Source organism: Pristiophorus japonicus, chromosome 7 (assembly GCF_044704955.1).
Source record: "Pristiophorus japonicus isolate sPriJap1 chromosome 7, sPriJap1.hap1, whole genome shotgun sequence".
Lineage (NCBI taxonomy): Eukaryota > Metazoa > Chordata > Chondrichthyes > Pristiophoridae > Pristiophorus > Pristiophorus japonicus.
Window position 1 is genome coordinate 150765321 of NC_091983.1, and position 288358 is coordinate 151053678.

The following is a 288358-nucleotide window of genomic DNA, read 5'->3' on the forward strand; positions in this document are numbered from 1 at the left end:
CCGGTTTGATATATATAAAAAAGCCAGTCACATAAAAAATGAAGGATAGAAACCAGTTTTCGACATAACATGAAAGAAGACTGTCTATATGTATCGTGAGAACGTTTCTTTGTGCATTGTGGATTATACACAATGAATTGGGTTTCTTTTTTAAAAAAAACTTCCTGGTCCCAAAGCAATGGAGACAGGAACAGAGCGAAAAGACAATCAATTATTAATCCATTTACAAAGACTTCGACTTTCGTGGAATTGAGATAAGAATCTGCTCTCGTGTATCTGTAATAAGGGCGCGGAGTGAACAGACGGACAGGTAATGATCGCACCATCTACCATTCGTTCCTTTTCCGAGAACATGTTGTGTATAATACCATCTCAGTGTACACCGCCAAGGCAAATTATGGCCCAATGCTGCGAAACCTTATCAGCAACTCAGAATCATAGACTGGTTACAGCACAGAAGGTGGCCAGTCGGCCCGTCGAGCCCGCACCAACTTAGTTATTTTCTTTTTTAAAAAGTCACTTAAGAGACAACTTCAAGGTAAACAGTTCGGGGCAAGTCTAAATTATAGAGAAATATGGATATTGACATTGCTACCAGAATAAATTCGTTGAATCTTGCGCCACAAACAATTCCGTGCTTACGTCGATCAGCCTTCGTAAACGCACTACCAAAAAATAAAACAAAATACAAAGTCATCTATAAATATTGAAATATTCTAGCTCACGTCAACTGAATAGATAAAGAAACTCTAGAATCGCTCGCATCTCGTAAAAAGGTATTTTTGTTGCATATAACAGGCAAAGAAGTACATTTCTAACATGTCTTTGAAAGGTTTTCTGTTTGATCTCTTGGGCGCCGTCTTGTAAACCACCAGAATCAGCCTAATTCTGCATATTTCAGTCAGTTCAGGAAATCTAATGCAGTTCATCCGAGGAAATCAATGTAATTTTCATATTCCAGCACAGTTTTGTACGCTAGCAAAAAAAAAGGGAAAGAAAGCCTGCTGGAGTAGCACTGCTGTCAGCTACATTGTTGAATGTTTACTAACAATGCTGGCAACTTTCTAAAAGCATTCAGGTGGTGCAGATAGGATAGTTTGTCAGTTGTTAAATATAGTTTATCTATGGCTTCGATGGAGACATATTTCTTTAATGGAAACCTGATTTGAATATTGTCCAGCACCGATACATTCAGTAGCATATCCAAACTTCTAAACATGCACACAGAATATGAAGTGTTTTGAAAGTTCGTGTCTGTGTGCTTGTGAGCGCTGGCTGTCTCCGGTCCTGACTGTCTCAACATGATACAATGGCGCGCCCTATCGATTAGAGTTGGCAACTACCACTTCCAGCGGTCTTCGAAACCTTCAGGTTCCTTTACACCAAAAAAGTCTGCTTGAAATGACTGTTTTTGTGGAATTTTACGCGACGAGATCTTCCAGCGAAAAATGCAAAATGAAACCGAATTGTTTGAAAAGTCGATGGTAAACTGAGGTTTATTTGTAGAGTCGGTAACATATCGAGTGTCGCTAAATCATTGGCTGATTGTTCTAATCGGAGTGACTGCTCTCTGATCAATCAATCACCTATTGATCCGTCCATCAAAAAGAGGGGACGCTTGTTTTATATGTGATGTACAACACGGGCAGAAATAACAGAACAGGGATTGCATTGCCACCTCAAATTGGCATGTTCGTTAATTTACGGTAAGTGTCAGTTGTAGATGCACCATCCTGCAATGTTTATTATCAAACAAAATGATCTTTTATTGTGGTCAATACTTGTTAGTTTCGGTGGAATAGAAATGTGCAGGTTAATGAATATTGTATTGCTTCCATTGACGTTGAATGGAATTAGTCGTCCTTGGTAACACACACACACACACGATGCCTCCCATTAAATATAACACCTAGCACTGTAATGTTGCCATACGCTAGGGCTGAACGTGGAACGTTACAGGACTATTTTTTTATCTTTAGAAAATATGTCTCAATCGTGGTCCCTTTAAAAGTTAGTCGTATGTCTTTGTGATAGTGATCATGTAAAGCAGAACAATCTCAGTTGATCTTTTAATAGAAAGATTAGCGATTACATGGTCTGGTCAGTCACGGAGTTGAACTTGGCTTCCAATTCTTCCAAAGCAGAGAACAATCTATGAAGTCGCCCCGTGTTTCAGAAATGCACTGGATGGCAATGGACAGCTGGCACGCTAGTGAACTATTGGCGTTTACAAGTTGTAGCCGCTGGAAAACAATAACAAAGTAACGATATATATGTACATCATTAGGAGATGGTAATTGAATGGGTTTTAAATTTGAAGGAAGTTACTAGATAGAATTCGGTTAGAATGATGACCTTTCTCTTCACATAGTTCATACTTTTTTCTTTAGAATAGAAATACAAGCTTAAGTTTTGCGCCAAATGAGTGAGATTCCGATTCGAACATTAATTTATATTATTTTCAGCTTTTCTTCTTGGGTAAAGTCTAAATCATGTTAGACTATAATTAAGCACTGAATTGCCTCAGTATAGGTTGGTAAATGCGAGATTGTAATACATATCTAGAGTGCTGTTACAGCCCATGGTGTCGACATGAACATTGAGGTTCTTTCTCCGAGCTGTTACAATAAAACAAGTTGGAGCCTATCAACAACAGAGCAACTGTGAATTAGCCTTCCATCTCATACTTCAAAATATCATGTAAACTTTGAAAACGTTTCCACCCTAGGGATGCTGTAATTTATCCTGTAAATCCTTGACTTCTACACGCTACAATATTTATGATTATTTAGATGCGTGCGTTATTGTGAAATTCGATAATGAGGAAGTTTCTCTGTGCCGTCCTTAAATGTATAAATGTTTCCCGCAGCGTCCTTCCGCGATAATTACAAAATGCAGTTACGAAACACGGGGGTAGCAAATTGTTGGGCGCGTAAATCGGTGGAACATCTGCCTGGGGGAATGTGTTGCTTTTTAAAAAAAAGGGGAGTCTAATGTAGCGAATGATTTGAATTGTATACAATTAAACGACAAGAAGAAATCTGAAGAGACTTTGTTCATTTATTTTAGAATGAATAATCTGGAGTCAGATTTACAAACCGTCTTGTAACCTTTTATATAATTGCGAGCACATTATAAAACAAAACAAAACCTAGAGCAGATTGTGTAAATTAAGCAAAAGTTCACAACGAAAGCAATAGTCAGTCAGAATATTTCAATGCAGCCAGTGCCTGATTGTTAGTGTAATGTTACTGAAGAAAATGTAAAAAATAAATCTAATATACAGTTTTGCATCCGCTTTAACACTATCATCAACGGGCACGGAGTCAATCTGTCCCAAATATATACAAAAAACTTTAGGATTTCACTGACTGCCGGTCAAATGTAAAAGTCCCCCAAAAATTCACCCCTCCCTCAAAACACACGACACAAACTTTTTTTAAAAACCGCATCCTTATCATTATCCTACATTACAAGAGTGACTACACTTCAAAAGTACTCCATTGGTGGCAATGCGCCTCCTGAGGTCGCCGAAGCTGCTAAATAAATACAAGTCTTTCGTTGTTTATAAGTTCTAAGAGCGTGGACCCAGGCACCTGTCCGCACCGATGTTCCGGAAGCCTGTCACATTCTTGAATTTGTTTATTTTGGTCTCTGCATTGAAAATCAAAGAACTCCCAGTGCAGGCGGAGGAACACGGAAACTGTGAACAGTCACATTCTGTAATGCGCTCCTTTTGTTGTCGAAGTATTTTGTTATATCTATTTGTTTAATACGATCGTAAGAAATAGGAGCAGGACTAGGCCATACAGCCTCTCGAGCCTGCTCGACCATTCAATAAGATCATGGCTGATCTTCTACATCAATTCTACCTTCCCGTCCTCATTACGCTCTACTCACGTTGCCTGAAAATGCAAAATAAAAGAGCTGAACTAGCACAAAATCAATGTTACAAAAGCGAAATAGATCTAAAAAATAAATCTTGAAAAATACATTTAAATTAAAAAATAATTCCAAGAAGGCAGTTTCACACAGGTGCTTCTGCCAGCAGTGTGAAACACACACACAGATTCCTGAATTAATCAAACACCCAACTTTCAACTAGTTATTGCTGTCTTTAAATTTCTCAACCACCAATATTCACGAGAAAGAATACGTTTAGGATGGGAACACTTTGATCTGTGCGATTGCAAAGTTCAAACTCTATCGTCAATGGGATGAAAGAAAATATGTCACTTTGACAGCGCAGGGGAAAATCCTGCATTGAACAGAAAAATGTAGCCTTTTATAGGCAAATTGTCTTGGTTTTATTTAAGGTCTGTAATATACTATTAGTGCAAGTAAACTTTTCCCAGAATTTCTCTTCAGCCATTCAAAGAGCGTGTCACCCAATGGCAATATACTCAAATTTGAATATAACGTTTGAGTATATACATGCTAATAACTTTGACACAGCACAATAGATTGTGTCTGCTGGAAAATACTAAACGTCAAGTTCCAGGTGTTTTTTTTTGACAGCCTGACAATAGTTGCAGTGCAGACAGGTATAGATGGTTCAGACCCAGCGATGAATGTAACTTTTTCTGCAAATATTGAATCATTACAATTTGATTTCGGCCATTACCTCCGTTATTACCAACCTCAGATCCGAGCAGGTTATTTCATAATTTAATAATGCTTTTGATTTACAAAATTAGTCTAAATTCTACTGCAGCCCCAAATCTGTTGTCCACATCAATCGTAAAATAGATTAAACTAAAATGTTTATTAGAAAGCTGCAAGATCAATTTTTATTTATGCAGAAACATAGCACCTTCCAAGTACATTTTAATTCAATGTTATCAGATTCCATAGTAAATATTTTAGGCAAAACAGATACTACAGTTTCTAGAATCTCCATTTAAGAAATACAATTCACAAATGCAGGTCAAAATGTTAATACTTTACCATCAATAACTTAATTCAGGAATGTTGGAAACTAGTTCACCACGCCCTTGGACTTAACGCACACACATATACAAACTGATACTGACTTTATCGAGAATAACGTTATGCAATGATTGTGAAAATCATTGTGAAGATTTGTTTATACGGACAGGAAATGGGCCATGTACATACAAAGACTGTGACAATCCTGTAGCCCAGTTTCAAGGTTTTAAACACATATTCCAATCATTTAATCTTCAGTTTAAATCATTAGGAAGCAATATTTTGCAATGCAAAGTCTTATCATTTACGTTAAGAAGCATACTGTTAAGCTAAAGCTTTAACTGAACAGTCCCATCACAATAATGTTTCACCTGGCACTCAATTGGTCTTAGGAGGACAGTATTCGTTCTATGCCTGTTATGTAAACACAGCAAACTATGTTAATTTCCATAATTTCTTCACAGGTTCTGCTGAAAGACATGAAACAAACTGGTCCTATGTAACGATATCCAGAGGCACTGTCCAGATTTAACCGATGTTCATGTTACAACAGGCACTGTGAGGCTGGAGCATTGCACAGTGCAGGTATATTTCTTAAGATCAATACTTGCGACGAGGAAGCGAGTTGCATAATTACTGGCTATTACAGTAATTCACTTTTAACTAGCTAGTTGTTTAATGTGCATATATTTGCAGTATATTTAAACATCTTTTAAAAACCGAAAAATTGACGAGAGCATCTGTGGAGAGAGAAACAGAGTTAACGTTTCAGGTCGATGACCCTTCGTCAGAACTGGGAAAAGTTAGAGCTGTAACAGGGTTTTTTTAAGCAAGTGTAGGGGCATGGAAAGGGGGAGGGGACCATAGATGCTGCCTGAACTGCTGAGTATTTCCAGCATTTTCGGTTTTTATTTCTCCTTTCACACTGAGCAAGGTGGGATAACCAGCAACCCCCAGATCATTGGAACCGACTGCACACAGATCAATTAAATATCCCATTATGCAACCTAATTGGGTATATACAGCAAGAACAAACACATAATGGATTTGGTTGAGTGTGATACAGATAACTGTAGTAGACTTGATCTCCTGTAGTGTCATGCCCAATATGACTGGACTAAGGAATAAGTTCAGAAGATGTTCAAGTGGGAGTCAATTTTGCTGCATCCTCTAATCTTGGGCCAACAATACGACTACACTGGTGTGAGGTAGGTACAATGGAAAATGTTCAATTCTCTCTTTCACAGGCACTTGTTGGTTAATAATATGGCAGTTGAAGCCCAAATAGCTCCTTATTCATCAAACATAAATCGAAACAAGCTTAGCATGCCCAGAGAAAATAATATAGAAAACAACTGTAAAATCAACTCAGCCTCCAGAAAATGAGAGAGCCATAACAACCCCAAATCACACTAATTACAAAAACATTGAATGGTGAATATCAAAGTTATTCCACAGGGGGAAAGAGATATACAAACTATGTGCAATATGTTTCAATTGACTTTCATGATAACACGCAAAATGGGACAAGTCCGCGCCACAATGGGGACTGAAGACCATTCAAAAGAACACAATTGAACCTGGAACAGCGGGTGAGAATACATGCTAAATCTCAATCTATAGAATATATGTCCATTTTCCAGCTAATCAACTCAACCCAAAAATTGTACAGGCAATTGGGAATGCTAAACCAGTTTGACAAAAGATAGCATTGCAACAAGATTAGTCTGATCTGCACATACCAACAATTCCATATGAAATGTAAATTTTTCTGATCCAATTCCAAAAGGGTGGGCCAGAGAGTATGAACTAGGAGAATTTCAAATAAAGTGAGTAATATCAACTTTAGTACACTCAGGCAGCTATGGGAGAACATGCAAACATATGAAAAAGACCATTAGGCCCATCAGTTCGCTCATCCAGATGCAGTGCAACCATACACACCATTGACCCACCAAGCAATCACCTGGAAGATGCAAAAATAAAAAAAACATTCCTGTAGCCAGTGCAGGCAAAAACTCTGGGAGATTCCTCTCTGACTTCGTAAGGCAACCAATCAAGACTCCAGTAGCTCATAACTCCTCATAATCCCAACTGACTAGTAGCTCACTCTCTGCAACTGAAAATGTTCTAACGGCCTGTAGTGAATCTACAGAGAAAGAGAAATTTAGCCCATCTATTCATGTATCCTACTAAGTATGGACAGCATCTGTGGAGAGAGAAACAGAGTTAACATTTCAGGTCGATGAATTTTCACCTTTCTGATGAAATGTCATCAACCTGAAACATTAACTGTTTCTCTCTTCATAGATGCTGCCTGACTTGCTGAGTATGTCCAGCATATTCTGTTTTTATTTCAGATTTCCAGCATCCTCTATGTTTTCCTTTTCTGCTAAGTAGGGGTTTTAGTTAGCATAGTAAAAATGACTCAGATCTGCACCCCCAAATACCAATGCCTGATGCAGTCCAATAAAGTGACTAAAATGCTCAACCTGGATATTTATCCAAGCCATTTTCATTTGATTTGACCTTATAAATATTCCCATTTTCAGTTGACTGGAAGCAACATTTTCTCAAAAAATAGCCAGAACAGTGATGTAAACTTGGATAATATGCTGGACTATAGTGTAGGGGTAGAAAGTATGCGCACTGAAATAAAGAAATGCATGCCAGTGAAAGCATCCAGCAAGCACTTCAAACTGCAAAACATACCTTGAACTATCCTGCTAGCAGTCGGTAAAACCATTTGGATACAACTGTATGCAAGGACCCCACCATGTACATGGAGCTTGTTAAGCACTGAAAAGATGGAAGTGGATTTGTTGGTTCAATTTCCAACAGTTTGATAGTAAAATCTTTATATATTTTTAGCTAAAGATGTATTCTGATTGTTTCATATTTGCAAACTCAGAAAACACAAGGTAACCCTTGCATATTTGTCAAGTTGAAGTAAGCAACTCAAATCTAGCTGCAATTGGGATTTCTGAATCAAAAATTAGCATTCAAACTCTGGATTTTCTTAAATAGTTCAATTCTGTTCAAAGTTAGAATAATCAGAAAAACAATTAACTTAGAATTGATTGGCGAGTGACTGGGTAACACTGTGGGTTACAAAACTGTCCTCCCATCAGGAAATCCACATTTGAATCTAATTGGTTACGAAGTTGAAGGCACTTTGAATTTTTGCAACCAATATGAGACCATTTTCAAGTTCACATTTGAAGGTGAGCTACGCGTTAACACACACTTGCAGAGTACCTGAGAGCCAAGTGGTGCGGACTCGGCAGCATAACTCATTCCTACCGGCTGTACCACTCGAAAGTAGCTACCAATGTCACGCAAGCACCCGCAGTAAAAACAGACGACAACCTGGGAATATTTGATGTTGGTGCTAAAAACGAAAGATATGTTTAATTTTATTAAAATAACACAAGTACAAGTTTTAGCTAAGGAAAAATGTGCTTCTCGTTTAGAAATATTTTCCAGCATGTTTGTTTATTGAGCATGTAAAATGGTATAACTCATAATTATGCTATAGTGCAGGAATATCAGAAATAATGCTTAATACAAGATTTAATCTTTGACAATGCCCGCGATTTGAAAATGTATGCATACATTTAATTACAAACAATCTGAGGCAAGGTTAACCTTGTAGGTTACAATGTCACTTTTGAAAAATGGGCCTTTGCCACTCACACTGATGTTCTTCACAACAGCCCCAAATGAGGAATATTTTGTTGCACTCTATAGAAACTGGACAAAGCACTATTTCAAATGTCATAATCCGAATTTATTTTCATCCACATACAAATAGAAGCAAACAGCATTTAAATGCGGCAACACTACAGTTGTTTACGCATTCATCAAGTTAATTTGACGAGCAGACCTAGATGTTCAATCCTCCCACCTCCCTATTAGTGGCACCCCATTCACAATTTAGCATCATGACCTGATTACAAAATAACAGATTGTGTCCAAATATGATAATTTATAAAAACATATATTTCCGCTTTATTTCAAATTTCAAGTCGCCATCAATTTTAGTGTAGTCTAATTGGACGCAGGATTAAAACAATAAAAATAGCCTTCATTAGAAACTTACTTGCCAATCCGTCATCACGAGAAGTTTTTATTACCCAGTCTGCTCAACTCAAAAGCAGGGTGATCAGAACAATTTGTTGAAACTAGCCTTTCACCGTAACAATAGAAAGAGAATTTATCGAGATAGTTATGTAAACAGCAATGTGCAATATTTGCCACCTGACGATGTTTGTTATTGTTTTCAAAGTAAAGAAAATTGAAGTAGAAGGACTGTGTTTGCTTACAAGAATACTGGACTTGGGTCTCCAAATTTGGTAAGCAAGTCCCAGCTAGCTACTAACAGAAACCACCACTAACCCCACTTTAGCTTTCTTTCAGTACATCTCTCCAAAGAAACGGAAGCACTGCTCTAGAAATATCATGAGTTTTCACGGTAGCATGTAAGCACAGTAAGGAAATAACTCCCATTGCAGCTGAGAGCAGAAAACTGTCTATTGTTAAGTCGTATTATGGTTATTCAATATTGTTGGTCGGGCTTCTTGCTATAAAAGTGGGTGTTTTTTCCCCCCAAAATTGAATGCGAATGAGCAAAATTCAAGAGGCACTTCGATTTAACCGAGACAACAAGTTTCAAAGTGCTCAATCAACTAATTGCTTTTCTGCCAGATCTTACCAGCAGAATCCTGCTGAATCAGACATAGCATTATCAACCTTCCGTCCTTTTACATGAGCCTTTGGGTAGTTTTGCAGGAATTCTACTGGTGATGTTCGAAACAACTTTGTTGTAGGTATGAGAGAAGATTTTTGGACTATGTAATAACGTTCTGACTAATGAATTGACGTTTCCCTCCGCATTTCTCATCAGAACCTCCGCTTTCTCCCAGCTACCGTGGGTTTGAAATTACGACTTCAACTATAAACGAGTACTACAACTATAAAAGCAAAATACTGCCGATACTGGAATCTGAAATAAAAACAGAAAATGCTGGAAATCTCAGCAGGTCAGGCAGCATCTGGGGAAAGAAACGTCAACTCTGTTTCTCGCCACAGATGCTGCCTGGCCTGCTGAGATTTCCAGCAGTTTTGGTTTCTACTCCCACTAATATCGGTGACAAGTGGGTTTGGTTTGCAGGGACATTGCAGTTATAGTGTAAATGGATTATAAATCCGGTGTCAGGGCCTAACCTGATTCCCTAACCAAGTGAGTGAGACTCCATAAAAGAGGGGCCTCTAAATATACAAATTCATGTCAGGATTAAAAGGTGATAGGGGCTCATTAAATTCCTAAGCACTGTGTAAACTAATTTTGATGTTACACTCTGTGCGGTGTCAAATCCAAGCAGCGTCAAACTCAGAGTCCACCCTCTTCGCTCCTGAGTTGGGTTGGGCCCTGCCTCTGGATGTACACTGTAAGCTTAGCATCATCAGCATGAAGCAAAACATGCTTTGCATTGCTGCTGAACTTGTAGGATAAATTCCACCATGCAATGACAATTCACTGTAGTACAGCACCAAGAACTACCTTGCTGGAGGTGCTGTCCTTTGGATAAAACTTTAAACCAAGCGCTATCTGCCTATTGCAATAGTTCAGATGCATGTTCAAGATCCCATGGTGGTTTTCGAAGAGTGCCAGATGTAAAGCATGTTCGTGGGGTCTGGTTGGCACAAAATGGCTGATACATTTTACCTATACAAAGTTTAGAACTTTAAACTGGGTTATTGCACGTGCAGTGCTTGGAGATGTTTTGGAAGACGTGGTAAGGCACTAATGCAATTCTTCAAAATTATTTTCTAAACAAACCAAATCTACGACAGCTGCCGACATGAACTCATATCCTTGTGGTCACCAAAATAACTGACACCATCGTTTTGTTACCAAATGTCGAATTCATACCAGCAAGTCCTCATTTACTTTTAAAATCTGGTAGAAATCGATCAAATCCAAATTGGCTATGGACAGCACATTGATTTTCTTTCGATTCCAATACTTTGTTCATTTGTCCCAAAATCTGGTGCCCCAGTGAGGCTTTTATTAAAATCGTGTTTCTTTGTAACTGGGACATGAATTGATCACATCAGTTTTACTTTTAATTATACAGGAAGCCCTCTTTCTCCACTCAACAACACGCACACACACACACAACTCAGAATAAGCCAACAGTTGTTAAATTTGACTGGGTGTTCTAGGGATACAAATGGAGATAATTATATCTATTTGAGGAGGGAAATACTGTTCCATTTAAAAGCTTAAAAAACAGAACCTGGGAGAAATAGACTTACTGTATAAAACAGCAAAATGCCATGTGACAGCTTAGAATAATTTGCTTTTCAGGAACATTAACATTCTCTATCAGAATTTTCCATCTCATCTTTGGATTTCGCTCTTACCTTTCCCCCACTCTTCTATCACAGTGTGAAGTGCATTCCTTGCTGTCCCAGTTTATTCAAAAACTTCGCGTCCAAACTTTTCCTTTGTGAGCTTATCCACTGGGCCTTCCGTTTTTTTGTTGTTGAGAATTTCTCCTCGCCACTCTATAATATTAACCTTGATTGGCTATATAGATATATTTCTGGTTTTGCTGCTCCGTTTTCGTTTTGTTTTCTAACCATGCGGTTCATAAAATTAAATGTCTGGAATTCAACTGGCAGATCCGCGTATGCTAGTTTGTTTAAGCATTAGGAATTGTAGTCTAATTTGGATTCAGCTGACTGGTTTAGTTGACAAACGCATTGGAAACACCTGTGAGAAATCAGCTGGCTGGTTTGTATGTGTTAGAAGCACCAGAAGGCCTTTCAATGGTAGGAGACAATGGCCAGTTTGTGAATTCACTGCCACTGCCATTTAGTGTTCTGTGGGAATTGTAATCTCATTTGGGTTGCACATTGGAGTTCAACAGATGGATTCCAAATATGAAGGTTAGCTGTCCAGGTAGGGGTTGTGAAAAATTTGGGTGGGTGAGAAGCATGTACAATGAGTCCAGGATGTTCAAAGGTCCAACAGTTTGTATCACATTGCTTACTGTCAGCTGTGGCTCAGTTGGTAGCACTTGCGCCTTTGAGTCGGAAGATTCAAGTCCCACTCCAGGGTCTTGAGCACAAAAATCTACTGGCACTCCAGTGCAGAACTGAGCGCTGCACTGTTGGAGGTGCTGTCTTTCGGATGAGACATTAAACGGAGGTCCCGTCTGCTTTCTCAAGTGGACATAAAAGATCCCCAAGCACAATTTTGAAGAGCAGCGGAGTAATCCCTGGTGTCCTGGCCAATATTTATCCCTCAATCAACATCACTAAAACAGATTATCTGGTCTTTATCACATTGCTGTTTGTGGGATCTTGCTGTGTGCAAATTGGTTGCCGCATTTCCCATATTACAACAGTGACTGCACTCCAAAAGTACTTCATTGACTGTAAAGCGCTCTGAGACGTCCAGTGGTCATGAAAGGCTATCGAAATATAAGTCTTTTTTTTTAATTGAGGGTGGAGGTGAGTGAAGTGAAAGGACTTCTTGGAACAGAGTTTGTGGGCAAGTTTACTTTATTGTAAATCTTAAAAAATAAAATTTAGCACAGAACCAACATTGAGGAGTATATAATGAAGTAAGTTCAGAACTATTAAAGAAATCACTTTGCTGTATTAGGATTTGATAAAATGGGTTGCTGCACTCTATGATGAACCAATTATAAAGAACAGCAAGAAAATAGAAATGGCTAAATATAGACAAAACTTAATGTCATAACAGAGCAGACAGATTCAGCATAAACATTTAAAAAAAATGATTTTGGGCTGGAAATTGGCCAGCCTTCCACCTGATTTTTCGGCGATATTTTGCCATTTTTGGCGGAAGAAGATGATCAGGTAAATTGGCCAAAGTCTTGCACCGGTGGTTTTGAAATACCACTGAAAAGCGGACCGCCATCGTACAAGACAAAAAAAAGCAATATCACTTTAAATTGGCCGTTCGGCGCATCCGTACTCTGGGAGAACCCCCCGCCCCCAGAGAAAAGCCTGCATTGCAGCCCCAGAAACAGCGGTAAGTATGAAGACCCGCAAAAATAAGTAAGTTAAAGCTTTTATTTTAAAATTATTTTTCAGTAATTTGCTGGATAAGTGTCGTGTTAATATTTTGTGTTTTTTTTTAGTGTTTTCCCCCCTCCCAGGGCCTGTCTTTTAGCAGTAATTGGCCTTGGACTAAAGTTGGCAAGGACCGTGGTCTCTGCTGCAAATCCTCGTGCAATGCCGATTTTTTTTACCGCTGGGTGCATTTTTTGGGGAGCAATTTTAGGCCTTTAAAAAATGGCGGTGTGATTAGCAGTATTTTTGACGAAAAATGCTGAAAAAATATCGCAATCACCAAAAGTCCAATTTCTACCCCTTAGTGTTAGTTCTTTATTGTAGTGACCTGGAGCTCACATTCTTGTCTTTGTTCATTGTAGTAGAAAAGTAAAAGTGAGTAGAAATTAGTATTCTACAACTTTTTATTGACCTCTATCTACCTTTTTGTTAAAATTAGCAAAGCCAGAAATGTTGGTTCATGGTTCATGATCACATCTCAAACATTCTCAAAACAATCTCAAAAAGCTGCTCTTTAGCAGTAGCCAGAAGATCCCAAGGATGGCCGTTTCTGCTCTGCTTTCTGGGGCTTGGCCCAGCCAGGTGGAAGGCCTGCACAGAGAATGCCGAGACATAGCTTGGGACAGAAAATTCAGATAGATGCGGGCTGCACAGGCACAGCATACATTAGGTGGTCCTTCCCAATGCTGAGGCAGGAAAATTGGACCTTAATGTTTTCAGAATGTGAGCAGGAATGTGCACATGCTCATAACGTTAAAACACATTGTAGCAAGACTAGAACGTGCTTAGAAGACCCAATGGACTGCCTGACCAATTTTAAAACCTGGCTTCACACTTTACTGTAGTTGTATTGCAGACAGTACTTGACTCCACAGTTATGATGGCACTTTCATGCCACTGAATGTCTGAAGCTCCTTTTGTATTGACAAGCAAGTACCAGTATGATTGCATCCTTGTATGCCTTTAGTTTTAAACCTATTTTAAAGCTTCTGAGCATGGTTGCTGTAAAATTTTGAATGCTACTTACTGGTGCATTCATTCAGAAGTTGAATAATTTTAAGATCCACTTTTCCAGTGTCTACCTATCTACATTTATTTTTAAAACTCTGTATTTAATGAAGTACATGGTTATTGCATTTAGTATCAGGCAGCATGAAGCTTTACAATCAAAGCCACAATTAATAATTACAACTGCAAAGCGGTGAGTGGAGAATTGTGAAATTGCACTCTTGGAATAGTAAATAGCACCCATATAATTAGATGATGGCATTGAAAAATTTTATTAACACAAGAAATATTTATAAAAATAATGACTTTGTTAAGCATCAAACACAAACTTTATTTTACATCAATAGTTATAGGGATGTACTGCATTGTAACAAGCCTTCAAAAATACACAATCAAAAAGTGACTACATTTGTTAACACGGTGCACAAGTCACTGTCAAAAAATTGCTCAACTGTATCTAGAAAACGCATTCACCGATATAGTGCAATCTAATATAAACTAAAAATTCAACAGAAAGCTGTATTTTAACTTTAAAAATGGTTAGAAAATCAACCTGGTGCGGTAACTTATGTAATCTTTAACATGAAGCATTTCTTCCTTCTTCAATTTTTCTTCACCTCTATGCACCGTTTCTTCAGCTGAGAGTGTAACAAAATAAACTGCCAAACCCTTGTATGATTTCCAACAACCGTGCAAATTCATGACTCATCCTGCTGTCCATCTGCTTTTGGTTGGACGAGATGGGCAGAAGTCTTCTCTGCTGAAATGCACCCTGTGGTCCTGTTAACATGTGTCTCACTGATTCTCCTGCAGTGTGTCACTCATCTTGGGAAGGCTTAGATCACAATGCTGTGAAGGAAATTTCTTAATTCCATCACTTTGCTACTAAGTTGCTCAGATATATCAGAACTGTGAAGAAATTACCTAAAGTACAAGAAGAGTTTTGGAATTCTGACAACAAATAAAAGCCTACAAAGTCTAAATCGGCAGTACAATTTGAGTCTTTTATTAATCTTTCTTCCCATTTTTCTTTTGGTGTTTACTTGGACACGAAAACACAACAATTCAGTGGATAATTGCATTGGTGCCAAGCTGCAATTCCAATACTTGGTTAAATCTAATGCTCAAACAATCCAGAGGATAGCTCTGGCCATGCTACCTCCCATCATCCACCTCCTTGTCAGATTTCCTTTCCTTCATCCAATTAGGAAAAGCAAATTTGTGAATTTCCAAGTCAAGAGTTTATTGGTCACATGTTGTTGTAGATAACAGAAACTTAAGACTGTGTTGGAATCTGTGAATGACCTGCTTCAACCTCAAGGATAGGCTATCAAATGGTACATAGTACCAACGCTACGAAAGTAACTGCCAAAACTATCCTCTCCCTCCTTTTGAAATGAGTAATTTCACTGGTTCATATAATAGACTGAATAAACAATAAAAAAATTACGGTCAACGATGTAACTTCGGACTGGTTTACTGTGCGTCCTGAGAGAGGAAGGGGAACAACATAAATGACATTTAAAATAAAGCTCAAGATTTTATAGTTTTGAACATTATAGGTTTCTTACGAGAACCAATTATGTGCCGGAATTAAAAATGTTTGCTCTTGCAGACATTTACCTTGGGGATTTACTTTTAAAAAGAACTCACTCCAAAAGCCTTCTTCAATGCAACAGAGATTTCACAACGATGGACAAATGAATAACATTTTCATAACACTGCTCTTGCTCCTAATAAAGAAGCACACAGCGTGTTCATTTCAATACCACAGATTGCTAAAGCATTTGCAGCATTAAAATCAGCATCCTGTTATATTGTAGATTGGTTATTCTTCCAGGCCACCCACTTTAAGACTTGCACACATCTTCCAAAAGGGGGAGAAACACATTAAGTTGATTAAGTAAAATTAATGCTAATTATTTGTACAGATCCAGAATTATAAACAAGGTTCATTTTTCTTAATGTAAATACCAGTCTAGGAAAATCGTCAACAATAGAGTATGTAGTACCTTGGCTTGGAGAACAGATTGCAGTCGAATACTCTACAATCTATACAGATTTCCAAAATACCGTACACTGCAGTAACATTTAAATAACACATTATTTTACAAAGTATTTCAAAACATGGAAACATGTTTTATGCAAAATGGACCTAGAAGACTGAATATCCATACTGGTTACTCCCATTAAAAGCAAGGTTAGTACAAAAAAAGTTAACATTTTGGGGACAAAACATAGCTTTCCTGCCCTTCTTCATTCCCATTGTTTTTAATGACAAATTATAAATCATTTTTGTGAAAATATCCTATCAGCACTATGTACAAATACCTATCAGCACTAAGTACATATTTACCAACAATGGGAAAAGGAAGTTTAAAAAAAAACAGTTTGATACATATATCTTAACTTTATCTACACATTTAAACCTGGTTTGAGAATTTAAGTTTGCTGGCAATTAAAAGATGTAATGTAATTGTCAATATTTACTCTCAATCACCACATTTAAAATCATTATAACGTGACTTTAGTTGGTCATCTAAATACCAATGCGCATGATTTTGAATTTCCCAGAAATTAATTTCAGTTCATTTCTTCATAAACCTGCAGATGCACTACCAGTCTTTTAATTCTCTTGTGTGAGCAGTATCAGACATTAAATATGCGGTGCACAATATCACATTGACACCAGCTGCGAGACAAGAAATAAACCCACCTAAACTAAAACAACACATGGATTGCAAACAAAACAGATATCAAGAAGTTATCTGAAATTAGATTATTGCCTTGTGTTCATTCAGAGGTATTCCTGATTCTGCATTTAAGTAATTGACTGTAACTTGAGGACTCCATGGAAAATTGGACAATTTACACCTGAGCATTATATAGGCGATCCGAGATTGGCCAAAACATATTAAATATTTCACATTTTTATCATTTATTGTGCAAATAAGCCCATATTCAACGAATACCTGGTCATTATTTTTAAAACAAATATACAGATGTGTAAATCTGCTAAGTAAATCCCTGATATAAGCTACTCTTTTAAAGTCTAAATTTGTTCCTGATTTAGCAAGTGCTATAGCAGTCAGGAACACATGCAAAACATATTTTCGAAAATGGGGATGGGAAAATTACAATAAAAACTATCTTCTTTCTAAATATTAGCTAACTAACTTCTAAAAGAACATTACAGCTCGTTTTAAGAACATATTTCATCATGTATTTAACTCAAATTCCTTATAGTCTAATTCTGCAACAGGTTTTATACCTGCATTAAAATAAAGAAAATTTAAACTTATTTATTATGAAGCACGAACAAAAAAAGTATCAAGCATAAAAATCAAAATCTGATTTCATAATACACCAATATTTAAAATGTAAACTAATCAACAGATGGAATACAAGGATCAACTGATCAATGCAGTTGGTTTAATTATAGTGTGATTGTTTTTACTTTAAGCTATGAACACACCTCGCACACACAATGCCAGTAATATTATGTAAAAAATCCAGGTAGATGACATACCCAATTAACTTTACTTAGACAGGGTCTTTATTCATTCAGTGCATCCCTAAAATACCCAATTAGAATTAAAATACATCAAACTTGAGAAGAGATACAAATCTCAATCTATAATGATACAAAATTTCAAACTCTTTTGCTATCCAACTTCATGTAACTTCCGAAATGGCTAAAGTGATTGTGCAACATACCACAAAAAAAATCAATCTATATGGCAAAGCTTGACAAATTGCTGAGTAGACAGATTTATAAGGTCTTAATTGAATAATGAACAGGCTCCAACACATTGTGTCACGATAGGAAAGTACAGCTACAAGCAGTATTAACTTTTTATTCCTGGCCAATGTAAGCTAAAACTCAGAACTAATGCATGTCAAATGTATTCAAAGTTGCAGGTAAACATGCTTCAATGTGGATTTATGTCCTTTAAACATAAATGAGTAATGGTATGGTTCAAACCTTTTACAAAAATGACAATTTATAAAATACGGGTGATTTACACGCCATATTTTATCGTAATTTTTTTTAATAACCAACTTTTTTCTAACTGCTCCATCCCACAGCATGGTTAAAATATTTTTGTACAAGGATAGTGTGATATGTGAAATATTGTATCAGTACGGTGAGTAATATCAGTGTAGTGACATTTCAGAGTTCCAAGATTTCCCTCATAAGTTGTGTAAACATCTGGCCATATACATCAAAACATCCCACCTTCAGCACTATAAAGTGCACTGAAAGTTTTAGCTTGTACTAGCAACTCCACTTTTGAGACATATGATTCCTCAGTGGGCAATGTAAATATCAAAATACAAAACAGATTTCTAATGCTAGCTTTCAAACAATGCACCCTTCCTCTGTCTAAACATCCTTTATATCAACTCTGATTTACACCCATTCCACTAAAGTGAGCTGCACAATAACAGAGGTTTAAAACCTTGTGGCATTTAAAAAACATGTTTGGGGAAGAAAAGTATTTCTTACCTATTTTGAAATTTTAATCATTGTTAGTAAAGCAATTTGTAGTAGAAATCCAGCTAAAGGGTCATCGACCTGAAACGTTAACTCTGTTTTTCTATCCACAGATGCTGCCTGACCCACTGTGATTTCCAGCATTTTCTGTTTTTATTTCAGATTCCAGCATCCGCAGTATTTTGCTTTTGTAAAGACAGATCTGTTGTTCATCCTACATTACCTTTAGGCTTACTGAGTTATTAGAAAGACATCTGTATGGTTCCTTGCAAACCTCCACTTTTACTCATTCACTCCATATTGTCATCAATAATTTAGTTGCTGGAGTCCAGATCCACTCTGCATGATTGCAACAATTACACCTTTTGGCACCTTCCCAGGACAAGGGACTGCAGTGGGAATAGTGCCAAATGGCGAAGGAATTAAGCTTCAAGTTAAGATTCATTTTGTTAAACCCCAGAAACCAAAACAGGACAAGAGAGCTGATTAATCATTTTGGGCAATGAGAAGCAGCAAGGTTGGTCACTGGGTGTAACTCTTCTTAATTGACACGTTCGGGTAGCTGGCACTGAGTTCTTGCACTACTCGACTATCAATCTGGGAGCAGAAGGAAACATCTAGCAGAGAGAGCTCCTTACAGAACTGTAACAGCTTCCGTAATGCCCCAGGGCTCACCATTCGTGTTCCTATAGGAAAATTCAGGAAGGAAAATAAGTCATAGGTTAAATAATCTCACAGAGATATTTAATATGCAAAAAAATAAGGCTAGTATAATGTTTAGAAGTAGTGTCTGTAACTACATATTGATTTCCTTCAATTGTAACCTTGTATTACAGTCCAATTTATTGGTGAGCAACTTAGTAATCAAGCATCCTGGTAACAACAGTGACAGAGAAATTAACTCCCAATGAGAGGTTATAGGAACAGGAGTGGGCCATTCAGCCCCTCGAGCATGTTCCGCCATTCAATTAGATCATGGCTGATCTGTATCTCAACTCCCAACTACCCGCCTTGGTTCTGTAACTCTTAATATCCTTGCCTAACAAAAGACCTATCCATATCAGTTTTTACATTTTCTATTGACTTAGCCTCAACAGCTTTTTGGGGGCGAGAGTTATGGATTTCTGCTAACCCTTGTGTGAAGAAGTGATTTCTGACATCACCCCTCAATGGCCTCTTGTTCTGGACTCCCTCACCAGAGGATAGAGAGAATTTCACTCTATCTACCCTATCAAATCCTTTAATCATCTTAAACACCTCAATTAGATCACCCCTTAATCTTCTCTACTCAAAAGAATACAAGACTAGTCTCGGAAACCTGCCCTCATAATTTAACCCTTTTAGCTTAAATTTTAATGTTGTTTAAAAGCCAGCAACAAATTCCATTCAGGGTCAACACTTAAATATTTCACTAATCACTAGCTGGCTCCTGGATCATGTACCTTGTGGTAGTGTCGCAATGAATATCAGTAAATACTGATAACCCTGTCTAACGTAAGCCTGCTGGCTGATCCTGCTTTCCAAACCTAAGATAAAGCAGCAGGATGCACATACAAAACTGTTCAGACCCTTTTGGATTAATTTTATACTTTAAGGATTCTCAATGTTAAAGTGTATTCTTTAAATCTGATTATACGACTAGAAATGGCAGAAACTGTCACAGCATGGTCTGTACGTCAGTGTTTAACAGAGCAATCTACAAACGTTAATACACACTTCATTCCATTTTCTCAAAACTTGTTAAATCACCTTCTTCCATCAGACTCTGGTGAAAGCCACCAGACTGTCTGAAAGCACTAACCTGTTTCCTGAGAATATTTCAAATACTACCGATTGATCTCCTGTGGCATTTCACACAGGGAGCCGAGGGCAAGTCCAGGCTTCAGGTAGTTGGGTTAGAGGCAGGAGGCTAATTGGACCCTGGGCATGCAGAGAGACTTCAGTCCACATTTTAAAGTCATAGATTCAGTACTTATTTTTCTATTTCAATTATAAATTCTTATCAGCATATTTATAATGGGAACTACCTATGTAAAATGGTTACAGTCTAATGACACCATCCCACCAGTGATAGCACTACAGCACCTTCACCTGAGGGATGTGCAATTACATCATGGCATAGCCAGGTTCCATTATAAATGTGGGCACAGGAATTCATACTGGTTGACAGGAAGTTGAAAGGAAGCACATGCATATGTAAGATTTTTAATATATTATATATATCAATGAACTCAGTCAAGGTAGAGAGACGAAGAAAGAAAGAAGAGAGAGAGAGGGAACGCACAATATAATTGGTCTCAGTGTTCCTTGGTGGGGAGAGTAAAAATAAAATCAGCCAGAGTTCCTGCTCCTGATTCTTATCTAGTGATCCCTGCTGGAGAATGTGGTCCTTAAGAGGAAGAACAGAATCAGGCTTAGTTATGATGCTCCTTACAATAAAATAGTCCATCAATACTTTCTACCCAGGCTCACAGATGAAGAACAGTCACTTGGGTGAGGTACTGGAGGGCTGCCACCAACAGAAGACAGAAAGAAGAGGAAAAATAATAAATCTGTGGAAAATGTACATACCAAGAACTTTCTGTGCTGCCAATCAAAGGAATCAAAGTATGTGCATCAGCTAAAATAGTTTGAAAGAAACTAGCTCATGATAATAGGTTCAAAATACTGGCTAGGCTTTAGTTACTGAGTTTGATGATATCTTAATCAAGATTGCTGATACGCTGGTGCTTATGGCCCCAAGTTTCCACATGATTTGCTCCTGATTTTTAGGAGCAACTGGTGGAGAACGGAGTATCTTCGAAATCGCAATTCTCCACATTTAAGTTTTCTGCAGTTCTAGTCAGGTAGAACAGTTTCACTTTTGAACAGAATTTTTTTTCAAAAGGGGGCGTGTCCGGCCACTGACGCCTGATTTGAAAGTTTCCACAGTGAAAACGTACTCCAAACTAACTTAGAATGGAGCAAGTGAAGATTTTTGTACGCTTGAAAAAACCTTGTCCACACATTAAAAAATCAGGCGCAGGTTACAAATTAGGCGTCGGGAACGAGGTGGAAGGGAAGTCATTAAATTCTACAATAAATCCTTAGTTATACTTATACAAATATTATACAAATAAATCCAACCTGAATAAAAATTTATAAGCAAAGAAAAGATTAAATAAACCATGTTCCTACCTGTGTGAAAGTGCTTCAGGCAGGCCTTTCAGGCAGCGGTTTGCCGTCGGGATCGACCGACGGCATGGGGAGGGAGAAAGCTGCAAGAAGCCTCAGTGCTTCAGGCAGCGGTTTGCCGTCGGGACCGACCGACGGCATGGGGAGGGAGAAAGCTGCAAGAAGCCTCAGTGCTGATCATGGAAGGGCAATGTGGTTTTATTAAAAAATGTTAAAAATTGAACAGCTACAAAGAATTTGAATAGTCTCAAACAAGTGCATGTGTCCCGTTTATCACAGTCTATCTTTAATTACAGAATGCACTCCCTCACACACAGAAATATCAAGAAAATTAAAATACAAGCCTTTGCAAGAGTTCAATAAACAAATTTTCACTTTTTCTGCAGCACTTTTTAAAATGGCCGAGTGCCAATGTTTACTTCAGACTGCGCGTGCGCGAACGCTCCAACGCGCACGCGCAGGGTTGCCGGCACCAAAAAAACTCATTTAAACTGTACCCGCCCCCTCCTACTTACAAAATCGGCGCGAGTGGTAGGCTCCGCCCCCTGTGCGCCACGCCAAGCAGACATCGAGCTGCAAGGCGCTTGAGAATACCGCGTTTTTTTTCAGGCGCCGTTTTCGGCGCGAAAAACGGACGCCCAGCTCGGAGGGGCACCTGTTTTGTCGCATGTGGAAACTTGGGGCCTATATGTCTAAGGTTCCTGCTGTCTTTATTTGAAGCTTCAGAAAAGAAAGGCAGTTGTCAAATTTAACATCCAGTAGTATTTTTTATTTTCAGTTTTCCAATTGAATGGATGTTTCTTGGTAAGTACAATTTTCCACACATGTATCATTTTGTTCTCCCCTCTCTTGCTGGTGTCTGGTTCCACAGGTGCCAGTTGCCTTCTGGGAGCTTGCCCAAGTGGCATATTTTCATGAGTACATCACAGTTAAGCCTGATGATGTTCTAAATAGATATCAGCACGCATATTTTCCAGCAGGGGTTACTAGATAGAGACGAAGTCTGGGAACCCTGCTGATTTTCCCTTGCTCTAGCTCAGAGGCACGGAGGACAATTGTACTGTCCCAATTGCTGCCCTGGCTAAGATCAGAGGATGACATTGGCAGTTTCTTTTCTCACCAGGCCATTGAGGGAACCCAACCACACATTTACAGCTGACATTTCACCCCAACAGATGAGCTCAGTTCACATCAGTGATGACTAGGTTTTACCGTCGGTTGATTATGGACACACCAAAAACTCAAGCCCAGTAGTGCTTTAGGAGAATGATTGCTGCTTGGAATCCAGAAAGGAAAACTATGCCAATCTTCAATCTCTCTGGCAGACAAGCAAACTGATGAGATTCATCACTGACATTGGCAGAGTGCATCTATTCTGATGAAATATCCGTCTGCTTAAGAGTTGTGGAGGGGGCTTTTACTTAGAGATTTGAGGGGAGTATGTTCTTTAGGTGGAAAATACCTGGAGGAGGTAGTATTTTCTGCTTCAAAGTTAAAACTGTTTTTGTTGCATTATATTCAGACTTAATAAATTATTTCATCAGATTTAAGAAAAGCACATCCTGGGAACTAACCATCCAACTGCACATCCATGAAAACCACTGAAATTTCTTTCCAATACCAAACTTAACAAATAATCTCATCTATCAGCTTCCAAGATTCTTTATTAAAGTGGGATACTGAGAAACTGTTGGGGCATTCTCTCATGACCAATGGCTCGGTTAACTCAGAAATGCAAGATGTAGGTTAAATGCTGTTTCCTTGTAAAATAAGTAATTGTAAACTGTAAAGATGGAAGAAACACTATGTAAATGAAATGGCTCTGAAACACGTTGGATACACTGAATAAGTAAGGATGTCCAAAATAAGCTGATGACAAATGGGATTTAGTGGTTTTACTTTCTTTCCATTTTATTAATAAATTACGCAGTACACCCTGCTTGACAGTTTTGGTAATGCTTGAATGCCCTGGAATATTGTTCACGAGAAACATAAAGGAGTAATGTTTAGTAAGAAAAGTAAGGGGAGAACCCAGGCCCATAATGTAGATCATCAGTGAGAAGATAAAAGTAAGCCAGGAAGGAATGTATAAAGACCTGCATTTATATAGCGCTTTCATGACCACCAGACATCTCAAAGCGTTTTACAGCCAATGAAGTACTTTTGGAGTGTAGTCACTGTTGTAATGTAGGAAATGCGGCAGCCAATTTGCGCACAAGCAAGCTCCCACAAACAGCAATTTGATAATGACCAGATAATCTGTTTTGTTTTGTTATGTTGATTGAGGGATAAATATTGGCCATGACACGTGGGATAACTCCCCTGCTCTTCTTCGAAATAATGCCATGAGATCTTTTACGTCTACCTGAGACGGCATCTTTGACAGTGCAGCACTCCCTCAGCACTGCACTGGAGTGATAGCCTAGATTTATGTGCTCAAGTTCCTGGAGTGTGCTACCCACTGAGCCACAGCTGACACTGTATATGTGATGCCTGGCTTTGGCTTTAAAAGTTTGAAAATTGTAGGATAAAGGAAAGATGATGATGTGTAGAGCTTTCAGATCATGAGAAAGAATGAGCTAGCCTCCAAGACAGTGCAACGAGTCTTGTTTTCATAAAGTGTGGACACAGGTAGGAGAGCAGGATGAGAGAAGATGAGGAAAGGGAAGAAAAATCCCTGTGAAATTGATTGAAGGTAGACTTGCAAAACAAGTTTTACAAGTGGGAGAGAACCACAAGTGAGGACGTTTCTATCATGCAATGCTTCTTAAACCTGATGACTTGCTGATTGTTGCCAAGTTCAAGGTTTCAATACCATAACCAAAAAGCACAGAATACTTTTCCACAGCTGCAAAAATGTATTCATCCCGTTAAGACCAATGACCCAAGTGAATGTAGTGGAATAACAATTAATGGATGGACAATCCACATCATCACATCAAATAACCTTTCAGTTGCCCTGCAATGAAATATGCACTTGTCTTTGGATAGACTATCAATATCTGTTGAGTAGCATCTTGCATTTAGATTACTGACAAGATAAAGCACAAGATGAAAATGGTGGTAAGCACATACAAAATGCAATGTTTCCCAAATGATTTCCTTTGTAACTTTTTTGTGAGTATATAATAATTTTAATTTAACAGTTCAATGTAATCATTGTAAAGTCTGAAATTTTATAATCAATTATCTTGCACTTTTCTTTAAATGTTTTACAAATTATCAACCATAAAAATATAAACACTGTTGGAGACTGCATTTGTATTCATAATTTTGCATGCTAAAAATATTCTGGTTTACTTGTCTATTTCTTAATGCCACAGACAATGCACGTTTAAAATTGCAACTAATAAATCTTAGAATCTGAAAGATAAAAAAAATATTCTATTTGGAGCAATATTGAGAAGCTGGTGTGTTTATTTCCCATCATCCGACACCTCAGATTGATTTCTAAAATCTTCTCCAGAAATACCTCTTCTGCCAGAGGGATTTTGAGAGTTTCTCTCTTTCTGGTAACAGTTTACTCTGTTAGCAGCTAAATATAAAAAATAACAGATTTTGCTGTTCATGAAAAATATTTGCAAAACCCCCACCTGTTAAATATGACAAGCACTATTCAATGATATTACAAATTATTAATTTTGAAAGATAGGCACATGAATAATTCAAATAATTTCCAATCCATTAAGCTCAAAGTTTACATTTTTCTTAAGGCAGAATCATAATTTGTGTCTTTATTTTACAAATCAAAATACTTGCTGCATTAAATTCTCACTGAAAGAGAATGAGAAAATAGATAAAATATAGATTACATACACACGCACACTCAAACTACCATTAGCACACATACAGACACATCAAACATCCTCACACTGGTATTAATACATGCACACAGACAGGCATATATACCGATCGCATATTACTATTAACGTGCACAGGCACACACAAACTAAACAAATGTGCTACTAACAAATTTACAGAAATAATTTACTGGATCTTTCATATTGCTGAACTGAAATAAAATAAAGTACATTATTATAACTGCAAATTATATTGAATTTTGTAACTATCTATTCATTTAGTTTTTTGGAAGTTGTGCGAACACTGAAGAACTTAAGTACAGGTACAGAATATTAACAACAAATGATTCAGAATTTGTCAGAGATATTTGTTGACAATGAATGATCTGTAACAAGGTGAGAAAATCTCAACATTAGGTGGCAGTTGTGAAAAATCTGAATTGTGTTAATTAGATAGTAAACAATTGAACACATATTGGTGTTTTAATGTGCCATGCCATTAAATGGCAGGATTTGGGTCGGTGTCTCAAAATAACAACCAAGCCATTTTCTTGATATTATGGGGCTGAAATTGCCCACCGTCCCAAACGAGTCGCACCTACCTTTTCGAACGGTTCCATCCGCCCCAATGCATGGGGCGGACACTGTAGAAGTTCAGATATTAGTGTTTTTCCCCCCACCCCGAGTGCGGCGGAATGGTCTCAACATCGGGGTGGAAGTGGGGGTCGGTCAGAGTGGCCGTCACTGGAGGGGCAGAAGAGGGGGCTGGGCAGAGTGACCAACGCTGCAAGCCATCAGCGCCACATCACAACGTTCCCTCCCTCATCAGTTAAAGTGGTGGGCCGCTGCGAACTTTGCAGCCACTTTAGTGGCAAACACTGGGCCCCCAAGAGGGATGCCAGGCTGCCTGTTGGCGGCCCGGCCGCGGGCATAATTGTTGGCCTGACCTGGCAGTTGGCCGACAGAACAAAATAACATGGCGTCGCCGGCAGTGCGGCCTCCCATTTAAGGGCAGCCGCACCACCAAGCCACAGACAGGGCACCGACAGCAAAAGCTGTCAGTGGCACTGACCGGTGGCGGGGTCGCTCCCATGGGGGAAATTCTGGGAAAGGGGCAATTTCCCACAGGGCAATTTCGGGAAGGGGTTGCTGCGGTCGGTAAGGGGTCGGCATGTGCATGCCGCGGCGGGAAAACAGGCGGAGCAGTCCCCTACACCGCTCCAAACCGGAGGAAGGGGAATTTGTTAAATGGCAGCCCCTCCGTGGAGACACGGCGGCCATTCCGCATGGACCTTTGGCCACCGCTTTCAGGTGGCCACGGGTCTTCTAGAAAGGGGCAATTTCGACCCCTAACTGTCCTATCAATGGGGAGAAGCCAGCTACAGGGCTAGGTGCTTATACAAAGAAGTAACAAAATTAGAGGGGCAAGATCCAGCGATGAGGGATTACAGTTGCGTGGATAGACTGGAGAAGCTGGGGTTGTTCTCCTTAGAGCAGAGAAGGCTAAGAGGATGTTTGATAGAGGTGGTTAAAATCATTAAGGATTTAGATAGAGTAAATAAAGAGAACTGTTTCTAATGGGCTAAAGGGTCAATAACTCTGTGCCCTCTGGTTAAGGTAATTGGTAAAAGAACCAGAGGCAACATGAGGAATATCTTTTTTACCCAACGAGTGGTTAGGATTTAAAATGCACTACCCGACAGGGTGGTGGATACAGATTCAATAGTAACCTTCAAAAGAGAATTGGATGTATACTTGATGGGGAACAAATTGCAGGGAGTATGGGAAAGAGTGGGACTAACTGGATTGCTCTTCGCAAGATCCGGTGCAGACTTGATGGGCCGAATGGCTTTCTTCTGTGCTGTACTATTTTATAATTCTATGATTAATTTGGGTACTGTGGTGCACTTTCCTGCAGCCAGCTGAAGAGTGGGATTTTCAAAGGCCTGGAAGGAAAATAACTACTCACTGTCTTATTTGGTAAACGGCCCAGGGATGGATTACAGCAAGGATGAGGTAAAAAACAGATTAATGTATAAAGTCACATAACTGATAAAAGGCTAATGATATTTATAAACCAAAGTTGATATCCTGACTAAACTCAACTATGACACAGAACTATCATACAGTCAAACTATTCATTAGTTCATTAGCTTCTTTGCTAAATATAACTTTCTAGTGTCTGGCTGGAAGGGATTTCGGCTGCATAAATATTAGAACTGGCAGGATAGTTCAAGAAATTTAAAGTTAAGTTTGTGCTGTCTGAAAGGAAGATAGAAGGCTCAGGGATGATTTGATCAAAGTTTTCAAGATATTAAGGGGAACTGATAGGGTAGATAGAGAAAAACTATTTCCATTTGTCGGGGAGTCTAGGATTAGGGGACATAGCCTAAAAGTGACAGCCAGGCCTTTCAGGAGTGAAGTTAGGAAACACGTCTACACGCAACGGGAATTCTCTTCAGCAAAGAGCAGTTGATGCAAGTTCAATTGTTAATTCTGAGATTGGTTAACAAAAATCTATCAAAGGTATTAAAAGATATGGGGAAAAGGCAGGTATATGGAGTTAGGTCAGAGATCAGCCATGATCTCATTGAATGGTAGAACAAGCACGAGGGGCTAAAGGACCTACTCCTGTTCCTGTGTTTCTATGTACATTCAGCCCAACTGGTTTATGCCAGGGTTTATGCTCCACACAAGCCTCCTCCCACCTCTCTTCATCTTACCCTATCAGCATATCCTTCTATTCCTTTCTCCTTCATGTGCTTATATCATCATCATCATCATCATCATCATCATCACCTTTGGATAAAGAAGTATCTGCTGAATTCCCTATTGGAAGATTTTTCACAGTGAATTTGGCTGGAGGTGCGGGAGATCGGCGGTGCGCGTTTTGATTATGCACTTAAGATGGGTCGACAGCAGCGTGACGGAAGTGGGACTGCTGGAAAACTTCACCCCGCCGCGCCCCCCCCAAGGTGAATTTCACTGGCGACGGTCATTTGACCCGTAATCGGCGACCATTCAACTCCGCCGCGTGGCTGCTGCTTTCTGACAGTAAGAGGTCTTTTCAGCAGGCTGAATTTCAGCCCCAGTATTAAGCTACAAGAAAAGATTTACACAAATGCAAGTAAAAATGGAAATCCAGCCGATTGGGAGAGCTATAAAAAGCAACAAAAGGATACAAAGAAAGTATAAGAGGTTCAAAAAAAATGAAAAGGCTTTCAAGGGAAATCAAAGCTAACAGCAAAAGTTTTTTTATAAATATATTAAGAGAAGCAGAATGGTAAAGGGAGAATGTAGAAAAAAAGACAGAGGCAGGAAAAACTATAATAAATAATAAGGAAATGGTAGAGTTGTTAAATGAGTATTAGAATCTGTGAAGCAGCAAAGGGATTCAGGTGTCCATGTATACAAATCACAAAGCTAGGGCACAGGTACAGAAAATAATCACAAACACCAATGGAATGTTGGCCTTTATCCCAACACTTTGTTTCAGCTTCGAGGTTTTAGTCCAGCAGCTGCGAGTGGGACTTTGACGTAATCAGAGTGATTGCTGAGAATGATGACTTGCACAATGCCTGCCAGACCCACCCCTGCAGAGCTCAGGTGGATATTGCTTGCCCTTTGCCACGACTTGCCCTATTGGAGCTGCTCGTTATTGGCTGGGCTTGCTTTCTTTGGCTGGCCTGGAGTGGTTATTCCGATTGGCCGAGTTGACCATGATGTCATCTTCCCTCTCCCTATAAAGTTGCTGGTGCTGCCATGGTGCTGAAGTCTGGCATTTTTAACCATGTTACACACCATTTTAGCAGATAACCAATAAGCAGTAACCAAGGAAGTAAAGCAGATATTTAAAAAAAACACTTGTCCCACTCTGCTTTTCACCCTACCATTTAACCAACAAATGAACAAAAACATTAAAGTACACATGCATACACAGTGCGAATACGAGTCTTGAGATTGCATGCTCAACCATGATGTCTATTACTCTTTATTTTAGTTACTAGTCAGGAATGCAATTAGCGGTATCTGGATTCCCAATTAGCTGCATGTGGCTAGTGGCTAATGTATTGGACAACCCTGGCCTAAATTATGTGCTCACATTCACTGCTACACACGTCTAAATTGTCCTGGCTCTGGATTTTGTTGATCTAGAGGCAATTAATTATTTGTTAATGTGAACTGCTTATACTGTAGTACCAAACCGCTGTCCATTTTTTTGGCAGGTTTGATTTTTTATTTGGTTTCTTATATAGAGTATTAAACTAAAATAAAATCATCCTTGAGGGGAATAAAGTACAGTTTGTTAAATTGCTGCTTTAAGTGACTAAAATAGAGTCAACAAATAACATGCCTTGCTAGAGGATTGACTTCAATGAAGTTCAATAAAGCCTTGTACTATAGACTGACAAAACTCAAGAAGTTTGCAGACAAAGCAGCTTGATATTTATCATGTTTGCTTTGTGAGTTTTTTTGGCAGAGGCAGCTTTCTCGAACACAGCATAAGTGAACATGGCTTGTTTCATTGGCGGAAGTTGTTGAATTTTGCTGTGTACACGTCATATAGCACTAAGTTAACAAAAAAAAGAGGCTGGTAAGACTACCATTAGTATCTAGCCAGTCCTACTGGCACACAGCTGCTGCTTAGGGTGCTTTGAGGCAGGAGATTATCAGTTTTACTGATAATATTCATTTAATTAATAAGAGTATTTCCCTCAGTCTATTAGGGATGGAGGAGGGGAGGATTTTAACCAAGCACTGCAATGCTTTAAAATAACACTGTAGTCTCTAAGCACTATTCAAAATGTCACAAACTGCAAAGAATACAAACCGGCTTAATTTTATTGTACAGAGATTAGGTTAAGATCAGAGATAATGAATTCCTGGTTTTCCAATGCAGAATATATAAAAATAAGCTGGCAGTTGAATTAAGAACAAACTTTAAAAAACTTCTCTTTTAAAAGTGGACCCCTTAGCTTTTTCTGGAAACTATACCACAGCATAAATGTTTACAATGTACCATGGTGGAGTACACCTGGTTGGTTCTGAGCTTAGTAAATTTTTTTTTAAATTCTGAAAAACTCAATGGAGGAGGGGCGGGGCTAAATTCATCAAGGCCTGAAAACGGGCGCAGGGATCGTGATAGGCGATTTTCCTGCGCCTGTTGAAAGTGATGCAGGCAGCACACGACATTTGTGCTACCTGCTCATTACCATGATTGAAGCATCGAGCCCAGTGCTGAGAGCACTGCTGGTTGAATGAGCGCTTAGCAAGGGGGCCAATTTCACAGGAAGTGATCTCTATTTAAAGCTAGCCTGCAATGTGAAACACAGTCTGCACTTCTTAAAGGGGAGGTGTTTTATGAAATAAGCACCTCATTGTAATTGTTACAAAGGAAAGTGGAAGGTAGCTATGGCTTAACAGGGCATCAGTCACCTACCAACAATCTCTAGCAATCACGACTCATACCTCACAATCAAAGCTTCACTTCACCCTCACACTTTCCACTGCTGCAAGACTCACACCCATATCTTACACTTTGCACACACTGCCAGCTATTCAACCATGGCAGACATATCACCCAAACGCATTGCACCACATTCACTGACCCACTTCCCCCTCATTCCACATACACTTCTCACTTATAAGCTACAGATAATGTAAGCATGAATATCTTGCTTCTCCCCTTGTCCCCCTCACCACAACCTGACCCTTGTGCCTTTCTCCTTTCAGATACCCAAGAACTCCAACCAGCCCAGCCAGTGCAGGAAGAACAAGAGGAGAGTGATGGAGCACCAGCTCACAAAAAGGCACTGCATGTATTTTAGAAGGTAGTATAGAAGCAGGATCTGCTTGTGGTGAGTCACTGGGCACGAGTGGCCTGCAGCCGACAGGAGAAAGGGTAGCGTAGGTGCCAGCTCACTGGGGGGGGGGGGGGAACGGGGCGAATTCTCACGCTTCCTCTGCAGAGGAGTCAGATGAGGACTTCCCGATGGGGCGGCCTTCAGAAGAAGGGTAATGGTCAAGCACACAGAAACGCTTGGTGCATTGGCAGGCTTGTCAGAGAGCCTGTTGTCACTGTCAAGGAGCATGAAGGAGACCAGCTCCAACCTTGCACAGAGTTTTGCATAGAGCTTGGAACCCACGATTTCCAGGATGGAAGTGATTAACAATTCCATTAGAGCACTTGTGGACACAACCATGATGCAGCGTCTGATGGGCAATATCTCTACTTAAATTGCTGCATTGGCAAGAGTGACCCAACGTCGGAGTGTTGTAGTGGAAGCTCAGACTGCTGCCTTTGTGGCTTTGTTTACCAGTATGAAAAGGGATTTGCAGGGTCTCACAGCAGTCCAGCAATCTGTCCTCCAACAGATTACTAGGTTTGCTGAGGTTGGGAAGTGTTGAGCAATGGGGATCTGGAGTTTCATTCAGGGGAAGCGGAGTCTGATGATGCACTCATAGACAATCCGTTCGGAACGTGAGTTTGCAGGCTCCCTCCTCCCTTCCTCCTCCTTCTCCGCCTACTGAGATTGTCGATGAATCCATGGTGGCAAGGGCTGTGCCCTCATGATGGCCAAGTTGTGGAGGATGCAGCAGACCACCACAAAATGGAACACCTGCTCCGGTGAGTACTGGAGGGCTCTACCTGAGCGGTCAAGGCAGCGGAACTGTTGCTTTAACCTCGATGGTCTTCTCAATGATGTTCCTCATGCAGCATGGCTGTCATTGTATGATTGCTGGCCACAAGTGTAGAGAGGATAGCCCTTGTCGCCTAGCAGCCACCCTCGGGTTTGATTCCTGGCACAGTGGACTGGCACAAGTTAAAGGCATCATGACTGCTGCCAGGATAGCAGGCATTCACCATCATGATGTTCTGGACATGCTCGCACACCAACTGTACGTTAAGACAGTGGTACCCTTTGCGGTTATAGAACATCTCAACATTGATATGCGAAGCCCGCAAAGCCACATGCATGCAGTCGATGGCGCCCTGGGGGACCCCTCGTGCAGTTGAACACACGTTGAGAGAGAAGACAATGAAGTCTCCTTTCCTAGAGCACAGAGCCTCTCTGACCTCCCGGATGCAGCAATGGATGGTGAACTGCAAGATGTTTGCGTGTCACCTGTTCCAGCCTGGAAGGATCGCTGGCCAAAACATTCATAGCCACGGTCATCTTGAGGGCCACTGGCAGAGCTGTCATCACCCTGCTCTGAGGCTGCACGTCTGGTTCCAAGAAGCAGGAGAATTCTGTGACCAAGTCCTTAGTGAAGCTATGTGACGAACGTAGTGGTCCTGACTTAGGTGCAGGTAGGAGAAGTGCTCCCTGAAGACCCTAGTTGGGTAAGGCCTCCTGCAGAGAACCATCCTCCCTCTTCTCCACCCTCTGCAAACAGCTTGTTTTCTTTGCTGCCTTTGCTCTACCTCCCTGTCATGCTGCAGCACGAGAAGGACTGCAACTAAAGCCCCCATGACAGGGAGCAAGTGATGTAGTCAGAGGCCTTCCAGCCAACACCTTCCCAACGTCCACCAGCACTCCTTGCAACAACTTTTAAAATGTCTTCCAGCAACCCAGTATTCATACAACCTCTGCAAGAGCCAGTACAAGAGAAATAACTTAACTGCAAGTTGGATGTTTTCCTTTAAATAGCACTGGTGGGGGACCCCTCGTGCAGTTGAACACACGTTCAGCTATACATATTTAGGAGAGGGCATTGAATTGAGCGCGACGTCAAAAATGGAACACCGTGCGCCAAATCAGTGTTACACGCTGACTGATGTCATGATCTGCATACCGCCGGCGTCAGCGTTGGAAGCGGGCAGAAGCAAGGCAGACGGCAATTTTTTAAAAACCCATGGTTTTAACTACTGGTGCTAAGGTGGTGAATTTTGCGGCCAACAGATGTGACCAGGAATCTGGAATATATGAATTTTTAGGGAAAATATATCTCGAACACTTTTGAAATCAAAATTTTTCTTTACAAAAGGCTGCAAATTCTAAAGCACATTCACAAGTCTCAGTCTGCTAACCTATTTTCTTACCTAATATATCCACATGGAATAGATGAGGGCAATTTGTAGCCAGCTCCTCGATATCTGTGTCACAAACCGATCTATTGGCTGTCAGGAAGATCTTGCGCAAGTTGGGAAGTTTGCGAGCAAGCCTCATGAAGCATCCTGTACTGCTCTGTAATGTCGGGCACCATCCAAGGTCCAGTTCTTCCAGCAGCCGACAGCCTGCTACTATATTAGCGATGCCATTTTCTGTGATGTTTTTACATCTCCAGAGATCGAGGGATCGCAGGTTTTTACACTTGGCACCAATTACGCTAGCCACAAGGTCATAATCATCAACCTAGAAAGTAGAAAGTAAACAATAGTGATCTAAATCTCATGCGAGTAACTGTTGGTCATGCTCTTCAGAAATGGTGCTGAAAAATAAATGCATTTTCATTCAAAACAAGTCTGGGAATTTATGCAAAGGGTACATTGGACAAATAGTACAATACACTCCATTCTTTCCAAGTAAAAACCTGTCTAATCAAATGAGTTTTTAAACTTACTGAGCATATTCCCTCTAAGTAAGAATTTATTTATACGAGCAAGATTTGTACTATAGGCTCCCAGCTTATTCTACCAATCTGTTGTTCAGATGACAATAACAGACGCAATAGTCTGGAAGGTAAAGAAAAGGTCAGCTGGACATTTAAAAGACCAGTCTTTCCAGGGAAGATGACATGTACTATCAAGCAGACTTTCAAATGGAAACAAGCAAATCTTAAACAAATCAAGGATAGGGGGTAGGCCATTTAGGACTGAGATGAGGAGAAACTTCTTCACTCAGAGAGTTGTTAACCTGTGAAATTCCCTACCGCAGAGAGTTATTGATGCCAGTTCATTGGATATATTCAAGAGGGAGTTAGATATGGCCCTTACGGCTAAAGGGATCAAGGGGTATGGAGAGAAAGCAGGAAAGGGGTACTGAGGTGAATGATCAGCCATGATCTTATTGAATGGTGGTACAGGCTCGAAGGGCCGAATGGCCTACTCCTGCACCTATTTTCTATGTTTCTACATTTCTATGTTTAACTCTCAAGGAAAGATATCAAGTCACTTCATTTATATAACATTCCACACAAGGTGTACGCACGGTACACAAAAGCCAACTTTCAGATAGTGATAAAGAAGCAACCAGAGTGACTCCAACAGCGGATTATGCCTTCAAGTGTTGAAGCGAAAGTTTTTGAAAATGACTGACAATTCTCAACTTCTGTCACAGCACGCTTCGGAAAAAATACAAGAACAAATACTTCTTTATTTACAATTATTAAAATACTTTCATTTAGCTACGCTTAGTGAGACCCACTATTTCAGGTCTGCTGCATACAAAGCCAGTGGAGTGTTTTTTTGGGGTTGGGCAGCTCTGCATCAGTTCCCAGACAGATCCAACGTTGCCGCACCCATTATACCGAATGGCACTGTTCCAGGCACAAATGCCAGTTACATGAACTGAGCAGTTCTGCAGGGTAGGAGTCCCGAAATGTCAGCACACATCAAGAAACACAGCAGTATTTTAACAGCAGTAATAGACATTTTTCTTCTATTTTTCTTTTCCTAAACGAGAAACACATGGAGCATTTGAAGTAGAAAATACTCCCCCTCTACTTCCCTTCCCCTTTAAAAAGACTGAATTTTCCGTCATGCTCTTTGTCACTATGGTACGAAAGGATACCATTTTAGTAAATGTGTTGCTGGATATTTTAGCTATAATCCAAATAACAGGTCTATGAAATACAGACTAATGCAGTTATTAAAAAAAAAACTGCAGTGCTACACAAATTAAGTGCAAATGCTTTTCTTATACCCAAGCTTTTCTTCCCACAACCAAATTAAATGCATAATTGAAAAGCTTTGTTGTATTATACTGTTCAAAAGGATCCTGTACTCTTCTCAAATAATTGTACATAACTTGACATCCTAGTCACATCACAAAGGCTTCAGAATGTTTGAATATTCTTAAAAAGAGGATATCTATATTAGTTTCATATATCGCTACGGTTTTCACAATTATGGGGCTAATAGCTTACTACTCAATAGACTTGAAATCATGCTGTGGAATACTAACGTAAAAATATTTGATGCACTTGTCTGAAATTTTTCTCTATCTGCTATTTAACAGATACATTAACCCATTTATTTTAAACAGGTTAACATCTCTACTGAATAGCAGAAAGAAAAACTTCAGTCAAATGAAGTTCTCCCTATAGAACAATCTCAAGGTCATTGTCCTTTATTTTTATTAAAGGTGATTCAATGGATTTATTCATTGGTGGTAGAGGATAGTTCAATTCGTGTTTATAGGGCTGTTGTAAAAAGCATCTTTTGTAACTAAAAAACCTCTTCAGATTAAAGTTCAAAATCTAATAAATTTTAGTGAAGTTAAGAGTATTTTGTTGAAAATTCTATTAAGATGAATTGATGGTAAAATGCAAATCAGATATTTTAGCCCAGGGAATTGCTGCTATTTTCAAAATCCCTGAAAATAATATTTTACCCTAGTGAAAAGTAAAATAATTAAGTGTGAACTCATAAACCAAATAGTGTACACTTCTGACTTCATCCTGAGAGGATTTTAATCTCAAGGTCAACAATATTCACAGAATACTGCTGCAAGTACAAAATGTTTTGTGTTATTTTCTCCTCATGAGAAAAACCATGATAGTTCACCCACACCCATGTTTGCCTGAGTTATGAGTCTTGCATATTTCTAAAAGATCAGCAGGGATATACCAATGGTAAATTTAAATGTAAATTGGTTCACGATACAAATTCTGTTCCCTTGCCACGGATTCCATCCAACTTTCATAAACTTGACTGGACCAGCCACATAAATACTGTGGCTACAAGAGCAGGTCAGAGGTTTGGTATTCTGTGGTGAGCATTTCACCTCCTGACTCCCCAAAGCCTTTCCATCATCTACAACGCACAAGTCAGAGGTACAATGGAATACTCTCCACTTGCCTGGCTAAGTGGACCTTCAACAACACTCAAGAAGCTCGACACTATCCAGTTCAAAGCAGCCCGCTTGATTGGCACCCCATCTACCACCGTCAACATTCACTCCCTCTACCACTGGCACACCGTCTACAAGATGCACTGCAGCAACTTGCCAAGGCTTCTTCAACAGCACCTCCCAAACCCATGACTTCTACCACCTAACAGGACAAAGACAGCAGGCGCATGGGAACGCCATCACTTCCAAGTTCCCCTCCAGGTCACACATCATCCTGATTTGGAAATATATCGCCATTCCTTCATTGTCGTTGGGTCAAAATCCTGGCACTCCCTCCCTATCAGCACTGTGGAAGTACCTTCACCACACAGATCAGCAGTTCAAGAAGGCAGCTCACCACCACCTTCTCAAGGGCAATTATTGATGGCCAATAAATGCTGGACTTGCCAGCGATTCCCACATTTCCATGAACGAATTTTAAAAAAACTGTCTGACCCAGTCTGTTCGCAACATTGTTGTTATATTTGATCACGAGGTGAGCCTCCTACTTCATATCCACGTCATCACAAAGACTGCCCATTTCCACCTCCGTACATCGCCCATCTCCACCCTTGCCTCAGCTTATCTACTGAAACCTTCATAAGAACTTAAGAAAAAGGAACAGGAGGAGGCCATACAGCCCCTCGAGCCTGCTCCGCCATTCAATAAGATCATGGCTGATTTAATCATGGACTCAGCTCCACTTCCCCCGCCTGCTCCCCATAATCCCTTATCGTTTAAGAAACTGTCTATTTCTTCTTAAATTTATTCAATGTCCCAGCTTCCATAGCTCTCTGAGGCAGCGAATTCCACAGATTTACAACCCTCTGAGAGAAGAAATTTCTCCTCATCTCAGTTTTAAATGGGCGGCCCCTTATTCTAAGATCATGCCCTCTAGTTCTAGTCTCCCCCATCAGTGGAAACATCCTCTCTGCATCCACCTGGTCAAGCCCCCTCATAATCTTATATGTTTCGATAAGATCACCTCCCATTCCTCTGAATTCCAATGAGTAGAGGCCCAACCTACTCAATCTTTTCTCATAAGTCAACCCCTCATCCTGGAATCAACCTAGTGAACCTCCTGAAATCCTGCTTGACAAATCTTCGAGAATTTTTTGAGGATGTAACTGGTAGAGTGGACAAGGGAGAACCAGTGAATGTGGTGTATTTGGACATTCAAAAAGCTTTTGACAAGGTCCCACACAAGAGATTGGTGTGCAAAATTAAAGCACATGGTATTGGGGGTAATGTACTGACGTGGATAGAGAACTGGTTGGCAGACAGGAAGCAGAGAGTCGGGATAAATGGGTCCTTTTCAGAATGGCAGGCAGTGACTAGTGGGGTACCGCAGGGCTCAGTGCTGGGACCCCAGCTATTTACAATATACATTAATGATTTGGATGAGGGAATTGAGTGTAATATCTCCAAGTTTGCAGATGACATTAAGCTGGGTGGCAGTATGAGCTGTGAGGAGGACCTAAAAGGCTGCAGGGTGACTTGGACAGGTTAGGTGAGTGGGCAAATGCGTGGCAGATGCAGTATAATGTGTTTAAATGTGAGGTTATCCACTTTGGTGGCAAAAACACGAAGGCAGAATATTATCTAAATGGCGGCAGATTAGGAAAAGGGGCGATGCAGCGAGACCTGGGTGTCATGGTACATCAGTCATTGAAAGTTGGCATGCAGGTTCAGCAGGTGGTGAAGAAGGCAAATGGTATGTTGGCCTTCATAGCTAGGGGATTTGAGTATAGGAGCAGGGAAATCTTACTGCAGTTGTACAGGGCCTTAATGAGGCCTCACCTGGAATAGTGTGTTCAGTTTTGGTCTCCTAATCTGAGGAAGGACGTTCTTGCTTTTGAGGGAGGGCAGCGAAAGTTCACCAGACTGATTCCCGGGATGGCAGGACTGACATATGAGGAGAGACTGGATCGACTGGGCCTGTATTCACTGGAGTTTAGAAGGATGAGAGGGGATCTCATAGAAACATAACATTCTGACGGGACTGGATAGGTTCGATGCAGGAAGAATGTTCCCGATGTTGGGGAAGTCCAGAACCAGGGGACATAGTCAAAGGATAAAGGGTAAGACATTTAGGACTGAGATGAGGAGAAACTTCTTCACTCAGAGAGTTGTTAACCTGTGGAATTCCCTACCGCAGAGAGTTGTTGATGCCAGTTCATTGGATATATTCAAGAGGGAGTTAGATATGGCTCTTATGGCTAAAGGGATCAAGGGGTATGGAGAGAAAGCAGGAAAGGGGTATTAAGGTGAATGATCAGCAATGATCTTATTGAATGGTGGTGCAGGCTCGAAGGGCCGAATGGCCTACTCCTGCACCTAGTTTCTATGTTTCTATGTTTCTATGTTTCTGTGAACTGCCTCTAAAGTAAATATGGAAACCAAAACTGCACGCAGTATTCTAGGTGTGGCCTCACCAATACCTTATATAGCTGTAGCAAGACTTCCATGCTTTTATACTCCATCCCCTTTGCAATAAAGGCCAAGATACCATTGGCTTTCATCTATGCCTTTTTTATGCCTAGACTTGACTATTCCAATGCACCCCTGGCCGGCCTCCCACGTTCTACCCTACATAAACTTGAGGTCATCCAAAACTCTGCTGTCCGTGTCCTAACTCGTATCAAGTCCCGCTTACCCATTTCTCCTGTGCTCGCTGACCTACATTGGCTCCCAGTTAAACAATGCCTCGATTTAAAAATTCTCATTCTATTTAAAAAAGGAGGCAGACAAAAAGCAGGAAACTATAGACCAGTTAGCCTAACATCTGTCGTCGGAAAAATGCTGGAGTCCATGATTAAGAAAGTAGTAGCGGGACATTTAGAAAATCATGATTCAATCTAGCAGAGTCAGCATGGTTTTATGAAAGAGAAATCACGTTTGACAAATTTGGTGCAGTTCTTTGAGGATTTAACGAGCAGGGTGGATAAGAGGGAACGAATGGATGTGGTGTATTTGGATTTCCAGAAGGCATTCGATTAGGTGCTACATAAGAGGTTACTGCACAAGATAAAAGCTCACAGGATTGAGGTAATATATTAGCATTGATAGAGGATTGGCTAACTAGCAGAAAACAGAGAGTCGGGATAAATGGGTCATTTTCCAGTTGGCAAACAGTGACTAGTCGGGTGCCGCAGGGATCGGTGCTGGGTCCTCAACTATTTACAATCTATGTTACTTACTTGGATGAAGGGACCGAGTGTAATGTAGCCAAGTTTGCTGATGATACAAAGATGGGTGGGAAAGCAAATTGTGAGGAGGACACAAAAAAATCTGCTAAGTGAGTGGGCAAAAATTTGGCAGATGGAGTATAATGTAGGAAAATGTGAGGTTATCTACTTTAGCAGAAATAATAGAAAAGCAGATTATAATTTAAAGGGAGAAAATTATTATTTAAATGGGGAGAGATTACAAAGTGCTGCAGTTGAGAGAGACCTGGGGGTCCTTGTGCATGAAACATAAAAAGTTAGTTTTGCAGGTACATCAAGTAATCAGGAAGGCAAATGGAATGTTGACCTTTATTGCAAGGGGGATAGAGTATAAAAGCAGAGAAGTCCTGCTACAACTGTACAGGGTATTGGTGAGACCACACCTGGAGTATTGCGTACAGTTTTGGTCTCCGTATTTAAGGAAGGATATACTTGCATTGGAGGCTGTTCAGAGAAGGTTCGCTAGGTTGATTCCAGAGATGAGGGGATTGATTTATGAGGATAGGTTAAGTGGGTTGGGCCTATACACATTGGAGTTCAGAAGAATGAGAGGTGATCTTATTGAAACATATAAGATATTGAGGGGACTCGACAAGGTGGATGCAGAGAGGATATTTCCACTCATAGTAGAAACTAAAACTAGTACGTAGTCTTAGAATCAGGGGCTGCCAATTTAAAACTGAGATGAGGAGAAATTTCTTCTCTGAGGGTTGTAAATCTATGGAATTCTCTGCCCCAGAGAGCTGTGGAGGCTGAGTCATCGAATATATTTAAAGGCGGAGATAGACAGATTTTTGAGCGATAAGGGAGTAAAGGGTTATAGGGAGTGAACAGGGAAGTGGAGCTGAGTCCATGATCAGATCAGCCATGATCTTATTGAATGGCGGAGCAGGCTCGAGGAGCCAAATGGCCTACTCCTGCTCCTATTTCTTATGTTGCTTTCAAATCCCTGCATAGCCTCTCCTCTCCCGATCTCTGTAATCTCCTCCAGCTCTATAATCTCTGAGATATCTGCACTCCACCAATTCTGGCCGCTTGAACACCCTCAATTTTAATCGCTCTATCTTTGGCGGCTGTGCCTTCAGCTGCCTAGGTCCCAAGCTCTGGAATTCTCTCACTAAACCCCTCCACCTCTCCATGTCACTTTCCTCCTTCAGGTGCTCCTTAAATCTCTTTGACCAAATATTTGGTCATCTGTCGTAACATCTCCTTATGTGGTTCAGTGTCAAATTTTGTTTTGATAATGATCCTGTGAAGCACCCGGCATGTTTTACTACGTTAAAGGTGCTAGTTGTTGTTGTTGTTGTTGTAATATGTAATATGAACCTTATTATAGCACACCCGTTAAAACAAACTCTTGCTTGTTCCAGCTGGGCTCCTTCATAGTCATTGGAAAAGCATAAACTCTGAAGAAAGGAGCATTTGTTGAAGGAATTGTATTACTGACTAATACCAAGTTTTGACTATAATTGTAAATACACTTGTTCTGACTGTAGGCCATTTTTAACAATCCAGCTACAGCTTGTGAGCCTTGATATTGTGTTTCAAAGCTTACTTTTAAATAATTGTCACTGAATAGCCGATGAGATTCAGCATAATATCTCAAAAAAATCTCAGCAGGATCTCGGATTGAGATAGTAACTTGATTTATTAAGGAATGAATATGTACTTTTTTTTGGATAAGGAGCAAGACTGTACTTGGTAAGAGAATAAAAAGTAAAGATATCTATAATGCTATAATGTTAAATATAAAAAATAAAAACAAACAATTTACGTTCTAGTGATGAAGAATTTCATCTGTATCTTTTACTTGTAGCATTTAAACCCACCTTTTACATTCACATGATCGATAATTCAGAAAGAAATGTATTACCGTCACATCTATTTGTATGCAAATTGTGAAAAATCTAATTCTTAATAGCTATGAATCTTTAGCAAGCTCCTATTTGTTTTTATAGTTACTCCTCTTATATGCAAGTTTATAATCAAAGTGTTAAATTAAAAAAACATCTCCTCCATCTATTGCATATAATAGGATTATTTTGTACCTGGAGGTTTTAGAACTATTTGGTTCTGACAAAATGAGGCAGATAAACTTTTCCCAACACAAATTAGAAACCTAAACATGGGAACAAGTAACTAAAGCCTAAAAGGTTAGTTAACTAACGCTCTGCGCACCCTCTCATTCATAATTGGATACTTTATCTATAAATATATTTCATAATAAGCATTTGCCTGATTATGTATTTTTTATATGCTTTCTTGAAAAAAGGTTAGGAAATGGGATAGGGTTTGAGATATTAAGATGTCAGTACTTTCAAAATAAGACCATGCTTGACCTTAAAGGAAAATTATTAGTTCATGCAACTCCAAGTTCTTACCATGACGCAGCTGCCGAGGCTGAGGTGCCGAAGTTCTAAGCAGAAGTTCAGAATGCTGAGCAGTGCTGTTTGCTGCCGTTATGGGACACATCAGAGGCAACATGGAAAGAGAAACAAAGGGAAAAGAGGTCAATTAGGCATTAAAGCCTGTCACTGCTTTTCCCGAAATACCGCTCTAAACGTAGGTTACATCTACCACAAATTCAGTTTAATGAGTCCCAAGGTATTCAGACCATCGATTAGCTCATGGCCAAACAAATCATTACAGGCTCGAAATGCAGTTCCCTCTAGATGTGAATCTGCACAGACCGCAGTTACCAGGGGCTCTCTGCCTCTGAACACCTCTCCCTAAGGGAGAAATCTTGAAAATGCTGAGACCTTCCAGTAACATGCAAGGCTGCTGTGGCACCAGAATAGATCAGTGGTGTCCCAGAAATAAAGTGGCAACTGTGACATTCACAGATCAGACAACCTAAAGAAACTGTCAATAGCAAACCACATAGAGTGGCAGGATCGAAAAGTACTGACCACTGCCAGCCAAAGGATTCTAGTCACAGTTAACTGAAGTGTCTGCATGCATAACATACAGAATAATGTGTAATGTGGAAGGAATTATAAGGCTACAATTCAATCAACTAGTGCTGATTACAATGACAGAACTCAGAGTTAATCACATCATTTCATCCTCTGCACAGCATTGGATTTATATAAAACACAGTAAAATAAATCACACGAGAATTTAACACCAAAACCTGCTTGTTGTGTAACGAATCTTTGAGTTGGAAATTATGAATTGAGGTTGGTAGCTATCCTCAGCAGCTGTTTAAATAGTTAGGCTTTTAACATTCACGACAATTAAGCACAACATTCACTTGATATTATTAGGTTTACAAAGTATTAACAGCACAGAAACAGGCCATTCGGCCCAATAGATCCATGCTGGTGTTTATGCTCCACACAAGCCTCCTCCCACCCTGCTTCATCTAGCCCCGTCAACATATCCTTCTATTCCTTTCTCCCTCCCTCATGTGCTTTACTAGCTTTCCCTTAAGTGCATCTATGCTATTGACCTCAACCAATCCTGGTTTCTAGAATAATCCCAGACCTACAGGGCAGGGATTCTGAATTGGAGATGGAAACTGAAAACTGCAGAATCCTCGAGACACCAGATCTCATTTATTGCTCCATTCTAAAATGGCTGCCCCGAGTTCCAGAACTTGTGTGTCACTCAAACGAGCCACAGGCTGAAAAAATGTTGGTCTTAAAATTAAACAGATATACTACTTCAGCCTTTAGCAAAATGCCACAGAAATTACCTTATTTCTATGATTTTTTAGTACATTTTCACTTAGTGTGTGCAACTCAGGCAAATATACAGTAAATAAACCCTCCATAATATTCTAGGTAAAGCCAATTATGGTTTGTGAACACTAACTTGGTGCCACAGTTAATTTAAAATACAAGTTTTTTTCTTTTTCTTTCTCTTTAAGTATTCTGGCACATCCTCCAAGTGATCTGCTCCTGCTGCATTACGAGTCACTGGGAGATGTACAAGAGCAGTCCTACTTGGCTCAACTTCAGATTTTGCCTTTATCCCTATAGGGAAGTTCTAATGTTATGCTCACCAATTCTCTCCGTTGGCTTGGTTGAGATAACAAACTGACCAGGGTTGGGAGAACTGCAGGCATGCATCATGCATCCGCACCTCAATGATGCATCATGACCACTATCACTACAAAATGACATTGTCCGATTACTGGCAAAGGGTCATAGTCACCAAGCTACTTTCCACAGCAAGTTACTGGGCAATTAGCTGAACAGAGACATCGATATACAAGCAAGCCAACACAACAATGATTACCAAAGAGCCAGTAAGAGGAGTAATGCTAGAGTTGTACTACACTCATGAGATGGTCTCCACGGTGGGGGTTGGGAGAGGGTTTTCTCCCATCTCATAGTTTCCCCAGTTATACTGCTATTTTTGCATTGTTGTGGATCCAAAGCTGCTTTGCAGTATAAATCCATCCTACATATTCCAGTGTATTCTATTTCCAATGGATGGTATTAAGGTCCAGGCTACATAGTGCGGTGTACTTTTCTGTATTTATTTAAAATTTCATTCACTATTCACACTCTCTTGGGTTAACACTGAACTCATTTATCTTCTTGCATCTATTTAATACTAGGGAGGAGGAAAAAGAGGATCGTTTTGATAATTTTCTTTTTCTGGCAGCAGAATAAACCAAAATCATTAGGATTTAATTTGGTTGTTCATCTCTTTCATTTGGTGTCAAGAGGCTGACTTGGATAAGCACATCACTGACTAGATAAACAACAACACTCCTAATACTGGATACAATTCAGGTTCCTTTTCCTGCTGTATTCAGTTAATCTGATGTAGAAATCCTGCCACTTTATAAGGTATTCTCATATGAAAAATCAAGCTACCAGAATTTGGGAAGATATGCCACAGTGTAAAATTACTGGGCGAAATAAAACAAATGAGTACATAAATCAAACCTAGCCACCAAGGGAAAAAAAGGGACAATGTTTTATTTTGGAGTAAGCAATTCGAAGAGATAATGCAGTATGAGTAGCTGCACTCTCAAGTTTAGCATCTTATCTCGTCAGACTGTTTTTGAAATAATAAAATGTGTACTGTATCACCATGACAAAACTGAAAAAGTAACTGTCTTAATTCCCATATATTGTTACACCATTTCAACATTATGTTTACCTTTCATCTCCCATTACAGCTTTACTCTTCTCCCCCTTTCCCGCAAGAAAAACCTACACATGACATATTACTGGCACTTATCTAACCCACACAGTTTAAAAAAAAATCAACAGCAACAGAATATCACATAGATATTATCACCCACTCAATTGATCTCAAAACTCCAAAATTAAAAACAGTATTACAATGAAAATGCTGATTTTGTCTTCTAAAAAAAATCTAAAAAATATATATTCAATATACTGTCATTTATAAACTTAGTCTGTAACAAAAATACCTATAGTTAAATTTAAACTATTCATCCACTTAAACAACACACAAAGACTAAAGAAATTCTTATTTACCAAGGTTTCCTTTGCAATGTACATTCTTCCTTTAGTTCATGCCTGTGCAATACAACTATATAAGCAGATGACAGAGTCACTTCCAGCCTTTTAATGATAATGGTCATTTCATTAAAATGTAAAAATCTAATGTGCAGCACAACACTCTCAGTTGTAACATTTACATTGTCTATTTCCAACAACCATGTGAGATAATGTAATCTGGGACTTGTACCTTCTCAAACAGCCTCTACCTAACACAGAATGCTTTATGTTAAAATTCAGAATAGGAGTTAAAAAATCTCAGTATTATTTTACATGCTTCATCTTACAGATCAATTGAAAAGGTTTCAAGCTTTAATTAGTTTTATATCAAAAGCATAAACAGTTTTCTTTTCTTTTGTCTTTCGAATTTTATATCATTCTCATTCTTTATTCCATGGCCTTGCTTCTCCCTATTTCTGTAACGCCCTCCAGCCCTATAAAACTCCAAGAACTTTGTGTTTCACCAATTCTGGTCTCTTGTACATCCCAATTTCCTTTGTCACACCACTGGCGGCCGTACCTTCAGCTGACTCGGCCTCAAGCTCTGGAATTCCCTCCCTAAACAACTCCAATTCGCTATCTCTCTCTCTCCTCCTTTAAAACACTCCTTAAATCTTACCTCTTTGACCAAGCTTTTGGTCAACTGTCTTAATATCTTCTTATGTGACTTGGTGTCAAAATGCATTGGATGATACTCCTGTGAAGCGCCTTGGGACGTTTTACGTTAAAGGTGCTATATAAATGCAAGTTGTTGTTCTCTCTTCAAGATGCCAATTCATGCCAAGGTACAGTTCCACAAATGACTACTGTAGTACCACAGCCAAGTGTCAATTTTTCATGTGAAAACATGCTTCGATTGTGGGGGCATCAAAGCTGAACTCTAGCCTGTCTTCATCTGGCCTCTAAATCCACAATTTGCAGCAAAGGGTCATTTGATAACGATCAGGAGTGTGAGCCCTGCGTGATTTTCCTCTCTAGCCCTGGGATATCAAGGCCTACTATAGCACTCATCTGAGATCAGCAAATTTAACACAAGCAAAGAATCAAACCTGGGACCTCCCTAGTTTGTGTAGCTCAATTCCACATTAAGTACAAATGCTCCAGATGAACTCCTCAAACTATTTTCAACGAAAGTTTACAACTGGAAACTAACTCCTGTGGTTTCAGACAATAACATTCAAAATTGTGATTTATTTGGGGATTCCTTATTGACCTTCACCATTCATAAGCTGTGATATATTTCCTGTACAGTAGCCCTGAAATTGTGGCCTCTCCGGGTGCGTATGATGTGCGCACTCACTCAAAGAAGCCTCTCAAGTTCCGGGTTTAGGCATGCAAAGCGCATGCGCCGAAATTCGGCACTTCCGAAAACCAACACATCCCCGGGAGAAGGGTCTTCATGGACGGAGATGTGGGCTATTTGCCCAACTCTTGCCCAGCGAATGTCCTTAAAATTCTAATGCCTGGTAAAAGTAGGTGTTACGCCTGCTTTTAGAATCATAGAAATTTACAGCACGGAAGAAGGCCATTTCAGCCCATCATGTCCATGCCGGCCAACAAGAGGCTATCCAGCCTAATCCCACTTTCCTGCTCTTGGTCTGCATTAAAGTAAGTTTATTTTTAACCCTATTAAAACATTTTTAAACATTTTCAAAAAAAAATAAATGTTTTCCTAAAACATTGAATTTAATTCAATTTCAATTAATTTTAAATATGTGAGGTGTTTTAAAAATTTTTTATTATGTTGTGTTTCTGAGTTTTTGGGGGTATTCTCATTGATAGTAATGGGAGATCGTACAAACGGAGCCCACATGATTCCAGGTTGCGTTTACGTTCCTGGGATGCGTGGGTCTCTGTGCTGGGCTCCGCATCTGGACTGGAAGTGTTCAGTCCTTCAGGACCACAGGTACTTTCGTAAAAAAAATTTTGGCCGGATGCATCCGCCCGCGTGAAGCCCCTGACCGCAATGTTTGGTCCATTATCTTCCATAAAACTGGTAGAAAACTAAAAGACAAGTTTTTGACAGACACATGGCAAATAAAATTTAAGGCAGAGATGTGTGAAGTGATGCGTTTTGGAAGGAAAAATGAGGAGAGACAATATAAATTAAATGGTATTCTTCCCAATATTGTTGGCACTAATATTTTGGTCCTCCACTTTTAGTGAATCCTTGGAAGCAAATTAATCCAATTAGCAAAGCTTCTTTTGAATCAACTGGCTCCTACAAGTGAGCAGTAAATATTTGGAGCTGAAATGCTCACCCCGTTGGCTAAATTTTGTGTCTCACCACACCAAGAAGATTTTTCAAGCAGAGATTCTGAACAGCATTCCCTCCTGTCCCCGCTTTCCAACCCTCTGCTCTTCCATTCCCCTTTCCTTCCCTCTTCCTCCTTCTTTTCCCTCTCCCTTCTCCTCCACCTCTTTCCCTGCTTTGGTCCAATTATCCCCTCAGCCCTCTAAGCTCTCTTACTTGAACACTGCCCTTGGTCTTAACGTCCTTTGTGAAATATCAGGAGAGATCGACTAGTATTGTTAAAAGGTACAAAGTGGGCAGATTGATACTTGCAGTGATATGCCAAGTACAGTCTGCTCCCAATAATTCAAAGTTGTTTTTTGTGCTTAAAACAAATTGAGTAATTAAAATGTGAACAACACAGCAAAGTGGGAATTTAGTGCAAAACATCTGAATTAGATCACTCAAATTAAGTACAGTAACTTTAAATTAAAAGGAGCCAGCAGTGGGCCCATGCTGAAATGGCTCCAAGGTGACCTGGATTTAATTGCAGGCGATTGGCACCTCCCTGCAACAGCACTTAAAAACTTTCTTCAAACTTTCTTCTTTATCTCAAGATTCTCAACACCATTCTGCCTGCTCTGAAAAAATTTCACTTCCAGGTGAGCATCTCCCGTCCCCATCATTGCACTTCAGTAGCAACAAGCCTTATTGTGAGGAGCTTCCAACAGTTGACTCATTATGGGAATAGTCCTGACAGTCGCCACAGTGAACTCCAAATCGGCCGTCCCTCCCTTGAGATGACAGGTTAAAATTCCCATTCAGGCATTAAATCTGTAACCTGTGCCTTGCAACACTTTGGACTTCAGGCCTGAACAAAGCCAGCATCCCCCCCTCCCCCCGAAGCAATGCAGGACTCTCCCAACAACTGAGAAGCACACTGGAAATTCCACATAGCCACTGAGAAGGAACCTTGGAGACCCAAAAAACAAACAGCTTGCTCCTGAGAATGGATAACCCTTTCCCTCCCTTCTCAGAGAAGCAATTCTGCCCCTCCACCTATTGAGAAGCATTTCAAACTCCCACACTTTTTAAAAGCAATTTGTAAATAACCCCTTCCCCCACTAGGAAGCAATTCAGGATCTATCTCCCCACTCCACACGGACAAGCGACTCCCTTCCCATCCCATGAGGCGCCAGTCAGGACTCATCGCCCCACCCCCACTGAGAAGCAATTCAAACCCACCTATTGAAAGGCAGTTAGTACTCACCCCCCAACTGACAAACAATTCCTAACCACTTCCCCTGACAACCAACTTTGTTCGCTCACCTCACTGAAAAACAATTCGGGTCCCGCTCCCCTGCCCTCAGAAATAACACCGCCGCCCTCACTCTCCCCGAGAACTGATTCTGACATTTATTTACTTCTCCCCACATCCCAACAGAGAGGGAAACCGTCCCTGAACCAATGGCTCCATCCTCTCCCCAGACTGAGCCAAAACATACCATCTGCAACCCTTCCTGAAAGGGATGAGAAGAAAACTCACCCAGCCCTCAGAGTACAATATTTGTTTGATGAGGAATGTTTGCAGATTAGAACGTGCTTTAAAAGAAATTTAAAAATGAAATTTCTGGCTCTAAGTCAGGAAAAACAACTTGAAATTGCATCCTTTTTTCACTTTTAAAATATCTTTGACACTTTGAAGTGTGACATCGGAATGAGAGACTCTTACAACTTTATTGCTAAATTGCCTGCGGCGTTGGTCACAATAGGTCAGTTTATAACTGTTTATGTCATCCTCATGCTGCTGTTTCTCTGCCCTTTTCTTCTTCTGTTTCCCCATCTCCCTTTCTTCTGCCTCTGTCTGATTTTATCTTCTTTTCTGCATCTATCTCTGACTCCTTTTCTTTTTTTCTTTCCTTTGGGGTGGAAGTAACAGTGTGGAGTAGGGTGGCAAGGGAGGATAGGGAATATGAAGACCACATTTTCTGGTTGTGGGTGCAGTGCACTGGTCACAAGAGGGGCCAGTCGGAACTACAGGCGTGGGGTCACAGGCGGGGGGAGGGGGGTCCCAGGTTGGCAGTGGGATATAACCACGGCTGTATGCTTGCTTTGGTACAATGGGTCTCGGGGTGACTTTTCGGGCCATCGTTGGGGAGGTGACATCAGTTTGGAATACAGGCCAGATTTCAAACTCTGACCTGATTATAAAACTCCAGAAGAGTTTCTGGGGGTCTGGGTTTGTAACTCTCAACCAGATGAACCGGGATTCATGCGGGTGTTTGATGCCATGCCGGACATCAGTCTAGACGTGCCAAACTCTTACAGGACTCTGAAGGGGTTTGTGGACCATTTTCATCAGCAAGCGGTCATCACCAAAGCCCTCCAAGATCAGTGCCCCAAACGTGAAGCCAGGCCCTCTGTGAGCGAGGACCGGAGTAACTGCGTCGCGCAGGAACCCCAGTAAGCGGATGCGCCTAAGCGGAGGGAGCGTGCACCGTATCTCGGGCGAACAAGATCCTCAGGATACTGAAGTCCAAGGGGCTGGCTCCAGACCTTCCAGAGGATTTGTACCATTTGATCAAGAGGGTACTTCCACCTTCCCTCCCTTCCCCCTCCTCCTCTCTCCCCCCTTTCCTCTTGCTCCGCCATCCCCCCCACCCCCTCCTAGCCCTGGCTGAATGGTCTCCCTCATCGGCGGCCCGCTACCTTCCTGGGCCGTGTTTTGGTAGGACTTCTATTTTTTATTTGTTATTGATTGATTGATTGCTTATTACTTTGGTCTTGGTGCTTTAGGTGCAGGGGTCCTTTGATTTTTTATTTGTTAATTAATTGCTTATTACTTTTTGTGCTTGTTTTGATGCTTGGTGGTGCTTTAAATGTAGTTACTTGCGCCGATTCCTTCACTCCAGGTAAGGTTTTTCTGTGCGGACAGAAGTGGCAACATACGCTGGCCTAAGTTAGTTTGGAGCAACTATTTGCTGGCCAAACGCCTAAAACAGGGGTAAGCGGCTGGGAATGCCCTCTTTTGAAAAAAAAAACTGAACTAAAAGAAAACCTAACTAATTCACTTACACTGGTGCAAATTAAATGGCCAGAATTGCAACTAAAAAGATACTCCAGAAAAATCAAGTCGCTCCAAAAAAAAGGAACAACTCCTGGGGAAACTTCAGCACAATGAACTTGACAAACTTAGTAAAGTTCTTTGATGAGGTGACAGTTACGGTAAATGGAGGAAATGTAGTGAATGTGGTGTACACGGGCTGTCAGAATCCCTCTGAAAAGGTACCACACAGGAGACCACTGAAGAGAATTAAGGGGTGTGGAATTAGGGGACGAGTAGCAAATTGGATTAAAAGCTGGATGCAAGGGGAAAACGGAGAGTGGGAGTGGGAGTGGGAGGTAAGGACTGTTCTCAGAGTGGTTGGAAGTGGGTAGCGGTGTCCCATAGGCTTTTGTCCTGGGAAAGCTTCTGTTCATGAGCACATCAATGATTTATAATCCGAGAGGGAGTGGTTTCCAAATCTACAGATGATACTAAAATAGGAGGCATAGTAAATAATTCTGAGGACAAAAGAAAGCTGCAAGAGGGTATCAATAAGATGGTGGATTGGGCAAAAAAAAGTGTCAGTAAGTATGAGACATTTTGCTAAAAATAAAAATATTAATTATACTTTGAATGGGGGAAGGTTGGGTAATGTGGAAGAACAGATGGATAAAAATATGTATACAGCCTTTATGGTTTTTCCTTTTTATAACAATAGCTTCATTTTTTTTCACAGCTAAAGGTATTTATACACTTATGTGATGCTGCGGAATCAGACTGCGACAGAGGATGTCCTCCATGATTTGGCTTGATACTACCTAGAAGACAACTGTAATGTAATGTCAAGTTAGGTTAAAAAAGTGCTGAGATCTGTTAGAACTTTGGTACACTTTATAAACTATAAGGGGCTGGAATTGCCCTCCTCCTTAAGCTCTGGAGTGGATAGGCCTTACTGACCGGGGGCAAACGGATGGGCTGACCTGTCCTATATTGCCCCCGGGCCAGGAGCAGCGAAAACGGGTTTCCACGCCGCCCGTCGGGCACGCGCCAACCCCCTTCCAACCGGCGGTGACCCCCTTTCCGATCCTCACGGGGGCGGAGTGGCCACCGGTCAGTGTCACTGACAGCTTGCCCCTGCAGGGTTCGGTCAGGCCACCAACAGGCAGCCCGGTACCCCCTCTTGGGTGCCGGGCTGCTGGCCTGGCCGAAATCCTCCCTGGTGGCCTAGTGGACCTAACTAAACCCCATGCAGAGTTCGCAGCGGTCCTCCCCTTTAACTGAAGGGGAGGGACGTTATGATGCGTCAGCACGGCGCTGACAACTCGAATTTATCTGGATGCACTAAGCTCCCTATTTATAGTGAGAGTGCAGATTCACAACCAGGCAGCAATATCACTGCCACACTGCAGACCACTCACTGCAGCTCAGACCCGAAGCAGTGTAAACACCTCAATTACTTTTCTCCACTCTCATGATAAAAATAGAACATATAATGAGCATGTTTGAAGTACTTATTTATATTTGACTATTACCAATGGCACATTTAAATCCCAAGAAGTCAGGTAAAATTGGCAGAATCAGTCTAGATTCCAGAGGAGCTGCAATAGTAGGGGCAAGTCCACAGCGACAGCCTCTCCGATCCAAGGGCACTTCCGCCCCGCAGCCGACAGCAACACCACCCCGAGCAAAAAAAATAAACATACAGCTGAATATTGGCCGAGTGTCCGCCCCATCTATTGGGGCAGAGAAAAAACTACACAACCGGTGAGTGCACCACTTTTTCGTCGGGGGGAGGGGGGGTGAGGGGCAATTTTGGCCCCTAAGAGTTCTTTTGTAAAATGTTTTTAAGCTTGGACTCTACTGCCCATGCTCTTAAAACTTTTAGAATGTATCTGCATGCACAGAGCTCCCTCTTTATAGTGAGAATGCAGATTCACAAGCAGGCAGTAATATCACTGCCACACTGCAGACCACTCACTGCAGCTCAGATCCGAAGCAGTGTAAACACAACCTCAATTACTTTTCTCCACTCTCATGATAAAAATAGAACATGTAATGAGCATGTTTGAAGTACTTATTTATACTTGATTATTACCAATGACACATCTAAATCCCAAGAAGTCAGGTAAAATTGGCAGGATCAGTCCAAATTCCAGAGGAGCTGCAATAGTAGGGGCAAGTCCACAGCTCAAACCAAGTATGACTACTCACAGCCTTAAATCAAACAGAAAATAAAATCAAAAAGCAATGGAACCACTCAAACAAGACTGTTTGTAAAACCTTTTAGAAATAGATTGTGCTGTATTGGGTGTACAATTTCTAAGGCAAGCACTTCTTTTATTTAAAAAAATACACAAGTAGCGTTAAGCAATTCTCTGTCAGTGCCAATCACCACAGGAGTTCCTACCTCGATTTTTGTGCGGTAAACGACCAGACGTCGGAGACCTGAGATCTTAGCAATATGGCAGAAAGCCTGAGCGTTTAGTTTATCACAGGATGAAAGGTTCAGCTCCTGGAGGTTTGGGCACATCTGAGCAATAACCTCGAGGCAAGTTTCATTCAGGAAGTGGCAGCAGGCCAACTCCAGACGCACCAGCTCAAATCCACACACTTGCATGAATCTGCACAGGAAGCACAGCAATCATAGGGTTAAATCCTGTCAAAGTAGTAGGCGTCAAGCTGTGAGCGTATGCGCTATGCATCACATAAAGAGGCAACGTCAGGACTAAGCTATAGAAAAACAGCAGATGTTACACTGGAAATGAAAAGGTGCAAAGTTCTGAATTAATATATGGAACAGATCTGAAAATGGGTTACTGCTTGCAGAATTATTTATCCAGTAGGTAAACTGGTACCTTATCATTTTTAAAAATGATCTAACCTGTCAATTAGAAAATTCAGTTCATATATGAAATAAAACAATTGTGCATAAGCAAATACCATGTTGGTGACGAATGGTCCTACCAGCAATGTTATCCAATCTTTTACTTTCATATGCTGACTGACCTATTGTGCATTTTTGGCATTACCTGTTTTTATTTCAAGATAACATGGAAGGCAAAATGCACAACGCCACTTTATTTAAAAGAAAAATAAACAAATGACTATGAAGAAACATTGGCTCCGACTTATTTCACCGTCATTCAGTAAAAGTTAACAGCACAAACAAGAACAGTTAAAATGATCTGCAAAATATAACGTAAGATAATAAAAAAGTATTAAAAAATTGGTTTATATTTTGGCAAGACTTCTAAAATAACATTCAAGGCAAACATTCGAATACCAGCAAAATGGTGAGAAAAGACACACTACTTGACGGGTTTAGTTACATTTGAAAGAAGGGAAAGAAAGCCACTATTGAAAATTTTGAAAAGCAACACATTACAACGATATTACTAAATGTTTGTTGCAGGAAATTAGAAGCTGATATTTGGTCAAACATTTGTTCCCCAATTCCCCTTAAATTGCAATTTGTTAATCCTTGTTTGAATAATTCCTGTTTTTATGCTATGTTAGAGAATGGCTTACTTCCACGCTCTGTAATCATGGTTTGTGCACTTTGAAATAAGGAGGAAGCGAAGAGCTGTTAATTAAAAATATTTAGAAACAATCAGAGTTAGCCTGGTAACACAACATATTCCAACATAGTGCACTATAGAATGGAGTTACTAGGGATTGTGCTGGTGATTCCCTTTACAGTAGCACATTAGAAAAGTACAAAACTGGCTGAGTTCTAACAGCCAGCATGGCCGCGACTTTGGTGGACATCTCGGGGCAGGTCTTCCCATCGACCCCATCATCACAAGGAGTATGTGGCCTGGTAAGGCCTATTTATAGGAATCAAAAGGGATTTCATATCCTAAGTTAAAAATAAAGGGAAAATGAATTTAAAAAAGGGAGATGCCAAACAAAATTCTACAATTTCAAATATATTTAGTACTCAAATAGACACAATATTCATCACCCCTTTCAAAAAGTAAGTAAAGCAGCGTCAGTGTCCGAGGCACTGCAAAAGAAAAATAATTGTTTTACTGAGAAAGAGTTCCTAAAATAAGAACCACATACAATCAGGCTTTTAAATAAAGGGTTCACTTTATATACTTAACGAAAGGCAACTCGTGAAGGCTGATGACCTGACAAGAAATGTCTCATCTCTTGAGGCACCTGAACCTTGTGATATCAGGCACGGAGAGCTGAGGCCCATTACCCTCTGAATGCCTATGTGCTGGAGCACTGTGAAGTGCATTGGGAACCAGCATACAAACTGTGCACCAGGCTTTTCAAGGCTAATTAATCAGGGGTGCTCCCCATAGTGCAGCTGCACTGGCTTAGCGGTGCTCTAGAGGCCCAGTCTCCGTGTGGAATAGGTGCTTTAGGGGAGGCCAGCTTAAAAAACACACACACACTTCTTTCTCCTGGGTGGCCTTCTCTTTCCAATAGGGGCAAATCTCCTTCCTCTGCTTCACTTATTTGATCTCTAAAGGCTTAAGGGGCCGTTGTCCCCTAAGCTGATTTTCTGTTGAAGAAACATGCTCCAAGAACAGCCAGCAGCCCTTCAATAACTAATGATACACGCTATTCCCCGTGTGTCATCGATAGGCTAAGAACGTCACAAACATATTTAAATGAGCTGCCTTGCATCATCGGATTAGGCCAACTCAATGACCACAGGCTGTTGCACCAAGACCATATTATTCATGGTGCCTGATCACTAATGACACACTGGGATGTTCAACACACCTGGCGCCCGCCGTAAATGGATTTTATTCAGGAATTACATTAACACTGACCTGCTGAATCCTTGCGTGGAGATAGATCCCCTATTCCCAGTCCAAGACAGATTTAACCACTGCACAAGAGCACAGCGTGACTGTAGGTGCTCCAGAGCAACATCGTCCAGGCCTGCCCAGTAAGGCTGTAGACTGAGCTGGACATACTGAAGAGGATCATAGCAATGTTGGTGCAGCAATTTGCAGGTCTGTGCCAACTGGCAAAGATCTGGCACTGTCAGGTGACTGAGTATCAGCTGTATTAACTGTGGGAAAAACAAACAGCATAATGAAAACCAGATAAAACTTCACTGCATTCTGCTCCCGCATGTACTTACATATGAAGAAAACAGATAACTTTCATCAAATTGGACATTATTTCAGAATTTGCTTTGGGAGGGAACTTGAATATTTGTTTTCTTCAGTAATTTTCTCCTCTTCTGAAGACTTTGACGCCATGTAGAGAACTCTTCCAATAAATCACCCAAGTGGCTATTATTGTTGTCAAACTTTGGTAGTGTCCACAGGCTATTCGACTGAAGGAGTATCATGGTCTAATCCAATCCTGTCCTCACTTAGCATCCACAAACGTGCACTTTCAGCAGGGATTACTGTATAGTAATCAGGAGTGGGAATCCCAGCCAATGTTTCACTCCTCAATATAATGGGATTGAGATTAATTATACTATCCCTTCTACCACCTTTCCAGTTGAAATTAATGAACTGAGCACAGACTAGTGATCAAACCTGGCATCTTCTTAGCTTGTGCTATCTACTCACTGAATAAATGCATGAGTGATCAAGGGAACACGAGAGAAATATTCTGAGCTACTATCATTAATGGTATTGTGTTCCTAACACAGATGAGACTGCACACAGGGAGGTTAAAGTAACAGTGACCTCAGTCTTTATTAAGACACTCCAGAGTGAGGAACAGGGCTAAGGGGCTGGCTTATATACAGTGCTCCCAAGGGATGCTGGGATCCCTTGGGACTTCAGGGGATGCGCTCCCTGGTGGCAGAACATGGGTGTGCATGCTTTACAGATACACAACAAATGGTCAAGAAAACTTTTAGTCCAACTTGCAGAATATGGTTCAAGGTATGTGTGCAAGAGAAATACAGTTAGAGACAGACATGCACACACACACAACACAATCAAGTACTTGCTGAGAAGGTACCTGGGGGGGGAGGGGGTGGGCAGGGAAGAGGACGCTGAACTGAGCTGAGGTTAGGGTTAAGAAAAACAGATTTTCACTCTGTACTGATTTGTCCGTACTGATTTCAGAGAATATTGTTCTAGAAAATGAAAATGAAAACCCATTTGTGCATGAAAATGTAGCCCTGACAGGCTGGAGGTGCCCCGACAAGAGCATATGCAACGTGTACTGTGGTTGTGCTTGCCCTAGTGCTGGAACCGTGGAACAGCTGCTTAGTTACTGAAGGAGAGCACACCATGCCAGTGCAAGCCTGTTATCACACATGCTTTGTAGCACTGATCAAGCATCTGTTCCTCAATTTGATTTATCCAAGGACTTCCTTTTATTATCTTAAAAACACATTTGTTTTCACCTGTAGCAGTCAACAGTATTTTTCAGATTCGTTCTAAATGTGGTCTCTTCAGCACACCTGCACCGACTACATTGGGTTTTGAAGACTATCCAAATTCATTATGTCGATAGCAAAACAGTAACTACTGGTGTGAAAAACAATCCATGAGATTTTTTAAAAAATTGGCTGATGGATTTCCACTTCTTGTGCACAGCTGAGCAGTGAGTAACACACCTTTCCCTCCAGTGTCCTATACCCTGATCAATCCCCAGGGCAGTCTCCTCCAGTATTTCATGCCCCATTTGGTCTCCAGAGCTGTCCACCCCACCCCCGACCTCCATACATTGTTCCAACCCAACATCTAACGACAGTGCAGGGTTCCTGCAGTATTACAATAATGCCTCAATTCTACTTTCAAATTCAAATTTCAGGGACCAAGTCAGCCTTAATTTCCCCTGACCCCAACCCCACCATCGGCTTGTAAGTCATTGTGAACTTCAGTGTAAATATATGAGAATCTATACAGTTAAGCTAAAAAGAAAACTCGTATAGGATCAGAACAAAAAGACAAAATGCTGGGAAAACTCAGCAAGTCGGGCAAAGCATCTGTGGCGAGAAGGATCAAGCTAATGTTTCAGCATTACCCTTCATCAGAACTCATGCCTGAAATGTTAACTTGTCAATTTAGTCTCTCCTTTCCCTGTGATCATCTTAGTAAATCTCTTCTGTATCCTCTGCATAGATGTAATATTTTAGCTGCGATCTAAGCAATTATTTGTATGACTTTAGGGTCACGTTAGTTAATTGTAGTGAAAATATTATACATCAACTAAGAAGCATAAAATCTCAGTATTTGTTTATTAAACAGTTTAACGGTTAAAATTAGACATTTAAAAAGTGTTTCTTTTCCCAGCAGCTCAAATGGTAGAGCTCCAGACCCAGAGGCCTGCTGGTTTCTATCTCAGCTTCTGATGTCATTTGGACAGGCCTTGTGTCACTACTTTGCAGAATTGGCAGGATTAGCCCCACTCCACCGAGTTGCTGCACTCCCAGCAGCCAGTCACTGTGGCATCAGCGGTGGTTACACAGAATCTTACTATTGTCCACTGAAGAGTACTGAAAATCCACGAGGACTCGGGGCAGGAAAACCTGTTTTTCCCGGATATAAATCAGATTTTATTTTAATTTAGTTTGCAATTTAATTAAACACCTTGGAGCCAAAATTGCCCACCGGCTAAGAGTAGGCGCACCTACCATTCTTGAAGATTTTTCTCCGCCCCAATTCATGGGGCGGAGGATCAACCAATATTCAGTCTTGGGTTTTTTTCGTTCGGGGCGGATGTTGGGTCGTCAGTGGGGCGGAAGTGCCAGTGGAGCAAGTCAGCCGTCGCTCCGAGTCATCAGCGCCAAAATGTCCCTCCCCTGCTGCAGCGAGCTCTGCATGGAGTTTAGTTTGGCTCACTGGGCCACCAGGGTGGGTTTCAGCTGGGCCAGTGTCCTAGTCCCCAAGAGGGGGTGCCGGGCTGCCTTTTGGCGGTCCGGCCGAAACCGTGGCCACCATTATGGGGCCGACCACGGAGTCGGCCACCAATTAAAATAAAATGGAGACGCCAGCAGGGGAAAGCTGTCAGTGGCACCAACTGGCGGCGCTCCCGTGGGGCAATTTTACGCACGGGATGGAAAGGGGGTCGCCGCTGGTCAGTGTGGGGTCGGTGTGTGCCCGATGGGCGGCAGCACGAGCGGCGCAGAAGCCCGTTCCCGCCGCTCCTGGCCAGAGGTAATATATGAAGTGTCAGCCAATCCGTCTGCCCCCCCGATCGGTGAAGCCTATCCGCTCCATTAAATGGATCTTAAGGAGGGGGGCAATTTCGACCCCCTTGTGTATATCAGTGCTGATAAGAGTTAAATGAGGAAGGATGGGAGGAGGCTCGCGTGGAGCACAGATGCTAGCACGGACTGGTTGGGCCCAAAGGCCTGTTTCTGTGCTCTATATTCTATGAAATTCTATATAGGCTTCTGTCACTAGTGATGGCCATTAAGAAATAAACATTTTCTCACGCATCATTTCTCAAATTTCGCATGTTGCATCTAAAGTAAAAGCACACTTTTTGACTAAAAACAAACAAAAAATACCAACAAATAGAAAGCTCATCTTCTTCACCCTTCACCTTAAAAAGTATTATAGAGCACGACTTTAATCTTCTTCTTAGACAGTCCCCCGGAGTCGAGGACAACTTGCTTCCACACTAAAGATGAGTCCACAGGTGACTGAAGAGTCCATTGCGGGACCTGCAGTCTCTGTCACAGGTGGGACAGACGGTGGTTGAAGGAAAGGGTGGTTGGAGAGCCCGGGTTGCCGCGAGCTCCTTCCGCTGTCGACGCTTGGCTTCAGCTTGTTCTTGGCGAAGAGACTTGAGGTGTTCAGCGCCTTCCCGGATGCTTTTCCTCCACTTTGAGCGGTCTTGGGCCAGGGATTCCCAGGTGTCGATGGGGATGTTGCACTTTTTCAAGGGGGCTCTGATGGTGTCCTTGAAGCATTTCCTCTGCCCACCTGAGGCTCGCTTGCCGTGTCGGAGCTCCGAGTAGAGCGCTTGTTTTTGGAGGTTCATGTCAGGCATGTGGACGATGTGGCCCGTCCAGCGGAGCTGATTTGAGCATGGTCAATGCTTCGATGCTGGGAATGTTGGCCTGAATGAGAACACGGATATTGGTGCGCCTATCCTGCCAATGGATTTGTAGGATCTTGCAGAGGCAACGTTGGTCGTACTTCTCCAGTGTTTCTCCAGTCCATGTCTCTGAGCCATATAGGAGGGCGGGTATCACTACTGCTCTGTAGCTTGGTGCCGGGTTTGAGGTCCTGGGCTTCAAACACGCTCTTCCTCAGGAGACCAAATGCTCCATCGGCACACTGAAGGCAGTGTTGTACCTCGTCGTCAATGTCTGCCCTTGTTGACAATAGGCTCCTAAGGTATGGAAAATGGTCCACATTGAGCAAGGCCTCGTCGTGGATTTTGATAACCTGGGGGGTGGACAGTGCTGTATGGTGGGGGCAGGTTGGTAGAGGACCTTTGTCTTACGGATGTTTAGCGGAGGATGGTGACAAACATTTGAGGGCAGCCGAATCTGAGGAGAACGTCCATAATCCCTCATGGTTGACAGTGTCTGTTATGTATGCAACCCTATGTAACCTGTATTATACCGCCACCAGAGGGCATACCTGTTGGAGTCCCAAGGGATCCCAGCATCCCTTGGGAGCACTGTATATAAGCAGGCCTCCCATGCTGTACCAACACACTGGAGTTTGAGTAAAGATGCTAAGATCACACTTACTCATGTCTACAGTACTCAGTTATATTACTTTATTATGAACATAACAACTGGTGACGAGGTAACGAACAATCACGCAAAAATGCAGAGAACTGGCGGTATCCTGGAGAAATTCTCAGAAGGGGACGATTGGGAGGCCTTCGTGGAGCGACTCGACCAATATTTCTTGGCCAACGAGCTGGAAGGGGATGCGAACACTGTCAAACGAAGGGCGATCCTCCTCACCGTCTGTGGGGCAACAACCTATGGTCCCATGAAGAATCTTCTAGCTCCGGTGAAACCAACAACCAAATCGTATGAAGAACTGTGTACGCTGGTCCGGGAGCACCTAAATCCGAAGGAAAGCGTTCTGATGGCAAGGTATCGATTTTACACATCAACGGTGTGAAGGCCAGGAAGTGGCGAGCTATGTCGCCGAACTAAGGCACCTTGCAGGACATTGCAAATTCGATGGATTCCTTGAACAAATGCTAAGAGACTTTTTTGTGCTTGGCATTGGCCATGAGGTTATCCTTCGCAAACTATTGACTGTTGAAACACCGAGCCTGAGCAAAGCCATAACGGTAGCTCAAGCATTTATGTCCACCAGCTAAAACACCAAACAAATTTCGCAGCATAAAGAGGTTTTGGCAAGTACTGTACACAAAGTAACATTGTTTTCAGGCAGGAATGCATATGGCTGAACGTACACGCCTGCAGCTGCACGACCTCAGATGACCCAGAGTCCGTCATCAAACATTAATGCGAGGCAGTTAACACCTTGTTGGCACTGCAGAGGTGATCATCGAGCCCATCAATGCCGCTTCAAAAACTATGTGTGCAAAGGCTGTGGAACAATGGGACACCTCCAGCGAATTGCAGACGAGCTGCAAACCCTGCAAATCACCACGTTGCAGTGGAGGATCGATCCATGGCGGATCAGGCTGAACTAGAGACTCGAACCGAGGAGGCAGAAGAGTTGAAGGGGTAAAGACCTTCAATCCCAAAATGTCCACCGATCATGCTAAAAGTAGAACTGGACGGAATTTCAGTATCCATGGAACTGGACACGGGTGCGAGTTCGTCTATCATGAGCAAAAAGGCCTTCGACAGGCTGTGGTGCAACAAGGCACAGAGGCCCAAGGTTAGCCCCATTCATACCAAGCTGAGAACTTACACTAAAGAGCTCATCCCTGCAATTGGCAGCGCAGCAGTAAAAATCTCTTATGATGGAGCAATGCACGAATTCTCACTATGGATTGTACCAGGAGATGGCCCCACACTGTTCGGCAGAAGCTGGCTGGGAAAAAACTGGGATGACGTCTGAGCGCTCTCGTCCGTCGACGACGCCTCATGTGCCCAGGTTCCGAGCAAGTTCCAGTCGTTGTTTGAGCCAGGCATCGGAAGTTTCTCAGGGGCGAAGTCGCAGATCCACTTGGTTCCCGGTACACGACCCATCCACCACAAGGCACGGGCGGTGCCGTATATAATGCGAGAGAAAGTGGAAATTGAGCTGGACAGGCTGCAGCGAGAAGCCATCATCGCGCCGGTGGAGTTTAACGAGTGGGCCAGTCCGATTGTTCCGGTTCTCAAAGGCGATGGCACGGTCAGAATTTGTGGGGGCTATAAAGTAACGATTAACCATTTTTCGCTACAGGACCAGTACCCACTACCCAAGGCAGATGACCTATTTGCGACGCTGGCAGGAGTGAAGACGTTCACCAAGTTGGACCTGACCTCGGCCTACATGACGCAGAAGCTGGCCGAATCTTCGAAAGGCCTCACCTGCATCAACAAGCATAAAGATCTGTTCATCTACAATAGATGCCCGTTTGGGATTCGATCGGCCGTGGCAATTTTTCAAAGGAACATGGAGAGCTTGCTAAAGTCGGTTCCGCGCACCGTGGTTTTCCAGGATGACATACTGGTCACCGGTCGGGACACCATTGAACACTTGAAGAACCTGGAAGAGGTTCTAAGTCGGCTAGATCACGTGAGACTCAGGTTGAAACGCTCGAAGTGTGTTTTCTTGGCGCCAGAGATCGAGTTCTTAGGAAGAAGAATTGCGGCAGACAGCATCAGACCCACCGACACCAGGACGGAGGCCATCAAGAACGCGCCGAGACCACAGCACGTGATGGAGCTGCGGTCATTCCTGGGACTTCTCAACTATTTTGGTAATTTCCTACCCGGGTTAAGCACCTTGCTAGAACCTCTACATGTGCTGCTACGCAAGAGAGATGACTGGGTATGGGGAAATCACAAGAGACTGCTTTTGAGAAAGCCAGAAATCTGTTATGTTCCAACAAACTGCTTGTTCTGTATAACCCATGTAAACGTTTAGTGCTAGCTTGCGATGCGTCTTCGTACGGGGTCGGGGGTGTGTTACAACAAGTAAACGAATCGAGAACATTGCAACCGGTCGCCTATGCTTCCAGGAGTTTGTCCAAAGCCGAAAGGGCCGACAGCATGATTGAAAAAGAAGCTCTGGCATGCGTTTACGGAGTGAAAAAAATGCACCAGTATCTGTTTGATCTCAAGTTTGAGTTAGAAACTGACCATAAGCCGCTCATATCGCTATTCTCAGCGAGCAAAGGGATTAATACCAATGCTTCTGCCCGCTTACGCTGTCTGCATATAACTATGTAAACCGCCAGACCGGGCAAAGAGAACTGCGCTGATGCTCTCAGTCGGCTACCATTGCCCACCACTGGGGTGGAAATTGCACAGCCTACAGACTCGCTCTTGGTGATGGATGCATTTGAAAACAAAAAGTCACCCCTTGCGGCCCACCAGATCAGGACCTGGACCAGCCAGGATCCTTTACTGTCCCTTGTAAAAAAACTGTGTCCTTCATGGGAGCTGGTCCAGCATCCCAGCGGAGATGCATGAAGAGATCAAGCCGTTCCAGCGGCGCAAAGACAAAATGTCCATACAAGCGGACTGTCTTTTGTGGGGCAATCGCGTGATTTTGCCTAAGAAAGGCAGGGAAACATTCATACGCGACCTACACAGTACCCACCCAGGCATAGTAATGATGATAGCTATAGCCAGATCCCATGTGTAGTGGCCCGGCATCGACTCAGATTTAGATTCATGCGTGCGCCAATGCAACACTTGCTCTCAACTGAGCAATGCACCCAGGGCGGCAACGCTAAGTTTGTGGTCATGGCCCTCCAAACCGTGGTCTCGGATCCACGTTGACTTTGCGGGCCCGCTTCTAGGCAAAATGTTTTTGATTGTTGTGGATGCTTATTCAAAATGGATTGAGTGTGTAATAATGTCTGTAGGCACGTCCACTGCCACTGAAAGCCTACGAGCCATGCTCGCCATGCACGGCCTGCCTGATGTCCTCGACAGTGACAATGGGCCGTGCTTCACCAGTGCTGAATTCAAGGAATTCATGACCCGCAATGGGATCAAGCACGTCACATCTGCCCCGTTCAAGCCCGCATCCAATGGCCAGACAGAACGGGCAGTCCAAACCATCAAGCAAAGCTTGAAACGTGTGTCGGAAGGCTCCCTGCAGACCCGCCTGTCCTGAGTCCTGCTCAGCTACCGCGCCAGACCCCACTCACTCAACGGGGTTCCCCCAGCCGAGCTGCTCATGAAAAGGGTGCTCAAAACAAGGTTCTCTCTTGTCCATCCTGATCTCCATGATCACGTCGAGGACAGGCAGCATCAACAAAGCATGTACCATGATGGCGCAAACTTGTCACGCGATATTGAAGTCAATGACCCTGTATTTGTGCTCAATTATGGACATGGTCCAAAATGGCTTGCTGGCACTGTCGTAGCCAAAGGAGGGAGTAGGGTGTTTCAGGTCAAACTTGCTCATGGACTAACTTGCAGAAAGCATTTGGACCAAACGAAACTGCGATTCACAGACAGCCATGAGCAACCCAAAGACGATACCACCAACTTTGACCCTCCAACACACACACACACACAAAGTGGCAACCGACATCACGGTTGACCATGAAGCTGAACTCACCATCCCCAGCAGCCCAGCTACCCAGCGAAGAACCAACCAATTCACCCACATCTGCATTTGTACCGAGACGATCGACAAGGGAGCGAAATGCCCCAGATCGTCTCACCCTGTAAATAAGTGTACTATTGACTTTGGGAGGGAGTGATGTTATGCAACCCTATGTAACCTATATCATACTGCCACCAGAGGGCATACCTGTTGGGAGTCCCCAGGAATCCCAGCATCCCTTGGGAGCACTGTATATAAGCAGGCCTCCCATGCTGTACCAACATTCTGGAGTTTGAATAAAGGAACTAAGGTCACACTTACTCATGTCTACAGTACTCAAGTTACATTATTTTATTATGAATATAACAGTGTCGAAGGCTTTTGTGAGGTCGAAGAAGGCCATGTACATGGGTTGGTGCTGTTCCCTGCATTTCTCTTGTATCTGCCGTCCGTTATGCCCCTTAGTGGGCGGAATCCGCATTGCGATTCTGGGAGGAGCTCTTCAGCCACAGGGAGAAGGTGATTGAGGAGGATTCTTGCGATGACTTTCCCGGTGGTTGACAGCAGGGAGACTCCTCTGTTGTTACCGCAGTCGGACTTGTCACCTTTCTTGAAGATGGTCAAGATTACAGCGTCTCTTGAGATCTCCTGGCATAATCTCCTCCTTCCAGATAACAGAGATGAGGTCATGGATCCGCGCCAGTAGTGCTTCTCCGCCAGGTCTTAGTGCTTCTACAGGGATTCCATCTGCTCCTGATGTCTTGTTGTTCTTCAGTTGTCGGATGGCCTTTTCAATCTCGGGCCGGGGTTGTGCCGGGTGGCATGCTGCGGGATGGATTCGAGAACACTCACATCGAAGACAGAGTCTTGGTTAAGGAGATCCTCGAAGTGCTCCTTCCAGCAGGCATTGACTGCCTCTCTCTCCCTGATTAGCACCTCTCCGTTCTCGGCCAGCAGTGGGGTAGGGCCTTGGGTGCTTGGGCCGTAGGTCGACTTGACTGCGCTGAAGAATCCTCGCACATTGTGGTTGTCGGCTAGCTATTGGATTTCTTGTGCTTTCTCTACCAATCATATGTTCTTTAGGTCTCGGGTTTTCTGTAGACCACAGCCTTCAGACGTCTCTCGAGCTGCTTTCTTGCCTTCGAGTTGTGTTGCTGTTTCCAGTCCAAGAATGCCTTGCGCTTGCAGCATATTAGCTCCTGGATCTCCTGTTCATTCTCGTCGAACCAGTTTTGGTGTTTCCTGGTCGAGTGACCAAGCATCTCTTCGCAGGTGCTAATTATGGAAGCCTTGACAGCAGACCAGGCACTGTGGACATTCTGCGTCTCTGGGTCACTGGGGGTCGTCAGGTTCGTAGCGAGGCGCTGGCTGAATAGCGCTTTCTTAGCAGGATCTTTAAGTGCTCCGGCGTTGTTTTTCCTGTGGCATTGTTTCTGTTGCCATTGCTGTTTTGGGGCAATATTGATGGTGATGACAGAGTGAATTAGGTGGTAGTCCATCCAGCAGTCGTCAGCTCCTATCATGGCGCGGATGATGCGCGCGTCTTTGCGGTCCCTCGCTCGGGTGATGACGTAGTCGAGCAAATGACCGTGCTTGGATAGAGGGTGTTGCCATGAGGCTTTATATTCTGACAGAACAGGGTATTAGTTATGACGAGGCCGTGTTCTAAGCATTTCATCAGGAGGAGGGTGCCGTTGGAGTTGGCTTTCTCTACCCGCTCTCTGCCGATCACACTTCCCCAGAGGTCAGTGTCCTTTCCAACTCTGGCGTTGAAATCCCCATGGAGGATCAGCTTGTCGCCCGTTGGGACTCAGGACAGGGATTGTTCGAGGCTGGAGTAGATTCCTCTTTGGTCTCGTCTGTAGCGTCCAGTGTTGGGGCGTACGCGCTGAAGACCGTAGCGCATTGGTTCTGGGCTAGGGAGAGTCGAAGAGTCATGGGGCATTAGTTTATCCTGCAAGGCGAGGACGGCCCACTAGCTCGTATTTTACGGTGAAGCCTACCCCATGGAGGTTCCGTTCTACTTCTGGTTTGTCTTTCCAGAAGAAGGTGTAACCACTACCTTGTTCTTTGAGCTGGCCTTCCCCTGCCCGCCTGGTCTCGCTTAGGGCGGCGATGTCTATGTCGAAGCGCCTGAGTTCCCGGGCAATGATAGCGGTGCAGCGTTCCAGTCTGTTGCTGTTGGGATTGTCCATGAGGGTCCTAACATTCCAGATGCCGAACTTCATCTTAAAGTGTAGAAGATGCCTGTGCGTGAATTCTTTTAACGTGGGGTGGCTGTTGCACACCAGCTACCACACGGGCTTGATAGAGCAAGGTCTTGATCCAGTGGTAAGGGGATCTGAGATGACTGGAGACCAGGCTCTGCTGTATGGGCCGAGTTCATACACGCGCATACTCCTACTGTCTTCCTTCGCACAGGAACTCTCTCCTTGAGATTCACAGTGTAGTCCTCGCTGTTGGCCCGTGCTGTTCCTTTCCTGGGCCACTCCTTGGCCTCGACCTTGCCGATCCTGGGCTTCCGACCTCCGCTCTGGACCCCAACCTCAGACCTTAAACCTCTCCTGGGACCCCACCTCAGACCCCTCCTGAGCCCCGACCTCAGACTCCTCCTGGGCCCCGACCTCAGACCTCTCCTGGGCCGCGACCCCTCCGCTGGGCTCGGCCTCGCTTCACGACACCGTACCAATCTGCTCCCTGGGCTCCAGTGACATCGAATGTGGTCGCCCTCTCTGAGCTGCTCGCGCTGCTCCCTGTGATGGCTGGCTCTATACTGGGGCTGGGCTGCTCCTCTTAATTCTTGGCTGCTGGTGGGTGGTGTTCCCTCCCAGGTCGGGGGGTCGACTTTAATACACCCCTTTCAACAGGACAACTACTGTGCAATACAGACCAATTGCAAATACACACTGGATTTATAGCTACCAAAAAGTCTTTCTTTAAAACACTTGATTGTTTGAGTACACTCATTCCTAATCTGTGTAATGCAACACATTTGGTAACATGTGCAGGCCAGCTCAAGGACCACTCCTCGTTTAAACAATGTAGTGAAAATAAGAACCTCACCATAGTCAACATAGAATAAAATCTATAGTTTTATTTTTTAAATTCAACTGGAATCAAGGCATTAATATGCACTAAGTGGTCTTCTTCAGCATTTGCATATGCTTAGCACTGTCTCTGTAAAGTCCATAAGCGTCTAGCTATCTAACTGCACAGCAGAGATCTCGGGACTGCAGTCAGTTACCTTTGTTTGGTACAGCCGCCAGCCTATCACTGAATAATCATAATCAGTCTTAATTTAACAGTCTGCTGAAAGATTGAAGCTACAAGGTTTGATCATTAGCTACAGCAAGTCAATTGGAGCTAAGCTGTTTCTGATTCTTGTATTGTTAACCTTTTGCCTTAGTAAAGGGGATAACATTTTACAGCATATACTATTTGTAATAGTCAAAGCATAAAAAGCTAACGCAATCATTTAGGAACATAGGGCATAAGTTGAGAAGGAGGATGTTTGGCCCCTCGAGCCTGTTCCGCCATTCATTATCATGGCTGATCTGTGCCACAACGCCATTTACCCATCTTTGCTCCATATTGCTGGATACCCTTACCCAGCAAATATCTATTGATCTCAGTCTTGAAAATGTCAATTGATTCAGCATCTCCACAGCTCTTTCCACTCCCCTTTGTGTGAAAAGGTACTTCCTGATTTCACTCCTAAATGGCCAGCTCTAATTTTAAGATTATGCCCTTTTGTTCTGGATTCTCCCCACAAGAGTAAATAATTTCTTTGGCCTAGAAAAACCAGCACAAATTGGGCGCAAAAAATGGTCCCCGCAGCAGAATGGGTAGGCCCGAGGCCCATGCGCTGTTAGGCTTAGGGACTCATTTACAGGAGACCAGGGAGCTGCGGCCACCTGCTTGGTGTCCCCAAGCAGCTCAAAGACGAAGAGGATTTCAATTTTGAGCGGTTTCATCATCTCAGATAGGTCTTGGGAGAGGGGAGGAAAGGGTCAAGAGAGGCAGTGATCGGGAGGGGACCAGTGCTGTGGAGCCAAGAGGAGTACTCCTGCACATCCCGGCTCTACATTCAGGTAAGGCAGATCGAATACAACTGTTTCACTCAGAAAAAAAGACTTGCATTTATATAGCACCTTTCACGACCTCAGGACATCCCAAAGTGCTTTATAGCTAATGAAGTACTTTTGAAGGGTAGTCACTGTTGTAAGGTAAGAAACATGGCAGCCAATTTGCACACAGCAAGCTCCCAGAAACAACAATGTGATAATGAGCATAATCTGTTTTAATGATGTTGATTGAGGGATAAATATTGGCCAAGACACCAGGGAGAACTCCCCTGCTCTTCTTCAAAATAGTGTCGTGGGATCTTTTACATCCACCGGAGAAAGCAGACGGGACCTCGCTTTAACGACTCACCCGAAAGATGGCACATGACCTTGCAGCACTCCTTCAGCATTGCACTGGAGTGTCGGCTTCGACTTTTGTGCTCAACTCTCTGGAATGGGACTTGAACCCAAAGGCGAGAGTGCGACCCACTCAGCCACGCTTGGGGTATGTTTGGTATGGGCTGCTGCGGAGTCCTGAACATTCCTCTGCTCCTAATTTTACAGCTTAAAAGACTCACATCAAAGATCAAAAATGGCATAATTAATACTGTGTCTGTAAGCACTCTTGCAATGAATCCACGAGGTACGGTATTGCACCTGAACTGTTGTGATGTTAGTCCATTTATTGCAGCTCCTGAATGAGGGTAAAGTAAGGTGAGCTCCCTTTTATACTTGGTTACCTACAGTGTGCAGGTGACCTCTAGGTCGCCACCAGTTGCACCCTCTGGTGGTACAGGCATATTGTATACAGTGTGAGGATACATTCAATGGTCTTATGTAACTGTACATTAAGTGTACAGGGTATATACATCACTCCCCCCTAAGTTTTGTGCCACTGGCCTTTGCACTGTGTGCTTTGGCCCTCGACTTGAGTGCCCAAAGCCCTTGCACTTTGTCTGTGCTTGGGAATGGCTCTCTCCCTGTGGACCCCCAAGTCCTTATTGCCACATCATTGGGAAATGGTCAGCAGTGGACGGTTGAAGGTTGCAGTGGGGTTTGAGTGGGTTCTGGGTGTGATCCATGTGTGTCCATGGCTATATACATCTATTTCCCCCCCTCCGCCCTCCCCTCCCCCCGCCCCATATATAAACCATGTGTGTGGCTCAACATCCGCATTTGCATACATGTATAGAGAATGAGAAAAGAAAAAAAAGAAATAGTTTGGGTTTTGCAGAAGTGGAACGAGTAAATATGACAGGTAAGGTTCATACATGGTATTACAGTCTTGCCCCTGGAGTGTAGGTGCAGGTGGGTGACGGCGTTAGTTCCAGAGTGACCAGACTGTGTCCAGGTTGTCTGATGGTGGCGCTGCGCCCCCTGCCAGCTGGGTGGGCTCGGATCGCTCCCCTGGCTGAGTCTCAGGGCCTTTGCTGTTGCCTAGTGGTGGACAGAGCCACAGGAATGTGTGGCCTCCCTGTCCTCCTTTGAGGGCTGCAAGGTCTCCCTGTTGCCCTTCAGCAGTAGTGGGAGCCTGGTCATCCCAGGTCCCGTCAGGGCTGGAGGGTGCTGGCCTCTTGCTCCCGGTACTGGCCCTGGTGGTCAAAGAAGTAGGGCCGATCTGGGGCAGGGTGCTAGTAGTGCTGCCTGTGCCGTCCACTGATCGCTGGCCCTGCAGTAGGTGTGCTCCCACTGTGTGTCTCCACACTCTCTGGGGCAACATGATCAGGTAGCCCGCTGGACCTGGGTGCTTCCCACGGGAGGTTGCCCTTGGTTTTGTCGGCGTACCTGTTGAACCCGGCATCACACATTATTCCATCATTTACATTCATGATACATTGGCTCCGATCGCAATCACCCGACTCGACATTGTTGGTTGTCTTTACAAATTCACATTTGTCAATTACATCTATTCCCTCCATTACATCTTTTCCCTGTATACTACCAGCATCGCTGTTCAAAGGTATATTTAGATACTTGCATTTGTTAATTACATCTCTTACATTAGTATAACTGACATCGCTGTACAAAGAGTGGAACTGTCCCTTTAATTGTTCTGGGTTGCCGGTCTCCTTTAAGAGGGCCTTGCAATCTTTACCCCAATCCGGTTCGCTGCTCGGCATCACGTGTTGCTCCCTCAACGTTGCCCCTCGTGGTCTGGTCGCGGCCATTTCAGGCGCTTCACCTCGTGGTGCGGGCACCATCTTTTCTCTCTTCACGAGGTAGGCTGCGGTGATCCTTCTCTCCCCAGGTTCTGCCACTGAAGCCGGGAATTTACCTTCTGCTTCGATCTTCTGGCTTCAGAGTCCTGTCACTGGAGCCCGGAAAGTGAAGTCTGGTCGTTCGGGTTGGATTATCTCGCCGATGGGTAGTGCGGCCTGTGTCGTCGCTGCACAGTCGAGTTGGACGGTAGGATCTTCAGGTGCTACGATAGATCCAAATTTGGGGCTGCATAGGACATCGATTGCCAGGGCCTGGAGGCTTTCCCAGCTCCAACAGATTTGGATTTGTTTCATCCATCTTCTTCCTAGCAGCGTTGGACCATCATGGGGCTGGCCGGTTGGCCCCCTGCGGTGGACTCAGGGTTGTGGGACTTTGGGTAGTAGCCTTGGCTTTGAAAGGCTCCAGTTGGTTCATGGTACTTGCCGGGTTAGAGTTCTGGGGGTGAGTCATCATCCTTCTGGAATCGCAGGCTGAGGCCATGAACGCCTGGCTGACGTTAATTGCCTTCTGCAGGGTGACCATGGTGTCCGCAGAGAGCAGCTTGTGGAGGAGGCCTTCGTGGCCGAATCCAATAACAAAGATGTCCCTCATTGCTTCGGTGAGGTGGTCGCCAAAATCACATGGTGCAGCCAATCTTCTCAGGTCTGCAGCATATTTTGCGATTTCTTGGCCTTCGGGCCGCCGGTGTGTGTAGAACCGGTGTCTGGTTGTGAGGATGCTCTCTTTAGGCTTGAGCTGTCCCTGTATTATCGTTACAGCTCCGCAAACGTTTTGGTTGTCGTCTTCTCTGGGGATACCAAGTCACTGACAAGGCCATGAACGGTGGGCCCACAACTGCTGAGCAGGATAGCTCTACACTTTTCAGACAGCGATGTCAGTGTGCCTCCAGCCAGATCGTTCACGATGAAGTAGTGTTCGAGCCTTTCCACAAAGGCATCCCAATCTTCCCCATCAGCGAATTGTTGAAAGTTGCCAAGGTTAGCCATTTTTCGTGTGGAAATTCGTAATCTCGTCGCCAGTTATTGTGTCTGTAAGTACTCTAGTAATGACTCCACGAGGTATGGTATTGTACTTGAACTGTTGTGACCTTAGTCCATTTATTGCAGCTCCTGAATGAGGGTACAGTAAGCTCCCTTTTATACCTGGTTGCCTGTGATGTACAGTTGACCTCCAGGTCTCCACCAGTTGCACCCTCTGGTGGTACAGGCATATTGTACACAGTGTGAGGATACATTCAGTGGTCTTATGTAACTGTGCATTAAGTGTACAGGGTATATACATACACAACAATTAATAACATGAAACACCACACACTATCGAAGGCAATGTACAATAGACAAGATCGGGCACCCACAGCTGTTCAAAAGTCACACTAGGGCGATGTACGTGTATGGCAACCTAGTGCTTATTTTACTGGACTAGTAACCCAGAGGTTGTAAGTCCCACAATAGCAAAATAACACAATGAAATTTTCAGGGGGTCAGCAGGCACGTTCGGTGGTGGGTCAGGCGGGAATTTGGGTCTGTCAGTGCTGAACAGACCTGATGTGCACCGGCAGGGGAGGCAATTTGTGTCATTATGACCTTGTTAACAGCCCAATAAGAAGTATTTTGAGCTAATCTTTACATTTCACGAGGTCGCCCACGGGGTCCACGCTGCTCGGGGATCACGTTAGGTAAGCAGGCCAGGAGTTGTATGACCATGGAATCATCTCATTACTCAACGGCTGCAAATGTGCTATAAAAGTTCCCATTTCACAGCTGTTCACTTTCCAAGCTGTTGTTCACTGCATTTGGAAGACTTTATGTAGGTTGCAAGTGTCACCTCATTGGAACAACCTCTCTCACCATTGACAGATCGTTTCTCTCAAGTTCATCTGCTATCTATTACATCAGCTTCGGTGCCCTTGAAACTATCTCATCTTGGTCCTCAGAATCCCACCACGATCAACCCCAACACCAGCAGCACCAGGCACACCAACAACAACATCAACCTTCTCAGCAATCAACTGCTGCTGCACAGGACACAGGGCATCAGCACCCGACCACATTGCTGCCCTGGATGCCAGGTGGCCATGGCCAGATTTACTTCACTTGACGCTGTACACCCTGGCTGCCACATGATACACCAGGTTGGCACCACCCCACACCAACACCATAAAGCAACCCTACAATGCCCAAGCCATTCCTTTCACACTCATCACAATTGCGGGAGGTACTGTTATGTCTTATTTTTCATTGCAACTCACGAAGCCACTTCCAAAGGTCCACACAGATCTGTCCAAGAATGCAAAGTGTCGAAAATATCGGCGTCAATGTTTGACAACACATTACCAGAAACTTTACATGAACATTGCATAAACTACTCTAGTGCCTATCCTTGTGTGTTATCAGTTGGTATGATTGGACTAGGATGAGGGTGAGTGTGAGGGGTGGCTAGTGAGATGGGGAAGTGATAATGTAGATAGAGAGAGAGAGGGGCTGCTGGAGGTGCAAGGTAAGTTGGTGTGAGTAAGGATGTGCAGGAGTAGGGTAGAGAATGCAGAGTGATGTGGATGTGATGAGTGGCACAGCAAGATGAGGCTGAGTGTGGCTTTGCAGTAATATTTTGTAATCTACTGAGATCATTGAAAGGTTTGAATACTCAGTACTGCCCTCTTCAGTGGACAATAGTAAGATTTTGTGGCTGATGGGGGTGCTGCCTGGTCCTCCTGACCACATCCCTGCTTGTGCCTTTCTGTGCAATTTGCAACCACGCTGCGTTGGTGTTCGAGGGAGGTGTCTTCCGCCCATTGGAAGGAAAGAGAATCTCCCTGCATGCTGCGACTCCCTCCATAAGCATCTGGAGGAAGTCATGAGAGAGCCTGGGTGCAGCCGTGCACCTTTGTGCAGTGTTTGTCAGTGTTTGTAGTAGCTCAATGCTGCAAAATATTAACAGATGAATGGTCAAAAAAAGTTGGCCATTGTCCCTTTAAGGAATCCGGTTGAAGGCACGTCATCAAATGATGTCATCAGACCCGTTTCCTTCAACTGGCTGGCAAACAGCTGGGCAGGTTTAACGGGCCCAATCAGGGGAAAGTCATTTTGGACAGCAGGCTGGAGCCAGCAGCGAGGCCAGGACTCGCCACAGACATTGCCCGCCAGGGACCCGCCAAGGTAGGGGAAATCGCGGCCAACAAATCTGATAATTGGCTGATTCTTAAATCTCTCTGAACTGACTCACACCATGTTCTCACGGCAACTTTGGCAGTGTTGTCCACATCCTGAGAACAAATAACAAATAATACAACCCATTGAGAGATTCTGACAACAAACCTTCCACAATGCAGCCTATAACGTACAGCATTACTGGCTCATATTAGGTGGACTGAGCACTAACTCATGGGAATCCAGTTATATCTGCAAGCTGTGCCTGCAGGGGACTCTGATCATTATAGCATTGCTGTTTGTGGAAACTTTCTGTGTGCAAATTGACTGCTGCGTTTCCTACATTAAAACACTTCTGTGTGACTACATTTCAAAAAGTATTTAATTGGCTGTAAAGCGCTTTGGGATGTCCTGAGATCGTGGAAGGCGCAAGTCTTTTCTTTCATGGTGACAGTAGCTCTACTGCATAAAACTGCAATGCAATTGGCAGCAGCATTACATTATCGAGGAAAATTCAAAGAGCAACAGATAGTGGATATGTTACAAGTGTTAACTTAGCTCAGTAGTTGAAATCTCAGTTCTAATTTAAAAGGATGTGGATTCAAGTCGAACTCCAGGACTTGAGCCCATAATCTAGGCTTCAGATGAGATGTTGAACCTGGGCCCGTAATGCCTGTTCAAGTGGAGGTAAAAAAAATCTCATTGTGCTTTTTAGAAAAAGAGCAGGGAGTTCTCCTGGTATGCTGGGCAACATTTATCCCTCAACCAACACTATAAAAACGGGTTAGATAATTATTCAGAAATTTACATTTATATAACATCTTTAATATAGAAAATCGTCTCAAGTCAAGGCACTTCACTGAGGCATAAGGAATAAATGAGCGCTCAGCTGAAGGAGATATTAGGTGGGGTGATCAAAAGCTTGGTCAAAGAAATGGATATTAAGAAGGGGCTTAAAGAAGAAGAAGCAAGAGATGGAGGGATTTAAGTAAGGTCTTCCAGAGTATGAGGCCTAGATGGCTAAAGCCACAGCCACCAATAGTGGGGCAGATGGAGAGGGGGATGCACAAGAGGCCATGATCAGAGGAAGAGAGAGTTCGTTGGTGGCGGAGTCTGGTCAGGCTAGAGGAGGGGCGAAGCCATTGAGGGATTTGAACACATGGATGAAAATTGGGTGTTGGGGAGTCAGAAGTCGATGTAGGTGAGGGTGGAGTGATGAGCAAGCAGAATGCCCTGGTGAATCATCATCATAGGTAGTCCCTCGGAGTCGAGGATGACTTGCTTCCACTCTAAAAACGAGTTCTCAAGTGACTGAGGAGTCCAATGCAGCACCTACAGTCTCTATCACAGGTGGGGCAGACAGTGATTGAAGGAAAGGGTGGGTGAGGAGCCTGGGTTGACGCACACTCCTTCCACTGTCTACGCTTGGTTTCTGCTTGTTCTCGGCGATGGGACTCTAGGTGCTCAGCGCCCTCCCAGATGCTCTTCCTCTACTTTGGGCGGTTGTGGGCCAGGGATTCCCAGGAGTCGGTGGGGATACTGCACTTTATCAAGGAGGGTTTGAGGGTGTCCTTGAAGAGTTTCCTCTGCCCACCTGGGGCTCACTTGCCGTGTCGAAGCTCCACTTCGAGCGCTTGCATTGGGAGTCTCGTGTCGGGCATGCGGGCGATGTGGCCCACCCAACGGAGCTGATCAAGCGAGGTCAATGCTTCGACGTCGGCCTGAGCGAGAACACTGACGTTGGTGCGTCTATCCTCCCAATGGATTTGCAGGATCTTGCGGAGGCAGCGCTGGTGGTACTTCTCCAGCGTTTTGAGGAGTCTGCTATATATAGTCCACGTTTCTGAGCCATATAGAAGGGCGGGTATCACTACTGCCCTGTAGACTATAAGCTGGTGAGTAGGATACAGACAGTAGAGTGTTGGGTGAACTCTTTATGACGACTTGAGAATATGAAATGTGCTATATAAATGTAACTCTTTCTTTTAAAGCAATTTTAATTGCAATTAAATATTGATTTTTTAATAATACATTATTGAGGAATATTCACGACCTCAAGAACATTTGATAAGGGGTGAACAAACAGATAAATTAGAACTTTTTTTGTTTACAAACATTTAGACAATAAAGGAACAAATTTAATTGCAAGAAGTTGAAAAACTAACATCTAAACGACTACTGCATCTTGCAGGTTCCACCGCCCAAACAACTTGTCATTACAGTATAATTTTTTTTGTTAAAATTGTTTGATTTTCCAAAAGTAGGACGAGACTATGAGATAGTTATTGGCGTTACTTTCCCGTGATAATATATGAGCTGCTTTTACATTGGCCTTAAACAGCAGTAATACCAATGTAAACTTGCCAGAGTCACTGGACAAACCCATTATGACAAATGCAAAAGATTCCTTATTCAGGTCGCTTCTCCTCTTGCCATTTCCCATCCTTTTCTGGCAAGTGCAGTTAACCTCTACTCTGCTGAATAGAAAATTCATATATAATTAACACAGTAAGTGCTGTGTCTAGTATTTTAAAGTGTTCTAAATTGAGTCATTAACTCCAGACATGGACAAAGTGGTGAACACTATGATGAAATCAATAGAAGTTTCATCAAACATAATGTATAATATAGATTACAAAATAATTAGTTCTGACAACTATTCCATTATTCCCAATTTCAGATGATTAGGAAATGCTGACTTGCCATCAGAAGGGTAAAAGAAATCTGCAGAATTGTTGGATAGAATCTGCAGGGACTGTTTTGTAAAAATATGCAATATGCTGTGTGGACCGTTCAATTCTGTGTAAAAAAAAAATCCATACAAAAATGGATGTACTTCTTGCGAGTGGCTATTCTTCATTTGTGAGCCAAGACAGCAAGCGCTGAGACTGCTCGACTGCTCTGAGCAATGTAACTATAGTGAAGCACTTTCCAACAGAAGTTGCTGACTAATGATCAGGAGTGGAAACTTTGGTTGATTCTTCTCCTACCCAGCCTAGGGACACTAAAGCCATATGTAGCAGCCCTACTGTTGCCCCAGATGACAAATCAACTGACTCAGAACAAACCAGAAATGAAACTCGGACCATACTTAACTGTATAACTCAGTGCATTTCCACACTGAGCTTTTGGGGCGCCATGAGTTGATTCATTCTGAGTGTTTTCCTGAGGCTCACCTTGAATCAGTAAATGAGCTTTATCCCAAGAAACCTCTTTAAACTTAGTTTAAATCCCAACAAACATTACTTTGCTCCAATTTTTGTTTGATCTGACAGGGGCAGCACCTCATCAATCTTTATCCTCCAGCAACTGTCTTGGCCTTAACATCTCAGCTTGCTCAACAACAAGTCATGTTTCAAGATATCAAATGTGGACTGCAGATCCAGAAATGCTATATTATCCGCCTGTCTCAGATCAACAATAACTTCTGGTCATCTTCCATAAACACTGTCACGCCCTGACTGGAAAGCCAACTCAACTAAAAAAAAAATATCATCATTTTTTAAATATTTCATGAATTAGAATTTCAGGGACAGCAATAGAACTATTGGAGTTAGTCTAAGCTTTAAGAAGGACAGGTGATTTCTTGCACATACCTTCTGTAAAAACAACTCCAATATCCAGGAACCATCCTAATTACAAGAGATGGGAGTTAGGGCATGTCCACAGTGACGACAGAATTCTGGCACAAACACACTACAAATCAGTTAATTTGCATTAAGGCAACTTCTGTAATTTATTTTTGATTATAATTTAATTTAATGCTTTGCCAAATATACAGAGACAGAAACTGAACTTGATGTTTAAATTAGATCTCACTGTTCATTATTTTGATGACAGAGAATTCCTTTCCTTCTTAACTTTCATGCTTGAAAAATTTCTAAACTGATCTTGCAATTGCAAATGTAGTGAACTTGGGTTATGGCCTTCATTTGTTTTCTCGTTTATCTAAAACTTTCATTTTATTGATTATTTTTTCCTCCTTTCTTTCACTGTTTCATTAACTCTTTAGGAACTACACTGGAGTTCAAACAAAGTATTTAAAGTGGGATTTCATTATGCAAGAGTGTTGATATAATGGAAAGAACTCGAAGCTGGGTTTTATACATGATAGCGCCTCTTCAATAACAGCACCTGGAGTTTCAATATGCTAATGAAAAAAAGCAGTACTGTAACCAGAGTGGCATCGACCAGTGACTCTGAACCCTTGGGTTGTGATCCAGAAGTAAGAAGGAAGTTTTTTGAATGCAAAGCATCTTAAAAATTGTATACTATTCCACATAGCAGCTGAAAATACATGGTCCCAAAATAAATCTTTTATATAAGCAATAAAACAGAACAAACTTGCTTTAATACAGCACAACATGTCCTTTAGTAATGTCTCAAAGTGCCCAATGTACAATAAATTATTTTGAAGTACAACCACAGTTGCTATGTGGATGCATGCAGCACCTTTTTGTGCACAGCAAGGCTGGACAAACAGCAAAGAGATTAATGATCAGTTAATCTGTTTTTAGTGGTGTTGGGCAAGAGAGGAATGTTAGCCAGGACACTAGGAGAACTTCTTGCACGTCTTCAAATGGGCACATGAGATCATTAACATCCACTTGAACTGCCAGAACAGGCGGATAGGGCCTTAGTTTAAAGTCTTAACCAAAGTTGGAAACTTCCAACAATGCAGCACTCCCTCAGTATTGGACTGGAACGGTCATCGTAGATTATGTGATGAAATCCTAGAGTAGGGCTTGAACCCACAGCTCCCAACTCAGAAACAAAAGTGCCACCAACTAAGCCAAACTAACAATTATACAGTAAAATGAACGTTCCTGTTTGGAAACGTCCAGTTTTTGGTTTTAATTTACAGGGTGAATCCAGACTATTAATAGTTTCTTATAATGATCACTGCTCTATGCTATCCATCATTTAAACAATGATTTTACAGATTGTACCTCACATTGTAAGTGTATTTTTCATTTGTGAAATGCTGTAAACTCCGTTGATAGTTAAGACAGTTAAGCAAATCACCCATGTTGAGCTTTATTGAGAAAAAGATTGAGAATCAACAAAGTTTGTACCTTCATAACGATGATAAATTTTGAAGAATCTGAGGTGGGTGCAGCATTTCAGTCTTCGCTAAATTTATGAACAAACACTTAGGGCAAGATTTTCGGATTTCAGCAAAAACGGTAGTTTTTCTCCAAAATTACAGTTTCCACTGCGCTACCATTTTTAGGCCGAACTTTCGGCTTTTGCATCTGCAACAGGGGAGCATCGGTAAAGTTGGCGTTGCACGAGGAGTTTCGGCAACTTTAGTCCGGGGCCGGGAACGCTGCGAGAGGCACCTTGGGATGGGAGAAAAAAAAAGAAAAATTGCAAAAAACATTCAGAAAGCCCTTACTGCTGCTAAATCGCTGAAAAAGAATTTAAAAATAAAAACCCCGTTCCCGTCTTCATCTGGCTCTCTGCAAGTAATTTGACCACAATGGGGCTTGTTACTCGCCCTGCGAGGTTACCGGCCAACTAAAAGGAAGCTGGTCTGATAACGTGTCATCAGCCAGTTTCCTTAAAGGGACCATGTCCACATTCATTTTGACGGTTATGCTGTCAGTGTTCTGCAGTACTGAGGTGCTGCAAACACTAACAAGCACTGCACAAAGGTGCACGGCTGCAATCAGTCTCTCCCATCTGCTTATGGAGGAAGTCACTGCATGCAGGGAGGTCCTCTTCCCTTCCAATGGGTGGAAGAGACCACCCCAGTGTTGTGTATCTGTGAAGCATACACTCCCATGTTCCGCCACCAGGGAGTGCATCCCCTGAAGTCCCAAGGGATCCCAGCATCCCATGGGAGCACTGTATATAAGCCGGCCCCTAAGGCCTGTTCCTCACTCTGGAGTGACTTAATAAAGACTGAGGTCACTGTTACTTTAACCTCCCTGTGCGCAGTCTCATCTGTATTAGGAACACAATAACTGGCGACGATTATACGAATCCAACGCAAAGATGAAGCAAATTGTGGGCATCCTGGAGAAGTTCTCGGAGGGTGAGGACTGGGAAGCCTATGTCAAACGGCTAGACCAGTACTTTGTAGCCAACGAGCTGGACGGAGAAAGAAGCGCTGCAAAAAGGAGAGCGGTCCTCCTCACGGTCTGCGGGGCACCGACCTACATCCTCATGAAGAATCTTCGGGCTCCGGTGAGACCCACAGATAAGTCGTATGAGGAGCTGTGTACACTGGTTCGGGTGCATCTTAACCCGAGGGAGAGCGTGCTGATGGCAAGGTATCTGTTCTACACGTGCCAGCGATCTGAAGGTCAGAAAGTGGCGAGCTGCGTCGCCGAGCTGAGTTTGATGGCAACCTGGAGCAGATGCTCAGAGACTTTTTTGTACTGGGCATTGGCCACGAAACCATCCGACGAAAACTTTTGACTGTAGAGACACCACCCCTCAGTAAGGCCATTGTGATAGCACAGGCGTTTATGTCCACCAGTGATAACACCAAACAAATCTCTCAGCACACAAGTGCTAGCAATGTTCATAAATTAACAGGAACTGTGTTTGTGAGTAGAAATGTACAGGGCAGAAACCACGAGTCTGCAACTGCCAGCAGGTCTCAGGTGACCCAGATGACTCAGAGTCCGCAACAAAGGATGAGTGCAAGGCAATTCACACCTTGTTGGCATTGTGGAGACTTCCATTCAGCCTATTCATGCCGCTTCAAAGGGTCTGTTTGCAAGAGCTGTGGAACAATGGGGCACCTCCAACGAGCTTGCAGACGAGTTGCAAGCTCTGCAAAACCTGCTAACCACCACGTGGTAGAGGAAGATTAGTCCATGGTGGATCAAAGCAATTTCGAGCCTCAGAGAAAGGAGGAAGATGCTGAAGTACATGGGGAGCACACATTTTTGACGAAATGTCCACCTATAATGCTAAATGTAAAATTGAATGGCTTACCCGTAGCCATGGAACTGGACACTGGCGCTAGCCAATCCATCATGAGTAAAAAGATGTTTGAGAGACTGTGGTGCAACAAGGCACTCAGACCAGCCCTGAGCCCCATCCACACGAAACTGAGAACGTACACCAAAGAGCTTATTACTGTCCTGGGCAGCGCCATGGTCAAGGTCACCTATGAGGGCATGGTGCACGAACTGCCACTTTGGATTGTCCCAGGCGATGTTCCCACACTGCTTGGACGATCTGGCTGGGCAAAATCCACTGGAACTGGGATGACATCCGAGCGCTATCACATGTCGATGAGGCCTCATGTACCCAGGTTCTTAACAAATTTCCTTCCCTTTTTGAGCCAGGCATTGGAAACTTTTCCGGGGCGAAGGAGCGGATGCACTTGGTCCCAGAGGCACGACCCATTCACCACAAGGCCCGAGTGGTACCTCACATGATGAGGGAGAGAGTGGAAATCGAGCTGGACAGGCTGCAACGTGAGGGCATCATCTCCCCAGTGGAATTCAGCGAGTGGGCCAGCCCGATTGTTCCAGTACTCAAAAGTGATGGCATGGTCAGGATTTACGGCGATTATAAAGTAACTATTAATCGTTTCTCATTACAGGACCAATACCCGCTACCTAAGGCAGACGACCTATTTGCGACGCTGGCAAGAGGCAAGACGTTCACCAAGCTCGACCTGACTTCGGCCTCCATGACGCAGGAGCTGGAGGAGTCTTCGAAGGGCCTCACCTGCATCAACACGCACAATGGACGGTTCATCTACAACAGATGCCCGTTTGGAATTCGGTCGGCTGCAGCGATCTTCCAGAGAAACATGGAGAACCTACTCAAGTCGGTACCACGCACGGTGGTTTTTCAGGACGACATATTGGTCACGGGTCGGGACACCGTCGAGCACCTACAAAAACCTGGAGGAGGTCCTCCAGCGACTGGATCGCGTAGGGCTGCGGCTGAAGAGGTCGAAATGCGTCTTCATGGCAACAGAAGTGGAGTTTTTGGGGAGAAAGATCGCGGCGGACGGCATTCGGCCCACAGATGCCAAGACAGAGGCCATCAGGAATGCACCCAGGCCACAGAACGTCAGAGCTGCGGTCGTTCCTGGGACTCCTCAACTATTTTGGTAACTTCCTACCGGGGTTAAGCACCCTCTTAGAGCCCCTACATGTGTTATTGCGTAAAGGTGAGAACTGGGTATGGGGAAAAAAACAAGTAATTGCTTTTGAGAAAGCCAGAAACATTTTATGCTCCAACAAGCTGCTTGTATTGTATAACCCGTGTAAAAGACTTGTGCTAGCATGTGATGCGTCGTCGTACGGAGTCGGTTGTGTATTACAACAAGCTAACGTTGCGAGGAAGTTGCAACCTGTCGCCTATGCCTCCAGGAGCTTGTCTAAGGCCGAGAGGGCCTACAGCATGATTGAGAAAGAGGCATTAGCGTGTGTGTTCGGGGTAAAGAAAATGCATCAGTACCTGTTTGGCCTCAAATTTGAGCTGGAAACCGATCACAAGCTCCTCATATCCCTGTTCGCTGAAAACAAGGGGATTAATACCAATGCCTCAGCCCGCATACAAAGGTGGGCACTCGCGCTATCAGCGTATCACTGTACCATCCGCCACAGGTCAGGCACCGGGAACTGTGGGAATGCTCTCAGTCGGCTACCGTTGCCCACCACGGGAGTGGAAATGGCGCAGCCTGCAAACTTGTTGATGGTGGCGCAGCCCGCAGACTTGTTAATTGTCATGGAAGCGTTTGAAAATGATAAATCATCTGTCACGGCCCACCAGATTAGGACTTGGACCAGCCAAGATCCTCTGCTGTCCCTAGTAAAAAAACTGTGTCCTGCATTGGAGCTGGGCCAGCATCCCCGTTGAAATGCAAGAGCTAATCAAGCCGTTCCAGCGACGAAAGGACGAGCTGTCCATTCAGGCAGACTGCCTGTTGTGGGGTAACTGAGTAGTGCTACCCAAAAAGGGCAGGGAGACGTTCATCTCGGATCTCCACAGCACACACCCGGGTATAGTAATGATGAAAGCAATAGCCAGATCCCACATGTGGTGGCCTGGTATTGACTCTGACTTAGAGTCAGTTGAGCAACGCGCCCAGAGAGGCACCACTAAGTCTGTGGTCCTGGCCCTCCAGACCATGGTCGCGGATCCATGTCGACTATGTGGGCCCGTTTCTCAGTAAAATGTTCCTGATGGTGGTGGATACTTTTTCAAAATGGATTGAATGTGAAATAATGTCGGGAAGCACCGCCACCGGCACCATTGTAAGCCTGAGGACCATGTTTTCCACCCACGGCCTGCCTGACACACTGGTCAGTGACAACGGGCCCTGTTTCACCAGTGCCGAATTTAAAGAATTCATGACCCGCAATGGGATCAAACATGTCACCTCGGCCCCGTTTAAACCAGCTTTCAATGGGCAGGCAGAGCGGGCAGTACAAACAATCAAACAGAGCCTTAAACAAGTCACAGAAGACTCACTCCAAACCCGCCTGACCCGAGTACTGCTCAGCTACCGCACGAGACCCTACTCGCTCACAGGGGTGCCCCGGCTGTGCTACTCATGAAAAGGACACTTAAAACCAGACTCTCACTGGTTCATCCCAATCTGCATGATCAGGTAGAGAGTAAGCGGCAGCAACAAAATGTAAACGATGGTCGCGCCACTGTGTCATGGGAAATTGAGCTGAATGACCCTGTGTATGTGCTAAACTATGGACATGGTCCCAAGTGGATCGCGGGCATGGTGATAGCTAAAGTAGCTAAAGAATGGAGTAGGGTGTTTGTAGTCAAACTAGACAAAGAACAAATTTGCAGACAGCACCTGGACCAAACGAGGCTGCGTTCCACAGACTCCCCTGAACAACCCACAGCAGACACCCCCTTTTTCAAGCCCACAACACACACCCAAAGGATCAACAACACCACCTTGGACCAGGAAATCAAACCCATCACACCCAACAGCCCAGCAAGGCCAGGCTCATCCAGCAGCCCTGCAGGGCCAACAATACGCCAGCCCAGCGAGGGCACAGCCAACACACCAGAACAGACATTTGTGCCGAGGCGGTCCACCAGGGAAAGAAAGGCTCCCGACCGCCTCACCTTGTAAATAGTTTTCACTTTGACTTTGGCGGGGGAGTGATGTTGTGTATCTGTAAAGCATTCACTCCCATGCGAGGGGATTTGAGTACAGGGGCATGAAGGTGTTACTACAGTTGTATAGGGCCTTGGTGAGGTCACACCTGGAGTATTGTGTACAGTTTTGGTCTCCTAACTCGAGGAAGGACATTCTTGCTATTGAGTGAGTGCAGCGAAGGTTCACCAGACTGATTCCCGGGATGGCGGGACTGACATATCAAGAAAGACTGGATCAACTGGGCTTGTATTCACTGGAGTTCAGAAGAATGAGAGGGGATCTCATAGAAATGTTTAACATTCTGACGGGTTTAGACAGGTTAGATGCAGGAAGAATGTTCCCAATGTTGAGGAAGTCCAGAACCAGGGAGTCACAGTCTAAGGATAAGGGGTAAGCCATTTAGGACTGAGATGAGGAGAAACTTCTTCACTCAGAGAGTGGTGAACCTGTGGAATTCTCTACCACAGAAAGTTGTTGAGGCCAATTCACTAAATATATTCAAAAAGGAGTTAGATGTAGTCCTTACTACTAGGGGGATCAAGGTGTATGGCGAGAAAGCAGGAATGGGGCACTGAAGTTGCATGTTCAGCCATGATCTCATTGAATGGCGGTGCAGGCTTGAAGGGCCAAATGGCCTACTCCTGCACATATTTTCTATGTTTCTATGTTCCGCCACCAGGGAGTGCATCCCCTGAAGTCCCAAGGGATCCCAGCATCCCTTGGGAGCACTGTATATAAGCCAGCCCCTAAGGCCTGTTCCTCACTATGGAGTGTCTTAAAAAAGACTGAGGTCACTGTTACTTTAACCTCCCTGTGCGCAGTCTCATCTGTGTTAGGAACACAATACCCAGGACATCACGTAGCCTGGTTGCACATTGCACAAGAGGGCACAATCAGGGATGTCATCAGGAGGACCTGGCTGTAGTGGCGCAAACCTTTCAATGATCTCAGTAAATCACAAAATGTCACTGCAAAGCCACACTCAACCTCATCCTGCTGTGCCACTCATCACATCCCCATCACTCTGCCTTCCCTACCCTATACCTGCACATCCTTACTTGCACCAACACCCATTCCTCTGTCTCTATCTACATTATCATATCCCCATCTCACTAGCCATCCCTCACCCTCATCCTTGTCAAATCATACCAACTAACAACACACAAGGGTGTTATCGCCAATGCTGATGTAAAGTTTCTGCTAATGTGTTGTCAAACATTGAAATCTTTATTTTCAACACTTTGCCTCCTTGACAGATCTGTGTACACTATTGGAAGTGGCTTAGTGAGTTGCAATGAATGGTGAGACATAATGGTATCCCGCCCCGCCCCGCCCCCCCCCCCCACAATGGTAATGTGCGAAAGGAATGGTTTGTGCATTGTCGGGATGCTTTATGGTGTTGGTGCGGGGTGATGCCAACCTGGCGCATCATGTGGCAGCCAGGATGTGCAGCGTCAAATGAAGTCAATGTGGCCATGGTGAGGCCATCCCTGGCAGCAATGTGGTCGGGTGCTGATGCCCTATGCAGCATCAGGTGATTGCGGACAAGGTTGGCGTTGTTGTTGTTGATGCTGATGTGTTAAGTGATGTTGGTGTTGGGGCTGATCACGGTGGATTCTGAGGATCAAGGTGAGATTTTTTTCAAGGGCACCGATACTGATGGAATGGATGGCAGCTGAAGTTGAGATGACAGAAGCGATCTGTCAATGGTGAGCGAGGTTGTTTCAAGGAGGTGACACTGGATAGAGAGTTTACTCTAAACACTTCAAATCTCCATAAAGCTGAAAAGTGTATTCCAAATCCTGAAGGTTCCAGCTTCTAAAATTGGAAATTGAACAGCTGTGAAATGGTAGGATTTATACCACACCACTTCTGCAGCTGTCAACTAGTCAAACCAATCCAGAGTTGTTGAGAGCCTGTCACACTTACCTGACGAGATACCTGAGGGATGGGAACCTCTTTAAAAAAAACTTGGAAAAATCCTTTGGACCTGGTAAATGCTGCTTAAATAGCTTTAAGCAGCTTCTTAACTATCACAAGTGCGTGACACGCCACTTAGTGTCGGGTCTGCAATCCGCAGGCAGAGCCGCCACTTGGGAAATTCACAAGGAGATGGGTTCAATCACGACCATTTTATCAGCGGGCCCACCTCCAAACTTGCACTCACAGGGCTGGTAATATTCAGCAAAACCAAGTTATTTGAGTGTGAGGAAACACAGGATATTACAAACAGTGACTCATTTATTCCCTGCTCAATGAATTGCATAAATAACAATGGATAAATGAAGTGATAACAAGAATGCAATTTTTCCAAATTGTGAAGGTCAAACTGAAGTGGTTTACAGCCTTGAAATCATGTGACGGTCACCTCAGGAAGATTGTTATTCCATACCAATGGGTAGTGAGTTGGCTGTAAAAACCCAGGTGATCCTCAAAATTCTCCTATAGAACCTGCACTAGGATCCACATGAACATTTAAACTTTTAATCAACTTGAGAAACGTTTTAAACAATTTGGGAACATTTTTAAACTTTTAAACAACTTGGAGAATTTTTCTTTTGAAACCTCCGGAGAAACTTTTAAATCACTTTAGAAAACTTTGGCAGAAACTTTTAAAACATCCCTCGGAACTCCAGCGGACAACTGACGTTCCTAATGCCTGCCCCCAACTAAGCCTCGGGTCGCCTACTATCAAGGACGCTATTCGGCGTTGAGCTTGAGGCCAACATCTCGCCGTAGGCAATTAGGCAGTGCCAGGATTCCAGTCGTCTTGGACCCCCTTGCCACTGGACCAAGACCTAGCTCTGTCAAGCCCATATGGTTGCCGGTGTGCAGCGGCCATTCCACGTTAAAAGCACTCACGCACAGGCATCTACCACTTCATTAACATGAAGTTCGGGACCTGGAATGTCAGGACCCTCATGGACAACTCCAACAGCAACAGGCCGGAACGCCGCACCGCCATAGTCACCTAGACACTTTGACATCAACATCGCTGCCCTAAGTGAGACCCGGCAGGCAGGGGAAGGCCAGCTCAAGGAACAAAGGTGGAGGTTACACCTTTTCTGGAAAGGAAAACCAGAGGAAGAATGTCGCCTTTACAGAGTCCACTTCGCCATCAAAAATGAGCTGGTCGACCGCCTCAAAGACTCCCCCTGCGGGGTTAACAAACGCCTCATGACTCTCCGACTCACCCTATCCCAGAACCAATGTGCCACAGTCATCAGTGCGCATGCCCCAACACTCGATGCAACGGACAAGACCAAAGAGGGTTTTTATTCCAACTTCGAAACATCCTTGTCCCGCGTCCCCGCGGGCGACAAATTGATCCTCCAAGGTGACTTCAACGCCAGGGTCGGCAAAGACACAGCCCTCTGGGGAGGCGTGATTGGCAGAGAGTATCGGGAAAGCCAACTCCAGCGGTACCCTACTCCTGACAAAATGTCTGGAACATGAACTCATCACCAACATCCTGTTCCGCCAGAGGGACAAGTACAAGGCATCGTGGCAACACCCTCGCTCCAAACACTGGCACCTGCTCGACTATGTCATTGTCCGAGCCAGGGACCGCAAGGATGAGCGCATCACCCACACCATGACATGAGCTGACGACTGCTGGATGGACCATCGCCTAATCCGATCCATCATCGACATTAACATAGCCCCAAAGCGGAGGGGACAGTAGAAGCAGTGCTGCAAAAAAGTCAATGCCGGGAAACTTAAAGACCCAATCAAGAGAGCTGTACACAGCCAGCGCCTCACAGCTAATCTGGCGTGCCTTGATGACCCTGAGATGCTGAATGCCCACAGTGCTTGGTCTGCCCTCCAGGCCTCTATAACCAGTGCCTGTGAAGAGACACTTGGTCACTCAACCAGAAAATACCAGGACTGGTTTAATGAAAATGATCAGGAGATTCAAGAACTAATAGATTGCAAGCGCAGAGCATTTCTGAAACTCAAGCAACAACCCAACTCAGGAGTAGCAAAGCAACATTATAGATGGCTCAAGGCTGAGGTCCAACAAAAAACCCAGGACCTAAAGAACAGGTGGTGGATGGAGAAAGAACATGAGATACAACAACTGGCCGACAGCCACGGTATGCGTGGATTCTTCTTCGCAGTCAAGACTACCTACGGTCCAAACTCCAAAGGCCCTACCCCACTGCTGGCCAAGAATGGGGAAACACTCATCAAGGACACCGAGGCGGTCAGGGCCCGTTGGAAGGAGCACTTCGAAGATTTCCTCAATCGAGACTCTGCCTTTGACTCGAATGTTCTCGACTCCATCCCGCAGCATGCGACCCGCCACCACCACAGTGAAACCCCAACGTTGCATGTGGTGTATGTAGGTACCTTTAGTAATGACTCCACAAGGCAGGGTATGGTGCTTTAACTGTGCAAACCTGCAGTCCTTTACTAGCAGCTGCTGAGTGCTGACAATAAGCTGAGTGTGGCTTTTTATACTGGGTTACCTGCCGTGTGCAGGCAACCCCTGGGTCTCCAGCAACAGCACCCTCTAGTGTACCAGTAAGGTGTGTACAGTACAAGGGTACATTCAATACATTCAATGTTGCATGACAGTGTTACAGACATCTCACAGTGAACAGGCATCCTACACAACATTGCACAAGGTAGGAAAAGCCATAAAACAGCTCAAGAACAACAAGGCTACGAGAGCGGATGGAATCCCTGCTGAGGCACTAAAGTATGGCGGAGTGGCGTAGTTGGCGCAGATACATGACTTTATCTCTCTCATCTGGAGGGAGGAGAGCATACCGGGAGATCTCAGAGATGCAGTGATCGTGACCATCTTTTAAAAAGGGGACAAGTCCGACTGCGGCAACTACAGGGGAATCTCCCTGCTATCAGCCACTGGGAAAGTTGTCGCTAGAGTTCTCCTCAACCGTCTTCTCCCTGTGGCCGAGGAGCTCCTCCAGGAATCACAGTGCGGATTTTGTTCCATACGGGGCACAACGGACATGATCTTTGCAGCGCAACAGCTGCAGGAAAAGTGCAGGGAGCAGCGCCAGCCCTTACACATGGCCTTCTTCGACCTTACAAAGGCCTTTGACACTGTCAACCGCGAGGGTCTATGGAGCGTCCTACTCTGTTTCGGATGCCCCCAAAAGTTTGTCACCATCCTCCGCCTGCTCCACGACGACATGCAGGCCATGATCCTTATCAATGGATCCATTACAGACCCAATCCACATCGGACCGGGGTCAAACAGGGCTGCGTCATCGCTCCAACCCTCTTCTCAATCTTCCTCGCTGCCATGCTCCACGTCACAGTCAACAAGCTCCCCGCTGGAGTGAAACTAAACTACAGAACCAGTGGGAAGCTGTTTAACCACGCCGTCTCCAGGCCAGGTCCAAGATCACCCCAACCTCTGTCATTAAGCTACAGTACGCGGACGACGCCTGCGTCTGCGCACATTCTGAGGCTGAACTCTAGGATATAGTCAATGTATTTATTGAGGCATATGAAAGCATGGGCCTTACGCTGAACATCCGTAAGACAAAGCCTGCACCAGCCTGTCCTCGCCGCACAGCACTGCCCCCCAGTTATCAAGATCCACGGCGCGGCCCTTGACAACGTGGACCATTTTCCATACCCCGGGAGCCTCGTCAACAAAAGCAAACATTGATGCGGAGATTCAACACCGCCTCCAGTGCACCAGTGCAGCCTTCGGCCACCTGAGGAAAAGAGTGTTCGAAGACCAGGCCCACAAATCTACCACCAAGCTCATGGTCTACAGGGCTGTAGTAATACCCGCCCTCCTGTATGGCTCAGAGGCATGGACGATGTACAGAAGACACCTCAACTCGCTTGAGATATATCACCAACGATGTCTCCGCAAGATCCTGCAAATCCCCTGGGAGGACAGGAGCACCAACATCAGTGTCCTTATCCGGCTAACATCCCCAGCAATGAAGTGCTGACCACACTCGATCAGCTTCATTGGGCAGGCCACATAGTTTGCATGCCAGACACGAGACTCCCAAAGCAAGTGCTCTATGCGGAGCTCCTTCACGGCAAACGAGCCAAAGGCGGGTAGCGGAAACGTTACAAGGACACTCTCAAAGCCTCCCTGATAAAGTGCGACATTACCACTGACACTTGGGGGTCCCTGGCCAAAGACCGCCCTAAGTGGAGAAAGTGCATCCAGAAGGGCGCTGAGCACTTCGCGTCTCAACGCCAAGAGCGTGCAGAGGTCAAGCGCAGGCAGCGGAAGAAGCGTGCGGCAAACCAGTCTCACCCACCCCTTCCCTCAACGACTGTCTTTCCCACCTGTGACAGAGTCTGTGGCTCTCGTAATGGACTGTTGAGCCACCAAAGAACTCAGTTCAGGAGTGGAAGCAAGTCTTCCTTGATTCCGAGAGACTGCCTATGATGATGGCATTGGTTAACACTAAACAAATACCTACATGGGTTAAACTTTCCACTCATTTCTAATCGAGGAGAGGAAAATCTAGCTCTGACTTCTGTGAATAGTTCTCTCGGGCAGAGATTATACAAATATAAACTGACAACCCGAGGTTGATTTATCATTCTTATGATTTGGGGAAGCAGGAAATTAAGATAGAATCTTGATCTAATTTCAAGAGCATAAATAGGTGAATTAGTATTGAATTTATTAATTAGGTTGTAAAATATTTGAAAGTTAAGGTTGAGGTATAGCTCATACCTTCCATCCAGTGAAAGCCTATTTAAAGGGGCCGAAATTGATGGCCTTACCGCTCACTGCCACCAACATTCCTGCTCGAGTTGCGATCAGTGCCAGTTTCGATTTGGTCTGGAGCGGGCGGGAGGGGAGAACCGCCGGGAACCACCCTCTGACATCAGCAGACGGCCGAGTGGCGTAAGAGGACTCCCACCCAAGATGCCAGATTGGTGCGGGAGGGAATCGGCGCCAGAACAGGGGTGGACTGCTACAAGGAGACTGGTCTGTCCCCAAAGGTAGGTATGAAGAGCTGAAAAAAAAGTTTGTAAACAATTTTAAAACATTTTTTTTAATGCTTTTTACTTGGAGCTCTTCGACCCTCAGTGAGCCCGACTCCATCCTTGGCAGCATTTGGGCAGCAAGCGCCTTTGCCGCCGAAAATGAGAGCTCCTGCCCGCTGCTGCCCAGATTGATGGCATAAGTCCTTCTTTTGCTGCCAGCCGCCCTTTCAAAGACCTTTTTGCCAAAAACCCCGCCCAGAGTACCGTCAGGTATCTGGGCGGCCATCGATGGTCCTTTGGGCGACACTTGGGCGGCCCTTGCCCATCACCAATTTCTGCCCCTAGTGTTTGAAGTTCTTTGAAGTCACATTTAATTCCTGCTGCATAATTATACAGAACACCCAGGTTATTGATCTGGATTATACTAGCCAGGTAGTCCATTTATTACTGTTAATATCAATCATAGATATAATTTACAAATTAATTTTCTGGCCATTGAGAATATTAGTTTTCAAAAGTTACTGTAATAATGACAAAATAATCTCTCAGACACAGTGACCATCGTTGGCCATTTAATGCTTGTAACTGCTACTTGATTCCCTTGTATCAGCAGTAAACCACTGGCTGGTAATGTTGTCTACACTGTCCATCATGATGCTTCCACCAGCAAAACAAAGTGCACAAATCAGTAAACCAAACGTTTTATAAAAATAATTATATATCTATAAATCATAAGAAAGAAAAGAAGAAAGACAGAAAGACAGACTTGCATTTATATAAAGCTTTATACAATCTCCAGATGTCCCAAAGCGCTTTGCAGCCAATGAAGCATAGAACATATTGGGAGCATGGTTGCAGACAGTGCTGCATCTCCAGGTTGAAATACTGTTAATAAAAATTGCATATGCTCTGCTCTCATATAGTTTGGAACTTTATTTCAAGACCATGATGTACGACGACTCCCTTGGAACACACAGCAGACTGCATTGTATGCTACATATTTCACTTCGATGCGGACTGATATTGGATGAGCATCAACACAAAAGTGGCAGTATAACTTGGGACTTAATGATCCAACTCCTGAACATGCTAAAGCAGAAGATGAGAGATGTCCTTCAATGAACAGCCAGATATCACTTGAACTAAAAGTAGTATAACTTAAGCCTGATGCAAAGCCAAGTTGAAAAAGTGGCCAGGACGACTACTGGGCCTCTAGGGAATATTTTATACTTAGTCTGAAATCTTTTTAATGTTGAGAGAAGTAAGCGCCTCAGCAAAACTGTCTCAGAACATAAAAAGCTAACTTCATGTGCAAAGCGCTTTTCAGGCTAGGGAGAGTGTGATGTGCAGTGAAGTTCACCCAGCAGAATCCATAGTATAACAGCAGCCTTAGTGCAAGTGGAATTCTTAAAAAATAAACAACTCTCTTTTGTTTAATTTTGGGACTTTCAGGTGCATGGAATACTGAAGGCCCAAAGATTTGAATGCCATCTTGTGACTAGAAGGAATATCACCACAGGGATCAGAGATCCCAAGAACTAGCAATAGTGTCAACAGCAGAGGGTTGAACACATATGGATTAATGTGAACTAGACCTTCTGGAATCAGAGACCAGCTGCTGCCGAATAATGACTTTTTGTTCACACTTACAAAGGTAAAACTCCTGAATGGGTGTTTTTCTCAATAATGAAGGTTTTAAGATTTAACAAATATTCATAATGCTTATCCATGAGGACAATAACAGGAAATAATTAGTAAAATAGTCCAAATATAATTGCATATGTAATTGTAAACTTAAAAATTCAAGTCTGTACAACTCTTCCGCCAAGGATTTCATTATTTCCTTGATGACGATGATTTGATCACATAATTCCATGAGATGGCATTTTTGTTTTAAAAGAAATCAAAAGCAAGCTGAAAGGTTAAGAGTACAGTGATAGTCATTTCTATCAATCAATCAAGCAGTTTATTTTTTATTTGTTTCTGGGATGTGGACATCGCTGGCAAGGCCAGCATTTATTGCCCATGCCTAATTGCCCTTGAGAAGGTGATGGTGAACCGCCTTCTCAAACTGCTGTAGTCTATGTGGTGAAGGTTCTCCCACAGTGCTGTTAGGTAGGGAGTTCCAGGATATTGTCTCTGCAATGATGAAGGAACAGCAATATATTTCCAAGTCAGGATGGTATGTGACTTGGAGGGGAACTTACAGGTGATGGTGTTCTCATGCGCCTGCTGCCCTTGTCCTCCTAAGTGGTAGGTGCCGCTGGTTTGGGAGATGCTGCTGAAGAAGCCTTGGCGAGTTGCTGCAGCGCATCTTGTAGATGGTACACACTGCTTCAGCTGCATGTTATTGCGAACCTCGCAGTATAACTCTGAAGTTACTTCCAGGTCCGTCTGTGTAATGTACTCAACCCAATTTTTTGAAATCCCTGCTTTGTGGAGCCTATCTCATAGTGCATGGACTTGGCACTGTGTGGACTATAACTCCAGTGAGATATGAAGCAGGTTTAAAAAGTCCATTGAGCCACCTGGGTATTTATAAAAAAGCTGCAGTATTTTAAATGCTTTAAGAAGACACTCCTGCTTGTGTTCTTATTGCATTAAGATAACAGATTACTGGTTAAAAATAAGAGTGCCAAGGAAATACAAGACCTGAAGGCAAGGTAGTGGCTAACTATTAGTTTACTGCTCCTTAACTGCAAATATACCATCCTATGTCCTCTTCAGCTTCACTTTGTTGAAATCAAGGGTCATTACAATGTTTCCTATTCGAACTCAAAGCAGTGGATTTTCTATCCCCTTTCCATCACTTACTCTTCCTTACCTTCTAAACTCTACAGTGCTCTAAAACCTTAACATAACATCACCTGGCACTGGTGGTGTCCTGCATTATAGCATTTGCTCCTTTATCTAGCCTTAATGAAAGAATGAAACAAAAATATTTTAAAGTTTTTGTGGAGTGAGTAGACATACAAAACAAAACTTGTGTACTCCAATTATAAAAATAGAAAATGTTGGAAATACTCAGCAGGTTAGGCAGCATCTATGGCGAGAGAAACAGAGTCAACGTTTCAGGTCGGTGACCTTTCATCAGAACCCACAGATGCTGCCCGAACTGCTGCATATTCCAGCATTTTCTGTTTTTATTTCAGATTTCCAGCATCTGCAATATTTTGCTTTTGTATTTCTGTATTTCGATGTTAGGTGTGGCAATCATGGAATCTGAATATTTGCATTATGATGCACTGGCAGACATTTATAGAAATTAAAAAGCCTGCTGTCTTGAAGTCATCAATTTTTAAGATCGGGGTGGGAGGAAGAGAAGGAGTAAATAAGCTGAAATCTACTTAAAATGTGAAAATTCCCATTGCTGACTATAGGTGGCAGATTTCCCACTGTTTCACACCTGTAATTAAGGAAGAAAACTAACTAATATGTCACAAATTCTATGCTTTATTGAACATTTTGCTTTATATCCGAAAGTATCCCAAGGTCAGAACACTACAATTCTTAATAGCCGGTATGGGTACAAGTTTCTTATAATCTGTCCACCTGTGTTTCAAATAATCCACTTTTTAAAAATGAAGTAACAAGATATTATGACAGCATAAATAGTGACTCTGTTCATTTAGAGCATTGGACCAAAACCCATTACTTGAGTATGAAGTCCACTCTCATGCAGATAAAACCACTCTGGTCTTTCTGACAGATTCTCTTTCCATTTCAGTAACTCCCTTTCCTATAATGCATTCTGAATTTAGCTACTTTTCATCACTTTAACAGCGTTGCAGTTTCACACATCAGTGACACTGAGAAGTGACGTTCTGCGAGTCACTAAAGTGTCAAACTGAGCTCCCAGAGGCTAAGCCTGTTCACACTGGGGTGATCTGTTAGCACTAACAGCTTGTATTAGACCTAGGCAAAGGGCAAACCTCAAGGGGGCACTAAAAATATGCAGAAGTCTATAACACAACCTGACAGTTTGACTTGTCAAGCTCTTTTCCTCAGCTCAGTGAAAACAAAATATTGTGCTGGATGCTAGAGTGCCACAAATTATGCAGAAGAATAATCACACTAATATGGATTTTGAAAATCTTTGCAAATACAGAATAATTGGGAAATAGTTTAATAATCAGAGCAGTAATATTTTAAACAATGCACCTTATAAAACATCAAAAGACTGAAGTTGAATTACATGTTTCTGGTATTTAAAATTACAATACCATTTCAATGGGCTCTTTTAAATTCTATGTTGAAAATGATGTAAAAGTCCTTTGCCCATTAATTTTAACCCCACTTACATTTCCTGTTGAAATGTCATTTAAGTAATAAAGGAATAAAATCACAACAAAATTAAACTAGCTTTTATCGTAGGAATCCAATTCCTTACTCATAATACCCATTTCTAAACAAATACTGTGCACTGTGCAGATATTAAGTTCTGAAATGTTAACGTTATTTTTTTAATCCTGCAGCTTTAACATACATTAGGATTGCTTCTCATTACAGCTTTTAAAGATCATAAATGAAATATGGCAGCAGTTTTGCTTCAACTCAAGCAAACAGGATTCTAGCGTGTGAACATGACATTAATAACTGCAACAGATGTGAGTCGGCAAAGAAAATCCATGGCACAGTGGTAGGAATAGATAGTGAAGAGATGCACTATAGATTGATCTGGAGTACTGCAAACTAGTACATGTCATGCAATAGACTGTATGATACAGTTTTAAAACTATATTCCTCGTTACAATTATTTAATCATTGAAATGAATGTCACAGTTTGCAGTAGTTTAAAAAGCAATAGAGCAGGATATAAAAGGCCCCCTTCCCCATCTCCCCAGGGAACCCAGTCTCCTTTGTCTAAAATTTCAAAAGTGAATTTATGAATGCCCAAACCAAAATGTAAATCGCGCTTAGATCTATCACTTATTCTGATTAATCTTCACTACAGGTTAAGCAGAAGCTACAATGTAATATAGATGTCTACACCACACACACAAAGAAAGATGGGGGTATTTTTCACATCATCATACTTGCCATAAAATAGTTTTAAAAATTATACTTTAAAACATTCAGTATTGACAGAATCCAGCCCCGATTAGCAGTGCAATCTGATAAATATCTCCACTCAGGAGGATGATCATAACTCATTGCAACTTTGTCGCTCATGAGTTATCTGGTCAGCCTCATCTGTGGAGATATTTATCAGATTTCACTGCTGGCCTGTGACATATCCTTGTATTTATGCAATATTGTATGCTCCAGGCTTATACACTCAGGTCATTGGTTATGCATTTACTTCATATATTTTATAAGCTGGTTAGTGATTGATATAGTGGATTATATTAAATTAACTACAGCAATTTTTATTGAAGAGGGGAGATTAATTTCTGTTCCAAACTTCCTCCTAGTGTGACAAGGTGTACATACTGTATTTTAATACTGCTATTATGTAAAATATTCACCATCTTGAATATATAATGACCAGAAGAGAAAAAAAGAACTGAACTGAGCAAGCAAAGTTCATAATTTGTTCCACAAATTCTATTTTTTTTTAATTGTTAATTTTAATAAATATAAAAGGGAAACATTCACGTTCTGCCTGGCCAGTCCTTCCTTATTGGTGTTCAGGTAATTTTTCCCTTAGGCTCAAATCTGCATGGGCTATTAGTGCAGGATACAAGTCAAAATGAAGCAAGGCATGCATTATGGTTATAAAGGCTCCCGACAGGCAGCCGAATAGTGTAGTGTTTTTTTTTCCTGGCGATGGCTAATAACTTATCTATAAAATGGGTGAAATCCACAAGCAAGCAAAGCAATGTCACAATCAGTGCACATGTTGTGTAACAGGTTTATCTACTGAGACATCACAGAACTATCAATCAGTTTACGTTCCCTCTAAATAATTAATACAAACTACACTGCTACTACCACTGTTCAAGATGCCGGATCATTTCATTGAAATTCCAGTGCATCAGTAGCTTCTCTATTTTTTTAAATTCCAATCTTCATTAACCCCATAAATCAAACAACTAAGAAAGTTTCTTCTGTATATTCAAACTGGCATAAAATCATGCACAGAAGTGCAAAGCACACACTATATTTTACAGTAGACGACTCACTCCCAGCTCTGGGTTTGCAATCCATCCCACTCGGTTGTTATATCACAGAGATTGGCTTGTTTGGGCGACAAGACAAAACCTGTGGGTGAACCTGGAGAAGGGTTTTCTGCAATAGAAAGTCACACTTTTCTTACCAGATTAATTTGTTGGAGTTATTGTTGGGCCAGGGAACAATGGCACATGATAGCTCATCAACACCAACAGATTGCATTTATATAGTGTCTTTAATGTAGAAAATATGTCCCAAGGTGTTTCACAGAGCCAAATCAGACAAAAATCAATACTGAGCCAAAGAAGATGTTAGGAGGGGTGACTGAAAAATTGGTTGATGAAGTGGGTCTTAAATAGAGGTAGGTGGAGACGCGGGGGGGGGGGGGGGGGGGGGTGGCGGTTTAAGGAGGGAATTCCAGAACATGGGACTGGGCGGCTGAAGGCATGGCTGCCTATAGCAGGACAAGGGGGTGTTGGGGGGATGCACAAGAGGCCATAATTAGAGCAATGTAGAGTTCTGCGGGGGGGGGTTGCTGGAGGAGGTTAGAGATAGAGCTGGAGGAGGTTAGAGATAGGGAAAAGCGAGACCATGTAGGAATTTAAACACGGTTGAAAATTTAACATTTGAGGTGTTGGGGGACCAGGAGCCAATGTGGATCAGCAAGAATAGGGGTGAGCGTAACTTGGAGAGGGATAGGATAAGGATAAAAGAGTTTAGATGAGCTGAAAGTTCAGAGCGTGGAGGACAGGAGGCCGACCAGGAGAGAGCATTGGAATAGCTATGTGGAGATAAAGGTATCAACACCAAATGGGCTGAAGCAAGATGCGCTGTTACGGAGGTGGAAGTCGAAACTCATGGGTTGAAATCTCAACTCAGGGCTGAAAAGGACCACAAGGATGCGAACAGTGTGGTTCAGCCTGAGGTGGTGGTCCAGGAGGGGGATGGAATTGGTGGCAAGGGTAAGGAGTTTGTGCGGAGGCTGAAGATGATAGCTTCCATTTTACCAAAGGAAATTGCAGCTCATCCAAGACTGGAAGCTGGACAAGCAGTCCGACATCACAGAGGCAACAGAGGGGTCGAGAGAGGTGGTGGAGAGGTAAAGCTGACTGTCATTAGCATATACAAATATACATGAATATCTATTTGTCTTTGAATATCAGGAGCAGAATATAAACTCAGTATTTGTAATAATTACTTTATACAGTAAGAGGGATCAAATATTTTTAAAGCACCAGTCAACTCTGATTATTGGCGGCCATACCAGACTGAATTAGCTCATCTCAGCAAGGATAATATAAACAGAATCAATGCCTCAAGGATCAAGAAAGCAACACTCCCGCATCCCAACCATTCATGAACATTCCTTAGTTACCTTTGACGGAAGTGCATTTTTGAGGACATCGGGTGAAGACTCTGCTGTGAAACCATCAAATAATCAGCCAACACTCACTGCCAAGATCACACATGAAAAATGGGCATGTGTGATAAGAACATAAGAAATAGGAACAGGAGTAGGCCATACAGCCCCTCGAGCCTGCTCCGCCATTCAATAAGATCATGGCTGATCTGATCATGGACTCAGCTTCACTTCCCCGCCCGCTCCCCATAACCCCTTATTGTTTAAGAAACTGTCTATTTCTGTCTTAAATTTATTCAATGTCCCAGCTTCCACAGCTCTCTAAGGCAGTGAATTCCACAGATTTACAACCCTCAGAAGAAATTTCTCCTCATCTCTGTTTTAAATGGGCAACCCCTTAGTCTATGATCATGTCCTCTAGTTCTAGTCTCCCCCATCAGTGAAAACATCCTCTCTGCATCCACCTTGTCAAGCCCCCTCATAGTCTTATATGTTTTGATAAGATCACCTCTCATTCTTCTGAATTCCAATGAGTAGAGGCCCAATCTACTCAACCTTTCTTCATAAGTCAACTCCCCCATCCCCAGAATCAACCTAGTGAACCTTCACTGAACTGCCTCCAAAACAAGTATATCCTTTCGTAAATATGGAAACCAAAACTGCACGCAGTATTCCAGGTGTGGCCTCACCAATACCTTATATAGCTGTAGCAAAACTTCCCTGCTTTTATACTCCATCCCTTTTGCAATAAAGGCCAAGATACCATGGAATCCTTCAGCCCATGAAACTGTACCCAGGCATTAATCTTGGTCATCACCTTCAGGGCAAGAGTAGAGATCAACATTTATATAATGGTGACCCTCAACAAAATGGCTTTGCAGAAAATGGGAGGGGAAATAAACTTATTTAAAAAATGTATTAAACACAGAGTTATTTACTAACAGATGACATTTTCTAACAGAATCCCCTTATAAGTGAATGGTAAGCAGCACAACTCACTACAAGGATGTGGGAGTGCACAACAAACAATATCCTGACCACAGTATAGGCCCTGGACATATGAAAATGTGTTCTCATGCCCGGCTCCAGATAACATCTTCCAGCAGTTGTTTTCTCAAGTCTCACTGTTTTCCCCGTCAGCTCTTTGACAGGCATCTCCTTTCAGAGTAGCAGAAGGACCTGCACACGGACGCTTGCTTGTTCTTCTAGGCATTCAAGTCTAATGCTGAATACCAAACTTATTGATCAATGACTACTTAATGCAGGTCCTCATATGAGGGGCTTTAGCAATGAGTTATGCGCACTGTGAGACTGAGGCACTGGTTGGTCCATTGTTTAAGATGGTGAGTAGAGCCCAATGGGTGATTCTGTAAGAAACACAATACCATCTGCAAAACATAGTGCTGAAATATTTTGAGAAATGTCTAGAAAATGCCCCAAGCCCATCTTGTATGATGCCAATAAGAGCACAATTCAAAATACACGTCATTTGACTGTCACAGAAATTAATTATTGCAAATTTTCCTGCAGCACTGATAAATGGAGACTAAATAAAGCAAAATTTTGTAACAACAGGGCTAAATACATCAACTAATAGGTTGTATCACGCTGTAAATTAACTAGTTCCGATCACACAAATTGACAGGGCTTCTGACATTTCAAAAATGAAGATTTGAGCATAGATATTCTTCAACTTTTAAGAATCAAATCTTTAAGTGAAAAATGTTGTTCTATCAACTATTACAACAGTTACAACTATTATAGGCACAATACAAATGCAATAGCAGTCATTTTAAAAACACCAGAGTGCTATGACAGTTGAAAAACCAATTAATATTTTTGAAGAAAAATTTCAACCTAAATTTATAATTAAACAATAATGTCCATTTGTCAGGTGTACAAAGTAGTACACAGCTCCCGAGCTCATTAACAGCTGAGGCCACAGGCCAAAGAATTTAATTAAAATGAGGGAGCCACTTATTACCAAGGATACTCGTGGCAAACTAAGGTTATCACAGTTACACACTACTGTATATTTTAAGAAATTAAAAGATTTAACTTGATATCAGAATGAACAAGTTTAAAATTAAAAGGAGCAGCCCTACCAAAATAGAATTGTCCGTGCTAGAATTGCTTAAATGTTGTGATTGTACTGCTAACAATGCACTAAAGTATTTTTAAAAACTTGTGTTAAAGGGCTAGACTTTCCATTATTGTGCAGATCGCCCAAAAATGGGTTTTATTTCCAGCGTTGGTGTTTATTATGGGTTTTGAGATCGCCAGGTTATCGCCCATTTTCAAATCCGCTAGTTTCCACTTTATAAAATGGGCGTTAGCGGTATTTTTTTTCTTCTTTCATAAAATGTTGACGTCCATAGCAACAGTCTTTTCCCGAGTTTTTGGAGGTCAGGGGTCATCAATACATGCGCAGGAGAGAGAGAGAGAGCAGAGAGGAAGAGAAAGCTTGTATGGGTTTATTGTGGCGGTGTTTGTTTGTTTGGCTATTGTGGGAGTTTGGAAGGATTTTTCTGAGGAGTAGTCATTACATATAGCACTATTTAGTTCTGTGAGATAGAAATATGTGTCACAAAAATATTTTAAAAATGGAAGGCATGGAGGAGGCGAGAGATTACGATGTGGAGGTGGAGGAGGCTGGTGAGGGCAGTGAGGTTAGAGAGGAAGTGGAGATGGGAGGTCGAAAAAGAGCGAGGAGATTCTCGGACGAGGCAAATGCTGCCCTCCTGCAGGAGGTGGAGTCACGTTGGGGTCAATTGATCTGGGGTGGGCGTGGGAAGCCTATCCCGAAGATTTATCAGAAGATTTGGTCTGAAATCGCTGAGGTGGTCTCGTCGGTGACACACGAGGTGCGTGAGGGCAGCCAGTGGCACAAGCGCTGGAACGACCTTGTCGGCTCCGGCAGAATAAGTATTACATTTACTTATATATTTGTATCATTGGAATTGTAAGTGTAATGAGTAAATAAATTCAGATCTGATGTATTGCAGTTAGACCGGTAATGTTTTACTCAAATCCTACATTCCCGGTGTATGTGTTTAGGTTAATAATGATAATAATAATTATAACATCTGTTGGTTGTGTGTTGTATCAGTATCTGTGACAGTACCTAGCAATGATCTCATGCAATGATCTGATGCCATGTCATGCTGTTGTTACCTTTTGCAGAAGAAGCTTTCGAAGAATAGGGCCAAGCAGCCGCGCACGGGTGGCAGCCATGTGTGAGCTGACCGACATTGAGGAGCGGGCACTGGCACCAGTTGGGATCCACACCTGGTCAGCCACGCATGCAGCAGTAGAACCTGATGTTATGCTACGTGAGTAAAGTATGCACCATTGCGTGATGTAAAGTCAATAGATGCCACACCCACTCATATCCGTACAATAAATGATAGATGATTGATGAAAGTCTTATGTAATTAATGATGGGCTCATGAAAATCATTGTAATGCAGAATTTGGTTATGTTCATTAAGTGTGATGTCTGTGATTATTTTTATAGCGGTAGTGCTGTTCTCGTGCATATGCTGTGTGTAGCGTTTGAATTACTCTGTGACCCGAGCACCTCCTTCTCCTCTAATTATCTCATTTATGTTTTGTAGCTCAGCCAAGAACGCAGTCACTGCCAACAGCACCAAGGCAAGGTGATGATCCAGCGACAGCGTCTGCGGTGGATTGTGCTTCTGCTGGTGTTGAGGGGCCCCCGTTGAGCTGCAGGTTGTCCTCTCCACTGAGGACAGTGAGGAGTTGGAGGAGCCTGCAGCAACAAACTCAAGATCAAGCACACCTATTACTTTTAGTGCTCTTGCGGCTATATCCTCCTCCACTGTGGAGGTAGCGGGTCCAAGCACTTTGCCGCAGGGCACCCCAAGTGTCTCCATGTCGGCACCGACCCCGCTGAGGTTGGTTCGACGCAGCAGTACTGCTCCATGATCGACAGATCTCAGCGGGGACATGGTACATTTGTCCAGAAGGAGAGTTGACATAGGTCAGCAGATCCTCCAGACAATGGGGGGGCATATCCCAACAGATGACCACAATATCTGCAAACATGACGCGGATGGCGGTGGCCCTGGAGGTGATAGCCAGGAATGCTGGTGCCAGAGGGCTACTAGTGTTCCCGGAATGCAGCACTGAACCCCAAAGTGCCGCACCCCCATTGCCAATGACATGAGAGCCTGGAGGAAGCTCTTGCTTCTGGCTCAGAGGACGTTTCCAACCAGCGGATCTGCCGTCATCCCCCCCAATGAAGCAGTGCCTCAGGAGCACTGCAGCAAAGCGGCTTGGAGTCAGGAGGGGTAAGTGAAGGGGTAGAGGTGGGGAGAAGATGCGGGGGGAAAAAGAAAATGAGGTGCATGGCCACAGGAGTTCTTACAGTATTGTTGCTGTTGTTGCTATTTAATGAATGTTGGGAGGTTTGGGGAAGGGGGGAGGGGGAGGGGGGTACCTTGTTGTATTTGTATTTGTGTTATTGAAAATGTTGTTATAAATTTGTTGTGGGGTGGGGTGGGGTGGGGTGTTTTTTAGAGTAATAATAATGAATAATTACAAATGGTATCATTAAAATTTTTTTATTTAACATAACATTGTTGCGCATTTTCTCAGATAGCTGTAATGTTAAACACTGGTGATTCCTTAACATGAAAGGGGATAATTAAACGTAACTTGAATCAACTTTAACTTTAACTGTCACCAAGGTAATGCACACCGTTCATGTATGAGCTGCAGACACAGCAGTCTTGCTGCTTTGTAAATACCACCAATATTATTTCAAGCAAAGTGCTCATTTATGAGCTGCTGACGTAAGAGTCTTGCAGCTATGTAGCCACCACAGGCCCTTTCCTAAGGTCTACAGGGGGGCAGGGGCATGGTTTCATCATCAGCCTGTTTGTCTGTCCAGAGGTCATCGTCCGCCTCCTTATCCTCCTCTTCCTCTCTCTCCTGAGGTGGACCGGCAGTCCCTTCTGGCAAATCTTGTCCCCTCCTGATAGCCAAGTTGTGCAGCATGCAGCACACCACCACGAATTGAGTTACCTGCTCAGGGTGGTATTGTAACTCGCCTCCTGAGTGGTCCAGACATCTAAAGCGCTGCTTAAGCACTCCAATTGTCTTTTCGATGATATTGCATGTAACTATGTGGCTTTCGTTGTATCGCTTCTCGGCTTCTGTCTGGGTCTTACGCAGGGGGGTCATCAGCTAGGTGGCGAGGCCATACCCTTTGTCACCAAGCATACAGCATTGACCTTGTGGCAGACTGGTAAACATGTCTGTTACAGCGCTTTCACGCAGGATGCGAGCATCATGGATGTTGCCCGGAAATTTGGCATTTACTGCCATTATAATTTGCTTGTGGTCGATAACGAGTTGCACATTCAGGGAGTGGAATCCCTTTCGGTTCCGAAAAACCTCTGCACCCTGAAAAGGTGCCCGCATGCCGATGTGTGTACAGTCTATTGCTCCCTGCACCTCGGGGAAGTTTGCTATTCTGGAGAATCCTAGAGCCCTCTCAGTCTGTGCCTCCCTGGTCATAGGGAAGCTGATAAAGTCCATTCTGTGTCCGTAAAGGGCTTCCGTCACCTTTCGAATGTCACAATGTGTGGCATACTGAGATATAGCGCAAATGTCGCCAGCTGAGGCCTAAAAGGAACCCGATGCAGAGAAGGAAAGTGCCGCAGTTACCTTGACCTCAACGGATAGTGCGGTCCTGATGGTGCTGGTAGGCTAGTTACCCGTTTCTCCCCACAGGGTCAGCAGCTTGGTCCTCCCCTTTAATGAAGGGGAGGGCCCGGTCTACACGGCAGTGCTATGCCCTTCATTGATCCCTTCCGTCCCGCATGCACCCCACAGAGCAAGTGGAGCATGATATTTTGCGCTCCACTTGCTCTCGGGGGTGGTATCCCAAATTTAGGTCGCGGGGCGGGACTTCCATGCCTGGCGCAGGAAATCCTGCCTCGTGGCTGTTATCGCCCCCAAACGGTGTGCTGCAATTTCCCCCCCCCCCTCTTAAACACATATCTAGACTGACACTCCAGTACAGTACTGAGTACTGTGGTGCTAGAGGTGCCATTCTTAAAATTAGATGTAAAAACTGAAGCTCTATGACTGTTTAATGGTTTAAATTGACATTAAAGATTCCCTGTCACTATTTGGAGATTAGGGAGCTCGTCTGTGTCCAAGCCAACATTCCTCCATCAACCACCACCACCAAAAACAGATTAAATGGTTACTCAGTACAGTGCTAATGGAGTGCTGCACTGTCTGAGGTGCTGACTTCCTGATGGGACGTTAAACAGAGGACCCGTCTACTCTCTCAGGTGGATGTAAAAGATCCCATGGCACTATTTTGAAGAAGACCAGGGGAGCTATCCCTGGTGTCTTAGCCAATATTTATCCCTCAATCAACGTAACAAAAAACAGATTATCTGCTCATTATCACATTGCTGTTTGTGGGGTAACTTGCTGTGCGCAAATTGGCTGCCGCATTTCCTACATTACAACAGCGACTACACTTCAAAAGTACTTCATTGGGGGTAAAGCGCTATGGGACGTTGGTGGTCATGACAGGCACTATATAAATGCAAGTCTTTCTTTTTTCCCCCCTCATGATACTGTATTTTGTGAAATCTTGCTGTACACAATGTTGCTGTGTTTGCTTTTATAATAGTCTTGCATTCCAAAGTATTTCATTGTATGTGCTTCATAATGTTTGATAAAAGTGATAAGGTGCTTTATAAACAGGAATTTTTTTTCTTTAATCTGTAATTGGTTTGTGACATTATCATGTAAATTGCCACTGCTCCTGGTTTTACCAGTGCCTAACGTGTGTAATGGTAATCTGACTCATTACTATAAGTGGGCTGGAATGGCTAATTGACAATTTCTATAGGTGCCTGTGGAAACCTGCAGCAGTTTTCTATTGAACTTGGTTAGAACATTTAGCAATTTTATTTTAAAAACAGGATCTGAAAAAGACCAATATAAAATCAAAGAGAATATACTTGTCAGTGGGCAAAATTAACACGAATGAGAATAGAAATACTACAAGAGAAAAGAAACCAAAAACAAAACACCAGGTTCCAAACAACATCTATGTAATTCTCAGCACATTCCTCTAATATTTGTTCTGGCATTGTTTCTGTTGTTTCTTCTATACAGTGAAAGCAATGGATGTTTTCCATGTGCCTGATAGAAACCGTTTTTTGGATTGATCATTAGTAGTCCTCAATGCTAGATCACTTCACACTACTTGCTGCTGATTTAAGTATGTGGAAAATTAGGAAGTCCCTTTGCTTTAGTTTGGGATGCTTTACTATATAGTCTGACTAGAGTCGCAAGCAAGGATTGTGGTAGTGTCCTGTCGCTGAAGAATTTTGCTATACAAAAAGCCTCAACACAGAAGCCCAAGAGGAAGAAGGCATTCAAAGGTAACAAGAGGATCAGCAACAGGCTGAAGAGGATATGGAGAACATAGGATCAGGAGTAGGCCATTCAGCCTCTCAAGCCTGTTGCACCATTCAATTAGATCATAGCTGATCTGTATATTAACTCCATCTACTCACTTTGGTTCCATAGCCATTAATACCTACCAGAGGAAATAGTTTCTCTCTATCTACCTGATCATCTTAAACACCTCAGTTAGATCATCCCATAATCTTCTACATTCAAGGAAATATAAGACTAGTTTATGCAATCTGTCCTCATAATTTAGCCCTTTTTGCCCATTATCATTCCGGTGCACCTACGCTGCAACCCCTCCAATCTATCCTTCCTGAGGTGCGGTGTCCAGATCTGAACACATTGCTCCAGATGAGTCTAACCTGAGCTTTGTACAGCTGTAACGTAACTTCCACCCCTTTGTATTCCAGCCCTCAAGATAAAGGCCAACATTCCATTAACCTTTTTAATTTTTTTTGTACCTATCCATTAGCTTTTAGTGATTTCTGTACTTGGATCTCTAACTCGCTCTACAACCCATTGCATGCTAATCTGATGCAGAGTTAGTCCCTTTACTATATCTGCATAAATAGCCTCGTCTACATATCCCGCCTTTCCACCACAAAAGATGTCATTATCCACAGACATTTTTCTGCATTTCAACTCACACGACTCCCATTTATTCCACCTCATCAAAGCCATTTCTTTATCGATGCATAGCTTTTAAGCTACTGTAGACATTTACATCCTTCCATAACATGCCAAGTGAATGAGCTCCCAACCAAAGGCATTAACAACACTGGGACAAAATATTCTAATTAGGCTAATCCCAGAAACCTTGGTGGGGTCAGTGCCAGTGTGCTCCGATGTTATATCGCACCCTGCCCCATAGCACTTCCAGTGGTGATCACAACCCAGAGGAAAATCTGTGCTATGTTCACTTTTAGACCACCCAAATGCAGATCTGGTCCAATTCAGTAGTCTACCAACATCACCAAGTAAAATCAATGCACACTCTGCTACTTGACTAGTTACCATCGCAACAAAGGGCTGTTAATTCGGCGACAATCCGCTTATGATTCATGCAGGAGTGTTTTTTGATAATAACAAGCTTTATTACACTGACTGATTTGGTATTCCATTTCTATTAAATGACAAGCAAATAACACAACCTGGTTCCTAGATTCGGACTACCTCTCCGACCCAAGAGAACAACACAGTCCTGGAGTGACTAGTTGCCACCCTCCAGGCTCTCCATGCAACTGCGTGGCTCCGGACCTTGAGAACGCTCTGCCTTAAAAGGGAAACAGGTTCCATATTATACAATAATACAACCTTGGCCTGTGCTTACATAATACGTAGATAAGAATATGTAGGTTGCACATTTAGCTGAGGCTGCATTTTCAAGTGTTTACTCAGCTTCTAATATGTTCAGCCTTTGTGCTGCAGGCTTTGTTTATATTATAGTAAGTGCTGAGGCCAAATGTTTATCCTGTTCCCAAGAGCTGAATGTTTTTATTCTCTGTCCTTGCGTTTCCAAACGGGCTGTTGTTCATATATAGAGACAAGATTAAGATTTCCAGTTCTCCCACATTTGCTCTACCGCTAAAAATGCTAAAAGAAAGAAATGCTGGGATAGATTGATGTTTTAAATCATCTTAAATATTCCAACACTACCAAGAATCAGGTCACCATTAATACCTGGTCTCGCTCACTCAAAAAGTATTTTAACGACCAAAACAAAACAAAAAACAAATTTGCACCTATCTCTGTATCTGCGGATCCAGCTATCGACAACAGCTCCCTATCTACAATGCCTGTTCATTTGTCTTGGGGATTTAAAAAAAAATTTAAAAGAGGCATGTTTAACCAATATTAGGAATGGAATGGAATGGAATTGCAGCATTTAATACATAGAAATAGAAAATACATAGAAGTTTCAAGACGGAAACAGGCTATTCGTTTCAACCAGTCCGTTTCGGTGTTTAGATGTTCTCATAAGGCGGCTGATCACATTTCACCCATCCTGTTCCCATATCCCTGCACCCACCTATCCAGTCTAATCTAACAGTCACTTGCTCTCTGTTCTAAATCTCTTGCGTTTAATCTTGTATCTATGGGCCCTTGTTCTAGACCCAACTACTGGAAACAGATATTTGGGAAATTAACACAAATAATTCAATATTGGTCTTTTTGACTAAGTTTAGTTTGGCACTCAGACTAATGAACCGTTTACCTCTGCACTGTTAATAGCTGCTATGAAATGTAGGTGGATAATTCACTTTCAAGTAGGGTTTAATTATGTACAGAATATAAAAAGCAAAACAATAACTGGTGCTACTAACCAGCTGCAGCAGGAATATTTAGTGTATAAAATACAACTAGGTGCAGAAAGATTTGTTCTGTATTCACATTGAATCTGCATTAGTTTTAATTGACATCAGCCGATCTCAAGTAATTTTATGTAAACTCAAGTAGATTTTTTATGTAATACACCTATGTCACCTTAGGTTTACAGTTTAAAGCTACACTTACATATTTGTATGTAGGATTAGCACAGGAAATAGTAACAAGAAATACATCAACAACTTGCATTTAGATAACGCCTTTAACGTAGTTAAACCTCCCAAGACACTTCACAAAATTTTAATCAGGGAAAAATAAAAAGTGAAAAAGGTTATATTGAATGTCAAACATGAGACAAGACAGCCATGGGTTGGAAATTTACACTGTCTAGATCTCACTGATTCAATTATACCACTTGGATGATCATGACATAGAAATAGAGGAAGTTGCAAAGAAGTTCAGTCTCGTTTGTCCAGGATTGCTTCCATCTCTTCCTCTCTACCTCCTCAAAAAGTCTGTGCACGCAGATTATTGAACTGGGAGAAAAATCATTCAAATTTTGGAGAGGATGGGGTGAGGTTTATTTGAATTTTACTTATGAAAGCAAAAAGTGGATGATTTAATAAGAAATTTTATTTGACTATCTTTAGCTACATAGAACAAAATGTGAAGATTGTGTAGTGACAGCAGCTTTTAACCACAAAGCGGCTCATTCAATTCCTATAGATGAAGGCAGAAATGAATAATTATCTTTGCTGCAATGATGAAATGCTACAAATTTACAGGCAGGATCTCAGAAGGAACACACTGCCCTCTGCCTTTGATCTGTTATGCAACATATTTTTACTGCATTCTGGAAGGAAGTTTTTAAGCTTGAAATACTTCCATTCATTGTGTAAACAAAGACCAGACATCCTTATGGTTTTTATATTTTAAAAAGTAAGACATTGACCATTTCCTCTTCAGTTTGAGAAATACCATATTAGATCTTTGTAAAAGGCATAAATCCATCAAGTAATTTTTGGGTGTCACAATGGAGGTAAATACTGCCCCAGCTCATTTGCAGACTACAATACTTCCTCTTCATAAACAAGTACTCTTTCACTACACAATTGCAGCCCTCTTGTCCTCTCCAGTCTTAGATTTTAAGTATATTTTGTCTACTATACTTTTCTTCATGTTATGTCATCTCAATTTTTTGCGCCCTAGGCTGATGGATGAAAATTTAGTTATACAGTAACTAGGGCAAGTCATGAAAGCAGTGTATTGCAAACTACATACGGGATGGATACAACCGTGGTTTAAGTGAGTGGAGCATACCATACTCGATTTTAAACAAGATACATACTAACTTAATTTCTGATAATCAGTATTTTCACATTCAGTGCTAGAGATGACCAGCAAATCAAACATCTTTTGGGAGGGGGAGGGAGGAGCTATTTATTAGTATGGATGGACAGGGAATGGGGGGGGAGGGGAGAATCTCCTTCTGCCAGGGGATTAAATGCCTCATACATACCACCACTATGGATTTTTTTTGGATATTTAAAAAAAAGAGATCTACTTCCACCTCAAATCAGAAACCCACTAAACATGACAAACTATTCTACTGTGCATGTGTTACTACCCCTTTCTATTCTTTCCGAGCTATAGCCATGATGTTTTTTTGGGGGGAGGGGCAAAGAAATCTGAGATTTATTTCACAGCTTGTTTCCAACTTAAGTTCTGAATAAAGAACTTGCCGTACAAAATATACTAGCCAATACAAAGCAGAATATTGCAGCACTTGGGAGATTAGTGTGTGTCTCTATGTATATTTGGGGTGGGGGGGTGGGGGGGGGGAGGTGTGTATGTGAGTGGATCGAATAAATTTTTTTTTACCATTTACATCCAACATAATGGAGCTGAATGTACAACAACACAAAAAAATGGATTTACCGCTGTTTAGGCCACACTTGACCCAAAAAAACATCGCGTCATGTTCTGCTCAGTTTCTGTCGAATTTGGGAGCGGGTTCCTAAAACAAGCCATTGGCCTGATTAGCATATTCAAGGAGCCTAATGCCAGCTTCAGGCAGGTGCCTTGGACACTCGGAAGTCATCAGCTTCCACTCTTTCAGCGGACGCACCTCTAGGGGGAGCGTGTGATCGGGCGCGAGGTACTGCCGCCCGAAGTTGATCCCCTGAACATTTATTTGGCACTCAGAAATAGGGTGTGACACGGGCCAATTTCTCCCCCAATACATCCTCTTTACCATGATAAGTGCAGGATACATTTTCTGAGAATACAGCCAGATTATAGGTGCGTTGCAATACGGTCATAGAAAACATACACTTTTCAGAAGTCATACAGCGCACTCAACACAAAATAACATTAAAATAAGTTGAAAACTTAATGCAATGTTTACATGCTCACAAATGCAGTCAATTTCTACTTAGTTTTGTCATGATTTTGACAGAATGGAACATCTACTTAAAATACTCCACAGCAAAACGGAAACACAGATAGTGACGTCTGCTTTACAAAGGTTTCCAAAAAGTCTGCTTTTTCAGTATTTAAATTTGTGCTTTGCCTTTGTAATTGACCATGCTATTGTATTTGAAAAGGCTGGGCTACTCCGAAATGAAAATTTCAAATGTAATTCAGCTCATTAATAAAATGTTGTTCTACAGTGGCAAGAAATGTTCAAATAAAACCTGTTACTCTAAGCCATAAGTAACCAACGACAGGTGTGAGCCATACTCCCCTAGAGTGTAATCCAAAAGCATTTCCAGAGGAGCAATTTGATGATTTTTACTATGGATTTCTAACATTGTGTTATCTGTAATAGTAATGCACACATAAGAATACACATCTGGGAACAGGAATGTAAAAAAACATACATGTATATCAATATTTAAAAACCTGACTGAATTAAGGTATGCATGTTGCTTTTTCAGACTTTAAAATACAGAAATATATTAAATGTTTTCAGGTTACAGTGTGCATCAATATAATTGCGGGAGGTAAGATAAGAAAATCAAAATGTGTGAAATCAGGGGAGTCTATGCAGGCTATAATAAAAAAATGCACATTCCAATCAAAGTAGCATTGTAAGGATCTTTCACTAGAGTAGTATATGTTGAAATGTGTACAGCACAAGCTATATTCCATCTTATTCAGCAGCAGGGGTTGGGATTGTAACCAATCTGTAGATGAAATGTCAGCAACCCTTCCATCTTACCAAATATGTAGTACAGAAGCAAAACCAAATTTTATTCCTGTCAAGATATACCAAGAGCCCACTGTTTTGCCCACCTCCACAATTTGAGATTGACAAAAGTATAAGCTGTACTTACAGTTAAAAATGCACAACAAGCTTCAAAATCACAAAGCCAGAACAGTTGTGTATCATTTCACATTTACACTGCCAATTAGTGTGCTCAATCTGGTTAGATTTTAATATTTTGTGTAAAATGATGGTTCAATATAAAAAAACCTAAAAACATAGTTTACTCTTCCAGCCAGTAACATTATTGACCTTTGAGTTCAAAGTCTGCAATAATGCAATACGTTTCAATTTTCAAAATGTTAGGTTCCTAAACTGGCCTATTTTGACACCAATGGTGACAAATAGAAAACATGAAGGAGAGTGTTTTTATTAGTATGATGCACTTCAGAGATACATTGTAGTAACAGTATCACTGGAATAATTAAGTGACACCATAAAAAGGAATAGTCATTAGCATTTCACTATCCAAACTGGTTTTAAACCACCCATCTCGTACAATTGAACACATTTTATGTTTTCATGTCGTAGAAAAAAGGAGTGAATCCAAATTATGATTTTTTTTTCCAGTAACAGGGTTAATTAAAGGGCACAAAACAGTCAACTATTTCACAATATAGGTGCAGAACATGAGTGGCACTTTTCTCTACAGGATGTCAAACCAATGATACCAGACTTTCAGATATCATCATTGTGAAAGGATGCTAAAGATTTGCTTCCTAGATCTCATGTAGACAATCAAAGCGAAGCTGATCATTTTTTAAAATATTGTCCTCTATTTTGTTCCTGTTTTCAGTCTTTGTGTACCTATGCTGTCCTCCTTCAACCATGAGAGCTTGGCTGGACTGCATACCTCCTTACATTAACTATTCTGCAGATCAATTACCTCCTTGCCCCCTGGTGGAACAGCATCAGATAACAGTGCTTCCTCTTTTAAAGATACTGATTTTTTGCAGGGAGGAGGTAATTTAATTGCACGCTATATCCTTTGATGCTAATTTTGATATATTGAGAAGCAAATCATAAAAAAGTTAATGACAAAGAAATAGGATCCAAAGCAAAAGTAATACCAGTTTTGTGGGCATAGGTTAATTACCATAGCCATTACTGCAGCAGAATGATTTAAAATGTATCCAGTTGTCTGTACAGAATTAGACCAAGCTTTGAACTAATCTGATGAGGGAAAGAAGAAAGGAAGGAAAGGAACTTTCATTTACACAGTGCTTTTTTCTCATTCTTATCCGGAATTACTTCTGGAAGTGCAGTCAATATTGTGTAAGCAAATACAGCAGTCAGTTTGGATAGAGCAAGAAACCACAAACAGCAAGTAAGAAAAATGACCAGTTCTGTTTTGATGGTGTTGGTTGAGGGAGAACTCTTAGCTAGAACACAGGGTGAATTTCACTACTCTTCATTAAATAGTGCCATGAATAGGTAAATCTCGGTTTAATGTTGCAACTAAAAGATTGCACCTCCGACTGTGTGGCACTCCCTCAATACAGCATTGGAGTGTAAGCCTAGATTGCGCGTGGCTACTGCTTTCTGGCGGTAAGAGGCCTCTTGGGAGGCTGAATTTCGGCCCCCATATCTCCTTGTTCATCCTAGCACTGTAGAGGTGAAAAAAATCTATAAATCCTATTAACTGCTGTTATAAAAACTCTTGAAGGACTGGAGACGTTGTTCACAGAACCCTGGTTCTGAATTCATGATAATTTTTGAGTGTTGCATCTGGAAGGAGAATTGATAAAGTTTGCTTTATCTCATTACCAAAAATGAATAAACGAATTTCATTTTAATTTTGGGCATTATGGTGTGAGCACTTGCATGTTGTGCAACATTTCCCGACATATCATTCATAGGCTCCTGGTTTCATATAATGAGATTTCAGTCTGTTGTCCCAAGTCTCACTTAGTGATCTATTTTACAAAGGGGAAATGCTTTATTTGTGGTAAGGCTGCATTTATTGCCCATGCCCGGTTACCTTGAGACAGTGTTGATGGGCCTTCTCCTTGAATTACTGCGATCCTGTACTGATAGTATTCCCATGATGGTGTTAGGTAGGAAATTCCAAGGTGATCATCATAGGCAGCCCCTTGAAATCGAGGAAGACTTGCTTCCACTCTAAAAGTGAGTTCTCAGGTGACTGAACAGTCCAAAACGGGAATTACAGTCTGTCACAGGTGGGACAGGCGGTATTTGAAGGAAGGGGTGGGTGGGGAGTCTGGTTTGTTGCATGCTCCTTCCGCTGTCTGCACTTGTTTTCTGCATGCTCTAGGCGACGAGACTATAGGTGCTCAACGCCCTCCCAGATGCTCTTCCTCCACTTAGGGCGGTCATGGGCCAGGGATTCCCGGATGCCGGTGGGGCTGTTGCACTTTATCAAGGAGGCTTTGAGGGTGTCCTTGAAGTGTTTCCTCTGCCCACCTGGGGCTCGCTTGCCATGTAGGAGTTCAGAGTAGAGCGCTTGCTTTGGGAGTCTTGTGTCGGGCATGTGGATGATGTGGCCCGCCCAACGGAACTGGTCGAGTGTGGTCAGTGCTTCGATGCTGGGGATGTAGGCCTGAGTGAGAACACTGACATTGGTGCGTCTATCCTCCCAGTGGATTTGCAGGATCTTGCAGAGGCAGCGTTGGTGGTACTTCTCCAGCGCTTTGAGCTGTCTACTGTATATGTCCACGTCTCTGAGCCATATAGGACATAAGCTTGCCGCCAGATTTGAGGTCCTGGTCTTCAAACACTCTCTTCCTCAGGCGACCGAAGGCTGCGCTGGCACACTGGAGGCGGTGTTGGACCTCGTCATCGACGTCTACCCTTGCTGAAAGTAGGCTCCCGAGGTGTGGAAAATGGTCTACATTGTCCAAGGCCACGGGTGGATTTTGATGATCGGGGGACAATGCTATGTGGCGGGGTCAGGTTGGTGGAGGACCTTTGTCTTACGGATGTTTAGTGTAAGGCCCATGCTTTCATATGACACGGTGAAGATGTTGACAATGGCTTGGAATTCGGCCTCTAAATATGCGCAGACGCAAGTGTCGATCACACAGGGGGAGCGTTTGCTAGTGCTGTTGGGAGGAGTTAAACTAATATGGCAGGGGGATGGGAACCTATGCAGGGAGTCAGAGGGAAACAAAATGGAGTCAGAAGCAAAAGATAGAAAGGAGAATAGTAAAAGTGGAGGGCAGAGAAACCCAAGGCAAAAGACAAAAAGGGCCACATTACAGCAAGATTCTAAAGGGGCAAAGTATGTTAAAAAGACAAGCCTGAAAACTCTGTGGCTCAATGCGAGGAGTATTCAGAATAAGGTGGACAAATTAACTGCATAGATAGCAGTTAACAGGTATGAGACATGGCTCCAGGGTGACCAAGGCTGGGAACTCAACATCCAAGGGTATTCAGCATTTAGGAAGGATAGACAGAAAGGAAAAGGAGGCAGGGTGGCATTGCTGGTTAAAGAGGAAATTAATGCAATGGTAAGGAGGGACATAAGCCTGGATGATGTGGAATCGGTATGGGTGAGCTGCGGAATTCCAAAGGGCAGAAAACGCTAGTGGGAGTTGTATACAGACCACCAAACAATAGTAGTGAGGTTGGGGAAAGCATCAAACAAGAAATAAGGGATGTGTGCAATAAAGGTACAGCAGTTATCATGGGCGACTTTAATCTTCATATTGATTGGGCTAACCAAACTGGTAGCAATGCGGTGGAGGAGGATTTCATGGAGTGTATTAGGGATGATTTTGTAGACCAGTATGTCGAGGAACCAACTAGAGAGCTGGCCATCCTAAACTGGGTGATGTGTAATGAGAAGGGATTAATTCACAATCTTATTGTGCGAGGCCCCTTGGGGAAGAGTGACCATAATATGATAGAATTCTTTATTAAGATGGAGAGTGACACAGTTAATTCGGAAACTAGGGTCCTGAACTTAAGGAAAGGTAACTTCAACGGTATAAGGCGTGAATTGGCTAGAATCGACTGGCAAAGGATACTTAAAGGGTTAACGGTCGATAAACAATGGCTAATATTTAAAGATCACATGGATGAACTTCAGCAATTGTTCATACCTGTCTGTAGTAAAAATAAAACGGGGAAGGTGGCTCAACCATGGCTAACAAGGGAAATTAAGGATAATGTTAAAGCCAAGGAAGAGGCATATAATTTGGCTAGAAAAAGCAACAAACCTGAGGACTGGGAGAAATTTAGAATTCAACAGAGGAAGACTAAGGATTTAATTAAGAGGGGGAAAATAGAGTACAAGAGGAAGCTTGCAGGGAACATAAAAACTGACTGCAAAAGCTTCTATAAATATGTGAAGAGAAAAAGATTAGTGAAGACAAACGTAGGACCCTTGCAGTCGAAATCAGGTGAAGTTATAATGGGGAACAAAGAAATGGCAGACCAATTGAACAAATATTTCAGTTCTTTCTTCAAAAAGGAAGACACAAATAACCTTCCGATTATACTAGGGGACAGTAGGTCTAGTGAGAAGGAGGAACTGAAAGATATCCTTATTAGGCGGGAAATTGTGTTAGGGAAATTGATGGGATTGAAGGCCGATAAATCACCAGGGCATGATAGTCTGCATCCCAGAGTACTTAGGGAAGTGGCCCAAGAAATAGTGAATGCATTGGTGATCATTTTCCAACAGTCTATCGACTCTTGATCAGTCCCTATGGACTGGAGGGTAGCTAATGTAACAACACTTCTTAAAAAAGGAGGGAGAGAAAATGGGTAATTATAGACTGGTTAGCCTGACATCAGTAGTGGGGAAAATGTTGAAATCAATCATTAAGGATGAAATAGCAGCACATTTGGAAAGCAGTGTCAGGATCTGACCAAGTCAGCATGGATTTATGAAAGTGAAATCATGCTTAATGGATCTTCTGGAATTTTTTGAGGATGTAACTAGCAGAGTGGACAAGGGAGAACCAGTGAATGTAGAAACATAGAAAATAGGTGCAGGAGTAGGCCATTCGGCCCTTCGCGCATGCACCGCCATTCAATGAGTTCATGGCTGAACATGCAACTTCAGTACCCCATTCCTGCTTTCTTGCCATACCCCTTGATCCCCCTAGTAGTAAGGACTTCATCTAACTCCTTTTTGAATATATTTAGTGAATTGGCCTCAATAACTTTCTGTGGCAGAGAATTCCACAGGTTCACCACTCTCTGGGTGAAGAAGCTTCTCCTCATCTGGGTCCTAAATGGCTTACCCCTTATCCTTAGACTGTGACCCCTGGTTCTGGACTTCCCCAACATTGGGAACATTCTTCCTGCATCTAACCTGTCTAAACCCGTCAGAATTTTAAACGTTTCTATGAGATCCCCTCTCATTCTTCTGAACTCCAATGAATACAAGCCGAGTTGATCCAGTCTGTCTTGATATGTCAGTCCCGCCATCCCGGGAATCAGTCTGGTGAACCTTCGCTGCACTCCCTCAATAGCAAGAATGTCCTTCCTCAAGTTAGGAGACCAAAACTGTACGCAATACTCCAGGTGTGGCCTCACCAAGGCCCTATACAACTGTAGTAACACCTCCCTGTCCTTGTACTCAAATCCCCTCGCTATGAAGGCCAACATGCCATTTGCTTTCTTAACTGCCTGCTGTACCTGCATGCCAACCTTCAATGACTGATGTACCATGACACCAAGGTCTCGTTGCACCTCCCCTTTTCCTAATCTGTCACCATTCAGATAATAGTCTGTCTCTCTGTTTTTACCACCAAAGTGGATAACCTCACATTTATCCACATTATACTTCATCTGCCATGCATTTGCCCACTCACCTAACCTATCCAAGTCACTCTGCAGCCTCATAGCATCCTCCTCACAGCTCACACTGCCACCCAACTTAGTGTCATCCGCAAATTTGGAGATGCTACATTTAATCCCCTCGTCTAAATCATTAATGTACAATGTAAACAGCTGGGGCCTCATCACAGAACCTGGCGGTACCCCACTAGTCACTGCCTGCCATTCTGAAAAGTACCCATTTACTCCTACTCTTTGCTTCCTGTCTGACAACCAGTTCTCAATCTACGTCAGCACACTACCCCCAATCCCATGTGCTTTAACTTTGCACATTAACCTCTTGTGTGGGACCTTGTCGAAAGCCTTCTGAAAGTCCAAATACACCACATCAACTGGTTCTCCCTTGTCCACTCTACTGGAAACATCCTCGAAAAATTCCAGAAGATTTGTCAAGCATGATTTCCCTTTCACAAATCCATGCTGACTTGGACCTATCATGTCACCTCTTTCCAAATGCGCTACTATGACATCCTTAATAATTGATTCCATCATTTTATCCACTACTGATGTCAGGCTGACCGGTCTATAATTCCCTGTTTTCTCTCTCCCTCCTTTTTTAAAAAGTGGGGTTACATTGGCTACCCTCCACTCCATAGGAACTGATCCAGTGTCTATGGAATGTTGGAAAATGACTGTCAATGCATCCGCTGTTTCCAAGGCCACCTCCTTAAGTACTCTGGGATGCAGTCCATCAGGCCCTGGGATTTATCGGCCTTCAATCCCATCAATTTCCCCAACACAATTTCCCGTCTAATAAGGATTTCCCTCAGTTCCTCCTTCTTACTGGACCCTCTGACCCCTTTTATATCTGGAAGGTTGTTTGTGTCCTCCTTCGTGAATACCGAACCAAAGTACTTGTTCAATTGGTCTGCCATTTCTTTCTACCCCGTTATGACTTCCCCTGATTCTGACTGCAGGGGACCTACGTTTGTCTTTACTAACCTTTTTCTCTTTACATATCTATAGAAACTTTTGCAGTACGTCTTAATGTTCCCTGCAAGCTTCCTCTCGTACTCTATTTTCACTGCCCTAATCAAACCCTTTGTCCTCCTCTGCTGAGTTCTAAATTTCTCCCAGTCCCCGGGTTCACTGCTATTTCTTGCCAATTTGTATGCCACTTCCTTGGCTTTAATACTATCCCTGATTTCCCTTGATAGCCACGGTTGAGCCACCTTCCCTTTTTTATTTTTACGCCAGACAGGGATGTACAATTGTTGTAGGTCATCCATGCGGTCTCTAAATGTCTGCCATTGCCCATCCACAGTCAATCCCTTGAGTATCATTCATAGAAACATAGAAACATAGAAAATAGGTGCAGGAGCAGGCCATTCAGCCCTTCTAGCCTGCACCGCCATTCAATGAGTTCATGGCTGAACATGAAACTTCAGTACCCCCTTCCTGCCAATCTATTCTAGCCAATTCACGCCTCATACCTTCAAAGTTAGCCTTCTTTAAGTTCTGGACCATGGTCTCTGAATTAACTGTTTCATTCTCCATCCTAATGCAGAATTCCACCATATTATGGTCACTCTTACCCAAGGGACCTCGCACAACGAGATTGCTAATTAATCCTCTCTCATTGCACAACACCCAGCCTAAGATGGCCTCCCCCCTAGTTGGTTCCTCGACATATTGGTCTGGAAAAACCATCCCTTATGCACTCCAGGAAATTCTCCTCCACCGTATTGCTTCCAGTTTGGTTAGCCCAATCTATATGCATATTAAAGTCACCCATGGTAACTGCTGCACCTTTATTGCATGCACCTCTATTTTCCTGTTTAATGCCCTCCCCAACATCACTACTACTGTTTGGAGGTCTGTACACAACTCCCACTAACGTTTTTTGTCCTTTGGTGTTCTGCAGCTTTACCCATATAGATTCCACATCATCCAAGCTAATGTGATTCCTAACTATTGCATTAATCTCCTCTTTAACCAGCAATGCTACCCCACCTCCTTTTCCTTTTATTATATCCTTCCTGAATGTTGAACACCCATGGATGTTGAGTTCCCAGCCCTGATCATCCTGGAGCCACGTCTCTGTAATCCCAATCACATCATATCTGTTAACATCTATTTGCACAGTTAATTCATCCACCTTATTATGGATACTCCTTGCATTAAGACACAAAGCCTACCGGCTTGTTTTTTTAACACCCTTTGCCCTTTTAGAATTATGATGTAGTGTGGCCCTTTTGTTCCTTGCCTTTGTTTACTCGGCCTTCCACCATTGCTTTTTACCTTTCCACCATCTGTTTCTGACTCCATTTACTTCGCCCTATCTCGCTGCATAGGTTGGTGTATTTGGACTTTCAAAAGGCTTTTGACAAGGTCCCGCACAAGAGATTGGTGTGCAAAATCAAAGTGCATGGTATTGGGGATAATGTGCTGACGTGAATCGAGGACTGGTTTGCAGACAGGAAGCAGAGAGTCGGGATAAACGGGTCCTTTTCAGAATGGCAGGCAGTGACTAGTGGAGTGCCGCAGGGCTCAGTGCCTGGACCCCAGCTCTTTACAACATACATTAACGATTTAGATGAAGGAATTGAGTGTAATATCTCCAAGTTTGCGGATGACACTAAACTGGGTGATGGTGTGAGCTGTGAGGAGGACGCTAAGAGGCGGCAGGGTGACTTGGACAGGTTAGGTGAGTGGGCAAATGCATGGCAGATGCAGTATAATGTGGATAAATGTGAGGTTATCCATTTTGGGGGCAAAAACACGAAGGCAGAATATAATCTGGATGGCGGCAGATTAGGAAAAGGGGAGGTGTCATGGTTCATCAGTCACTGAAAGTGGGCATGCAGGTACAGCAGGCGGTGAAGAAGGCAAATGATATGTTGGCCTTCATAGCTAGGGGATTTGAGTATAGGAGCAGGGAGGTCTTACTGCAGTTGTACAGGGCCTTGGTGAGGCCCCACCTGGAATATTGTGTGCAGCTTTGGTCTCTAATCTGAGGAAGGACATTCTTGCTATTGAGGGAGTGCAGCGAAGGTTCACCAGATTGATTCCAGGGATGGCTGGACTGTCATATGAGGAGAGATTGGATCAACTGGCTCTTTATTCATTGGAGTTTAGAAGGATGAGAGGGGATCTCATAGAAACGTTTAAGATTCTGACGGGACTGGACAGGTTAGATGCGGGAAGAATGTTCCCGATGTTGGGGAAGTCCAGAACCAGGGGACATAGTCTTAGGATAAGGGGTAGGTCATTTAGGACTGAGATGAGGTGAAAATTCTTCACTCAGAGAGTTGTTAACCTATGGAATTCCCTGCTGCAGAGAGTTGTTGATGTGAGATCATTGGATATATTCAAGAGGGAGTTAGATATGGCCCTTATGGCTAAGGGGATTAAGGGGTATGGATAGAAATCAGGAAAGGGGTACTGAGGGAATGATCAGCCATGATCTTATTGAATGGTGGTGCAGGCTCGAAGGACCGAATGGCCTACTCCTGCACCTATTTTCTATGTTTCTATGTTACTGTAGTTTGATGACAGAGGATGGGACGACCTTGGATCTAGCCTGAAGGCGACGAAGGTTGAACCCGTTCCCATTGGTTCTCTAGTTTAGTTCCACTCCAGCAGGGAGCTTGTTGAGAGTGAGATAGAGCATTGCAATCCAGCAACAGTAAAGGAACTCCAATTATATGTCCAAGTAAGGATGGTTACTTGGAGGTGATGGTATTCCCACGACATTGCTACTCTTGTCTTTCTCAGTGGCAGAAGTCACAAGGAAGGAAGGTGTTGTCAAAGTAACCTCGGTGAGTTCCTGCAGTGCACCTTACAGATTGTACATACTGCAGCCACAATGTGCAGGTGGTGGAGTGGCTGGATATTGAGTCCAGTGGCAGAGACGCTGATCATCTGTTTAGTACCATGCTAAAAAATCTCTCTCCAAGGAAAGAGACCATTAAGTCTTTAATATCTCTTGCCAGTGTTTTTCAGGGTGAAAGTTAACAACTAAGCTAAGACCCTGAAAGAATTTTTGCCAGCCGCAATTTTGTGCCGGTACACAAGTTGTCAGATTAGCTTAATTGTAGCCATGTTGCTTCTGAATCAGAAGGTTGTGAATGAAAACCCCAGTTGACTGTGGTTCTCATATTGGACTGTATAGCCACCTAAGAATTCATGTTAAGAATGGAAATAAGTCTTCCTCGATTCCGAGGGACTCCTATGATGATGATGGTGATGATGATGATGATGAGTGGCAAGTGGGGCAAGGGCGAGTAGTAGTTTGTCGGAGAGGTTTGATTTGATGCAGAAGGGAGGAGTGAACACAGAACAGATGGTGGGGGCAGTGAGAAAAAGGATGGAGAGGAAGTGGTGCTTGGTTCCAGGCCAGAGACCATTTTTCACATGTAGTGGCGAAAGAAGCAAGAGAGTTTAATCAGAGATTATAATATTATATAGCAATGCTAAATGTTGGAGCAGAAGAAAGGATGTTCTGAAATGCCTTGCCACAGTGGTCATTTTTCATATATGAATGTTGTCAGTTTAATTGAACATGGGGGAGGGGTGGAAATTAACTGATTTTTCTAAACCAAACACTAAAATAATTCCCAAGATGAGAACCTTTAAAAATAATTCAGTGTCTATTGACAGAACATAATTTTAGAATTCCAGTTACAATTTAAAACAGCTTACCCTTTAAATTCTAGCTTTTATTGGAACTGTGCCAGTTTATCAGATTAGAAACATTTTCATATTGTTTTGATAAAATTTCAAACAAAATAGTGTTTTATTTCTTGAGAGAAAAGTACAAATGTTTTGAGTTAAATCTTGCTCTCTTTGAAAATATTTGCCTGATTACTATATTAACCTTCTTGAAAAGAAAAGCCTCTATACTTTCCACCATACAGAATAGTCCTTCCAAGTTGCCATTTCATGCCTTTCACCTTCATATTTTTCAATTTCTCCTCACTTTGTCTCAATCAATTCATTTATGACTACTTCCATTGAACTCAATTGCACCACCTTCATTCCTGACTGAGCGGTCGGTGTGTATCAATTTAATTCATCAGTTTGTCTTGATTTACTATTCTCCAACTGCATCAATGCCCTTGGGCTTCTTTGCCACTGACGATGCACAAAATAAATCTGAACTAATTTATGAATTTTCAAGGAAAGAGAAATATAGCAGTTCACTGCCAGCACATCTTGCAGTGAATGCAAAAGGAAAGATGCCGTAACAAGTTTAGGGTGTAATTATGACTTTTGGCGATAATCTAAAAGGGACGATATCGGATTGGCCATTGAAGTCAATGGAAATGAAAATCAGGAGAGGTGCATAACGGGCGGCTGATCCGATAACGCCCAAAGTTATAATCACCCCCATGCATTTTCTACATCGGTCGATTTAAGATCTCACATAATTGTTTTTCTTAAGAAAATCAGGATAAAATTATGAACTGTAGCATTTACAAATAAAAGTATTAAACTTGCAATTAACAAAAAATTGTTCACAGAATTCAATGCACCAGTAAAGCCAATGAACCAGATGTATTAGACTAACAACAGTAGCATGGAAGAACGTAACAGTGGCAGTGAGAAAGCTTATTTCTCTATACAGGTACTAACAAATATATCATAAAATATGACGGTGCTTAGTTTTCTCCAGAATTAGGAGACTGATAACAACAACTACTTACATTTATATAGTGCATTTAAATGTAGCAAAATGTCCCAAGGCGCTTAACAAGAACATATCAATAAAAATATTTTTGACACCGAGCCACAGAAGGACTTAGCAGGACAGATGGTCATGGAGATAGGTTTTAAGGAGCAAGAGAGGCAGAGAGGTTTAAGGAGGGAATTCCAGAGCTTAGGACCAAGGCAGCTGAAAGCATGGTCGCCAATGGTGGAGCGATTAAAACTGGGGATGCGCAAGAGATCAGAATTAGAGAAGCACAGAGATCTCAAAGGCTTGCAGGGCTGGAGAAGGTTATAGAGATAGAGAGGGGCGAGGCCATGGAGGGATTTGAAAACAAGGATGAGGATTTTAAAATTGAGGTGTTGTCGGACCGGGAGCCAGTGTAGGTCTGCGAGCACAGGGGTGATGGGTGAATGAGACTTGGAGCTGGTTAAGATACGGGCAGCAGAGTTTTGGATGAGCATAAGTTTATGGAGGATGGAAGATGGGAGGCCAACCAGGAGAGCATTGGAATAATCAAGTCTAAGGATACCAAAGGCATGGATGAGGTAGGGTCAGAGTCGGGCGATGTTACGGGAGGTGGAAGTAGGCAGTCTTGGTGATGGAGCAGATATGTGGTCGGAAGCTGATCTCGGAGTCAAACATCACACCAAGGCTGCAACTGTCTGGCTCAGTTGCAGACTGTTGCCACAGATGGAAATGATGGCCAGGGAATGCAGTTAGTGGCAGAGACCAAAGAAAATGGCTTCAGTCTTCCCAGTATTTAGTTGGAGGACATTTCTGCTCATCCAATGTGACAAATCAAATAGGGTTCAAAAAGGTGATGGCGAGATAGAGCTAAGAGTCGCTGATGTTGTGGTTTCAGATGATATCGCCAAGGGTTATCACGTAGATGAGAAATAGGTGGCAGGCATTAAAAAAAGTTTTATATTATAAAAAACTATGCAAATTTCAATTTGGACCTTCTACAGTGCCGTACAGAGAACACAAAAAATGTTTGAAATCTAACTGAATCAATTATGTTAATTATCGAGAATAAAACATCAAAATGATTGCCAAGATAATTGATGGTGGGATGAAATTACAGAGTGGCTTCACAATAAGTTTAAATACCAGGGTGTAGAATTTACGTGACGTTCCCCTGATCTCCTGCCATAACTTCAGTGTAAGATCGATGGTGTAAACGGCTATGTATACCGTTTCTCTGGGGTTCCCAAAGTTACTGTGGGAGGTTGGAAGAACATTAGGAAATTCTTCCACCAGCTGTCTTAAAGGTCATACACACGCAACACAACGTATATTGTTAAATGCATGGTCACAGTGAGCAAGGATCATATATAAGTAAACATTGAATTTAAAGTTCAAACATCTACCCATGATTTCTGGAATGCACATTTGTAATTAAAATATCATGGAACATTTTAACATAAATGAGCTGGTAATTACCAGTAACAGACACAATTACAAATTCACATATAGTTCCCAGCATGCTCATTTTCAAAAGCTTCCTAGTATCTCAAAGGAATCCTCCTATGAAATCCTATTAAATTATAGCCACTCAGATGATTCTAACAAGTTTATGGTCATGGAGTTCAGCCAGCACTGCAAAATAAAACTCTTACTTTTAGCAGTAAGGTCTTTTTTTTTGAGAAACAGAATCAAATATTTTGTATACTTCATTATAAAAAATGACTGACTGTGACATACATAAGCACTCGAGGTTTGCTCCTACAGTTCCTGGCATCCAGTGAATCCCTGAACTGGAAGAACTAGATTGTAACCCAGTGCTAGCCATCTGGTTTACAGCCAAACATCGTAAGAATATATTTGCAAGAATCAGAAAATAAATTTGTTCCAATGAAGTCTGAGTTCATCACTGAATAGAAGTAAAGTTAAATTCCATTGTATTTCTGTGGTCCTGTAGAAGGAAGCTTCAATTAATTTACAAGGCAGTATAACATTATGTCATCATGGGATTTAAAACAAAGGAAGCAACTTTTACTTGAATGGAATACAGCTGAAAGAGACATCGCATGTGTCCTTTCTCCAGAGTTCAAATCCAGCTCAGACTGCTGTGTCGAAAGGTTGTTCCTCGTTGCCATTTATAAAGGTCCAACATTAAATGGGTTTGAGCAGTTCCTGGTGGAAGGGTAGGCCAGGAAGAAACTTTGTACATGCAGGTGAATGTCTTTAGTGAATTAACTCACTATCAATAGGAAATTATCTTACATTCACCCACCCACAAACAAGAGTATATCGAAGTAGTACAAATATTGACAATAGAATTCTGTGAACCTCTATCTTCAGCTTGAAGCACAGCAAAGCCAGAGTACTTGTTGCCTTAACCTGTCAAACTGATACAATAGTACTTAGTCAAAGCACCCATGCAGCTCCAGGTTACTGTCTCTTAGATAGTCTTGGGTGATGAGATTAAGTTATATTGTAGGAAATTTATTCTGCATCTATATTGAACCTGACCTGGGGGTGCTTGATGCTGACATCAGATGCCTGAAGGATAGTCCTTCCTAATACTGGGTGAGGGGCATCTACACTGCCCCAGTTACACTCTGGATATTCAGAGAGTGAATTTCCACAGATGTTTAGATCATTTTTCTAGGGTTTCCTGGTGTCTTCTGCTGAGGTTATGGTAGATGGGCGGGAGAGCCCTCATGGAAATTCATCCCCTCAGTATCAGCATCAAGCACTTGTAGGTCAGGCACATCACCTCTATCAACACAGAGTGGCACTGGCAAAATCTTGGGAAAAAGTCATTACTTGCCCACTCCTTCAGTCAAGAAATCTCCTGACCGAGAGTAAGTAGAAATAAAGCAAATTAAAATAGAAAGGCTACTGATTTTTCCTCAATATATTAACAGCCAATCTGATTTCATTCCAAACTGTTCATTTTTATTTGCATACAATTTTGGACTAGCTCTTCCTTATGAACATGCAACGTGAATTACTGTGTATAACACAGATTTACATGCATATACATTATGTACATCTGTTTGGCAAATTTTACCTGGGGTTAGATGGTTAGAATATCCATTAAAGCAAATTCTCAAAGTTTGGGGATTGGAAATATTCTACTATACGAAGTCTTCTTTACTACAGTTCAGATTTGACCTCTTCCTCCTTTGAGCCCTATCCCTTTTTGCAGGTAATTTTTGCTTTTGTGGTTTAAGGGTAACATCTCACAATTTCAATGCAGTTGACCTAAATATTTATTGTGCAGCTTTGCTTACTGAGACACAAGAAAAAAAGTGCATGTAGAAATTGTCTATTAAAAACAATCAAAGAGAGAATTAAAGCCTATAGCTTTCCAATATTACAACAGGAATTAGATATTTAATACCACAATGAAAATGTACTGGCTTGCCATGCTGCTCAATTTTTGGCAAATGGTAAGTGGTCCTGATAAGTGATCCCAGACACCAGTAATAAAACAAACACTGCCTGGTAATCCAGGTGTCAGCCATGGCTCAATGTGAGCACTCTCGCCTCCGGATCAGAAGGTTGTGGGTTTAAGCACCCTCTCCAGAGATTGCATACACAATCTAGGCTGGCACTTCTGTGTAGTACTGAGAGAATTAACACTGCACAGTCGGAGGTGCCAGCTTTCACATGAGATGTTAAAATGTGGCCCCATCTGTCATCTCAGGTGGACTTAAAAGATCCCATAGCACTATTCGAGGAAGGGCAAGGGAGTTTTCTCAATATTCTGGCCAATATTTATCCCTCAAAACTTAAAATAGATGATCTGGTCATATATTTCATTACGGTTTATGGGAGCTTGTTATGAGAATTAGTTGCCACGTTCCCTACATATAATTGTGACTACACTTCAGAAGTACTTAAGTGGCTGTAAAGCATTTTGGGATGTACTTAGGTCGTGAGTGGCACTATAATAATACAAGTTTTTCTTTTTTCAATATACATTTGCTTAACTTGTACACTCTTTGGACTTGAACAATACTGACAAACTCATTGCAGCACTATCACTCTCTATTCAGAGCAGAATAGAGTTTTGGATGAAGGGACCGAGTGTAATGTAGCCAAATTTGCTGATGATACAAAGATGGGAAAGCAGGTTGTAAGGAAGATGCAAAGATTCTGCAAATGATATAGATAGGCTAAGTGAGTGGGCAACATTTTGCAGATGGAGTATAATGTGGGAAAATGTGAGTTTATCCACTTTGGTAGGAAAAATAAAAAAGCAAATTATTATTTAAATGGGGAAAGATTACAAAATGCTGCAGTACAGAGGGATCTGGGGATCCTTGTACATGAAACACAAAAAGTTAGCATGCAGGTACAGCAAGTAAAGCAAATGGAATGTTGGCCTTTATTGCAAGGGGGATGGAGTACAAAAGTAGGGAAGTCCTGCTACGACTGTACAGGGCGTTGGTGAAACCACACCTGTTGTACTGCGTTCAGTTTCGGTCTCCTTATTTAAGGAGGGATATACTTGCATTGGAGGCAGTTCAGAGAAGGTTCACGAGGTTGATTCCCGAGATGAAGGGGTTGTCTTATGAAGAAAGGTTGAGCAGGTTGGGCTATACTCATTGGAGTATAGAAGAATGAGAGGTGATCTTATTGAAACATACAAGATTCTGAGGGAGCTTGACATGGTAGATGCAGAGGGGATGTTTCCCCTCATGGGCGAATCTAGAACTAGAGGGCATCATTTCAGAATAAGGGGTCGCCTATTTAATACGGAAATGAGGAGGAATTTCTTCTCTCACAGGTTTGTGAATCTTTGGAATTCTCTAACCCAGAGAGCTGTGGAGGTTGGGTCATTTAAGGTGGAGATAGATATATTTTTGAATGATAAGGAAGTCAAGGGCTATGGGGAGTGGGCAGGGAAGTGGAGTTGAGGCCAGGATCAGATCAGCCATGATCCTATTGAATGGCGGAGCAGGCTCGAGGGGCCAAATGGCCCGCTCCTATTTCTTATGTACATGTGAGTCCTTATTCTGTGAGCAAGGTGCAGTTTTAAGACTTGGGTACAATACATGTTCCGAGTTCCTGTTCAGAAATTTTAAAAAAAAATGGCACTGACTAGTCCCCAAGGAGTGTACAATATAGTTTTAGCAGCTTTTACACCCCATACCAATTTCTAATGCAGGGATAGCTATTTAGTAGAAAATATGAAGAGATATACACAATTTATAATTCAAATAACATTGTAAATTTTATATTAACATAATAATATGAGTAGCATAACTACATTTCAGTTTTTATTGAACTGAAGAGATTTCAAACACTTTTACTAGTTTTTGCAAAATATTCAAAAACTACCATGGTTGGAGTTTCTACTATAAAAAATAAAAAATAGCTAATCACCATAAGGGTAAAATGACAATTCTGTTTTGTGACTTAAAATTATGTCCAATGCTGAAGGATAAATCCCATACACAGTGAGTCAAGATATATATTAAACCATCTAGATACAGAGCGATAGGCAAATGGTTAAAAACAACACTTATCCACACCAATAGAAAAGATCATATCATGGATTAGAGAGTAGAATTGATAAAAGCCTGGGAGCACATCACTCAGTCATTCTTGTGGTCAAGACCAGGGGTGCTCAAGAAAGACTAAAAAAGTGTAGCATTTATTAAGTATATATGTAACCAATCTATTAACATAATACTGCATTAAATCTGACCCCAAAGTATTCTGTATGCATTCTATTGAACTTCTTACCTCATAAGGCAGTTTTTCAAAGTAACCGTTCTTGGTGCATTCAGGCAAGGTTATTCCACTGAACTGCCCGTTGAAGAACTCTAAACTATGGTCATCCTGGTCATCATCTTCCAGATCTAACATAGACGTTTTATGCCGGGAAAGAAGCCTATCCCTAACACCATGTAACAAGACAGCATCCAACTCAGTATAGTATTCTAGGAGAGAACTGTTCAGTTCCAAGCGAATCAAGTTTGTAGTGAAGTTAAGTTGTTTAATGCATGGTGTAAATTGGCGAGCCTGTGAGATATTCACTTTCCCAGGGTCCCCTGCCCATAGAGTCTCCCATCTGTAGGCACACAAAACATTAAGGGTGTCAGGACTAAATCAGCCTCAATCTATTAGTTAAAAGTATTTATTCATACAATATTTTCAGATTCCAGTCTTTTTCATACAACAACAACTTATATTTATATAGCACCTTTAATGTAATAAAACATCCCAAGGGGCTTCACAGGAGTGTTATAAAAAAAAATCAACTAAAATTGTGCCAAAAGGTGCTTTAACCAGAATCTCACAAAAACTATGCAACAAACTGCTGAGTAATTTCCTCAGGGAACAATCTATGTGACTGATGTTTTTAAAGAGTACTATAGATCGTACTATGGGACAACTCTGATTTTAAAATCTAATAATTTGTGTTGAATAAAAGTGCATTTATTTTGTCGGCACTGCATCTTACCTAAAGTTCTCTTTCGAATCTTCCCAAGAACACAATTGTCCTGTTTGTCCTATACACACATTCATACTTTAATATATTATATATGAAGCTACCTACTCAGACAGCACTAAGACTTGTACAGGAAGGAAAACTTCCTTGAAAAATGAAAATACTTAGAACACCAATGGAACATCTCCTAAAATACACATTGGGATGAGGGAATATTAGAATTCTATATTTCACTAACGTTGATCAACAGGAAAGGCACAGACTCCTTGTCAACAGGATCAACAAACCAACAGGGGTTACAATTCTATAGTAGTGGCTCCTGGAACAGTAGCCATTTATTTAGCTTCCTGTTCTCTCGGATGGCATATGGAATAAAAGATTCAATGGTTGAAGATTCAAGGGTTCTGACATTAGCTTGTTTTTTCTCTCCACAGATGCTGCCTGACCTGCTGAGTATTTCCAGCATTTTCTGTTTTAATTCAATGGTTGACACTAGTCTTGCTTAGTAAATTATTATTAATATGCTATGGGAAAAATTGTACATAAACCAATACACTTTTAATGTTCCCATATGTCTTGTGACACTTTTAGTTCATGACCTCAAATTGCTACAACTACAACCAGCATGATGCATCAGGAACAGGCTGAATCTTTTGTACCAGTGCTTATTTCCAGAGAGTCTGTTGTTGACTTTTTACGACATGGCATCATAATAGCCAACTGGAGGGTGAGTGCAATGAGGCAGGGGAGAAGGACAGAAGGGCACTTACATTCTCAAGATTCACCCAAAAGAGAAGGTTGCTTTAAGTGGACAATTGTAGGGATTACCCCTGCGCTTGAGTTAATGGTGTGTCAACCAGCTGTAACAGGGAGGAAGAGAAGGGGTGCACTGAATTATATTTAGTTGAAGGATCATATGAAGAGTCTGACATCCTAATCAAAAAATGGTGATAACTTTTTTGTGATTCCATTATCAGTCAAAGGAGGAAACAACTGTTTCAGTATATCCTACTGTATGTATAGGAGTTGTATCTTTCAAACAAAATTAAATTTGGCTCCTACGAAGTTTACATCCCTGAATCTAGAACTTCTTCAAGTTTACCAAGAAGACCTCTACCTGCCTGAACAGTTTTGCAAGCCTGTTGTTAAATAAGGGAAGAGAATGAACCCCCGGAGAGATAAGTGAGTCATCAACAGTTAGGCAGACTTGAAGATCACCATGTAGTATGAGGCCAGCACAAGGGGAAGCCCTCTCCAAAGGACAACTTTATTTAGCTATTTCTGTAGTTGTGTGGAAGTTCAGCCCTGAAATGATGTCGAGAAGTAGTAGTGTAGAAGCATGCTCGAAATTCCTCCCTCAACTATTTTAAGAGAGGAATTAACTGATTTAAAATAAAAGGCTGGCTGCTCCACTGATAAAAGACAAATGAATTTCATACAAAAACAGTAAACATTTGTACACCGAGATCCAATAGCATAATTTCAGGGAATTTGCCTCTCTATGATCCGCGACAGTCATTCTCTCTAGTATGTCACCTGGATGACTATGCCCTTATGAAGAACTGGCTTAAGTTTCCTTCAACTATGATTGCAACAATCTCTTACAGTACACCTTCAATCATCATCTAGAGCATTCCAACATCTATATTTCTTCTCTGTTAAAACAGCAGAGACCGGAATCTCAGATGAACACATTGCACACTTGTGATAATATCCCACAGTGCAATATCAGTATCCTAATCTCTCAAGTAGTTGTAATGAACCCAAGCAAAAATAGTTTGGTCACTTTCTATGCAAGTCTACAGCACAACACCGCCCACTATTTGGCAGTCTCACCTCTCACAAGGATAGCTGGTTTGTGTTTACAATATTTGTTGTATGAGGATCTTTCAGATTGGTAAAGTAATGAGGAAACTTTAACCTCCTGTATTTACTGGTATATGTACCAGTGTGTAATGCTGACACTGGATACATATCAAGGAGAACATTTCTATTTTACTTTTTGACTTGCATGAGTACACATACACATACCAAAAAAGGGGAAGCGGAAGGAAGAAAAAAAAACATGATCACGATAAATACTATTTGCCAAATATTTAGGCAAAGTTAAACAGTAATAATGTACTTCAAGGTCTAGTAGTTAATGCAGACCAAACATTTATTTTTCAAAACGGGACATTCTTAGTAGGACCAGTACCTTACAGACACAAAGGTCGAATTTGCCCCTAAAAAAAACCAGGTGGGTTTTGAGCATGGGAGCAGCTAAAAAATTGGGGTTTGCAACCTGATCCCGCCTCCAACCCACCCACTTCAGGTGTTGCCGGAGGATGGACAGAGCTGGGCGACCAACCCACTCCCAGGGGACGTTACCTCAATTAAAAAATTTCAATGAGGCTGGAAGCCTCTTTTTCTCCGTCCATTTTGTGTTTAACTGGCTGTGGACGGGTTTCACACAATTTGTGAAACCCAGCAGGTGAACAGAGGTGGGGACAGCTGCATCCGGAGGTAAGTGGCTTCATACCTACCTCCTGGATCCAGGGTCCCGACCATACTCACCCCTACAATTGAAGATCCCCTTCCCCAGGCTTCTGATCCCCACCATGAGGCCTCCCCAACCCCCTAGGCCTATCTCCACCCACCCCGCCAAATGATGATGACAAGGCCGGCCACGATCCTCTCCACCCCCCCACAATCCCTGGCATAGCCCACCCCCCTTGCCCCCCCCCCCCCACCCACAATCCCTGGCCTGCCACCCCCCCACACCCCGCAATCGATCCTCCCCTGACCCCGGCCGATTGCCGACCACCCTCCTGCAATCCTTCCCCTGGACAGCCCCTTGCTCCCGAGGCCTACCCGCCCGCAGTCAGCCAGCCTCTGAAGCTGGCTGGCTGTGGGCGGGAATCCGAGGCCTCACATTCAAATCAGGCCCTGCTGTTAAAGTCTGCAAGGCATGCGGGAAAGCTGGCCTACCGGGTTTCCCGTCCACCTCGGAGGCCTCCTCGCCCCCCTTAAGAAAATTCCAGCCAATATATACATATTAAACAAAAAAGAAAATAAATCATAACATAAGGGCAGGAAATTTATTAAAACCTAATGTGAAGTGCATTATGTAACTGATACCAGGCTGCTTGGTCACTTCATACTGTCCAATAGCTGAAATGTTATAGTTCTGTAACATAGTCAAGCAACCACAAAGAAGTCATCAACAAGAGATCACCTAATCATGTTTATCTAATTGTTTGGTAATTGGCAACATCAACAACTACAAAAGGAATTTGGTTGTCAAAGGAGAGGGAAAAAGTGCAAACAAATAAATCCAAGTGCAAAATTAGCTGTGCGCTGTTTGAAACAATGAGGATGTTCAGTTTTCCAACCCAATGGTCCACTCCTAAACTGTAAAAGTGCAATGACTAACTCAATCTCATAAACCAAGCATTCTCCTTTCTCATTTGGCCAATCCATTGTTGGTGGCTATATTCTGAATGTCTAGTAACCTACAATGTAGGCAACTGGGGATAGGCAATAAAATGTGACCTTGCCAGCATCTCCCATACGAGAGAACACACTAATAGCCCATTTAATAGCTAAGTGAGTTATTAGAGACCATGAGGGTAATCAGTGTGTGGAGGCGGAAGATGTGGGTATGGTTCTTAATGAATACTTTGCGTCTGTTTTCACAAAAGAGAGGGGTGATGCAGACACTGCTATAGAGGAGGAGGAGTATGAAATATTAGATGAAATAAACATAGTGAGAGAGGAGGTATTAAGGGGTTTAGCAGCTTTGAAAGTGGCTAAGTCCCTAGGCCCGGATGAAATGTATCCCAGGCTGTTAAGCGAAGGGAAAGAGGAAATAGCAGAGGCTTTGACCATCATTTTCCAATCCCCTCTGGCTTCAGATGTGGTGCAAAAGGACTGAAGGACTGCTAATGTTGTACCTTTGTTTAAGAAGGGAGAAGTAGATAGACTGAGTAATTACAGGCCAGTCAGTCTAACCTCAGTGGTGGGAAAATTATTGGAAAAAATCCTGAAGGACAGGATTAATCTTCACTTAGAAAGACACAGATTAATCAAGGACAGTCAGCACAGATTTGTTAAGGGAAGGTCATGTCTGACTAACTTGATTGAATTTTGAGAGGAGGTAACTAGGAGGGTCGATGAGGGTAAAGCATATGATGTAGTGTATATTGATTTTAGCAAAGCTTTTGATAAGATCCCACATGGCAGACTGGTCACGAAAGTAAAAGCCCATGGGATCCAGGGCAAAGTGGCAAGTTGGATCCAAAATTGGCTCAAAGGCAGGAAGCAAAGGGTAATGGTTCCGCAGGGCTCAGTACTGGGTCCCTTGCTTTTTGTGATATACATCAATGATCGAGACTTGAATATAGGGGTTATGATTAAGAAGTTTGCAGATGATACTAAAATCGGCTGTGTGGTTGATAATGAAAAAGAAAGCTGCGGACTGCAGGAAGATATCAATCAACTGGTCAGGTGGGCAGAACAGTGGCAAATGGAATTCAATCCGGAGAAGTGTGAGGTAATGCATTTGGGGAGGGCTAACAAGGAAAGGAAATACACATTAAATGGTAGGACACTGAGAAGTGTGGAGGAACAAAGGGATCTTGGAGTGCTTGAACAGATCCCTGAAAGTAGCAGGCCAGGTAGATATGGTGGTTATAAAAGCATATGGAATGCTTGCCTTTATTAGCCGAGGAATAGAATACAAGAGCAGGAGGGGTGATGCTTCAACTGTATAAAACACTGGTTAGGCCACAGCTGGAGTACTGCGTGCAGTTCTGGTCACCGTATTATAGAAAGGATGTGATTGCACTGGAGAGGGTACAGAGGAGATGTACAATGATGTTGCCGGGAGTGGAGAATCTCAGTTATGAGGACAGATTGAATAGTCTGGATTTGTTTTCCTTGGAACAGAGGAGGCTGAGGGGAGACCTCATTGAGATGTATAAAATTATGAGGGGCCTTAATATAGTGCATAGAAAGGGCCTATTTCCCTTAGCAGAGGGGTCAACAACCAGGGAGCATAAATTTAAAGTAATTGGTAGAAGGTTTAGAGGGGATTTGAGAGGAAATTTCTTCACGCAGAGGTTGTGGGGGTCCGGAACTCACTGCCTGAAAGGGTGGTAGAGGCCGAAACCCTCAACACATTTAAAAAGTACTTAGATGTGCATTACAGGGCTACGGACCAACAGCTGGAAAGTGGGATTAGGCTAGATAGCCTCTTGTTGTCCAGCACGGACATGATGGGCCGAAATGGCCTCCTTCCGTGCTGTAAATTTCTATGATTTTGTGAGTTTTATTGTACCAGTAACTCAGCTCTTCTGGCCTACGCCTTCTTTCTTTGACTCGCAGTACTGCTGGTAAATACATACCTATTTAAATACATTTGTTCAAAGTAGGAATTAACATTAGAAGCTTGAATAATTATACTCAAATAACTTGGGGCACAGATCCTCCTTTAGTCAGCTCAAAGTTATTTCATACTTTACCTGTTAAAAACAGTATTCATTTAAAAGATCTATCTATAGTTCTCTATGTAGAAACAATTTTATAAGAGAAAATAAATAGTAGCTGCCCTAGCCTAATACTGTGTCTGTTTTTAGGCGGACCACTCACAAACTTCACCTTCTACCCTGTATATAGAACACTTTTTATATAAACTTTAAATGCTCCTTTCTAAATGTCATGCTTCAATATTTTTAATAGGTGGGTAATAAAAATTACAGACCCGAGCCTTTAACCTCTTTTTACACTTCCTTCTCCCGCTTTTTCTCTCTTTCCCTCAATGGTCAATATCTAATGTGTTATAAAATTGTTGCGAAGCGCCTTGGGACGTTTTACTACATTAAAGGCACTATACAAATAAAATAAAAATTATTAACAATAAAAAAAGTCAATTACTTCATGCTTTTGTACAAACTCATGATTTTGTGTTTCCTTTATTTTATATTCAAGATACAACTTACTGCACAATGCAAACAAACCAAATGGGCAATAGTTAAGAAGATCTGAATTTATGGGTAAAGACACAATTCAAAATTCAAGTGTTGTTTTACTAACATCACTAAAGGACACAAGCTCAGTTATGTTTAGTTTAGATCAGCAGGATTCTGATCGGATGCTCTATTATATTGATTTGACTAATAAAGCATATCTAATGGCATATATATTAGATCTCCTTTTATTAAGGAAAAAGTGTGACACCAGAAATACAAGATGGAAAATTAGCACTACATGTAATATTTTTAATAAATTGATAGACAGAGAGAGACAGAGAGACAGGGACAGACAGAAAAAGAAGGGAAAAAATTAATGTTTTAGAATCTTTCATTTAAACTGCTGGAATACTTCTTTTATGAATGGCTACAGTAATGACTTACAGTAAGCATCTTTTTAAAGCATTCTATAAAGCCACTAGTTTGAGAGCCACTGGTATTTAAACTAGCCTTTGAATTACCCAAAACACTCCAAAATATCTCAGATTAGTACTTTAGTCTGTCTTTTATTCTCTGGTACTTAATTTTTAAAACAGTTTGACCAATTTTCAGCAATATTAACTGCACAAATGGATTTTAAATTGCGATACTATGGGCAGCATAATTACAAATTATCAAGTGCATTGTGATTTACTAACTTAATGCAATTCACTTGGCCGATGTTCCCTGCAATCCTAAAAAAAAAAATGGTTCCTAAGAATTAGTAATGACAACAAATTGGAATAATCCAGGAGTTTCTCATCTCCACCCACTGGCTGACCTAGTAATTTGCTACACTCAAAAAGGCTTTTGCTGAATATCATTGTAAGTATTGTACATTACTTCCCAATTTTTTCTTTTCACCATTTCTTGAAGATGTTGACTCCTTGCTGTGAAATAGTTCATGGGCATGGTCACCGAGCACCTCTCCCAGCTGGCTATAATTCATCTGTGAAGCTTCACAGAAATATGATTCCAACAAGGTGCATTGGGTACCTAGATATCAATCAAGACTGCAAACTTTGGCTATTTTTTCCCCCTTCCTAATCTAGGGAAGTAAGGCTAATTGTATCCTCTCAATCATTGCCTTAGCCAAGACCAGTTAACCTCAGCACAGAGTAGGGTTAAAACCTATAACTTTTCTAGTCTGTGTGGCTCCAAACCAGCTTGTTATCGGGACAATTTTCCACTGTTTTGAAATTAGCATTAGTTATTTGAAATGGATACTTTCTAAGAAGGTTTCTTCAAGCGTCTTTTGATTTGTCATCTAGTCTACGAAGATTGAGGGCGGGATGGAATCTTCCTCTGGATATCATTAGAAAGTATGTATCAATTCATTTGGTTAAATATTACAAGAGCATATCTCAATACACTTTTGTTTTAACAGATGGAGTGATAACCCTCCATGGCAATGGATAATATCTCACTAGTAGTAATTTACGCATACTAGTGCTTTTCAGGAAGATGTTAATATACTAAAAGCCTTGAACCAATATCTTTAGTCTCTCTCCCCCGCTTCTGACCCACTTCACCAATCTCATCTCGTCTAATTTTGATTAGTTACAGAAAAAGGTGGCCCTGTGGTGACATATAGTCACGATGATGTAGTTGCAACTTCCTCCATCCTAGTCTCCCTCCCCATAGGTATTCAAATCAGTTATCATTGATGTATTCAAGTTTTTCGTGATTACTCAGGAATCTGGTTCATATGGTTCAATATTGGGATTACATAAGGGTGTATATGTAGTTCAGTTTCATGCATAGACTTGAATGTGTCTTTCCTGACCAAAACAAACAGATTACATGCCATATTTGGATCAGTTGGTCCACTGGGGAGGGTGTGACACGTTTACATAGGCAGCTTCCATTATAAATGCAATTTTTATCATTTAAAATGGAAATAATAGTAACAGAATCTACGGATGCGATTTTTCCAACCGGGTCAGGAGCGAGCCGGGCAACTTTGGGTGCGCACTGGAACCCTACTCCTGGTTGCAGCCCACTCTGTCTAAGTAATCTTCCCTTGTTAAGCCCGCCCCGCGAGGTTCCCAGCCAATTAAAAGGAAGCGGGTCTGATGACATCATTTGATGACACATCATCAGCTGGTTTCCTTAAAGTGATCATGTCCACATTCATTTTGACAGTTGTGCTGTCAGTGTTCGGCAGCACTGACGTGCTGCAGAACACTGACAAGCACTGCACAAAGGTGCATGGCTGCACGCAGACTCTCCGATCACTCCCTCCAGATGCTTATGGAAGAAGTCACAGCACGCAGGGAGGTCCTCTTCCCTTCCAATGGGTGGAAGAGACCTCCCCAGGACACCAATGCAGCTGGTTACATATTGCACAGAAGGGCACAAGCAGGGATGTCATCAGGAGGTAGATCACAAAATGTTACTGCAAAGCCACATTCAACCTCATCCTGCTGTGCCACTCATCACATCCCCGTCACTCTGCCTTCCCTACCCTACTCCTGCACATCCTTACTAACACCAACTTAGTTTGCACCTCCACCCATCCCTCTCTCTATCTACACTATTACATTCCCTTCTCACTAGCCACCCCTCACACTCATTCTTTTCCAATCATACCAACTAACAACACACAAGGGTAGGCACTTGGGTCTTTTAACCAATGTTCACGTAGAGTCCCTGCTAATGTGTTGTCAAACATTGAAATCTTTATTTTCAACACTTTGCGTTCTTGGGCAGATTTGTGCGCACCTTTAGAAGTGGCTTAGTGATTTGCAGTGAATGGTGAGACGTAAAGGTAGCCCTGCAATGGTGATGAGTGCAAAAGGAATGGCTTGGGAATTGTAGGGATGCTTTTTGGTGTTGGTGTGGAGTGGTGCCAACCTGGCACATCATGTGGCAGCCAGGATGTACAGTGTCAAATGAAATCATCGTGAGATCATCCCTGGACTCCCGGGCAGCAATGTGGTCAGATGGTGATGCCCCGTGTCCTGTGCAGTATCAGGTGATTATGGAGAAGTTTGGTGTTGTTGGTAGTGATGCTGGTGTGCCTGGTGACGTTGATCATGGTAGGATTCTGAGGATCAAGGTGAGATTTTTTCAAGCGCACCGATGCTGATAGAATAGATGGCAGATGAAGTTGAGATGACAGAAGCAATCTGTCAATAGTGAGAGAGGTTGCTCCACGGAGGTGACAGTGCATAGATAGTTCACTGCAAACACTTCAAACCTCCATAAAGCTGAAAAGTGTCTTCCAAATCCCAAAGGCTCCAGCTTCTAAGATTGGAAATTGAACAGCTGTGAAATGGTAGCTTTTATACCACTTCTGCAGCTGTCAACTATTCACAGCAATGGAGAGTCACTGAGAACCCGACATACTTACCAGACGCAATTTCCGAGCACCGGGAACCTCATAAAAACAATAGTTACGACATTGTAAAATGCTGCTTAAATACCTTTAAGCAGCTTCTTAAGTATCTCAATTGCCTGACCCGTCACTTAGTGTCGGATCTGCAATCCTCAGGCAGAGCCGCCATTTGAGAAACTGACTTGGAGGCAGGTTCAGAGCGGACTTCCGCCCCATTGTCAACCACAGCCATTTTGACAGCGGTCACGCCTCCAAACTTGCACTCGCAGAGCTGGTAAGATTCTGCCTATGACTTTAAAATAGGGATTGAATTATTCCTGGACTCCTACCCTCCAACTCTACATTGCCAGAAAATTACACTTGGTCGCTTTGTGATTGACTAGTAACTATGATTCAGTTGTCGATTGGAAAATTCTATCTATACATTAATACACAATTAGTAAGGAACAGCAGTGTCTCTTAACAATCAGCCACTGTTAAATGTTCCTCTTCATTACAAACATTATTACTGTTCCTTCGAGTTCTTTGAAGTCACTTTAAAAATCATTTTTGGAGATAAAACAACTATCAAATTTATCACAGACCATTTGCCCCATCCTGGCTCTCTGCAAGAGCACTTCAGTTAGTCCCACTCCCTCGCCCTTTCCCCTGCAATTTTTTTTCCTTCAGGTACTTATCCAATTCTCTTTTGAAAGCCACAATTGAATCTGCCTCCACCACCCTTTCACATAGTGCATTCTAGATTATAGCCATTCGCTGTGTAAAAATATTTTTCCTCATGTCACCTTTGGTTCTTTTGCCAATCACACTCCTCTGGTTCTCGACCCTTCCGCCAATGGGAATAGTCTCTCTCTATCTACTCTTTTTAGACCCCTCATGATTTTCAACTCCTCTGCCCAATCTCCTCTCAACCTTCTCTGCTCTAAAGGAGAACAACCCCAGCTTCTCTAATCTATCCACGTAACTGAAGTCCCTCATCCTTGGAACTATTCTTGTAAATCTTTTCTGCACCCTCTCGAAGGCCTTCACATCCTTCCTAAAGTGTGATGCCCAGAACTGGATACAATACTCCATTTGAGGCCGATCCAGTGTTTTATAAAGGTCCATCATAACTTCCTTGCTTTTGGACCCTATGCCTCTATTTATGAAATCCCAGGATCCCGTAAGCTTTTTTAACTGCTTTCTCAACCTGCCCTGCCACCTTCAACAATTTGTGCACATATACCCCCCGGTCTCTCTGTTCATGAACTCCCTTTAGAATTGTACCCTTTAGTTTATATTGCCTCTCCTCGTTCTTCCCAACAAAACGTAACACTTCTCACTTTTCTGCATTAAGTTTCATCTGTCACATGTCCACCATTCCACCAGCCTGTCTATGTCCTCTTGAAGACTATCACTATCCTCCTCACTGTTCACTATACTTTCAAGTTTTGTGTCATCTGCAAATTTTTGAAATTGTGCCCTGTACACCCAAGTCTAAGAGCGAGAATTTCATCAAAAACCGCTACCACCGTTTTTTTGGCGGTATTTGCAGTCGCGTTTTTTTTAAAGTCGAAATACCGCTATGACTGAAGGCCATTAGTTTGGTCAAACGTTGACCGGTGGTAGCGGTAGCGGTTTTTTCAGTCTTGCACGATTCGGGTTTCTCATGCCGAAAAGAAACAGACCTTCTGCTCATGCGCAATTACCCCCCGCCCCCCCGCGATTCTGGTCAGGTGCCAGGGTCAGAGTGCGCCTGCGCACGCCCAGAAGGTCCGTTTGTTTGTCATTCACTTTTGAGAGCAGTTTGAAATGAGAAGTGAGCTTCGATGCCAAAGAGGTACTTATGGCAGTTGTAGAGAGCGGATGGGGGGAAATTACTAGGGGTGGTCGAGCTAAACCTCCCAGTTGTTGCAAAAAGGATATGGACTGCTATTGCTGAGGAAGACATTCACCGGGACTTCCAGCAATGCAGGAAGAGGTGGAATGACCTTTGCACGTCTGCGAGAGTAAGTAATATTTTTATTCATGCACTCCTTGATGACTTAAATTGTAAATCTGACACATGTTGCTGTAGGTAGGCTTGAATGATCTTTACACATTATTAAGATGGCTTTCTGAGATCTTAAAAGATGTTTCTGCACTTCGATGACTTCCTCATGAACCATGTGCAGCTTAATGGGACATTAAACAGAGGACTGTATTAAATGCACACAGTATGTTATAAGTGCTTTGATGGCTATCTGTGCGTGCCAGAAGAGCAGAAGGGCAATTCCGTTTTTTTTGTTTATTTTGTTTATTAAACACAAGAGCAGAAGGGCAATGTCATTTTTGCAGAAAAAACTGGCTCACAATTGGAGTGAGCAGCGACAGACAGGCGGTGGTCCACGCAACACGTTGATGCCGAAAGATGTAGTGGAACGCGTGGCAGCCTTGGTTGGTACCCACAAGAGATCAACTACCATGCGGGTGCTGATCCTATTACTGTAACTGAGGGCAAGTCCTGCAAAATCCCTGGGCTGGGTTGGGTTGGGTCATATAATGTCATGTAGTATCTGTGGCCTTGGGTTCGGGTAATTTCATGTAATGACTCTCGACGACATATAATGTAATAGTGGTGGTCTTTCAAATAAGCCTGCATTATATGACCTTACTCAGGTCACCCTGTCCCCGCCCCTGCTGCTAACCACTCGTTTGTTGTTTTCGATTTCGAGATGAGGAATCACATGCACCACATCCTTAAATGGACGCCTCCACCTCCACCTCATACCATCATACTTGGGTCGACGATGACGATGAAGAGGAAGATGAGGGGCGTCAAGAGGACCCACTGGAGGAAACAGCTGTTGCGGGGGGGAGGGGGGGGGCGGAGGTGTTGTTATCAGTGTCAGTGGAGGGGGAGGTGGAGAAGGAGTTGGGGATGGAGGGGTTGGACAAGTCAGCATCTATTTTAGCTGTGGCCACAACTTCCTCGGAGGAATCCACATTTCGAGGGCTCCCTGTCTACAAGATAGCGGGACCAAGTGGTGTGCAGCAACGCACCCCCAGTGTAGAATCCCGTATGCCGCCTCTATGGAGGTTGAGTCAGCAAAGCCGGTCTGCTGAGAGACAAGCAGACGCAAACCTGGACATGATGGGACTGTCAAGGGAGAGCATTGAGCTCAGTTGAGAGTTCCTCCAGAGCCTGAGTGGCATTTCCGGCAACATTGCGGCACTATCTGCGGACATGAGGGAGGGCATGTCGCAGATTGTTGCTGTGACGCGGGAGAACACCAATGCTGTCACTGTCCAGCGGCAATTGATGGTCTCGACCTTTGGCACTGCAGTCCCCAGTGTCACACAACCCAGACCGACAGCACCTGAGTGGGGAGGCAGAACAAGAGCCTTCCCACTCAGAAGCCAGGCTTTCCTACCCTGAGCTTCTCCAGGGGCTCCAATAGCGCCTCCATTGTCTCTCCTCAAACAACAGCAGCGCTCTGCACGCCTTGCTGCACACCGTCTTGGTCCCAACATGGGTAGCGGTAGGGACAAGAAACGAGGGGGGCAGGGTTAAAATGGGGGGGTTGGGGAGAGAAAGATAAAAGATGTTCAGTGCAGGGGTTGTTCTTGTTTTGCTGTTTTTGTTATTTTATAAAAGTTTTACAAATTGTGTTCAAGTTAAACATTTATTTAAGTTTCAAAATTAAAGTTGACAAAAGTTTCATAAATTTACAAATGTTTCATAAATTCTTTTGTTCACCTTAACCATTCTTATGCAGTGTTTCATTTGCAGACTAGGAGGGGGAATAGTTAACATGGTGGAATAGAATGGGCGGGCAATGGTGAAACGTGCCTTTCACTGTTCAAGCGAAGCGTTGATTTATGAGCTGTTGATGTAAGGCTTTTGCAGTGGCAAAAGTTCCACGAGGCCTCCCCTGTCGTGGTGGTGAGGGTAGTGCCATGGGTTCATTACCAGGCTCCTCACCTTCCTCCTCTCCTCTATCTCTCCTCAGGTGGTCCTGCAATCCCCAGTGGCCATTCCTGTCCCCTCATGATGGCTAAGTTGTGTAGCATGCAGCACACCACAATGAACTCAACGACCTGCTTAGAGTAGTATTGCAGGCTGCCTCCAGAGTGGTCCAGACATCGGAAGTGTTGCTTGAGCACTCCAATTGTCTTCTCAACGATATTGCATGTGGCTATATGGCTGTTATTGTAATGATGCTCGGCTTGTGTCTAAGGATTCCGGAGGGGGGGTCATGAGCCAGGTGGCGAGACCGTAACCTTTGTCCCCCAGCATCCAGCTCTGGCCTTGCAGCTGATGTTCAAACAGGTCAGAGACAGTGCTCTCACCCAAGATGAAAGCATCATGGATGCTCCCTGGATATTGGGCATTGACTGCCATGATGCGCTGCGTATGGTCGCAGATGATCTGTGCGTTCAGGGAGTGGAATCCCTTTCGGCTCCTGTAAAGATGCTCGCAGGGCGATGTGCACATAGTCAATGGCAGCCTAAACCTTGGGGAAGCCAGCAATTCATGCCCTCTCATCCTGGTCATTGGGAAGTTTATAAAGTCCATCCTGCGTACATTGCAGTAGTCACCAGGCAAATGTGTAGCGTGCTGGGAGATGCAGCATATGTCACCTGCTGATGCCTGAAAGGAGCTGGAGGCATAGAAGGCAAGTGCCACAGTCACCTTCACCTCGACAGGCAGTACAGTCCTGTTGGTGGTGGTGGGCTGTAGGTCTGCCTTTATGAGCTGGCATAGCTCTGTGACCACCTCTTTTCGAAAGCGCAGCCTTCTAAAGCACTGTGCCTCAGACAGGTGCAGGTTTGAGTGCTGTTCCCTGAAAGCTCGTTGGGGGTAAGGCCTCTTCCCCATAAGTCTGCGAGCTTATAATGCTCTTGAGTAAACCTTCTTCCAGCTCTATTCTGCATAGAAAAAAATAGCCAGCATTATTGGCAGAGATATTATAGGCCCCATTCTTTTAAATGTCCTCAAATGTGCTTAAGTAGCCTCAAATAGCCTTTAAAACGAACAATGAACTCACATAAAGCTCACTATGTAAAACGCAGCCTTCTCTCAAAATCCTATGCACTGAACTTCTGCTCCATTTTTCAAAATGGCGTTGTGACCGTTGGGTGAGTCGTAGGTCTGAGCAGGTAAGACTTCAGTTTTCATGGCGGTTTTTTTAGGTGGGGGTAAAAATGGCTGTAGCTACGAAATTACTTCTGCCGGTAATTTTTGGGTGTTGCACACCGATTGAAGTCATAAAAACGGCGAAAAAAAACAGGCAGATGGTATTTTTTTTTATCTCCGGCGGATAACCACTGACGAATTTACCGCCGCCGTTATTTCAGCGGTAAATTATTATATTCACCGAAAAATGGCAGTAAATTATTTTATGGCGGTAATACAGCGGTAAATGGGCGGAAATCTGATGAATTTCAGCCCATAGTCATTAATATGCATCAAGAAAAGCAGCAATCCAAGTACTAGGGAATTATAGACCGGTCAGCCTGACCTCAGCAGTGGGTAAAATGATGGAATCAATTATTAAGGATGTCACAGCAGCGCATTTGGAAAATGGTGACATGATAGGTCCAAGTCAGCATGGATTTGTGAAAGGGAGATCATGCTTGACAAATCTTCTGGAATTTTTTGAGGATGTTTCCAGTAAAGTGGACAAAGGAGAACCAGTTGATGTGGTATATTTGGACTTTCAGAAGGCTTGCGACAAGGTCCCACACAGGAGATTAATGTGCAAAGTTAAAGCACATGGGATTGGGGGTAGTGTGCTGACGTAGATTGAGAACTGGTTGTCAGACAGGAAGCAAAGAGTAGGAGTAAATGGGTACTTTTCAGAATGGCAGGCAGTGACTAGTGGGGTACCGCAAGGTTCTGTGCTGGGGCCCCAGCTGTTTACATTGTACATTAATGATTTAGACAAGGGGATTAAATGTAGTATCTCCAAATTTGCGGATAACACTCAGTTGGGTGGCAGTGTGAGCTGCGAGGAGGATGCTATGAGGCTGCAGAGTGACTTGGATAGGTTAGGTGAGTGGGCAAATGCGTGGCAGATGAAGTATAATGTGGATAAATGTGAGGTTATCCACTTTGGTGGTAAAAACAGAGAGACAGACTATTATCTGAATGGTGACAGATTAGGAAGGGGGAAGGTGCAGCGAGACCCGGGTGTCATGGTACATCAGTCATTGAAGGTTGGCATGCAGGTACAGCAGGCGGTTAAGAAAGCAAATGGCATGTTGGCCTTCATAGCAAGGGGATTTGAGTACAGGGGCAGGGAGGTGTTGCTACAGTTGTATAGGGCCTTGGTGAGGCCACACCTGGAGTATTGTGTACAGTTTTGGTCTCCTAACTTGAGGAAGGACGTTCTTGCTATTGAGGGAGTGCAGCGAAGATTCACCAGACTGATTCCCGGGATGGTGGGACTGATCTATCAAGAAAGACTGGATCAACTGGGCTTGTATTCACTGGAGTTCAGAAGAGTGAGAGGGGACCTCATAGAAACGTTTAAAATTCTGACGGGTTTGGACAGGTTGGATGCAGGAAGAATGTTCCCAATGTTGGGGAAGTCCAGAACCAGGGGTCACAGTCTAAGGATAAGGGGTAAGCCATTTAGGACCGAGATGAGGAGAAACTTCTTCACCCAGAGAGTGGTGAACCTGTGGAATTCTCTACCACAGAAAGTAGTTGAGGCCAATTCACTAAATATATTCAAAAGGGAGTTAGATGAAGTCCTTACTACTCAGGGGATCAAGGGGTATGGCGAGAAAGCAGGAAGGGGGTACTGAAGTTTCATGTTCAGCCATGAACTCATTGAATGGCGGTGCAGGCTAGAAGGGCTGAATGGCCTGCTCCTGCACCTATTTTCTATGTTTCTATGTTTCTATGTTACCGATCCCTGGGGAACACCACTGTGTAAAACAACAGTTCACCACTACTCTGTTTCCTGTCACTTAGCCAATTTTGTATCCATGCTACCATTGTCCCTTTTATTCCATGGGCTTCAACTTTGTTGGCAAGCCTATTACGTGGCACTTTATCAAACGACTTTTGGAAGTCCATGTACACTACATCAACTGCATTGCCCTCATCAAAAAACTCAATCAAATTAGTTAAACATGATTTGTCTTTAACAAATCCTTGCTGGCTTGCCTTAAATAATCCACACTTGTCCAAGTGACTGTTAATTTTGTCCCCGATTATCATTCTAAAAGCTTCCCCACCACTGAGGTTAAACTGACTAGCCTGTAGTTGCTTGATTTATCCTTACACCCTTTTTTGAACAAGGGGTGTAACATTTGCAATTCTCCAGTTCTCTGGCACCACCCCTATATCTAAGGAGGATTGGAAGATTATGGCCAGTACCTCCATAATTTCTACCTTTACTTCCTTCAGCATCCTAGGATGCATTCCATCCAGTCCTGGTGACTTATGTATTTTAAGTACAGCCAGCCTTTCTAGTACCTCCTCATCAATTATTAGTCCATCCAGTATCTCTACTATCCCCTCTTTCACTATGACTTTGGCAGCATTTTCTTTCTTGGTAAAGACAGGTGCAAAGTACTCTTTTAGTACCTCAGCCATGCGATCTACTCCATGTGTAGGTCTCCATTTTGGTCCTAATTAGCCCCACCCCTCCTCTTACTACCCGTTTACTATTTATATTCCTATAGAAAACTTTTGGATTCCCTTTTATGTTAGCTGCCAATCTATTTGCATACTCTTTCTTTGCCCTCTTATTTCCTTTTAAACTTCCCCTTTGAACTTTCTATATTCAGCCTGGTTCTCGCTTGTATTCTCAATCTGACATGCCATACACCCCCTTTTTCTACTGCATCTTACTCGCTAACTCTTTCATCATCCAAGGAGCTCTGGCTTTGGATGACCTACCTTTCCTCCTCATGGGAATGTACCTCGACTGTACTCGAACCATCTCCTCTTTAAAGGCAGCCCATTGTTCCACCACAGTTTTGCTTGCCAAACTTTCATTCCAATTTACCCGGGTCAGATCTGTTCTCAACACACTGAAATTGGCCTTTTTCCAATTAAGTATTTTTGCTCTAGATTACTTCTTGTCCTTTTCCATAGCTAATCTAAACCTTATGATAATATCACTGTTCCCTAAATGTTCACCTGCTGACACTTGCTCCACTTGACCCACCTCATTCCCCAGAACCAAATCCAGCAATGCCTCCTTTCTCGTTGGGCCGGAAATGCACTGATCAAGACAGCTCTCCTGAACACACTTCAGAAATTCTTCACCTTCTCTGCCCTTTACACTATTACAATCCCAATCTATAGTAGGATAATTGAAGTTCCCCCCATTACTCTATAGTTCTTGCACCTCACTGTAATTTCCCTGAAAATTTGCTCCTCTATATCCTGGTCAGTGGCCTATAGAATACACCTAGTAGTGTAATGGCACTTCTATTACACAGGTTACATAGGATATATGGCACAGAAACAGGCCATTTGGCCCAACTAGTCCATGCCTATGTTTATGCTCCACTCGAGCCTCCTCCCGTCTCTCCTCATCTGAATCTTTCCGCATAACCCTCTATTCCCTTCTCCCTCATATGCTTGTCTAGCCTCCCCTTAAATGAATCTATTCTATACACTTCAACCACTCCTCGTGGTAGCGAGTTCCACATTCTCACCACTCTTTGGGTAAAGAAGTTTCTTCTGAATTCCCTATTGGATTTCTTGGTGACTATTTTATATTGATGGCCTCTAGTTATGCTTTTCCCTACAAGTTGAAACATTCTCTCTGTATCCACTCTATCAAAACCTTTCATAATTTTAAAGGCTTCTCTTAGGTCACCACTCAGCCTTCCTTTTTCAAGAGAAAAGCGACCCAGCCTGTTCATCCTTTCCTGATATGTATACGCTCGCATTTCTGGTTATTATTGTTTTTTTAACTCTAACCAAAATAGATTCAGTGCTTAATTTAATATTCTTTAACTACTTAAAAAAAAAACACAGACAGAATCTCTATATGAATATGTTTAGTGGTAAAGTGTCCCCAGCAGTAAATTCATCCCAACTTTTTATTGTACAGCTAATGGTGTAGAATTATTTTCTTTGCACAAGAGTGACTTTTGACCTCTCGCAGACAGACTGGAATTCCTGCCACCACCATCAAATGTGATGGAGAGTTGTGGTTCTTGAGGCAGGTGTGCAAATAAAACTTCAAAACACTTCTCACAAAGGGCTCAATTTTGGCCAGGAGTTGCTCCAATTTTTTTTGGAGTAGGCTGCTTTTTCTGGCGTAACTTAAAAATCCCCAGTTTTCCCAATCAATTTGCACCAGTGTAACTCACTGGTTACGTTGTTTTTAGGTTTGGTTTTTTTCCCCAAAAGGGGGCATTACCAGCCACCTACACCAGTTCTGTCCATTTAGGCAACTTTGGCCAGCTAATAGTTACTCCATTTCTACTTAGGCCAGCGTATGTGGCCACTTCAGAAAACCCTTGCGGAGAGATAAAGAAATCAGCACAGGTAGGGTACATCAGAGGCCATTTGGCCTGGGATAGGGGCGTAAAGCGGAGAGGACCTGGACCTGAACCAAACAAGTCTTACCCTTAGAAATGTTTGCAAACAAAAACTACTAACAATTCTATAAGAATTAAAAAATTCAAGTCCTACCTTCATCTTCAAACTGCAATTCACCTTTCTGCACTTGGCCTGGGAAGGCAGCGGGCCAGTGCGGGAGGCCACTCGGCCTGGGCTGGGGCGGACAACGCACCTGAAGGTCACTCGCCCTAGGCCATAGGCGGGAGCAAGTGAACTGGCCGGCAATGGGACTTAATGGAGAGGCTGCAAGCAAATCAACGGAGAAGCTGGGGGCAAGGAGTGAGTGAACTGGCCGGCGTCGGGATTCAACGGAGAGGCTGCAAGCAAATCAACGGAGAGGCTTGGGCGGGCGGGGGAGGGAGCTGGCAAGCATCGGGGGCCACAGAGAGAGAGAGGCTGCAATTCTAGATAACAGCAGTAAACACAGTTGAATAAATCAACAGGGAACTTTGATTCAGTAAAAGTAGAAGTGGCTTTTCATTTCCGTTGCAAAGCTATATTCGAACGCAAACATATAGAAGTTCCCACCCCGTAAATATCGGGGCCTTTATCTCACAATCACTGTATTTCAGACACTTCTCGTTTTGCAAGGTGTAGTTTATGAAAAGTTCATATTAACTAGAATTCTGAATTATTCGTGCTCTGAGAAATGAGTGAAATCAGAAAGTCTAGTATCTTCTGTTGGATGAATTACTTGCAAGAAGTAACCCCTGAGTGAATTGATGAGTAACAAGAAAGCAAGATATTCTACCTCAGAAATTCGGTCGCGAAGACACAAACAGCTCTTTAATGGCCGATTGCCAACTCACTGCGCTACTGCGCATGCGCAGACATCACCATTCTCCACTGCGCATGTGCAGATGTCCCGGCACATTTTCTAGCGCAGAACGCAGGCTCCACCCCCCGAGTCGACTGGTCACACTGCGCGACTGCAGTGAAGAGGCCAGACAGCGGCCAAAGTTGCAACATTTTTTTCCAGCGCATCTCCGAACGTACATAAGCGGCGCAACTCTGGTAAGTGCACTGAAAAATGGGCTCGGCCAAAATTGAGTAAGTGTATTCAGGTTAGATCCCAATGGCGTTTAGTCTCTTTACTGAATTCACGCTACTGTAAGAGGCTTAACTTCTTTTTATCTCTTATGGCTATTCCTTCCTATATCAGAAATTCTATCTCAAGGAAAATACTCGAGAAACAACTGTAGCCTGCCAACACCCAGTAAAATTCCATTATAGTAAATCCCAATTTACAGAGAAGTCCTACAGTATATTTTGGTTACTGGATTTCAGGGCTATTGAATTAAGGATAAATGCTGCTAATCTCCTTAACCTTGCAATTGATATCGATCTTGGTCAGAGCATCAGGTAAAACATACAGTGAAATGTCATAAAAGCCCCAGACCAGAACAAAGAAGAACAGGCACCTGAGTTCTGATAAGATTTGTAAAATATCATATTCAGACTGACCCATTACCTATCAACCAAAAGTAGGGTTCGAAATTAAGGCTGCAGACAACAGGACTATTGTCAAACAAGCCTTATACTAAAATGAAAGGCAAGACAAAAACACATGTCCATATAAACACATACACAGTAAACAAGTTTAGTTTCACTGAAGTTGGCTAGTTTTACTTACTGCAACACATCATGTTGTGTAAATAATTTTTAAAATACTGTGCAGATTATTTTTCAATGTTATTCTTCATTGAAGTGTTTCAAGTTCAGTGTTATGATAGCAGTAGCAATCATATTACTGTAAGGCTATCAGAATTTGTACTCAATAATACTAAAAGAGCCACAATACTCATATTAAAGATCTCAGGGAAGTTTCACTGGAAGGCCGAATATCCTCCCTTATCTGTACTTATCTATGGGATTTTTGTGAACTTTCAATTTTCATAGTCCTGCCTATTCAATCTATTTTAACAATTGGATAGTGGGGCACAATTATTTCTATTCTATTCACTGAAAAGAAACGGGATGGATAAATAGAATTAGCACTTTTTAAAAAAATGGGCAAAGAATGTGTATTTTTGTGCAGAACTACTGGAAAAGAACTGGGAGACAGGATTATAATCTGAAGAGATTGACACCTGTATACATTTCAAGCATGTTACCCAAGGAGCTGACTGTCACTTGACACAGTAAATGCTGGCCATCAATGGGATCATTCAAAAAAGCATATGGACAGATTCTACTTTCATTGGTTCCCCCATAGCTGATTCTGTGTATGTTCTTCCTCTCCCCAAAAAAGAGTTGTGGGAAAATGTTACACACAACTAAAACACACATTATTTAAATAATCAATGAGTTGTCACAACTTCTGAAGTTATCTTTACCTAATTTCTGGAGGAGGAGTCTGGGAGTAAGGATTTGCTGAGCAAGCCAGGATCCTAACAATTGCCCCAGGGTGATACGTTTCCATTACATCAATAGCTGTTGGATACACGGCCTCCTCAAATACCAGTTCGACATATTCCTGGCTCTGAAAACTTCGAGGAGTCCTTCTGAATGGCAGAGGTGAACTCGGGCACTTTTCCCACCACCTCCCATATGTCCGAAACACAGCGGTCTGTGTGAAATCGCCAGAACTTGGGTAAACGTTGGGCAGTCCAGACAAATTCCACATAGTGTAGGACAAGCTGTTCTCACTGCCATACTGAGAACTGAAGTCCACCACTTCTTTGGCGTGCTGCCCCACTTCAACGCTGAGAGGTAGGATGCGGTTGCTCGACTCAATAGCTCGTCGACTGTTCATTATTTCTCCTCTTGTACCAGATCTGGCTCTACGCCGCAGGCAAATATAATAAAACATACTCAAAAATGTTAACATAGGATACATTGAGGTTAGTTTTGGTGTTCCCAGCACAGCAGATGCCTTGTTTTCCCTCAGCACCGTGTTTTACTTCTTCGCTCACATTAATGCAGCTCAGCCCTGTGTGCATTAAGCAGAAAAAGTCTGTCAAGGTGGTAATCAAAATTAAAATTTATCTTCCTCTTTAGCAATATTCACAAAAATCTATCAGATTAATTGTTTAATTAACTTTAACACTCAGAACATCACAATAAGATTTTAAAATCCCTCCACGGCCTCGCCCCTCCCTATCTCTGTAATCTCCTCCAGGCTCCCCCTCCCCCCTCTAATTCTGCCCTCTTGAGCATCCCTGATTATAATCGCTCAACCATTGGTGGCCATGCCTTCTGTTGCCTAGGCACCAAGCTCTGGAACTCCCCATGTAAACCTCTCCACCTCTCTTTACTCCTTCAAGACACGCCTTAAAACCTATCTCTTTGACCAAGCCCTGCGTTAATTTCTACTTATGCGGCTCTGTGCCAAATTGTTTTCTCTCATAATATTCCTGTGAAGCACCTTGGGATGTTTCACTATGTTAAAGGTACTATATAAATACAAGTTGTTGTTGTTGATTAAGCCACTGACCATGCATTTATCCTGAATATTTTCAAAATATTATGGAAAAACAACATCCTAGAAATTTGACCCCCTTGTTTGGTAAAGATCTAGGGGTAGAGTGTTTGCTTTGGCCTCAAACGGCAAATTGCGCTCAAAATTGTGCTAGTTGTCCGAAGTAAAGTTATGGTTCAAGTTTCCGCTCAAACTCATTTGTGTAATCACAAATGTAAAACCTTCCATGAACCAGCGCTATTGGGCAGCTTTAGAATTGTTTTTTTTTGTTCGCTAGCATTAAAAAATATTCCTTGATATATTAAAGAGTGGTAACTTGGTGCAGTTTGATTAATACAGCTGAAAATGGGTTTAGCACTGAAAAATAAGCATTTTGAATAAGAAAGTCTAATCCACCACCTGTGCGTAACTTGGTTTTAAATCACTGAAAATGAATTTAAAAAACTATACAGAACTATTTACTGGTTTCATTTGTGTACAGTAGTTAGTTTCTTAGTAAATTAAATATTTTTTAATATTTCAAAACTTTTAAAAAAGGTGCTTACTAGTGCCTGTGCGCCTAAAAAAAGTTTTATTTTAAGAGCCTTCTCAAAGGGCCGCAAACGGTCACAATTGGTGAAAACTCACAATGGTGATTAATGCGATCTGGTGGTGTGGCCAGTTTTGGGAGCGGGGCCAACTTCCAGAGCAATGATTTTTTAAAACTAGCGCAAAAGATCGCAGAAGCTTGATTTGCTCTGGGCGTAACTTGTGCTTGAAATTCTTCGATCTCTTATGCTGGTTTGGCCGATTTTGAACGAATTGCACTGAAAAAGCAGCACACCCTAACGGAAACTCTACCCCCTCATGTATTCACTGGGTGAGAAAAAAACTTTAAGTAAACTGAACTACTTTTTTTTGGAAGTAAGTAGTCAGTGAGATGGCAAAGACAATGTCAATAGCAGGTGAAAAGCAACAAGTAACTCATATATACAAAACACTATCAAAGCAGAAGACATCCCAGGTAAGCTGGGGGGAGAATCGGGAAGCCAAGATATACACACAGAGTTTTCTGTTCTAGATGGGCTTCTCAACTGGAATAATGCAGTATAAACATGATACCAGTCTGAGAGCTGCAGTATCAGTTGTGCAGTTAAGAGATTGCAGGGAGCGTTATTTCCAAATGTATTTTAATCAATAACGATAAAATAAACAGGTTTAGAAGGACATTGTATAGAGGCAATGCTTTGTTTTTCTTCTCCCGAAGCCCAGAATCTTCTGAACATCTGTTCTGGTAATTACTTAATCCTTGCAATGCTACACAAGGGTCACATGGATTATTACCAACAGTAACTGTAACGATGTGTAATTTAAAAGCTCTAAACACATGTTGGTACATAAATATGCACGTTATATTTAGAGCACGCTCCAGAGGCCACTGAATGACACACAAGATTTCTCTGACCAGCAATAAGTACGAAAACAACAAATAAAATGTTTTTAAAGTATTAAATACAGAACTGGCCAGTTAAATTCTGAACAATCTGTTAAGTTTAGTACAATTATGAATAATGTAGATTTTTCAGATCACAGAGTGAAAAATAAATCTGAGACATTGCTTACCAAATCAAAAGAACCAATTTAACTTTTACTGTTTTCTATTCTATTTACATTGAAAAAAACGTATTTAGTGGCAATGATTCCCCATAGTAAAAGGGAAAAAATAAATATGCCTGGTCATATTAAATTAACAGTTTAACTTTTATTTACCAATATACACAAAATATACAAAGTACTGTAGACCCAAGGAAGCTATGAAGCCAGAAATCACTGGCGCTATGATTTATTATAAGGTATAAAATATAATGGTCAATGTGATCACATTTAACATGGATCATATTTCATCAGGGAACACTGCACAATACGGGAGCATTTACCAAGTAGAATATTGCTGGAGTTTCATAGGAATTCCCATCGACTTGTACAACGCGGTATAAATCGGTATTCCAATACGCTTTACTAGGATTACCTCTTGAATTGAAATAGATCCTTAAAAGTTCTCCCCTGCACAAATGTCAGAAAGTGCATGTTATGTTTTTATCCTTTCAAGTGAAACTCAATGTTGAAGAACCACAACAAGCTCTGGCATCGATGACAATGTTTGTTCTTCACAAATGTTAATGATGTATCAAAAAGGGGTAGGCTTGTTGGGCCTAATGATCTTTTCATGTTCCAAACTTAAAAATAACCTTTGATTTGATTTTGCCCTGATAAATATGTAAATCAAATGCAAATAAATTTAAAAATACAGATAATAAGAACATAAGAAATAGGAGCAGGAGTAGGCCGTATGGCCCCTCGAGCCTGCTCCGCCATTTAATACAATCATGACTGATCCGATCATGGACTCAGGTCCACTTCCCTGCCACTCCCCATAACCCCTAATTCCCTTATCGATTAAGAAACTGTCTATTTCTGTCTTAAATTTATTCAATGTCCCAGCTTCCACAGCTCTCTGAGGCAGCGAATTCCACAGATTCACAACCCTCTGAGAAGAAATTTCTCCTCCTCTCAGTTTTAAATGGGCGGCTCCTTATTCTAAAATCATGCCCTCTAGTTCTAGTCTCCCCCATCAGTGGAAACATCCTCTCTGCATCCACCTTGTCAAGCCCCCTCATAATCTTATACGTTTCGATAAGATCACCTCTCATTCTTCTGAATTCCAATGAGTAGAGCCCCAACCGACTCAACCTTTCCTCATAAGTCAACCCCCTCATCTCCAGAATCAACCTAGTGAACCTTCTCTGAACTGCCTCTAAAGCAAATATATCCTTTCATAAATATGGAAACAAAAACTGCATGCAGTATTCCAGGTGTGGCCTCACCAATACCCTGTATAATTGTAGCAAGACTTACCTGCTTTTATACTCCATCCCATTTGCAATAAAGGCCAAGATTCCATTGGCCTTCCTGATCTCTTGCTATACCTGCGTACTAAGCTTTTGTGTTTCATGCACAAGTACCCCTAGGTCCCACTTTACTGCAGCACTTTGCAACCTTTCTCCATTTAAATAATAACTTGCTCTTTGATTTTTTTTCTGCCAAAGTGCATGACCTCACACTTTCCAACAGTATACTCCATCTGCCAAATTTTTGCCCACTCACTTAGCCAGTCTATGCCCTTTTGCAGATTTTGTGTGTCCTCCTCAAACATTGCTTTTCCTTCCATCTTTGTATCGTCAGCAAACTTGGCTACGTTACACTCAGTCCCTTCTTCCAAGTCGTTTAGATTGTAAATAGTTGGGGTCTGCAGCACCCCACTCGTTACTGATTGCCAACCCGAGACCCAATTATACTTTTTCTATGACTCTGTAAAAGCAGGTTTCAGCAATTATTTCTCTGCATGAACAATTATTACTCAAGAAGTGTTTGTACAATGTAACCGTAATAGTATTCCAACCGATGCTGCCTGTTTGCAAGGAAGTATTGCTTTTTAATCATCATGTAGCATCAGTCTATGTGCAGTATTTCCTTTCAAAAGCAGTTTAACAATACTTATTAAGGGTACAGTAGCGTAGTGGTTATGGTATTCTGTCAAACAACCCAGAAGATGCGAGTTCAAATCCTATTAAAACAAGCTGTGAAATTTGATTCAATAAATCTGGTAATTTGTGGGCTGGCACCAAGAAAATAATCACGAAAGCTGCCGGGTTGTCACTTAAACCCAACTGGTTCAATAATGTCCTTCAGAGAAGAGAGCCTGCTACACCTGCCCAGTCTGCCCTACATATGACATCACATTACCTGTATATGGTTGACTCTTAATGCCCCAAGGGCAACTAGGGTTGGGCAACAATGCTTTGCCAGTGTCACCCACATCCCAAGATAAAATTTTGAAAAGCTTAACATAGCATACACATGTAAAAACACAAAGCAAAACAGAGTCATGCAAACCATGTTACTTCTCATGAGTTTAAAAGATACATACACTGTTATGCATATACTTAGATTTAAAAGTATTTCAACTTACAATGACCATACCCTTGAAAATTTGAACTTCTGTGTGTTTCCTCGAATTAAGGGGACAAAATACTTCTGCCATTTATAGAAGTATGGCCACTTGGAGCAAATATTAAAGCTGTAATTTAATCTTAGGTAGCTGATGATTTATCATAAGTCACAAGAGCAAAGCTCAAGTGTTTTCCAGATATCATCTGAACCCTGAGATTAAATTATGACCTTACATATGCTGTTTAAAACCTGTACTTTTTCTAATGTGTAGTTTAAATAACTCTGTAGAGTGTGGATAAACAGAGATACCTATGGGTTCAAATGCACAATTCCCTGAAAGTGCAGATGCAGGTAGTAAAAGTCTTAAAAATGCCAACAGCATTTTGAGTTTTATAAATTGTCCTTAGAGTGCAAGAGTAAATAAGTAAGAAATAATTTGTACAAAACATTGATAAGGCCACGTCAGAGGAGTGAGCAGTTTTGGGTGACCCTTTACATTAAAGTCAGTGTTCAGCATAGATTCACCACGATGATGCCAGGAATGAGAAACTATAGTTATGAGGAGACACTTGAGATACTGGGACTATTTATAGTGGAGCAGAGAAGGTTAAGAGGAAATTTAATACAGTTTGTTTTGATAGAGTAAATAGGGAAAGACTGGTTTTAAGATCAGCGATGAAAGATCACCGCTTTCAAATTATGACAGAGAGGTGTTTAGGAGAAAAGTCTTTAAGCAAATCTGTTGGAGCATGAACTGTTTTGCTACAGGGAATGTTTGAGGCAGAGACCATCATATCTTTTAAGGAAAACTTGGATAAATATTTAAAGCAGAGGAAGATACAGGGATATTGGGAAAAAGCAGGGAAGCGAAATTGGCAAAAATCTGGTCAAACTAGGATGGGCTGAATGATCTCCTTCAATGTGTAAACTTGTACAGTTCTAAATGAAGAATGATATGGAAATTAAATGTAGTGCTGAAATTACAGCAAAAATGTACAGCAAATAATGGCATTATTTCAAACTATCAGAGTATGACCCATCTTACAGTATCACAATAATCAAGCAGCTTTAAGCTTGAATGTCAGCCTTGGTTGTCTTTTAAATTCACCATCACTAAAGTTCCACTAATTTTTGGTCAACCAGCAATGTACTCTGCAGTGGAACCAAGGTTTGACACTCACAGAAGAGATATTGTGGGTGTAGGCAAATGGACCAGCAGTTTCCTGGGTCAGATTTGTCACCCCTTTTAAATTATTGCTACTATGTTTGTCTGCTTTCAGTTAGGAGGAACCTCCCCAATTCCCCCATGATGATAGTCAATGCTCCACAAATTTCCATCCAGGTCTCCTTTCAATACCTCTCCTTCAGGCACACACCATTAATCTGAGGACACTAAAATCAACAAACGCATCAAGTTTCTCGGCCACATGATTTCAATATACTTTAGGACATTGGGTGTATTTCAGAAGCTGGGATAGCATGTTGATCTTATCCTCTCCAATGAATTATTCAACAGAATATTCGTTTAACATTTCAACTTTTTTGTATTAATTTCACTACAAGTATTTACCTTTAAGATTCTAACTTTCGCTCTAACTATACTTTTGTGCATGTGACACCAGAAGAAAATTTTAGTGCTGTGCCTAATTGTTTGACTTGTACCCCTCTCTAGAATTCTCCTGCACTCTAATATTTTTTATCTTAATTTAGCAATTTCTAGACTCCTTCCATAATTCGTCCCTCATTTTCCTCTGTAGGCTTTTCCTTTTTTTTTTAATTCCTACTTTAACTGACCTAGTCAGTTATTCAGTTTGGAGACCACCAAGCTGTGTGATCCGATAAAGATCATAAGTGAGACTGTATTCAAAGGGATCATAAGTAGATGCGGGAGGAAATATAATTACAATAGAAACATAATTTAAATGGCATTGATAAAATGGAATTCAATGTGTATAAATGTATGGTAATACTCAATGGAACATATAACAGGACATGTGAATACACAATAAATGGTACTCAGTAAGATAATGGGACTAAAGGTAGATAAATCCCCTGGACCTGATGGCTTGCATCCTAGGATCTTAAGAGAAGTAGTGGCAGGGATTGTGGATGCATTGGTTGTAATTTACCAAAATTCCCTGGATTCTGGGAAGGTCCCAGCAGATTGGAAAACTGCAAATGTAACACCCCTATTTAAAAAAGGAGGCAGACAAAAAGCAGGAAATAATAGACCAGTTAGCCTAACATCTGTGGTTGGGAAAATGTTGGAGTCTATTATTAAAGAAGCAGTAGCAGGACATTTGGAAAAGCAAAATTTGGTCAGGCAGAGTCAGCATGGATTTATGAAGGGGAAGTCATGTTTGACAAATTTTCTGTAGTTCTTTGAGGATATAACGAACAGGGTGGATAACGGGGAATCAGTGGATGTGGTGTATTTGAACTTCCAGAAGGCATTTGAAAAGGTGCCACATAAAAGGTTACCGGAAAAGATAAAAGTTCACGGGGTTGGGGGTAATATATTAGCATGGATAGAGGATTGGCCAACTAACAGAAAATAGAGCGTCGGGATAAATGGTTCATTCTCTGGTTGGCAATCAGTAACTAGTGGGGTGCCGCTGGGACCCCAACTATTTACAATCTATATTAACGACTTGGAAGAAGGGACTGAGTGTAACGTAGTCAAGTTTGCTGACGATACAAAGATGGGAGGAAAAGCAATGTGTGAGGAGGACACAACTCTGCAAAAAGACATAGACAGGCTAAGTGAGTGGGCAAAAATTTGGCAGATGGAGTATAATGTTGGAAAGTGTGAGGTCATGCACTTTGGGAGAAAAAAATCAAAGAGCAAGTTATTATTTAAATGGAGAAAGATTGCCAAGTGCTGCAGTACAGCAGGACCTGAGGGTACTTGGCAATGAAACACAAAAGGATAGTATGCAGGTACAGCAAGTGATCACGAAGGCCAATGGAAACTTGGCCTTTATTGCAAAGGGGATGGAGTATAAAAGCAGGGAAGTCTTGCTACAGTTATACAGGGTAATGATGAGGCCACACCTGGAATACTGCATGCAGTTTTGGTTTCCATATTTACGAAAGGATATACTTGCTTTGGAGGCAGTTCAGAGAAGGTTCACTAGGTTGATTCCGGGGATGAGTGGGTTGACCTATGAGGAAAGGTTGAGTAGGTTGGGCCTCTACTCATTGGAATTCAGAAGAATGAGAGGTGATCTTATCGAAATGTATAAGATTATGAGGGGGCTTGACAAGGTGGATGCAGAGAGGATGTTTCCACTGATGGGGGAGACTAGAACTAGAGGGCATGATTTTAGAATAAGGAGCCGCCCATTTAAAACTGAGATGAGGAGAAATTTCTTCTCAGAGGGTTGTAAGTCTGTGGAATTCGCTGCCTCAGAGAGCTGTGGAAGCTGGGACATTGAATAAATTTAAGACAGAAATAGACAGTTTCTTAAACGATAAGGAGATAACGGGTTATGGGGAGCGGGCAGGGAAGTGGAGCTGAGTCCATGATCAGATCAGCCATGACCTTATTGAATGGCGGAGCAGGCTCGAGGGGCCATATGGCCTACTCCTGTTCCTATTTCTTATGTTCTTATGTTCTTATTTTGGATTCCATCAATTATCTGACAAGAATACATCTTCAAATGCCTCCTCTGAAGGGAGGCTACCATTAATTTATTGGAAGGCTGGTCTATGCCAATGGAGAAGAAACAAAAATAAACACGCTACTAAATTATACAAATGAAATAATACAAGATATGCCAGTCATCAAATAAACCAGCAAATACCAAATGCGAGTGCTCTAAAGCTTGAAGCATGCACTGGCTGCCAATCTTATCCATCCTGAACTTGTGGATTGAGTGTAACTATTGACCAAATGTTATTAACATGACCTTAACTATCTTATATAAATATTGCCTTAAAACACTAAATGTCTCTAGATTGACAGTATGGGGGCCATAAAAAGAGCGGCGGACGGCCTCTGGAGCAGCGTGGTGGCCCTGACCTCCGAGAGACCATCAGCATCAGGTCGGGGCCGTAAAAGGAGTGGCATCTTCCACCATTTAAAATGAGTTGGTCAGTCACCTGAGTACTAATTTTTAGTGTGGAAACAAGTTATCCTCGACCCCGAGGGACTGCCTACGATGATGATGAATTTAAATTTACAATACAAGAGTTCTTAAAAACAAGAAAAATAAGTTCAATGGGGAATGGGGAAATAACAAAAACTAATTTTAAATCACCTGAATCACCTGAATCACTTGTCACGATCATTTGTTGAAATCAAGCCTGGAGTTACACTCCACAGTGCCATCTCGAAACCCGGGGGGTTATACTGCCACTTCTGCACTGATGAGAACCCCAAACTCACTTTGCATCGATGCAACAGTGGCAGTATAATTTGGCACCTTGAAGGGGCTTAATAACGGACGTTAAACAAAAGGTTCCTTTTACTTTGACATGAATTCTTGAAAAAGGACAGGCCTTTTTAAAATACAGTGCTGGCCTCTTTTTGTTTAATCGACTTGGGATTACGGTGATGCAACTTGGGGTGCAGCCGGTCACACAGCGCGGGTGCACAAGCTGGCGCAGTGAGGCAGGGACCGGGCAGAGACCGGGCACCAGGCAGAGGCCGGGCACCAGGCAGGAACTGGGCAGAGACCGGGCAGGGACTGGGCAGAGACCGGGCACCAGGCAGGGGCCGGGCACCGGGCAGGAACTGGGCAGAGACCGGGCACCAGGCAGAGATCGGGCAGGGACCGGGCACCAGGCAGAGACCGGGCAGGGACCGGGCACCAGGCAGAGCCCGGGCAGAGACCAGGCACCCGGCAGAGACCAGGCACCTGGCAGGGACCGGGCACCAGGCAGAGACCAGGCACCTGGCAGGGACCGGGCACCAGGCAGAGAACTGGCAGGGACCGGGCACCAGGCAGAGACCGGGCAGAGACCAGGCACCAGGCAGGGACCGGGCACCAGGCAGAGACCGGGCACCAGGCAGGGACCGGGCACCAGGCAGAGACCGGGCAGAGACCAGGCACCAGGCAGAGACCGGGCACCAGGCAGGGACCGGGCACCAGGCAGAGAACTGGCAGGGACCGGGCATCAGGCAGAGACCAGGCACCAGGCAAGGACCGGGCACCAGGCAGAGACCGGGCAGGGACCGGGCACCAGGCAGAGACCGGGCAGAGACCAGGCACCAGGCAGGGACCGGGCACCAGGCAGAGAACTGGCAGGGACCGGGCATCAGGCAGAGACCGGGCAGAGACCAGGCACCAGGCAAGGACCGGGCACCAGGCAGAGACCGGGCAGGGACCGGGCACCAGGCAGAGACCGGGCAGGGACCGGGCACCAGGCAGGGACCGGGCACCAGGCAGAGAACTGGCAGGGACCGGGCAGAGACCAGGCACCAGGCAGGGACCGGGCACCAGGCAGAGACCGGGGGACCAACGCGTCGGGGAACGCCGGCCCGGCTCCGGGTAAAAGCTGGTGGTCGCCAACAATCGAGCAGGGGGCCGCCCCAGCAACACAGGGGCCCTCTGTCAGCTCACAAACACACAGCCAGTGAAGACCCGAGTCTTTGGGGGAGGGGGCTCTGGGGTCCGCCACACATACAACGCATCCCCCACCCCTCCTCAAAAAAACATCCACATTACTTGTACCTGTCGTTCAGCATTTACAGCCGCTGCGTATCTACGTGCTGATCAGACGATCGGTTTAATAAGCAAGGTTTATCCATCTTTAATTCAACCACAAGCCTCGCTAGGTTTTTTTTGCTCTGCTCGCTTCCGAATGTAAACATGTCACCTACATCCGGGACCTCCGAGTGAGAACGGCAAAGCATGCCGGGAGTTGAAGTCTTGATCCTGGACAAATGGTGAAGACCTGAAACATTAACTATGTCCATGTTCCGCTCTTCACAGACGCTGCCTGATCCGTTGCTTCCAGCATTTTCTGTTTTTATTTTAGTAAAGAGAACGAGAGGGGGAAGCACTTTGATTTTTTTTGTAAGCCCATTCTTTTGAACATGCTTTTCAAAATAAAGTCAATTTGCAAAGATTTCACTTTTAGCTCACCTTTTTAAAGAGATTCTTGACCTGCTGTGTCTATGGATATGATAGCAAGGAAGGTGATTGGTATAGTATGTGTTATATATGTAAACTTGTATTTACTCTGTATAGCCACCAGAAGGCTTATTCCCTGGAGTCCCAAGAGATCCCATAATCCCTTGAGATCACAGGTATTTAAGGAGGCTTCACAGGTTGGAGAGGCACTCTGGAGACCTGCAATAAGAGACTAAGGTCGCACTTTACTTTGAGCTCACAGTGTTCAGTCTGACACTTTCTCCATACACAACAACTGGCGACGAGATACAGATAGCGAACCCAAAGATGCAGAGAACAGTAGGCATCCTGGAGAAATTCTCAGAGGGAGATGATTGGGAAACTTTTGTGGAGCAACTCGACCAATACTTCGTGGCCAACGAGCTAGATGGGGAAGAGAGCGCTGTCAAACGAAGGGCGATCCTCCTCACCGTCTGTGGGGCACCAACGTATAGCCTCATGAATAATCTGCTCACTCCAGTGAAACCCACGGAGAAATCGTATGCCGATTTGTGCACACTGGTCCAAGAGCAGTTTAACCCAAAGGAAAGCGTTCTGATGGCGGTTCTACACCTACAAAAGGTCTGAAAGCCAGGAAGTGGCAAGTTATGTCGCCGAGCTAAGATGCCTTGCAGGACATTGCGAATTTGAAGGACATTTGGAGCACATGATCAGAGACTTTTTCGTACTTGGCATTGGCCACAAATCCATATTTCGCAAACCTTTGACTGTAGAGACTCCAACCTTGAGTAAGGCTATAGCGATAGCCCAGGCATTCATTGCCACCAGTGACAATACGAAGCAAATCTCTCAGCAAACAAGTGCTGCTACAAGTACTGTGAACAAAGTGATGTTGTTTCCGAATCGTAACGTACAGGGCAGGTCACACATACCTGCAGCTACACGTCCGCAGATGTCTCAGAGTCCACCATCAAGGGAGATGAATGCAAGGCCATTAACACTTTGTTGGCGCTGCGGGGGTGATCATCGTTTCCATTCATGCCGATTCAAAGAGCATGTTTTCAAGGGCTGTGGAGCAATGGGACACCTCCAACGAGTGTGCAGGCGAGCTACAAAGCCTGTTAAACCTGCAAACCACCATGTTGCAGAGGAGGACAGATCCACAGAGGATCACGACAAACCAGAGCCTCAGATCGAGGAGGCAGAGGTACATGGGGTGCACACATTCACCACGAATTGTCCCCCGATAATGCTGAATGTTGAACTAAATGGACTCTCGGTGTCAATGGAGCTGGACATGGGTGCGAGCCAGTCCATCATGGGCAAAAAGACTTTTGAAAGGTTGTGGTGCAACAAGGCCTCAAGGCCAGTCTTAACTCCAGTTCGCAAAAAACTAAGAACTTACATGAAAGAACTGATACCTGTAATCGGCAGTGCTACTGTTAAGGTCTCCTACGATGGAGCGGTGCACAAACTAAAACTCTGGGTGGTAGCGGGCAATGGTCCCACGCTGTTCGGCAGGAGCTGGCTGGGAAAGATACGCTGGAATTGGGAAGATGTCCAAGCGCTATTGCCCGCTGATGACACTTCATGTACCCAGGTCTTAAGCAAATTTCCTTCGCTGTTCGAACCAGGCATCGGGAAATTCCAAGGAGCAAAAGTGCATATCCACCTAATTCTGGGGGCGCGACCCATCCATCACAAGGCGAGAGCAGTACCGTACATGATGAGAGAAAGGGTAGAGATCGAGCTGGACCGGCTGCAAAGAGAGTGCATCATTTCCCCGATCACGTTCAATGAGTGGGCCAGTCCTATCGTCCCAGTCCTCAAGGGAGACAGCACCGTCAGAATCTGTGCCGAATACAAAGTAACGATCAATCGTTTCTCCCTGCAGGACCAATACCCACTACTAAAGGCTGACAACCTCTTCGTAACGCTGGCGGGAGGAAAGACATTCATGAAGCTGGATCTGACTTCAGCCTACATGACGCAGGAACTGGAGGAATCATCGAAGGTCCTTACATGCATCAACATGCACAAAAGTCTTTTTGTTTATAACAGATGCCCGTTCGGAATCCGATCAGTGGCGCCGATATTCCAGAGAAACATGGAAAGCTTACTGAAGTCGGTTCAGCACACCGTGGTCTTCCAGGATGATATCTTGGTCATAGGTCGGAACACAGTCGAGCATCTGCAGAACCTGGAGGAGGTTCTTAGTCGACTCAACTGCGTGGGGCTCAGGTTAAAATGCTTGAAGTGCGTTTTCTTGGCGCCTGAAGTGGAGTTCCTGGGAAGGAGGATTGTGGCGGATGGCATCACGCCCACCAACGCGAAGACGGAGGCAATCGAGAACGCACCGAGGCCACAGAACGTGACGGAGCTGCGGTCGCTTCTGGGACTCCTGAACTACTTTGGTAACTTCTTACCGGGTCTCAGCACACTGTTAGAACCACTGCATGTCTTACTACGAAAAGGGTATGAATGGGTTTGGGGCAAAAGCCAAGAAAGTGCCTTTGTAAAAGCGAGAAAATTGTTATGCTCAAACAAATTGCTTGTGTTGTATGATCCATGTAAGCGTTTGGTACTAGCATGTGATGCTTCATCATATGCGTCGGGTATGTTTTGCAACAAGTTAATCATTTCGGGAAACTGCAACCGGTTGCTTATGCATCCAGGAGTCTGTCTAAGGCTGAGAGAGCCTACAGCATGATTGAGAAGAAGTGTTAGCATGTGGTTATGGGGTAAAGAAAATGCATCAATACCTGTTTGGGCTAAAATTTGAACTGGAAACTGACCATAAGCCACTTATATCCCTGTTTTCCGAGAGTAAACGGATAAATACCAACGCAAGGCCCGCATCCAGAGATGGCGCTCACGTCGTCCGCACACAACTATGCCACCTGCCACAGGCCAGACACAGAAAACTGCACCGATGCTCTCAGTAGGCTGCCATTGCCCACCACGGGGGTGAAAATAGCGCAGCCCGCAGATCTAGCCATAGTTATGGAAGCATTTGAGAGTGAGCAATCACTTCCCGGCAGGTCAAAACCTGGACAAGCCAGGACCCCTTATTATCTCTAGTCAAAAACTGTGTGCTTCACGGGAGCTGGTCCAGTGTCCCAGTGGAAATGCAGGGAGAGATAAAGCCATTCCAGCGGCGCAAAGATGAAATGGCTGAACAGGCAGACTGCCTTCTGTGAGGCAATCGACTAGTGGTCCCCAAGAAGGGCAGAGACACCTTCATCAATGACCTCCACAGTACCCATCCAGGCATCGTAATGATGAAAGTGATAGCCAGATCCCACGTGTGGTGGCCCGGTATCGAGGCAGACTTAGAGTCCTGCGTTCACAGATGTAATACATGCTCGCAGTTAAGCAATGTACCCAGGGAGGCGCCGCTAAGTTTATGGTCTTAGTTCTCCAAACGTGGTCTAGTGTACACGTCGACTATGAAGGCCTGTTCTTGGGTAAAGTGTTCCTTGTGGTTGTAGATACGTATTCCAAGTGGATTGAATGTGAGATAATATCGGCTAGCACGTCCGCTGCCACTACTGAAAGCCTGAGGGCCATGTTTGCCACACACGACCCTACCCGATGTCCTGGTGAGTGACAACGTGCCATGTTTTACCTGTGCTGAATTCAAAGAATTCATGATCCGTAACGGGATCAAACATGTCACATTTGCCCCATTTAAACCAGCCAGGCAGAATAGTCAGGCAGAGAGAGCAGAGCAAACCATCAAGCAAGGCTTGAAGAGGGTAACTGAAAGCTCACTGCAGATTCGCCTATCCCGAGTCATGCTTAGCTACTGCACGAGACCCCACTCACTCACTGGATCCCACCTGCTGAACTGCTCATGAAAAGAGCACTTAAGACAAGTCTCTCGTTAGTTCACCCTCATCTACATGAACAGGTAGAGAGCAGGCGGCTTCAACAAAATGCATACCATGATAACGCAAATGTGTCATGCGAGATTGAAATCAATGATCCTGCATTGAATTATGGACAAGATCCCAAGTGGCTTCCCGGCATTGTCGTGGCCAAAGAGGGGAGTAGGGTGTTTTGAGTCAAACTTTCAAATGGACTCATTCACCGGAAACACTTGGACCAAATCGAATTCAGATTCACGGACTATCTTGAGCAACCCACCTTGGACCCTACCTTTTTTGATCCCCCAACATACACACCAGTGATAACCGGCACCATGGTTGACCACAAAGCAGAACTCATCATCCACAGCAGCCCAACAGGGCCCAACACGCCAGACAGCCCAGCAAGGCCAGCTGCACAGCAGCCCAGTGAGGGCCCAACAAATGAGTCAACAACACCAGTTTTCACACCGAGACGATCAACCAGGGCAAGAAGGGCTCCAGATCGACTCACATTGTAAATAATTACATTATTGACTTTGCGGGGGGAGTGTTGTTATATATGTAAACTTGTATTTACTCTGTACAGCCATCAGAGAGCTCATCCCCTGGATTCCCAAGGGATCCTATGGGAGCACAGGTATTTAAGGAGGCTTCACAGGTTGGAGAGGCACTCTGGAGACCTGCAATAAAAGACTAAGATCACACTTTACTTTGAGCTCACAGTGTTCAGTCTGACTCTTTTTCCATACAAAACAGTATATACAAAATCGCATGGAAGAAGGCCCAGCCCATTTTATCTTATTCTTTTAAAATAATAACTCTACCAGCAAACATGTACCTAAACCTAATTACAAGTCTTCTAGCTATCTGGTTATGGACCACAGAATCCACTTTTGAGCGGGTTGTCTAGAAATTTATAAAAAGTAAAGCAAAAGCTCAAAATTCAGGCATTAGTTATTTAGCATTTGAATGAACATTCATCAACAGTAAAGAAAATATCAGAACTCAGGCTAAGTTCCCTTCTGATCCTACCAGCTCGGGTTTGAAGCATTCCTGAAGGTTTAGAAACATAGAAGCATAGAAAATAGGTGCAGGAGTAGGCCATTCGGCTCTTCGAGCCTGCACTGCCATTCAATAAGATCATGGCTAATCATTCACCTCAGTACCCCTTTCCTGCTTTCTCGCCATACCCCTTGATCCCTTTAGCCATAAGGGCCATATCTAACTCCCACTTGAATATATCCAATGAAATGGCATCAACAACTCTCTGTGGTAGGGAATTCCACAGGTTAACAACTCTCTGCGTGAAGAAGTTTCTCCTCATCGCAGTCCTAAATGGCCTACCCCTTATCCTAAGACTATGTCCCCTGGTTCTGGACTTCCCCAACATCGGGAACATTCTTCCCGCATCTAACCTGTCCCGTCCTGTCAGAATCTTATACGTTTCTATGAGATCCCCTCTCATCCTTCTAAACTCCAGTGTATAAAAGCCCAGTTGATCCAGTCTCTCCTCATATGTCAGTCCAGCCATCCCTGGAATCAGTCTGGTGAACCTTTGCTGCACTCCCTCAATAGCAAGAACGTCCTTCCTCAGATTAGGAGACCAAAACTGAACACAATATTCCATGTGAGGCCTCATCAAGGCCCTGTACAATTGCAGTAAGACCTCTCTGCTCCTATACTTAAATCCCCTAGCTATGAAGGCCAACATGCCATTTGCCTTCTTCACCGCCTGCTGCACCTGCATGCCAACTTTCAATGACTGATGAACCATGACTCCCAGGTCTCGTTGCACCTTTGATCATGCAATGTCTACCATGTGACATCTGATCGCGTGATGTCTGAAATCTTATTTCATTTAACTTCAGGAGGTTGGGTCCCCTGTCGTTAAGTATCTTTGCTCATGGTTTTGTGCCAGAGAAGTTGCAAGTTTGAGGAGGGCATCCGCGAGCAGGCAAACGTGTTGAAACCAAGGGTGGGGAAGAAGGGAAACTGAAAATGGGGGAATAACTTGCAGAAGGGAAACCAGAGTTGGGAGGAATTTTGATTACAGACCTGTTAGTCTAACATCTGTTATGGGGAAGATATTGGAATCTATTGGAATACCCTTAATCTATAATTAAGGACAGAGTGACCGAACACTTAGATAAAGCTGATTATAGAGAGCCAACATGGATTTATAAAAGGTAGATCATGACTAACAAACCTAATTGCATTTTTTGATCAAGTAACTTTACAGCGCGACAACTGCAAGAGAAATGCAGGGAACAGCACCAATCCTTGTACATGGCCTTCTTTGACCTCACAAAGGCCCTTGAAACTGTTAACCGCGAGGGATTATGGAGCATCCTCCTCCATTTTGGCTGCCCCCAAAAGTTTGTCGCCATCCTCCGCCTGCTCCACAATGACATGCAATCTATGATCCTGACCCAATCCACGTCCGGACCACCATAGACCCAATCAATGTCCGGACCGGGGTCAAGCAGGGCTGCGTCATCGCGCCAACCCTCTTCTTGATCTTCCTCGCTGCAATGCTCCACCTCACACTCAACAAGCTCCCCGATGGAGTGGAACTAAACTATAGAACCAGTGGGAACCCGTTCAACCTTCATCGCCTCCAGGCCAGATCCAAAACCGTCCCGTCCTCTGTCGTTGAACTATAGTATGCGGACGATGCTTGCATCTACGCACATTCAGAGGCTGAACTCCAAGCCATCAGCAACATCTTCACCGAGGCGTACGAAAGCATAGGCCTTACACTAAACATCCGTAAGACAAAGGTCTTCCAAGAACCAATTAAAGTAGAAGACATGTCTATGGATGTAGTTTATATGGACTTCCAGAAGGTGTTCAATAAGGGGCCACATAAGAGGTTGCTAGCTAAATTTAAAGCTCATGGATTTTAAGACAAATTATTGACCTGGTTAGGAGACTGGTTAGGCAGTAGAAGACAGAGAGTAGGGATAATGGGTATGTACTCGAATTAGAAGGAAGTGACTAGTAGTGTCACACAAGGATCTGTGCTGGGGCCTCAACTGTTCAGTATATTTATTCATGACTTGGATAACACAATAGAGAGCCCTATATCCAAGTTTGCCGATGACACAAAGATAGGTGGCATAGTAAGTACTGTAGACAGGAGCATAACATTGCAGAGAAATTAATAGATTAAGTGAGTGGGCAAAACTATGGATTTTAGCATCGGTAAGTGTGAGGTCATCCATTTTGGAGCAAAAAAGGATAGATGCAAGCATTTTTTTAATGATGAAAAGCTAGGAACAGTGGAGGTCCAAAGAGATTGAAGGGTTCATGTACACAGATCACTAAAATGTAGTGGTCAGGTATAAAAAATAATCAAAAAGGCTAATAGAATGTTAGCCTTTACATCTAGAGGGCTAGAATATAAAGGGGAGGAAGTTTTGCTACAGTTATACAAAGCCATGGTTAGACCACTTCAGTAGTACTGTGTACAGTTCTGGGCATTGCACCTTAGAAAGAATATATTGGCTTTGGAAGGAATGCAGCACAGATTCACCAGGGCTCCATGGGTTAAATTATTTGGAGAGATTACATAAACTGGTCGTCTATTCCCTGGAAAATAGATGGTTAAGGGGTGATTTGATTTAGGTTTTTAGGAATTTGAAAGGAATTGATAAGGTAGATAGAGAGAAATTTTTTCCGCTAGTGGGGGAGTCTAGGACAAGAAGACATAACCTTAAAATCAGAGCCAGCCCATTCAGGAGAGAAGTTAGGAAACGCTTCTTCACACAAAGGATGGTAGAAGTGTGGAACTCTCTCCCACAAAAAACAGTATATGTTAGCTCAATTAATAATTTTAAATCTGAAATTGATAGATTTTTGCTAGCCAAGTGTATTAAGGAATATGGAGCCAAGGTGAGTGGATGGAGTTTTAGATACAGATTAGCCACGATCTCATTGAATGGTGAAATAAGCTTGAGGCTGAATGGCCTATTCCTATTCCTATGTCCCTAAGTGTTTAAAATTTTGAAAAGATGGCACAGGATAGATAGAATCAGACAACCTGCTCTGGAATTATCAACATTCCTGGGATGCCACTAGTGGCTTAGGCACCTGTCATGATTATTAAAATGAGGGGACCTCCCTCTGACTCTGGAAAGTCTCCAGGGTCAGCAATAGAGGTTCCTTGTGTGTTCATTATGGCACGATATCACCCCTGCTGATTTTCAGGGCCCCTTTGTCATTTACACCATTTCCTTAATACAAACTAAGCATAACATCTTCTCACTATCTCTTTCAGTTCAGTGCAAATTAGTTCCCTGAATAATGCACTTGTCACTACTGTACCCCCATCTGCCTTGGTGTCATATGCCTACAAGTATACTTCGATACAAAAAAGTAGATGGCCAGTCTGAATCTAATGGAAGAATAAGATCCCACCATTACTTTTGGTGTGTTGATATGCTACTTTGAAGTGTCAGCTTAGGACCAGTGATAGCACTCTTGCCTCTGAATTAGAAAGTCATTGGTTCAAGCCCCATTCCAGAGACTTTAGCACATAATCTAGGTTGACACTTCAGTACAGTACTAAGTGCTGCTGGAGGTGCCATCTTTCAGATGAGTCATTAAACTGAGACCTCATCTGCCCTCTCCCATGGCACTAATCGAAAAAGAGCAGGAGTGTTGGCCCAATGTCCTCACCAAAACTTATTGCTATTTGTGGGACATTGTTCTGCACAAATTGGCTGCTGTGCTTCCCTACATTATAACAGTGACTACACTTCCAAAAGTATGTAATTGGCTGTGAAGTGCTTTGGGACATCCAGAGATTGTGAAAAGTACTATATAAATTAAGTTCTTATTTTCTTCTTTAGGTAGATATGTAAGATATAGCCCAGAATGCCTGAACATGCTTCAGAACAATGAGGCAGCTGAGAGACAAATCCACTCATGATGGTAGACAGTGTATAATGCAGGCCACCATCCATGGTACCACTTGTAACCTGAATCTTTAATTGTTGCTCAGATTGTGGCACTGGGGATTTAGCTCATTTTAGTCTGATGGCTTAGAGGTGTTATAAAATGCTTAAATATAAAAGTACCTGAAGTATGACATGAAGTGGCAGCTTTATTAAGGGAATGATAATAGTGTTAATAGTCATGTATTGGAACAGGTTCTCCATCAGGTTGGGGGGGTTATGTTGAAATATGATGAAGTAACCATTTTTAGATCATTGAAATATAATGAATTAACTATTTTAAATCATTGTTAGATGGCCTTAACCTCATTAACTGTTAACAACTTATTAATTGCATGCTTTAACAGTTGATTAGAGCAAGGTCGGGCTTAATTCTGGGCAAACGAGGACAATGTAGTCTGTGCAAGATAATGGCTGGTTGAAACTAGACATAGTGAAGGCAATGAGTTTCGGCTGATACAAGGGCATGTATGCAGAACAGAGCCATAAGGAAAGGGATATAAATGAAAGAGCATGAATAGAACAAAACACCGCAAATTTGAACAAGAATGTGGTCCAGAGACTCGAACCCGGTAATTGTTGCTTGAATATTGTGTGCATGATTGATTCCACTAATGTTTCAATAAAGCTTTATTATACCCAATTGGGATTGCCAAGCCAAATCATTAACAGGTTGAGCTAAGGTCAAGCACCCCGACACGGGGGGTCCCTGTAACAGGTTGGCATTTCTGTTCTCCATTACCTTGTTTACTGTACCAGCATTGGTCAAATTCAATTCAAATTAGCTTCGATCATACAAACCTCAGTTGTCTGTTTTATAATGGAGCCCAAATACTAAAATTGTTCTACTTCAAACCAGCCATATCAATACCATGGCTATAAGAACAAGACAGAGGCTGAGTACTGTGCGACAGGTGGCTCATCTCCTGAACCCTCAAAGCTACAAGGCTGCAAGAATATTCATGACTCAACTGGATGGGTACAGCCACACAACACAGAAGAAGCCTAACACCATCTAAGACAGAACATTACACCCAATTGGTGCTCCTGCCATTAGAGTCGGTATTCACCGCCTCCATCATTGGTGCACTGTGACTGCAATGTATGTGATATACAGGATGCACTGCAGAAGCTCACTAAGGTTACTCTACATCACTTTCCAACCCCATGACCTCTACCATTAAGAACAAGAACAGCAATGTTATTGGAACACTATCACCTGCAAGTTCCCCTTCAGCTCCCAAACTATCTTGACTTGGACATATCACTGTTCATTCATCATGGCTAGGTCAACTTCCTGGAATTCTCTAACTAACAATTATTGAAGCACCATCACCACAAAGACAGTAACGATTCAAGGAGAAGGTCTACTGCCAATTTTTCAGAGCATCTAGAGATGGCCCTTAAATGCTGCCTATCTATCATTGTCCATATCCCGAGATCAAAGGAATATAAAAAAATTAGGTCTTCTAATTTGCTCCTGCTGAAGTGTCTGAGAATGTAGGAAACCATGCATGCAATCTTCTCACCATTAATTTCCATGCCAAGATTTTTTATAGCTTGGTGCACCTTTGTCATTAAGTTGTGCAGTCTTCTTCCAGTTAAACCATGAGTCATCAGCAAATCTCAGGTTTTTCAGCAGCCTACCACTGTTGATCCCACTTTAGTTTGCTGCTGTTATCTTGTACAGAATATGTTCTTGTCAATGAGTGATTACATCTTTCACTTGTAAGTTCCTCATCATTCTTTCTTTTTCTAATTGTCAATTCTTTGGGAGGTTCTTTTCCACTGTTCCAATGAATTTCAACGTAAGCTCGAGGAACAGCACCTCATCTTTCAATTAGGCATTTTACAGGTTTCTGGACTCAACATCGAGTTCAACAATTTCAGACCAGAATCTCTGCCCCTATTTATTCACATGGCAGCTGTTGATAATTTTGCTATTCTGATTTACACGTCTTCTAGACTCATCTTTTGTTTCTTTACTGGTCCCATTACCATCTCCTTTTGCTTTGTACTATCATACCTTTTGTCATTTAATCACTCATGCCTTCCACCCTATCACAGACCTTCCCTTTTGTTCTTTCCTCCCCTCCCCCTTTCCCTGCCCCTGCACTTGCTTAAAATCTATTACATCTCTAAGTTTTTCCAATTGTGATGAAAGGTTGTAACGTTAACTCTGTTTCTCTCTCCACAAATGCTGCCTGACCTGCTGAGTATGTTCAGCATCTTTTGTTTCCAAGGCCATGATTTTGTCTACCGAGGCAGGTTCGGTGTGACCGATGTCAGTAGCCGAAGACCATGGGCTGAGTCTCAAAAAAATGCTTTTCTGTAGTCGCTTCTGTGGAAGCACTTCATATTTACACCAATATTAGTTTAGGGACCACTTATCACAAAAATCAATGTTCCCTTCTTCAAAAAGTAAGCATTTTGCAGAAATTTTCATTAAAAAATAGGCAGAAATCTCATAAAAACCCAGAGTGATGCAATTGTGAGTTAATTAAATTACCAATCACAACTGCTGTATTTGTCAGTACTGCAAAATCAGCCAATCACAATCTCTGTACTAGATCGATTAGAGTCAGTGACTGCATGCACCAAAACAATGATGTGCTGCATGCACGTAGTTGCAGGAGCCAAAGGCAACATCATTTATTTTTCGGACTCTAGCTGGATAACATTTTTCACAAGTGTTCATCAATGGAAATTTACTGGAACTAGAGAAGCTAAAATTGCAGAGAATGCCATTGAAAGTTTAGATCTGGAGCTGGTTATTGCACCAAAAAGACTCACAACAATCCCACATTCGAGTGGACATCATCGGCAGTATTATGTGCATTTCACTGATAAATCCAAGATTGTCAGAGTCAAGAAGAAGCAAGAATGGGAAAATCAGAACTATGAACGTGAGTACACGTGATTCTACAGTATTTCCAATTAAACTATGTCAGCCTACAAATGTTTATATCCAACTTTCATTCCTTAGTTCAATGGTTATGCCATTTGACACGTTCCATTTCTTCAGCCCCATATACATATTTCTGTGTAGACTGACTGACTCTAAACTTCATAGGGCCCGAATTTGCTTGAAGCCAAGGCCCGCCCAAGTGCCGCCCAAGGAACGCCAATGGCCGACCAGAGACCGGGCGGTACTTTGCCAGGAAGATCCCTGTAAAAGAGATGGCAGTACAAGACAGTCAGAGAGGTTGTTTCCACTGGTCAGGGAGACTAGAACTAGGGAGCACAGCCTCAAAATACAGGGGAGCCAATTTAAAACCGAGTTGAGAAGGAATTTCTTCTCCCAGAGGGTTGTGAATCTGTGGAATTCTCTGCCCAAGGAAGCAGTTGAGGCTAGCTCATTGAATGTATTCAAGTCACAGATAGATAGATTTTTAACCAATAAGGGAATTAAGGGTTATGGGGAGCGGGCGGGTAAGTGGAGCTGAGTCCACGGCCAGATCAGCCATGATCTTGTTGAATGGCGGAGCAGGCTCGAGGGGCTAGATGGCCTACTCCTGTTCCTAATTCTTATGTTCTTATGTTCTTATGTACCGCCCGGCAAAATAACGGCTTACGCCGTCAATCTGGGCGGCAATGAGCGGAAGCTTTCAATCTCGTCGGCAAATGCGCTTGCTGCCCAAGTGCCGCCGGGGATGAAGTCGGGCCCAGGGAGCGTGGAGAAGCTGAAAATAAAAACCATTACCAAAAAAATAAATAAACAGCAGAACACCTTCAGGGGACCCCATCCAGGTAAGATGGTGTAAAAAATGTTTTAAAGATGTTCACTAACCTTTTCTTGCAGAACTTCATACTCTCAGGTTTAGACCTGTCTCCATGCCTATAATTAAGCCTCACTCAAGGATTTAACCAAATAATCTGAGTTGATACTTCAATGCTGAGTAATGTTGCCTGCAGCAATTCCCAAAACTGAGGGAGTGCTGTATCATAGGTGGGAGCTGTCTTTTGAATGGAATGTTAAACGACGGCACTTGTCTGCCTGCTCAGTTGGGCATAAAAGATATCAATGCATTATTCAAAGAAGAATAGGGGAGTTTAATCAGTGTCTGGGCCAATTTTTAATCCTCAACTAATATTTATTCCTTTCCACCATCGACATGACACAAATGGTATAGGCTGTAGTTGCCTGGATGTGTGCAGCTCCAACAACACTCAAGAAGCTCAACACCATCCAGGATAAAGCAGCTCGCTTGATTGGCACCTCATCCACCACCTCAAACATCCACTCCCTCCACCATCAGCACACCATGGCTGCAATGTGTACCATCTACAAGATGCACTACAACAACTTGCCAAGGCTTTTTCGGCAGCATCTCCCAAACCCGCAACCTCTACCACCTAAAATGACAAGGGTAGCTGGCACATGGGAACACCATTACCTCCAAGTTCTCCTCCAAGTCACACACCATCCTAACTTGGAAATATATCACCGTTCATTGGTCATCGCTGGGTCAAAACCCTGGAACAACCTCCCTAACAGCACTGTGGGAGTATGTTCAGCACATGGACTGCAGCGGTTCAAGGAGGCAGCTCACCACCACCACCTTCTCAAGGGCAATTAGGGATGAGCAATAAGTGCTGGCCTTGCCAGTGATGCCCACATCCCAGGAACAAATTTTTAAAAAGCTGTGCACATTTGCCGCCTTCTACACATAAGAACATAAGAAACATAAGAAATAGGAGCAGGAGTAGGCCATTTGGCCACGCGAGCCTGCTCCGCCATTCAATAAGATCATGGTTGATCTGATCATGGCCTCAACTCTACTTCCCTGCCCGCTCCCCATAACCTTTGACACCTTTACCGTTCAAATATCTGTCTATCTCCACCTTAGATATACTCAGTGAACCAAACTCCACAGCTCTCTGGGGTAGAGAATTCCAAAGGTTCACGACCCTCTGAGAAAACTATTTAAAAAAGGAGGCAGACAAAAAGCAGGAAACTATAGACCAGTTAGCCTAACATCTGTGGTTGGGAAAATGTTGGAGTCCATTATTAAAGAAGCAGTAGCAGGGCATTTGAAAAAGCAAAATTAGGTCAGGCAGAATCAGCATGCATTTATGAAGGGGAAGTCATGTTTGACAAATTTGCTGGAGTTCTTTAAGGATGTAACGAACAGGGTGGATAAAGGGGAACCAGTGGATGTGGTGTATTTGGACTTCCAGAAGGCATTTGACAAGGTGTCACATAAAAGGTTACTGCACAAGATAAAAGTTCACGGTGTTGCGGGTAATATATTAGCATGGATAGAGGATTGGCTAACTAACAGAGCACATAGAGTCGGGATAAATGGTTCATTCCCTGGTTGGCAACTAATAACTAGTGGGGTGCCGCAGGGACCTGGGGGTACTTGTGCATGAAACACAAAAGGATAGTATGCAGGTACAGCAAGTGATCAGGAAGGCTAATGGTGTTATGTTCTGAATGACTCCACAAGACTGTATTGTAAGCTCAAACTGTTGTGACCTTGGTCTCTTTAATGTAACTCCAGAGTGAGGAAGCAGCATGGTAGATAACCTTTTATACCTGCTTGCCCAGGGTACACAGGTGACCCTTAGGTCTCCCATAGGTATGCCCCCCCTGGTAGCAAGTCTTACATATTGGTGAGGTTTACATCATACATAACATCACCCCCCACCCCCCACCCCCGCCGCCCCAAAGTCTTATTTACAAGTTATTTGCAAATTGAGGCGATCTGGCACTCTGCCAGAGTTCCCTGGGTTGATCGCCTGAGTTGAAGTCCTGGCATGGGTGAGTTGATCGGATTATTGCTGCAGGGCCGTGCGGCTAGTCTGATCGGACTGTCAGGCATGGTGGGTTCATCCTCATGGTTGACAGCGAGGTCGGTCATGTTAGTGGGTCGCTGGGGGCCAGGTCCTTTCACAGTAGTTCCTGGTAATCTGTAGTTCGCAGTTTGGTCTGGTCCAAATGCTTTCTGCGTTTGCTCATTACATAGTTTCACTATAAAGGCTCCATTTTCATCACAAACACTCCATTCCCCTCTTTGGCTAATACAATGTTAGCAGCCCATCTGGGGCCATGAACATGGTCTACATAATTTATTCTGATGTCATGTGGAGGAACCGTGCGATCATGGTACATTCTCTGCTGATAGCATATGGAAGGCTCAGTTCGGAGTGATTCTGTCCGGTGACTGTGTAGCACCCGGGATAGCCGGGTTTGTAGGGAGTCTACCGTGACACATGTGGTGCTTAGCTTTATGATTTGGGCTGCCTGCTCCGGACTATTGTCGCTGACCCTAAGGTCTGGCAAGCCAAGGATGGCAGATATGGCCTTGAGACTTTCAGTCGTGGCGGGAGGCTGCATGGTCCCCGTGGATCCTGGGCCATGGTATGGAGGCTCCAGACCATCGACTGTGTGTAGCCTCCCTGCCTTTCTTTGCAATGTTACAGTGTTGCCACATCTGATGGGATGAACATTTCGTCTTTGCGACGGATCAACTGCAACATCCCGTCTAGCGGTTCGCCGTTAGCAGGCGGTAACGTGGGATCCTGGCTGGTCCAGGTCCTAAACTGGGGGGGCATTACAGTTGACCCCTCGCTCTCTAGCACTTCCATAACAACGAGCAGGTCTGCGGGTGGCATCGTTTCCACCTCGGTGGTGGGCAACAGTAGCCAACTGAGGGCAGCAGCGCCGTTCTCAGTGCCTGGCCCGTAGCAGATCATGTTACAGTGCACAGACAGTGTTAGACATATTCGAAACAAAGCATTGATAATGGTGCTTCTGCTCTCCAAAAACTGTGAGATTGGCAGCGTGTCTGACTCGAGCAAATATTGGGACACTCTTTGCTGCATCTCTTTTGTCCCGTGAACCCAGGCTACTGCCTTGGTTAACTTATTGGATACATGTACAACCGGTTGGGGCTCACCTGCTACTTTGGCCTGCTGTACAACACGCCTGACCCTGTGTGATAACACATCACTTGCTACAAGTACTTTGTCAGATACATATACGATCGTTGGTGTTCGCCCACTACTTTGGTTTGTTGTAAGGTACCCTCGACTCCATATGATAATGCATCATTAGCCACGAAAGAGCCCTCACATGGGTTACACAGTGCAAACAACTTATTGGAACGTGGTGGGTTCCTGGCCTTCTCAGCAGCTGCCCCTTTACTTTTGCCCCAAATCCAGTCGTCTTCCTTGCTGGGCAACACATGCCTCTGTTTCATTGCGGTGACATCCCATGGTTTGGATGGTCTCTCGTCCCGTGGTCTGGACGTACTCTCGTCCCGTGGTCTGGATGCTCTTTCATTCCGTGGTCCGGAAGCACTCTCGTCCATGTCCGTGATGCTGACTACCGCAATCTTCCTCCCCCGGGGTTTTGCCTCTGGCATCGGGAAGACACATTCGGATTGTTTCGGCCAGAGTCCCACTCTGCTTGGTCGACCTGCTTCCATCGTCGCGAAGAGGTCGTCGGCTTTGGGTGGTGGGTACCGCGCCTGTACTGCTGCTCGGTTGATCTTTACCTCCTCGTTGTCGTGATGAGTGGCCTGTGCCTCGGGGATCGGCAAATGGATCTGCACTTCGATGCCTGGTTCAGCTAAAGGTGGGGGCTTGCTCAGCCTTTGAGCAAGGGAGATGTCGTTCGCTGGAGAAGGTACACAGAGGTCTTCCCAGTTCCATCAAATCTTCCCCATCTACCTTCTACCAAGCAGCTTGGCCCATCACCTGAAACAATCCACAGTGGTAAATCGTGCACTGCTCCCTCATGGAATACTCTTATGTCTGCACTGCCAATAACTGGTATCAGTTCCTTGGTGTAGGTGCACAGTTTTGCCTGAATTGGGATCAACTTGGATCATTGTGCTCTGTCGCCCCACAGCCTCTTGAATGCATTCTGACTCATTATTGATTGACTCGCCCCTGTGTCCAATTCCATGGAGACTGGAGTGCCGCTGAGTTTAACTTTTAACATTATCGGAGGGCTTTTGGTGTGAAGGTGTGTATCCCATATATTTCCTCTTCATCCTCAGATTGAGTTGCCTCTCCTGCTCGTTCAGCTTGATCCTCGCTGGATCGGTCGTCCTCTCCTGATTCTGCCACTTGATGAGTCACAGGTTGTTTGCACATTCACTGGAGGTGCCCCATTGTTCCATAGCCCTTGCACACATAGTGCTTGAATCGACATTGATGGGCTCTATGACTGCCCCCGCAGCGCCAACATGGTGTTAATGGATATGCATTCACTCCGCATGGCGGACTCTAAGTCACTCTAGGCCTAGGTCTGGCATCTGCGGTCGGGTAGGCCCTGCCATGTACAGTTCTGCCTGCTGAAAGCATTATTTTATGCACAGTACTTGCCGGTGAGCTTCTGTGAAGATATTTGTTTCGTGTTGTCTCAAGAATATCAACGGCAGCCATTACCGCATGAAAGTTCATGATCTGTTACTCGTCGCCAATTGTTATCTTCTGACTGACTCCACAAGACTGTATTGTAAACTCAAACTGTTGCGACCTTGGTCTCTTTAATGTGACTCCAGAGTGAGGAAGCAGCATGGTAGATTATCTTTTATACCTGCTTGCTCAAGGTGCACAGGTGAACCTTAGGTCTCCCACAGGTGTGCCCCCTGGTGGCAAGTCTTGCATATTGGTGAGGTTTACATGCATACATAACAAATGGTATCTTGGCCTTTATTACAAAGGGGATGGAGTATAAAAGCAGGGAAGTCTTACTACAGCTATATAAGGTATTGGTGAGGCCACACCTGGAATACTGCGTGCAGTTTTGGTTTCCATATTTACGAAAGGATATACTTGCTTTGGAGGCAGTTCAGAGAAGGTTTACTAGGTTGATTCCGGGGATGAGTGGGTTGACTTATGAGGAAAGATTGAGTAGATTGGGCCTCTACTCATTGAAATTCAGAAGCATGAGAAGTGATCTTATCGAAACATATAAGATTATGAGGGGGCTTGACAAGGTGGATGCAGAGAGGATGTTTCCACTGATGGGGGGAGACTAGAACTAGGGGGCATGATCTTCGAATAAAGGGCCACCCATTTAAAACAGAGAGGAGGAGAAATTTCTTCTCTCAGAGGATTGTAAATCTGTGGAATTCGCTGCCTCAGAGAGCTGTGGAAGCTGGGACATTGAATAAATTTAAGACAGAAATAGACAGTTTCTTAAACGATAAGGGGATAAGGGGTTATGAGGAGCGGGCGGAGAAGTGGAGCTGAGTCCATGATCAGATTAGCCATGATCTTATTGAATGGCGGAGCAGGCTCGAGGGGCCATATGGCCTACTCCTGTTCCTATTTCTTATGTTCTTCTGTTCTTATTAAGAAATTCCTCCTCATCTCCGTTTTAAATGGGCGACTACTTATTCTGAAATTATGCCCCCTAGTTCTAGATTTCCCAACGAGGGGAAACATCCTCTCTGCAACTACCCTGTCAAGCCCCCTCAGAATCTTATACATTTCAATAAGATCACCTCTCATTCTTCTAAACTCCAAGGAGTATAGGCCCAACCTGCTCAACATTTCTTCATATGACAACCTCTTCATCTCAGAAATCAACCAAGTGAACCTTCTCTGAACAGCCTCCAAAGCAAGTATATCTCTCCTTAAATAAGGAGACCAAAACTGTACGCAGTACTCCAGGGGGCCGACTTTCATCGATGTCCCGCCCGCAGCCGCCGAGTTTCCGCTGGAAATGGCCGTTTTCTGGACGATTCCTCTGGAACCGTCCATCTCCCGTCGAGGGTCTGCCCGGTGGAAGATTGGTGGGGAAGGGTTCCACCCACGTCGCAGTGTCCCACCCGCCCATGCCGGAAGTCAGATAATTGGCATTTTGATCACTTTTGCTGCACTCCCGCTGACCTGCCACCCGCCAGAAGGACCGTTCTGGAAAAGCAGGTCTGAGCTGGGCAGCAATGGGCCAGCAATCGCACATCGGGTGGGAGGCAGCACTATTAGCGGCTTGAATCGGGCAGGAGGGAGGGCAGGTGCAGTGTGAATGGCGTCAATCAGGAGGGAGGGAGGGAGGCAGCAGTATTAGCGGGCTGCAATCACACATCGACTGGGAGGGCGGGAGGGAGGGAGAGGTGGAGGCATTGGGGCAGCTCTGGCACTGTCATGAATGTACATTCTGTTTGTAGCCACCAGATGGCGTCAATCAGGAGGGAGAGAGGGAGGCAGCAGTATTAGCAGGCAGCAATCACACATCGACTGGGAGGGAGGGAGGGAGAGGTGGAGGCATTGGGGCAGCTCTGGCACTGTCATGAATGTACATTCTGTTTGTAGCCACCAGATGGCGTCATTGTTGGTGCTGCTCAGGTATAAAATGCCAGCCATTTTGAGAGTGAGGCACTTTGGGCTGAAATAAATCAGAAGCAAGGTTGCACCTTAGTTAAATAATACTCAGTTTGAACCTTTATTGCATATATAACATTTGGCGACGAGAATACAAGAACCTTTGTTTGCAAAATGAGCACGATTGGATTTTTAGAGCGATTCATGGAGGGAGAAGATTGGGCAGACTTTGTGAGCCATTTGAACCAGTACTTCGTGGCCAACAAAATGAAGGGGGTCGGCGATGCAGATCGGCACCGGGCCGTGTTCCTCACTGTGTGCGGTTCAAAGATCTATGGTCTGATAAAGAATCTACTCATGCCTAGTGATCCAACAGAGAAAACATCCGAGGAGTTGTGTACATTGGTACGGGAGCATCTCAAGCCAGATGACGGCATCATCATCTCGAGATACAGGTTTTATACACACGTTCAATCAGAGGACCAGAGCGCGGCGGAATTCATTGCTGACCTGAGACGTGCAAGTTCGGGACGGTGTTGGCAGATATGCTGCGGGACTTCTTTGTTATTAGTATCAACCACGAGGTGATCCTGCGCAAACTTGGTGGAGGAGTTGGATTTAAAAAGGGCCATCCAGATCGCTCAATCATGTATGACGAAGGACAGGAGTCTAAAGCAAATAGCGGTGAAGAACCGAACCTCGGCAAGTACTGTAAATACGACTGATTCTGCGTTCGGCAGAGCGGCACATGGCAGGGCTGATCCGGCTGCGTTCGCAAAACCTGTGGCTGCCCTAAGTCCACCAAAGGAATGTATCCGACTTCTCCGTGTTGGCATTGTGGAGGAAACCATCGGCACCAACAGTGCCCATTTAAGCAATATAGTTGCAAAGGCTGTCTGAAAGTGGGCATCTCCTGCGCAAGTGTCCGCAGATGAGCAAGCGAGCTGCGACACACCGCTTGGAGGATGAGTCAGACTAGCGCAGATCCAGATATGCAATCCGAGATGCCAAAGAAGGAAGTGTATGGACTGTATTCCTTCATAACCAAGAGCAAACCAATTTTGATTAACGTGAAGTTTAACGGGATACCGGTATCGATGGAACTGGACACGGGGGGCGAGTCAATCGATCATGAAAGAGAGGGCATTTAATAAGCTGTGGGATACTAAGACTATGAGGCCCAGACTGGGCCCTGTTAACGCCAAGCTGCGCACGTACACCAAAGAACTGATAAAGATGATTGGCAGTGCACAAATTAAAGTGTCATATAACAGTGCGGTTCACGAGTTACCGCTGTGGATTGTTCCAGGCAATGGTCCAACGCTGCTCGGCAGGAGCTGGTTGGAGAAAATCAGATGCGATTGGAACGACATTAAGGCGTTGTCATCGGAGGAAGATACATGTGCCCAAGTATTGAACAAGTTCCCCTCGCTGTTCAAACCGGGTATCAGCAACTTCACGGGAGCCAAGGTGCAGATCCATGTGGATTCAGATGCAAGACCCATCCATCATAAAGCTCGGGCATGATGAGGGACAAGATCGTAATTGAACTGGTCAGACTCCAGCGTGAAGGGATCATATCACCGGTCGAATTTAAAAATGAATGGGCCAGCCCCATTGGTGCTGTGCTGAAAAGTGATGGCACAGTCAGAATCTGTAGAGACCACAAGGCTACGATCAACAGGGTTTCGAAACAAGATCAGTACCGTTACTAAAGACTGATGACTTGTTTGCGACGCTAGCCAGAGAGAAGTCGTTCACAAAACTGGACTTGACTTCGGTCTATATTGTCATGTATGTAACCATCATGCAACGATAATCTTCATGTAACTGTAACCTTCATGCAACTCCTGTACACTATACTTATACCCTAGAAATGCGCACCCTGACCACAGGGGGTGAACTTGTGGGGGACACTCCTCACCTGGGTTTCCAGGTATAAAAGGGGAGGTCCCACCCAGGATCAGGACTTCTTGGTCCTGGGAATAAAGGTTAAGGTCACGTAGTGACTGTGTCTGCAGTACATGCCTCGTATGAGTTTGGAGTACGGTGCAGGGACACCACATTTGGCGACGAGAAACGGGAATCACCGAATCACAAGGATGGCCACCGGTAGCACAGAGGAACGTTACTGTGTGGGTGAGGACTGGGACCACTTCGTGGAAAGACTCCAGCAGAGCTTTGTCACGAAGGACTGGCTGGGAGCGACAGCGGCTGACAAGCGGAGGGAGCATCTACTGACCAGCTGCGGACCACAGATGTATGCGCTGATGAAAGATCTGCTCGCACCCCAAAAGCCAGTGGACAAGTCCTTTGAAGAGCTCAGCCAGCTGATCAGTGAGCATCTCAAGCCGGCAAGTATCGTACACATGGCCCGGCACCGATTCTACACACACCGGCGTCGGGAGGGACAATACATCTCGGATTTCGTTGCGGACCTGCGGCACTTGGCCAGTCTCTGTAAGTTCACAGACACCTGCAGGGGAGAGATGTTAAGGGACTTTTTCATTGAAGGCATTAATCATGCCGGGATTTTCAGGAAGCTCATAGAGGCCAAGGATTTGACTTTAGAAGGGGCGGTGTTGTTAGCTCAGACCTTCATGACAGGGGAAGAGGAGACCAAGCTAATTTACACACGTAGCCCTGGTCCCAACGTGGCGATGGACCAGGGAGTTAACATTGTGAACGCAGCCAGGGACCCCGCAGCCAGGCAAAGACATTTCGAAACTGCCCAGGCAGCAACAGACTCTAGGGTGGGCCTGCAACAGGAACAATGGAAAGGGGATCGGCAATTCACGCCATCACGAGGAACAATGCATCCCGCGATGGGACCATTAACACCCACCATCAGAATGCTTGGATACAACCAAATGGGCAATCAGAGAGGAATGCCTGGTAACAGTCCTTTTGTTAACAACATTCTCAGTTCATGCTGGAGATGTGGGGGTAGACATACTGTGAAAAGCTGCAGGATCCAGCAATATACCTGTAGGATTTGTAACGTCAGTGGACACTTGGCCAGGATGTGTAAAAAGGCTGTGGCGAGGCTAATCTGCGAGACAGAGGAACCAGATGAGGGGTCTGCAATGCAGGATGATGCCTGGGGAAAAGCCATGGATGCTGAAGTTCAGCGCATTCACGTGGCTGACGTCCACAGCTCATACACTAAAATGCCACCTATGATGATGAAAATTTTATTGAATGGCATCCCGCATGGAGCTGGATACAGGAGCTAGCCAGTCACTTATGAGCGTCCAATAATTTGAGAGACAATGGCCACACAGAGCTAGCAGGCCCAAACTGGAATGCATTGACACGCAGCTAAGGACGTACACCAAAGAGATCATCCCAGTGCTAGGCAGTGCAAACTTGGTGGTAACACATAATGGATCACAGAACTGGCTGCCACTCTGGATCATCCCGGGAAATGGCCCTGCGCTCTTGGGGAGGAGTTGGCTAGCCGAGATGAATTGGAAATGGGGGGATGTGCACGCCATTTCATCTGTGGAGCGAAGTTCATGCTCACAGGTCCTACAAAAATTCGGGTCACTGTTTCAACCCGGTGTCGGAACGTTCAAGGGCACTAAAGTAGTGATACGCATCACTCCAGATGCCAGACCAGTGCCGTATGTGATGCATGAGAAAATTGAAAGTGAATTGGACAGGCTGCTCAGAGAGGGCATAATTTCGGCCGTTGAATTCAGCGACTGGGCAAGTCCCATCGTTCCTGTCCTTAAAGCAGATGGCTCGGTCAGGATTTGTGGCGACTACAAAGCCACCATCAACCATGTGTCGCTGCAAGACCAATACCCGCTCCTGAGAGCGGAGGACCTTTTTGCCACGCTGGCAGGTGGCAAGCTGTTCACGAAGCTGGACCTCACTTCGGCCTACATGACTCAGGAACTGGCTGAAGAATCCAAGCTTCTGGCCACCATCACGACGCACACGGGATTATTTATCTACAACAGGTGTCTGTTTGGCATTCGTTCGGCGGCAGCTATCTTTCAGAGGAACATGGAAAGCTTGCTCAAATCCATTCCTGGAACAATTGTATTCCAAGACGACATCCTTATAACGGGACGAGACACCGAGGAACACCTCCACAACCTGGAGGAGATGCTACGCCGACTGGACCGGGTAGGCTTGCAGCTGAAAAAGGTCAAGTGTGTGTTTTTGGCCCCAGAGGTCGAGTTTTTGGGCAGGAGGGTTGCCGCAGATGGGATCCGGCTCACTGAATCAAAAACGGAGGCAATCCGCCGGGCGTACAGACCCGGTAACACGTCGGAGTTGCGATCATTCCTGGGATTTTTGAACTATTTCGGGAACTTTCTGCCGAACTTAAGCACATTGTTGGAGCCGTTACACATGCTCCTGCGTAAAGATTGTGAATGGCTTTGGGGGGACTGTCAAGAATGGGCTTTCAATAAGGCGAGGAACCTGGTGTGTTCTAACAAACTGTTGACTTTGTATGACCCCTGTAAAAAACTGGTTTTAACGTACGATGCATCGTCCTTCGGGGTTGGGTGTGTGTTGCAGCAGGGCAATGATGACGGCCGACTCCAACCGGTGGCTTTGCCTCCAGGTCACTCTCCCAGGCAGAGCGTGGATACGACATGGTCAAAAAGGAAGCACTCGCTTGTGTTTATGGTGTGAAAAAGTTGCACCAGTACCTTTTCGGTAGACGGTTCGAGCTAGAGACGGACCACAAGCCATTAACATCCCTGTTGTCCGACAGCAAGGCTGTCAATGCTAATGCGTCAGCTCGTATACAGCGATGGGATCTACACCATACAGCACCGGCCAGGCACCGAAAATTGCACTGACGCGCTCAGCAAGCTCCCACTGGCCACCACCGAGGGGGCAGCGGAGCAAAGCGCTGAGATGGTCATGTCAGTTGAGGCTTTTGGCATCGCAGGCTGCCCTATCACAGCCCACCAGATCAAACTCTGGACCAACAGAGACCCCATCCTATCAATGATAAAGAAATGTTTCCTGACTGGGGATTGGGCGCCCGCACACGGGGTATGTTCCGAGGAGGTCAGACCGTTTCAGAGACGGATGGATGAGCTCTCCATCCAAGCCGACTGCCTGCTATGGGGCAGCTGGGTAGTCTTGCCCCAGAAAGGAAGGGAAGCGTTCATCAGGGAACTCCACAGCGAGCACCCTGGCATCGTGTTAATGAAGGCCATTGCCCGGTCACATGTATGGTGGCTGGGGATTGACTCAGACCTGGAACACTGGGTTCGCAGGTGCACGACGTGTGCCCAGTTGGGCAATGTCCCCAGGGAGGCCCCACTCAGCCCGTGGCCCTGGCCCACCAGGTCATGGTCACGTATTCACGTAGACTATGCGGGCCCATTCATGGGGAAAATGTTCCTGATCGTTGTCGATGCATACTCGAAATGGATCGAGTGCATCATATTAAACTCGTGCACGACATCCATCACCGTGGAGAGTCTGCGTACAGTTTTCATGACCCACGGCTTGCTGGACATCCTGGTCAGCAACAATGGCCTGTGTTTCACCAGCCATAAATTCCAGGAGTTTATGTCGGGCAATGGTATCAAACACATAGACATAGAAAATATAGAAAATAGGTGCAGGCGTAGGCCATTCGGCCCTTCGAGCCTGCACCGCCATTCAATGAGTTCATGGCTGAACATGCAACTTCAGTACCCCAATCCTGCTTTCTCGCCATACCCCTTGATCCCCCTAGTAGTAAGGACTACATCCGGACAGCGCTGTTCAAGCCGGCTTCCAATGGGCAGGCGGAAGGTGCGGTCCAAGTCATAAAACAGGGCATGCTACGCATCCAAGGACCCTCCCTTCAGTACCGCCTATCGCGCCTCCTGCTGGCCTACAGGTCCCGCCCGCACTCATTCACGGGAGTCCTGCCAGCAGAACTCCTCATGAAACGCACGCTTAAAACGCGGCTGTCCCTCATTCACCCAGCCCTGGCAGGCATTGTTGAGGGCAAGCGCCAGTCCCAAACCGAGTTCCATGATCGAAACTCAAGGGGGAGGTGCATAGAAATGGATGACCCAGTATTTGTTCTTAACCATGCTTTGGGACCCAAGTGGCTTGAGGGTACAGTAATTGACAAAAAAGGGAATAGGGTCATAGTGGTCAAACTAAACAATGGGCAGTTATGCCGCGAACACTTGGACCAAGTAAAGAAAAGGTTCAGCACAGACACGGAGGAACCTGAAGAAGAGCATGAGATGTCACCCACACCACTGCCAGTGGACGAGCAATGAGGGCAATCCACAGCATGCACAGTCCCTGCAGCCAGCCCGGACAGGCCGGAATCACCTCAGGTGACAGAGATGGATGCCGAGGCTCAGCCACCAGAGCTACAAATGCGGCGCTCCACGAGAGAGCGTCGACCACCTGAAAGACACTCCTCACCTGGGTTTCCAGGTATAAAAGGGGAGGTCCAACCCAGGGTCAGGACTCCTTGGTCCTGGGAATAAAGGTTAAGGTCACGTAGTGACTGTGTCTATAGTACATGCCTCATGTGAATTTGTAGTACGGTGCAGGGACACCACATATATGACACAGGAGTTGGTCGAGACGTCGAAGAGACATATGTGCATTAACACGCATAAAGTACTGTTTATTTACCACAGGTGTCTTTTCGGAATTCGCTCGGCTGCAACAATATTCCAGAGGAATATGGAAAGTCTACTGAAGTCCGTCCCCAGAACCGTCATGTTCCAAGATGACATCCTGATCACTCATCGTGACTCCAAGGAACATCTGAACAACCTGGAAGAGGTTGCACTGTGTTTGGATAGAGTGGGACTCAGACTGAAATGCTCGAAGTGCATCTTCATGGCACCGGAGGTCGAATTCCTCAGGAGGAAAATCGCTGCTGATGGTATCAGACCTACTGACGTGAAAACCAAGGCCATCAAGAATGAACCCAAGCTGCAGAATGTGACGGAGCTGCATTCGCTCCTGGGTCTACTCAACTACTTTGGTAACTGCCTACCTAAAATGAGCACTTTACTAGAACCACTGCACATGCTATTGAGAAAAGGCGACAACTGGGTGTGAGGCACATCGCAAGACAGAGCTTTCGAGAAAGCCACCAATCTGCTTTGCTCGAACAAGCTGCTGGTACATTATGACCCATGTAAACATTTAGTTTTGACCTGTGACGCATCGTCATATGGAATTGGTTGCATATTCCAACAAGCCAATGAGTCGGGGAAACTTCAATCTGTCGCGTATGCATCAAAAAGTTTGTCCAAAGCAGAAAGAGCCTACAGCATGGTAGAAAGAGAAGCTTTAGCATGTGTGTACGGTGTTAAAAATACCTGTTCGGTCTGAAGTTTCCCCGACTCGTTGGCTTGTTGGAGTACACAACCAATTCCATATTACGATGCGTCGAATTAAAGACTGATCACAAGCTGCTCACTTCATTGTTTTCGGAGAGCAAAGGTATCAATACGCTTCATCCCGCATCTAAAGGTGGGCACTGACATTATCTGCCTATGATTATGTCATCCGCCACAGACCTGGCACAGAGAATTGTACAGATGCTTTGAGCCAGTTGCTGTTGCCCACACCGGAGGTGGAAACGCCACAACTGGCGGATCTAATATTAATCATGGATACTTTTGAGAATGAAGGAACCCCTGTCACGGCTCAACAAGTTAAGACCTGGACCAGCCAGGACCCGATTTTATCGGCGGTAAAGGGTTGCATCCTCAAAGGGGATTGGTCTGCCATACCTAAGGTAATGTGCGAGGAGGCCAAACCATACATTCGTCGCAAGGATGAACTGTCTATTCAAGCAGATTGCATATTGTGGGGCAATCGCATTGTGATGCCCAAGAAAGGGAGAGAGAAGTTTGTGCATGAGTTACCTAGCACACATCCTGGTATAGTGATGATGAAGGTCTTCGCGAGGTCCCATGGATGGTGGCCAGGAATTTGTCTGAGCTGGAAGCATGTGTGCATCAGTGCAACACTTGCCTGCAGCTCAGCAAAGCACCAGCGGAATTGTCGCTGAGTGTGTGATCATGGCCATCCAAACCTTGGTCCAGGATCCATGTAGATTTTGCAGGTCCTTTCCTGGGCAATATGTTTTTAGTGGTGGTGAATGCTTATTCGAAGTGGATAGAATGCATAATCACGTCATCCAGCACGTCCACGGCAACCATAGAGAATCTCAATATCATGTTCGTGACACATGGTCTGCCCGACATAGTGATGAGCGACAATGGGTCGTGCTTCACCAGTCAGGAATTTCAGGAGTTTGTGAAACTCAATGGCATAAAACATGTAAGGTCAGCACTGTTAAAGCTTGCGTCCAAAGGGCAAGTACAAATTATCAAGCAAAGCATGAGGAGAGTAATCCAAGTGTCACTGAAGACTTGCTTGTCCTGCATACTGCTGAGTTACAGGACAAGACCCCACACACTCACAGGGGTCTCGCCTGCTGAACTCATGATGAAAAGAGGTCTTAAGTCCAAGTTATCTCTGGTACACTCTGATTTAAATAATCATGTTGAATACAGAAGACAAAGTCAACAAGGGTACCATGATCGCGCAACTGTGTCACGCGAGATTTCTGTTAATGATCCTGTATATGTGATCAACTCTGGTCAGGGTCCCAAATAGATCACTGGTACGGTCATGGCCAAAGAGGGCAACAGCGTATTCGTTATTAAGCTCAAGAGTGGGCAAACTTGCAGGAAACACATGGATCAGACAAAGCTGAGGCACACAGATGAGGCAGGACAGTCGAACGAAGAAACCGTCAACGACCAACCAACCTACCAGCAGTCTTCAGAGGACTCAAGCATTATCAGTGAACCCGGAATTTCCATCACGGACCTGTTCAATAAAAATGGACTTGCAATTCCTGACATGGCCACTGCTACCCCCAACAAGTTAGTCATCCAGCCATCAGCCACAACAGACCCCGCACACTCAGCCAAGGCTGGAATCGAACTGAGACGGTCAACCCGGGAGTGTAAAGCACCGGACCGTCTCAACCTGTGAAAGACTGTGATAAGATTGTCATGTATGTACATTCTGACAGAGATTGTGGTTCTTGTATTGGACTGTACAACCACCTAAGCACTTATGCTAAGAGTGGAAGCAAGTCTTCCTCGATTCCGAGGGACTGCCTATGATGATGACATTCTGTTTGTAGCCACCAGATGGCGTCATTGTTGGAGGCCACTGAGCAGCACACACAAGGTGCTGCTCAGGTATAAAAGGCCAGCCATTTGGTGAGTCAGGCACTTTGGGCCAAAATAAAGCAGAAGCAAGGTTGTACCTTGCTTAGTTAAACAGTACTCAGTTTGAACTTTTATTGCATACATAACAGGCACATCGGCTGGGAGGGAGTGCTGGTGGCCATCACATCATGGCAGCCAGTCCAATTCTACACCATATCAGTGGGACTGCTGGAAAGGAGTTAGGTCAATGTTGCATTACTTTCTTGCTGATGGTGATGTTTAAATGAGATGTGATAAAACTGACTGAAATGTGTGTAAGCTAATGGAGGCTTTTTTGTTGCACCTTGTTGAAAGTCCTTCATTGAGAAGGCCAATGTCAAACGGAAAATTATGAGTGACTGACAAGTGTTCCGCATCTCACATGTTGTACACCCAAGCTGATTCATTAATTGTCTCGCACAATGTACTGCAATGTAACTGATGACCATGTCATCTCAGGGGTGGCACTCCTCCATCTTTGGCCTCGCAAAAAGAGGGTTGAAGTGCAAGCCTTACGGTCTGCCCGCAACTTGGTAAACTAGAGTAATTGAATGGCAGCCTTCCTGCATTCATTGTGGTCTTGCAATGGCCTGATGACAGGACCCATTATACACTGCAGTCAGAGGTGAATGGGAAGATATTCCTGATGAAGCAGATGACCTGAGGGACAGATATGTGGTTGGCGCAACGCACCACAAATATGACATTAAAATGACGCACGCACAAACAGAGGGTCAACAATGTGAGTGCATTTACAAGTACACAATGACAAATGTTACATAATATTATCACATATGCAGACATTTACACGAGGAAGCAACACCCACCCCTCTACCCGGCAGCACCATCTCTCTTCCTCCCCCTTGCAGCCATGCCCACTTTTGTCTTCCTCCCAACGCCTACATGACGGAATGGCTCTCTCCTGCCCCTCACTGCCTCTGGTTCAGGAGGTTGTGCAGGAGGGCAGCGCAATATGTGTAGATGTGTGCATCTCGGTGACAACATAGGGCACGGGACTGAAGGTGTGAAGGGTTCCCAAAAATTCCCATGAGTCCCTCTCCCTGAAAATTAAAGAAAAGCTCCTCTTGGACTGTTGAAAATGAGTTTTGGATTTTTCAAGTGGAGATCTAAGTTTTAAAAGGAAAAAGGCAAAAGGGGACCAACCTCATGGAACCCGCCCCCCCGCCCCCCCCCCCCCCGCCCCCACCCCAGTGTTGGGACTTTTTGAAAAGAGAATTCAAAATGGACCTAAATTACAGAAGCCTGAGTTCCCCTAAACATCTATGGGAAGGTGCATATCAATTTTAAGATTCTACAACATTTTGACTGCGAAAAAGTTACCGAATACAGGAGATGGGGCTAACCTCTGTCAAGCAAATTCATGTATTAAGGATCCCTAACTGTCTGGGGGAACTATGCAGCACCAATTCACCCCCTAAGAGATAATCAAATTATTAGCCATTATCTAAACTACAGAACTCATCCAAAATATGCAAGAAGCCAATTACCCAATCAACCACTATGGAAATCATGGGCCCAAATAGATGGCCAGGAAACTGGACAATCCTAAAACAATGCAAAACCAGTGATAGCACATTATCACACCCTAATCGAGTTACTGCTGACTAGCCCACCAAAAACACTGAAAAAGGAGACGTTTGAAAATCAATGGACAGAACAGTTTAAACAAAGCCCAAGAACTGATTTGGGGCGTAGATAAGGAAGCCTGTTTTAGTATAATTGAAGGCCTGTTCTGGCAGTTAGATGTGCTTCTAGAGACACTATTGAGGTAGCAGTCTCGTTGCATAAACTTAATACCAGCCTCGAAAAGTGGGACCCCGAAACATCGGCGAAAGGAATCTCTAAAACCCAGAAGGTCAGCACCATGACAGCAAACAGGCTTTCAAAACGACTATCGGAAAGCTTCGGACCATCGTGACCAATCAGTCAACTGGAACCAACCCGACAAAACCGAAGGAAAATCGAAGATTTTTCCATTCTACAAGCTGGTCCTACGCTACCAAGGGGTACAGACTACAGAACCTGGACAACTAAGGTGAACCCCAGGGACAACTAAGGCAAACTCCAGAGTTGGAACTGTCAAAAGGGAATTGGTGAGCATAGTCCCTGAAACCCCAGAGTTCTAACCTCGCTAGATAGTGGGTCTGGGAGGTAGGGTTTTTCTTACTGTTCCTACCTGTTGATGTTCTTGTGTGTTTTCCCCTTCCAGGTTTAGTGCATAAGTATTTTGGGAGGTGGGAGGACTGTGTTTTTTTAATCTGTTATATGTGTTATGTGTTCTTCCCAAATATAGAGCATTTGAGTTGCCATTTCTCCCTATTTGTACCTGATTACTGTGATTATTAAAAACGTGCCTTTTTACTCTGTTTGAACACAATAAAACCAGTTTTGCATCCTACCCAACTGACTCTGTCTCAGTTTCTCACAACCCACAAATCAGTCCACAGTCTAGAATCCAGGGTGTGGAGTGCCTCGAAAATGCCAAGGAGTCAGAGAAACATAGAAACATAGAAAACATAGAAACATAGAAAATAGGTGCAGGAGTAGGCCATTCGGCCCTTCTAGCCTGCACCGCCATTCAATGAGTTCATGGCTGAACATGCAACTTCAGTACCCCATTCCTGCTTTCTCACCATACCCCTTGATTCCCCTAGTAGTAAGGACTTCATCTAACTCCTTTTTGAATATCTTCAGTGAACTGGCCTCAACAACTTTCTGTGGTAGAGAATTCCACAGGTTCACCACTCTCTGGGTGAAGAAACTCCTCCTCATCTCGGTCCTAAATGGCTTACCCCTTATCCTTAGACTGTGTCCCCTGGTTCTGGACTTCCCCAACATTGGGAACATTCTTCCTGCATCTAACCTGTCTAAACCCGTCAGAATTTTAAACGTTTCTACGAGGTCCCCTCTCATTCTTCTGAACTCCAGTGAATACAAGCCCAGTTGATCCAGTCTTTCTTGATAGGTCAGTCCCGCCATCCCGGGAATCAGTCTGGTGAACCTTCGCTGCACTCCCTCAATAGCAAGAATGTCCTTCCTCAGGTTAGGAGACCAAAACTGTACACAATACTCCAGGTGTGGCCTCACCAAGGCCCTGTACAATTGTAGCAACACCTCCCTGCCCTTGTACTCAAATCCCCTCGCTATGAAGGCCAACATGCCATTTGCTTTCTTAACCGCCTGCTGTACCTGCATGCCAACCTTCAATGACTGATGTACCATGACACCCAGGTCTCTTTGCATCTGCCCTTTTCCTAATCTGTCACCATTCAGATAATAGTCTGTCTCTCTGTTTTTACCACCAAAGTGGATAACCTCACATTTATCCAGATTATACTTCATCTGCCATGCATTTGCCCACTCACCTAACCTTTCCAAGTCGCTCTGCAGCCTCATAGAATCCTCCTTGCAGCTCACACTGCCACCCAACTTAGTGTCATCCGCAAATTTGGAGATACTACATTTAATCCCCTCGTCTAAATCATTAATGTACAGTGTAAACAGCTGGGGCCCCAGCACAGAACCTTGCGGTACCCCACTAGTCACTGCCTGCCATTCTGAAAAGTCCCCATTTACTCCTACTCTTTGCTTCCTGTCTGACAACCAGTTCTCAATCCATGTCAGCACACTACCCCCAATCCCATGTGCTTTAACTTTGCACATTAATCTCTTGTGTGGGACCTTGTCGAAAGCCTTCTGAAAGTCCAAATATACCACATCAACTGGTTCTCCCTTGTCCACTCTACTGGAAACATCCTCAAAAAATTCCAGAAGATTTGTCAAGCATGATTTCCCTTTCACAAATCCATGCTGACTTGGACCTATCATATTACCTCTTTCCAAATGCACTGCTATGACATCCTTAATAATTGATTCCATCATTTTACCCACTACCGATGTCAGGCTGACCGGTCTATAATTCCCTGTTTTCTCTCTCCCTCCTTTTTTAAAAAGTGGGGTTACATTGGCTACCCTCCGCTCCATAGGAACTGATCCAGAGTCAATGGAATGTTGGAAAATGACTGTCAATGCATCCACTATTTCCAAGGCCACCTCCTTAAGTACTCTGGGATGCAGTCCATCAGGCCCTGGGGATTTATCGGCCTTCAATCCCATCAATTTCCCCAACACAATTTCCCAACTAATAAGGATTTCCCTCAGTTCCTCCTCCTTACTAGACCCTCCGACCCCTTTTATATCCGGAAGGAACCTGAGCAAAACACCACCCCCTACCCCCTACATAATGGCAACCACGAAGGGACTGTGGCAAAAGGGATGTGAGGAGACAAACTTTGGTTGTGAGAAAATAAGTAAAATGGAAGAGAGGATTGCCTCCTATGTAACAAAAGAGTGAATGTAACAAAGAAGTGGGTGCGCAATCTGTTGCGCGCTGAGCGTCCAGGGGACACTGCAGCCCAGTGGACAGAGGGTAAAACTCACAAAAAGGCAGTGGAAAAGGCAATTTGGCTAGTATGTCTGCATAAACAGGTCCAACTCTTAGATTCGACAGTAGAGAAACTAAGGGCTGAACTGAGAGAGGCAGAGGAACAGTCTAGTGCACAAACAATCATAGAGGAAAGGTTAATGAGAGAGTTACATGAGCACAATGAGAAAAGGCTTTACACAGGGAAGAAGTTCAGGAATAGGTTGGATTATATGCAGTGTCAGGTCACTGAGGCTAAGAAAAATGAATTGGTACCGCAAGAAGAGAACACTTGCCTGAATAGACAAATTAAAGAGCAGAAGGAGAGAGTCAAAGACATCCAGGCAGCCTACAGAGTAACCAGCACTAAGGGGTTTGAGTCGGGAGATCACGGCCCCTGCCAGCAGCAAATTGAAAGTTTAAACCGCGCTCTGTCCAGGACAAGAGGCATGGTGTGCCTCATAAGCCCGGGTACGACCTGGGCAGACCTGGAAGAACAGGAGAAAACTGTTCAGTCACCCCCTGTGGCACCGGGGAACAACCCGGTTGGGCAGCAGGAGGTAGGGACAATTGCTCAGGCAGGCAGGGAGTACGGACCACCACCACCTGTGGCGCCGGGGTTTAACTTGGTTTGGCAGCAGGGAGAGAAGGGTGAGCCAGAACTGAAAGGGTCGGAGCCGGGACCAATGTGTCCCGTCCGGCAGCAAAAGTTCAGCGCGCCTGTGGGTGCAGCACCGGGGGTTCTTGAGAGCCAATTTGTGGTTCGCCACACTACCCAACAGTTGAGAGCTATTGTAAGCCACCTGAGTAAGCTTACACATAAGGGAGACCCCTCCGTCCACTTCATGGAAGTGGAACAGGCAGCCGAGATTAGCGAATGTGATGACTCAGAGCAGGTAAAACTGCTTCTTTTCTCCCTGGACAGCAAGCTGTACCAGTCCCTGTCGGCGGAGTGCAGAAAGGGCAGGGGTACATATGATGATGTCCGGGATAAAGTTCTGTAGGCCATGGGTCTAAATGAGGGAAGTCCCTTCTCCCGAGTGGAGAGGACAGTGCAGCTCGTGGAAGAAACCCCTCAGGCTTTCGCTGACAGGCTGTGGCCTGTGTATCAGCGAACCTGCAATATGGTTCTCGACCGGGCAAACCTTACACCGGGCGAACGGGCACAACGGCTCCGGAGCAGAGTGGCGAACTGCCCTGAATCAAAGCCAGAGCAGAACTTTGGTTTGACCCGAGGGACCCCCAAGCCACCAAGGAAACAGTAATCAGGCAACTGACCATGGCATATCGGAACTGCAGGGGGGAAGAGCACCCACCCAAGGGAAAAGTACATGAGTTAAAACCCAGTCAGGGAAAGAAAGAGTGGCACCAGGAAGGGGGTAACCCTTCCGAAACCAAGCGGAACTTCTTTGGGTGCGGGAAGAATGGGCATTGGAGAAAGGACTGTAGGAATCCCTGGAAGGACAGGGTAGGAAAGAATCCCACAGTCCCAGCCCAAAAGACCAAGCCATCGGTCTCTCCCCAAACATTTGAGACCGTGGTGGCTGCACTCCGAACTGCACTAATGGGTCGGGGGAAGGTAGCCACGGCCACCGGTACAGTGATACCATCTGCCCCATCTCACCCAGATTTATGACTAAAACCAGCGCAGCCTGTCTACCTGTGTCCCCTAGTGTACGATGCCTGGAAGCGACTGTATGTCGAGATGGAGGTGGAGAGAGTAACGGGGACTTATTTGCTGGACACTGGAGCATCATGCACCATAGTCTATGCAGATGACCCCACAGCCTCACCTCTATCAAACCGGACCCCGTACAGCCTAGTGGGATTCATGGGCAATGAACAGGCTGGCTCATTCTCCATCCGCTGTCCATTCAATTAGGAACACTGCACACTAAGTGGACGTGTGTCCTGATGAAGTGGGAGCAGGAGGGAAAAGGAATCCTGGGGCCGACTTTATTATAGGTCACCGGATTCTAGTGGATTTAAGAAACCATTGTCTGTGGGGGACAGCCTGTACCGGTAAAGAAAGTGAGGTAGCAGTCATCCCAGAGAAACAGGGAAAGGGGACCCTGTGTACAATGAAGCCAAAGGAGGGTTACAACCTTGATCTACTGGTCAGTAACACTCTAGTGGAGTACCAGGCTGTTGTGCGAGCACACCTCGCCACGGTTGCCATTCACAAAAATGATTGTGGGAGAGTAAACGGTCAGTATGAGTGGGGACCCCATGACCCGACCACAAAAGCAGTACAATTTCCCCAGGGAAGCAGAGGCAGACATGGAAACGGCCATGAGTTCTTTGGTTAAACAGAGGGTATTGAGACCGATAGCCACCCATGTGAACTCTCCACTGTGGCCGGTTAAGAAACCGGACAATTCCTGGAGAGCCACGGTGTACTATCGGGTACTCAACTGTAACATCCCCGCCTGTGCACCCACGGTCGCAGCTGTCGCCGACCTCATTGGAAATATCCCAACATCCTCAACCACCTTCACGGTGCTGGATATTTCTAACAGGTTTTGGTCCATTCCCTTGCGAAGGGAGGACCAGTACAAGTTCGCTTTTACATTTAAAGGCCAACAGTACACTTGGAACTGCCTGCCCAGGGTTTTCACAACAGCCCCAGCATTTTTCATCAATGTATGGCTAACTGCTTGAAGGGTTTTAGCAGACCCCGGCAGCTGGTCCAGTATGTGGATGACCTGCTCCTATTCACCGATGAGGGTGAGGAGCATGGCCCACTGCTGGCCGAGCTGCTGGAGCTACTTCGGGAGGAAGGTTTTAAAGATAACCCCAAGAAGGCGCAGATCGGCCAAAAGGAAGTAAAGTTCCTGGGACTGACGGTGCGCGCTGTGGAAAGAGCCATTGACAAGGCTAGAAGGGAGGCAGTACAGGAATTACCAGCCTCCAACACAGTAACGGGAGTGAGATCTTTTCTGGGGCTAACAGGGGACTGCAGAGATTTCATTGAGGATTATGCTGCCACAGCAGCCCCTCTGCTCCGGCTCCTACACAAGGGAGTGGAGTGGTATTGGGACGAGGGTTGCGAGGCAGCATTTAAACAACTCAAGGAAAGGCTGCAAACTGCACCGGCCCTTGGAGCGATTGATCAGGGGAGAGAGTTTTTCCTGGAGGTGGCAGCCAGCGGAGACAGTCTGAGCTCAGTGCTGTTGCAGGAACGGCACGGCCAGCTGAGACCGGTAGTTTACTCCTCCAGGATACTCACCGATGTGGAAAAGGGGTACTCCAACTGTGAGAGGCACTTACTGGCCAATCACTGGGCTGTGAAGAGATCTTTAATCTTCAGAGGAGGGTCCCCTATCACACTCCTCACCCACCATACGCCTACCCAGATGCTCCTGGATGGGAGGATTAAGGATGGGACAGTGAGCAGTGCTCACATCGCTCGCTGGACCCTACACCTCTCCCAGATGGACCTAAGGGTAAAAGGCCTCTGCAAGCCAAAGCTCGCAGCTAACATGATCTACCCGGGGACAGCCCACCGGTGCTCTGTAGAAGGGGTATGGGAAGTCAACGTAGGTTTTCGGGCCGGGATACATGCCACGGGCCGCGAAATCTATGTGGACGGATCGAGCAGAGTAACTGCTGGTGAACGACTCACAGGGTGCGGAGTCTATGACCCAGAGGCGAACATTGCCCTGCCTATTAAACTCCCCAGCGCCATGTGCGCCCAGCATGCCGATCTGTCCATGGTGATATATGTGGTCACACACCCCGAGAAATTCCCTACCATGTACACGATTTGCTCGGACAGTATGTTTACATGCAACTCGTGTAGGGAGTACCTGGCCATCTGGTCCCGTTGGGGGTATACCTCAGCCGACGGGAGACCTTTGACAATCAAGCCCCTGCTGGAAAAGATCATGACGGCCGTATGGGAGGAAAGGGAGATTTACATTCACTCGACCACTGAACCTCGAGGTCAGGGAAACCAGCAAGCAGACGTGCTGGCTAAGGAGGGTGCTCACACAGGGAAATTTTGGGATCGATACGCCCTAGACCCCATAGCAGCAGTTAGGGGCAGGGTAGGAATGGCAGGCAGGGCAGGGGTAGTATTAGCCCCGGACTGAAAACAGTTTAAACCCAGGATCCAGTCCTAAGAACTGCGTTAAATGCACTAACCAAGGGAGAAAAGGTCGAAGGACCATACGGCGCAGCAGCCATGGCCATTAAAGAAAGTATGCTGTTCAGGGGAGATCAATGGGTAGTGCCTCAGCAACACAGGAGGGAATTCCTCCAACTGGCCCATGAGGGTCCAGGAGCGGGGCACCCCGGACCTGAGACCACCTGACAACGGGTGGTACAGGCAAGGTGGTGGCCGAGACTCAGGGAGGATGTCCGCGACTTCTGCGCCGACTGCCGAGTGTGTGCTGCTAACAACCCTGACCCCCAGAAAAGGAAGGTGTCTATGGGACACATCAGGAGGGTAGAGGGACCATGGCAGTCGATTCAGATCGACTACATCGGGCCCTTACCCACCGCCCAGGGAGGCTATAAGTACAGTCTAGTCCTGGTGGATGTGTTCTCCAAATGGGTTGAAGCCTTCCCATGCCAAACAGACACGGCTTTAGGAATGGCTAGGATCCTTGTGAAAGAGGTATTCTCCCGGTGGGGACTACCACAGTAAGTGGAGTCTGACCAGGGGAGCCACTTCACAGGTCAGGTACTGTAGGCAACCCTTAATGTGCTCGGCATTCAAGGGAAATGGCATGTTGCCCACAACCCACAGTCATCAGGTATTGTGGAGCATTTAAACCGCACCATTAAAGAAAGGCTGCGGAAGGAGACGGGAGACTCACCCCAAAAATGGGTAAAGGTCTTACCGCTGGTCCTAATGGGGATCCGGGGTAGCCAGTCAAAGAGCACGGAGTATTCCCCACACGAGCTCATGACTGGGAGGGCCATGCGGACCCCCACCCATGTCCTAGCTCCAGTGCTCACGGAAGGTCAGCTCAGAGAGGTGAACCGGGACCGTTTTGTCAAGAATCTGTTTGAACATCTCAAGCAGATTAACTGGCAAGCTGCTGATAACATGGGGAACCAGCATTGGAGCAACCGATTGCTGCTAGAACGGCGCAAGCACCATGAGTGGGAGATAGGGGACCAGGTTATGGTGAGAAACTACGCTAGAGTAGGGGTCTTTGAAGCCCTATATATGGGATCATACCACATTGTGGACAAGGCAAGCCCCATGGTCTATGCCATAAAATTGCCCCGCCAAACAAAGTGGTTCCACATAAATCAGCAGCTAAACGTAAGGGACAGCCAAAAACTGTAAACCATGCTAAAGACAGGGACCCCCAGCCAACAGCCCCTGACAGGGGACGTGGCAGACCCACAGACTGCACCTCGAGGAGCGGTGAACTGTGTTACCGGAGGAGCTGTCCCCCCAATCATTTGGGAATCGGACGCACCCCCAGCAGCCGGAGCCTTAAGAAGGACTATGGTCACCAGCGCTCCAATTTGAATGGTTCAGCCCCGGGAGAGGGACCAGCTGCAAAAGGGCACCTAAGGTCAGAGACCAGCCCGTGAGCAGGGACACCCAACCCGTAGCCTCGGGCAACAAGGGACCCCCAGAAGAGATAGCGGTGGACCAACCACCAATTAAGAGTCCCCAGCCCGTAGCCCTCGACCAGGCAGAACCCCCAGGGGAAGAAACGAACCAGGCAGCCACCCCCAAAGGGGCGGTGTGCTGCAGCACCGGAGGGGACGTTCCCCCGATAGTGTGGGACTCAAACCCACATCCGGTCAGGGTACTTAGGGTTAGGCGGTGCAGACCGACCTATCACCTACCTCGCTGGATACCCAGCGGGAGAAGAAGAAAAAGAGAAGGCAGGAATTAACCTGGCCGCCCGGAGACTGGTGGCAGATGTACATATATAGTGATGTGAATTTAAGGATGTTTAACAATATGAATTTAAGTATGTTAAGTGAATAAGTTTAGAATAGTGTGAGATTCATCTGTGTAATGATAAGTATATATGTATTAGTTAACTGGGGTAAGGAAAAGAATCTACCTGTGCAGCTGTTAAAAGAAGCACAGGCAGGGTAACACCTGGGAGTAAGAGGAATCTACCGGTATGGCTATTAAGTCAGCACCATTAAGATAACAAGCAGAACGATTGTGAGATAAAGTTAAAAGCAATCAGTCCACAAGGAACTGAATAAGACAGCCAGTCAATTAAAGACTATGAGCCCAACTTGGAACTCAGTCACCTTTGCCAAGCCAGAGAGCTTTCTCAGGGCTAGACAATCTGTTTTATGTGCCCCTACAGGAAAGAGGACAGCATGAGAAGGATCCTGTTCCTGCTCGCCCTGATAAGGATGAGCAGCAGCGACCGAGGAGATGTGGAAGAATCCCTCATTTAATCTCATGGAAACCCCCCCCAGTGTTGGGACTTTTTGAAAAGAGAATTCAAAATGGACCTAAATTAGAGAAGCCTGAGATCCCCTAAACATCTATGGGAAGGAGCATATCAATTTTAAGATTCTACAACATTTTGGCTGCGAAAAAGAGTTACCAAATACAGGAGGTGGGGCTAACATGAAGCAAATTCGTGTATTAAGGATCCCTGACTGTCTGGGGGAACTATGCAGTACCAATTCACCCCCTAAGAGATAATCAAATTACTAGCCATTATCTAAACAACAGAACTCATCCAAAATATGCAAGAAGCCAATTACCCAATCAACCACTATGGAAATCATGGGCCCAAATAGATGGCCAGGAAACTGGACAATCCTAAAACAATGCAAAACCAGTGATAGCACATTATCACACCCTAATCGAGTTACTGCTGACTAGCCCACCAAAAACACTGAAAAAGGAGACGTTTGAAAATCAATGGACAGAACAGTCTAAACAAAGCCCAAGAACTGATTTGGGGTGAAGATAAGGAAGCCTGTTTTAGTATAATTGAAGGCCTGTTCTGGCAGGTGTGCTTCTAGAGACGCTATTGAGGTAGCAGTCTCGTTGCATAAGCTTAACACCAGCCTCGAAAAGTGGGACCCCGAAACATCGGCGAAAGGAATCTCTAAAACCCAGAAGGACAGTACCACGACAGCAAACAGGCTTTCAAAACGACGACCTGAAAGTTTCGGACCATTGCGACAATCAAACAGTCAACCGGAACCAACCCGACAAAACCGAAGAAAAACTGAAGATTTTTCCACTCTACAAGTTGGTCCTATGCTACCAAGGGGTAAAACATTACCTAACAGAACTTTTAAGACTACCCTGACCAAGGAAAAGTGAATACTCACCCGACAAGTCCAATAAGCACCTTACCGCATCAACGGACTCAGCCCAACTGAAAAGTGACGCAGGTTGAAGTCCCCAACGAGTTCCGGGGTACAGAACAGGACCATGACAACTAAGGTGAACCCCGGAGTTGGAACTGTCAAAAGGGAATTGTTGAGCCTGGTCCCTGAAACCCCAGAGTTCTAACCTAGCTAGATAGTGGGTCTGGGAGGTTGGGTTTTTTCTTACTGTTTCTACCTGTTGATGTTCTTATGTGTTTTCCCCTTCCAGATTTAGTGCACAAGTATTTTGGGAGGTGGGAGGACTGTGTTCTTTTAATCTGTTATATGTGTTATGTGTTCTTCCCAAATATAGAGCATTTGAGTTGCCATTTCTCCCTATTTGTACCTGATTGCTGTGATTATTAAAAACGTGCCTTTTTACTCTGTTTGAACACAATGGCCCCAAGTTTCCACACGCGGCAAAACAGGCGCCCCTCCAAGCTGGGCGCCCGTTTTTCGCGCCGAAAACGGCGCCTGAAAAAAAACGCGCTATTCTTGAGCACTTTGCAGCTCGATGGCTGCTTGGCGCGGTGCACAGGGGGCGGAGCCTACCACTCGATTTTGTAAGTAGGAGGGGGCGGGTACAATTTAAATGAGTTTGGAGCGTTCGCGCACGCGCAGTCTGAAGGAAACATTGGCACACGGCCATTTTAAAAAGCGCTGCAGAAAAAGTGAAAATTTGTTTATTGAACCCTTGCATAGGCTTGCATTTTAATGTTCTTGATATTTCTGTGTGTGATGGTGAGAGAGTGCATTCTGTAATTAAAGATAGACTGTGATAAACGGGACACATGCACTTGTTTGAGACTATTCAAATTCTTTGTAGCTGTTCAATTTTTAACATTTTTTAATAAAACCACATTGCCCTTCCATGATCAGCACTGAGGCTTCTTGCAGCTTTCTCCCCCTGCCGTCCGTCGGGCCCGACGGGAAACCGCTGCCTCAAGTTCTGAGGCTTCCTGCAGCTTTCTCCCTCCCTCCCCCTGCCATCGGTCAGTCCCGACGGCAAACCGCTGCCTGAAAGGCCTGCCTGAAGCACTTTCACACAGGTAGGAACATGGTTTATTTAATCTTTTCTTTGCTTATAAATTTTTTGTTCAGGTTGGATTTATTTGTATAATATTTGTATAAGTATAACTAAGGATTTATTGTAGAATTTAATGACTTCCCTTCCCGCCCCCCCACCCCCCCCCACCTCGTTCCCGACGCCTAATTTGAAACTTTCAAATCAGGTGTCAGTGGCCGAACACGCCCCCTTTAAAAAAAAAAATTCTGTTCAAAAGTGAAACTGTTCTACCTGACTAGAACTGCAGAAAACTTAAATGTGGAGAATTGCGATTTCGAAGATACTCCGTTCTCCACCAGTTGCTCCTAAAAATCAGGAGCAAATAACGTGGAAACTTGGGGCCAATAAAACTAGTTTTGCATCCTACCCAACTGACTCTGTCGCAGTTTCTCACAACCCCCAAATCAGTCCACAGTCTAGAATCCAGGGCATGGGGCGCCTCAAAAATGCCAAGGAGTCAGAGAAACCTGACCAAAACACCACCCTCAACAGGTGCCAGGATCTCCTGCTCCTCCACATCTGTGTGCCTTGAGGGTGTGGAGACGGGTGCTTGCACCACGCGTGGAGAAGCCATCTTCTGCTTTATGGCCTCGACGCTTTCTGATGTGCGCTCCAACACTGTGAGGAGGCGCTCCATCCTTTCATCGTGCTGTTGAGTGATTGTGGCGATGTTGGCAGCTGTCTCAGCCATGGTCTGCGACTTATCTTCACGCTGGTGGTTGAGAGTTGGACCATCTGGCTCAATAGAGCAAGCCGTCCTGCACCTGTAGATGGTTGCTCGATGCTTCTGGGTGCTGGGGCCTTGCTTACCTTTGCGCCATGGACTCTGCGCTTGCTTGAGCTTGTTTGAGTAGAGTCTGTTGGAAACCCCAGGAAATCTGAGCCCAACGCTGAGCTTCTGCGGACACTTGGCTGACTCAGCAGGGGGCTGATGTCAGGTGCTTCCGGATCCTTCAGGTGAAGGGGCACAAGTATGGGCCTTTCTCCCTTCTCGCTCTCCTCTTCTTCCTGGCCCTGGGTGGCAGAGGGGTGATGTGGGCTGGGGGTGCAGGAAGGATCCGGTGTCCTCGGGTGTGGAGAACGTTGGGGTGGGAGATGCTGGGGTGTGAAGGCTTCTGTGAAGGCCAGAGATCGATGGTCTCTCTAGATCTGTGGTGTCCAAGTCAGCATCTGCAAGGAGAGGACAAAAATTTCAGTCTGTGGTGGGGGGGCGGGGGAGGGGGGGAGGGTTGAAAGTGAGTTGTGAGTTGTGAGTCGTTCCATCTCACATTATGCCAGCAAGGAGTCCCATCCCTATATGTCCAGACCAATAATGCATTTCAACCGCGAGTGCACTAACATTGCAAGTACTTTCATGCCATGACTGTCGCTGACACCAGAGATGAGTGTAGCCTTACCCTGCAGTAGCACCGGATCTGCAGAAACGTTCGTGGTTGGAATGCGGCGATGTCCCACCAATGCCATCACATGCTCCTCCAGCCTGATCAATTCCAACACATCTTGTGGGTCCCCTCTGGTCGCACTCAGGATAGCCTTTAGTCTTAGATTTAGTTTTGGGGAATGAAGCTGAATAGGTTGAAGGGGTATTAGAGGGAGAGTACTTGGGTGCCAGTGATCATAATTCAGTCAGATTCAAGTTGGTTATCGATAAGGACAAGGATAGGCCTGGAATAAAAGTTCCGAATTGGGGAAAAGCTAATTTTGCTAAGTTAAGGAATGATTTGGCCATAGTGGACTGGAAACAGCTACTTGTGGGTAAATCAGTGTTGGAACAGTGAGTGGCATTCAAGGAGGAGATCCGGAATGCTCAGGCCAAACATGTGCCCTTAAAGAAAAAGGCTGGGAAAAATAATTCTAGAGCCCCCTAGATGTCTAGGGACTTACAGGGGAAGATTAAGTAAAAAAGGGACGCTTATGTCATATACCAATGGCTAAATACCAAAGAATCTTTAGAGGGATATAGAAAGTTAAGAGGCAAAATTAAAAAGGATATTAGGAATACTAAGAGAGAGCATGAGAAATTCTTGGCCAGTAAAATTAAGGAAAACCCTAAGATGTTCTATAAATATATTAAGAGTAAGAGGGTAACTAAAGAAGGGGTAGGGCCTATTAGAGACCATGAGGGTAATCGTTGTGTGGAGGTGGAGGATGTTGGTCAGGTTCTTAACGAATACTTTGCATCTGTTTTCACAAAGGAAAGGGGCAATGCAGATACTGCTGTCGAGGAGGAGTGTGATATTCTGGATGAAATAAATATAGTGAGAGAGGAAGTATTAAGGGGTTTAGCAGCTTTGAAAGTAGATAAGTCCCCAGGCCCGGATGAAATGCATCCCAGGCTGTTGAGTGAAGTAAAAGAGGAAATAGCAGAGGCCTTGACCATCAATTTCTAGTCCTCTTTGGATCTGGGCATGGTGCCGGAGGATTGGAGGACTGCTAATGTAGTACCCTTGTTTAAAAAGGGAGAAAGGAATAGGCTGAGTAAATACAGGCCTGTCAGACTAACTTCAGTGGTGGAAAATTATTGGATAAAATCCTGAAAGACAGGATAAATCTACATTTGGAAAGGCAAGGATTAATTAGGGACAGCCAGCAGGGATTTGTTAAGGGAAGATTGTGTTTGACTAACCTGATTGAATTTTTTGAGGAGGTAACCAAGAGGGTCGATGAGGGTATTGCATTCGATGTAGTATATATGGACTTTAGCAAGGCTTTTGATAAGGTCCTACATGGTAGACTGGTCATGAAGGTTAAAGCCCATGGGATACTGGGCAAAGAGGCAAGATGGATCCAAAATTGGCTTGGAGGTAGGAAGCAAAGGGTAATGATTGATGGATGTTTTTGTGACTGGAAGGATGTTTCCAGTGGGGTTCTGCAGAGATCAGTACTGGGTCCCTTGCTTTTTGTGGTGTATATCAATGATTTAGATTTGAATATAGGGAGTATGATTAAGAAGTTTGCAGACGAAACTAAAATTGGCTGTGGTTAATAATGAAGAGGAAAGTCATGGGCTGCAGGAGGATATCAATCTACTGGTCCAGTGGGCAGAGCAGTGGCAAATGGAATTTAATTCTGAGAAGTGTGAAGTGATGCACTTTGGGAGGGATAATAAGGAAAGGGTATACACATTAAGCGGTAGGCCACTTAATAGTGTAGATGAACAAAGAGAGCTTGGAGTGCTTATCCACAGATCGCTGAAAGTAGCAGGTCAGGTGGATCAGGTGGTTAAGAAGACATACGGAATGCTTGCCTTTATTGGCCGAAGCATAGAATATAAGAGCAGGGAGGCGATGCTTAAATTGTGTAATACTTTGGTTAGGCCACAGCTAGAGTAATGCATGATTCTGGTCGCCGTATTATAGGAAGGACGTGATTGCACTAGAGAGGGTGCAGAGGAAATTTACTAGGATGCTGCCTGGAATGGAGAATCTTAGTTATGAGGACATAGAAACATAGAAACATAGAAAATAGGTGCAGGAGAAGGCCATTCAGCCATTCTAGCCTGCACCGCCATTCAATGAGTTCATGGCTGAACATGAAACTTCAGTACCCCCTTCCTGCTTTCTCGCCATACCCCTTGATCCCCTGAGTAGTAAGGACTTCATCTAACTCCCTTTTGAATATATTTAGTGAATTGGCCCCAACCACTTTCTGTGGCAGAGAATTCCACAGGTTCACCACTCTCTGGGTGAAGAAGTCCCTCCTCATCTCGGTCCTAAATGGCTTACCCCTTATCCTTAGACTGTGACCCCTGGTTCTGGACTTCCCCAACATTGGGAACATTCTTCCTGCATCTAACCTGTCTAAACCCGTCAGGATTTTAAACGTTTCTATGAGGTCCCCTCTCATTCTTCTGAACTCCAGTGAATACAAGCCCAGTTGATCCAGTCTTTCTTGATAGGTCAGTCCCACCATCCCGGGAATCAGTCTGGTGAATCTTCGCTGCACTCACTCAATAGCAAGAATGTCCTTCCTCAAGTTAGGAGACCAAAATTGTACACAATACTCCAGGTGTGGCCTCACCAAGGCCCTGTACAACTGTAGCAACACCTCCCTGCCCCTGTACTCAAATCCCCTCGCTATGAAGGCCAATATGCCATTTGCTTTCTTAACTGCCTGCTGTACCTGCATGCCAACCTTCAATGACTGATGTACCATGACACCCAGGTCTTGTTGCACCTTCCCTTTTCCTAATCTGTCACCATTCAGATAATAGTCTGTCTCTCTGTTTTTACCACCAAAGTGGATAACCTCACATTTATCCAGATTATACTTCATCTGCCATGCATTTGCCCACTCACCTAACCTATCCAAGTCACTCTGCAGCCTCATAGCATCCTCCTCGCAGCTCACACTGCCACCCAACTTAGTGTCATCCACAAATTTGGAGATACTACATTTAATCCCCTCGTCTAAATCATTAATATACAATGTAAACAGCTGGGGCCCCAGCACAGAACCTTGCGGTACCCCACTAGTCACTGCCTGCCATTCTGAAAAGTTTACTCCTACTCTTTGCTTCCTGTCTGACAACCAGTTCTCAATCCACGTCAGCACACTACCCCCAATCCCATGTGCTTTAACTTTGTACATTAATCTCTTGTGTGGGACCTTGTCGAAAGCCTTCTGAAAGTCCAAATATACCACATCAATTGGTTCTCCTTTGTCCACTTTACTGGAAACATCCTCAAAAAATTCCAGAAGATTTGTCAAATATGATTTCCCCTTCACAAATCCATGCTGACTTGGACCTATCATGTCACCATTTTCCAAATGCGCTGCTATAACATCCTTAATAATTGATTCCATCATTTTACCCACTACTGAGGTCAGGCTGACCGGTCTATAATTCCCTGTTTTCTCTCTCCCTCCTTTTTTAAAAAGTGGGGTTACATTGGCTACCCTCCACTCGATAGGAACTGATCCAGAGTCAATGGAATGTTGGAAAATGACTGTCAATGCATCCGCTATTTCCAAGGCCATCTCCTTAAGTACTCTGGGATGCAGTCCATCAGGCCCTGGGGATTTATCGGCCTTCAATCCCATCAATTTCCCCAACACAATTTCCCGACTAATAAAGATTTCCCTCAGTTCCTCCTCCCTACTAGACCCTCTGACCCCTTTTATATCCGGAAGGTTGTTTGTGTCCTCCTTAGTGAATACTGAACCAAAGTACTTGTTCAATTGGTCTGCCATTTCTTTGTTCCCCGCTATGACTTCCCCTGATTCTGACTGCAGGGGACCTACGTTTGTCTTTACTAACCTTTTTCTCTTTACATACCTATAGAAACTTTTGCAATCCATCTTAATGTTCCCTGCAAGCTTCTTCTCGTACTCCATTTTCCCTGCCCTAATCAAACCCTTTGTCCTCCTCTGCTGAGTTCTAAATTTCTCCAAGTCCCCAGGTTCACTGCTATTTCTGGCCAATTTGTATGCCACTTCCTTGGCTTTAATACTATCCCTGATTTCCCTTGATAGCCACGGTTGAGCCACCTTCCCTTTTTTATTTTTACGCCAGACAGGAATGTACAATTGTTGTAATTCATCCATGCGGTCTCTAAATGTCTGCCATTGCCCATCCACAGTCAACCCCTTAAGTATCATTTGCCAATCTATCCTAGCCAATTCACGCCTCATACCTTCAAAGTTACCCTTCTTTAAGTTCTGGACTATGGTCTCTGAATTAACTGTATCATTCTCCATCCTAATGCAGAATTCCACCATATTATGGTCACTCTTCCCCAAGGGGCCTCGCACAATGAGATTGCTAATTAGTCCTCTCATTACACAACACCCAGTCTAAGATGGCCTCCCCCCTAGTTGGTTCCTCGACATATTGGTCTAGAAAACCATCCCTTATGCACTCCAGGAAATCCTCCTCCACCGTATTGCTTCCAGTTTGGCTAGCCCAATCTATGTGCATATTAAAGTCACCCATTATAACTGCTGCACCTTTGTTGCATGCACCCCTAATTTCCTGTTTGATTGGATAGGCTGGATTTGTTCTAATTGGAACAGAGGAGGTTGAGAGGAGACCTCATTGAGGTGTACAAAATATTGAGGGGCCTAGACATAGTGGATAGTAAGGGTCTATTTCCATTGGTGGAGGGGTCTATTATGAGGGGGCATAGTTTTAAGGTGGTTGGTGGAAGGTTTAGAGGGGAATTGAGGGGGGGCTTCTTTACGCAGAAGGTTGTGGGGATCTGGAACTTGCTGCCTGGAAGAGTGGTGGATGCAGAAACCCTCACCACTTTTAAGAGATGGTTGGATGGGCTCTTAAAGTGCCGTAACCTGCAGAGTTACGGACCTAGAGCTGGTAATTGGGATTAGACTAAATGACTTTTGGTTGGCCGGCGCAGATATAATGGTAAGTACTGCAGGGAATTTAATACGGCTGGAGTGATCTCCTGGAACAGTTTTGATTGCCTGGATGGGTCGGAGAGGAATTTTCCCAGATATTTTCTGCCGAAATTGCACAGGGTTTTTATCTGGTTTTTGCCTCTCCCAGGAGATCACGTGGCTCCGGTTGGGGTGGAGTGTAGAATGTTTCAGTATAAGGGGGTCACAGTTGTGTGAGGTGGACTGGTTGGGCTGGGTGCTCTTTACCTTTCCGTCATTGTTCATTGGTTTATATGTAAACTTCAGGGCTGCTGACTGAGGGTCGTGCGGCTCTTTGTCGGCTGGCATGGACATGATGGGCCGAAATGGCCTCCTTCTGTGCTGTAAATTTCTATGTTTCCATGTTTCTATGTCCATTCAAAGATATCGGTATTGGGCTGGTGGAGGCTTGACAAGCCCATCCCGCGTGAGTTCGCTCTACCTGCGCTCCACCTGTTACTAGCTCCTCCAACTCCTGTTCACTGAACCATGGAGCTTTGGGCCTGGTTCAGGCAGTCTTCATTGATGCTTTCTGGCTACTCATCCTCTATGATGAAAGGAATAGCTGCTGAACAGTTTGGTTATAAAGTTGTCACACTGCCCTCTCTGCAACTCACACTGGCCCCTCTCCAATGCCATCTCTGCTTTCTAACCTCTAACTCTCTCCTCTCTCCTCTCCTCTTTCCTCTCTCCTCTCCTCTCTCCTCTATATTCTCTTTCTCTCCTCTCCTCTCTCTCTCTCTCCTCTCCTCTCTCTCTCTCCTCTCTTCTCTATATTCTCTCTCTCTCCTCACCTCTCCCCTCATATATCCTCTTCTCTGTATCCTCGCCTCTGTATCCTCTGCTCTCTTCTCTTCTCTGTCTTGTGTCTCTCTCTCCTGATTCTCTCGTCTCCTCTCCTCTCCCCTCACAGGTGAAATTGAGTGGTGTCCTTTTATGGCCCTGAGCACTTACTCAATTAGCGTGCAACAGCCACAAAAGGACTACAACAGGCTACACAGAACTACAAGGCAAAAAAGAAGTAGAAAGAAATAGAAGGGTGATGTCACAGCCAAGGGGGTAAGTGATTGTTGATTGGTGATTGGTGAGTAGTTTTTCCTTTTCTTTATCAGTAAGTAACCCTTTAGCATTGTGCCAAATTAAGCTAATCTAAGAGTTAAGTCATGGCAGGAGAGCTCGGACAAGTGTCATGCTCCTCCTGTGCTATGTGGGAAGTCAGGGACGCTGACGACTACATGTGCAGGAAGTGCATCCGCCTGCAGCACCTGACAGACTGCATTGCGACACTGGAGCTGCGGGGTGGATTTACTCTGGAGCATCCACAATGCTGAGGATGTCGTGAATAGCACGGTTAGTGAGTTGGCCACACGGCACGTAAAGGGTACACAGCCAGATAGGGGATGGGTGACCAACAGGAGGAGCAGTGGAGGAAGGTAGTGCAAGGGTCCCCTGCGGTCTTCCCCCTGCAAAACAGATACACCACTTTGGGTACTGTTGAGGGGGATGACTCATCAGGGGAGAGCAGCAGCAGCCAAGTTCATGGCACTGTGGGTGGCTCTGCTGCACAGGAGGGCAGGAAAAAGAGTGGGAGAGCTATAGTGGTAGGAGATTCTATTCTAAGGTGAATAGATAGACATTTCTGCAGCCGCAACTGAGACTCCAGAATGGTATGTTGCCTCCTTGGTGCAAGGGTCAAGGATATCTCGGAGCGGGTGCAGGGCATTTTGAAGGGGGAGGGTGAACAGCCAGTTGTCATGGTGCATATAGGTACCAACGATATAGATAAAAATCGGGATGAGGTCTACAAGACAAATTTAGGGAGCTAGGAGCTAAATTAAAAAGTAGGACCTCAAAAGTAGTAATTGCAGGATTGCTACCAGTGCCACGTGCTAGTCAGAGTAGGAATCGCAGGATAGTTCAGATGAATACGTGGCTTGAGGAGTGGTGCAGAAGGGAGGGATTCAAATTCCTGGGACATTGGAACCGGTTCTGGGGAGGTGGGACCAGTACAAACCGGATGGTCTGCACCTGGGCAGGACCGGAACCAATGTCCTAGGGGGAGTGCTGCTAGTGCTGTTGGGGAGGAGTTAAACTAATATGGCAGGGGGATGGGAACCTATGCAGGGAGACAGAGGAAAGAAGAATGAGGGCAGAAGTAAAAGATAGAAAGAAGAAAAGTAAAAGTGGAGAGCAGAGAAACCCAAGGCAAAAAGCAAAAAGGGCCACATTACAGCAAAATTCTAAAGGGGCAAAGTGTGCTAAAAAGACAAGCCTGAATGCTCTGTGCCTCAATTCGAGGAGTATTCGGAATAAGGTGGACGAATTAACTGCGCAGATAGCAGATAATGAGTATGATGTAATTGGCATCACGGAGACATGGCTCCAGGGTGACCAAGGCTGGGAACTCAATATCCAGGGGTATTCAACATTTAGGAAGGATAGATAGAAAGGAAAAGGAGGTGGCATTGCTGGTTAAAGAGTAAATAAATGCAATAGTAAGTAAGGACATTAGCTTGGATGATGTGGAATCAGTATGGGTGGAGCTACGGAATACCAAAGGGCAGAAAACGCTAGTGGGAATTGTGTACAGACCATCAAACAGTAGTAGTGAGGTTAGGGACAGCATCAAACAAGAAATTAGGGATGCATGGAATAAAGGTACAGCAGTTATCATGGGCGACTTTAATCTACATATTGATTGGGCTAACCAAACTGGTAGCAATGCGGTGGAGGAGGATTTCCTGGAGTGTATTTGGGATGGTTTTCAAGACCAATATGTCGAGGAACCAACTAGAGGGCTAGCCATCATAGACTGGGTGATGTGTAATGAGAAAGGGCTAATTAGCAATCTTGTTGTGCGAGGCCCCTTGGGAAGAGTGACCATAATATGGTAGAATTCTTTCCTCAGATGGAGAGCGACACAGTTAATTCAGAGACTAGGGTCCTGAACTTAATGAAAGGTAACTTCGATAGTATGAGATGTGAATTGACTAGAATAGACTGGCGAGTGATACTTAAAGGGTTGATGGTGGATAGGCAATGGCAAACATTTAAAGTTCACATGGATGAACTTTAACAATTGTACATCCCTGTCTGGAGTAAAAATAAAACAGGGAAGGTGGCTTAACCGTGGCTAGCAAGGGAAATTAAGGATAGTGTTAAATCCAAGGAAGAGGCATATAAATTGGACAGAAAAAGCAGCAAACCTGAGGACTGGGAGAATTTTATAATACAGCAGATGAGGACAAAGGGTTTAATTAGGAGGGGAAAAATAGAGTATGAGAGGACTAGAGTATAGAGCTGGGAACATAAAAACTGACTGCAAAAGCTTCTATTGATATGTGAAGAGAAAAAAGATTAGTGAAGACAAACGTAGGTCCCTTGCAGTCAGATTCAGGTGAATTTATAATGGGGAACAAAGAAAAGGCAGACCAGTTAAACAAATACTTTGGTTCTGTCTTCACGAAGGAAGACACAAATAACCTTCTGGAAATACTAGGGGACCGACGGTCTAGTGAGAAATCCTAATTAGGTGGGAAGTTGTCTTAGGGAAATTGATGGGATTGAAGGCCGAAAAATCCCTGGGGCCTGATGGTCTACATCCCAGGGTACTTAAGTAAAGTAGCCCGAGAAATAGTGGATGCATTGGTGATCATTTTCCAACAGTCTATCGAATCTGGATCAGTTCCTATGGACTGGAGGGGAGCTAATGTAACACCACTTTTTAAAAAAGGAGGGAGAGAGAAAATGGGGAATTATAGACCGGTTAGCCTGACACCAGTAGTGGGGAAAATGTTGGAATCAATTATTAAAGATGAAATAGAAGCACATTTGGAAAGCAGTGACGGGATCGGACCAAGTCAGCATGGATTTATGAAAGGGAAATTCTGCTTGCCAAATCTTCTAGAATTTTTTGAGGATGTAACTGGTAGAGTGGACAAGGAAGAACCAGTGGATGTGGTGTATTTGGACTTTCAAAAGGCTTGTGACAAGGTCCCACACAAGAGATTGGTGTGCAAAATTAAAGCACATGGTATTGGGGGTAGTGTATTGACCTGGATAGAGAACTGGTTGGCAGACAGGAAGCAGAGAGTCGGGATAAACGGGTCCTTTTCAGAATGGCAGGCAGTGACTAGTGGGGTGCTGCAGGGCTCAGTGCTGGGACCCCAGCTATTTACAATATACATTAATGATTTGGATGAGGGAATTAAGTGTAATATCTCCAAGTTTGCAGATGATACTAAGATGGGTGGCGGTGTGAGCTGTGAGGAGGACGCTAAAAGGCAGGGTGACCTGGACAGGTTAGGTGAGTGGGCAAACGCATGGCAGATGCAGTATAATGTGGATAAATGTGAGGTTATCCAATTGGGTGGCAAAAACACGAAGGCAGAATATTATCTGAATGGCGGCAGATTAGGAAAAGGGGAGGTGCAACGAGACCTGGGTGTCATGGTTCATCAGTCATTGAAAGTTGCCATGCAGGTACAGCAGGCGGCGAAGAAGGCAAATGGTATGTTGGTCTTCATAGCTAGGGGATTTGAGTATAGGAGCAGGGAGGTCTTACTGCAGTTGTACAGGGCCTTAGTGAGGCCTCACCTGGAATATTGTGTTCAGTTTTGGTCTCCTAATCTGAGGAAGGACGTTCTTGCTATTGAGGGAGTGCAGCGAAGATTCACCAGACTGATTCCCGGGATGGCAGGACTGACATATGAGGAGAGATTGGATCGACTGGGCCACTGAAGTTTAGAAGGATGAGACGGGATCTCATAGAAACGTATAAAATTCTGATGGGACTGGACTGATTCGATGCAGGAAGACTGTTCCTGATGTTGGGGAAGTCCAGAACCAGGGGACATAATCTAAGGATATGTGGTAAGCCATTTTGGACCGAGATGAGGAGAAACTTTTTCACTCAGAGAGTTGTTAACCTGTGGAATTCCCGACCACATAGAGTTGTTGATGCCAGTTCATTGGATATATTCAAGAGGGAGTTAGATATGGCCCTTACAGCTAAAGGGATCAAGGGGTATGGAGAGAAAGCAGGAAAGGGGTTCTGTGGTGAATGATCAGCCATGATCTTATTGAATGGTGGTGCAGGCTCGAAGGGCCGAATGGCCTACTCCTGCACCTATTTTCTGTGTTTCTATGTTTCCATGTTGCAATTACAAAAATCGCCTAAATCCCGCACATGCGCAGTGGAGGCCCTCCGAAAAAAGCTGAGTGGAGAGGCCTCCACCTGATGCATTCTGATGATGTGTGCCGCCGAGTCCCGCTCCCGCCCGCTCCCACTCGCCAACTGACTTCCGCTGCCCTTCCCGTTGCCGCCCACACAACGGCAAACAAAGTGGCTCCTGACGGGACCCGGCAGCAGCAGGCACCAAAAACGGACCTCCCGCCTGGTGGCTGCCGAGAATTTGCTTTTTCATTTTTCATACCAAAGTGGATAACCTTACATGTTCCCATATTACACTCTATCTGCCAGTTTTCTGCCCACTCACTTAACCTCTCTATATTCCTTTGCAGACACTTTGGGCCCAAGTTTCCACACGATTAAAAACGGGCGCCCCTCTGAGCTGGGCACCCGTTTTTCGTGCCTAAAACGGCGCCTAAAAAAAACCGCGCTATTCTCGAGCGCCCTGCAGCTCCTTGTTTGCCTGGCGCGGCGCCCAGGAGGGCGGAGCCTACACTCGCGCCAAATTTGTAAGTGGGTGGGGGCGGGTACCATTTAAATTAGGTTTTTTCCTGCTGGCAACGCTGCGTGTGCGCGTTGGAGCGTTCGCGCACGCGCAGTGTGAAGGAAACATTGGTACTCGGCCACTTTTGTAGTTCTTTGTAGCTGTTTAATTTTTGAACATTTTTTAATAAAAGCACATTGCCCCTCCATGATCAGCACTGAGGCTTCTTGCAGCAGTGAGAAGGTGCAGGAAGCCTCAGAAAGTTGAGGCAGCCGTTTCCCTCCCCACCCCTGCCCGCCGTCGGGAACGAACGGAACGGCTCACCCCCCTCCCCCCCGCGGGAATGAACGGAACGGCTCCCCCCCTCCCCCCTCGCGGGAACGAACGGAACGGCTTCCCCACCCCTCCCCCCCCTGTGGGAACGAACGGAACGGCTTCCCCACCCCTCCCCCCCTGTGGGAACGAACGGAATGGCTCCCCCCGCGGGAACGAACGGAACGGCTTCCCCACCCCTCCCCCCCTGTGGGAACGAACGGAACGGCTTCCCCACCCCTCCCCCCCTGTGGGAACGAACGGAATGGCTCCCCCCGCGGGAACGAACGGAACGGCTTCCCCACCCCTCCCCCCCTGTGGGAACGAACGGAACGGCTCCCCCCGCGGGAACGAACGGAACGGCTTCCCCACCCCTCCCCCCCTGTGGGAACGAACAGAACGGCTCCCCCCGCGGGAACGAACGGAACAGCTCCTCCCCTCCCTCCCCGCGGGAACGAATGGAACAGCTCCTCCCCGCGGGAACGAACGGAACGGCTCCCCCCGCGGGAACGAACGGAACGGCTCCCCCCCTCCCCCCCCGCGGGAACGAACGATGGCTGAAGCACTTTCACACAGGTAGGAAGATGGTTTATTTAATCTTTTCTTTGTTTATAAATGTTTATTCAGATTGGATTTATTTGTATAATATTTGTAGAAGTATAAATAAGGATTTATTATAGAATTTAATGACTTCCCTTCCCCCCACCTCGTTCTGGACGCCTAATTTGTAACCTGCGCCTGATTTTTTAATGTGTCGAACAGGTTTTTTCAGTTCTACAAAAATCTTCACTTGCTCCATTCTAAGTTAGTTTGGAGTACGTTTTCACTGTGGAAACTTTCAAATCAGGCGTCAGTGGCCGGACACGCCCCCTTTTGAAGAAAAAATTCTGTTCCAAAGTAGAACTGTTCTACCTGACTAGAACTGCAGAAAAAAAATGTGGAGAATTGCGATTTCTAAGATAGTCCGTTCTCCACCAGCTGCTCCTAAAAATCAGGCGCAAATCATGTGGAAACTTGGGCCCTTTATGTCTTCCTCACAACTTGCTTTCCCATCTATCTTTGTATCATCAGCAAATTTGATTACGTTACACTCGGTCCCTTCATCCAAGTCATTAATACAGATTGTAAATAGTTGAGGCCCAAGTACTGATCCCTGTGGCACCCCACTAGTTACAGTTTGCCAACCTAAAAGCGACCCATTTATCCCAACTCTCTGTTTTCTGTTAGTTAGCCAATCCTCTATCCATGCTAATATATTACCCCCAGCACCGTGAGCTCTTATCTTGTGCAGTAACTTTTTATGTGGCACCTTATCGAATGCCTTCTGAAAATCAAATACATGACATCTACTGCTTCCCCTTTATCCACCCTGCTCATTACATCCTCAAAGAACTCCAGCAAATTTATCAAACATGATTTCCCTTTCATAAATCCATGCTGACTCTGCCTGACCAAATTTTGCTTTTCCAAATGTTGACTTTGCTTGACTGTATTATGATTTTTTAAATATCCTGCTATTACTTCCTTAATAATGGACTCGAGCATTTTCCCAATGGCAGATGTTAGGCGAACTGGTGTATAGATTCCTGCTGTCTGTCTCCCTCTTTCTTAAATAGGAACATAAGATTTGCGATTTTCTAATCACTGGGACCTCTCCAGAATCCATGAAATTTTGGTAGATTATAACCAATGCATCCACTATCTCTGCAGCCACTACTTTTAAGACGCTAGGATGCAGGCCATCAGGTCCAGGGTGTTGTGTATGGAGAAAGAGTCAAACTGAACACTGTGAGCTCAAAGTAAAGTGTGACCTTAGTCTTTTATTGTAGGTCTCCAGAGTGCCTCTCCAACCCGTGAAGCCTCCTTAAATACCTGTCCTCTCAAGGGATTATGTGATCCTTTGGGACTCCAGGGGATGAGCCCTCTGGTGGCTGTACAGAGTAAATGCAAGTATGCATATATAACAACACTCCCCACCCCAAAGTCAACAGTGTAACTATTTACAATGTGAGTCGATCTGGGGCCCTTCTTACCGTGGTTGATTGTCTCGGTGTGAAAGCTGGTGTTGTTGAATCATTTGTTGGGCCCTCGCTGGGCTGCTGTGCAGCTGGCCTTGCTGGGATGCCTGGTGTGTTGGGCCCTGCAGGGCTGCTGTGGATGATGGGTTCTGCTTCGTGGTCAACCGTGATGCCGGTTGCCACTGTGTGTATGTTGAGGGATCAAAAAAGGTGAGGTCCAAGGTGCGTTGCTCAGGATAGTCCGTGAATCTGAGTTTGATTTGGTTTAAGTGTTTCCGGTGAATGAGTCCATTTGAAAGTTTGACCCGAAACACCCTGCTCCCCTCTTTGGCCACGACAGTGCCGGGAAGCCACTTGGGACCTTGTCCATAATTTAATACAAATACAGGATCATTGATTTCAATCTCGCGTGACACATTTGCGCTATCATGGTATGCACTTTGTTGAAGCCGCCTGCTCTCTACCTGTTCATGTAGATCAGGGTGAACTAACGAGAGCCTTGTCTTAAGTGCTCTTTTCATGAGCAGTTCAGCAGGTGGGATCCCAGTGAGTGAGTGGGGTCTCGTGCAGTAGCTAAGCATGATTCGGGATCGGCGAGTCTGCAGTGGGCCTTCAGTTACCCTCTTCAAGCCCTGCTTGATGGTTTGCACTGCTCTCTCTGCCTGACCATTGGCCGCTGGTTTAAACGGGGCAGATGTGACATGTTTGATCCCGTTATGGGTCATGAATTCTTTGAACTCAGCACTGGTAAAACATGGCCCGTTGTCGCTCACCAGGACATTGGGTAAGCCGTGTGTGGCAAACACGGCCCGCAGCCTTTCAGCAGTGGCAGCGGACATGCTAGCCGATATTATCTCACATTCAATCCACTTGGAGTACGCGTCTGCAACTACAAGGAACATTTTGCCCAAGAACGGGCCTTCATAGTCGATGTGTACCCTCGACCACGGTTTGGAGGGCCAAGACCATAAACTTAGCGGCGCCTCCCTGGGTACATTGCTTAACTGCGAGCATGTATTATATCTGTGAACGCAGGACTCTAAGTCTGCATCGATACCGGGCCACCACACGTGGGATCTGGCTATCGCTTTCATCATTATGATGCCTGGGTGGGTACTATGGAGGTCATTGATGAAGGTGTCTCTGCCCTTCTTGGGGACGATTACTCGATGCCCACAGAAGGCAGTCTGCCTGTTCAGACGGCTTTATTTCTTCCTGCATTTCCATTGGGACACTGGACGAGCTCCCAAGAAGCACACAGCTTTTGACTAGAGATAATAAGGAGTCCTGGCTTGTCCAGGTTTTGATCTGCCGGGCAGTGAGGGGTGATTGCTCACTCTCAAATGCTTACATAATCATGGCTAGACCTGCAGGCTGTGCCATTTCCACCCCGCGGTGGGCAATGACAGCCTACTGAGAGCATCGGCGCAGTTTTCTGTGCCTGGCCTGTGGTGGATGGCATAGTTGTATGCAGACGTGAGCGCCCATCTCTGGATGCGGGCCGATGCGTTGGTATTTATCCCTTTACTCTCGAAGAACAGGGATATAAGTGGCTTGTGGTCAGCTTCTAATTCGAATTTTAACCGAACAGGTATTGATGCATTTTCTTTACCCCACAGACACATGTTAACGCTTCTTTCTCAATCATGCTATAGGTTTTCTCAGCCTTAGACAGACTCCTGGATGCATAAGCAACCATTTGCAGTTTCCCGAAATCATTAGCTTGTTGCAATACACATCCGACGCCATATGACGACGCATCACATGCTAGTACCAAATGCTTACATAGATCATACAACACAAACAATTTGTTTGAGCATAACAATTTTCTCGCTTTTACAAAGGCATTTTCTTGGCTTTTGCCCCAAACCCATTCGCCCCCTTTTCGTAGTAAGATATGCAGTGGTTCTAGCAGGGTGCTGAGACCCGGTAAGAAGTTACCAAAGTAGTTCAGGAGTCCCAGAAACGACCTCAGCTCCATCACGTTCTGTGGGCTCGGTGCATTCTCGATTGCCTCCGTCTTCACGTTGGTGAGCCTGATGTCATCTGCCGCAATCCTCCTTCCCAGGAACTCCACTTCAGGCACCAGGAAAACGCACTTCGAGCATTTTAACGTGAGCCCCATGCGATTGAGTCGACTAAGAACCTCCTCCAAGCTCTGCAGATGCTCGACTGTGTTCCGACTTGTGACCAAGGTGTCATCATGGAAGACCACGGTGTACGGGACTGACTTCAGTAAGCTTTCCATGTTTCTCTGGAATATCGCTGCCGCCGATCGAATTATAAACGGGCATCTGTGAAAATAAAAAGACCTTTGTGCATGCTGATGCAGGTGAGGGCCTTCGATGATTCCTCCAGTTCCTGCGTCATGTAGGCTGAAGTCAGATCCAGCTTCGTGAACGTCTTTCCACCCGCCAGCGTTGCAAAAAGGTCGTCGGCCTTTGGTAGTGGGTATTGGTCCTGCAGAGAGAAACGATTGATAGTTACGTTATAATCGCTACAGATTCTGATGGTGCAGTCTCCCTTGAGGACTGGGACGATACAACTGGCCCACTCATTGAACTCAGTCAGGGAAATGATGCCCTCTCTTTGCAGTCGGTCTAGCTCGATCTCTACCCTTTCTCTCATAATATACGGTACTGCTCTCTCCTTGTGATGGACAGGTCGCGCCCCCGGAATTAGGTGGATCTGCAGTTTTGCTCCTTGGAATTTCCCGATGCCTGGATCGAACAGCGAAGGAAATTTGTTTAAGACCTGGGCACAAGAAGTGTCGTTAATGGGCGATAACGCTCGGACGTCGTCCCAGTTCCAGCATATCTTTCCCAGCCAGCTCCTGCCGAGCAGCGTGGGAGCATCACCCACTACCACCCAGAGTGGTAGTTTGTGCACCGCTCCATCATAGGAGACCTTTACGGTAGCACTGCAGATTACATGAAAAGTTCTTTCGTGTACGTTCTTAGTTTCATGCGAACTGGAGTTAAGACTGGCCTTGAGGCCTTCTTGCACCACAACCTTTTGAAAGTCTTTTTGCCCATGATGGACTGGCTCACACCCGTGTCCAGCTCCATTGACACCGGGTGCTCATTTTGTTCAATATTCAGCATTATCGGGGGACAATTTGTGGTGAATGTATGCACCCAATGTACCTCTGCCTCCTCGATCTGAGGCTCTGGTTCATCGTGATCCTCCGTGGATCTGTCCTCCTCTGCAACATGGTGGTTTGCAGATTTAACAGTTTTTCAGCTCGCCTGCACACTCATTGGAGGTGTCCCATTGTTCCACAGCCCTTGCAAAAGTACTCTTTGAATCGGCATGAATGGAAACGATGATCACCCCCACAGCGCCAACAAGATGTTAATGCATTCATCACCCTTGATTGTGGATTCTGAGTCATCTGCGGACGTGTAGCTGCAGGTTTGTGTAACCTGCCTTGTACGTTACGATTCGAAAACAACATCACTTTGTTCACAGTACTTGTAGCAGCACTTGTGTGCTGAGAGATTTGCTTGGTATTGTCACGGTGTGGCAATGAACGCCTGGGCTATCGCTATGGCCTTATTCAAGGTGGGATCTCTACAGTCGAAAGTTTGCGATGTATGGTTTCGTGGCCAATGCCAAGTACGAAAAAGTCTCTGAGCATGTGTTCCAAATGTCCTTTAAATTCGCAATGTCCTGCAAGGCGTCTTAGCTCGACGACATAACTCGCCACTTCCTGGCCTTCACACCTTTTGTAGGTGTCGAACCGGTACCTCGCCATCAGAAAGCTTTCCTTCGGGTTCAAATGCTCTCGGACCAGTGTGCACAAATCAACGTACGATCTCTCCGTGGGTTTCACTGGAGAGAGCAGATTCTTCATGAGGCCATACGTTGTTGCCCCACAGACGGTGAGGAGGATCGCCCTTCGTTTGAACATAAGAACATAAGAACATAAGAATTAGGAACAGGAGTAGGCCACCTAGCCCCTCGAGCCTGCTCCGCCATTCAATAAGATCATGGCTGATCTGGTCGTGGACTCAGCTCCACTTACCCGCCCTCTCCCCGTAACCCTTAATTCCCTTATTGGTTAAAAATCTATCTATCTGTGACTTGAATACATTCAATGAGCTATCCTCAACTGCTTCCCTGGGCAGAGAATTCCACAGATTCACAACCCTCTGGGAGAAGAAATTCCTTCTCAACTCAGTTTTAAATTGGCTTCCCCATATTTTGAGGCTGTGCCCACTAGTTCTAGCCTTCCCTACCAGTGGAAACAACCTCTCTGCCTCTATCTTGTCTATCCCTTTCATGATTTTAAATGTTTCTATAAGATCACCCCTCATCCTTCTGAACTCCAACGAGTAAAGACCCAGTCTACTCAATCTATCATCATAAGGTAACCCCCTCATCTCCGGAATCAGCCTAGTGAATCGTCTCTGTACCCCCTCCAAAGCCAGTATATCCTTCCTTAAGTAAGGTGACCAAAACTGCACGCAGTACTCCAGGTGCGGCCTTACCAATACCCTATACAGTTGCAGCAGGACCTCCCTGCTTTTGTACTCCATCCCTCTCGCAATGAAGGCCAAAATTCCATTCGCCTTCCTGATTACCTGCTGCACCTGCAAACTAACTTTTTGGGATTCATGCACAAGGATCCCTAGGTCCCTCTGCATCTCAGCATGTTGTAATTTCTCCCCATTCAAATAATATTCCCTTTTACTGTTTTTTTTCCTAAGGTGGATGACCTCACACTTTCCGACATTGTATTCCATCTGCCAAACCTTCGCCCATTTGCTTAACCCATCCAAATCTCTTTGCAGCCTCTCTGTGTCCTCTACACAACCCGCTTTCCCACTAATCTTAGTGTCATCTGCAAATTTTGTTACACTACACTCTGTCCCCTCTTCCAGTTCATCTATGTATATTGTAAACTGTTGTGGTCCCAGCACCGATCCCTGTGACACACCACTAACCGCCGATTTCCAACCCGAAAAGGACCCATTCATCCCGACTCTCTGCTTTCTGTTCGCCAGCCAATTCTCTATCCATGCTAATACATTTCCTCTGACTCCGCGTACCTCTATCTTCTGCAGTAACCTTTTGTGTGGCACCTTATCGAATACCTTTTGGAAATCTAAATACACCACATCCATCGGTACACCTCTATCCACCATGCTCGTTATATCCTCAAAGAATTCTAGTAAGTTAGTTAAACATGATTTCCCCTTCATGAATCCATGTTGCATCTGCTTGATTGCACTATTCCCATCTAGATGTCCCGCTATTTCTTCCTTAATGATAGTTTCAAGCATTTTCCCCACTACAGATGTTAAACTAACCGGCCTATAGTTACCTGCCTTTTGTCTGCCCCCTTTTTTAAACAGAGGCATTACATTAGCTGCTTTCCAATCCGCTGGTACCTCCCCAGAGTCCAGAGAATTTTGGTCGATTATAACGAATGCATCTGCTATAACTTCCGCCATCTCTTTTAATACCCTGGAATGCATTTCTTCAGGACCAGGGGACTTGTCTACCTTGAGTCCCATTAGCCTGTCCAGCATTACCCCCCTAGTGATAGTGATTGTCTCAAGGTCCTCCCTTCCCACATTCCCATGACCAGCAATTTTTGACATGGTTTTTGTGTCTTCCACTGTGAAGACCAAAGCAAAATAATTGTTTAAGATCTCAGCCATTTCCACATTTCCCATTATTAAATCCCCCTTCTCATCTTCTAAGGGACCAACATTTACTTTAGTCACTCTCTTCCGTTTTATATATCGGTAAAAGCTTTTACTATCTGTTTTTATGTTTTGCGCAAGTTTACCTTCGAAATCTATCTTTTCTTTCTTTATTGCTTTTTTAGTCATTCTTTGCTGTTGTTTAAAATTTTCCCAATCCTCTAGTTTCCCACTAACCTTGGCCACCTTATACGCATTGGTCTTTGATTTGATACTCTACTTTATTTCCTTGGTTATCCACGGCTGGTTATCCCTTCTCTTACCACCCTTCTTTTTCACTGGAATATATTTTTGTTGCGCACTATGAAAGAGCTCCTTAAAAGTCCTCCACTGTTCCTCAATCGTGCCACCATTTAGCCTGTTTCCAGTCTACTTTAGCCAACTCTGCCCTCATCCCACTGTAGTCCCCTTTGTTTAAGCATAGTACGCTCGTTTCTGACACAACTTCCTCACCCTCAATCTGTATTACAAATTCAACCATACTGTGATCACTCATTCCGAGAGGATCTTTTACTAGGAGATCGTTTATTATTCCTGTCTCATTACACAGGACCAGATCTAAGATAGCTTGTTCCCTTGTAGGTTCTGTTACATACTGTTCTAAGAAACAATCCAGTATGCATTCTATGAATTTCTCCTCCAGGCTACCCGTGCGATTTGAGTTGACCAATCGATATGTAGGTTAAAATCCACCATGACTACTGCCGTTCCTTTTTCACATGCCTCCATTATTCCCTTGATTATTGCCCGCCCCACCGTGAAGTTATTATTTGGGGGCCTATAAACTACGCCCACCAATGACTTTTTAACCCTTACTATCTCTAATCTCCACCCACAATGATTCAACATTTTGTTCATTAGAGCCAATATCGTCTCTCATCAACTGCCCTGATATCATCCTTTATTAACAGAGCTACCCCACCTCCTTTCCCTTCTTGTCTATCTTTCCGAATCGTCAGATACCTCTGTATGTTTAATTCCCAGTCTTGGCCACCCTGCAACCATGTTTCTGTAATGGCCACCAAATCATACTCATTTGTAATGATTTGTGCCGTCAACTCATTTACTTTATTTCGAATGCTGCGTGCATTTAGGTAGAGTGTTTTAATCCTAGTTTTTAAACCATGATTTTTAGTTTTGAGCCCTCCTGCAGCCCCTTTATATTCAGTGGCCCTTTTTGTTTTTTGCCTTGGGTTTCTGTGCCCTCCACTTTTACTCATCTCCTTTCTGTCTTTTGCTTTTGTCTCCTTTTTGTTTCCCTCTGTCTCCCTGCATTGGTTCCCATCCCCCTGCCATTTTAGTTTAACTCCTCCCCAACAGCACTAGCAAACACTCCCCCTAGGACATTGGTTCCGGTCCTGCCCAGGTGCAGACTGTCCGGTTTGTACTGGTCCCACCTCCCCCAGAACCTGTTCCAATGCCCCAGGAATTTGAATCCCTCCCTGCTGCACAACTGCTCAAGCCACGTATTCATCTGCGCTATCCTGCGATTCCTACCCTGACTAGCATGTGGCACTGGTAGCAATCCCGAGATTACTACTTTTGAGATCCTACTTTTTAATTTAGCTCCTAGCTCCTTAAATTCGTTTTGTAGGACCTCATCCCTTTTTTTACCAATGTCGTTGGTACCAATGTGCACCACGACAACTCGCTGTTCTCCCTCCCTTTTTAGAATGTCCTGCACCTGCTCCGAGACATCCTTGACCCTTGCACCAGGGAGGCAACATACCATCCTGAATTCTCGGTTGCGGCCGCAGAAACGCCTATCTATTCCCCTTACAATTGAATCGCCTATCACTATCGCTCTCCCACTCTTTTTCCTGCCCTCCTGTGCAACAGAGCCAGCCACGGTGCCATGAACTTGGCTGCTGCTGCCCTCCCCTGATGAGTCATCCCCCTCAACAGTACTCAAAGCAGTGTATCTGTTTTGCAGGGGGATGACCGCAGGGGACCCCTGCACTAGCTTCCTTGAACTGCTCTTCCTGCTGGTCTTCCATTCCCTAGCTGGCAGTGGACCCTTCACCTGCGGTAAGACCAACTCGCTACACGTGCTACTCACGTCATTCTCAGCATCGTGGATGCTCCAGAGTGAATCCACCCTCAGCTCCAATTCCGCAACGCGGTCCGTCAGGAGCTGGAGGCGGAAGTGTCCCTGAGTTCCCACATGGTACAGGAGGAGCATATCACGTGACTGAGCTCTCCTGTCATGACTTAACCCTTAGATACCCTTTGGCTGCGCTCTCTTCCCCATCTAGCTCGTTGGCCACGAAGTATTGGTCGAGTCACTCCACAAAAGTTTCCCAATCATCTCCCTCTGAGAATTTCTCCAGGATGCCCACTATTCTCTGCATCTTTGGGTTCACTATCTGTATCTCGTCACCAGTTGTTGTGTATGGAGAAAAAGTCAGACTGAACACTATGAGCTCAAAATAAAGTGTAACCGTAGTCTTTTATTGCAGCTCTCCAGAATGCCTCTCCAACCTGTGAAGCCTCCTTAAATACCTGTGCTCTCAAGCGATTATGGGATCCCTTGGGACTCCAGGGGATGATCCCTCTGGTGGATATACAGAGTAAATACAAGTATGCATATATAACACAGGGGACTTGTCCAACTTTAGTCTCTTTAGTTTGCCTAGTTTTTGTTCTGTAGTGATACTGATTGTTTTAAGTTCCCTCTCCCAATAGCCCCTTGATTATCAATTATTTAGATACTTTTAGTGTTTTCTACCATGAAGACTGATACAAAATATTTGTTCAAAATCTCTGTCATTTCCCTGTTTTCCATTACTAATTCCCCAGTCTCATCCTCTACGGGACCAATGTTTACTTTAGCTATTCTCTTCCTTTTTATATACCTGTAGAAGCTCTTAGCATCTGTTTTTATATTCCTTGCTAGTTGACTCTCATAATCTATCTCTCTCTCTTCATCATTTGTTTAGTCGTCCTTTTGATGGTTTGTAAAAAATTCCCAATCCTCTGGCGTTCCACTAACCTTCGCAACAAAATATGCCTTTGTTTTCAATTTGATACCATCCTTTACTTCCTTAGTTGGCCATGGATGGTTCATCGTTCTTTTAGAGTCTTTGTCACTGGAATAGATCTTTGCTGAGAGTTATGAAATATCTCATTAAATGTCTGCCACTGCTTATCTGCTGTCTTACCCTTTATCTATTTTCCTTGTCTATTTTAGCTAACTCTGCCTTCATACCTTTGTAATTGCCTTTATTTAAGTTCAGGACACTAGTTTGAGAGCAAACTTTCTCACCCTCAAACTGAATTTGAAATTCTACCATGCTATGATCACTCTTCCCAAGAAGATCCTTTACTGTGAGATCATTAATTAATGCAGTCTCATTACACATTACCAGATCTAAAATAGCCTGCTCCCTGGTTGGTTCCACAGCATATTGTTCTAAGAAACAATCCCGGATACAGTCTATGAACTCTTCCTCAAGGCTACCTTTGCCAATTTGATTTGTCCAATCAATATGAAGATTAACATCACCCATGATTATTGCGAGACCTTTCTTACAAGCCTCCATTATTTCTTGATTTATACTTCGTCCAACAGTGTGATATATAGGAGCCGCAGATGTGCAGCACCCAACAGTGCTGCTGCAGCCTGCACCATGGGCCACGCTTTCCTTGGCTCCATGTGGAGAAGGTCAGAGGATACGTTGGTGGCTGGTGGGGGGTGGGGAATTGAGGATTGATGATCCAAAGCTAGAGAGGGAATTGGAGGGGGGAGGGAGAGAGAGGGGAGATTGGGGGGAGAGAGAGGGGGGGGGATAAAGAGAGTGAGGGGAAGAGAGAAGAGGGGGAAGTGAGAGAAGCAGAGGGAGGGGAGAGGGAGAGGGAAGGGGAGAGAGATTAGAATGGGAGAGAGAGAGAGGAGGGGGCAGAGAAAGGGAAGAGGGGGAGAGAGGGGGAGGCAGGAGCGAGAGTGGAAGTGAAGAGAGAGGAGGGGGACGAGTGGGAGGAGGGGAGTGAGGAGGGGGAAGAATGAGAGGAGGGAAGAGAGTGGAAATCGGAGAGAGGAAGGGGAGAGAAGAGGGGGAGAGGGGAGGGGGAGAGAGGAGGCGAGAGAGATAGGAAAGCGGAGAGAATCATAGAATGGTTGCAGCACAGAAGGAGACCATTCGGCCCATCGAGCCCATGCCGGCTCTCTGCAAAAGCACTTCAGCTATTTCCACTCCCTCGCCCTTTCCTCAAGAGGGGGAAGAGAGAGGAGATGGAAGGGAGAGAGGAGCGGAGGAGGGCAGAGAAGAGGTCACGAACTTGGGGTGGGGGGGGACGCTGGTAAAGAGCATGGAGAATGGGAATGGGGGAAGAACTTGATCCAGGTCTAAAGTGTAAAGGGGGTGGGGTGGGTATGATGATTGCGAGAACATGATCCAGATGGGATGAGTTAAATTCTTGCAACTCCACCCCACCCAACCCCCTTTACACCCACACCACATTCTCCCTCTCCTCCCTCTCCTCCCCCTAGATCTGATTGATTTCTCAGTACGCATGTGGCAATTGACATCACTGGACTAGATGAAATCCAGAATTCATGGTACTGTCACTGTTACTTCATACCCAATAACCCTGTTAACAATCCGTGACCCACGCAGAATTCCCCATCTGTGGTGGAGTGAAGTTCAGGAACCCAGGCATGGGAGAAAGTCAGGAACTTAGTCTGGGGCAGGAGGTCAGGACCCTGGGAGGAGGGGAAGTGGGGGTGGTGGATAGAGGAAGGCCAGGAATGTGCAGGGGAGGTGGGGGAAGAGAAGGTCAGGAACCTGGGGGGTGTGAGGGAGAGGAAGGTCAGGAAATTGGGCAGGGATAAACGTCAGGACCCCATGGGGGAGGAACTTGGGCGGGGAGGGGTGTTGAGGGGGAGGGGAAGGTCAGGAACTTGGGCAGTTGGACAAGGTCAGGAACCCGGAGGGGGTGGGGAGGAGGTCAGGAACTCAGGGAGGGGGGAAAGGTTAGGAATTTTGGTGGGGGAGAAGGTCAAGAACTTAAGAGAGGGGTGGGCAGAGGTCAGGACTTTGTTTGGGAGGGAAAAGGTCAGAAACTTGGGCTTGGGGGGAAGGTTAGGAACTTGTTGGTGGCAGCAGGAACTTGTTTGGGGGAAGAGAAGGTCCTAACCCACGAGGGTGAGCCCTGTCTGTCTGTGTGAGCTCTGTCTGGAACCTGGCAGTCAGAATGAATGGCTCGAATTACACATTGCAAAGTATTTGATTACCTAGGCAGGCAGGATTAAATTACACATTCCAGATAAACTGCTGGGTGTGTCTTGTCCTCCAAGGGGACCAATTAGGAATTGGTGTTGCAAATAGACGTGACAAAAAAACCTAACACCACCAAAAATTGATTACGTGGTCATTTCTCTCATTGCTGTGTGTGCAACCTTGCTGTATCCAAATGGGCTTCTTTGTTTGCCTACACAACAACAGTGGCTACACTTCAAAAGTAATTCATTAGCAGTGAGATACTTTGGGACATCGTGAAGACATTGAAAGGCACTTTATAAATGCAAGTCCTTTTTATTTCTTCTTTCCTGTAGAAGAGCATTAGACCATATTTTCCTCTGATCTCTCGTGTTTTCTCCAGATTATATTTGTGTATTTGTCTCATAAAGATCAAAAGAGTCCCCCACCCAAGATCAAAAAGAAAATCAGAAGGTAACTAAAAGAGTTCATTTTAAATTCATAATGTAATTATATGAAAAAGATGTACAGACATTTTATGGCTTAAAGCAAGATGGAACTTCTGACAATGTTAACCATTTGCACAAAACAATTATTTACAGTAATTTTCAGGATCATTCATACTACCAAATTTGTTGCATAACTTATTGTACAACGACATTCCCATATTTGTTTTAAAATTCATTAAATTGGATAAGATCAAATTGAACTCATTGTGTCAATTTTGTTGTGCGTGCAAAAGCTAGGGGACTGTTCCATTCATGAATTCATGTACATGGCTTCCTATCATAAACGTCTCATTTTATTGGGCGTGACTGGTTAAAACAAAACACAAGAATTAGCCTATCTCCGCATTCTTCTCGAATTATCTCAGAAGATTTGATTACTGAATTTGGTACAGCTGCCCACTGGGAGAAGCATTTGTGGTCTGCCTACGTTATCTAAAATGACTGCTAATACAGCAATTATTTGTAGGCACAGCAGAGGGACAGTGTAGACACCTGTCCAGTAGATTTTTTCATTTTAATGGCCAGCCTACAATAATCAGTAGTATTTATTATACAGCACATTATGCAGTTTTTTGTGTTCAATAAATTAAACCAAAACTACCTTTAAAAGGTTAGGAACATGTTACATTTTAACATCCTCTGAATTAGCGAAATAGTTCTATAAATGAACAATTTACCAAAGCCAAATTCAAAGGTTGATAGGAATCTAACTGTTCAGTCATCAATGAACTGCTTTGTTTTTTTTAACAAGTGTAAAAAAGAACTTATTCATTGATTTGAAGTTGTAAAGCGTTCAAAGAATTGTACACTAACACCGCCCCATCTGGTATTTACCCTCTAATTTCTTAAGATGCTACTGGCAGTGTGGTGGCTGCAGATGACAGGTGACCAAAGGCTGCCTGAGCGAAAACAATGGTAACCCTGTTACAGTACGAATATTGTTTCCTAACAATAATGCTTTCTCATTTTTGAATGTCATCAATTCAGAATCTTGATGTGTTGGATCATCAAATAAAATGTTTTCTGAGACAGTTTAGTAATTCAGTAGTAATTATTTGAATTATTCCTGGCAAAGGATACTTTCTAATGAGCTCTTGCCCGCTGTGGATTCCAGGGAGACTGAACTCTCTTTGTGTTGACAAAGAGGCCCAACTCACTGGAGAAAAAAAATGGCTGGATAAATCATTCATCTATGCAAATGCCAGTAGAGAATGGTCAAATGCATTTATTGCTATCCTCATTATAATGAACAAGACAAGAATCATGACTGGCAGTCATTGACATGCTGGCATGTATGATTTGTGCCCCTTACTGGTATTCTAGGGATAGGAAAAGGCATGTCGCCAGGGACTAGTTTATGAAAGAGTGAATGTCACATAGTCAGATACTTGAAACAAAGTTGATTGACAAACATTATTCATTATTGGAAATACTGTTGTGTATTTAATTAAAGAACACACTAAAATGAAAAGCATAGTCTCTAAACAACCATTGCTCATGCATAAATATTTTGTATTGGTTCTTTATTACAACACTGAAAATTCACAGTTGGCAATCGGCAATAAATACTTTTCAGCATGTCTGCATTAAATAATAAACATTAGTGAAACATTCAATGTGCTGATTTAAAATCAAAAACATAATTCATAGATATTCTGATAAAGTTCTTTTGAATTTAGAAAAATTTATTAATGTTGAAGGTTCAGCAAGGGAATTTGGTTTGTCTGTCAGAATCTCAATTACACCACATACAGTGAGGAGTACAATCACTGCTTCCCCCACTTGCTCAGTTAACGATGTGTCTTCTCCTTTCAGCTGGGAATGTTGGCATGGATTTCCTTAGAGTGTGTGCATAAACTGAGGAGGATGTCACAATTCAGGATTTTGTGACTGTTTTTCCATAGAAAGGATTTGGGAAAAAAGTTGCTTTTTACTGTTGCATTTTAAAAACATAGGGCCTGAATAGAGGTCGGAGGCTTCCTGTGGGTGGATGCCTCCGAACCACAATAAATCTAGGAACTTACCTGATGGTCCTGGATCTACTGAGACTCGCGCTCCTAGTCCTCTACACGTAGGCCTGTGTAAAGGTCCACCTATTCCAGGGGCGCATGCGGTTCGCAAGCGCCCCATGGATCACGTGGGCCAGCCCAACCAATCAGAAAGGGGATTCCTATTATGCTTATGGGGATTCCATTTACGTACGGAATCCCAATAAGCTCAATAGGAATCATCCATAAAACACATATACACAAACCTGAAATTTAAAAATCATTACCTGTTTAAAATATAATTTCATTGAACAATTAAAACAAACATTTAATTTTTTGAAAAATAAATGTAAACATTTTTTTAAGGGGCCAAAAATAACACAAACTTATTTTACAGGTTTTTGAATGTTAAAATGATTTTAAAAATGTTATTTTAATATTTGTTTTCACCCGTATGCTGGTAAAAGAAGACTTTATGCCTACTTTTACCAGGCGTAAGAGTTTTACGGGTTTCGCTGGGCAAGATTTGGGCAAATAGCTCAATTCTCCCCCGGCGGATGTCCATTTCCCAGAGATGCGGAGGATCTGTCAAGAAGATAGGGTAGCATGGTAGCATGTCTTAAACCAGAAAACCCGGAGATGCAAAGGTCTTGCTAATTTTAACGGCAGAACCTCATTAACATTTTCTTCTTTCATTTCTTGTCCAGCAGCTGGCCAAATTGACAGGCTAGTCAGCTGTCGGGTGGGAAAACCAGCACTAGGGGGCCACAGCCAGTTACCATTGGGGACCTGCCCTGCCAATCAAGTGCAATTGGGGCTTGGGATCAGGGCTTGGTGGAGGGAGTGGTTGGGTCAGAGCCCAGTAATTTGCTTGAGATCGGTGCTTGTTGGTGGCAGGAGGAGGGGGAGGGGGTTGGGGGCAGGGGACATGCCAAGATCAGCAAAATGGAGGCACTCCTGTTCCTCTTGGCCTTTGAGGAGTATTCTAAAAAGCACTAACCTGCTGGAGGCGGCAGCTCGCCTCCATTTTGCTGCCAGGTTTCCTGAGCCCTGGGAAACTCGGCCGGCAGCTGTTAAATTTAAATGAGGTTCCCAAATGTACTGTGGAAGCCTGATTTAAATATGATAATATCGTGTTCTGCCTCTCCAAGATGGGACACACGCACACCTCGCAACCTACTGCTGTAAAAATCGTGTGCGCGGCAGGTTGGGGCGAATTAATAACCCCCACTCCAAAATCTCTCCCACCCGTCATGGCAGATTAATATCGAGGCTACTGTTTTGGAAAAGTTTTTGATGTCGTTTTAGCTTGAATAGTTAAAAAATTAAACAGAATAGTCAAGAAATGAAGCAGAAAGTCAGACAGCTAAATAAAATAATCTAGCTTTTGTAGCAGAAACAGAAGTGGCAGCATGTAGAGGAATTAGTCCGTTTAATCAAGCAAGATGAACCACGGAAGTAGGGTAGTGTATCTTGTTAATTATTTTCATGTTAATATGTGGGGATAAGTTGTATTGATTAAATTAAGTGCATCCAATTGTAACTATTGCTCTGCATTGTGGCTTAAAGCAGGTTAAAAAAATCTGAACCAAACCTCACCTCATCTAGTGTTAACTTAGTCCACCTTCAGATACATAAAAAAAAAACATGGGCAATAGGCACAGATATCTGGTTCAGTGCACAAGGGGATTTTATTGTTACACTCCCATTTATTGTACAAGTTGATATAGGGCAGTGTTAGGCAACTCCCTTAATAGTATGATGCTCAGTCTGCTTACGGGAGGGAGTGATGTCACTGAGCTCTATTCGGTATTTATGGCAGATCCAAATCGTACAGGCCATTAATGAAGCAGGATGTCCCCAACAACCTGACTGACTGGTTTTAAAGAAACAGCAGATTCTATAGTTACATAATTTAAAACTGGTAAATTCTACTTGCCATCTGGCTGGGGAGCTTTGTTAAGGGAGTACCTCAGTGTTTTCATTCCTCCATCTCTAAACCTTCATACCTTCTTTAATGTCAACTTAGATCAGTGGTTTAGTGGTAGCACTGTCACTTTTGAGTCAGTAAGTTCTCATTTTATTATGAACTTAAGGTAATAAGTTAGGTTAAAACCTCAGTGCAGTACTAAGGGAGTGCTGCATTTATAGAAGTACCATCTTTAGTTAAGATGTTAATCCATGGTCATAAAAAAAAACTTGAAGAACAGGGAGTTCTCCTAGTGTCTTGGCTAACATTTATCCTTCAACCAACATGGGAGGATTCACTATTGGATCCAGTAATGGGGAATGAAGAAGAGCAGATAAGAGAAGTAAGAGTAGGGGAACAGCTAGGCTTTAAGATGATAATTGAGAAGGACATAGTATGACAAAAACCAGGGTAATAGATTGGAGAAAAGCTGATTTTGAAGGGCTGAGAATAGATCTGGGAAAATAAAATGGGCAACAATTTTGGCAAAATAATATGTAGAACAACAATGGAAACATTTAAAACGGTGTTCAACAGAGTGCAGGAACAATATATCCGCTAACAGGAAAGAACAAACTAAACACTAATGAGACTCCATGGATGAATAAAGCCATGAGGGAACAATTGAAGGAAAGGAAAAAGGCATACATTAAACACATAGACAGCAGGGGAGTGCATGATAAGGGAGAATACGAAAAGAATAGGAGAGAAGTAAAAAAAAAACAATTAGGAAGGCAAAGGGGAACTATGAAATTAAATTATCAAGGAACATAAAACAAAATAGTAAAATATTTTACAGGCACATCAATAAAAAAGGAATAAAAAAGAAAATGCTGGAAATCTCAGCGGGTCAGGCAGCATCTGTGGAGAGAAAGCAGAGTTAACGTTTCGGGTCATAGAAACATAGAAACATAGAAAATAGGTGCAGGAGCAGGCCATTCAGCCCTTCTAGCCTGCACCGCCATTCAATGAGTTCATGGCTGAACATGAAACTTCAGTACCCCCTTCCTGCTTTCTCGCCATAACCCTTGATCCCCCGAGTAGTAAGGACTTCATCTAACTCCCTTTTGAATATATTTAGTGAATTGGCCTCAACTACTTTCTGTGGTAGAGAATTCCACAGGTTCACCACTCTCTGGGTGAAGAAGTTTCTCCTTATCTCGGTCCTAAATGGCTTACCCCTTATCCTCAGACTGTGACCCCTGGTTCTGGACTTCCCCAACATTGGGAACATTCTTTATGCATCTAACCTGTCTAAACCCGTCAGAATTTTAAACGTTTCTATGAGGTCCCCTCTCATTCTTCTGAACTCCAGTGAATACAAGCCCAGTTGATCCAATCTTTCTTGATAGGTCAGTCCCGCCATCCCGGGAATCAGTCTGGTGAACCTTCGCTGCACTCCCTCAATAGCAAGAATGTCCTTCCTCAAGTTAGGAGACCAAAACTGTACACAATACTCCAGGTGTGGCCTCACCAAGGCCCTGTACAACTGTAGCAACACCTCCCTGCCCCTGTATTCAAATCCCCTCGCTATGAAGGCCAACATGCCATTTGCTTTCTTAACCGCCTGCTGTACCTGCATGCTAACCTTCAATGACTGATGTACCATGACACCCAGGTCTCGTTGCACCTTCCCTTTTCCTAATCTGTCACCATTCAGATAATAGTCTGTCTCTCTGTTTTTACCACCAAAGTGGATAACCTCACATTTATCCACATTATACTTCATCTGCCATGCATTTTCCCACTCACCTAACCTATCCAAGTCACTCTGCAGCCTAATAGCATCCTCCTCGCAGCTCACACTGCCACCCAACTTAGTATCATCCGCAAATTTGGAGATACTGCATTTAATCCCCTCGTCTAAATCATTAATGTACAATGTAAACAGCTGGGGCCCCAGCACAGAACCTTGCGGCACTCCACTAGTCACTGCCTGCCATTCTGAAAAGTACCCGTTTACTCCTACTCTTTGCTTCCTGTCTGACAACCAGTTCTCAATCCACGTCAGCACACTACCTCCAATCCCATGTGCTTTAACTTTGCACATTAATCTCTTGTGTGGGACCTTGTCGAAAGCCTTCTGAAAGTCCAAATATACCACATCAACTGGTTCTCCTTTGTCCACTTTACTGGAAACATCCTCAAAAAATTCCAGAAGATTTGTCAAGCATGATTTCCCTTTCACAAATCCATGCTGACTTGGACCTATCATGTCACCATTTTCCAGATGCACTGCTATGACATCCTTAATAATTGATTCCATCATTTTACCCACTACTGAGGTCAGGCTGACCGGTCTATAATTCCCTGTTTTCTCTCTCCCTCCTTTTTTAAAAAGTGGGGTTACATTGGCTACCCTCCACTCCATAGGAACTGATCCAGAGTCAATGGAATGTTGGAAAATGACTGTCAATGCATCCGCTATTTCCAAGGCCACCTCCTTAAGTACTCTAGGATGCAGTCCATCAGGCCCTGGGGATTTATCGGCCTTTAATCCCATCAATTTCCCCAACACAATTTCCCGACTAATAAAGATTTCCCTCAGTTCCCCCTCCTTACTAGACCCTCTGACCCCTTTTTTTTATCCGGAAAGTTGTTTGTATCCTCCTTAGTGAATACCGAACCAAAGTACTTGTTCAATTGGTCTGCCATTTCTTTGTTCCCCGTTATGACTTCCCCTGATTCTGACTGCAGGGGACCTACGTTTGTCTTCACCAACCTTTTTCTCTTTACATACCTATAGAAACTTTTGCAATCCGCCTTAATGTTCCCTGCAAGCTTCTTCTCGTACTCCATTTTCCCTGCCCTAATCAAACCCTTTGTCTTCCTCTGCTGAGTTCTAAATTTCTCCCAGTCCCCAGGTTCGCTGCTATTTCTGGCCAATTTGTATGCCACTTCCTTGGCTTTAATACTATCCCTGATTTCCCTAGATAGCCACGGTTGAGCCACCTTCCCTTTTTTATTTTTACGCCAGACAGGAATGTACAATTGTTGTAATTCATCCATGCGGTCTCTAAATGTCTGCCATTGCCCATCCACAGTCAACCCCCTAAGTATCATTCGCCAATCTATCCTAGCCAATTCACGCCTCATACCTTCAAAGTTACCCTTCTTTAAGTTCTGGACCATGGTCTCTGAAATTACTGTTTCATTCTCCATCCTAATGCAGAATTCCACCATATTATGGTCACTCTTCCCCAAGGGGCCTCGCACAATGAGATTGCTAATTAATCCTCTCTCATTACACAACACCCAGTCTAAGATGGCCTCCCCCCTAGTTGGTTCCTCAACATATTGGTCTAGAAAACCATCCCTTATGCACTCCAGGAAATCCTCCTCCACCGTATTGCTTCCAGTTTGGCTAGCCCAATCTATGTGCATATTAAAGTCACCCATTATAACTGCTACACCTTTATTGCATGCACCCCTAATTTCCTGTTTGATGCCCTCCCCAACATCCCTATTACTGTTTGGAGGTCTGTACACAACTCCTACTAACGTTTTTTGCCCTTTGGTGTTCTGCAGCTCTACCCATATAGATTCCACATCATCCAAGCTAATGTCTTTCCTAACTATTGCATTAATCTCCTCTTTAACCAGCAATGCTACCCCACCTCCTTTTCCTTTTATTCTATCCTTCCTGAATGTTGAATACCCCTGAATGTTGAGTTCCCAGCCCTGATCATCCTGGAGCCACGTCTCCGTAATCCCAATCACATCATATTTGTTAACATCTATTTGCACAATTAATTCATCCACCTTATTGCGGATACTCCTTGCATTAAGACACAAAGCCTTCAGGCTTGTTTTATTAACACCCTTTGTCCTTTTAGAATTTTGCTGTACAGTGGCCCTTTTTGTTCTTTGCCTTGGGTTTCTCTGCCCTCCACTTTTCCTCATCTCCTTTCTGTCTTTTGCTTTTGTCTCCTTTTTGTTTCCCTCTGTCTCCCTGCATTGGTTCCCATCCCCCTGCCATATTAGTTTAAATCCTCCCCAACAGCACTAGCAAACACTCCCCCTAGGACATTGGTTCCGGTCCTGCCCAGGTGCAGACCGTCCGGTTTGTACTGGTCCCACCTCCCCCAGAACCGGTCCCAATGCCCCAGGAATTTGAATCCCTCCCTGCTGCACCACTGCTCAAGCCATGTATTCATCTGCGCTATCCTGCGATTCCTACTCTGACTATCACGTGGCACTGGTAGCAATCCTGAGATTACTACTTTTGAGGTCCTACTTTTTAATTTAGCTCCTAGCTCCTTAAATTCGTTTCGTAGGACCTCATCCCTTTTTTTACCTATGTGCACCACGACAACTGGCTGTTCTCCCTCCCATTTCAGAATGTCCTGCACCCGCTCCGAGACATCCTTGACCCTTGCACCAGGGAGGCAACATACCATCCTGGAGTCTCGGTTGCAGCCGCAGAAACGCCTATCTATTCCCCTCACAATTGAATCCCCTATCACTATCGCTCTCCCACTCTTTTTCTTGCCCTCCTGTGCAGCAGAGCCAGCCACGGTGCCATGAACTTGGCTGCTGCTGCCCTCCCCTGATGAGTCATCCCCCTCAACAGTACCCAAAGTGGTGTATCTGTTTTGCAGGGGGATGACCACAGGGGACCCCTGCACTACCTTCCTTGCACTGCTCTTCCTGCTGGTCTTCCATTCCCTATCTGGCTGTGGACCCTTTCCCTGCGGTAAGACCAACTCACTACACGTGCTACTCACGTCATTCTCAGCATCGTGGATGCTCCAGAGTAAATCCACCCTCAGCTCCAATTCCGCAACGCGGACCGTCAGGAGCCGGAGGTGGACACACTTCCCGCACACGTAGTCGTCAGGGACACCGGAAGTGTCCCTGAGTTCCCACATGGTACAGGAGGAGCATAACACCCGACCGAGCTCTCCTGCCATGTCTTAACCCTTAGATACACTTAAACTGGTAATAACAATGTTAAAAGTTACTGACCAATATAAGAAGAAAAAGAAAAACTACTCACCAATCACCAGCCAATCACTTACCCCCTAGGCTGTGACATCACCTTTGTATCTTTGCCTTCTCCCTGTAGCTGCACCGGTACGCCTCTCGCCGACCCCGGACTCGCGCTGCTCCGAGCTCCCGCCTCCTCGACTGACTGCTCGACTCCCGCTGGCCTTTATAGGCCTCTCGCCGACCCCGGACTCGCGCTGCTCCGAGCTCCCGCTTCCTCGAACTGCTCGACTCCCGCTGGCCTTTATAGGCCTCTCGCCGACCCCGGACTCGCGCTGCTCCGAGCTCCCGCCTCCTCGACTGACTGCTCGAACTACTCGACTCCCGCTGGCCTTTATAGGCCTCTCGCCGACCCCGGACTCGCGCTGCTCCGAGCTCCCGCCTCCTCGACCTGCTCGAACTGCTCGACTCCCGCTGGCCTTTATAGGCCTCTCGCCGACCCCGGACTCGCGCTGCTCCGAGCTCCCGCCTCCTCGACTGACTGCTCGAACTGTTCGACTCCCGCTGGCCTTTATAGGCCTCTCGCCGACCCCGGACTCGCGCTGCTCCGAGCTCCCGCCTCCTCGACTGACTCTTCTTAAGAACTGTTCAGAAAGAACAGATTCTTAACAAGCACTGAAAGGGGGAGAGGAAGAAAGAACAAAAGGGAAGGCCTGTGATGGGGTGGAAGACAGGAGAGATCAGAGAGACTAAAGGGATGATGGCCCAAATTCAAATGGTAATACCAGGAGTTAGGAAAAACATTAGTCAAGATCGGGTGTGAATGGCGGGATAATGACTGGTTGCCATTAGAGAATAAAAATGGAATGTTGGGATGGGAATAGAGCCATTAAGGGATAAACAGGATAATACCACAGGTACCGATAGAGAGATGGCAGAAATATTGAATCATTAATTTGCTTCATTATTTACCAGGGAGATAGAACAGGTGGACATGAAATTGGATGATGAGATTAATAATGAGATAAATACATTTAAAACATTAAATGAACTAATCAAACTCAATGCGGATAAAATCCCTAGTCTGGATGGATTGTCTCCACACATTTTAAAAGAATCTAGGGAAGAGATAGCAGAGGCATTACTATACATATTTAATTGTTCATTAGAAAAAGGTGTAGTGCCAGAGAACTGGCGGATAGCTAATGTAATATCTATATTTAAGAAGGGGGATAGAACATGTCTATGGAATTATAGACCAGTCAACTTAACATCAGTGGTAGGAAAAATAATGGAATCCTTACTAAAGGAGAAAATAGAAAAAGAATATCTAGAAACCAAAAATATAATAATGAATAGTCAGCATGGATTTCAAATGGGAAAGTCTTGCTTGACCAATCTCATTGAATTTTTTGAAGAGGTAACAGAGAGGAGACAATGGTAAAGCAGTAGATGTAATTTATCTAGATTTTCAAAAGGTCTTCGATAAGGTACCCCATAATAGATTGATGAACAAGGTCAGAGAATGCGGAGCCAGACGACAAATAGCAGAATGGATAGCTAGCTGGATTCAAGACAGAAAGCAACAAGTAGGGGTAAAAGGTAGCTATTCACAGTGGCTGAAGGTGGATAGTGGTATGCCACAAGCATCAGTGCTGGGAGCACTGTTGTTCACAATTTATATTAACGATTTAGACTTTGGAATCAAAAACACAATTTCTAAATTTGCAGATGACATCAAATTGGGGGGGTGGGGGGGAGGGGGGTACGGTCAATACTGAGGAGGGCTACAACAAATTATAGGAGGACATTAATAAACTTGCAGAATGGGCATATAATTGGCAAATGAAGTTCAACACAGATAAATGTGAGGTATTACATTTTGGTAGGAAGAATAAGGAGGTTACTTATTACTTGGAGGGTGCGAGTCTCGGTGGGGTAGAGGAACAAAGGGATCTCGGGGTACAAATACACAAATCACTAAAAGTGGCGACACAGGTTAGCAAAGCTGTAAATAAAAAAGCAAACTAAGCACTAGGGTTTATTTCTAGAGGTATAGAATTGAAAAGTAGTGAAGTTATGCAAAACCTGTATCGAACCTTGGTTAGACCACACTTAGAGTACTGCGTGCAATTCTGGTCACCATATTATAAAAAGAATATAGAGGCACTGGAGAGGGTGCAGAGAAGATTTACAGGGATGATACCAGAAATGCGAGGGTATAAATATCAGGAAAGGATGTCCTTTCTCTTGAAAAAAGAAGGCTGAGGGGTGACCTAATAGAGATCTTTAAAATTATGAAAGGTTTTGACATAGTTGATACAGAGAATGTTTCCACTTGTGGGGAAGAGCATAACTAGAGGCCATCAATATAAGATAGTCAATAGGGAATTCAGAAGAAACTTCTTTACTGGAAGAGTTGTGAGAATGTGGAACTCGCTACCACAGGGAGTGATTGAAGCGAATAGTATAGATGCATTTAAGGGGAGGTGAGACAAGCATATGAGGGAGAGGGAATAGAGGATTATGCGGTTAGATTTAGATGAGGAAAGACGGAAGGAGGTTCGAGTGGAGCATAAATGGTTGGGCATGGACTGGTTGGACCGAATGGCCTTTTTTTGTGTTGTATATCCTATGTAATCCTATGTAACGTTACTGCCACATTTGCCAACCTAACATCAGAGCCTTTACTTCAAAAATACTTAATTATAGAAATACACTTTGGGACACTCTGCAGATATGAAAGACATAATGAAAAGGTGACCAATTGCTTAGTCAAAAAGGTGGGTTTTCAGGAAGCTGCTAAAGGTGGAGAGGTGGAAGGGTTAGGGAGGGGATTTTAGAGTCTGGGGCCTAGGCAGCTGAAAGAACTGCTACTAATGAGGAGCTCAGGGAGGGAGAATGCAGGAGGTCAGAGTCAGCGAAAGAAAGACTGGAGTTTTGTTTACCTGGGATTATCGGGTTTGGGGTGGTCAGCGTGCCGGGTCGGGACCCCGTTCCCCATTTCATGCCACTCCTCAGAGTGACTTTTCCTGAATGGCGCCTATTAAGGCAGGCCTGCGCATTTATCAGCCATGTTAATTGGTGCAGGTCTGATGACGCATTCGATGACTCATTTTCAGCCGGGATATTTCAAGGAGCCTTGGCCACATTGCATTTGAAGGTTCATCTAGGATTGTGCAGGCACTGTATTGGAACATTTGAGTGTTGCTAAACCTTGGAAACATGACTGCACAGAGGCAGAGGGCTGCACCCAGGTTCTCAGATGACTCCCTCCATATGCATGTGGAGAAAGTGAGAGCACTCAGAGGTTCTCTTTCCTTCTGATTAGCAGAAGGAATCTCCACAGCAGAAAAAACGAATCTAGATGGAAATAGCAGAGGTGGTGAACAGCAGGGATGTTGCGGGGGACCTGGGTGTAGTGCCAGAAACGCTTCAATGATCTGGTGAGTGCAAAGCCACACTCAACTTCATCCTGCTGTGCCTCTCATCACGTCCGCATCATTCTGCCTTTCCAAGCCTACACTTGCACATCATTGCTCACACCAACATACCTTTCACGTCCACCCATCCCTCTCTCTCTATCTACATTATCACATCCCAATCTGACTAACCACCCCTCACATTCACCCACATCCTAATGCAATGATACCAACTAACAACACACAAGGAGGCTATTTGGCATTGGCACCTCGCTCCATCATAGTCACCCTCTAAGGCTGTGACCCATCCATTCCTTATACTCATTCCATCACTCTCACTCAATCTTCTCTTCTTTCCCTTGCAGCGGAGGAGAGCCCACAGTAAGAGGGAGCGGGAGAGAACAGTAGGTGGCCCTTCATCATTAGCCACCTTTACTGCAGCAGAGGAGGTCGCCCTAGACGTATCAGGAGATGCAAAGCAGCTGGCGGTGGGAGACAGAGAGAGGGGGACATATCAGCAACCTGGTGTCAGAATTACAACCCATGTGGCCACATGGCATACAACAGTCACTTATATGGGGACTGATGTCAACAGCCAGTGAATGTTCATCATGTGCATAATGATATCATTACCCATTCTTCATATGACATTTTCAAACCATCTCTTTACTCTCCCACAGGCCAATCCAGAACCCCTCTGCCCCCCACCGTATAGGAGAAAGAGGAGGACAATTCCTCAGGAGGAGCCTCCAGCCTCTGAGGGTACACCATCAGCAGACATAAGCATACCCAGCACCAATACAGATACGCACACCTCGGTGGGTCCTACGTGAGATAGAGTAGTGTGTGTGTGACAAGTCACAAGTGAGCAAGAGGAGATGGTGGCGACAGTAACAGCAGTGGAAACTCCATTCTGGAGGGCACAGGATGCTCCCAGTTCTGCTCAGCTACATGCAGATGCTGAGCCCAGTTAGACTAAGTCGTTGGGAAAATGCTGCAGTCCATTATTAAGGAAACAGTAGCAGGACATTTGGAAAGCATAATTTAATCAAGCAGATTCAGCATGGTTTTATGAAAGGGAAATCATGTTTGACAAATTTGCTGGAGCTCTTTGAGGATGTAACGAGCAGGATGGATAAGGGGGAACCAGTGGATGTGATATATTTGGATTTCCAGAACGCATTAGATAAGGTGCCACATAAAAGGTGGATAAAAGTTCACAGGGTTGGGGGTAATATATTAGCATGGATAGAGGATTGGCTAACTAACAGAAAACAGAGAGTTGGGATAAATGGGTCAGTGACTAGTGGGGTGCCGCAGGGATAGGTGTTGGGTCCTCAACTATTTACAGTATATATTAATGACTTGGATGAAGGGACCGAGTGTAATGTAGCCAAGTTTGCTGATGATACAAAGATGGGTGGGAAAGCAAATTGTGAGGAGGACACAAAACATCTGGAAAGGGATATAGACAGGCTAAGTGAGTGGGCAAAAATTTGGTAGATGGAGTATAATGTGGGAAAATAAGAGGTTATCCACTTTGGCAGAAAAAATAGAAAAAGCAAATTATAATTTAAATGGAGAAAAATTGCAAAGTGCTGCAGTACAGAGTGACCTGGGGGTCCTTGTGCATGAAACACAAAAAGTTAGTATGCAGGTACAGCAAGTAATTAGGAAGGCAATGGAATGTTGGCCTTTATTGCAAGGGGAATAGAGTATAAAAGCAGAGAAGTCCTGCTACAACTGTACAGGGTATTGGTGAGGCCACACCTGGAATACTGCATACAGTTTTGGTCTCCATATTTAAGGAAGGATATACTTGCATTGGAGGCTGTTCAGAGAAGGTTCACTAGGTTGATTCCAGAGATGAGGGGGTTGACTTATGAAGATAGGTTGAGTAGGTTGGGCCTATACACATTGGAGTTCAGAAGAATGAGAGGTGATCTTATCGAAACATGTAAGATAATGAGGGGGCTCGACAAGGTGAATGCAGGGAGGATATTTTCACTCATGGGGGAAACTAAAACTAGGGGACAAAGTCTCAGAATAAAGGGCCGCCCATTTAAAACTGAGATGAGGAGGAATTTCTTCTCTCAGAGGGTTGTAAATCTATGGAATTCTCTGCCCCAGAGAGCTGTGGAGGCTGGTTCGCTGAATATATTTAAGGTGGAGATAGACAGATTTTTGAGCGATAAGGGAATAAAGGGTTATGGGGAGTGGGCAGGGAAGGTGGCCTCCTGCTCATATTTCTTATGTTCTTATGTTCTTATGAGCCTCGGGGGCCATCCGGAAACAAGGTAATCCTGGATGTGCAGGAAGAAATGCAGGAGGCTTTGACAAGTTTTGCAACCGTGATGTCTGCAAATGTGCAGAGAATAGAGGAGTCAATCTCCAACATGAAAACCTCCATGTCGCAGGCGATGGCAGCTGTAGATCTTCCATAGAAAGGATGGCCACCTGCATGGAGCAGCTAATGCGCCACTCATCGGAGCACATGCTCCTCACCTTCCAGCTTCCTCCTCCTCTTTCCCTGAAGGTGCCATGCGCTCAGAGCTTTGCTCCTCATGCAGCGCTAATCTTCACTGCTGCGATATGTTGTGCACGGCACAGCAAACCACGATGATTCTGGATACTCTGGCTCGTGCATACTGAAAGGCCCCTTCAGATCTGTCAAGGCATCTGAAGTGCATTTTTAGCATGCCTATTGCATGCTCTATGACACATCTGGTGGAAATGTGGCTTTCAGTTTGTCTCTCCTCAGCCTCAGTACTTGGCCTCCTCAATGGTGTCATGAGCCACATCTTCAGTGGAAAGCCGCGTCTCCAAGCAACTAGCCAGTAAGTGTTTTTGGAGGTGTGAACAGCTGAGGGAGGGTGGATTGGCGCAGGACAAAAGGCAGCTGCCAAGGAATTTGGCGCACACCTGCATGGTGATCTTCCTATGGTTACAGACCAGCTGCACATTGAGGGAGTGGGAGCCCTTGCAGTTGACCAAGACTCCTCAGTGATGATGGGGTGCCCTGATGGCCACATGTGTGCAGTCAATGATGCCCTCCACCCACGGGAAGCCAGTCAGAGTGACAAAGCTGAGCACCATCAGTTGCAAAGTTGATATAATTGGCTGACCTGTCAAACAGGGCATAGATGACCTTGTGATATATCCGTGGGCAGCTAACTGTTAGATGCCACAAATGTCTGCTGTAGATCCCTGGAAGAAGCCTGAAGCGAAGAAGTTGAGGGCGCTGGTGACTTTGACGGCCACTGGTAAGGCATGTCTACCTGATCCTGTGGGATGCAGGTCTTGCTCCAGCAATCTGCAAATGTCTGCGATGACCTGACTCAATAGCCTGAGCCTCCTTTGGCACAGCTGCTCCATCATGTTGAAGCTCATCCTCTTCCTGTATACCCTGTGTTGGGGGTATCGCCTCCGGTGCAGTATAGCCCTGCACTGATGCCTCTGTCCTGTGGAGCATCAGTTGGTTGAGGAGAAGGCTGGTGGTGTTGTTGTTGGTACTGCTGGTGTGCCTGTTGCTGCTGATGTTGGGACTCATTGTGGTCCAATTCTGAAGACCAAGATGATAAAGTACAAATGGCACCCATGCTGATGTAATAAAAGGCAGGTGAAGTAGAGATGAGAGAAGTAATCTGTTAGTGGTGTGATAAGTTGTACTGATGAGGTGACAGTGGATCCCGACTTTGATGAAAACACTTGCAACGTCTAGAAAGCTAAATCTGTGATGACAATGCACTCAGCAACAGCATCTGCCTTAGGAAGGCAACCAGGTATCAGGTAGGAGAATTTATTGTACTTTTCATGCTGTGTTCCAAAGTTAGGGTTAAAAGGATGCTTAAGGGTCTGACAACAACCTCATAATTATTTAAATTAATTCGGCCACCTCTGCCGTTTGGGTTGCGGCCGCGCAGGCAAACGCCGCGTCTGAGTAAAAGGCGCGAGGGGGCAGGATGACGGCGGGTTCCTGACCCACTCTGATTTATTTCAACTTTCACTTCCAACCCGCCTCCAATCCCGCACACACGGCAGTGAGAAAATTACGGGCAAAGAGTTTGGGGGCAGGTATTGTAGAACTGAAGGGGGTTGCAGAGATAAGGAGGGGAAAAGCCATGAAGGGATTTAAACACAAGAATGATCATTTAAAATTTGAGGTGTTGGAAAAGTGAACTTAGGCCAGCATGGATAGGGATGATGGGAAGTGGAACTTGCTGCAGGATAGGATACAAGCAGCAGAGTTTTGGATGAGCTGAAATTTATAGTGGAGGATGGGAGGACAGTCAAGCAAACGTTGGAATTGTCATTTCCGCTGGTGGCAACAGCATGGATGAGAGTTTCAGCAGCTGATGGGCCGAGGTCAAGTTGGAGGTGGGTGATGTTAGGGAGGTAGAAGTTGGTGGGTCTTTGTGCTGGAGAGGATATGGGATTGGAAGCTCAGCTTGGGGTCAAAAAGGACACAAATCTGGTTCAGCCTGAGAAAGTGGCTGGTGGGGGGGGGATGGAGTTTGTGGTGGGATCCAAAGACGATTGCTTCGTCTGAACATTTAGCTAGAGGAAATTGCAGCTCACCCAAGACTGGATGTTGGACAAGCAGTGTGATTAAGTTAGAAAGTACTAATGCAATGGCAGTAATTAAAAGGGATCACTTTTCTTAGAGATGAATTGGAAAAGCTGCAAACATAGTCCAAGGGAATTTCTTTCAAATGCATCCACCCAGTAACATTGATTACATTGGATCTGATGTTAACATGGCTTACAGATCATAGATGTTTTTTATGAACTTTGTTCCATTTTTCACCAAAACATTATGCTTCAGTGATCTTTTGGCAAGAACTGAAAAAATCTTTTAAAAATTGGGCCACAGTCATTTAATAAACAAACTGTAATAAGCACACAAATAGATCACTTGCTTAAATATTCATGGACTAGGCACACTGTAAGTGAATCAGCTCCTCTAAAGATGTATGAATCAAATGCGTGTGTAGGTGACGAACTAGTGCACAGGAATAAAAAAATATAATGAGATAACAGCATAACATTCCTTTTTGCTTATATCAACAATAAATTCCTTACCCAGCACCATCATAATCACCACTGTAGCCATTCAAGAAAATGGTCCACCATCATAAGAACATAAGAACATAAGAAATAGGAACAGGAGTAGGCCATATGGCCCCTCGAGTCTGCTCTGCCATTCAATAAGATCATGGCTGATCTGATTATGGACTCAGCTCCATTTCCCTACCCGCTCCCCATAACCCCTTTTCCCCTTATCATTTAAGAAACTGTCTATTTCTGTCTTAAATTTATTCAATGTTCCAGCTTCCACAGCTCTCTGAGGCAGCAAATTCCACAGATTTACAATCCTCTAAGAGAAGAAATTTCTCCTCATCTCTTTTTTAAATGAGTGGCCCCTTATTCTAAGATCATGCTCTCTAGTTCTCGTCTCCCCAATCAATGGAAACATCCTCTCTGCATCCATCTTGTCAAACCCCCCCCTCATAATCATATACGTTTCGATAAGATCACCTCGCATTCTTCTGAATTCCAATGAGTAGAGATCCAACCTCATAAGTCAACCCCCTCATCTCCGGAATCAACCTAGTGAACTTTCTCCAAACTGCCTCCAAAGCAAGTATATCCTTTCATAAATATGGAAACCAAAACTGCACACAGTATTCCAGGTGTGGCCTCACCAATACCCTGTATAGCTGTAGCAAGACTTCCCTGCTTTTATATTCTATCCCCTTTGCAATAAAGGCCAAGATTTCATTGGCCTTCCTGATCACTTGCTGTACCTGCATACTATCCTTTTGTATTTCATGCACAAGTATCCCCAGATCTCATTGTACTGCAGCACTTTGCAATCTTTCTCCATTTAAATAATAACTTGTTCTTTGATGTGTTCTGCCAAAGGTCGCTTTCCAATATTACACTCCATCTGCTAAATTTTTGCCCACTCACTTAGCCTGTCTTTGTCTTTTTGCTGATTTTTTTGTGTCCTCCTCAAACATTGCTTTTCCTCCCATCTTTGTATCGTCAGCAAATTTGGCTATGTTACACTCAGTCCCTTCTTCCAAATTGTTAATATAGATTGTAAATAGTTGGGGTCCCAGTGGCACCCCACTACTTGCTGATTGCCAACCAGAGAATGAACCATTTATCCCGACGCTCTGTTTTCTGTTCGTTAGCCGATCCTCTATCCATGCTAATATATTACCTCCATCCCTGTGAACTTTTATCTTGTGCAGCAACGTTTTATGTGGCACCTTGTCAAATGCCTTCTGGAAGTCCAAATACACCACATCTTCCCAGGGCAGCTAGGGATGGGCAATAAATATGGCCTTGCCTGTGTTGCCCATATCCTGTGAACAAATACAAAAGTTATGCTTCAAGATATTTAATGGCTGTTGTGTTCACAGGTTAAGGACCAAGCAGTGTATCTATCACTCACATTTAACAACTCTATTAATTTAATTGTAAGGATAATTGAGCAGGCTCCATTATGGGTATGTGACCCTCCCCACCCAATGTTTCTCTCTGTACTTTTCCCAGGTGATGCTTAATGGCCAGCCGATAAGGAACAAAAGCTATCCTAAAGTCTTAGGAGTCTAGGTCTTGAGGAAAGGTTAAGGTAGTTAGGTTCTCATTAGAAAAGAGAGTACTTCAGAGTAAATCTTCCAAATCTGTGCCTGTGGTAAGAAATGTTGCCCACCACCATTGTATATTGAAAAATCGTGTGAGTGCACTGCCCATGATCTCCCACTATGTACTGGTGACGGACAAAGATACTGACAGGGACTCGGAAAACCTACCCGTTCAAACTGAAATTTTGAAAACTGATGATGTGGAAATTAACAATGAGAAATACTTCACACTGACAAAGGGTTCAAAATGTAACACAAAGAGATATCATTTTTAAAATTTTAGGCAGACAGAAGTATTTCACATGCACACATATGTAATAAATTACCAGTGAAGGTCATTGATGTTCAAGTGACAAAAATAAAGAAATATTTTCATTTATATAGTCCCTTTCATGACCTCAGGATGTCTCAAAGTGCTTTACAACCAATGAAGTGTGTTTGAAGTGTCACTGCTTTAACGTAGGAAACCTGAACCTGTTTCTGGAGAACTGGATGATTGAGGGAGAAAGCTGGAAGGTGGGATTAAGATCAATTGAAAAGAAACAGAGTTATTTGACCAAATGGATCCTTTTTATTGTTAAAATGTCAGTGCTATTTTTAATTACAAAATAATGAAACATAAGTTTGTCAATTAAAAACAAATTATGACTATGGATGTAATAAAAACTGCAAGAGACAAAATAAGTTTATCATAGATTGCAGGTTGTATTATTACAGTAAAGTATCTGAGAATGGTATACATAAAGTATGAAAGTGCATCTCCTGGTATGAGTCGAAGGTGTTGCTGGTACAATAATATATATCATTTGGCATGGGGTGCAAGTAACACGTTAATAGTTGTAGTGCAAGGTTTAATTCTGCATCAGCAGCTTTCTTCTGTGCACCTATGCTTTGTATTGGGATAGAATCAAAAGTAACATCTGTTAAGGTTTCTTCAATCACTAGTCAACTAATTTGATTGTGAGCTACATTTTGACATTGGTGTAATGATAACCACACAGTTCATGCCAATGCTGATAGGTGTTGGATCTTGGTGCTGATGCTTGTTTTGGATATTAGGTCCAATGAGGAAACTATAACAAAGGCAGATGTCTCATAAAATTAATCCTGGTGATTGTTCTGATCAAAGAAAACCTGTCAAATTTGTACTTGGTATCAATATGCAAGCCTTCTGATGCCTATTTCATGTTCACGTAAGCCAGGTTCAGTAATTGATGGTCAATTGTATTTGAACTTTCTTGTAAAAAAAAATTAATAAAAGTAAATAAGATTAACAGTAAACAAGAGAGAGAAGAAATGTTCCCTTATGCATTGCAAATGAAAGGAAATTTGTGGTCACTATTTCTAAAAGTTTGGGACACAAAGAGGTTGACATTCCTTTAGGTCCATTTTTGGGCCTGATATTGGTGTCGTGGATGGAGAGTAGACCCCAACTGAGGCTTGAGGCTAGCCTGATATTGGTGCCATGGTTAGATGTACACCCCAACTGAGGCTTAAAGCTGGCCTGATATTTGTGCCGTGGTTAGATGTACACCCCAACCGAGGCTTGAGGCTGGCCTGATATTGGTGTCATGGTTAGATGTACCCCCAACCGAGGCTTGAGGCTGGCCTGATATTGGTGCCACGGATAGAGTGTACACCCCAACTGAGGCCTGAGGCTGGCATGATATTAGGCTTTGGACTTAATTAATACTATCTTTCCAGTAAACCTGGGCGAGTGTTGGAAGCTCCATCAGATGCAGTTGGGAGCTTCATTCTCAGCGGGCAAACTCTTGGGGGTTATTTTGGGGAAAGGGTGAAAAAAGGCACTAAGTGGGTGCTGTGCTAATAAGACACAACTGTTTTAAGGTCTTGTTTTAGCATGCAATTTTGCAGCTAATTGGTGATTGCTATGATTTAAGAACATAAGAACATAAGAAATAGGAACAGAAGTAGGCCATACGGCCCCTCCGATTATGGACTCAGCTCCACTTCCTTGCCCACTCCCCATAACCCCTTATCCCCATATCGTTTAAGAAACTGTCTATTTCTGTCTTAAATTTATTTAATGTCTCAGTTTCCACAGCTCTCTGAGGCAGCGAATTCCACAGATTTACAACCCTCTGAATGAAGAAATTTCTCCTCATCTCAGTTTTAAACGGGCGGCTCCTTATTCTAAGATTATGCCCTCTAGTTCTAGTCTTCCCCATCAGTGGAAACATCCTCTCTGCAACCAACTTGTCAAGCCCCCTCATAATCTTATACGTTTCGATAAGGTCACCTCTCATTCTTCTGAATTCCAATGAGTAGAGGCCCAACCTACTCAATCTTTCCTCATAAATCAACCTCCTCATCTCCGGAATCAACCTGGTGAACCTTCTCTGAACTGCCTTCAAAGCAAGTATATCTTTTCGTAAATATGGAAACCAAAACTGCACGCAGTATTCCCGATGTGGCCTCACCAATACCCTGTATAGTTGTAGCAAGATTTACCTGCTTTTATATTCCATCCCCTTTGTAATAAAGGCTAAGATTCCATTGGCCTTCCTGATCACTTGCTGTACCTGCATACTATCCTTTTGTGTTTCATGCACAAGTTCCCCCAGGTCCTGCTGTGCTGCGGCACTTTGCAATCTTTCTCCATTTAAATAATAACTTGCCCTTTGATTTTTTCTGCCAAAGTGCATGACCTCACACTTTCCCACATTATACTCCATCTGCCAAATTTTTGCCCACTCACTTAGCCTGTCTATGTCCTTTTGCAGATTTTTTGTGTCCTCCTCAAACATTGCTATTCCTCCCATTTTTGTATCATCAGCAAACTTGGCTACGTTACACTCAGTCCCTTCTTCCAAGTTGTTAATATAGATTGTAAATAGTTGTGGTCCCATCACTGATCCCTGCGGCACCCCACTAGCTACTGGTTGCCAACCAGAGAATGAACCATTTATCCCAACTCTCTGCTTTCTGTTAGTTAGCCAATCCTCTATCCATGCTAATATATTACCCCCAACACCGTGAACTTTTATCTTGTGCAGTAACCTTTTATGTGGCACCTTGTCAAATGCCTTCTGGAAGTCCAAATATACCACATCTGTTGTGTCCCTGCACCGTACTACAAACACACACGAGGCATGTACTGTAGACACAGTCACTACGTGACCTTATCCTTTATTCCCAGGACCAAGGAGTCTGACCCTGGGTGGAACCTCCCCTTTTATACCTGGAAACCCAGGTGAGGAGTGTCTCCCACAAGTTCACCCCCTGTGGTCAGGGTGTGCATTTCTAGGGTATAAGTACAGTGTACAGGAGTTGCATGAAGGTTACAGTTACATGAAGATTACCGTTGCATGATGGTTACATACATAATAACATCCACCGGTTCCCCTTTATCCACCCTGTTTGTTACATCCTCAAAGAATTCCAGCAAATTTGTCAAACATGACTTCCCCTTCATAAATCCATGTTGACTCTGCCTGACTGAATTTTGCTTTTCCAAATGTCCTGCTACTGCTTCTTTAAACAACATTTTCCAAACCACAGATGTTAGGCTAACTGGTCTGTAGTTTCTTGCTTTTTGTCTGCCTTCTTTTTTAAATAGTGTGTTACATTTGCAGTTTTCCAATCTGCTGGGACCTCCCCAGAATCCAGGGAATTTTGGTAAATTACAACCAATGCATCCACAATTCCTGCCGTTACTTCTCTTAAGAGCCTAGGATGCAAGCCATCAGGTCCAGGGGATTTATCTGCCTTTAGTCCCATTATCTTACTGAGTACCACCTCCTTAGTGATTGTGGTTGTGTTAAGTTCCTCCCCCCACATAGCTCCTTTACTATCCACTGTTTAAGCATGCTTGGAGGTGCTAAATGGGTGGTCTGCAGGTTTAGCACTCCACCGCTGATTTGGAGCAATTTTCATGCAGAGGTGTCTGTAGCCTCCACGCATGCACTTCCACTGAAGGTGTGGCGTGCACTGGGTGACAGACCACGGTACTAGTTCAGGGACCGACGGAGAGGTTCACAGTGGCGGCACAGGAGGTCCTGGTGGAGGAGGTACAGCAGAAGAGGGCTGTCCTACATCCGCCAGGGGGTCGGGGGGGATGGGGAAGGAAGCCACAGAGACATCTAATGTGGCAGATGTGGTAGCAGATCACAGAGAAGGTCACAGCCAGGGGCACTAACCCCAGGACATGACTCCAGTACCACAAATAATGTACCGATTTGACACGAGTGGTCAAGGTAAGATCCCATCTCACAAACACATTTCTCAATACCTGCACCACCATCAGCATCACAAACTCAACACACTGCATCCACCATCTAATTACACACTGACATTCACACAACCACACTATTGCATCCTTCACAGGCACTACTCACACCTCAGACACATCTCACAGCTATTCAACTGTGTGAAGCATCACACACACACAACACGCCTGCCAAAACACTCATTCACAATCACCACTCTTTTGCTACCAGGACAAGATAACATATAACAGGTGCCAGCAGGACCTGACCAGGAGAGGGGATGCACAACTCCATGAGATCACTCCCCTTGAGGAGGCAGTGCTGGCGGTAATCGAGAGGGAAGTGGCAGACACTATGGCCACAGGCAGTGCAGGGGACATACCACCTAGAGGTATGTGGCCACTCCAGCTTCCATACAAATCCACAACTATTCCTGATCCGTAATCCCCCAAATCTATCCTCACTCACAAGCTCCATATGATCTCATCACACACATCCTCCTGTAGTGGCCACACATGCTGCACTCACTCTAACCCTTCTAACTTTATCACTGCAGGCTCCCAGGAGCAAGATCCACCTTGTCACTCCTGTAGGAACTGGAGGAGGAGAAAGAGCCACCTCACCCCACAGAGGAAGAGGAGGAGGAAGAGGAAGAGGAGAGCGAGGAAGAAGACACTGCATCAATCACTATCACTATCGCAGACACCAGCTTAGAGAATTGCACAACGTGTAACTTAGAGGCTAGGGTAGAACATGGATACTCACTGTGGACACTAGTGGGCAACAGCCACGCTGGATGGAAGGGGCACCACAGGTTCCACATTGCCGGGGGAAAGATTGCATACTAATTCTGCTGTAGAGGAGTCAGATGAGGACATCACAGAGCCAAGCTTCAGAAGAAGGCTGATTAGGATAACAAACCAAATGCTTGGTGTCTGAAAGCTTATGGGCTGCGGCTAGGGGGATGGAGGTGTCCGTCTCCATCTTGGCTCGTGGCTTGATGCAGAGCCTGGAACCTATTCTCTCCAGGGTGGAGAGGCTGACCAATTCCATCCAGGTACATGTGGAGCCCAACATCATTCAGCATCTGATAACTGAGGTTGCAGCTTCCACTGCAGTCATAGCAGTTTCCATGGAATGCCAAACAAATGCCATGGAATTCCAAACAGATTGCATGGAAAGACAAAGTGCTGCAGTGGAAGCTCAGGCTCCTCGGTTGAAAGGGACGTGCAGAGTGCCTCAGCTGCCCAGAGATCTGTCCTCCAGCGCTTCAATATGCTTGGGTTAATCAAGGACGGCCAACAGAAGTTGTTAAAGACAAGACCATTTGGAAAAATGTAATATCGGTTTTTGCAGTAGATGCATTGTAGATACATTTTTAGAAGGCATTCGATGACGTGTCTCACAAGAGACTTATTAGAAAACTATGATGTCAGAGGAAATGTAGCAGCAGCATGGTTAATGGATAATTAACAAAGCATTCGGCTAAATGGGTTTTGACAGATTGGAAAAAGCTTTCAAGGATCACTGGATGATGCAGCTCAGAATTTTGGGTCCAAAATGTTTCTGATTCAGATCAGTTTTAAACCTGCTTTAACTGGAGGAGTCTTCATTCAACATTATAGACTTTCTATCATATAATTTATTGTTTCAATCAAGAAAACAACAGGAAAAAGTATAAAGACCCAAAAATAATTCATGGGCACTTTCGACTACCACTGCAATACCTTTGGCAGGAGTACCCCAGAATGAACAGAGAGTAGATAAGTACCTGAAGTAGCTTGTATTGTATTCCTAACACAGATGAGGCTGCACACAGGGAGGTTAAAGTAACAGTGACCTCAGTCTTTAATAAGACTCGCCAGAGTGAGGAACAGGCCTTAGGGGCCGGCTTATATACAGTACTCCCAAGGGATGCTGGGATCCCTTGGGGCTTCAGAGGATGAGCACCCTGGTGGCAGAACATGGGAGTGCATGCTTTACAGATACACAACATCACTCCCCCCCCGCAAAGTCAAAGTGAAAACTATTTACACGGTGAGGCAGTTGGGAGCCTTTTTTCTCTGGTGGACTGCCTTGACTAGTCGCTTTCATCATTACTGTACCGGGTGTGTGCTGTGGAGATCCGAGATGAACGTCTCGACTAGTTTGACTACACACAACCTATTCCCTTCTTTAGCTATCACCGTGCCCGCGATCCACTTGGGACCATGTCCATAGTTTAGCACATACACAGGGTCATTCAGATCAATTTCCCGTGACACAGTGGCGCGACCATCGTTTTGTCGCTGCCGCCTGCTCTCTACCTGATCATGCAGGTTGGGGTGAACCAATGAGAGTCTAGTTTTAAGTGTCCTTTTCATGAGTAGCTCAGCCGGGAGAACCCCGTGAACGAGTGGGGTCTCGTGCGGTAGCTGAGCAGTACTTGGGACAAGCGGGTTTGGAGTGAGCCTTCTGTGACTTGTTTAAGGTTCTGTTTGATGGTTTGTACTGCCCGCTTTGCCTGCCCATTGGAGGCTGGTTTAAACGGGGCCGAGGTGACATGTTTGATCCCATTGCGGGTCATGAATTCTTTAAATTTGGCACTGGTGAAACATGGCTCGTTGTCACTGACCAGTATGTCAGGCAGGCCGTGGGTGGCAAACATGGCCCTCAGGCTTTCAATGGTGGTGGTGGCGGTGCTTCCCGACATTATTTCACATTCAATCCATTTTGAAAAAGCATCCACCAGCAACAGGAACATTTTACCGAGAAACGGGCCGGCATAGTCGACATGGATCTTCGACCATGGTCTGGAGGGCCAGGACCACAAACTTAGTGGTGCCTCTCTGGCCGCGTTGCTCAACTGAGCACATACGCTGCATTGCCATACACAGGACTCTAAGTCAGAATCGATACCGGGCCACCACACGTGGGATCTAGCTATCGCTTTCATCATTACTATACCTGGGTGTATGCTGTGGAGATCCGAGATGAACATCTCCCTGCCCTTTTTTGGTAGCACTATGCGGTTACCCCACAACAGGCAGTCTGCCTAAATGGACAGCTCGTCCTTTCGCCACTGGAACGGCTTGATTGGCTCTTGCATTTCAACGGGGATGCTGGCCCAGCTCCCATGCAGTACACAGTTTTTTTTACTAGGGACAGCAGAGGATCTTGGCTGGTCCAAGTCCAAATCTGGCGGGCCGTGACAGGTGATTTATCATTTTCAAACGCTTCCAAGTCTGCGGGCTGCACCACCATCAACAAGTTTGCAGGCTGTGCCATTTCCACCCCCGTGGTGGGCAATGGTAGCAGACTGAGCGCATCCGCACAGTTCTCGGTGCCTGGCCTGTAGCGGATGGTATAGTTATACGCTGATACGCAAGTGCCCACCTTTGTATGCGGGCTGAGGCATTAGTATTTATCCCCTTGTTTTCAGCGAACAGGGATGTGAGGGGCTTGTGATCGGTTTCCAGCTCAAATTTGAGGCCAAACAGGTACTGATGCATTTTCTTTACCCTGAACATACACGCTAATGCCTCTTTCTCAATCATGCTGTAGGCCCTCTCGGCCTTAGACAAGCTCCTGGAAGCATAGGCGACAGGTTGCAACTTCCCCGCAAAGTTAGCTTGTTGTAATACACACCCGAGTCCATACGACGACGTGTCACATGCTAGCACAAGTCTATTACATGGGTTATACAATACAAGCAACTTGTTGGAGCATAAAATGTTTCTGGCTTTCTCAAAAGCAATTACTTGTTTTTTTTTCCATACCCAGTTCTCACCTTTGCACAATAACACATGTAGAGGCTCTAAAAGGGTAACCTCGGTAGGAAGTTACCAAAATAGTTGAGGAGTCCCAGGAACGACCGCAGCTCTGTGACGTTCTGTGGCCTGGGCGCATTCCTGATAGCCTCTGTCTTGGCGTCTGTGGGCCGAAAGCCATCCGCCGCGATCTTTCTCCCCAAAAGCTCCACTTCTGTTGCCATGAAGACGCATTTCGACCTCTTAAGCCACAGCACTACGCGATCCAGTCGCTGGAGGACCTCCTCCAGATTTTGTAGGTGCTCGGTGGTGTCCCAACCCGTGACCAATATGTCGTCCTGAAAGACCAGCATTTGTGGTACCGACTTGAGTAGGTTCTCAATGTTTCCCTGGAAGATTGCTGCAGCCGACCGAATTCCAAACGGGCATCTGTTGTAGATGAACAGTCCCTTGTGTGTGTTGATGCAGGTGAGGCCCTTCGAAGACTCCCCCAGCTCCTGAATGATGTAGGCCGAAGTCAGGTCGAACGTCTTGCCTCCTGCCAGCATCGCAAATAGGTCGTCTGCCTTAGGTAGCGGGTATTGGTCATGTAGCGAGAAACAATTAATAGTTACTTTATAATCGCCGCAATTCCTGACCGTGCCATCACTTTTGAGTGCTGGAAGAATTGGGCTGGCCCACTCGCTGAATTCCGCTGGGGAGATGATGCCCTTGCGTTGCAGCCTGTCTAGCTCGATTTCCACTCTCTCCCTCATCATGTGAGGTACCGCTCGCGCCTTGTGGTGAATGGGTCGTGCCTCTGAGACCAAGTGGATCCGCACCTTCGCCCCGGAAAAGTTTCCAATGCCTGGCTCAAAAAGGGAAGGGAACCTGGGTACATGAGCCCTCATTGACATGTGATAGCGCTCGGATGTCATCCCAGTTCCAGCGGATTTTGCCCAGCCAGCCCCTTCCAAGCAGTGTGGGGCCATCGCCGGGACAATCCAGAGTGGCAGTTCGTACACCGTGCCCTTGTAGGTGACCTTGACCATGGCGCTGCCCAAGACAGTGATAAGCTCTTTGGTGTACGTTCTCAGTTTTGTGTGGATTGGGCTCTGGGCTGTTCTAAATGCCTTGTTGCACCACAATCTCTCAAACATCTTTTTACTCATGATGGATTGGCTAGCGCCAGTGTCTAGTTCCATATCTATGGGTAAACCATTCATTTTTATGTTTAGCATTATAGGTGGACATTTCGTTGAAAATGTGTGCACCCCATGTACTTCAGCATCTGCCTCCTCTCTCTGAGGCTCGAAATTGCTTTGATCCACCATGGACCGATCTTCCTCTGCCACGTGGTGGTTAGCAGGTTTTGCAGAGCTTGCAGCTCGTTTGCAAGCTCGTTGGAGGTGCCCCATTGTTCCACAGCTCTTGCAAACATACCCTTTGAAGCGGCATGAATAGGCTGAATGGAAGCCTCCACAACACCAACAAGGTGTGAATTGCCTTGCATTCATTCTTTGTTGGGGACTCTGTGTCATCTGGTTCACCTGAGGCCTGCTGGCAGTTGCAGACTCATGGGTTCTGCCCTGTACATTTCTGCTCGCAAACACAGTTCCAGTTAATTTATGAAAATTGCTAGCACTTGTGTGCTGAGAGATTTGTTTGGTGTTATCACTGGTGGACATAAACCCCTGTGCTATCGCACTGGCCTTACTGAGGGTCGATGTCTCTACAGTCAAAAGTTTTCGTCTGATGGCCAATGCCCAGTACAAAAATGTTTCTGAGCATTTGCTCCAGGTAGCCATCAAACTCACATTGTCCTGCAAGTCGCCTTAGCTCGGTGACGTAGCTCGCCACTTGGCACGTGTAGAACCGATACCTCACCATCAGCATGCTCTCCCTCGGGTTAAGATGCTCCTGAACCAGTGTACACAGCTCCTCATACGACTTATCAGTGGGTTTCACCAGAGCCAGAAAATTCTTCATGAGGCTGTAGGTCGGTGCCCCGCAGATTGTGAGGAGGACCGCTCTCCTTTTTGCAGCGCTTCCTTCTCCATCCAGCTCGTGGGCTACAAAGTACTGGTCTAGCCATTCGACATAGGCTTCCCAGTCCTCACCCTCCAAGAACTTCTCCAGGATGCCCACAGTTTGCTGCATCTTTGCATGGATTCGTATTCTCATCGCCAGTTATTGTGTTTCTAACACAGATGAGGCTGCACACAGCGAGGTTAAAGTAACAGTAACCTCAGTCTTTAATAAGACACTCCAGAGTGAGGAACAGGCCTTTGGGGCCGGCTTATATACAGTGCTCCCAAGGGATGCTGGGATCCCTTGGGACTTCAGGGGATGAACTCCCTGGTGGTGGAACATGGGAGTGCATCCTTTACAGATACACAACAGCTTGGTGCTGCCTAACATTCCTCCACCAGATTTTCCAAGGCATCAAACATGGCAGGCACCCTAGATGCACCCCTATTACAATGGCAACTACCACTTACAGGCAAGTCAAAGAACCTTCCCTGATCCCAGAGAATTTACCGACGTCAGCAGCAAAGGTTCCTGCAATCCCAGCATAATTAGAAACATAGAAACATAGAAAATAGGTGCAGGAGTCGGCCATTCGGCCCTTCGAGTCTGCACCACCATTCAATATGATCGTGGCTGATCATGCAAGTTCAGTACCCTCTCCCTGCTTTCTCTCCATACTCCTTGATCCATTTAGCCGTAAGGGCCACATCTAACTCCCTCTTGAATATATCTAACGAACTGGCCTCAATAACTTTCTGTGGTAGAGAATTCCATAGATTCACAACTCTCTGAGTGAAGAAGTTTTTCCTCATCTCGGTCTTAAATGGCTTACCCCTTATCTTTAGACTGTGACCCCTGATTCTGGACTTCCCCAACATCGGGAAAATTCTTCCTGCATCTAACCTGTCCAATCCCATCAGAATTTTATATATTTCTATGAGATCCCCTCTCATTCTTCTAAATTATAATGAATATAAGCCTAATTATAAGGAACAATGGGCTAGAATGTCCACTTTTGTGCTTATCGCCCAAAAATAGGCGATATTTCCGGTGTGGACGGTAAAAAAGGGTTTTCAGATTACTGGCTTCTCATCTATTCTCAAAGCACCTAATCTCTATTTTTGAAAATGGGCGTTACCGCGAGCGATCTGAAATGGGCATTGCGTTAAATTTTTTTGACCTTCTGCCATAAAGTGTCGCCGTCCTTAGCAATGGCATGGCAATACTCGATTCCCGTGAATCAGGAGGTCAAGGGTCTTCATGACATGCGCAGAAGAGGAGACAGAGAGAAAGGGAGCTCAGAGGCACAGAGGCTGTGGTGTGTGCTTGTCTGGCTGTTGTGGGAGGCACGAGGGAGATTCACCAATAGCAAAAAGCCTACTAAGCACCAAGAACATAGTTGGCACCGAGTTTTTGTCCAACAAATAAGATATAACATGGAAGGAATGGTGGAGGCCCTGGAGCTAGTAGCCAGGAACACTGGTGGCAGACGGCTCCCAGTGATCCCGGAGAGTGGAACTGCACCCCAAGGTGCCGCACCCCCATTGCCAATCACACATGAAAGCCAGGAGCAACATCTTGCTTCTGGCTCAGAGCACGTTCCCACCTTGTGACCGTCCTCTCCTGTATCCATCCAAGCAACGTTTTAACCGTCACCCCTCCCCTCCCCCCACCCCCCAATGATGCATCGCCTGAGGAGCTCCTCATCCAGGCGGCTTGGAGTCAGGAGGGGAAGGGGAAGGGGAAGGGGAAGGGGTAGCGGGGAGGGAGGGGGGAATGGTTGGTTTGTACAGAAATACTGATGATTTCAGACTAATGTTCAGTTTCAATATTTTTTATTTAACAAAACCTTGTAGCGCATTGGCTCAGATAGCTGCACCATTACACGCTGGTGATTCCTTAACATCAAAGGGTATAATCACACTTAACTTCAATCAACTTTAATTGTCACCAAGGTGATGCCCACCATTGATGTATCACCTGCACACCCAGCAGTGTGTCAGCTTTCTAAATAACACCAACATTCTCTCAGACAAAGCAATCATTGATGAGCTTCTGACATATCGCTCTTGCAGCTATCATGCCACCACAGGCCCTTTCATGCGGTCTACAGGGTGATGGGGACATGGCTTCAGTGTCAGCCTGATTGTCTGGGCCGATGTCAGCATCCGCCTCCTCGTCCTCCTCTTCCTCTCTCTGGTGAGGTGGACTGTCAGACTCATCAGGCACTTCTTGTCCCCTCTTGATAGTCAAGTTGTGCAGCATAGAGCACACCACCACGAATTGAGCTACCTGCTCAGGGTGGTATTGGAGCTCGCCTCCTGAGTGGTCCAGGCATCTAAAGCGCTGCTTAAGCACTCCAATGGTTTTCTCCACGATATTGCGAGTTGCTCTGTGGCTCTCGTTATATTGCCTCTCGGCTTCGGTGTGGGTATCACACAGGGGGGGTCATCAGCCAGGTGGCAAGGCTATATCCTTTGTCCCCAAGCATCCAGCATTGACCTTGTGGCTCATTGTTAAACAAGTTAGATACAGTGCTCTCACGCAGGATGTGAGCATCATGGATGCTGCCTGGAAATTGAGCATTCACTGCCAGTATAATTTGCTGGTGGTCGACAACCAGTTGGACAATCAGGGAGTGGAATCCCTTGCAGTTCCTGAAAACCTCTGCATCCTGAAAAGGTGCCCGCATCACGATGTGCATACAGTCTATTGCTCCCTGCACCTTGGGGAAGTTTGCAATTCTGGAGAATCCTAGAGCCCTCTTAGTCTGTGCCTCCCTGGTCATAGGGAAGCTGATCAAGTCCCTCCTGCATGAGTACAGGGCTTCAGTGACCTGTCTGATGCAACGATGTGTGGCATGCTGAGAAAGTCCACAAATGTCAGCTGTGGCCTGAAAGGAACCCAAGGCGTAGAACGACAGTGCCATGGTGACTTTGACCTCGATGGACAGTGCAGTATTGATGATGCTGGCAGGCTGCAGATCTGCCCTTATCAACTGGCGTACCTCAGTGATAACCTTTTTGTGGAAGCGCAGTCTGCAAAGGCAGGTGGCATCGGGCAAGTCAAGGTAAGAATGCTTCTCCTTGTACTTGCGGGGGGGTGTAACGTCTGGTCCTCCTCATCAGTCTGTCACGTCTTGCATTGGGCACATAATGAAGTGGAGCATACCTTCGATGATGTCGAGGCTGCTGCATGTATTTGGTCACCAAGAGAGGATGAGAAAGGACAGGCCCCAATGCAATAGCTCTCTGTTTTCCACCGATTGGTCACAAACAAGGAATGTCCCAACGAAGACACCTCTTTAATTCCAATCGGTCACAGTATGGTCAAGATGTTTGTAGAGATGTTCACATCAACTCCAATGACCTGCAGAGTACATCCGAACTCTGCCGAGGTTGAAGCACAGCAGCCTTTTAAAGGACGCAACATGTGATCTAGAACATGGCGTCCACTAACGCCGTGATTAGTTCCGGTTAGTCCCACATTTTTGGGGCGAGCGATATCGTGGGCGATATGTATGCGGGGAGGTGAAATTGATGCCGGGTGATGTCATGGCCACTAGTTTCGGTAAATATGCTCTTTACGACAAAAAATAGTGGCCGGGCGCTATTATTCAATCTCGGCGTTAAATCAGTGCGGAAATTAATGCTGGGCAATATTATGGGCATTAATTTTGCCCATTCTGCTGATTCTGCCACAAAAAAGTGGCCGGGCGGTAATATTTTTTCCCGCCGTTCAGCACATGGGGGGAGTAACGCTCGGCGATAAGTTTCCTAAAAATGTCCGTCAGTTTCCATTTTGTGCCAAAATGGGTGATATATGGGCGTTATACGTCATTTCAATGGTAAAATGGGCATTAAGTGGGCGTTAAGCATGCAAAAAAAGTGGAGGTTCTAGCCCAATGGCTTTTAGATTTTTAGAAGTTAACGGTATAAATCCTAGCCAGTTATAAAGCAGCATGCTTAATAATTGTAACAAGGTACAAAGGGAGAGAAATTCACAAGCAAATTTGTGGATTTCTGTAGCTCTTTCTGTTTTTTGCTGCTCAGTAGATATATAAATTAAGAGAGATAGTAACAGTCAGCTTACCATAACTATTTACTACCGACTTTTCATAAAAGCTCTTTGTACCAATTGCTACAGAAAGCATGTCTTGCATACACCAGTCGCCAATATCCCCTTGAGGAGTTGGCCTTTTTTGCTTCTAGCTTCTCCTTAGCAACCAGAGTTCCAATCAAATTCAGAAGAGATACAGGAAGTCCAAGTGGTAGAGACCTCCTACCCATGACTATAACCTTTGTTTAGAGTATAGTGCTGAATACAGAATGATGTTTTTCATGTAGATATATGAGAAGTATGTAAAGAACTCTACCTTGTCAAGTTAAATACCACAACAACAATCTGTGGCTGAAGAAGCATAAAGCATTTCAGGTGGTGTTTATCAACAATCTTATTGGATTGCAATCCTGTTGATTACAGGTACTCTTGTACTAGGAAAAAGTACACTTATAAAAAACACTTACCTATCTGAAATCCCTGCCCTGAATTATGTTTGAAACAGGAACTTCCTGTCCATAGTTATAACAGTGTAGTTTAAGATACGTCACGACTGATGAGCATCAAATCTTAGAAAAACCGGTGGTCTTTGTCCATTCCAAGTTAAATACAGACAGCATTTGACCTTCACTGGAAGTGACCTTTCAGCTCGCTTACAATGAAGGTTGAACTCTCCTTTAACATTTAAACACTGTTACGACTATCAAAAGAAGCAGTGTATCTGAAATACACAAAGGTCTGTGGGAAAACTTCACTGAGTAAAAAGCCAGTGAATAAAACCAGTCTCCTCTGGAGGCTATCACAATGAACTTTTAGAGTTTTCTACTTCTCTTCCCATAGCTACTCCTACACCGCCTTAGCCCTTGCATTCCTTATACTTGCTTCTGACAGCAGCTCTTTTCATAATCTTTATGGGAAAATGTTATTCTGAGAAAGGTACCCTATATGACATTTTAGAGAGATTTATATAACATCTACTATTAAATAAGCCAGACATTTAGTTTGATATAAAAAAGTTCAAATTGTTACTAATTTGAACCTCACTTTTCCCTTCAAACCCTGGTTTAGTTTTGCTTAATTGTGATGGAGTCAATTTTAAAGACAGTGGTCTATAATGGAGCAATATTGAGACAGCACTTATCAGAATGCTGCAACACTGACTCAAGAATACTAGAAAGTATCTTTTTGTTTCTTAATTACTCCAAATTCAAGCAGTAAACCTAAAATAGTAAGTTTGAAGAGGAGCATAATCAAGTTTGGTATTGCATAAATCTATTAGCAGTTTACTGAATCAAGCATTCTGTACTATCGCCTTAGTATTTGCATACCCAGTCCATTCATTAATATCTCACACACTTCAGAAAAATTACTTGCCTTGCAAATGACACCCAGTGGGTTATGATTTGACCAATATTGTGCCCTACACTATTTACAAAGTCAGTGGTCGGAAGAATATCATGAAAGGACTTGATAAGTACCTCTTCTCATGAATCTCCTGAGACATACTAGTTATGTAAAGTCCTGTCCCCTCAGTACAGATTCACACGAGGCATGTAGTGAAGTCAAGGTCACTCTGGACCTGCACCTTTTATTTCACAGCTCTGGAATGCTGCACTTGCCTGAGACCTGTCCTTATATACCCCCGGTGGTAAGGTATGCTGGTGGTTACAGGTCATATCTTATTACAGTCATGTATAGCATGTTGGGATACAGTTATATATAATAATGTAAGATACATGACATCACCCTCCCCCAAGATCTTATTGTCTTTATAAGTTCAGGCTCTCAGTTGGTCTACGCTCTCGCGTAGAGCATCTGAGTTGTGGTTCAGTTGTTTGCCTTGGTGTCTGTTTTTCTTTGGGTGTGGTTGCTGGTATCTCGCCTGGGCTGTCTGTTTTGATTGGTGTGATTGTTGTTGACTCGCCTGGGCTGTCTGTTGGGATTGCCCTTTCCTCAGGTTGTTCCCTCTGTAACCACAGGTGTGGTGCGAGTTCCACATTGTAGTCTGCCTCTGGTTCCGCAGTGCTGTTGGTAAATCTGCTTTTGACTTGGTCTACATGCCTCCGGCAGGTTTTGCCATTGTCCATTTGTACTACCAGTAGCCTGTTTCCTTCCTTGCCCGTTACTGTCCCTGCAAGCCATTTGGGACCCCTGCCATAGTTAAGTACAAACACTTTTTCCCCTATCTCATTCCATCTCCCCCTCGAATTTCTGTCATGGTACTCAGTCAGCTTACAGCGCTTTGCCTCAACGATTTCGTGCATGTCTGGGAGGATTAATGAGAGCCTTGTTTTTAAATTCATTTTCATCAACAGTTGCGCAGGGGGGATCCCAGTCAGTGAGTGCGGACGAGATCTGTATGCCAGCAGCAGTCGCGACAGGCGACCCTGCAACGTGGGACCTTGGATTTTAAGCATGCCTTGTTTAATGATTTGCACTGCTCTCTCCACCTGGCCGTTGGAGGCCGGCTTGAACGGTGCCGTCTTGACATGATTTATGCCGTGGTCAATTATAAAGTCTTGGAATTCTGCGCTGAGGAAGCACGGACCATTGTCACTGACTAATATGTCAGGGATTCCGTGCGTTGCAAAGATGATTGCGAGGCTCTCCACTGTGGTGGAGGTTGTGCTCGAGTTTAAAATGGTGCATTCGATCCACTTTGAAAATGCATCTACAACTACGAGGAACATTTTGCCCATGAATGGACCCGCATAGTTTAAGTGCACCCGCGACCACGGTTTGGTAGGCCAGGGCCAGGGGCTCAGTGGAGCCTCCCTGGGGGCATTGCTGAGTTGGGCACAAATGGTGCACCTTCGGATGCAGAGCTCCAAGTCCGCGTCAATACCAGGCCACCAGACGTGGGATCTGGCTATGGCCTTCATGAGAACGATCCCCGCGGTGGAGCTCCCAGACAAATGCCTCTCTGCCTCGCAGAGGCATGACTACTCGGCTGCCCCACATCAGGCAGTCTGCTTGTAGTGATAGCTCATGCATGCGCCTGTGAAAGGGTTTTAATTTCTCGGGGCAGGCATCGCGAGCCTCTGCCCAGTCACCAGTTAGGACACATCTTTTTACTAAGGATAACGTGGGGTCGTTGGCCGTCCAGGCTCTGATTTGGTGAGCCATCATAGGCGAACCTGTGGACTCAAAGGCATTGATTGCCATGACTATCTCACAGTCCTGTTCGTCAGACCCTTCCGTGGTCGCCAGGGGTAGCCTGCTGAGCGCGTCGGCACAGTTGTCTGTGACGGTCTGTGCCTTATGGTATAGTTGTAGTACGCCAGCATGAGTGCCCACTGTTGAATTTGCGGCGAGGCTTTGGCGTTTATTGCCTTGCTCTCGGATAGGAGGGACATGAGGGGCTTGTGGTCGGTTTCTAATGCAAACTTGGCCCCGAAAAGGTATTGGTGCATCTTTTTGACACCGTACACGCATGCAAGCGCCTCCTTCTCGGCCATTCTGTACCCGCGCTCCGCCCGCGAAAGTGACCTGGAGGCATAAGCTATAGGTTGTAATTTGCCCGCACTATTGACATGTTGCAAAACGCACCCAACCCCATACGCTGACGCATCGCATGTGAGAACTAGCTTTTTACCTGGGTCAAAGAAAGTCAAAACACTGTTGGAATACAGAAGGTTGCGTGCCTTATTGAAGGCGCGTTCCTGGGCGTCCCCCCAAAACCAATTGCACCCCTTCCTGAGTAGCACGTGGAGAGGCTCCAGCAGCATGTTTAAGTTCTGCATAAAGTTCCCAAAGTAATAGAGTAGCCCGAGAAAGGAACGCAGTTCTGAGACATTCCGAGGCCTGGGTGCTAGGCGAATTGCTTCTGTTTTGGACTCTGTTGGGTGGATTCCATCAGCGGCAATCCTTCTGCCCAAAAATTCAACCTCGGGTGCAAGAAACAGGCACTTGGATTTCTTGACTCGTAGGCCTACCCGATCCAACCGCTTTAGTACTTCCTCCAAATTACGGAGATGGGAGTCGGTGTCCCTGCCCGTGATAAGTATGTCGTCTTGAAATACAACCGTCCCCGGGATGGACTTGAGCAGACTCTCCATGTTGCGCTGGAATATGGCAGCTGCCGACCTGATGCCGAATGGGCATCGATTGTACATGAAAAGGCCTTGATGTGTGTTGATGGTGGTGAGTAGCTTGCATTCCTCGGTCAATTCTTGCGTCTTATACGCAGATGTGAGGTCTAATTTTGAGAAAAGTTTACCTCCAGCCAATGTGGCAAATAAGTCCTCCGCTCTGGGCAGCGGGTACTGGTCCTGTCGGGAGACTATGTTTATGGTAGATTTGTAGTCCCCACAGATTCGTACGGATCTATCAGGCTTCATGACTGGGACGATGGGACTTGCCCAGTCGCTAAATTCCACAGGTGATATAATGCCTTCCCGCAGAAGCCTGTCTAGTTCATGTTCAATCTATTCCCTCATCACATAGGGTACAGCTCTGGCCTTGTAATGGACCGGTCTAGCATCCTGTGTGATGTAGATTTTGACTTTGGCCCCTTTGAAGGTGCCCACACCTGGCTGAAAGAGATGTTCAAATCGTTTTATAACTGTTGAGCAGGAGGTCTGTTCCTCTAATGACATGGCATGAACATCATCCCATTTCCAATTTAGTTTTGTCAGCCAGCTTCTCCCCAGCAGTGCTGGGGAGTCTCTGGGGACAATCCATAGGGAAAGTCGGTTCACTGTCCCTTTGTGTGTGACAGAGAACATGGCGCTGCCAAGGACTGGTACGATTTCTTTGGTATAGGTCCTTAGTTTGGTGTCGACCCTTGTGAGTTTTGGTCTGTCGCTTTTATGCAGCCACAGTTGTTCAAATTGTTGAGCGCCCATGAGAGATTGACTCGCTCCTGTATCCAGCTCCATGTTGACAGATATCCCGTTGAGTAGGACCCTCATCATTATAGGAGGCATCCTGTCATAGGAGCAGCGACCATTGATCATGTTGACCCGCTGTACATCGGTGTCCCGGGTACTGTCCCCACCGTCTTCTGGTCCGCTTTCCGACCCATCCGATTCGTATACCAGCCGAGCTGCTGCTTTTCTGCACATGCGGGCCAAATGCCCTGTATATTCACAGTTCCTACAAACAGCCTGCTGAAATCGACATTTCCTTGCCCACCCCCACACCTCCAGCTCAGACTGCTTGCAAAGAATGAGCTGCGTCTGGCTGATCTCTCTTGAGCTTCTCTCAGTTTGTAGTTGATTGCTCGCATTGTGGGTTGATGAGGTGTGAACGGCCGTTCCTGTGGCCCTTGATGGCTTCTGTTGTCACTGCTTGCTGTCGAAAGCCTGTTCTGCCGGTTTTGTCTGTGTGTGGGGGTAGCAGCTTTTCTAATGCTGTGAACTCCTTGTTCCATTATTTCGTTAATTGTCGTACCTGCATTGTAAATCAACCTCGTTTCTTCTTCCCCTACCAAGAATGTCTGTGTAACCAGTGCTGCTGCCTCTAAGGTCAGGTTCTTGGTCTCTATGAGCTTTCGGAATATGCCTGCGTGGCCTATTCCTTCAATGAAAAAGTCTCTCAGCATTTCTCTCCTCAGTTCATCGGAGAACTCACATAAACTAGCCAACCTCCGAAGTTCCGCCACAAAGTCGGGTATGCTCTGGCCCACACAGCGTCTGTAGTTGTAGAACCTGTGTCTGGCCATGTGTAGGCTGCTCGCTGGCTTCAGGTGGTCTCTTACCAGTGTGCTCAATTCTTCAAACGACTTGCTTGCTGGTTTCTCAGGTGCCAACAGATCCTTCATTAAAGCGTATGTTTTCGAGCCACAGCTGGTCAAGAGATGGGCTCTTCTCTTGTCTGCCTTATCGTCGCCTAACCAGTCTTTGGTTACAAAGCTTTGCTGGAGCCTTTCTATAAAGTCCTCCCAATTGTCTCCCGCATTGTACTTTTCGTCTGATCCATTGTTCGCCATTTTGTGGATTCTATAATCCCGTAACCCATCGCCACTGTAAAGTCCTGTCCCCTCAGTACAGATTCACACAAGGCATGTAGTGAAGTCAAGGTCACTCTGGACCTGCACCTTTTATTTCACAGCTCTGGAATACTGCACTTGCCTGAGACCTGTGCTTATATACCTGTCTCTTGCAAGTGCACCCCCAGTGGTAAGGTATGCTAGTGGTTACAGGTCATATCTTATTACAGTCAAGTATAGCATGTTGGGATACAGTTATATATAATAATGTAAGATACATGACAAGATACATGTATAAATGCTGATTAACTAGTATGTAAATTACACACATGTTTATGCTTACTGGGTAATTTAAAACATTTTAAGAATATAATTGTGTCTTTTTTTTGGTAATTGTGTTATTACTGAAAAGTGAATAGAGTTTGCCTTTTTAAATGGGAAGAATAGTTATTTCCCATTTTTATTGCAGCTATTACAATTTTTATCTAAATCTTGCAGATAAATGAGCACCAGGCAGGCAGGAAAAAAAAAATTCACTGCAGTCCTTGAAAATTTCACCAAACCACACGCTGCTTAAAAATAGCCCCAGAAGCACTCTTGCTGGTTTCAAGCACTCTTCACACAGTTTTTATAGCTGAACCTTGGAGCATCGCCTAATGTCAGATAATCATGCAAGAGTTTTTGAGCCCTCACTTACAAAAAAGGGGAAGGTCCAAATTTCAAATTGGAAAGTTGGGTACAAACTAACGCACATCTGACTCTTAAGGTCTCATGCCTATTTTGATGGTCACCTCAGGTCTTAGAAAATGAGAGCCGTGTCGAATTCTTGCATGTATGACAACTGGTAGTTTTCTTCATTGACATCTTGAATAAGGAATGCTGCCCTTGATTCATTATTTCCATTCATATTATCACTGCAGTGACACGTAAGGGGAAGTCCAACACAACATTTTTGTTCTCAGGCTATCTCTAAACAGCAGTTCCAAAAAAAGACGTCATTCATATAGCAGACATGTATCAGAAATATTTCAAAATATGTCACATTCAGTAAGTTATTTTGAAGTTGCACTGAAGGTTCTTGCCAAGCTGTGTGGCCACATGGCAGTCTGGTGGACCCATGCAGGCCACTCACCGGCTTTACAATGGTAATAACCGCGCATGCACACAAAATGGAATGGGCCGCGCAGCCAGTTAAAGGGCCCACGCACCAAAAAATAATTACAGAGAACATTGGCTGCAATGGCTTTTGCCATGTAGGTAAATACAGCAGCCATTTTATGCAGAGCAAGATACTACAAACAGTAATGAGATGAATACTCTCTTTTTAATAGTACTGGCTAAGAGAGAAAAATTGGGGTCAAGTTTCAGGCCACGCCTAGAACGGTGCAGCCCCGACCTGGACACCCATTTTTCGCACCTAAAAGTGCGACAGAAAAATACCTCTTAATTCTCCGGCTCCTTGCTGGTTCCTGGGAGCTCAGCACGGCGCGCAGACAGCAGCGGAGGGGGGGGGGGGGGCGGAGCCACAGAGTCGCGCCGATTCTGCAAGTAGAGGGAGGCGGGGCTAAGTTAAATGAGGCAACGTCATGCCGGCAGCCCTGCGCGTGCGCGTTGGAGCACGCGCGCATGCGCAGTAGCCCAGAAACATTGGCACTCCGCCATTTTTAAAGGGACTTAAAGAAAAGTGTTGATTTGTCTTGTGTACCCCTGGAAAGGCTTGGGATTCAATTTTGGTGATTTTTTTTGTGTCTCAAGGAGTGCTTTTAGCAGAACTGTTAAATAAATCACCTGCTGAAATCAGTGAGTGCTGCTTTTCACTGCTAAACTTCCAGAACAGGTGCTGCATTGGTGCATGCAAATTAAGGACTGTGTGTTTTAAAAAATAAGAGTGTCAATTCAATACAGCAATGGAACAACGTCCACCAAGAACAAAGAATTTCTTGCATGAGGAAGTGGAGATATTAGTCAATGTCATTGAGCAGAGCTGGCAGGAGCTAGATACCAGCAACAGAGGTCGCATAAAAATACCACCTAAAGAAATGAAGAAACGCTGGAACCAAGTTGCAGAAGATTACTTCACAGTGGTGCATACCCTGAGATCTGGAAGCCAATGTAAAAAGAAAGGCTACGACCTTGGTCAAGTAGTTAGTGTAAGTAATATTTTCATTTTTTAATGTAATCGTAATTGTAATGTGACTATCTGTATGTCCCACACTACAGAAATACACACTCAGTAAAAAGGTTATATTTTATTCTTTGTAGAAGAAATTGGCCCACAACAAAAGGGAAGCAACTCGAACAGGAGGAGGCATGCCCAATCTGCATCCACTGACAGCCTTGGAACAGAGGGTAGCTGCTATGATGAGTCGTACATGGAGAAAAGCAATCAGTACAGCACAAGCTGGGCCCGCACGTGAGGAAGAGAGTAAGTCCTGAAAATGCATCGTGGCCCTTCAAATCAACCTGCTGCCTGGCCTGCTATGTGTGAGAGCACTCATACCACCCATCCTGACCCCTCCCTTGCTGTTAAACATTAGACTGTTCTGATGTATTTTGCAGAACATGATGATGATGATGATGATGATGATGATGATGCTGCCAACCCTGAGGATCCTGAAGATACAAAACAAGAACCAGTACAACCAGATGCGGACGATCCAGACTGGATGATGGCGGCGATGACTGAAATGTCTACAGGGGAGAGCTTCCAAATTAATGTTTATGGGCCCCCATTAAGGGGCATCAGAGTTTCAACCCCTTGCATAGGTTCTGGTTTCACTTTCCATGGTTTTGATTCCAATGTTGCGGTTCCCAGTGGTTTTGCTGGTGTAATGCAGCAGTTTACAGCCAGTGCACCACCGTCCGAGCCTGCGCCTCCCACTCGCATAGGTTCTGGTTCCACCTTCCATGGTTTTGATTCTGACGTTGCGGGTCCCAGTGGTGCTGGTGATATCATGGAGCAGTTTACACCCATTCACCCACCATCCCAGCCCATGGCTTGCACTCAAGTGCTGCCGTCTGGAACACAGAGCATCCCACCGTCCCAGCCCGCGCCTCTCTCTCTAGTACTGCCGTCTGGAACACAGAGCGTCCCACCGTCCCAGCCCGCGCCTCTCTCTCTAGTACTGCCGTCTGGAACACAGAGCGTCCCACCGTCCCAGCCCGCACCTCTCTCTCTAGTGCTGCCGTCTGGAACACAGAGCGTCCCACCGTCCCAGCCCGCGCCTCTCTCTCTAGTACTGCCGTCTGGAATACAGAGCGTCCCACCGTCCCAGCCCGCACCTCTCTCTCTAGTACTGCCGTCTGGAGCACAGAGTGTCCCACCGTCCCAGCCCGCGCCTCTCTCTCTAGTACTGCCGTCTGGAACACAGAGCATCCCACCGTCCCAGCCCGCGCCTCTCTCTCTAGTGCTGCCATCTGGAGCACAGAGCGTCCCACCGTCCCAGCCCGCGCCTCTCTCTCTAGTGCTGCCATCTGCAGCACAGAGCGTCCCACCGTCCCAGCCCGCGCCTCTCTCTCTAGTGCTGCCGTTTGGAGCACAGAGTGTCCCACCGTCCCAGCCCGCGCCTCTCTCTCTAGTACTGCTGTCTGGAACACAGAGCGTCCCACCGTCCCAGCCCGTGCCTCCCTGTGTAGTGGTGCCGTTTGGAACACCAAGCGTCCCACCGTCCGTGCCCGCGCCTCCCAGTGTAGTGGCCACGAGGCAGACCCAGGCAGAGGAGAAGGAGATTGGAGACACGCTCTCCTGAGATGCAACGTGCAACAGATGCGGCTCAGGTTGTGGTATTGGGTATGGAGACCAATGAGCTTACCCGATCACTCATCGGTAGCGTCAATGCAGTGGGTGAAGAGGTGACGGTCCTGACGGGAGAAATAGCAGTAATGACATGGGAACTTAGGGAGGGAATGTCTGAGGGAGTGCAATCGACGGCACTGGCCGTCAAGGAGAGCATGCAAGTGACGGCACAGGCTGTCAGGGAGGTAGCTGCTGCAATAAGGGCACACAGCCCGGCCAATCAAATGACACCCCGATGAAGAAGTGAACATTCACTGAGATATGGATGAAGATGGTTGCAGCCTTTCTTTGCTGCTTTTGTTCTTGTTCTTGATGTAGCTCTAGTAACGTTTTTCAAATTGAAATTGTTTTGTAAGTTTTGTAACTTTACAACTAATAAGTGATCTTAGGGTTTTTAAGTGATCTTATAGTGTAAATGCTCTCACATTTTGTAACTTATTTAATTTTGCATCTAAAAAGTGATCTTGAAGTTTAAGTGACCTTAAGAGTTTAAGATTTTTCACATTGAAATTGTTTTGTAACTTTTGCAACATTACAAGTTTATAAGTGATCTTAAAGTTTTTAAGTGATCTTCAAGAGTCATATTAAAAAGTAAAGTTTGATACAACTAATATTTTATTAGTGACGTTAACTTTTCAATAAAATATTTTTTCATTAAAACTGATTCATCTTCCATTTACACAACACAACGTAGGAACAACTCCAAAGAATAAACATGTCCATGCACAGCAGTGGTCGCAGAGCCCTCATGCATCAGTAATTGAAGCGTTCACGGATGAGCTGCTGGTGCAGGGCTCGAGCAATCGTTAAAGGAGCACGATGGACGGCCCTCCTCCGACCTCGTGCTCCAGCATCAGGCACTTGCATGCTTTTCTGATTGTCATCATCATCCACATCCTGCTCTTCCAAAATACTATCATCCGGCACTGGACCCTCACGTGGGTCTTCTGGTTCCACTACCAGCTCCTGCTGCCTCATGATGGCTAAGTTATGGAGCATGCAGCACACAACAGTGAAGTGACCGACAATCTGATGAGAGTATTGCAAGTGGCCTCCGGAATAGTCCAGACATTGGAAACACTGTTTCAATATGCCAATGGTCCTCTCAATGATGCTGTGCATCGCAATGTGTGCCATGTTGTATTGACGGTCAGCTTCTGTCCATGTCACGCATAGGGGCGTCATGAGCCAGGTGGTCAGGCCGTACCTTTTGTCTCCCAGTAGCCAACTCTGCCCTTCTGGCTGCTGCTCAAACATGTCAGATATAACGCTGTCACGTAGGATGAACGCATCATGGGTGCTACCAGGGAATCTCGCATCAACTGACATGATGCGCTGCTTGTCATCACACACGAGCTACACATTGATGGAGTGGAAACCTTTTCTATTCCTGTACTGCTCGGAATCCTCCACAGGTGCTCGCAAGGCTATTTGGGTACAATCAATGCAGCCCTGTACCTTTGGGAAGCCGGCAATCCTGAAGAAGCCCACAGCCCTCTCATGGATCACTTGTGCGGTCATTGGGAAGTTGATGAAGTCATTCCTCCGCGCATACAGTGCAGCTGTGACCTGGTAAACGCAGGCATGTATTGCACGTTGAGAGATGGTGCACACATCTCCAGTTGTAGCCTGAAACGATCCCGAGGCATAGAAGGCAAGTGCAGCTGTTACCTTCACTTCAACAGACAAGGCAGTTGGCGTTCTGCTTCTGGGCTGAAAATCTGCTCTCAGCATATCACAGATCTCAGCGACAACTTCTCTGCGGAAACGCAGCCTTTTGACACAATCAGCCTTGCTTATGTCCAGGTACGAGCACCTGGCTTAATATTACCGATGTGGGTAAGGTCTCCTGCCCATCAGCCTATGGGCTATGACGTTCCTGGTGCGGTGAGCTCTAATCAATTCTCTCCTGTGCAGTGAATTTCTGGCGAACCACTGAATAATCCGTGGTGTTGACAATACAGCACCCATTCTGCAAATTTAAGTTTCAATCTGGCTATCTGGCTGCCTCTCCCTGTCCCTGGCCAAATGGCTCGAAGGCTGCTTGCTGTGTCTTCGGCCGCCGTCAGCCACTGCCGACGCCCATCCCGTGGCCGAATGGCATCAGCTTCACTCGCAGCTCGAAGGCTGCTTGCTGTTTCTTCAGCTGCCGTCGAGCCACTGACGCCGCCCCTGTCTCCGACATGGAAAGAAGGCCTGCCTGAAACACCGAGGCTCGAAGGCTGCTTATATCTTTGAGGATATAACGAGCATGGCAGATAGAGGTGTACCGATGGATGTGGTGTATTTAGATTTTCAAAAGGCATTCGATAAGGTACCACACAAAAGGTTACTGCAGAAGATAAAGGTATGCGGAGTCAGAGGAACTGTATTAGCATGGATAGAGAATTGGCTGGCGAACAGAAAGCAGAGAGTCGGGATAAATGGGTCCTTTTCAGGTTGGAAATCGGTGGTTAGTGGTGTGCCACAGGGATCGGTGCTGGGACGACAACTGTTTACAATATACATAGATGACCTGGAAGAGAGGACAGAGTGTACTGTAGCAAAATTTACAAATGACACAAAGATTAGTGGGAAATCGGGTTGTGTAGAGGACACAGAAAGGCTGCAAAGAGATTGAGATAGGTTAAGCGAATGGGCTAAGGTTTGGCAGATGGAATACAATGTCGGAAAATGTGAGGTCATCCACCTTGGGGAAAAAAAACAGTAAAAGGGAATATTTTTTGAATGGGGAGAAATTACAACATGCTGCGGTGCAGAGGGACCTGGGGGTCCTTGTGCATGAATCCCAAAAAGTTAGTTTGCAGGTGCAGCAGGTAATCAGGAAGGCGAATGGAATGTTGGCCTTCATTGCGAGAGGGATGGAGTACAAAAGCAGGGAGGTCCTTCTGCAACTGTACAGGGTATTGGTGAGGCCGCACCTGGAGTACTGCGTGCAGTTTTGGCCACCTTACTTAAAGAAGGATATACTAGCCTTGGAGGGGGTACAGAGACGATTCACTAGGCTGATTCCGGAGATAAGGGGGTTACCTTATGATGATAGATTGAGTAGACTGGGTCTTTACTCGTTGGAGTTCAGAAGGATGAGGGGGGATCTTATAGAAACATTTAAAATAATGAAATGGATAGACAAGATAGAGGCAGAGAGGTTGTTTCCACTGGTCGGGGAGACTAGAACTAGGGGGCACAGCCTCAAAATACGAGGGAGCCAATTTAAAACCGAGTTGAGAAGGAATTTCTTCTCCCAGAGGGTTGTGAATCTGCGGAATTCTCTGCCCAAGGAAGCAGTTGAGGTGAGCTCATTGAATGTATTCAAATCACAGGTAGATAGATTTTTAACCAAAAAGAGAATTAAGGGTTATGGGGAGCGGGCGGGTAAGTGGAGCTGAGTCCACGGCCAGATCAGCCATGATCTTGTTGAATGGCCGAACATAATTCTTATGTTCTTATGTTCTTATGTTGCTGCCGTTGTTGTTGGGCTGCCGTTGAGTCACTGACGCCGCTCCTGTCTCCAACATGGAAGGCCTGCCTGAAGCACCGCAGCTCGAAGGCTGCTGCTGCTTCTCACAGGTAGGAATATTCAGTATTTTGTCTTTGCTTTGTTTATAATTTTTTATTGAGGATGGCTCTTTATTTGTATAAGTAAGACTGTTGAATGCTTGTAGAATTTAATTACTTCCCTTCCCCCCCACTCCCCCTCTCCTTGTTCCCTACGCCTGATTTGTAACCTCCGCCTGATTTCTAAAGTGTAGGCAAGGTTTTTCTGAGTGTACAAAAATCTAGACTTACTCCATTCTAAGTTAGTTTGGAGCAAGTTTTCACTGCCTAAACTTTCAAAACAGGCGTAAGTGCCGGACACGCCCCCTTTTGAAAAAAAAATCTGTTCCAAAATGAAACTGTTCTCACTGACTAGAATTGGAGCAAACTCAATGCTGAGAATTGCAATTTCGAAGATACTCCATTCTAAACCAGTTGCTCCAAAAAAATAGGAGCAACTCAGGCCGAAACTTGACCCCATTGAATGGGAGATACAAAAACCTTTCAAATAATGCTATTTGCTCTTTCAATATCCTCTTGAACCACACAAAATAGGCCTCAGTTTAACATTTTATTTCAAAGATAGCACATCCAGCAATGTGGCATGTCCATAGTATCGCATTGAAATATCATCTTAGATTGTGATCTCAACTGCCTAGCATAGGGCGCAAACCCACAGCCTTAGTGCGCTATTAATAGAGCCAAGCTGACAAAGGGCAACAATAGGTGATTGAGATACACGAATTGGTATGAAACAAAATTTAAGATTGTGTGGCAATTTGGCAGAATACACTTGCCTGATAAAAATGTTTTGTTTCAGTATTAGAGCTTAATATTGAAAATGTTACAGCTTTGCAACCAGCCTACCCCAATTCAACACTGAACAGAGATTTTGATAAAGAAAACAAACTTGCTATACTTATGGGCACTGATATAGCTTCCTCTAGCGCCTGGGGAAAGCTCATTTCCCAGGTGTTGTAAAGGTGAAAGGTGGGCCTGTTCTATCGGGTCTCCATTGCCTTCATGTTACCCAGGGATTTCCTGAGTTTTCTCACTCATGTGGTCCTGGGCCGAGGCCTAGAACAAACATGGGAGGGCAGCTATGGTAATGAGGTGAGAAGGCGTGTTCACATTTCTAGTGACACTCCAAGAAGCTAGTGATGGGCCTTGCACTTGGGACTATTCAGAATAGATGGACCGAGGGGAGTAGGTGTCAAGGGAAAAATAGAGTGGCATTTTATGTATCTGCAGCCTCCCGTGAGACCTTCAGGCCTGGCAGTCAGACGTCCCCAAGTCTAATGGCCTGTCCAGAAGCTGCAGTCTGTTCTCATCCCGATTTCCCAGTTCAATGATATGGCAGGGGCGTGGGCCTGCACTGGGAGTGTAACCAGGCCATGCTAATGACCCAGTCTACGATATGTGAGCACTTTGAAACCTGGACAGGCGGAATGCAGATCGGGTAAGTCTCAACTGTCCAGTGTCAAGGTGGGGCAGAGGGTATGTTGAAGGGGCCATAGGGGTATTTAGCTTTTGTTGTTTACTTGTTTTTTTATTGTAATCTATTCTAGTCAGGCTTCTTTAGCATTCATTTCAAATAGACTCACAAGATAATTGTTCATGTTTGGTTAATCTAACAAACCAGGAACAAGCATTCTTGGTGTTTTTTGTTTAATTCTGAAAGCACTTATTCAGATTCTCCAGAATTGAAGGCTCTGGAGAAAATGCTGTACTTGGATGGGGCACTTATTGGAATTAATTTTGCAAATGGAAGTTGTAATTATAGAGCTACACCTTGTGGACTACTGCTCCACCTAGTGGACTACTGTGGTAATGCAACTGCTGATGTAACTACAATAAAATATCATGTGACAAGGTCACATGACAAGTTCCTGTAGAGCATTCTTGTGTGTGTGTGTATGTGTTTGTGATGTCGTAAGGAAAATATCACATTGGTGAATGAGGATGGGATAATTGGATTCCCTAGCTGAAAATGTTGTTGGTGATTAAGCCAGCCAACCAACAGAGAGACTTCGAGAGGTTCTTAGTTTTGCAGAACAGCTAAAATTCCAAGGTAAATTTCAAGCACACTTGGCTGAACTTAGAGTCCAGATGGCCACACCTATGTGAACAATAGGGCGCTTGGGTGAGTTCCATTGTGACCGAGAGAATTTTGGAGTGTATATGGAGTGGCTAGAAATGTTTTTCACTGCAAATAGTATCGTCGAAGTCCCCGATGTTGAAAACCATAACCCGGTGGTGCTAGAAAGAAAACGGGCTATTTTCCTGAATGAAGCAGGCCCTGCGGTGTATGAAACCCTGAAAAATGTGCTTGTTCCCATCAAGTCGAAGGACACGCCACTGATGGAGATTCTAAAGCACTACAGTCCTGAGCCCCTGGAAATTGCTGAAAGTTATCATTTCGGAACACAAAATCAGGTAACTGATGAGTGTCAGTGAGTACATTGTAGCTTTAAAAAAGCTATCCATTCACTGTTATTTCGGAAACTTTCAGGACCGAGCATTGTGTGACCGCTTTGTTTGTGGGATGAAAAATGAAGCAATCAGAAAACATTGTTGACAACTCCTAACTTGACTTTTGATTTAGCTTGTTAGACAGCTATGTTGATGGATATGACCGACCAATATTCCCAAGAATTTCATGACATTTCCAACCATCAGAGGTGAATCGGCTGCAGGTTAAAAGTAAAAGGAAGTTGGGCCCCAAGGCCTCAGTAACTGGCTAAGGTAAAAGAGCACGGAAGTCATGCTATCAGTATCTGGGACAACACATTGCTCAAAGTTGCCCATATGTGAAGGAAGAGTGTTTCTTCTGCAAGAAAACTGGGCAACTTACGAAGGTATGTCGATTGAAGAGTAGACCAATTTTCAAGGCTATAAGTCGAAATCACCAGAGACTACTTAGCATTGAAGAGAAGCAACAGGACGAGGAGGTTCTGGAGATACACGTAATCAGGAACATAAGGGTATCTAACAAAGAGTCACGAAGTATCGTCATCCAAGTAGATGTTGCAAGAACCATGATACCCATGGAAATTGACACTGCTGCATCCATGAGTGTCGTACCGGAAGCACTAAATCTTGACAAGTTGAGTGATTTTGCACTGGAGAAGTCGAAGATAGTGCTGCGAGACTAATCAGGAGAGCAAATCCCTGTGGTAGGACGTATCACTGTACTGGTGAAATACATGGATCAGTTTCAGAGTTTGCCTCTCTTAGTATTGGCAGGAGACACACCTGCCTTAATAGGTAGAATTTGTTTGGGATCACTGAAGCTGGATTAGAATGAGATTTTTCGTGCTGAAACGAGATTTGCATCGAAAAGTGACGTCATCAAGCAGTATCTGAAGGTGTTCCATGAAACAGGCAGTCCGATCCAAGATGTCAAAGCAAGTGTCGGGGTACAGAAGGACGCTAGACCAGTTTACTGCAAGCCACGTCCCATACCATACTCACTCAAGGAGAAAGTTGAGCAAGAACTCAAAAGATTAGAAACTGAGAACATTATCTCGAAGGTAGATCTAAGTAATTGGGCTTGTACCTAAGTCAGATGGTAATGCTGATGCTATGTCCAGGTTGCCATCCCCATCACAAGTTACACCCAATAAGGAGGATGTGTTCTATTTTTCATACATTGATGAACTGCTAGTCACAGCTGAATAGATTGGTAGAGCAACCAAATGTGACCCAGTTATGTCAAAGGTATATGATGACATAGAAAATGGCTGGCCAAACCAGGTATCAGTGAAAGATATTCAGCCATACTTTGTTTGTAGGAATGAATTGTCAGTGGATAAAGATTGTATCATGTGGGGTGCAAGAGTAGTTATTCCAAATAAATTCAGGTCCAAATTGTTAGGAGATCTTCATGACCAGCATCTGGGAATGTGTTTGACCAACAAGAGTTTTGCACGCAGTTACTTATGGTGGCCAGGTCTAGATAAAGATATAGACTAAATCGTTAGTCAGTGTACAACCTGTCAATCGATAAGCAAGAAACCACCATCAGTACCATTACAGCCGTTGAAATCTACATGTGGCAAAGGTTACATGTAGATTTTGTTGAACGAGAATTGTTCATTGTCATTGATAGCCATTCAACGTGGATAGAGGTGTTTCCGATGCGGAAAATAACAACAAGTAAAACATAAAACAATTTGTGAAGATTGTGTCTTCATATGGCCTCCCACAAGAAATTGTGTCTGATAATGGGCCACAATATTGTTCAGAAGTATTTGCACAGTTTATTGTGTTCCTAACACAGATGAGGCTGCACACAGGGAGGTTAAAGTAAGAGTGACCTCAGTCTTTAATAACACACTCCAGAGTGAGGAACAGGCCTTAGGGGCCGGCTTATATACAGTGCTCCCAAGGGATGCTGAAATCCCATGGGACTTCGTGGATGAGCTCCCTGCTGGTGGAACATGGGAGTGCATGCTTTACAGATACACAACATTACTCCTCCCGCAAAGTCAAAGTGAAAACTATTTGCAAGGTGAGGCAGTCGGGAGCCTTTCTTTTCCTGGTGGACCGCCTTGGTACAAATGTCTGTGCTGGTGTGTTGGCTGTGCCCTCGCTGGGCTGGCGTGTTGTTGGCCCTGCAGGGCTGCTAGGTGAGCCTGGCCTTGCTGGGCTGTTGGGCGTGATGGGTTCAATTTCCTGGTCCGGCGTGGTGTCGTTGATCCTTTGGGTGTGTGTTATGGGCTCGAAAAAGATGGTGTCTGCTGTGGTTGTTCAGGGCAGTCTGTGAACCGCAGCCTCGTTTGGTCCAGGTGCCTTCTGCAAATTTGTCCACTGTCTAGTTTGACTACAAACACCCTATTCCCTTCTTTAGCTATCACCGTGCCCATGATCCACTTGGGACCATGTCCATAGTTTAGCACATACACAGGGTCATTCAGATCAATTTCCCGTGAGACAGTGGCGCGACCATCGTTTTACATTTTGTTGCTGCCGCCTGCTCTCTACCTGATCATGCAGGTTGGGATGAACCAGTGAGAGTGTGGTTTTAAGTGTCTTTTACATGAATAGCTCAGCTGGGGGCACCCCTGTGAGCGAGTGGGGTCTCGTGCGGTAGCTGAGCAGTACTCGGGACAGGCGGGTTTGGAGTGAGCCTTCTGTGACTCGTTTAAGGCTCTGTTTGATGGTTTGTACTGCCCGCTCTGCCTGCCCATTGGAGGCTGGTTTAAACGGGGCCGAGGTGACATGTTTGATCCCTTTGCGGGTCATGAATTCTTTAAATTTAGCACTGGTGATACATGGCCCGTTGTCACTGACCAGTATGTCAGGCAGGCCGTGGGTGGCAAACATGGCCCTCAGGCTTTCAATGGTGGCGGTGGCGGTGCTTCCCGACATTATTTCACATTCAATCCATTTTGAAAAAGCATCCACCACCACCAGGAACATTTTACTGAGAAACGGGCCGGCATAGTCGACATGGATCCTCGACCATGGTCTGGAGGGCTTGGACCACAAATTTAGTCGTGCCTCTCTGGCCGCGTTGCTCAACTGAGCACATACGTTGCACTGCCATACACAGGACTCTAAGTCAGTCGATACTGGGCCACCACACGTGGGATCTGGCCGTCGCTTTCATCATTACTATACCCGGGTGTATGCTGTGGAGATCCGAGATGAACATCTCCCTGCCCTTTTTTGGTAGCACTACGCGGTTACCTCACAATAGGCAGTCTGCCTGAATGGACAACTTGTCCTTTCGCTGCTGGAACGGCTTGATTGGCTCTTGCATTTCAACGGGGATGCTGGCCCAGCTGCCATGCAGTATACAGTTTTTTACTAGGGGCAGTAGAGGATCTTGGCTGGTCCAAGTCCTAATCTGGCGGGCTGTGACAGGTGATTTATCATTTTCAAGCGCTTCCATGACCATCAACAAGTCTGCGGGCTGCGCCAACATCAACAAGTTTGCAGGCTGCGCCATTTCCACCCCCGTGGTGGGCAATAGTAGCTGACTGAGAGTATCTGCACAGTTCTCGGTGCCTGGCCTGTGGCGGATGGTATAGTTATACGCTGATAGCATGAGTGCCCACCTTTGTATGTGGGCTGAGGCATTAGTATTTATCCCCTTGTTTTCAGTGAACAGGGATATGAGGGGCTTGTGATCGGTTTCCAGCTCAAATTTGAGGCCAAACAGGTACTAATGCATTTTCTTTACCCTGAACACACACGCTAATGCCTCTTTCTCAATCATGCTATAGGCCCTCTCGGGCTTAGACAAGCTCCTGGAAGCATTGGCGATAGGTTGCAACTTCCCCTCAACGTTAGTTTGTTGTAATACACACCCGATTCCGTATGACGACGCGTCACATGCTAGCACAAGTCTTTTACACGGGTTATACAATACAAGCAGCTTGTTGGAGCATAAAATGTTTCTGACTTTCTCAAAAGCAATTACTTGGTTTTTTCACCTTTGCACAATAACACATGTAGGGGCTCTAAAAGGGTGCTTGATCCCGGTAGGAAGTTACCAAAATAGTTGAGGAGTCCCAGGAACGACCGCAGCTCTGTGATGTTCTGTGGCCTGGGCGCGTTCCTGATAGCCTCTGTCTTGGAATCTGTGGGCCAAATGCCGTCCACCGCGATCTTTCTCCCCAAAAACTCCACTTCTGTTGCCATGAAGACGCATTTCGACCTCTTCAGCCGCAGCCCCAAGCGATCCAGCAGCTGGAGGACCTCCTCCAGGTTTTGTAGGTGCTCGGCGGTGTCCCGACCCGTGACCAATTATGTCGTCCTGTGTGGTACTGACTTGAATAGGCTGTCCATGTTTCTCTGGAAGATCGCTGCAGCCGACCGAATTCCAAACGGGCATCTGTTGTAGATGAACAATCCCTTGTGCGTGTTGATGCAGATGAGGCCTTTCGAAGACTCCTCCAGCTCCTGCGTCATGGAGGCCGAAGTCAGGTCGAGCTTGGTGAACGTCTTGCCTCCTGCCAGTGTCGCAAATAGGTCGTCTGCCTTAGGTAGCGGGTATTGGTCCTGTAGCGAGAAACGATTAATAGTTACTTTATAATTGCCGCAAGTCCTGATCGTGCCATCACTTTTAACTACTGGAACAATCGGGCTGGCCCACTCGCTGAATTCCACTGGGGAGATGATGCCCTTGCGTTGCAGCCTGTCCAGCTCGATTTCCACTCTCTCCCTCACCATGTGAGGTACTGCTCGCGCCTTGTGGTGAATGGGTCGTGCCTCTGGGACCAAGTGGATCCGCACCTTCACCCCGGAAAAGTTTCCAATGCCTGGCTCAAAAAGGGAAGGAAATTTGTTAAGAACCTGGGTACAAAAGGCCTCATCGACATGTGATAGCGCTCGGATGTCATCCCAGTTCCAGCGGATTTTGCCCAGCCAGCTCCTTCCAAGCAGTATGGGGCCATCGCTGGGACAATCCAGAGTGGCAGTTCGTGTACCATAGGTGACCTTGACCATGACGCTGCCCAGGACAGTGATAAGCTCTTTGGTGTACATTCTCAGTTTCGTGTGGATGGGGCTCAGGGCTGGTCTAAATGCCAGCCCTGAGATTGCACCACAGTCTCTCAAACATCTTTTTACTCATGATGGATTGGCTAGCGCCAGTATCCAGTTCCATGGCTACAGGTAAACCATTCAATTTTACGTTTAGCATTATAGGTGGATATTTCGTCGAAAATATGTGCACCCCGTGTACTTCAGCATCTGCCTCCTCTCTCTGAGGCTCGAAATTGCTTTGATCCACCATGGACCGATCTTCCTCTGCCACGTGGTGGTTAGCACGTTTTGCAGAGCTTGTAGCTCGCTTGCAAGCTCATTGGAGGTGCCCATTGTTCCACAGCTCTTCCAAATATACCCTTTGAAGCAGCATGAATAGGCTGAATGGAAGTCTCCACAATGCCAACGAGGTGTGAATTGCCTTGCATTCATCCTTTGTTGGGGATTCTGAGTCATCTGGGTCACCTGAGGCCTGCTGGCAGTTGCAGACTCGTGGGTTCTGCCCTGTACATTCCTGCTCACAAACACAGTTCCAGTTAATTTATGAACATTGCTCGCACTTGTGTGCTGAGAGATTTATTTGGTGTTATCACTATGGCCTTACTACGGGTCGGTGTCTTTACAGTCAAAGTTTTCGTAGGATGGTCACATGGCCAATGCCCAGTACAAAAAAGTCTCTGAACATTTGCTCCAGATAGCCATCAAACTCACATTGTCCTGCAAGTCGCCTTAGTTCGGCGACATAGCTCGCCACTTCCTGATCTTCAGATCACTGGCACGTGTAGAACCGATACCTCGCCATCAGCACACTCTCCCTCGGGTTAACATGCTCCCGAACCAGTGTACACAGCTCCTCATACGACTTATCTGTGGGTTTCACCGGAGCCAGAAGATTCTTCATGAGGGTGTAGGTCGGTGCCCCGCAGACAGTGAGGAGGACCGCTCTCCTTTTTGCAGCACTTCCTTCTCCATCCAGCTCGTTTGCTACAAAGTACTGGTCTAACCGTTCGACATAGGCTTCCCAGTCCTCACCCTCCGAGAACTTCTCCAGGATGTCCACAGTTTGCTGCATCTTTGCGTTGGATTTGTATACTCGTCGCCAGTTATTGTGTTCCTAACACAGATGAGGCTGAACACAGGGAGGTTAAAGTAACAGTGACCTCAGTCTTTAATAAGCCACTCCAGAGTGAGGAACAGGTCTTAGGAGCCGGCTTATATACAGGGATGCTGGGATTCCTTGAGACTTCAGGGGATGAGCTCCCTGATGGTGGAACATGGGAGTGCATGCTTTACAGATACACAACACAGTTCATGAGCAGAAATGTTGTGAAACATACCAAAGTTTCACTGTACCACCCTGCTTCAAATGGTGCAGCAGAGCACACAGTACAAATTGTAAAACGTACCCTCATCAAGCAAATGTTGGATCCAAATCCAAGGAAATGGCAGTTGTCGCTGGATGACAAACTAACTAATTTTCTGATTACTTATCATAATACTCCTCATACAACTACTGGTAGAACACCAGCAGAGTTGTTTCTCAAACGACAGCCACGAACCAGGTTCTCATTGTTAAAGCCAAACTTGGCACAGTCAGTAGAAGAGAAACAATTAAGATAGAAAGAGAATCATAATGGAGGTAGAGTAAGAGAGAGAAATGTAAAATTAAATCAGAAGGTGAGAATGAAGAATCATCACCTTAAATGGTTAAAGTGGTTACCAGGAAGAGTAGTGAAGATATAAGAACATAAGAAATAGGAGCAGGAGTAGACCATACGGCCCCTCGAGCCTGCTCCGCCATTAAATATGATCATGGCTGATCCGATCATGGACTCAGGTCCACTTTCCTGCCCATTCCCCATAACCCCTTATTCCCTTATCGGTTAAGAAACTGTCTATCTCTGTCTTAAATTTATTCAATGTTCCAGCTTCCACAGCTCTCTGAGGCTGCGAATTCCACAGATTTACAACCATCTGTGAAAATAAATTTCTCCTCATCTCAGTTTTAATTGGTGGCCCCTTATTCTAAGATTATGCCCCTTAGTTCTAGTCTTCCCCATCAGCGGAAACATCATCTCTGCATCCACCTTGTCAAGTCTCCTCATAATCTTATACATTTCAATAAGATCACCTCTCATTCTTCTGAATTCCAATGAGTAGAGGTACAACCTACTCAACCGTTCCTCATAAGTCAACCCCCTCATCTCCGGAATCAACCTAGTGAACCTTCTCTGAACTGCCTCCAAAGCAAGTATATCCTTTCGTAAATATGGAAACCAAAACTGCACGCAGTATTCCAGGTGTGGCCTCACCAATACTCTGTATAGCTGTAGCAAGACTTCCCTGCTTTTATACTCCACCCCCTTTGCAATAAAGGCCAAGATTCCATTGGCCTTCCTAATCACCTGTAGTCCTCGCACATATTTGTTCAAGATGTTTGATCATGGAACGGTTAGGTTTGTTCATATTGATCTTATCTTACCTATAGATGTTGAAGAAGTTGAAAGCTGGAATGATTGGATTATTTGTGATGAGTCAGATAGTCTTGTTACAAGTAGAGTACCAAGTAGCAAATCCTACATCACATGTACTAGAAACAAGTCCAAAAGAAAATCATAATTTAAGTCCGAGTCTGAGTCAGGCAGACAAACAATCTGAAGTTGTAGAGAGTTCAAATGTAAATCAAGGGCATTCCTTGGAGAAAAATTCTCCTCAAGATCAGCCTAGAATGGATCTAAGTTCAACCAAGTTTGGAAAGTTCTGTTCGAAAGCAAAGGTATCCTTTTCGAAACAGAAAACCAGTGGTTAAGTTTGATTTGTAAATATGGAAAAATAAGTCCATATCTTTTGTTGTGTATAACCATGCAAGTTATGTAAGATGATTATTTGTTATGATTACTTCTTCATTAAGGAGGGAGAAGTGTTATATAATGCTCCACCTAGTGGACTACTGCTCTACCTAGTGGACTACTGTGGTAATGCAACTACTGATGTAAATACAATAAAAGCATCATGTGACAAGTCACATGACTAGTTCCTGTGGAGCAATCTTGTGTGTGTCTGTTTGTTGATGTCGTAAAGAATATATCTCAGAAGTCAACATTTCAAACTGCCTGCCAACTTTATAATGTGTAGAAAATATTTAACCCGAATACTTTTCAGCTGCAACTTAGGTCAATGCTATTTGAACTGTAATCTAAATATGAGATTTCAACAGAATTTGTTCATGACTTCTTGAAAATCCTTATATAAATATCTTCTCCTTAGGCAGTGCCCCGGAGTTGAGGATGACTTGCTTCCACACAAAAATGAGTTCTAAGGTGACTGATGAGACCAATACGGGCCAGGTCCCGAACTTCATTTTAAAGGGTTGAAGGTGCCTGTGCATGAATTCTTTGAACTTGGGGTGGCCGTTTCACACCAGCTACCACATGGACTTGACAGAGCAAGGTCCTGGTCCAATGGCAAGGGAATCCAAGACGATTGGAGGCCAGGCTCTGCTGCATGGGCCTAGTACACATACACATATTCCTACTAACCCCCTCCCTATCTCCCTCCCTCAGGTCCTCTCTCCCTGGTTTTCAGAGATCGCAGTGCAGGTGAGTGCATTAATCTTGGAGCAGCTTACGTATTTGTCCATAGAATATTGACACTGTACCCCGGGCCCCAGGCTCCAGCTCCAGCATGCTGCTCTCCATGCGCAGAATCTGCTCCACTTTTTCCGCTCTCTCTCCATCCGCTCACGCTTTGATCATTGGCCACCACGCTTATTCTGGCCTCGTGTCCCAACCTCGCTGCTGGTCTTGGGTCCCAACTTCACTGCTAGCCCGTGTCATACCTTTCCTAAGTCCTGATCTCACTGCTGGCCAGTGTCATACCTTTCCTGAGTCTCGACCTCGCTGCTGGCCCCGCTGTACCTTTCCTGGGTCCTGACCTCGCTGCTGGCCTGTGGTGAACCTTTCCTAGGTCCCGACCTCGCTGCTGCCTGCGGTGAACCTTTCCTGGGCCACGACCTCATTGCTGGCCTATGGTGAACCTTTCCTAGGTCCCGACCTCGCTGCTGCCTGCGATGAACCTTTCCTGGGCCACGACCTCATTGCTGGCCTATGGTGAACCTTTCCTAGGTCCCGACCTCGCTGCTGCCTGTGGTGAACCTTTCCTAGGTCACAAAGCTCATTGCTGACCTCTCCGACTCTCCAACAGATTAAGAAATGGAATATAAATATACTATGTACCACACTGCAAGAGTAAAATAATTTCCTAAGAAACAAAATATATCCTTACAAACGTCTACTGTTCATACCACACTATTTAGATGACTTAGTCAGATAATTACTCACAATTGTGATATCAACTGATGTTTAAAGTGGTTAAACCTGGCCTTCTTCTGAACTTAGTAAGTGGAAGTGTTTGCGTGGAGATCCTTTCCAAGTCACACACTATCCTAAACTCGATTGGCCACCTGTTTTACACCTGCCCGATTTTACTCTTCATTGATTAGGAAACAGGAAGCCGATTGAACACATCTGTTTCCTGATCATCGAGTTAGGTTAAAATGACCCCCAAGATCTCTGCTATGCCTAATGCACAACCAGAAATACATATCATATGTAAATGAAGCAGAGAGGGAGCACAACAGATCCCCGCCCCTTCTTCATCTCACTAGGGTGGCAGCCTTGGCTTAGTGGTAATATTCTTACCTCTGAGTCAGAAGATTGTGGGTTCAAGGCCTACTCTTGACACATCATTTAGGCTGACAGCCCAGTGTAGTACTGAAAGGGTGCTGCATTGTTGGAGGTGCCTCCTTTTGGATGAGATGTTAAACCTGTTGTGTTTATAAGAGGATATTTTCATATATGGAGATATTATAAGATAGTGTCCAGGGGCTGGATTTTCTGGTCCTTTGCGCTCCGGGTTTCCCCCTGGAGCGGCGTGAAAGGCGGCAGTGAGGTCTCCAATGCCCCGCATCGATCCTCCGGTTGGGTTTTGTGGCGGCGCTGAACAGCACCACCTGGAAGAGCTGCGCCCGGTGTGCAACACCCCTGGTTGCGACACTGGCGTGAGTTTTGAGTCTTGCCCAACCTGTCTGCCCGGATGTGCACCCGCAATGACTGCCTAGGAAATCAGAGCAGTCCAATGATACCATCGGTGGAGAGGAAGGTAATGGACTCCAAAAGTAAGTGCGATTGATTTTTATTTTAATTTTTTGTACGATTTGTGTTGCGGTGGCTTGGACAATGTTTTGGGAATGTTTTTGTGGGTTATTTTAGGTTTATCCCCCCCACCCCCCACCCCACCACTCCCAGGCCTCTCTCAGACTGCTCCCTGGTTGGCTGTTTAGTTCAGGAGTTTCCCATCCTTACGCGAAGAGAGGTGTACAACACCTCCCTTACTGCTGCACCCCCGATGCAGGGCCCAGATGCCCAAATTTAACAACTAAGACGCAAACTAATCCCGGCAGCTAACTTTCCCGTCGTGTCGCCATCATTGCCCCGAAAACATAAAAGCCTAAAATCTAGTGCATAGTGTTTGATCTCTAATACAAGTTCATGGTATATGCAACATTGAAATTTCTGGTTCATACTGTTTATTAAATCAAGTCATTGAGATAAGGGGCTGAAATTGCTGTCGGAGGCTTCCCTCAGGCAATTGCTTCCGATCTGAAACATTTCTACAAATTTACTCGGTGGTCCGGGAGGAGCGTGGGATTCTGTTGGGGAGGCCTTGTCTTCCCATGCTGCGAAGCGTGCTCCCGTCCTCCTGGTTCCCACGCAGAAGGTGCAGTCACCTGTGACTGCTCAGCCAATCAGGTACTGTATTCCACAGCTTCGTATCTACGAGTTCTCATTGCTTAGTGAGAAGAAAAACCCAAACACACTAAACACATAAAATAAAAAATACAAAACACACCTCACATAATTAAAATTAAAGTTAATAAATATCTTAGAGAAAATTTTTTTTTCTGAGTTTTAAAAAGTTTTTAAAATTATGGTTAAAAATACAGAGTTTGTAAAAATAATGTGTTTTTTTAATTTAATTTTATTATACTTTTGTCTGTTTTTAAGGTCTTACAACTGTAAAAGTAGGCTATACACCTGCTTTTATCAGGCACAAGAATTTTGAGGACATTTGCTGGGCAAGAT

At 44.4% G+C, this 288358-nt stretch overlaps 1 protein-coding gene across 3 annotated transcripts; it reads right to left on the reverse strand.

Annotated features, from left to right (window-relative positions):
- Positions 1-3867: 3867 nt before the first annotated feature.
- fbxl4 (F-box and leucine-rich repeat protein 4) lies at positions 3868-161198 on the reverse strand. Of its 3 annotated transcripts, none has more exons than XM_070885407.1 (8): positions 161051-161198; positions 150298-150893; positions 128364-128691; positions 55358-55602; positions 52975-53188; positions 42184-42255; positions 33566-33878; positions 3868-3905 (listed from the first exon to the last, which is right to left on the reverse strand). In XM_070885407.1, the coding sequence occupies exons 2-8, from the start codon at positions 150798-150800 to the stop codon at positions 3886-3888; spliced, it is 1695 nt and encodes a 564-aa protein (XP_070741508.1). In that variant the 5' UTR covers positions 150801-150893; positions 161051-161198; the 3' UTR covers positions 3868-3885. The 3 variants fall into 3 exon arrangements, with proteins under 3 accessions (XP_070741508.1, XP_070741511.1, XP_070741507.1); XM_070885410.1 differs by lacking the exon at positions 3868-3905 and adding an exon at positions 14380-14898; XM_070885406.1 differs by lacking the exon at positions 3868-3905 and adding an exon at positions 17359-19233.
- Positions 161199-288358: the final 127160 nt, after the last annotated feature.

What these genes read in the sequence shown, in the direction of transcription:
- fbxl4 (XM_070885406.1), bottom strand. Translation starts at nt 150,800, where the DNA reads ATGTATCCTATGTTAACATTTTTGAGTATGTTTTATTATATTTGCCTG. An exon ending in TCCACGCAAGGATTCAGCAG is followed by an intron (nt 53,189 to 55,357) that starts GTCAGTGTTAAT and finishes CTTCCTGTGCAG; the next exon opens with ATTCATGCAAGTGTGTGGAT. An exon ending in GCCTCGGCAGCTGCGTCATG is followed by an intron (nt 33,879 to 42,183) that starts GTAAGAACTTGG and finishes TCTACTTTCTAG; the next exon opens with GTTGATGATTATGACCTTGT.